This window comes from Physella acuta, unplaced genomic scaffold (genome assembly GCF_028476545.2).
Source record: "Physella acuta isolate Inbredline_101_S28 unplaced genomic scaffold, ASM2847654v3 ptg000208l, whole genome shotgun sequence".
In the NCBI taxonomy this organism is placed as follows: Eukaryota; Metazoa; Mollusca; class Gastropoda; family Physidae; genus Physella; species Physella acuta.
In genome coordinates this window covers 58,581-325,000 of record NW_026731727.1, presented here as the reverse complement: position 1 = coordinate 325,000, position 266,420 = coordinate 58,581, and the positions used below count along the sequence as shown (strand labels likewise).

The 266,420-nt window shown below is 37.1% G+C and overlaps 13 protein-coding genes and 1 long non-coding RNA gene across 32 annotated transcripts in view; 6 read left to right on the top strand and 8 right to left on the bottom strand.

The window, feature by feature from the left end:
- The window catches only part of LOC131937353 (uncharacterized), a 15,503-nt gene extending 6,927 nt beyond the window's left edge, over positions 1–8,576 (bottom strand). For both annotated transcript variants that reach the window (XR_009386216.1, XM_059294704.1), the window contains exon 1: positions 8,373–8,576. Coding sequence is in view for 1 of the 2 variants with exons in the window: in XM_059294704.1 (XP_059150687.1) it covers positions 8,373–8,448 (76 nt within the window). In the remaining variant the exon portion in view is untranslated. The remainder of the gene's footprint in view (positions 1–8,372) is intronic.
- A 15,917-nt stretch (positions 8,577–24,493) lies between these two features.
- On the top strand, positions 24,494–41,935 carry LOC131937332 (transcriptional activator Myb). 5 transcript variants are annotated; one of them, XM_059294641.1, is made up of 19 exons: positions 29,120–29,244; positions 30,352–30,484; positions 30,652–30,804; positions 30,942–31,045; positions 31,210–31,338; positions 31,921–32,098; positions 32,699–32,726; positions 33,005–33,077; positions 33,210–33,343; positions 33,515–33,618; positions 33,769–33,948; positions 34,059–34,150; positions 34,529–34,613; positions 34,704–34,841; positions 35,407–35,508; positions 35,791–35,898; positions 38,361–38,391; positions 39,140–39,220; positions 39,334–41,935. In XM_059294641.1, exons 1-19 carry the CDS (start codon positions 29,156–29,158, stop codon positions 39,336–39,338), a joined length of 1,947 nt encoding a protein of 648 aa, XP_059150624.1. In that variant the 5' UTR covers positions 29,120–29,155; the 3' UTR covers positions 39,339–41,935. The 5 variants fall into 5 exon arrangements, with proteins under 5 accessions (XP_059150626.1, XP_059150624.1, XP_059150623.1 ...); XM_059294643.1 differs by lacking the exons at positions 29,120–29,244; positions 38,361–38,391 and adding an exon at positions 24,494–24,564; XM_059294640.1 differs by lacking the exon at positions 38,361–38,391 and having other exon boundaries at positions 34,704–34,832.
- A 1,055-nt stretch (positions 41,936–42,990) lies between these two features.
- LOC131937333 (cysteine and glycine-rich protein 2) lies at positions 42,991–54,886 on the top strand. 2 transcript variants are annotated; one of them, XM_059294644.1, is made up of 6 exons: positions 42,991–43,111; positions 51,640–51,771; positions 52,165–52,339; positions 53,030–53,156; positions 53,400–53,493; positions 53,895–54,886. In XM_059294644.1, exons 2-6 carry the CDS (start codon positions 51,657–51,659, stop codon positions 53,966–53,968), a joined length of 585 nt encoding a protein of 194 aa, XP_059150627.1. In that variant the 5' UTR covers positions 42,991–43,111; positions 51,640–51,656; the 3' UTR covers positions 53,969–54,886. The 2 variants fall into 2 exon arrangements, with proteins under 2 accessions (XP_059150627.1, XP_059150629.1); XM_059294646.1 differs by lacking the exon at positions 42,991–43,111 and adding an exon at positions 51,581–51,609 and having other exon boundaries at positions 51,661–51,771.
- Positions 54,887–56,988: 2,102 nt separating this feature from the next.
- LOC131937359 (thymocyte nuclear protein 1) lies at positions 56,989–61,917 on the bottom strand. Of its 5 annotated transcripts, none has more exons than XM_059294720.1 (8): positions 61,868–61,917; positions 60,675–60,757; positions 58,547–58,719; positions 58,166–58,234; positions 57,879–57,974; positions 57,661–57,722; positions 57,330–57,514; positions 56,989–57,086 (listed from the first exon to the last, which is right to left on the bottom strand). In XM_059294720.1, the coding sequence occupies exons 2-8, from the start codon at positions 60,724–60,726 to the stop codon at positions 57,040–57,042; spliced, it is 684 nt and encodes a 227-aa protein (XP_059150703.1). In that variant the 5' UTR covers positions 60,727–60,757; positions 61,868–61,917; the 3' UTR covers positions 56,989–57,039. The 5 variants fall into 5 exon arrangements, with proteins under 5 accessions (XP_059150703.1, XP_059150701.1, XP_059150702.1 ...); XM_059294718.1 differs by lacking the exon at positions 61,868–61,917 and adding an exon at positions 61,818–61,855; XM_059294719.1 differs by lacking the exon at positions 61,868–61,917 and adding an exon at positions 61,610–61,677.
- A 44-nt stretch (positions 61,918–61,961) lies between these two features.
- Positions 61,962–71,723, top strand: LOC131937357 (uncharacterized). 2 transcript variants are annotated; one of them, XM_059294713.1, is made up of 12 exons: positions 61,962–62,071; positions 62,763–62,854; positions 63,256–63,481; positions 63,568–63,716; positions 64,040–64,219; positions 64,498–64,612; positions 64,889–65,090; positions 66,812–66,982; positions 68,347–68,495; positions 68,581–68,690; positions 68,862–69,290; positions 69,395–71,723. In XM_059294713.1, exons 2-12 carry the CDS (start codon positions 62,799–62,801, stop codon positions 69,594–69,596), a joined length of 1,989 nt encoding a protein of 662 aa, XP_059150696.1. In that variant the 5' UTR covers positions 61,962–62,071; positions 62,763–62,798; the 3' UTR covers positions 69,597–71,723. The 2 variants fall into 2 exon arrangements, with proteins under 2 accessions (XP_059150696.1, XP_059150695.1); XM_059294712.1 differs by having other exon boundaries at positions 62,750–62,854.
- Positions 71,724–71,763: 40 nt separating this feature from the next.
- LOC131937358 (leucine-rich repeat-containing protein 72) lies at positions 71,764–82,089 on the bottom strand. 2 transcript variants are annotated; one of them, XM_059294714.1, is made up of 8 exons: positions 82,009–82,089; positions 74,915–74,988; positions 74,748–74,817; positions 73,457–73,652; positions 73,113–73,202; positions 72,731–72,871; positions 72,593–72,623; positions 71,764–72,250 (listed from the first exon to the last, which is right to left on the bottom strand). In XM_059294714.1, exons 1-8 carry the CDS (start codon positions 82,048–82,050, stop codon positions 72,091–72,093), a joined length of 804 nt encoding a protein of 267 aa, XP_059150697.1. In that variant the 5' UTR covers positions 82,051–82,089; the 3' UTR covers positions 71,764–72,090. The 2 variants fall into 2 exon arrangements, with proteins under 2 accessions (XP_059150697.1, XP_059150698.1); XM_059294715.1 differs by lacking the exon at positions 82,009–82,089 and adding an exon at positions 77,826–77,893.
- A 998-nt stretch (positions 82,090–83,087) lies between these two features.
- On the top strand, positions 83,088–88,282 carry LOC131937382 (ruvB-like 2). The gene is made up of 14 exons (XM_059294767.1): positions 83,088–83,162; positions 83,488–83,542; positions 84,089–84,213; positions 84,393–84,465; positions 84,671–84,800; positions 85,057–85,123; positions 86,281–86,387; positions 86,513–86,606; positions 86,735–86,953; positions 87,032–87,150; positions 87,233–87,352; positions 87,469–87,598; positions 87,731–87,842; positions 88,099–88,282. The coding sequence occupies exons 1-14, from the start codon at positions 83,154–83,156 to the stop codon at positions 88,122–88,124; spliced, it is 1,386 nt and encodes a 461-aa protein (XP_059150750.1). The 5' UTR covers positions 83,088–83,153; the 3' UTR covers positions 88,125–88,282.
- A 210-nt stretch (positions 88,283–88,492) lies between these two features.
- Positions 88,493–110,132, bottom strand: LOC131937381 (X-ray repair cross-complementing protein 6). Its single transcript, XM_059294766.1, has 22 exons — positions 110,114–110,132; positions 109,176–109,219; positions 108,249–108,532; positions 103,881–103,965; positions 103,567–103,659; positions 103,232–103,306; positions 102,927–102,974; positions 102,748–102,802; positions 101,318–101,417; positions 100,824–100,902; positions 100,609–100,716; positions 100,451–100,527; positions 99,901–99,984; positions 99,672–99,768; positions 99,087–99,201; positions 98,501–98,589; positions 89,946–90,074; positions 89,736–89,847; positions 89,478–89,639; positions 88,960–89,057; positions 88,787–88,864; positions 88,493–88,707 (listed from the first exon to the last, which is right to left on the bottom strand). Exons 1-22 carry the CDS (start codon positions 110,115–110,117, stop codon positions 88,591–88,593), a joined length of 2,133 nt encoding a protein of 710 aa, XP_059150749.1. The 5' UTR covers positions 110,118–110,132; the 3' UTR covers positions 88,493–88,590.
- Positions 110,133–111,733: 1,601 nt separating this feature from the next.
- On the top strand, positions 111,734–127,163 carry LOC131937380 (isocitrate dehydrogenase [NADP] cytoplasmic). The gene is made up of 12 exons (XM_059294765.1): positions 111,734–111,920; positions 115,406–115,445; positions 116,792–116,898; positions 117,807–117,893; positions 118,108–118,268; positions 118,671–118,817; positions 119,188–119,255; positions 119,754–119,822; positions 120,066–120,217; positions 122,333–122,473; positions 123,316–123,478; positions 126,246–127,163. Exons 1-12 carry the CDS (start codon positions 111,905–111,907, stop codon positions 126,328–126,330), a joined length of 1,236 nt encoding a protein of 411 aa, XP_059150748.1. The 5' UTR covers positions 111,734–111,904; the 3' UTR covers positions 126,331–127,163.
- Positions 127,164–129,329: 2,166 nt separating this feature from the next.
- On the bottom strand, positions 129,330–147,011 carry LOC131937362 (uncharacterized). 2 transcript variants are annotated; one of them, XM_059294728.1, is made up of 10 exons: positions 146,754–147,011; positions 143,720–143,850; positions 141,769–143,592; positions 141,440–141,491; positions 140,691–140,808; positions 137,207–137,345; positions 135,942–136,087; positions 134,333–134,484; positions 132,979–133,743; positions 129,330–132,906 (listed from the first exon to the last, which is right to left on the bottom strand). In XM_059294728.1, the coding sequence occupies exons 1-10, from the start codon at positions 146,794–146,796 to the stop codon at positions 132,242–132,244; spliced, it is 4,035 nt and encodes a 1,344-aa protein (XP_059150711.1). In that variant the 5' UTR covers positions 146,797–147,011; the 3' UTR covers positions 129,330–132,241. The 2 variants fall into 2 exon arrangements, with proteins under 2 accessions (XP_059150711.1, XP_059150710.1); XM_059294727.1 differs by having other exon boundaries at positions 129,330–133,743.
- Positions 147,012–156,865: 9,854 nt separating this feature from the next.
- On the top strand, positions 156,866–179,435 carry LOC131937364 (syndetin). 2 transcript variants are annotated; one of them, XM_059294731.1, is made up of 26 exons: positions 156,866–157,105; positions 158,876–158,950; positions 159,233–159,340; positions 160,366–160,437; positions 161,055–161,179; positions 161,923–162,076; positions 162,374–162,456; positions 163,235–163,376; positions 165,153–165,296; positions 166,705–166,837; positions 166,997–167,177; positions 167,905–167,948; positions 168,014–168,159; positions 168,269–168,466; positions 169,890–169,993; positions 170,229–170,320; positions 171,344–171,435; positions 171,739–171,765; positions 172,597–172,704; positions 172,932–173,029; positions 173,375–173,471; positions 174,847–175,005; positions 175,937–176,058; positions 176,510–176,608; positions 176,723–176,813; positions 177,038–179,435. In XM_059294731.1, the coding sequence occupies exons 1-26, from the start codon at positions 157,061–157,063 to the stop codon at positions 177,152–177,154; spliced, it is 2,856 nt and encodes a 951-aa protein (XP_059150714.1). In that variant the 5' UTR covers positions 156,866–157,060; the 3' UTR covers positions 177,155–179,435. The 2 variants fall into 2 exon arrangements, with proteins under 2 accessions (XP_059150714.1, XP_059150713.1); XM_059294730.1 differs by lacking the exon at positions 167,905–167,948 and having other exon boundaries at positions 167,970–168,159.
- Positions 179,436–186,853: 7,418 nt separating this feature from the next.
- On the bottom strand, positions 186,854–191,661 carry LOC131937367 (uncharacterized). The gene is made up of 5 exons (XM_059294740.1): positions 191,591–191,661; positions 190,376–190,923; positions 190,112–190,214; positions 188,780–188,836; positions 186,854–187,463 (listed from the first exon to the last, which is right to left on the bottom strand). The coding sequence occupies exons 3-5, from the start codon at positions 190,205–190,207 to the stop codon at positions 187,308–187,310; spliced, it is 309 nt and encodes a 102-aa protein (XP_059150723.1). The 5' UTR covers positions 190,208–190,214; positions 190,376–190,923; positions 191,591–191,661; the 3' UTR covers positions 186,854–187,307.
- A 17,580-nt stretch (positions 191,662–209,241) lies between these two features.
- LOC131937339 (uncharacterized) lies at positions 209,242–216,189 on the bottom strand. 4 transcript variants are annotated; one of them, XR_009386206.1, is made up of 5 exons: positions 215,903–216,189; positions 213,628–213,672; positions 212,680–212,787; positions 212,188–212,244; positions 209,242–210,627 (listed from the first exon to the last, which is right to left on the bottom strand). It is a non-coding gene; the product is annotated as an uncharacterized LOC131937339 (long non-coding RNA). The 4 variants fall into 4 exon arrangements; XR_009386205.1 differs by having other exon boundaries at positions 215,954–216,189; XR_009386207.1 differs by having other exon boundaries at positions 215,965–216,189.
- A 26,041-nt stretch (positions 216,190–242,230) lies between these two features.
- Positions 242,231–266,420, bottom strand: part of LOC131937360 (uncharacterized) — a 28,838-nt gene continuing 4,648 nt past the window's right edge. For both annotated transcript variants that reach the window (XM_059294724.1, XM_059294723.1), the window contains exons 5-19: positions 265,429–266,420; positions 264,795–264,962; positions 264,128–264,208; positions 263,728–263,903; positions 260,514–260,563; positions 255,335–255,488; positions 254,782–254,945; positions 251,788–251,942; positions 250,240–250,320; positions 249,916–250,027; positions 249,264–249,341; positions 248,950–249,080; positions 244,908–245,024; positions 244,647–244,760; positions 242,231–244,056 (exon numbers count right to left, since the gene is read on the bottom strand). The exon at positions 265,429–266,420 is cut by the window's right edge and continues 436 nt beyond it. In XM_059294724.1, coding sequence (XP_059150707.1) covers positions 243,942–244,056; positions 244,647–244,760; positions 244,908–245,024; positions 248,950–249,080; positions 249,264–249,341; positions 249,916–250,027; positions 250,240–250,320; positions 251,788–251,942; positions 254,782–254,945; positions 255,335–255,488; positions 260,514–260,563; positions 263,728–263,903; positions 264,128–264,208; positions 264,795–264,962; positions 265,429–266,420 — 2,688 coding nt within the window. In that variant the 3' untranslated portion in view covers positions 242,231–243,941. The remainder of the gene's footprint in view (positions 244,057–244,646; positions 244,761–244,907; positions 245,025–248,949; positions 249,081–249,263; positions 249,342–249,915; positions 250,028–250,239; positions 250,321–251,787; positions 251,943–254,781; positions 254,946–255,334; positions 255,489–260,513; positions 260,564–263,727; positions 263,904–264,127; positions 264,209–264,794; positions 264,963–265,428) is intronic.

The following is a 266,420-nucleotide window of genomic DNA, read 5'->3' as shown; positions in this document are numbered from 1 at the left end:
GTACGTGACGGAGACGATCGACGAAGCACGGGTTAGAATTAGATTGTAATTACGGGCGACATCATTGTGGGGGGTAGGTGTAGCAGACACGTATCTAGTTAGCCTTGGTGACCGGAATGGGGGTAGTTTATTAGCAGGGTCTGACATTTTAATCAGGTACGACAGAACTGTGGCGACATGCAAATTAGGTTAGACCGGATGGGGAAGACAAAGAAGTGAGGACGATGAGGGTTAGGAGACAGTGGAATCTAGGCAGTCGAGGTTGAGACTTTGTAGTGAGAGGACGGATACAAGTGTAGAGTTAGGGAACAGCGTAGGAACAATAGTGTAGGAAACATTGAACAGTAGGTGTAGACAAGAAGTATATATTGTGTTAAGCATCGGATGTGTAATAAGTAAAATACTGTGAATCAAACTGATATTCGAGTTGTCTTCTTTACTGTACGGATATGAGAGTTCTCGTCCTCGTCACCGTAGTTAACTATATGTGGAAACTAGTAGAAGAATAACAAGAAGAATAGAGAAAGCAAGCAAGTTCCTCCCACCACATATTGGTGGAGCACAGTGGTTCGTAATCCGTACAGAAGTGTTGTTGAACATTCGATCTGACCAGAAGTGATGGTTGCAACATATTGTGTCTATCAGAAGTGCTACAAGTTATCGCAATAAGCAAAGATAAGTACCTCCTCTAATTTTATTTAAATAACAGGGATTTTAGATCCTGTGCTGGATATTATACCAGTATTTTTGTTTATTGTTTTGTATTTGTCTATCAGTAATTAGCTTTTATAGTTTTGTTACTCTTAAATTGGCTGAGGCTTCCTAATTATAGGACACTTTGGGTGTAGGCCTGCTATTTAAGAGGTACATTTTATATTAGCTGTAACACGTTCGGTTTGTTTTCGCGTTGTCATTTATTGAATTCTACGTCATTGTTTTACTGTTATAGTTATCGTGCCAAATACCTTCTACTACTTTGTTATTGCTTGTTGTATCGTACATTTTATTGTTACTGTCCCTCCGTATTATATACCTCACACATTACCATGACCGACTGGGCCCAACTATGCAAAGTAGGCAAGTCACTAGAAAAAAGCGGCGCTGAACTAGAAGCGTGGATAAATGAGAAGCATAAAGCTAATCAAGAAGATGCAGAGAGACTAGCAAAAATAGAGGCAGACAAAACTATTCAAATAGAAGTTGAGAAAGCAAAAGTAGAGGCTGACAAAGCTATTCAAATAGAAGTTGAGAAAGCAAAATTAGAGATGGAAAAAGAAAAGACAAAGTTAGAATTGGCTAGAATAGAGAAGGATAAAGAAGTTGAAATAAAACGTCTAGAAATCAGCGGTCAAAATACGCCAGCAGAGCAGCAAACTGCACCAATAACAACGAACCAGTCGAAAAGCATGTTGTATAGAATGCCTAAATTTGAGGACAATAAAGACGACATAGATGCCTTTATTCGACGGTTTGAAACCATAGCCAAATCAGAAAACATAACAGATAATTTGATGAGCCAACATTAACTGACACTGGTAGGAGGTAGAGGACTCGACGCCTGCCACACTCTGACGGACGAGGAAATCAGAGACTACAAGACATTAAAGCAGACTTTACTAGAATTCTACCACCTGACAGAAGAAACGTACCGACAGAAGTTCCATAAACTAAAACCTAAGAAAGACGAAGATTTTAAAGTATTTACCAATGACTTAAAACTGACGCTAGAAAAATGGATTGAGGCAGCATCGATAAATAAAACGTTTGAAGACTTATTTCAGTTCATCCTAGTTGACAAAATATTGAATGCAGTGCACAGCGAGTTATACTCGTTCTTACAGGAAAGAAAACCCAGAGACATCAAGACTACCACAGAATTGACGCAGAAATTTATAGCGGCCCATCCAACAAATCCAATAAGCAAAGACTATGACGAGACGGAAATGACACAGGTATTCATGGCCCATACAGTCGACAGAAGCAGAGACCGACACCAGAGACAAGTACAGTATCAACCGATAAGACAACAGCAGACACAGCAACCAGACGGAAGATGTTACAATTGTAACGGCTTTGGCCACTATCAGAGAGATTGCCGAAGACCCAGCCGACAGAACGTATATAACAACAACAACAACAGCTACAACTACATTCGGCCGCGCTCACACAGTGCAAACGGCAGACACAACTACAACCAAACAGAGAGCATACATTTCATAAACACAACAGGCAACTACAAACTGACGAGCTTCCAATGTAAAGTGAACGGGAAAGTGGTGACTGCTATCAGGGACACCGGCTGCAGCACACTGGCCGTCAAGAGCAGTGTCGTACACCCCAGCCAATATACGGGTGAACATCTACCAGTCCAAGGATTTGATGGCAACATTTCCTTCCACCCAACAGTATGGATAGACGTACATACACCATACATATCAGGCAGATTCGCTGCTGTTGTTTTCAATGTAGGACCATACGACCTGATTATCGGCAACGTAATTAACAATCAAACACTACCCCAAGACGACATCGATAACTGGCTTCAAACTGAAATTGTTCAATTGGCAGTGACGAGGGCTCAAACTGCTGCCAAACTTACAGAAGAGAGTAAAGCATCAGAAGAAGTAGTAATCGACGACACTAGACAGCCGGCGGCAACAGAGACGACTTGGTCCCCTGAATCATTCCAACAAGAACAACATAATGATGAATCGCTAAGCAAAATATTTAAACTCGCGCAGAAAAACTCAGTGACCATATCAAAAAACAAAAACGAACACTCGTTCTTTCTGAGAGACAATACGTTGTTTAGAAGATATGTAGGCAAGCAGACTGTCAATCAGTTGGTAACACCTCAGAAATACCGCCGGGCAATATTACACCACGCTCATGATCTGTCACTAGCAGGACACATGGGCAGAACAAAGACAAAACAAAGAATAGAATCTGCATTCTACTGGCCAGGCATGGATAAAGACATATCTGCATATCTTAAATCGTGTCAGACATGCAGATCACAAAACACCTCCAAACCTCCCCCGGCCCCGCTCCAATCCACAGCCCTAGCAAATAAACCCTTTCAAAAATTAGCCATGGACATAATCGGGCCCCTACCCACCCCTTCAAAGCGTGGCCACCGCTTTATTTTAACGATTGTCGACCTGGCCACAAGATGGCCTGAAGCCTTTCCACTGAAGTCAACGACGTCCGAAGATATAGCAAATATATTAGTAAACCTGTTCTCAAGAATTGGATTGCCATCAGAAATAATTTCCGACAGAGGACCTCAGTTTACATCGGACCTTACAAGACAACTTACCGGTGTGTTGGGCATCAATCAAATATTCACAACACCTTACCACCCACAGAGTAATGGTATATGTGAAAGACTAAACGGTACAATTAAAGCTCTACTGGCCAAAATTACCACAGACAACCCTGACAGCTGGGACATGATGCTACCATGTGTATTATTTGCTTACAGAGAGATCCCGCAATCAACCACAGGGTTCTCACCATTTGAGTTGGTTTATGGAGCAAACCCTAGAGGACCAATGGATATACTGAAACAGCTTTTGTGTAAAAAAGACGTCAATAACGATGTGCGAACCACATATGAAACCGTGGTTAATGCAAGAGAAAGTATAATAAAGGCTTGTCAAGAAGCAAAGTTAGCACTGCAGGAAAAAGGAGACATTGCTAGACATAGGATCAACCAGCACAGAAAGTTAAGACAGTTCAGTGTAGGTGAACAAGTTAGAGTGTTGTTACCATGTAAACATAACAAGCTACAGCTGGCGTGGCAAGGACCGTTCCCTATCACTCGAAAAACAACAGATGTTGACTATGAGATAGAAATGAAAGGGAAAAAGAAAATCTTCCATATCAACATTCTAAGTCCATTTACTGTCAGATCAGAAGATTTTCATAGACAAGAACCGGCGATAATCAACTGTGCCCTCATTTCAGATCAAGAAGACAACACAGAATGCCACACCCCAATTTACACTTTCCCTACAGGACATGAGTCATGGGAAGATATTAAAATAGGTAACCTGCCCACACAAGCCAAGCACAAAGTCATGACAATATTAGAACAATTTAAAGATGTACTGTCGCCCAAACCAGGCAAAACTGAAACCATATCGCATGATATCAAGCTGTTACAAGACAAACCAATTAAATTAAGCCCCTACAACATTCCGTTACATCACAGGGAACATGTCAAACAAGAAATCAATGAATTACTAGAATCTGGAATAATTAGCCAGTCGGAGTCCCCATATGCAGCACCAATAGTACTTGTTAAGAAGAAAGATGGTGGAATTCGACTATGCATAGATTACAGACATTTAAACAACATCACTATACCCGACGCTGAACCGATGCCAAACCCAGAAGAACTGTTCGCTAGACTAAGCCATGCCAAATACTTCACAAAACTAGACCTTTCCAGAGGCTACTGGCAAATACCAATCAAGGAGGATGTGAAACACCTAACGGCATTCATAACGCCTTTTGGTTTGTTTCAGTGGAATTACATGAGCTTCGGCTTGATGAATGCACCAGCGACGTTTAACAGACTCATGCGGAAAGTGCTGCATGGGCGGGATGATGTTATATCCTATCTCGATGATATTTGTTTATTTCATACAACATGGGAAGAACACAGTAAAGGATTGGAAACGCTACTAAAGCTGCTGCAGACACACGGCCTTACAGCAAGGCCTAGCAAAGTAGAGGTTGGCATGGAAGAGATCCAATTTCTAGGCCACACAATATCACAGGGAAAACAACAACCCATTCAAGACACGGTGAACAGAATTTTACAGTTACAAGTACCTACGACTATAAAAGAAGTCAGAAGCCTAATAGGATTATGTAGCTATTACAGGAAATTTATCAATAACTTTGCCATGATTGTTGAGCCATTAACCAACTTAACAAGAACAAACCAGAAGCAAAACACCACTAAGAAAAGTAAAAAGTTGGAATGGACTGAAGCGTGTGATAGAGCTTTAGCACAGATAAAAGCCGCCTTCATGTCGGAACCGATTCTGAAATTACCAAACACAAAGAAATTATTCACGTTGGCCACAGATGCGTCATCGGTGGGCATTGGCGCATGTCTAATGCAAGAATTTGATGGGGACCTGCACCCAGTGATGTATGTCAGCAGAAAACTGACCCCGGCAGAGAAAAACTACGCGGTCATCGAGCGTGAATGTCTGGCTGTTGTTTGGGCGGTACAAAAACTATCAAAATACCTCGCAGGTGCACACTTTGAATTACAAACAGACCACACACCATTAAAGGCCCTCAATCAAAAGAAATTATCTAACGCTAAACTCACTCGCTGGGCGCTAAGTCTACAAGACTACCAGTTCACAGTTGTTCCTATCCCGGGTACACACAACCGACTGCCCGACATATTGTCAAGAAATTAATTCCTCTAGATCACACAGTCACAGGCAGAGAGCTGCTCCTGCACTACAGATATGTGACAAGGAACACGCACATGTTTTTTTTTCTTTCTCTTTATGTAATCTACGATTTTTGTGTATGACTTTAGTATAGATAATTATATTTGGATTGTTATTATGTGTATTATGTAGTGTACCTCGGACAAATAACCAGCACATCAAAATTTGGTGGGACGATTGTTTATAAGAGGAAGGTTATTTGTCTGACGGGCACAAACGTCGCTAACGAGGCATATGTTTAATACGACGTGTCAATTCATATTTTCTCAGAAACAACCATGAGAGACGTATCCTTGCGCTGCCGCCCTCGCCAATGTCATCGTAAAACTAACTCGTCGACAACAAATACCAAGTTTCTAAATTTGCTACAGCAAACGACAGCACATTTACAAGGACAAATACACATAACGTCATCAAGGACACTACAACATAAGCAGATCAGCCGAACAACACATCGACAGGAGCAGTTCATCAGATCAACACATCTACAGGAGCAGTTCATCAGATCAACACATCGACAGGAGCAGTTCACCAGATCAACACATCTACAGGAGCAGGTCAGCAGATCAACACATCGACAGGAGCATTTCACCAGATCAACACATCGATAGGAGCAGTTCACCAGATCAACACATCGATAGGAGCAGTTCACCAGATCAACACATCATCGACTGGACAAGCAGAAACAGAACTTCGTGAAATATCTTTTAAGCCTGAGAATCCTTGCGCACGGTCGCGTTCAGTTTTTCGACCAAGCCGCAACGGTCAATTAAGTGTGGGTATCAGTGAAAAAAAAATTCATAGGGATCAATCAATCATAGCTTAAGGAAGACAACGGATGTTCAAGAACTGTGACATTACTTGATTGTTGAAATGTATTATTATGTAAATTACTATATTATGAGTGTATTGGTATAATATGTACTTTATTCATCGTTGTATGTTACACAGTTATTGATACAAGTTACTGCCTATAGAAAAAAAGCTAATATAATTAGCTTTTTATTTGAAAGGGGGGAGGAATATGTGGTGGCGTAGATGCAGGTGTAGGATAGACAGTGTACGTGACGGAGACGATCGACGAAGCACGGGTTAGAATTAGATTGTAATTACGGGCGACATCATTGTGGGGGGTAGGTGTAGCAGACACGTATCTAGTTAGCCTTGGTGACCGGAATGGGGGTAGTTTATTAGCAGGGTCTGACATTTTAATCAGGTACGACAGAACTGTGGCGACATGCAAATTAGGTTAGACCGGATGGGGAAGACAAAGAAGTGAGGACGATGAGGGTTAGGAGACAGTGGAATCTAGGCAGTCGAGGTTGAGACTTTGTAGTGAGAGGACGGATACAAGTGTAGAGTTAGGGAACAGCGTAGGAACAATAGTGTAGGAAACATTGAACAGTAGGTGTAGACAAGAAGTATATATTGTGTTAAGCATCGGATGTGTAATAAGTAAAATACTGTGAATCAAACTGATATTCGAGTTGTCTTCTTTACTGTACGGATATGAGAGTTCTCGTCCTCGTCACCGTAGTTAACTATATGTGGAAACTAGTAGAAGAATAACAAGAAGAATAGAGAAAGCAAGCAAGTTCCTCCCACCACACAACCTATTGTATCCATAGCCTATTGGACTGTTTGAACGTAGGCGCCATGGTGCTCACGGGTAAGCCCGAGGCGCCAAATCGCAAACTACCGGGGCGCCGGATTCGATTATTGTTGCTCGTCGTGTCTTTAGTGTACAGCCTTTAAAAAAAAAAAAACGAACGATAACGCCATAGTGCTCACAGCCCCCTCCCCCCCCCCCACGCGTATGTATACTCTAGTGGAAGGACCTCTATAGATAAAATAATTCAACGACTTATATCCGATACAAAAATATAAAATTGAGTGTAATCAATGGTTCCCAAACGGCTTTAATTTTTAAAAATTTAATATAAGCCGTTGAAAACCCGTTTAGAATTATTATATCAATTCAAATATTTTCCAAAATGGCCCTCAATTTCTCCTTGAAGTCAATCGGTATCAGCCGGTATGGCCAGGGAGAGTAAAACAATAAAAGTTAAAACAATTGTTTTCCATGATAAAAATACACAATAATGATCTATGGTGATTAGCGTAGTATTGTATTTATATTAAATAATATAATATACCTAATCACCACAACACCCTTACTCTACTAATCCAAATTAAAAATTATAATATTGTATCACCAGTAATTATTTGATTGATAGCCTTAACAAAACCGGAAGTGATGTTATACTTATTACACAATAAATGTTACAAAATATTCAATTTTGGTTGAAAAATATGCTTTCTGGCAACAAAAGTTTGGAACAATTTGGAACCAGCTTTTCAAGACTATTCCTTATTCTAGTTCCAGTTCCCATAAAATTTTAACTATATTTTTTTCATTAACTGAGGTCTCTAGGATATTTTAAAATAAATGCTAACCGCATTAGTAAGCTTAATCATTTGAAGTGTGGTTCATAGCAAAAATTCAATGTAGACCTATAGCTTTTCATTCATTTCTTCATTTTCATAAATAGCTTGTAATAAATACATTCAAAACATTGATTTTCTAATTATTATTTAAAATTGTATGTTTCAAATGTACTTGACTTTTGTAATATATTAATTCATTGTAAATAAATAAAGTTAAAATAAGTTAAGGGTAAGTAAATAATAGAATCCATAAGAAATAACAAATATATACGCCTAGATCTACTACTTGGTTTAAGACTAAACAATATAACCCTTTTCATTTCAAATAAATATTGACCAACATGTTTAAGTCAATAGAGACCTATGCCACATAAATCATCTCTGAATACCTAAAAATGTAACGACAACTGTCAACCTTGGCCACACCAGACGATTACTCACCCAAGTTCAAGTCTGCTGACCTGCTCGTCACAATGCTCAACATGGCCATGCAAGCCGCTAAACAAATGAGCTTCATCTCCAGATGTGACGTCAGCGCTAATTATCTACATCAGGCTAATGACGTGAGGCTACACACACGGACATCCTGTTGGGGGGTGTCCGCCCCAGCCCGTCACACGAACATATCACACATCACATATCACACATCAGACACCAAACGACGGCAGCAACTACTGGTTTCTGAACTTGGCCGCAGTTCTAGTGGCCCAGCTTTTGGTGCCTCTCACCGCTGGCAGACGACTTAGATCCGGCACGCGTGGTCGCTGGTTGTCCCGCCCCTCCGTTGTTTGGTACTTGTCACTCGTGATTGTTGCCCTGGTCGGTCAACCGTGACCAGCGCTTGCCAGTCTCGTCCAGCCCAGCCTAGCCCCGGGCGCTGAACTAGCCCAGCCCCGGGCGCTGAACTAGCCCAGCCCCGGGCGCTGAACTAGTCCAGGATATGATGACGTGAAGTTGACAAACATTCATAGACACGCAAATCAGATTTAAAAATATCTCTCCAAAGTTTACTTTGGCCAGGATTTCGCCGGACCGCAGCAATTAGAAAATTACACGTGTTGACATTAGTGTGTGGATGACATGTGTTGACATCAGTGTGTGGATGACATGTGTTGACATCAGTGTGTGGATGACATGTGTTGACATCAGTGTGTGGATGACATGTGTTGACATCAGTGTGTGGATGACATGTGTTGACATCAGTCTGTGGATGACATGTGTTGACATCAGTGTGTGGATGACATGTGTTGACATCAGTGTGTGGATGACATGTGTTGACATTAGTGTGTGGATGACATGTGTTGACATTAGTGTGTGGATGACATGTGTTGACATCAGTGTGTGGATCATTACTCGCCTACATCAAAGCTCATCCATTGAGTAAAAATTGCTGCTTCTCATTTTACAAGCTTCTCTAGCATAACCATAACTGTTTCAAACAAGGTTGACCAAGAAAACTTTACCGTGACTGTTTCAAACAAGCTTGACCAAGAAAACTTAACCGTGACTGTTTCAAACAAGCTTGACCAAGAAAACTGATTTACAGAAATGGCATCGTGTTCGAGTCACTATAAAAGATTATCCCTACAGAGGCAAGAAATGACCGAGGAGCTGTCTATGGATGTCATTGTTGGAAACTCGTGTAAGTCCCGATGTAACCAGTGCAAACCAAACACTAGTCTTGTTGGTGTTTTTTACTTTCTCGAGTCTGGTGGTGGTGGTGGTGGTGTGTGTGTGGGGGGGGGGGTATTCTAATCGTACAAAAACAACCGCCGATTTATGCCTGTCTGAATGGGAAGATTCCAGTTTTACAATCTTGGCTGTGTGTGTGTGTCCGTACCTGTATGTGCCCCCTGTGTTTCCCTGTATGCGCCCCCTGTGTGCCCCTGTATGTGCCCTTTAGAATATGATAATTTCATATCATATTCTCATATTTTTTGCTTGTAAGTGTTTTCTTGGGAAAAAAAAGCATTTAATAACATGCTTTAATGTAATAATGCACTAAAAAGGAGAAAACTACAAATAAAAAAATATCCTAATATATAAAAGCCCATGTAGCACTTCTCTCTGTCCGCAGGCTATGAGATCCGTATGTTCAGCGATATATGGAGAACTTAAAGATACGGAAAATATTATTATTATTATTATTATTATATCCAACATATTATTAATATGTTGGATGTTTTAAATGTATAAACTAAATTTTATTTAAAAAAGGAAAATAAAAACAAAGGCATATTCGAATGTAGTCATATTTTCTTAATTATGCAACCGGAAAGTGTTAATGATGTTACAAGAACGCAAAAAAAAACAAAACAACTATGACGTCACAGAATATGAAGAAATTAACTTTTTTTTTTCAAATTTGATTTAGATCTAAAGATCTACTTATCAAGACGTGGGGCCTACGCTATGAAATGTATACCATTTTCTCGGCCAAAACTAATACAAATTTCTTTTTAAAAAATAATTCACGTGAAACTGGTACCAAATACCCATAGCTAGTATTATAATACTCTACTATTTAAATAACTATGATAAATCTTGGATACTTTTACTAATATTTAGGAAGCGACCTATGCTGTACATTTTGTGTCATACATTCAGTGTGTGACGTCACAAGTTCATTATTGAGGTTAATGTTTTGGTCGGGTGAGGTATGTGACGTCACAAGTTCATTATTGAGGTTAATGTTTTGGCCGGGTGAAGTATGTGACGTCACAAGTTCATTATTGAGGTTAATGTTTTGATCAGGTGAAGTGCATCACGCCGACATTTCTGGCATAGCGATAGCATAAGTGAGCGCCCTTTTAACGGGACACCCCCCCCCCCCCCCACAGAGGGCGCGACAACTGGGGTGTGAAGATCACCCCAAGACAAAGTGCTTGAGCGATATGCCAGATAAATCTGGTGGAGACGTAGCCTCGTTTTTCTAGACTGTTCGGCCATCTTGAATACGTTCTAACATCCATGGTCCTAATGTGTCATAATATGTCCTAATGTGTCCTTATAAGTCATAATATAAGTCCTAATATGTCCTACGACAAAATTTTCGCGTGATGATCGAAGCCTGGTTATCGATTGGTCAGAGGAGCTAGGTCTTGTATTCATCGATTGGTCATCGATTGGTCAGAGAAGCTAGGTCTTGTATTCATCGATTGGTCAGATAAGCTAGGTCTTGTATTCATCGATTGGTCAGAGAAGCTAGGTCTTGTATTCATCGATTGGTCAGATAAGCTAGGTCTTGTATTCATTGATTGATCAGAGAAGCTAGGTCTTGTATTCATCGATTGGTCAGAGGAGCTAGGTCTTGTATTCATCGATTCTATCGAGGTCCGAGATTTTGCCGAGTCAACCCTCTGAAACCACTAACCGACATTTCCTAATTGCAGCTCAGTTGAAGCTTTATTAGGCAGGGATGGTCCCACGTTGAAGCTTAGTCTAGTTGAAGCTTAGTCTGGCCATTATGGTCTAGTTGAAGCTTAGTCTGGCCATTAGGCAGGGATGGCCCCACGTCATTAAGGTCTAGTTTAAGCTTAGTCTGGCCATTAGGCAGAGATGGCCCCACGTCATTAAGGTCTAGTTGAAGCTTTGGCTCCCCATAAGGTAAGGCCACCAGTTGGCCATGAGTGTCAGGTGGGCGGTTCCAGCTGGATAACGCCAGAACAAACAGTGCGAGATATCAACACAAGTGTTCCTGTCACAGGAACTCGGGCAAGTCTCCAGATTTTAAACTGCTGTAGTGCTGGAACAAGTCTCTAGATTTTAAACTGCTGTAGTACTGGGGCAAGTCTCCAGATTTTAAACTGCTGTAGTAATGTACTGGAGCAAGTCTCCAGATTTTAAACTGCTGTAGTAATGTACTGGGGCAAGTCTCCAAATTTTAAACTGCTGTAGTAATGTACTGGGGCAAGTCTCTAGATTTTAAACTGCTGTAGTAATGTACTGGGGCATGTCTCTAGATTTGTAACTGCTGTAGTAATTTATTGGGGCAAGTCTCTAGATTTTAAACTGCTGTAGTAATGTATTGGGGCAAGTCTCTAGATTTTAAACTGCTGTAGTTTTCTGACGTTATTAATATTTTTTTTAAAAGGATCACGCTTCTAAAGGAATTTAGAAGACTTTAAAAGCTGGTTCCAAATTTTTGTTTCCAGATAGCGTTTTTTCTCAACCAAAATTGAATATTTTATAACATTTGTATAATAAGTATTACATTACTTCCGGTTTATTAAGGCTAGAAATAGTCCAACAAATAATTACTAGTAATATAATAGAAATGTAGCTAACACTTTTATTATTAATTTGGATTAGCCGAGTAAGGGTGATAGGGGATGGTATATTATTTAATATAAATACAATACTACGCTTTACACCATAGATCACTATTGTGTAGGGTCGGCGTGGTCGAGTCGGTAAAGCTCATGGTTGCTAAACCGAAAAAAAAAGTCTCGAGTTCGAACCCCCGGGCAGATGAGGCTCGTTAGTTGGGGACAGCCACTCTTCTAGGAGAGACAACTCTAAAATCAAACAACTGCTGCCTTGAAGCAGTGGCGGAACTAGAAAAAAAGGGCCACCCCGCAAAAACATTTTTTGGGCCCCCCCATATATATATATATATATATATATATATATATATATATATATATATATATATATATATATATATATATATATATAATATATAAACACAAAATACGAACATAGAGTAATCATTGCTGCCCTGTTTGGGTTTTTAAAAATGTTTTTTTTTAATTAGAACAAATTACAACATAATTCATGTGTTTAAGTGATTGGTGTTTTTTTTTTGGGGGAAAATCAGTTATATTTTATTTCTGCTGTAAGGCCTTCTAACTTATAGTCGGTGAAAAGAATATAAATCATGAAAGCTTTGTATAAGTAATGGTGTCTCGTGTTATGTTTATTTTAACGTTTTTTTAATTTATTTTATTAATTTTAAATACATTTCCTTTTTGTACAATGTCACTTTTTAGTAAGTATTTTTATTAAAAAATCATAATTAAGAGAAGTAATTGCTTTTTAATTTGTTTAGTACAATCTATTAAAAGGAGCTTATGAGCATCACTATTTGACTATTTATAAAGGGAAATAAGTCATGGTAGTGGTTTGAGCGTTTGCTTATCTTTGATAAGTTTGATTGTAGGAGAAAGAGGACTCGGCTTTCACAGTGGTTTAAAAAAAGGGAAAAAGAATATAAAAGTGCGTGGGGTGGTGTCTATAGAATAAAGATAACCGGACCGCAGTTACGGTATTCTTTTTACAAAACAACCATGAAGTCGAAAATGCAAAGAAAATTAATTTTTTTAACAATTTTTTTTTATTATGGTCGGCTGTGGGCCCCTAAATGGCGTGGGCCCCCCCGCATTGCGGGGTCTGGCGGCACTGTAGTTCCGCCCCTGCCTTGAAGTTTGTTCTTGGTTGGACAAAGGCTATGGAAGCAAATCCAAAAAGAAAAGCAGGCTGAAATCGGAGTCAATGGCCTCAATGGCGCATAACCAATTGACACGTAATCCTTAATTTTGATGGAAGCATGGTCGAGTCGGCAAAGCTCATGGCTGATAAATTCGAAAAGTCTCGAGTTCAAACCCTCTGGCAGATAAGGCTCAATCCTTCCCAACACTAAAAATTAAGAACGAAGAAGAACTATTGTGTATTTTTGTCATGGAAAACAAAATTGTTCTAACTTTTATTACAAGCTTTTATTTAACTCACTTCCTCTGTCTGTCTAGATCGAAACGCCGGAGCAAAAATTCGGACACTTCTACTTGACCGATACGGTTCACGGTTGCCACGCGGGTCAAGACATGAAGACAATGTAATCTGAAATTAAATTTGACTTAATTGGATGCCTAATTAATTTTTTATGAATTAATTAAAATTTGGACCGAATTAGTAGGCATGTCTATCCAACCACACCACATGGGTCATCACGTTGAATAGGCGCGCCATCACGTTCAGTATGCGCGCAATGGTTTTTAGCCATGTAACTCTATTGTAAATAAAACATGTAAAGTACTGAAAAAAAATTCATAAAAAACGTAATAACAAGCTTTTATGTAATAATGCACTAAAAAGTAGAAAATACTATACACTACTATTTAAATAACTATTAAGAAAAGCGTGGGTGTCTTCCTTAACATTAGTAAAGGTATACAATAGATACTAAAGTGAACCACGCTTTTCTTTATAGTTATCTAAATAGTATAATTTAGTGTATAATTTATTTTCTACTTTTTAGTGCATTATTACATAAAAGCTTGCCACTGAATATATTTGCTTTAAAACACTATCAGTAGCTCGTTAAGGGCGATAACCCCCCCCCCCCCTCCTTTTATGTTTTCTTTGTTTTCTTTTGGATTTGTGTTTTCTTTTGGGTTTGTGTTTTCTTTTAGGTTTGTGTTTTGTAGTTTTGAGTTGTTCTGTCGTGAAACTTAGTTGTAAATTTTAAAAAGTAATGAAAAAAAAAAATGCTTATAAAGTGCAATACGGTCGGTAAAACACGGATATTCTAAATACTGCCTTTTATTTAATTTATACACTGAACGTACTGTTTACTAATTATTATTCTATCTTTCGGTTTGCGGACAAGCTAGGAGTTTTATAGCAGAGGCGTAGCAAGGGGGGATGGGGGCAGATAGGTTGGAAATCGAAAGTATGAGGGCGGGGGGGGGGGGGGGGGGGGGGAAGGGAAGGTGCAAATCGAAAGTTTAAGGGGGGGGGGGTGCAAATCGAAAGTTTGTCCCCGGGCGCCGGGAAGGGTCGCTACGCCTCTGTTTTAAAGTCATTCACTGGTTCAGACGCGTCCGCCGGCGCTCGGAAAGGGCGCGATTTGGCGCTACGTGCTAGACTGTGAGCAATATGCCTTTATGATTGCATTTAAATTGTGTTTATGTTATGAGTGTTGTGTTCGTTTTTTCATTTGTGGTTTTTTTTTTTCGTTTGTGTTGTGTTTAGTTTTGTTCTGTTCCCAAGTTGGTACATTTAAAAATGATTTACCGTGAGGGAGCACGGGCATACAGCTAGTTATATATATAGATACATGACAAATGAACACTTCCGGACACACATCCAATCACACACCTAGACGATCAAACAGAATCTCGACTCAAACTTGTTCACTCGTTCCATATTGTGAGCTACAAAACGTCATACTACGTCACAGTCATGCGCATCTCTCACGACTTTATTTTGATGAATTTGCCTCCAACAGAAATACCCTCCAACCCAGATCACCGCTACTACGTTCCCTCCCAGCCAGACATGGGATTGACTGTTGTTCGTAACTCTGTGTTTGGTGTGAACCAAAGCCTAACTTCGTGTTTGATGTGAACCAAAGCCTAACTTAGTGTTTGATGTGAACCAAAGCCTAACTTAGTGTTTGATGTGAACCAAAGCCTAACTTCGTGTTTGATGTGAACCAAAGCCTAACTCCGTGTTTGATGTGAACCAAAGCCTAACTTCGTGTTTGATGTGAACCAAAGCCTAACTTCGTGTTTGATGTGAACCAAAGCCTAACTTCGTGTTTGATGTGAACCAAAGCCTAACTTCGTGTTTGATGTGAACCAAAGCCTAACTCTGTGTTTGATGTGAACCAAAGCCTAACTTCGTGTTTGATGTGAACCAAAGCCTAACTTCGTGTTTGATGTGAACCAAAGCCTAACTTCGTGTTTGATGTGAACCAAAGCCTAACTTCGTGTTTGATGTGAACCAAAGCCTAACTTAGTGTTTGATGTGAGCCAAAGCCTAACTTCGTGTTTGATGTGAACCAAAGCCTAACTTCGTGTTTGATGTGAACCAAAGCCTAACTTAGTGTTTGATGTGAACCAAAGCCTAACCGTGTTTGATGTGAACCAAAGCCTAACTTCGTGTTTGATGTGAACCAAAGCCTAACCGTGTTTGATGTGAACCAAAGCCTAACTTCGTGTTTGATGTGAACCAAAGCCTAACTTCGTGTTTGATGTGAACCAAAGCCTAACTTCGTGTTTGATGTGAACCAAAGCCTAACCGTGTTTGATGTGAACCAAAGCCTAACTTCGTGTTTGATGTGAACCAAAGCCTAACTTCGTGTTTGATGTGAACTAAAGCCTAACTTCGTGTTTGATGTGAACCAAAGCCTAACTGCACGTTATCTGCTAGTGACACTGAGCTAGCCGGATCAAAGCACCGGTGATTTATGGCAGCAGAAGTGCAGACTTCAGACCACTTCCCGCCAAATCTCTGGCAGAACCAGACGATCGCCGGTCACCTTCAGACACTGGTGTCTGCCCCACCCCACCCCCCCCCCCCCCCCTCCTTATTTTTAGAGTGGTTCTTTCTTTAGGAACCTAAAAGGAGAAATTGCCTCAGTGTGACCTTGACTGTGTCTTTATATACTGAACATGAAATATTTATTTATAGATAAGATTTCTGCACGGCTACATAAGCCAGCCACAATTGATTTCTGTTCAATATTGTGTGGCACATTCCCCGTGGTAATTGATAGGTGCTCATCAAGACAAAGGGAACAGAGAATCGCCTTAAATAAGATGATAAATTGTGCGCTTGTTGATTATACCAGACCCACATTCATTGGAATTAAAAGATTTTATAACAAAGAACAAGGCTAATTATTTAATCACATCAATTTTTCATCGACGTGTTCCCCCACATGACTAGCTCCCCCCCCCCCCCCACATGACTAGTTCCTTCCCCCCACATAACTAGCCGCCCCCCCCCCCACATGACTAGTTCCTTCCCCCCACATAACTAGCCGCCCCCCCCACATAACTAGCCGCCCCCCCCCACATGACTAGCCGCCCCCCCCCCCACATAACTAGTCCCCCCCCCCCCCATGAACCTGTACTTTGAAATGTTTCAAATATTTTGTTGACAGACAAGCCGTGATGATTTCGCATCACGTGATCAGGGTGAAGTCACAGTTAGCAGACGGCAACTTGTGCGGGCAATGACCCAGATGACAGAACATGAAACCATCCGTGACCATTAAATACCTGAAGCTTGGCTGACTAGAATGTTGGTAGATGGAAACGACTCGTATTGTATCTCATGGTAGAAGGAAACGACTCGTATTGTATCTCATGGTAGAAGGAAATGACTCGCACTGTATCTCATGACAGAGTGCCCATTTATACTATGTGGAGAATCTCTAAGACATGGGTCAATGCTGACTGGAGACATGGGTCATTGTTGACTAGAGACATGGGTTATTGCTGACTGGAGACATGGGTCATTGTTGACTGGAGACATGGGTTATTGCTGACTGGAGACATGGGTCATTGTTGACTGGAGACATGGGTTATTGCTGACTGGAGACATGGGTTATTGCTGACTGGAGACATGGGTTATTGCTGACTGGAGACATGGGTTATTGTTGACTAGAGACATGGGTTATTGCTGACTGGAGACATGGGTTATTGTTGACGGGAGATAAACTTCCTTTCCAGTAGTTAGCGTCAGTGAGCTACTGGAAGAAATACATTCAAGCCCCAATCTTTGCCTTTTAAAAATGACATTTTGTCAACACCAAATTGAAACTTGGAGTTATATCCCCCCTCCCCTCACCACAAAACCCCACTTGTGATTTATGTAGTTAGGCAATGCAGGGTACGGGACGGTGTACTAGTAGCTGTAGCAGTGTACAGTGTAGTGGAGAAACGGTTGGGGCGCCTTTCGTTTGTCACATTGTCTGAACCCCTGGTCACGTGACTACAGGTGTCACACAACCACCCGCTTGAAATGTATGTATCCCTTATCAGCCGCGACTTCAAATGAAAGACCGATATACACTTTTCTTTTCCGGGGTGGGGGGGGGGGGTTAGGTCATCATGTCCAGGGGCTCAGGTTTTGATATTGGACACCGAACTTTGTGGCGTTTTTTTATGTAGGTCTATACATCTGGTGTGTAGTTCAATGTCAGATGTGTTTAGTGTGTAGTTTAGATGTGAGATTTGTTTAGTGTGTAGCTCAATGTGAGATTTGTATAATGTGTAGTTCAATGGTGAAACATGTGTACCTTATAGTTATGTACAAACTCAAACACGCATACATAAAACCACAGTAATCTTTGAGATATATTTTTGTGGAATTTTTTTAATGCGAATTTTTTTTTTTTGCGCAATTTTCTGTGCTCCTTTTTCCGTTGAGAATTTTCTGGGAACTGTCTCTATGATGTGCTTAATGATACCTGCCCCATGATTGATGTTACCTGCCCCATGATTGATGTTACCTGCCCCATGATTGATGTTACCTGCCCCATGATTGATGTTACCTGCCCCATGATTGATGTTACCTGCCCCATGATCGATGTTACCTGCCCCATGATTGATGTTACCTGCCCCATGATTGATGTTACCTGCCCCATGATTGATGTTACCTGCCCCATGATTGATGTTACCTGCCCCATGATCGATGTTACCTGCCCCATGATTGATGTTACCTGCCCCATGATTGATGTTACCTGCCCCATGATCGATGTTACCTGCCCCATGATTGATGTTACCTGTCCCATGATTTATGGTACCTGCCCCATGATTGATGTTACCTGCCCCATGATTGATGTTACCTGCCCCATGATTGATGTTACCTGCCCCATGATTGATGTTACCTGTCCCATGATTTATGGTACCTGCCCCATGATTGATGTTACCTGCCCCATGATTGATGTTACCTGCCCCCTGATTGATGTTACCTGCCCCATGATTGATGTTACCTGCCCCATGATTGATGTTACCTGCCTGCCCCATGATTTATCGTACCTGCCCCATGATTTATGGTATCTGCCTGCCCCATGATTTATGGTACCTGCCAGCCCCATGATTTATGGTACCTGCCCCATGATTTATGGGTACCTGCCCCATGATTTATGGGTACCTGAATGATTTCGGATTTTTTCCCCTAAATAGCTCGCTGCCTGATCTGACAAGAAAACTTTCGAAATTTTAATTCCATCAGGTGTCGAGTTGAATGTGGATGGGATGGTTTATGTTGTTATAAAGTGTGTGTGTGTGGTGTGTGTGGTGTGTGTGGTGTGTGTGTATGTGGTGTGTGTGTGTCCCTCGGAGAAAAGAAGAGATAAAAAGAAAACATTAACTGGCGTTTTATCTAAGACTTTGCAAAACATAGACTATTAATCTGTTTTAGATAAGTCAAACGGGGGTGGGGGGAGGGAGAAGCAGCCTAGATCTACTAGTGTGGAGGAAGGGGAGATCTACTAGTGTGGAGGGAGGGGGTGGCTGTCCTCCCTACTCAGCCTACTGTATGCTCGTCATACCTGTAGGGAAGACGTGTTTTATTGCTGTCTATATATTCTAGGTTGTATATTTTCAAAATTAATAAATAGATAACTTCTGGTTTACGAATAGTAGCAATAACCCAGGCGCCATTTTCATCCGTTTTGAAGGCTTCATTTTGAAAGCGATTCATTGGACAAACGTTCATCGTGAATTGACCACAGGGGCGGATCACTAGCGCTCCCTTAGCACTTGGTAAAGTTGGTGACCCCGTGACTTGACCACAGGGGCGGATTACTAGCGCTCCCTTAGCACTTGGTAAAGTTGGTGACCCCAATACCATAAGCACGGGTTCTTTAACTGTGTGTTGATAAGGCGGGGGGGGGGGGGGGGGGGCGAGTGATTTTCTGAGGGGTCGCCAACTTAAACGTAAAACTAAAATAAAATCGCCATTACACAATTGTCTAACAAAAAAAATGAAAGTTATTCTAAGTGATGACTTTACCAGTCCTTTCAAGCTCAAATGTCACCTAGAGCAGCGTTGGGAACATTTTAAAAGGAGTCTTTCTTTTATGAAAGAAAGGAAATTAGTTTTATTTTCTTGTTTTTGGTGCATTTAAAAGCTTACTATTAGAAAGCTTTTTTATATAGAGTCCTTGCAAACACGTGACCTAAATCACGTGATACCTACGCCCGCCGCCACAGTGGTGTACATCAGACGTAAACACAATCAGCTGTTCACCAGCGCTGGACGTGTTCACCAGCGCTGGACGTGTTCACCGTATGTAAAGAATCGCGCCCGCGGAAAAGGAAAAATACCTTAAAAAACTTGAACTCTTAGGAATTGAAGATCCTTATACAGTTATTGACAGTTTCGTGGATAATATAAATATGTGGCCGAAATTTCTAAATAAAAATACTGTTAGTAATACCGTTTGCGTTTAGAGTTTAAGTAGACGAAGCTGATCAAATGCAGTAATATATTATAGGTTATCTACTGTAGCAAACGTGAGACCACATAACTCCTACAAAACCCACACTACAACGGCTAATATAATCCATGGGTAATAACCAATCTGGGTAGCATGTTATACAATTTAAGACCCTTATAATCCAGCAGGGAAGTAGTCAGACACATTAATACTGACGTTCAACCCTCATGATGGCTGCCCCCACCTGTATCTGGTAAACGGAAAAAAAGTCACAGGAAAAAAAAACACAGAAAAAAAGTCACAGTTTTTGCTAGGAAAAAAAGTCACGGAAAAAAAGTCACAATGGAAAAATTTTATCGGAAAAAAAGTCACAGAAATAAAGTCACAGAAAAAAAGTCACACAAATCTTTTTAGAAATATTTTGATTTATTTGTTAAGAATTGTAAAATTATGTATGTTTATATTTGTGGGTTGTATTTTTTGATAGCTTAAATTATTTATAGACGTTAAAAGCATTATGGTTTATACAAATTGTAAGTAAAAATACTCTAAGATAATTTACACAACAATCTTAACTTTTGTTACGTTTTTAGTTACATACGCGGTAGAAAAGTTAACTATAAAAGAAATTTAGGCACATCATTGTGTTTTGCATAGGTTTTGCCGTAGGCTATTCTATGGTCGGCCTCTCCTCAGTCGGCATTGTCCGAAAATATTTTGTGTTGTTGACGTTTTCTGTCAATGACAGCCTTTGAACCTTGTCGGCTCTCTGTTTTGATCCTAAGTTTTGTTATGAAATGAGCGTGATAAATGTGGGCAGTAAAGGTGGTTGAACTAAGCATAACTATTGTTGCGATGAGTTGAGGGCAGTAATTCAGATGACCTTACCATTTCACGGTAATTTAATTTAAAAAAAACACGATGAAAACCGTGGACATTCTATTAAATGCTATAAATATTATGTTTAACATAATTACAATCTACACAATTCATACTAAATATTTTTAGATGAATTATAAAAATTACTATACGTATACAACCTACACACATTAAATTACATTTAATTAATCCTAAGTTAATTTGCACTCTCTGAATATTTAATACATAAAAGTATTAACAAATCCCATGCAAATATATATTTGTGACTTTTTTTCCTGTGACTTTTTTTCCTGTGACTTTTTTTCTGTGCTTTTTTTTCCTGTGTTTTATTTTTCCTGTGACTTTTTTTCCTACAATCCTGTATCTAGCCCACAATAAAACCAAAGAGGAGTCTGCCCTGCCCTCCCCTGAAAATGTCTCACCTCCGTGATACCCAGCCCCACAGAGATAGTATTTCTTATATAATTTTGACCCTCAGGGCCCAGCAGGGAGAGCAAAGGGGAAAGTCCCACTGCTCTCCCCTCAACACTTCTCACCTCGGTGTCATGTTATGTCATTTATAGCACACACGGCTTATCAGGGGAAAGCATTAAGGCATTAAGAATCTTAACTCTGGACAGCTACACACTAGTATACTAGCTACACACTAGGTGCCTACTGTAAACTACTAGACTGTAGGCCCTATGTAGACCTGCAATTGTAGACCGGGTCCATTGTTATTATTCTAAACCATCTCACTAATAATGTTTCTAGCTTGATTTGTTTCTTTTATAAACAGTGGATTTTAAAAAAAAAATATTAGCCTAATCATTAACCAAATAATAATAATAATGTGGTTATTTCTTGTTGGCTGGTATGATCTAGATTGTACTACTAGGCTACAAAAACTTAGTAGACCAATTACTAGATATGAATTTGAATTTAATTAAACTCAGTCCAGTATCAGATACATATTGCTGTAAAAAGACAACAAAGTAGGTAGGCCTTAATAATTTATTAAAGCCTTCTACTACAATAATATCAACTACATGCTTGTATAAAGTTTTTACAATTTAATTTAAGTAGCAGATTCTAGATCTAAGTCTAGTCATACAATCTATTTCAATTTCAGAAAATTTCGTTTGCTAAAAAAATGATTAGATTATAGAGCGAGATTTTAGATCTTAGAGACAATTAAATGCTTTATTAGGCCTATTATGACTACTTTTGATTTATTATGGGTGTATTTCGAATCGAATGTAGATCTAAATTTTGTACTTAAATTTAAGTAAAGAAGTAGATTCTAGATTCTATGTCTACCCAGCGGAGTCAGTCACCCTAAATCCAGAATCTAGATCTGTGGTCCGAATTTTGTTTACGCCATGTTTAGAGCTAGATTCTAGATCTAGATATTAAAACACTATTATTAGGCCTACTATTAGATCTTATTCTTATTATTACTTTTGACTTTGTCTTTTATTAATAGTTATCTTTTATAATTAAAATGAAGTTTATTATTTTACTGTCATTACCTGAAACAAAGTATCGAGAACTGCATTTGATCAGATTCGTCTACTTAAACTGTAAACGCAAACAGTATTTTTATTTAGAAATTTTGGCCACATATTTATATTATCTACGAAACTGTCAATAACTGTATAAGGATCTTCAATTCCTAAGAGTTCAAGTTTTTTAACGTATTTTTCCTTTTCCGCGGGTGCGGTTCTTTACATACAGTGAACGCGTCCAGCGCTGGTGAACAGCCGATTGTGTTTACGTCTGGTGTACACCACTGTGGCGGCGGGCGTAGGTATCACGAACGGACGTGACGTCATATGAAAGGACTCTATTTGTTTTATTTTCTACATTTTAGTCATTCATAATCTATAAATACTAATGCTACAACTAATATATATATATATATATATATATATATATATATATATATATATATATATATATATATATATATATATATATATATATATATATATATATATATATTCTCTACGTGGACACCACCATGAACGTTTCTGGAAAGTTTGAACGAAATCGCTGCATTGGAAGTGTGTCAAATTTGAGTAACAGGATTTTTCACATACCCACAAACAGACAGACGTTTCGAACTAAAAACTTGTACAAAAATAGCTCGATGAACAAAATGATGAATTTTCGGAAACGACAAAATTACATAAACCTTTCTGATGTGGGTTGGGGTCGTCCATAAATGACGTCACACTCGTAGCGGGGAGGGAGGGCTTCCGAAATTTTGTGATGCGTGATGAGGGGGAGGGGGTTCAGATGGTGTGACGTCACACTTTTGCATTGTAAAAAAGCAACGTTACAAAACGAGTTTTAGCCCTTATTTCGCGGTTTACAAAACGGTTTTAATAAATTGTAATAGGAATCAGTAGCGTAGCGAGGGGGGGGGGGCGGGGTACATATGCCCCCGGGCGCCGACCTAAGGGGGCGCCAAAATGGGTTGGAAAAATAAATTGAAAGGTTGAGGGGGGTGCAAATTGAAAGTTTGAGGGGGGGGGGTGCAAATCGAAATCTTGAGGGGGGTGCAAATCGAAAAGTTTGTCCCCGGGCGCCGGGAAGGGTCGCTACGCCTATGATAGGAATAGATCAAAATACTCTATGTTTACATAGTTCTGACAAGATTTTGGAAGAATATCCATGTTTTATGAAAAATTCAACAGCAATTTTGAGGGAGGGGGTGTAGACTGAGGTGTGACGTCATTTTAGGGGGTGGGGGTGGCTTTTTGTGACAATGTGTGACGGAGGGGAGGGGGAGGTAAAAATCGTAAAAAAAATGCGTGACTTCATTCATGGATGACCCCGTATTGTATAATAAACCAATAGGTGACGACATGTCTTTCAAGTACTGATTTTCAATGCAAAATATTGAAATGAAATATGCCTTATTAGAGTTTAGCTACTAGATCTAGCTACAAGAATTTCATGTAGGCCAAATTTCTACAAATATACAATATTTAAACTAATAAACCGAATAGACCTACCGCTGAAAGGAAAGTGCAATAATGTTAACATAATTTCTTGAAACAAAACCAAAATACGAGATCTTAAGATTGCATAGATAATAGATAGACTAAGACCTATTCTATTAATTTATTTATATTAAAATGTCAAAATAATAACGATAGGGTCTAGAATCTATATATTTTTTACATAGAATCTAGGCATAGGCCTGAAGTAGACATGTCGACTAACTCAAAGTATTGTATTTACGTTAATCTTGTTCAACCCACAAAATACAAACCATTGTGATGACCATGAAATCCTGCACAAATCCTCAAAATTTAAGATCGACAAGTCCCTAGACTCCAGAATAACCCAACCACCTGTCTCGAGCTTCTTTGTAATCCAATGACAAAGCCACACCCACAAAGCACATGGTAGTTATTTTTAGAAGTGACACCCTTTCTTTCTTTTAGCCAATCAGTTTCACGAATTTTACAGCGCGCATATACAATATTATGTCCGCCATTTTCATAGAAAGTAGTAAACATTGAGACTAACCACCTTATAGGTCATAGGATACCGCCGAAGATTATACATTATCTATATATACAGGTTAGTAAGATTAGTAAGAAGTTCTATATCTAAATGCTTAAATATATCTAGCGCTAGTACAGCAATTCATTTCAATAAAACAACTTCTTCAACTAATCATTTTATGATTTACTAATGAAAAACTATCAACTTGTTTGACTAATGTTTGTGGATTTCTAACTCAGTACACTCGGGATCCACCCAATCTCGTCAGCTGTAGGCCTAGGTCCTAGGTAGAAGTAGATCTAGATCTAGAATTCTTAGAAATAGATCTAGATCTCACTAAATCTAGCTAGATCTAGATAGAGTATGGCTGTAATCGTAGAAGGGCTATCGTAGAAGGGCAAGTGCCGCTAGTCTAAGATGCGTTGTAAATCTAGATTCTAGATCTATTGTTGTTATTTTAATTGTTACTAGATCTAGTACTAGATCTTGATCTAGACTAGATCTAGATTAGATCTTATGGGTAAAATCTTAGTTTAGCGTCGTAAATTCGGCCAAAACTAGTAATGTGGGAGAGAGTGAATTAATGAATATGTCATTAAATATGAGTATATTTTCGTATATTTTAATAAAATATTATAAATAATTGAATAATAGATCACCATTGATGGTTAAATCAATTTAAATATCCTGAAATTAATTTTTATCGACCCTGTTCGAGATAGTAAATTTGCTATTAAAAACAGCAGCCATCTTAAGAAAATGTTATTGAGAGTAGCTTCCCTTTCATTTCTATTCATATGAAAATGTATTTAAATATGATCGTCTTGTTGTATAGTCCGTATTACAAAGCATTTTTTTAAATGTGAATTTCCTAACAAACAACTTTATTAATTCTAGAAGCATTGTGAGATGCAACTTGTATCCATGTATTAAATCACGTTTTTTTCTTACTCAGAGGCGTAGCGACCCTTCCCGGGACAAACTTTTCGATTTGCACCCCCCCCCTCAAACTTTCGATTTGCACTCCCCTCAACCTTTCAATTTATTTTTCCAACCCATTTTGGCGCCCCCTAAGGTCGGCGCCCGGGGACATATGTCCCCCCCCCCCCCCCCGTCCCCCTCGCTACGCTACTGATCTTACTATTACTAAATAGTTGTGAGTTTTTTCTTATTGTTTCATTTCAGGTTTTTCTTTTCATCAGTTAGTAATTCTATCGTAACTTATGACATTTTTTTTTTACTTCTCTTTACCTTAATTAAACCCCAATCTCCGTCATATTTTTGTCGTCAATGTCACAACAAGTCATAATGTAAAAAATTACGCTTCACTCTGCCTTATCTAAGATCTCTAACCATAATTTTGACAACATTAAATGTTTGTCATCATTTACATATACAAAGAGACCAAATGTATTATCCACCAGCTTCCCTCGTAAAACATCATCTAAAACAATGAGCCCGTCCACCCCTTAAGCGCGTGTTGTCATTATGGTCGATCCCAAGTCTCCACCTGCCAGACACATTTTGGTTATCCTTTGTTGTCAAATCGTCAATATCAAGTACACAAGTGAGTGATATGGGGTTGTCCATAAATGATGTCACAATGATGTCACATATGATTTGCTACGGGAGTGAGTGAAGATTTGTGACGTCAACTCAGGCGGCTTTGCAATTTATGACGTGTCGGTCTCATGAAAGGAGGTGAACGGGGAAAAATACCTAGGTGATTGATGGAGAACCTCTATAATGCTTTGTTCAATCAAAATAACGATAAATAAGCATTAGTATACGTATACCTTGCTTAAAACACAAATGTCGCAAGCCTGCTAGTTTAAGACATTCGGCAAAACGTCCGCAACACATTATCCCCGTCAAAAAGGCTTGCCACCAAATGCCTGCCGACGAATAAGCCGTGTCTAATGCGGGGCGTTAGGAATACGGCCATTAGCATGGGCCACGTTAGAGCACCAGTAAGCTATCGCGCTTTGTAAGATGACGTAAATAGGCCTACTTAAATTCAATTTCGCTAAACTGCGCGAAAATTTAGTAATGTTCCATCGTTTGAGGAAATTTATTTTCTTGGACTTAAATTGAAATATGTTGACTGTCTGGTCTGGCTCTTAATTTCCGAATATCACTTTTAATGTATCAAGATTCAGAACTATAATTTACTTTAATATAAGTGTCATCTTATCGTTTATTGTGGTTTTTATAAAGCGCAGAGCAGCTACGAAATCGGACGGCCATCCTGTTTTCACCAAGCTTCTTTTGGAGCTTAATATGGGTAGTCTAGTTCTATACGGTGTGAGCTTAATACATTTTTAAAGGGCCGAAAGTCTCAAGACAGCAAGCTTGCAGAAATAACTACGTACGTTTAAATGGACGAGTGATAGATGTGTTAGGGGCTGTTTAATGAACACCAACTTATGTAATCAAACTAAACGTCGCGAAAGCGTCAAAAAGGCAATGCTTATTGTTTTTTTTTTCTATAAAATTAGCCTAACGGTCGGCGGTACCGCTACATGACGTCACGTGCGAGCGTTAACTCGGTGACGATGTGCTAAGTGGGGGAATGAAAAAGGTAGGGTTCAAGAAATGCGACTCGGCAAGCTTTTGACATTTCTTGACCTTTCTTAATAGTTTTTTCGTCCTCACTGAGAAAATGGATCACCAATGAATGACGCGTCATACTTCTACAGCTGGTCTTTCTCCCACAACCATCCCGTTTTCACGAGAAAAAAAACCTGACCAGTCTCCAAAATCACATCGCTGAGTTCTTCTCAACCTCTCCCCACCACAAATCAGAATTTCTATCTGAAACAATATGTTCATATGTTTGCTCTGTAATAATGCACGCTGTCATTACTATCTTGAGAGCGACGTCATTTATGAGCGATCTAATATTGATTTGCTTACTGCAAATAAAGTGTTAAAAAGTTCGACCTCCCAACAATTGTTGTGGTCTTGGATGCACACTATTAAGTCTGAAATGGTCTATTAGTCATTCATGTCAACTATATTTTTAAAAAAAGAAAAATTACTATACAGGGGGTCATCCATAAATGATGTCACGCTTTTTTTGACGATTTTTACCTCCCCCCCCCCTCCCCTCCGTCAAACGTAGTCACAAAAAGCCAGACCCCCCCCCCCCTAAAATGACGTCACACCTCAGCCTACACCCCCCCCCCTCAAAATTGCAGTTGAATTTTTTTTTAACAGCTATATTTTTCCAAAATCTTGTCTGAACTCTGTCAAAATAGAGTATTTTAATCAATTGTTATTACAATGTATTAAAACAGTTTTTTAAAACGCAAAATAACGTCTAAAATTCGTTTTGTAACATTGCTTTTTTAAAATGCAAAAGTGTGATGTCGCACCATCTGAACCCCTCCCCCTCCCCCTCACACACAACGTCACAAAATTACGGGCCCCCTTCCCCCCTACGAGTGTGACGTCATTTATGGACGACCCCCGGCATATATTAAAACAATACAAAACAATCATATTAAACCACAAAATCAACACAAAAGACATGCGAATAGACAATTTATTGTTTTTAAAACATGGCCGCTGCTTGTATTTACTCATTGTTGTCTCGAACGGGGTAGTTTAAAGTTTATTCCAGGATATTTATGACTGGTTTGGTCTTGGATTGTGATTTGGTATTCAATTATCTGTTATATTATGTAAAATATGACATAAATATGGCCAAATGAAAGAAATATTCATTAGTTACCTTCATCGCACATTACTAGCTAAGTTGGAATTTACGACGCTAAACTAAGATTTTACCATCTTATGTTAGTGTAGGCTAAGTGTTTAGTCTTAAGTAGTGTACTCTTAGTCTTAGATCTAGAATCTAGTGTATCGTTGACAATATGTCAATATGACATTGATTTTAATATTTTATCTCTAGATCTAGATCTACCATTTAAACATCATTTTAAAAAAAACAACCTAGGATTATTAGCCGCATTATTAGGGGCATAATATTAAATAGGGCCTATAGTCTGTATAGTCAATAATAAAAAAATAAATATAATAGTCTAACTTAGTAACTACTAGATCTAGATATCTATCATATATATTCAAGTCTTTTGTTAAGCATTGTTTCTTCCAGACTTTTTTCTCCGGGGGGGGGGGGGGGGGGCGGACACTGTTAAAAGTATATATTTTCTATATAAATTTCATTTCGCTCGGGGGGGGGGGGGGGGCGGTAAAAAAATTTCGGGGGGGGGGGGGCTTCGTCCCCCCTCCCCTCCCCTCCCCCCCCCCCGAAGAGATCTAGATCACTAATTTTAATTTAATTACTAATCTAGATCTAGTCTAGTAAATTAATAAATTAGCTGACTTGTCACTAGTAAGCTGGAGTCTAGACTCTAGAGATTACTCTCGATCTAGAAGATCTAATCTAGATTCTAGAATCTAGCATTTAGATTCATCTAGATCTAGATTACATAATTTACAGTGACTGCTTGCTTTGGCACAAAAAAAATAGCCTTAAGGATTTATTTTTTTTTTGCCGCGGAAATGCGCGTGCTAGTGAAAATTAAAAAAATGACGGCATTTCATGTTGGCTATGTCATCATGAGGTGCTTGTGACGTAATATCCTCACTTTTGAGAATCCAATCAAGCAAGGAGCCATTTTGGTCTCTAGACCAAGAAATGGCTCAGCTTGCTGATGAGTTGAAATCTGTGTCATCTCCTGTCAAATATCTTTTGGCTAACACCACCAATAAGTCCAATAGTTACAGGTACATCTAAATAAGATAGTACTATCTAGATTCTAGACTATCTAAAATCTAGATCTAGACTAATCTATTATCTAGATTTCTGATTTAGAGATCTAGAATTCTAGAGATCGATTCTAGATCTAGAGATTAGATCTATATTCTATATCTAGACTAATATCTATTTAGATCTAGAATTCTACTCCAGTTCTTAGATCTAGAATAGATCAATATTCTATTTAGAATCCAGATTTAGATCTAGTGAATTATCTGGAATCTGGCTAGCCAGACTTCAGTCACTTGTAGACTATTTTAGATTATTCTAGAGTCAAGCTAGCAGCTAGGGTAACTTTGTAGTAACTTAATTTTTAATGTAGATTCTAGTTCTAGGATAGATCTAGATCTATTATAAAAAGATGATGATAATACTAAATTTGTAGTAGGCCTAACTAATAGATTCTAGATCTAGATATCTACTACTAGATCTAGATTTCTAGGTCAAATAGTAAATAGATCTAGAAGTCTAGTAATTTTCTATTATTTATAGAGTTGCAGATGTAGAATTATTTCTATAATCTAGACATACTTATTCTAAATTTTAAGCTATTCTGTAATAGTCTATTATTAGATAATGTAATTGTAATGGTAAACTCCCAGAATAAGGTCAGAAATTAAGCCTGAAATGTGTGTAGTTTTTATTTAACTCAATGCAACAAGCCTGATGGTTGGTTCTGCCAAGGAGGGAGAATTTTTATACCAGTGTCAGATAATTTTAAAAAAGGGTGTTAGGTTACTGGTAGTTAACTAATAACTAAATACACACATTGCTGGCTAATTTGAATGCTAATCCTGTCCCTAATCCCAACCGTAGTCCCTAACCCCAAGTTCTAACAAAAAAATTAGTCGAGATTACAATACTACAACACACTATTTTATGGAAGTCTATTATCTGACATCAGTATCTGACTACTATCCTGTAGCTTTTAGAATAAATCTAAGTTCTAATCCTATGGTAATACTAATTGGTTCTAAATACTAGACTAGTTTAAAAGAGACTGGTAAAGTTAAAGTAACTAGGCTTATCTACTATTATTTACTATAGCTACACTCCATGGTTAATTTTTTATACAGCAGGTCTGACAGTTTATCTGTTGGCAGCAGTGAAGATGAACCTGATGACTTAGAACCGATGGACCATGATTATAATTTACCTCAAGTAAAGATTAAGAAGTTTATAAATCGGGGAAAGTGGTCTAAAGAAGAAGTAAGTCATTGTTTAGCATTTGTTGCAGTTAATTTTACACTGTTATTCAGTGGGGAGGAGGAGCATTAAGGTTCAATTGTGTGGTTAGTTATTTTGGTTGGATGTATTCATATGCTCTATCATTAAAATTATGTGTACATTAAAAAATCCTTATTTTATTCCTTTAGGACGAGAAGTTGCGTAAAATAGTTGAAGCTAAAGGCTTTCATGACTGGAAAGTGGTGTGCAGTTTTTTTGCAGATCGCACAGACATTCAGTGTCAACACCGCTGGCATAAAGTTTTGAACCCTGACCTAATCAAAGGACCTTGGACAAGAGAAGTAAGTTTAATGTCTTTACATTGTAATTACTAATGTTCTAATATTACTGACACTATTTCTAAAAATGTCTTAATTTAGCAGCTGTACAAAACTGTTGTGTTTTAGCTATAAAAATAAACTGTTTAAAAACTTGACAGGAAGACAATCGTGTAATTCAGCTTGTTAATGAATATGGTCCAAAAAGGTGGACATTGATCTCAAAGCATTTGAAGGGGCGAACAGGAAAACAGTGTAGAGAAAGGTGAGCTATGTTAACTGGCTTGATATTGATTGATCCTATCTGGATTGTCCACAAATCTGGTATATTTTCTTTTAGTATTGAAACATTGCTGATATGTGTTGTAAAATTAGACTTCAGCTTTTCAACAACTAAAATAAATAATTAAATTGTTATTATATACTCAGGTGGCACAATCACTTGAACCCAAGTATTAAGAAAACTGCTTGGACAGAAGAAGAGGACCAACTTATTTATCAGCTTCATCGTCGCTTGGGAAATCGTTGGGCAGAAATAGCTAAATATTTACCTGGAAGGTAATATGATGTAAATAATGTAGCAATCATACTTTAACTATTCATTTAGTTGGCTTGGTCACAAACTTTATTCGCATGAAATTTCTTTAAAGTCAGTCAATACTCCTCTTCTACTAACCAGAATACAAAAATCTTAATTTTAAAATGGTAGTGTTGCTGTTTTTTTTTTTTTTTTAACTTCTGCTGGATAACACTTACATGATCAAGACACCAAAGTTTTATCAAGCTTCCAGATGTAGTAGAAGTCACCTCATCATATATTATGATAGTATGGTGAGGGTGAGTTCTATGTTCACAAGCCTTTACTTCAGTTTTCATTGCCCAACATGAGTTGGGCACCCATTAGTGTGATCCCATCAGGGAGATCTCAAGTCTGTAATAATTTAAGACTATAAGTTTAAGAATATTTAAGATCAATTTTTTGGCACTAGTACAGTTTTAACTAATTTGAGAAACATATTTTATAAATGTATTTTAACTTAGTTGCAAAAAAGGGAATGGAAACAATTAGTTATCAAAATTGCTGGTGAAAATTCTGAAAAATAAGTAATGTTGACATAGTGGAAATTATCTGGATTACAGAACTGACAATGCAATAAAGAACCATTGGAATTCTACTATGAAGCGTAAATTCGAGGGTGAGGAAAACAATGACAGAAAATATATAAATAATGGCTTGTCCCTTTACAGTCGACCAATAGTTCCAAGTGGCTCATTAAAAAATCTTAATGTTCAGCCTGTGTGTTTATTTTCAAATATGGTGAGATTTGACTTACGTCCAACAAAAGGAAGCATTCACTTTTCTGGTTCATTGTTGAGATTTTTTTTACAGTTGTTTATAAATTGATATTTTATGTTTGCAATGTTTGGTTTGAAAATGCTTTTTAAAGTTTGGCTTTCATTTAGTTGCTGTTTCAGTAACATTATATATCTTTTTTATTTCCTCTACTTTTATTACCTCTCTCTAAATATTTAAAAAATAGATTCCTTAATAATTATGTTTTTTGTTTGAAATTATAACACTATAAAGTTTGAAATTATAAAACTATAAATTATAATTATAGCTTTGTTGAAACAAGTTGTATGATGGCAGTATTCAAGTAAAATATTATTCTTGATAATGCTTTTATCTAAAATAAATTTACAAATCAATAAATATATATCATATCAGTGATGTGTGGTATCTATTTAATTGTTTCTAAAACTGATGAACACTTTTGAAGAATTGTCACTTGGTACAGTATTGATTCTTGTGAAGTGTAATCATTTCTAACCAAAGAAGTTAGAGGTAAATAATGCTACAAGTTTGCATGTTGTTCTTGTTTCTTACATCTTATAATAGTTTACTTTTCCTCTACAGTATAACAACAATGAAAGTATAAATTCAGGTAAATAAAGAATTGCATTTTGGATTTAAAATCACATTAGCTTTTACAATCATCACCTATACATTTCTGATGAGCTAGATAGTTGTAACAAGCCCAACACCTTTTTATAATTGACTGTGTTGTACAATAAATTAGTAATTTTTTTGTTTGCTTCAATATATTTTTTGTATTGTACTTCTGGTCTTGTTAATAACACAAAACCCAAACAAATTTCTGTTATTTTACTTAAATGTTTTTGTATTCTGACTCAAGTTTGATGAATTAAATATTGGTTTCAGAGCTGCTGCCTAAAGAAAAGTCACAGAATTGTGTTTCACTAGCTCATAACGAAGAATCAAATAGTCCTCTTAAGTATGTTTATCTGTTTGCTTATTCAAAAATTACTCAAGTCTTTAGTCCAAAATAGTTTAAAGAATATATAATAAACATTATTTATTCTTTTTAAAAAATGTTACTAAGACAATTAAACTAATTGGTTGCTAGGTCATTAGCAGATGTTACTGATGCAATGATGGATCAGCCAGATTTTGGAAGTATGTCTTCATTAGATTTAATGACTGGCATGGATGTTAACCCAGGGTGCACTCCAATCAAGTTTATTAAACAGGAAAATGAAGGTAACTAACTTGGATCTAATTTAAAAGATACACTTTTAGCCCCATATAAAATTTATTGGAGACAGCGTAAAGCAGTTATGATTCATTTAAGGTAAATTACCACACAGAAAGCCACATTCTGAATATAGATAATAGAATTATCTGATAAATAGCATTTCATAATGTTGACAGATAGTTATGAGAAAAAACCAAGCCCAACTCTCTTACAGTCTTCAACCTTTCCCCAAAGCTTAAGCTCAACTCCATCAATTTTACGGCGGGGAAAATACAGGAGGGTTCGTAAATTGTTTTTATTGTATTTCAAAAAGTTTTTCCAAACAGTACAATACTTGAATGTTAAATATCAATAAACAAATTGGTTTTTTTTATGTTGCCACTTGTCTGTAGCGATTTGTAGCCAACGTATATATATCATTCTATTGTAGAGACAAGGTACAACTTTAGCAGAGGAATTGGAAAATGTTTTACATGAGTTGGAAGAACCCTTAGATGGGATGTCCTGTGATGACCTTGTAGCTGATGCACAACCTCCTATGGCAGCCCAGCCCCTCCCTACTACACCCATCCGCATACCTTTTGAAAATCTCCCTTTTTCCCCATCACAAGTTAGTACATAGTTTACTGTGCCAAACTTTAGAACTTTGTTGACATGTATATTTTATTTCAATCATTTGATCTGCACCATTTTAAGTTTTTCTTGTACACCATTTAACAGTTCTTGAACAGTCCAAATCAAACATCTGCTGGCAAATTGACCTCTACTCCAATGTCCAGTCAGGCATCTTATGGCCATCTGCAAAATAATGGGTAAGTGAAGTAATAGATTGCAGTTGTTGTTTTTTTTTTACTTTCTCGTATATACGAAGTATAGAGAAAGTCATGTAATCGTGCAAAAAAAAAAAATCAAGATTATTAAGTAGTACTTTACGCTATTTCCGATTTCTCAAAAAGTGGATATGAATTTATAAAGTACTAGTATTCTGCACCATTATACACATATTATATGCCGTTCACTTGGTGTGCAATTCTTTATTCTGTGAGATTCTATTCTATTTTTTAAAAGTTTAAGTATGTAAAAACTGATTAAAAATCATGTCTATATACCGAATTGCCATCCCTGTAGTGTTGTATAAGAATTTTCTAGAAAGTTTAGGGGAGATCATTTTCTTTTTGTTCTCTTTTTAGTGCCAGAGACTCTTCTCCAAGAACACCAACTCCATTTAAGCATGCTATTGCTGAGGTTGAAAGGAGAGCACAAAGTAAAACCTGGGTAAACTTGATTTTCTTTTTTCAATCTGAATACTTTCATGTAGTGCTAGCCTCAGTCCTGGTGCCTCAACATTAACTCTTCTAATACTAGAGTCCAAGTGATCTTGATGACCTTGGTGAGGTGCTGAAAGACTGTGATGCCGGCTATGAAGCTGATATTTCATCTGGAATCAATCCAGCATCACATACTAGGCTTTCCAAAAGAAAGCCAAATAAGGAGGTAGCTCATGTCAGTTGGATTCACAATTTCACTTGTGATTTTATTTTTATTGTTTAAATTTTTAATTTTGTTTAGCTTTCTTTTTTAAATCCAAACGTTCAGCATTTATTTTTAGTTTATGGCTGTTCTTCTAGGCCCACTACTGAAAATTAAAACAATTTTTAATCTGATATGTGCCAAGTCTGCTTTCTTTATTCCGTCCCTTTCTAATTGGTTTTGAAGGAACATCAACAAATATTTAATTACAACCAAAAATGGCACTACTTTTATTAACCTGCCATATAAATCAAAACTTTTCTTTTTTTCAATGTTCACAATATGTAAATATTCTATATATTATAAAAATTGAATAATTAAAAACATAAAATTTAATGCATTGTGACCGAAGTGTTAAATTTGTTTTTGTGAGATTTGAACAGTTCTCTGGGTCTCTAGAACAAATTGACCAAGGCATCATTTCATCTAACAAAAATAAATTATTTAATCTGTACCCAAATAAAGTATTGTATCTGTAACCTAAACCTTTATTTTTTTAGTATTAAACATTCTTCTGTACATTGTTGATGTTTTTCAGCACATCCAACATAACCGTCGAGTTCGACAGTCCCTGGAAAATAAGTTGTGTCAAGAGCAAGATTCCACTACTGAATCATTATTTCATTCACCAGAGACGCCTGTAAGTGAGGCATCACTTGAATTTTTTGCATACTTTATTTGACTGCAGGAGACACATTTTCAATTGTTTTGATATATAGATCATTGTGTGGGAGGTCAATCTTTCTGTTGTCAGTTATTGTTTATGGTGTTTCTGTCTTGGCATGTTATTTATTGTTTGTGGTGTTTCCATCTTGATGTTATTTATTGTTTGTGGTGTTTCAGTCTTGACATCTTATTTATTGTTTGTGGTGTTTCCATCTTGACATGTAATATTGTGTTTGGTGTTTCCTTGTGTCCACAGAGCAAGTCACTGGCTGGAGATACCAGTTTGCTGCTTTCCCCACCTTCAATAATCAAAGAAACACTCCCTGAAGAGGTCCTTGAAGAGGTTTTTAATCTACCACAAAAGGTAAATAGCTTGCTGCTTGGTAGTATTGTGCCAACATGACATGCCTGAATCATATTGCTTTACTGGAAAATAGTGGTGTAGTAACATCTAGACACAAAGAGTACTAGGTTTATTAATAAATCAAATTTTGCTTGTGACCAGTCTAAACTTAGCTCATTTATATATATAATTCTTTTCATGGAGACCATACGAGACACTACGCAGCTTAGCCGTTCCTACCCCGCTTTCTAGGCATATTGCTACCACCCCTATCCCCACCTGTCAGGTGAGCTGTGGTTCGCCCCGAATGTTTACAATAGTAGAGCCAGTTCGAATAAGTGACAGCTATTAGGGGCAGATAATTTAGCTCTTTAACTATTTGAAACTAAGGGGAGATTATAAGTTCTGTTTGGTATTTTCATTGTCGTTTGTAAATGGCTGCTTTCATGGGGGGGGGGGGGGGGTAGTGTCTAATTCACAAATTATGAATTGTTGATAAGTAGAACATAAAACAACTAGATAGTGGCGTATGCTACGTCACTGGTCAGCTCGTATTAGAGTATTTGTCTAGTTAACATATCTTTATTATTAAAACATTGGCAAGTTGTAATGGGCTTTTCTTTACCATTATGGATAGACTTGAGCATAGTACACCTTGAACCATTATGGATACCCTAGACTTGAGCATAATACACCTTGAACCATTATGGATACCCTAGACTTGAGCATAATACACCTTGAACCATTATGGATACCCTAGACTTGAGCATAATACTCCTTGAACCATTATGGATACCCTAGACTTGAGCATAATACACCTTGAACCATTATGGATACCCTAGACTTGAGCATAATACACCTTGAACCATTATGGATACCCTAGACTTGAGCATAATACTCCTTGAACCATTATGGATACCCTAGACTTGAGCATAATACACCTTGAACCATTATGGATACCCTAGACTTGAGCATAATACTCCTTGAACCATTATGGATACCCTAGACTTGAGCATAATACACCTTGAACCATTATGGATACCCTAGACTTGAGCATAATACACCTTGAACCATTATGGATACCCTAGACTTGAGCATAATACTCCTTGAACCATTATGGATACCCTAGACTTGAGCATAATACTCCTTGAACCATTATGGATACCCTAGACTTGAGCATAATACACCTTGAACCATTATGGATACCCTAGACTTGAGCATAATACTCCTTGAACCATTATGGATACCCTAGACTTGAGCATAATACTCCTTGAACCATTATGGATACCCTAGACTTGAGCATAATACACCTTGAACCATTATGGATACCCTAGACTTGAGCATAATACACCTTGAACCATTATGGATACCCTAGACTTGAGCATAATACTCCTTGAACCATTATGGATACCCTAGACTTGAGCATAATACTCCTTGAACCATTATGGATACCCTAGACTTGAGCATAATACACCTTGAACCATTATGGATACCCTAGACTTGAGCATAATACACCTTGAACCATTATGGATACCCTAGACTTGAGCATAATACTCCTTGAACCATTATGGATACCCTAGACTTGAGCATAATACTCCTTGAACCATGCAGTCTGGTCCTGGCAGTGTTTTCTGTATAAGAACCAATTTGACATAATTAAGAATGTCTTGCTTTCTTTAGCAAGTGAATAATTTGTATTGTTGAATTTCTTAGAGCTGATGACTTTTTTAAAAATTATATTTCACTGTCTATCAATACTTTGCCACTTGTGTAGTAATTGAATGGTAAGCAAATGCGATTATTTTTTACAAATATCAGACCTTTCTCTCCTTTTTTGATGTAGTGTTTGAAATATTCTTTATGTAGTTGAGGTTTGCACTCTTGTTGTCATTGTAAATTCAAATGTATTTGAATGTTAACTTGTATTATTTAATAGAGGCATTTACATCTGTTTCCATTTACATTATTCCAGTTTTACAGAACGCATTAGTTTAGCCAGTATGTTAAAACTGTTTGTAGAGGTAGGGACATAGCTGGTCTAAGTAAATAGTACTTGTAGAGCCAGGGATCTGACTGGTCTAAGTAAATATTACTTGTAGAGCCAGGGATCTGATTGGTCTAAGTAAATATTACTTGTAGAGCCAGGGATCTGACTGGTCTAAGTAAATATTACTTGTAGAGCCAGGGATCTGACTGGTCTAAGTAAAATTGTAACTGATCCCTAAGCAGTTGACTACCTTAGCACCATAAGGAGGAGGCAATTGCTATAGGTTTGTTACTCTATTATAAGCCATATATTCCTGTATTTTTTGGGCTTTAAATGTGCAGTTACTTTGTAAATCCCTCGTCTCTTGTGATCACTCTTGTAATATTTTTTATGGACCAATATATATTCTTTCTTCTATACATTATCTGAAGGTGTTGGTTATTTCACAATACCAATTCATTTGAGCTTGAAAATAGAAAACTTGACCATTTTTCAGAGCACAGTAGGCTCTGTTTATTTTGAGTATGGTAAGTTGAATACTGAAAGTGGTTTGAGTATTTCAAATTTTTGTTGCCATTAGTTATTTTTAGCTTTCATGTATTGAATTCAAATTATGTGTATTAAAAAATGCAATTTTCAGAACTCTTTGTTAAAATTATCAGTGCTTCTTTTTTTCTTTGAGGGGGGGGGGGGGGGGGTAATGGTACATTATTATTGTTGGTGGTTCCTTATGCAATACTATATAGAGCTCAATATTTATTTATTTTTTTATTTTTATTTATTTTTTGTTATAAAACTTATTAGTGATTTTTATGTAATTTGATTACAAACAGCTTAAAGGTATTTTCTAAAATGGAAGTCATTTTGTATCAGTAATATTATAGGCAGACGGGATGTTAAACCATATGTTTTATATTATAACTGCACACATTTTTATAATGGTCTATCAATTTTTTAAAAACTTTTTAATAGTCTTTTATGTTATTCATTTCTGATTGTCACATACACTAATCATTTATATATTGACAAGTCACCTTGAAAAATAATATTCACTTTTAATTCAACATATGTGTAGGTATCTTTTAAAGCTAAAGATTACTTTAAAAATAAAATTTAAAATCCATTAGAAAATGTAATTTTTAATGGCATGTACAAAAACATCTTAGGGTCAAGGTAATATAATAGTTTTAATTTTTTAAATTAAAATTTTCCAACCTTTTATTTTGTAAAGAAGCAGTTAACAAAACAAAAAAATTTTTTGTGCCATTATTTCAGCACGGGCAAGAAAAGAAAGTTCAGAAAAAATCTGTGAAGAAAATAATATTTACAGAATCCCCACAAAAGCAGGTGGCAAAGGTTAGTGAAGGCTGCTATTTCTTTCTAGTTTCACTACTTCATTGTTTCTTTCTAGTTTCACTTTTTTCTATTCCCAACTGAAAACTATTTGAATAAACATTTCTCTTGTCTAGATTGACCCTTCCTTTCGCCAAGTTGCGTGTGGACTTACCAAAGACCAACTGGACATGATTCAATTAGCCAAAAGTTATTTACAGAGCAGCTGATACAATCTTTCCTTTTTTAAAGCCTTTTTTCCAAGCCTCGACAATTCAGCTTTGAAATGGAGATCGACATTTTGTTATGAGACATTCTTATTTATATCATGTATAACTGGGGTTTTCCAGTCAAATATAGTAAATATGTAACTGTTGTATAGAATATCTTATAGCATAGATTTGATTTTATGAATCAGAAAATTAGTTTTTAGATCACATTAAAAGCTATTTATCACTATGTTTCTTACTATTTGGTGATTTAAGTTGCTAGTTTTGTAGAAAGAAAGTAATAAAAGGGTGGCCACTAAGTTTTTTTTTTTTCCCATTTCAAATCTCACCTCATACTAAGCTGTAAATCAATAATTGATGGCTTTCATTATCTTGGTGTAAAATGTAACGGTGTTGATTGAAATTCTCAATTTTAGTGTAACTTGTTAAGAACTTGTGATCTTAGCCTCATGTCAGCTTGGTTGCTATAGATAGGTGAAGTATTTTGTCAACAACAGCTTATTTTTAGCATACAATACATTCTATTATTTAATGATGATCATTATTTTTTGATTGAATATATTGCAGAAGGCAGGACCTGGGTTTAGGCGGTTATATGTACATTGTTTCAATCTATGCATGTACATTAGTTTACTATGTACATAAATATTTATTTCATAATTCCAATTTTTGCCCTTGACTATCTGTGTACGCCTAAAAGGCATTCCTTGTCTTTGTCTATTTTGATTTTGCCAAGGCACAGAGTAAACAAACTGTGTTAGTGAACGTATACATCAAGTTAGCCTTGTGTGCTGTACATATTTTGTTTTAGATTTAATTTTTGTCTCTTAACTACTCAGCCCCTTAAATATCGACTCTTTTATCTGATCTCTGTCTTAAGAAAGATTTTTAAAATTGTCTAATCTCACATGCCATTGTGTATTATTTAGCAGGTAAAACTTAACAAATAAGATATTATGTTGGTTTTAATATGCAGCCTAGCTGGTTTAAAGTTAGCCACATTTTTAAAAACAGTACCAGGATTTTTTTGTCAAGTTTTTGTTTCATGTTGGTTTATTTATTTTGTTTGTTAAGTAAGTTGGCAGCATTAAGCAGAGAAATGACCAATTTGTTGACACTTGAATGCATATTTCAATTGTATATGATGTTAACACTAAATGTTTGATTGATTCACTAATCTTCTTGAACAGACTTGTCATGTTATCATGATACATGTTGACCAGTTTCTTCACCTCAAATGATTTTCAAAACGGTTATGGTCACAATAGCTGTCATAGTTTGATTTGATGGATTAATAAGATCTATAAATATACAGTTAAAGATAACATTTTGACAATTAACTGTGTGCCTTAGAAAATATATTTAAAACATTAGATGCTTAAAAATGAGTTATTTAGTCAAATGTTACAGTGACTTCTTTTAAATTGTGTTGTACAAAAATGTCTTTTATTTGCAAACAATAATTTGTCTTCTTTTACTTGTCAATTCTTATTAGTTGACAGTCAGGAGTATTCTATTTTCAACTCAGTGCCATTTTTCTTGAAATTTTGGAATGAAAAATTGGATGGTGATTTAAGTACAAAAATATTTTTACTTTGTATAGTGTAAATTTGTTGTTTTGTTTGAGTAGTACAGAAATATTTTTACTTCATCTGTATGTGTAGATTTGTTGTTGTTACAGAAATATCTTTACTTTGTCTGTATAGTGTAGATTTGTTGTTACAGAAATATTTTACTTCATCTGTATGTGTAGATTTGTTGTTGTTACAGAAATATTTTACTTCATCTGTATGTGTAGATTTGTTGTTGTTACAGAAATATTTTTACTTCGTCTGTATAATGTAGATTTGTTGTTACAGAAATATTTTTACTTCATCTGTAAGGTGTAGATTTGTTGTTTGAATAGTACTTAAATCAATGTCTATGAAATAACTGGATGATAGTTGAAATGTTGCCATTTGTTTTAGAAGTGCCTTTTATTCCATGACATGAGTGTGACATTTAGAGCCACTGATTGTTCTTAGTGTACATCTGAGTCCTGTCTGGGCTGTACATCAGATTGGATGAATGCATTCCTCTACTTGCTGTGCCAGTTTTGTTTTAAATTAGCTTCAATTACAAACCTGCTTTTTTTATGTACCATTATCTAGTGTATTCATTCAGCATACTGTTCATGCTTGCCTTTGACTATCTTCATTTTGTGATAACTTATTATTTAAGTACCTGAACAATATCTACAGACATAAACAGATAATGTGTTGGGTTTGACACTTTTAGAAATGATGATAGTAACGCTGGGTGGTCTTGTGTATTATTGTTTGCCTTAAAGAACATGTATTGTGTAGTTTAGGATATTCAAAGCAAATACTTTTTGTTTGTGGTAAAGTATAGCTTGGTCCTTGGATGAGTCTTTTTAAGTCCAGTACTTCAAAAATTGCTTTGATTGCTCAGCTTATTGGGTTCTATTTATGTAGATGTTCTCTTGTAATAAATCATTGTATTGAGTTCACCTGATGTTTGTTCTCTTTATTCTAATAGAAAAGACCTAATATAACCTGGTAGCTAATTAACCCATCCTGTGTCAGCATTTGTTACGCCTAACATCCCACTAGAGCTAGTACTAGTAGTAGGTCTACTAGGCTGGAGTTGGTACCATACGTGATTTGCTTCCCAGTGGCTGATGATATCTGGGAGGTAATGAAGCATACCAGCATCGTATGTGTCCATATACTGACATACTTAGCATAGCTTAAACCGATCAGAGAGAGCAACATGTGTGCCAGAAAAGATTTTTTTAACTAGCCTTCACATAGCACTTGACCCACTTAGTCGGCAGTACAGGTGAGGTAGATGTAGCACAGCTCTGGAACAGCTGACTGTACTGTTAAAAAAGGGAAATGTTTGTAATGTATCAAGAAGAAACTTGTCAGGTGTAAACACGACCAATAATGCCGATGGAGCAGATAAGTTTCCACCACCTAGAGGTTCAGTAGTTAGACAATGCTTTGCGTCAAATTTCCTCCCCCATCCCCCTCTTATCATTATCTGGTGTAAACTGCACGAGATCATCTGACTCATTTTCTGACCTGTCCAAAAGAACTCTGGTCAATATCGCCTCGATCTAAATAGGGCCTAGAGTTAAAAATAAAATGTAATAACTGAGTTTCTAATTTTAGTTCATAATCAAGATTGTAATGTTTAGTTTGTGTTGTTTTGCTTAAAAAAGACCTGTATTGATCGATTTAATATAAACCTATGATCAAAGGCGGAATTGTTTATGTTACTGTTAGGTTTTTAATTATTTCCCCTCCATCTAAATATTATTGTTCAAAAGTTAACTACTTTGTCGTATATAAAAACATTTTGCTATTAGATGTAGATTCTAGATCTACGTACTGAAAGAGAGGATGAAAGAAAAGATGAATAGGAAAAGGTCGCCACCTAACTCGAAATAAACTCCCGCACTCAGTTTTCTTAAGTGAGTAACAAAAATATAGTAACGTGTGCAACGTGCCCAATATGTCCAAAAGAAGTTCACCAAAACAAACGTGATGTGTGCAAAAGTCCGCGAAAGAGAATTCTTGCTTTCGAAGAGAGTGGTGTGCAAACCGGCATCTTTTATTAATTTCAACGTCTGTCGTTCTTACCAGTCATCCCCGACTTAACACTATCAGCAATCCATCAGGTAAGACTTCTTATTTTTTATCATTGTAAAAGAGACACATTTAAGTTTCCTTGCTAGCTTCAAAAGTACAGCTAAGAGTTATTCATTTTTGACTCACGAAAACTAAAGTTGTCCCTCATACTCATATTATTAAAAAGCTTTAAGAAAATTCATGTTTGAAATGTGAAAGAAACTAAGTCATAAATATTATCTAATCTTGAATAATATTTTTATTCAGCATACATGTAAATGTTTATTCGAACATATTTTTAAATTACTGGGTTTTTTTTAGGTAAAATTATAATTGTTTATTAATCTAGTGGGTCAATTTTGTTCTATGTATTTTCATTTGTTTCAACCTTTATTAGTTGTCGAATGAAGTATAGGCTACTTATACTTAGTGCTCTTTCTATAAGCAAAATATTTTAATGAACTAAATTATTGGTTAAATATAACCTACATATAAATGCCGCTTACACATTAAATGTAATTATTTAAATGTTGACTGTTGCAAAAAAAAAAGTATAGTAGATTCCCGCCACCAAAAAAACCTGGCAACTTTGCGCTAAGTTTTGGTTTACCTTAGAAACAAGTCCATGAAGCTTACAAAATACTAATGGCTTACATCAATTAAATTACATTTTTATTTGTTGCTAGAATTATTTTAATAGAAACAGCATACTTTTTTTTCTGTTTCTATTAAAATATAAAGAAAATCTGTACTTTTTTTTTCTACTGAACTGGAGTCTATAATCTATATCCATTACTAGAATCTAGCTAGATCTATAACCTTTTTGACTCTCTTGCGGGTACTGAACCCCTCAAGCTTCATATAGGCCTACGCATTCACCGAACCCTTCTTAATTGGAAAAATAAAATATAATTATTGAGTTAGTTGTGTGTCTTGACCTCTGCCGTACCCCTGATACTGACTCACCGAACCACTGAACCTTGGTCAATAGATTTATATAAACTTGAGTAGAATACTACACTACACACATTTTATAGTTTATTATAATTAAGGCTTCGGGCGGCCTATTTTTCCCACGTTTTCTTTAACTTGCTTTCTCTGTGTGTTTATTTGTTTGTCTTTCCAATCAAATCTTGCGATCGAAATTTCTGGCACTTCCCAGTTAGCTAGCGCGCTGAAATTTTCAGGGAAGCTTTCTTTTGGATGACCATTGAATATTCAATTGTTATTATTACTAAATTGATCAATGGAAACATTTTATTGAGCATTTTAGACCGCTATATAATCTATATATATAATTCTCCTCTGCTAGCCATTAGAAAAAAAACCAGCGACGCGTACCTCGCGCGCAGTGAAGCGAACGATCACATGTCGCCACAGGCTTAGGGGCAGAGAATTTAGCTTGAACCGAGTTTAAACTTACAGGAGGTAGGCCAGTTTGGGGGAGACGATATGGTCGAGTGGTTGGGCACACGATTGCTATCCCACTCGACACGGGTTCAAATCTATGTGTTCTAGTCAGTAACGAATTCAAACAACGTGTTTTTTACGAGTTGTCTTTTTACGAGTTGTCTTTTTACGAGTTGTCTTTTTACGAGTTGTCTTTTTACGAGTTGTCTTTTTACGAGTTGTCTTCGTTTACCCAAAAAAAGTGAAAAGATAAAATCGATAGCAAGATTTTAATGCAAACAAACAGACAAAGACTAAAAAGTAGAAAATAATAATCATTAAAAAAGTTTTAAAAACCCACGTTTTCTGATTGAACTAAAAAGTAGAAAATAAATGCTATAGGCCCTACATCACAATAATGCAAGCGATCACTCTACTATAAGCGAGCAAAAACGTGGGGCGCCGTGATTTTCTTACAGTTTCTAATACTGTTGACTCTCTACAAGCTCCCTAATAAAAGTCAATAGTATTATCTAATCAATAGTAATATAACTTTTACTTCGGCGCCCCACGTTTTTCATCGCTTATAGTAGAGTGATCGCTTGCATTATTGTGATGTAGGGCCTATAGCATTTATTTTCTACTTTTTAGTTCAATCAGAAAACGTGGGTTTTTAAAACTTTTTTAATGATTATTATTCCTTATGTGAATTGAACAAGTTACATTTTATTTTATTTTTTACCTTTAAACCGGTTTTTTAAATACACGCTAATTGATGTAGGTGAATTATTTTAAAGTAATCAATATAATTAACATGAAATAACACTCAGAGTATTAAAATAATGAATGGGGCGATATGACTGTAACTTAATCCCCATTCCGCTCCCCCTCACCCCCCCCCCCCCCCTGAGAGGAATTTTACTTATCATGTTTGTACGAAATATGTCCCTACTGGCTGTTTATGCCTTATTCTCATCTAAGGATAAACCTACTAAGTAACCTATGTAAATTTTTAGGTAGTTTTTTATAAAAAATATCGAAAAACACCTCATTTATGAAAAAAAAAACCTTGATCGGCATCAAACAGATTATATACCTAAAAACCTAATAGACGCACTCAATACACAAACACATTATCACAGCTGTACTGTGGCCTTAACTTTAGCTCACAGTACCCAACACTCACAATACCCATCACACAACACCCACAGTACCCATCACACAACACTCACAGTACCCATCACACAACACTCACAGTACCCATCACACAACACTCACACTACCCATCACACAACACTCACACTACCCATCACACAACACTCACACTACCCATCACACAACACTCACAGTACCCATCACACAACACCCACAGTACCCATCACACAACACTCACAGTACCCATCACACAACACTCACAGTACCCATCACACAACACTCACAGTACCCATCACACAACACTCACACTACCCATCACACAACACTCACAGTACCCATCACACAACACTCACAGTACCCATCACACAACACTCACAGTACCCATCACACAACACTCACAGTACCCATCACACACACTCACAGTAACCATCACACAACACTCACAGTACCCATCACACAACACTCACAGTACCCATCACACAACACTCACAGTACCCATCACACAACACTCACAGTACCCATCACACAACACTCACAGTAACCATCACACAACACTCACAGTACACATCACACAACACCCACAGTACCCATCACACAACACTCACAGTACCCATCACACAACACTCACAGTACCCATCACACAACACTCACAGTACCCATCACACAACACTCACAGTACCCATCACACACACTCACAGTAACCATCACACAACACTCACAGTACCCATCACACAACACTCACAGTACCCATCACACAACACTCACAGTACCCATCACACAACACTCACAGTACCCATCACACAACACTCACAGTACCCATCACACACACTCACAGTAACCATCACACAACACTCACAGTACCCATCACACAAAACTCACAGTACCCATCACACACACTCACAGTAACCATCACACAACACTCACAGTACCCATCACACAACACTCACAGTACCCATCACACAACACTCACAGTACCCATCACACAACACTCACAGTACCCATCACACAACACTCACAGTACCCATCACACAACACTCACAGTACCCATCACACAACACTCACAGTACCCATCACACAACACTCACACAACACTCACAGTACCCATCACACAACACTCAGCTGGCCGCTTAATTAGTTCAGTTGTAACAAGTGGGGGGGGGGGGGGAATATAGTTTTGTTTATGTTTACCAGTGACTGTCAAACACTCGACATGTCAGAGCTGGGTACCCTAGGACCCGGATGGAACGAAAGGAAGTGACGCTTGTTTTAAACCGCTTCTGTTCGGATAATGCTGGCATCATCAACTTGCTTAGCCCGGCATCCTGTCCAAATCTAAGGCAGGACCTGGCCATCCATGTCTGACAGCTTTCCCTTTTTACCCCAGAGAAACATCATCAGCATGTTTTGCACAGGCAAGTGCTATCTGATGGCTACAGTCTTACTCACCTTGACCTCTCTGGTATGCAACTGTGTGTTTTTCCCCCAAGCTCCAGAATGTGTGCTAAAAATAGATGATCGAAGGCATTGCCAAAATGGTTTTTTCTCAAAATAATCTTTCGGAGCTCCTTGTGGAAAATAGGATCAAGTGTTCATGGGAGATTCGACGTTGGCACAAACTGAAATAGATTCATAGATTTGATAAAAAATCTGAAATAGATTCATAGATTTGATGTCTGCACAATTTCGAATAGATATATGACAGATTTGATCATTTGACATCTCCACAAACAAAATAGATCTAGATCTAAACCTTCATAGTTTGTTTTCTAACTTATTTCATTGACGTCATCAACTGCTCTGACGTCATCAACCGTCGATGACGCGACACTCTTAACTGATGCAACAAAAACTGTATTGTTGTGAGCTGCAACTATTCACTGAGCAGATGCTGTTATTTTATAGGGGAGATGATGCTGTGATAACCCATTATTCTGTTGTTTATAAAATGTGTATCACAACGTTTCTGGCGTACCCGTCCTTCTGGTGCTGACGGCAGAAACATGAATGCGTTTAAACGAAAATGTCTACAGTTCGTAAATCACTTCCTGTTTTTACTTGGACCTGATGGCTCCATTGAAATTTAAAAAAAAAAACATTTCTGGCTTGGTTTCAAAGAAAACAGCAGGCGGCACGGCGGTACGTCATTTAGAACCTGCTAGGTGGTCGCATGCAGCCAATTTATGACGCTTGGTCGGCAGTGTTTCTTCCAGACTTTTTTCTCCGGGGGGGGGGGGGGGGCACTTGAAATTTTCGGGGGGGGGGGGCGGTAGACTTTCTTCGGGGGGCAGACACTGTTAAAAGTATATATTTTCTATATAAATTATATAAATTTCATTTCGTTCGGGGGGGGGGGGGCGGTAAAAAAATTTCGGGGGGGGGGGGGCGAAGCCCCCCCCAAAGAAATGCCTGGAAGAAACTCTGTTGGTCGGTAGCGTGTAGCTAATTGTTGACTACTAGAAATAACCCATAACGTGAACCGTCACTGCTTGAGTTGGGGGGGGGGGGTGTGTGTAGGGTGTTATAGATTGAGGTTAAGTGCAAATAACGGTCTCATCTTATTTTTTTAACAAATTGCGCGCGCTCTCTCTTTATATATATTAGATCTATATATGTAGCTGTGTGTATGGACTAAACTTAATGTGGCCCGGGGACAGATGTACCCCCGCCCCCCCCCCCCCCCCTCCCTTGCTACGCCTCTGCTGTGTATGAACTAAACTTGATGTGGCTGTGAAAAAGGGGAGGTAATGTCAACAATGACATCTCTAGAAATAGGCGGCTACTTGAGCACGAGTGCTTGGCGCGCGAGCCTCTTGTTCTACGTGTCATGTAGGAAGTGGGCAGACCCCAATGTATCCCAAGCTGCACTCTGGTGAAAACTTTCTGTACCACTAGTGTTGATAGGATGCGAGTCTATGGCTTTATAATAGGATGCGAGTCTATGGCTTTCTAATATGATGCGAGTCTATGGCTTTCTAATAGGATGCGAGTCTATGGCTTTCTAATAGGATGCGAGTCTATGGCTTTCTAATATGATGCGAGTCTATGGCTTTCTAATATGATGCGAGTCTATGGCTTTATCAATCTTTTCATGTTTCCCCATAATGATCTCGACATATGCAGGCAGAACCTAAAGATGTAGAATAGATTAACTAACGTTTGATTAGTGTTCACTAATTGATTATCTAAACGGATTATCGTTAATTCTAGTTGGCGCACACTTGATGCACTTGCAGGGCGAGTAGACAGACACATATTTGGAGCAGACGAGGCGAAGATGGTGATGGGGGTGGCAGCGCTCGGGTACATCTGCTGCTAGGGGTTGGCATGAAACCCCAGGCCATGACCTTTATACTACTTCCGTTATTACCTGCTTCTTTTTTAGCACCCGGGGTTGGGTGAAGTGAGGTTGGGGTAAACAAAAACACACCACAGCTTTTATCTGAGTAGAGAGGGTAAGGTAGTGCGGCTGTGTTCTGGCCGTCCATCTCCGCTGCCAAAAAATAGTTCGACTAGTTCTTATTTCCTGTGTTTCTCTAGGCTTCAAAGCTCGCTCTAAACTTTAAAGGAATGTTGTTTTAACGCAATGAGTATCTGACACAGTCTATCAACTTGACATTATTTACAATGTTAAAAATAACAATAATTATGTGTTTCTATTTATTTGTATCGTGTTTATCACAAATGGAGAGAGAAAAAAGTTAAAAACATACAGGAAATTTTATTAGAGTTTTTCGAGAAAAAACGCAGCTACCAGCAGTTTAAAATGTGTGTATGTGTACAAACTGAACGCAGAAGCCAAACAAAATCTTCAAAGGCGAGCACAAAATTACCTGAGCGATAAAACGTTAATAAATAAATTGGTTGCAACATCACAGGCAACCTGTTGGAGGTGTGATTATGTCGGTTGGGCCCAGCCTTCCAGTGATGTGGGGGCACATCCTATACCAGTGATGTGGGGGCACATCCTATACCAGTGATGTGGGGGCACATCCTATACCAGTGATGTGGGGCCCACCCTATACCAGTGATGTGGGGGCCCATCCTATACCAGTGATGTGGGGCCCACCCTATACCAGTGATGTGGGGCCCACCCTATACCAGTGATGTCAGGGCCCATCCTATACCAGTGATGTCAGGGCCCATCCTATACCAGTGATGTGGGGCCCACCCTATACCAGTGATGTCAGGGCCCATCCTATACCAGTGATGTGGGGGCCCATCCTATACCAGTGATGTGGGGGCCCATCCTATACCAGTGATGTGGGGCCCACCCTATACCAGTGATGTGGGGGCCCACCCTATACCAGTGATGCGGGGGCCCACTCTATACCAGTGATGTGGAGGCCCATCCTATACCAGTGATGTGGGGGCCCACCCTATACCAGTGATGCGGGGGCCCACTCTATACCAGTGATGTCAGGGCCCATCCTATACCAGTGATGTCAGGGCCCATCCTATACCAGTGATGTGGGGCCCACCCTATACCAGTGATGTGGAGGCCCATCCTATACCAGTGATGTCAGGGCCCATCCTATACCAGTGATGTGGGGGCCCATCCTATACCAGTGATGTGGGGCCCACCCTATACCAGTGATGTGGGGGCCCATCCTATACCAGTGATGTGGGGCCCACCCTATACCAGTGATGTGGGTGCACATCCTATACCAGTGATGTGGGGGCCCATCCTATACCAGTGATGTGGGGGCCCACCCTATACCAGTGATGTGGGGGCCCACCCTATACCAGTGATGTGGAGGCCCATCCTATACCAGTGATGTGGGGCCCATCCTATACCAGTGATGTGGGGGCCCATCCTATACCAGTGATGTCAGGGCCCACCCTATACCAGTGATGTCAGGGCCCATCCTATACCAGTGATGTGGGGCCCATCCTATACCAGTGATGTGGGGGCCCATCCTATACCAGTGATGTTGGGGCCCATCCTATACCAGTGATGTGGGGGCCCATCCTATACCAGTGATGTGGGGGCCCATCCTATACCAGTGATGTGGGGGCCCATCCTATACCAGTGATGTGGGGGCCCATCCTATACCAGTGATGTGGGGGCCCATCCTATACCAGTGATGTGGGGGCCCATCCTATACCAGTGATGTGGGGCCCATCCTATACCAGTGATTTGGGGGCCCATCCTATACCAGTGATGTGGGGGCCCATCCTATACCAGTGATGTGGGGCCCATCCTATACCAGTGATTTGGGGGCCCATCCTATACCAGTGATTTGGGGGCCCATCCTATACCAGTGATGTGGGGCCCATCCTATACCAGTGATGTGGGGGCCCATCCTATACCAGTGATTTGGGGGCCCATCCTATACCAGTGATGTGGGTGCACATGGTGGTCCTTTGCTTAGCCAAAACTAAAAGAGCTCCAACAACATGCTGTAAGCTCAACAAGTCCTACAGTTTTCCTGTCATGTTTGTCTTCTATGTGTCCCTAGCAACCAACTAGTCAGCCATGCCTTTCATGTTTGTCTTCTATGTGTCCCTAGCAACCAACTAGAGTCAGCCATGCCTTTCATGTTTGTCTTCTATGTGTCCCTAGCAACCAACTAGAGTCAGCCATGCCTTTCATGTTTGTCTTGTATGTGTCCCTAGCAACCAACTAGAGTCAGCCATGCCTTTCATGTTTGTCTTCTATGTGTCCCTAGCAACCAACTAGTCAGCCATGCCTTTCATGTTTGTCTTCTATGTGTCCCTAGCAACCAACTAGTCAGCCATGCCTTTCATGTTTGTCTTCTATGTGTCCCTAGCAACCAACTAGAGTCAGCCATGCCTTTCATGTTTGTCTTCTATGTGTCCCTAGCAACCAACTAGAGTCAGCCATGCCTTTCATGTTTATCTTCTATGTGTCCCTAGCAACCAACTAGAGTCAACCATGCCTTTCATGTTTGTCTTCTATGTGTCCCTAGCAACCAACTAGTCAGCCATGCCTTTCATGTTTGTCTTCTATGTGTCCCTAGCAACCAACTAGAGTCAGCCATGCCTTTCATGTTTGTCTTCTATGTGTCCCTAGCAACAAACTAGTCAGCCATGCCTTTCAAGCCACCAGAGCAAGCCAAATGCCCCAAGTGTGGCAAGGCTGTCTATGCAGCTGAGGAGAAAGTGGCAGGTGGCCACAAGTTCCACAAGGGATGCTTCAAGTGCAGTAAGTACAAGCTGAAACAAGATGCATTTTTTAGCTCTTTTTTGCAATGTATATTGAAGTTTACTCAGCCATGCATAGCCATGTTTTAAAGAAGCTTGTGTCAAAATGTACTGTGACAAGCTTTAACAAAACAAATACCGCTGTGTAAAAATGTACGGGGTGTTGAACCAGCTTACTTGCAGTATTTAACCATTATGTTTGTTGTATGTCACCTTGGAGAGCCAGTGTAAGATTGGACCATTACATTTGTTTTATGCCAGAGTGTAATGTCTCTATTCTCCCCCCCCCCCCTAGACATGTGCAACAAGTTCCTGGAGAGCCAGTGTATGATTGGACCATTACATTTGTTTTATGCCAGAGTGTAATGTCTCTATTCTCCCCCCCCCCCCCTAGACATGTGCAACAAGTTCCTGGAGAGCACCAACGTGAGTGAGCACAACTCTGAACTCTACTGCAAGCAGTGCCACGGCAGGAAGTTTGGACCCAAGGGATACGGCTTTGGGGGTGGTGCTGGTGCCCTGGGCATGGACAAGGGAGAACGTTTTGGTAACAAGGCCTGTGAGATGGAGTAAGTTGTACTAGCCCAGTGTGAGATGGAGTAAGTTGTACTAGCCCAGAGTCCCCTGTGAGATGGAGTAAGTTGTACTAGCCCAGAGTCCCCTGTGAGATGGAGTAAGTTGTACTAGCCCAGAGTCCCCTGTGAGATGGAGTAAGTTGTACTAGCCCAGAGTCCCATGTGAGATGGAGTAAGTTGTACTAGCCCAGAGTCCCCTGTGAGATGGAGTAAGTTGTACTAGCCCAGAGTGAGATGGAGTAAGTTGTACTAGCCCAGAGTGAGATGGAGTAAGTTGTACTAGCCCAGAGTCCCATGTGAGATGGAGTAAGTTGTACTAGCCCAGAGTCCCCTGTGAGATGGAGTAAGTTGTACTAGCCCAGAGTCCCATGTGAGATGGAGTAAGTTGTACTAGCCCAGAGTCCCCTGTGAGATGGAGTAAGTTGTACTAGCCCAGAGCCCCCTGTGAGATGGAGTAAGTTGTACTAGCCCAGAGTCCCCTGTGAGATGGAGTAAGTTGTACTTGCCCAGAGTCCCCTGTGAGATGGAGTAAGTTGTACTAGCCCAGAGTCCCCTGTGAGATGGAGTAAGTTGTACTAGCCCAGAGTCCCGTTCAGTTTTTGCTTAGACTGGCCATTAGTGATGTTAACAAATGTGTAGTTGGTGACTAGAGTAGGGCATCCAATGTACTTTTCTTTGCTCCAGCAACAAGCCAACTGGCGACTCTTTCACTGGATCATCTCTGACTGGCTCTGACTCTGGCACTGGCCCCAAGTGCCCCAGATGTGGCAAGACTGTGTATGATGCAGAGAGAGCCATAGGCTCTACAGTGGTAAGGAATTTTCTGTTTGAAGATACATTAGTTAGTAGGATCTAGTAGGGCAATCAGGCTCTAACAGAAACTTTAGGTTCACCCTACGTGAAGCATTATGTAAAGAAATGACATCTACCTAACTTTAGGTTCACCATATGTGAAGCATTATGTAAAGAAATGACATCTACCTAACTTTAGGTTCACCCTATGTGAAGCATTATGTAACTTTAGACATTAAATTGACAAAACCAAATCTTTCAGCCCTGGCACAAGACATGCTTCAACTGCAAGAGCTGCAAGAAATCTGTCGACTCCAGCACCATGGCCTTCCATGAGCAGGAAGTTTACTGTAAAAGTGAGTGTTTTTATCTTTTTTATTCAAGAGTACAGTTAACAGCAATGACAAAAATATAATTTAATCAACTCAGTTATTGCTATTCGCTAGTGAGCAGGAATTTTAGCTTCAATGTCACCTTTAATCCTCAACTTTTGTGACCCTTAATCCTAAAGTTTTGAGACCCTTAAGTCAACCCACATACCTTTGCCCTGATTTGAATCCATGTCTCCTATATCAAATCTTATGGATTTAGCTTGGGATTTTAAACAATTCAATGTTGGAGGTAACTTATTGACAACAAATAAGTAACAAAATAATGACTAGGGTGATTTTAAACAAGTTTATGTCAAATATCAGCATTTAAGTCCATTATTTCAGCGTTGTGTTATATCTGTTAACTTTTATTTCCTTTATTGCAGATTGTTATGGAAAGAATTTTGGACCTAAAGGTTTTGGATTTGGACAAGGTGCTGGCACCCTTTCCATGGGTTAAATTTTTCCATTCTATTTATAGTTCTCCACCAGTTCAATTTCTAGAACATGAACAAAACAAAATGTCTAAAATATACAACACACAACTACTTGCTTTTGAAACATCTGAAATTTTGAGTTAAGAATTCAAGTTAGAAAAACATTGGTGTGAATGTTACACCTACACTTTAATTTTGTAATAAAATACAAAACAATGTACAACATTAATTAATGAAAAAAATGATTGTATTTTAAAATTCTGAATCTATTGTTCTCCACTATTGTATAGTAAGCTTGTACAAAAATGTGTAACTCTGCTTTTAGGGGTGCATGTTGCTTTTGTCTTATTTGGTGTCACTATTGACATTTTCTATTCCACTTATTTTCTGTATTTGACTCATATCATCAGTATTGTTTTTAAGTATCTCAGAACTTCATTTTATTTGTATTATTCTTTTGATCTGTGATAAGCTAACTTTTTGAACGAACTATATTTTATACTCTTGATAACAAAGTTTGAAAAAAAAAAGCCTGAATGTGAACAGAAATGAACTACTAGTTGCCAGTCATTTCATAGGGTTGAATTTTTCAACCAAATAGTTAGAAACTTTGGATTTACACCTCCATGAGAAGTGGATGTAGCAGCCCTACAATTCCTCGAAGTCTAAAAATCACTTGTCATGTATAGTCTCATCATGCACCTAGTCCCTGCTGAATGTGTGGTTACTGTGCGCCAACTCAACATGATTATAAACCCAGTTACACATTATGTAGTCGCCTTCCCACCCTTGTCCTTGAAAGTTTTCACTGCAAGCCCCAGATTTGTGCCAGTCAAACATGGCCTGTCAAGAAGCCAAGATGTGGATTGTTTCAGCAGCTTATTCCCATATTTTATTTGTCTACATTTGCTATTTGTATTAAAAACATCTGTTGCAGGCAATTCATGAGTTGATATTTTTATCTTTACTGCTTGTTATCTAAAAAGTTGAATTAAATAACAGAGCATGGTGCACCTACATTGCATTCTCAGCTTTAAGCGCTCATACATTGCAGTTATATCAGAGAATATGTCTTGTTACAGAATATGTTCAAGAAGAATCCAGTATATACCCGTACTTTTAATGCTGGTATATGAGCAGTTGTAAACAGACAGAAACTAGCTATTTACACACAGTAAATGCTTAATGTATGACACCCTCCTCCCCCCTCCCCAAAAAAAAAAAACAACATAAAATTAAGTGCAGCAGAAACAGTACTGCCAGTGTATTGTTGCTGTAAAAAAATTCTATGTAGACTAGGTATGCATTGATTAATAACCAAGACGCTCTTCAAAAGTCATCCCAAAAATGGATCATCATCCATATTCTCAGTCGCCCCACGTACCATGGAGTAGTTTCCACCAGATCTGGTTTGGTGAGAGAGTAGTCAATTCCATTTCAATACCGCAACAACAAAGTCAATACTGCAACAACATAGAATTGTTTGCCAACAAAATACTCCCAGGTAGAGCTGGCTAGTTCAACTGTAATTGAATCTATTGAGACATTCTCACACCAAGTTCAACTAATTGAATCTATTGAGACATTTAAATCTCACACCAGCATAAACTTTGTAACATTCCATCAGTATGTAAATACTAAAAATGAATTTGACTGTTACACAGGACATTATTCCCTCCTTCCCCACACTACAAACTGCAGTAGGAAGATGGATATTATGTATTGAAGTAGGTAACAACTGGTGGGGTGGGGGGGGGGGGGACAAAAGGGATGTCCTAGACCTCTGCCACTCCTGTCTATCACTTATTCGTTTTATTTCTTTTGTCAGCATCTTCTACTCAACATTCTATTTCTTTTGTCAGCATCTTCTACTCAAAAAGACATCCAATTCATTCTATTTCTTTTGTCAGCATCTTCTACTCAAAAAGACATCCAATTCATTCTATTTCTTTCGTCAGCATCTTCTACTCAAAAAGACATCCAATTCATTCTATTTCTTTTGTCAGCATCTTCTACTCAAAAAGATATCCAATTCATTGCAAAGAGAATTATGATTTACCAGTAAGTTTTTAAAAAAAAAACAGCTTCCCTATAAAAATGTCTAGCACAATTCTTCACTCAAGTTTTTTCTGAAATTTAAGTCGCTTTCAAAAGACTAGGTGTGTAACAATTATTTAAAAAAATTTAATACTTGATAAACTAGATATTCAAGTTTCATCTAGATAGGAATCTACTACACTGTGAGTTTACCTATGTTGCGATGTATAAGGAGGCTTGTGTAAGAGATTTGTGATGTGTCTGGAATCCAGGTCTAAACAAATTTGTTGAGTGCTGATGTGAGCAGCTCAGGTCTAAAGAAATTTGATGAGTGCTGATGTGAGCAGCTCAGGTCTAAAGAAATTTGATGAGTGCTGATGTGATCAGCTCAGGTCTAAAGAAATTTGATGAGTGCTGATGTGAGCAGCTCAGGTCTAAAGAAATTTGATGAGTGCTGATGTGATCAGCTCAGGTCTGAGAGATGTGTGATGTGTCTGGAATCCAGATCTAAACAAATTTGTTGAGTGCTGATGTGAGCAGCTCAGGCCTAAGAACAAATTTGATGAGTGCTGATGTGAGCAGCTTCAGGCCTGAGAGATGTGTCACACAGGTAAAAACACCTGCATACTCTCCCACCTCATGTCAGCACCTGAATATGCAAGGATTGCACTTTAGGTGTGAGTCAGCTGCCAGCAGTTAAACATGTGTGCAAAAAATAAAAATTAAAGGTCACAACAATTTGGTTCTGTCATCAGCAGTGTGACATTAGGTACACTGGGGTATCTGTTACACATCTCCACCCACAAGCATTTTCAAGGGGGAAAAGTTGAACTGAAGTAAAAATACAGAAAAAGATCTGTGCATTGAATCTTAATATAAAGTTCTTTTAGTTTTTTGACAGGAGCTAGCTTACCATGGTTAAAATATTTCTGAATTAACCAAGATCTCAAAATTCATAATTATTATTCAACTAGACACAAAATTTAAAAAACAATAATTTAATGTATCAGATGAATACAAACAAAAAAAACAACAACAGAAGTGTGCTGACTGATTCTCACACTGGTTCTTTGTTCTCTAGATCTTCAATAAATGACCACTCCTCTGTTAAAAAAGTACATAAAAAATAAATAATTACAGGTGTGTATATATACATATATATACATACATACACACACCTATGTGTGTGTGTATATATATATATATATATATATATACACACACACACACCTGTGTATATATATATATATACATACACCTATTATTCAAATGGAGAGAAGGAGACATTTAAGTTTGTGTGTGTAGATAAAAAAAAACTGAAGAGCTTCACATGAAAAAATATCTAACCCTTTGTAAGTGGCTGTACAGAAAGTCTAGCTCTAGTAAACAAGCTCAAGTTTTTCAAAGGGCCACCATCTTGTACATGCTCCTTGTGAATCTTCTTCAGCTCAGCTAGTGAAATGTAACGTCGTAAGTGTCTTATGTACTTGACGTCAACCATAAACCATCTGGGCTTGTCCTTTTGAGATGAGCTGAAAGAAATTGAACATTTAGGCTAGTTTTGTATCTATTTTTATTTTTAATAAGCATTGACTCATTGAACATTAAAGCCTGCTTTAAAAGTATCAAAAAAGCTGCCTGTAAAAGAAAAGAAAAAAGTTTACACAACATTACAAACCTGTCATAATGAGGATCTTTAGGGTCAAACTGAGTGTGATCTGGATAGCCAGCTTTAACTACCTATGTCAGAAATAGTTCAAATTATTAACATTAATTATCAGCAAGAAAAAATGTTAAAAAAAAGTTTTTCAAATTTCAAACATAAAATGAAGATAAATGACATGTCTGATTTGAATCAGAGTCAACGGAAGATCTATCAATGGCAGCTCTCCTCACCTGGCAGACGCCAGCTATTCCAGGCTCTTTGCAGTTGCTGTGGTATAAGAAAACTTTTTGACCTTCTTTCATCTGATCTCGAAGAAAATTACGAGCCTGAAAATTGTAAAATAAAAGTTAAAACAGATAGGTGCTAATAGATTATTGATTTAATTCATTGAGGTAATTTGAAATTTAGTTCAGTTTATAATTATAAATTGAAATAAATTCTTATAAATCACATTGTGAAAATGTTTAAAATTGTTGTTGTTAAAAAATGTTGAAAAAAGTATGTTTAAATTGCCTACTTGGTAATTTCTCACTCCATCCCAGCATGCAGTTTGTTCGGGTGAACTTTTTAAGTCATCCAAACTAAACTGTAAAAAAAGGTTATTTTATTAAAATGCATACATTCAAATCAGTTAGTTGTCATTTATAAGACAGTGTGATATAGCTTCAATATAAGTTTAATAAAAAATACTATTGATTTAAGTATGTATTTTTCAGTCAAGTCTGAAACAGAAAAGATCTTTGTAATTTTAATTTTATAATGCCTATCACTAAACATGACACTAGTTGCCCTCACCTTAAACTAACCTCAACTTTTTCATCATTAATAGGAAAGAATTTGGCTCTAACAGTCTAAGCCCTTGCACAAAATTGGCCCTTCTAAGAAAATTTAAAAATACCTTCATGTCAATTCCCTTCTCAAACCTGGACTCAGGTTCTGACTTGACCAGCCAGAAACTGTAGACTGTTGCACATGTCTGCCCCTTTACAGACTTGTTTTTTCTCTCTACAGGTGTGGGGACCTGTTGAAGTTCTATTTTCCTTTTCTTTGCCACCGGTGCTTTTGAATCATCTGTACATAGCAAAACAGCAAGAGCCGTCTTAATTATACTGTATTATTTAACTGGTTACACTGTAATATATAACTGGTTACTACACTCTAATATATAATTGGTTACACTGTAATATATAACTGGTTACTACACTCTAATATATAATTGGTTACACTGTAATATATAACTGGTTACTACACTGTAATATATAACTGGTTACACTGTAATATATAACTGGTTACACTGTAATATATAACTGGTTACACTGTAATATATAACTGGTTACACTGTAATATATAACTGGTTACACTGTAATATATAATTGGTAAAGAAGAGGGCACTGGCAATCTAAGCAACATTCATAAATGACATGACACTTGAAGGGGGGCAGGTTCAGACTTGTGTGACAGTTAAGATATTGCGACCTCACACTTTAGCATTTAAAAAAACTAAATTCAGCTGTAATTTTGCTGTTTTTAGACTTTGGTAAATAATAATAAAAATTGAACAGTGCAGGCTACAGAATGTTGATCAGATTTTGCTGCGTAGGAAATGATGACAGTTAATGAGGTGGTAAATATTAAATAACCTAAAATGGGAATATGTTATACCTAATACCTAAATAATAGAATATTCCTAAAAAAATAAGGGTGTTAGGTTTATAACACATACACAGTGTTACCAGCCAACAAGAAATAACCCAAATCTAAGCTGGTTGTGAGACCTGTGAGTTAATATTATGTTGTGCTCCTGTCAGCAATTGTTACCAGTTTTCCCATGTCATGTGACCTCTGGGAATCTGGGTAGTGGAGCTTTGACTTTCTCAGAGGCATCACATTACGATCCCAGGCTGAAAAGGTCTTGTGACCATATGCTGATACAGTTATGTTCATAGAATGAGTGCATGAGTACAGATCTGGTATAGTAATTTTATACTATGTACTTATGCAGCATGATTTTGACTTGATATTTTTGAGGATATTCTTTCTTCTTCTTCGTTCTTAATTTTAGTGTTGGAAGGGCATAGTTAAGTATACATGTCAACTGGTTATGTGCCATTGAGGCCATTGACTCAGATTTCAGCCTGCTTTTCTTTTTGGATTTGGTTCCATAGCCTTTGTCCAACCAAGAACAAACTACAAGGCAGCAGTTGTTTGATTTTGGAGTTGTCTCACCTAGAAGAGTGGCTGTTCCCAGTTAACGAGCCTCATCTGCCGGAGGGTTTAAACTCGAGACTTTCTAAAAGTTTAGCAACCATGAGCTTTACCGATATTAATTAGTCTTAAAATACTTGTTGGCAGTAATTTATTAATTATAGTCTTATAATACTTGTTGGCAGTAATTTATTAATTATAGTCTTATAATACTTGTTGGCAGTAATTTATCATACTGTCCAATACCTGCCAATAGAAGTTATTCTATTGAGTTTTGTATTATCTATGACAAGGCTGCTAATTTTGGTACGCCTCTGCACACGTTATAATTTATATATAATATATGACCTTTTTTATTTACACTGTGTTACGGCGTTCTAGCTGTATATGGCATCCTTGTGTTGTCTTTATGTTTGTGTAGTCTACAGTATATCATTGTTTACGTCAATCAGTGTATGCAACAGCATGGCTATGCTTGGATGCATGAGATAAATTTGCTCCTGTTACCCAACAACTGTGCTTGTGTTGTCCCTCAGGGGCAGCCCCTATCCCCACTGAGGCACTGTTACAGATTACTAGTATCTAACTAAGTACAATTATTAACACTTGCTAATGTCAATGCTAACTCAAGTCCCACCACAAAAATAATTTTTCACATAAAATTAACCTGAAATCAAATACTAGGCATACTACTCAAAACCTAACACACATACTTTCAGAAGAATCTGTGGTTGTCATTGGTAATAGTAATATGTACCATTACTACGCAAACCAAATTCATTAGAACTTTTATAAAGTGAAAGATGGTTATGGTGGCAAACCTTGTAATTCTGTAGAGATTTTTCTGGATCTTGATCCCTTTTTTGGTGCCATTATTCATTCACTCACCATAAAAATAATAGGGCTAAAGAAAAAGGATTTTTATTAATTTTAATTAGGCCTATCACAAGTATAAGCCCTGCCCTATATTTTAATTATATAATTTTTTAAAATATTAGGTCTTGGAATACTATTAAATACTATTAATAATAATTTTTTTTTTAAAAAGCATGTCATATGTGATGTAATATGTATGTACACATGTAATCTCTGGAAAATTTGTAACTTTTTTCTTTGTAGGTGTACTATGATAAGTATAATAATAATAATATATAAGTATAGGCCTAATAATTGTTAGTCATTCCGACTAGTCTAGTTACTAGTAAGTAGTACTACTAGTAAGCAGTATTGGCAAATCTACCTAGTGTGTAATAATAATAATAAATACTAGGTTCACTACTAGAATCTAGTAGATCTACTGTACTACTTACAACTTGTGTAATAACTCAATAACAGTCATGTCATAATGTCTAGATCTACATTATATTTTAAATCATTAATCATTCGTTATAGTTAGGCCCTTATCATTTAATTAAATGTAGATTGTAGTGTGTAAAAGTGTAGTGTAAAAAATACTAAAAATTAATATTATTAAAGTTGAAAGTTCAACTTTCAAAGTAAGGTGCTCATTCATTAGTAATTAAGTATCTTTAGGTAGTACAGGTAGGTAATCTACTAATCTCATTATTCAATAGAACAATAATATTCATTATTTTAATATTTTATTCATGTGTAGTAGGACTAGTACTAGTAGGCCAATGACGTGTTTGACTTGCGAATAAGTGTAAATTTTGAATTGGCCTTTAGTTAGTAAATTGGATGATTGCTTATAGGGAATCTAGATCTAGATCTACCAGTGTCTGACAAATGTGTTCACCGAATGGAAAAAATAAAAAATTAATTAATTATTAAAAGGATGATCAAACTTCCCGCGAAGGATTTGTAAATTATGCATTTTATTTTACAATACAAAGATTACTGGGCTTAAAATTATGGCGGTATTTAATTAAATTAAGTCTACAGAAATGTATTGGAAAATCTAGGATTATTTAAAACAATTTAATTTAAACATAGGTCAGGTCTACCTTCAAGATTTAAAAAAATCAACAAAAATAATGTCATGTATGTTAATTACTTTGTTGCTAATAAACCAAATTTTTTAGGTCCATGGAGTCGATGTTTTTATGATAGGGAAAAGGTATTGCTTAACTGCGCATGCGTTTGTATATGGTATTCCAATATGTCCGCGCTAATGTTACAATTTCGTGCTTAGTAAAGAACAAACTTTTATCTTATGAACCATCAGTATTAATAATCCGCGAATGAAATATCCATAGAGGTATTTTATTGAAATCTATGAAAATCTGGTTGCTTCTTATTTCTGCGCCTCCTATCAATATGTATCACTTACGTTTATAGCTAACGTTTCGGTTGTTATGGACGCCACCATTTTATTAAATTAAAAAATTCGATTAGTTTTTAATGTTAGGCATTGTTAGATCTAGGTCTAAATAATTTTAAAAGCCATATTTAACAAGTAAAATAAACATATAAGTATTAAATAAAGTTTAGGTTAATTAAACTTGTAATTAACTTTGGAACCCTAACTTTTATTATTATAAGTTTTAAACAATTGTTAAAAATACTATAGTAAATAATACTAATAGTATTATAGTATTTTTAACAATAGTATTACTATTAGGCCTAAATAAATAGTAATAGTTAATAAATTATTTAAAATTTCATGGCTAGCCCTTCATAAAGGCATAGGCCTATTATTACTACTAGATCTAGATCTATTAGTTATTATTATTATAAATTCAAAATTTGTTTAAAGTGTAGTCTAAACTAATATTATACCTGTCACACACTCACACACATTTAAAATTTAAATTATTTTCATGCATTGCAAAGGTATCCATAATATAATTAGTATTAATAATTAATAAGTTAACAAAAACATTTTTTAAAATCTTGTTGTATTTTTTACTATCAATGCTTTTTGTTCCACCACCAGTATATTTTTCCAGTTCTAGGACTGGAGGTCACAGACTTTGCTCCATCGAATGGCTATGGTTCTCAACTGCCTGCCACTCAGTGGTTACAACAGTCAACAAAATCTGTAAGTTGGCCTGACAGTTTGAGCATACACAGCAACATATGTTGGCAAAATCTGTAAGTTGGCCTGACAGTTTGAGCATACACAGCAACATATGTTGACAAAATCTGTAAGTTGGCCTGACAGTTTGAGCATACACAGCAACATATGTTGACAAAATCTGTAAGATGGCCTGACAGTTTGAGCATACACAGCAACATATGTTGACAAAATCTGTAAGTTGGCCTGACAGTTTGAGCATACACAGCAACATCTGTTGGCAAATGGTTGTATTTTATGTGCTCATGTTTTAACAGTGTACACAAGAGCTACGTATGTTGGCAAATGGTTGTTTTTGTGTACATGTTTGTGTGCAAATTAATATCACAAACCATACCATAAAACTAACAAACTTTTTTTTATAGAAACACTACAATGGATTTAGAAAAAGAGGACTTTGAAAACAAATATTCATGTAGTTCTAGTGTGGGTGGTGATGTCAGGAAGAACTTGTCATCCAGCCGTCCCCCTAGTGCTCTTGCTAGGGGTGTGCAGATTACTGAATTTGCTGACAGCAGAGTTAACCCCACACCTCGGTTCTTAGATGAATCAGATATCTTACTAGAGCAGTATTTAAGTCCTGGAAAACTGGTAAGTACAGAAACATTTAAAACCGTCAAATTACGTCATTTTTGTCTCACATATATTATAATTATTTTTCTCTTCTCTTTTTAAAGCAACTGTTGACTGGAGTAGACAACTTAGAGACAGTTGAATCTTTGGAGTTGAAGGTAGATTCAAGGGAGACGAGTCTTGGGAATTTTGGCTCCCTCCTCCCCAACTTGCTGGAGTTAAAGCTCAGTGGAAGTTGTATCACAAGTGTCAGGTAAGTGTCAGCAATAGCTGACATCTTGTGTCGTTGTATCACAAGTGTCACCAATAGCTGACATCTTGTGTCGTTGTATTACAAGTTTCACAAATAGCTGACATGAAGTGTTGGTGGTGCCTGATCTGTATTTTTGGCAGATGTTCATCAATGAATGTCAGATTTTGAATGGGTAGATTCAATTTTATATTTTTTTATTCAAACAAAAATTCTGTGAATTCAATTTCTTTTTTAATTCAAGTAAGGCTTCAAACAAAACTCTGTGAATCCAACTTATATTTAGAATGAAGTAAAGCTTGAAACAACAACATTTTTATTCCCAGAGATTTGGGCTCCTCCCTCAGAAGGCTGCACGTCCTATGGTTGACCCGCTGTGGTCTTGAGGAACTGGATGGCATCTCCTCCATGCTAAACTTAAAAGAACTTTATTTGGAATACAATGAGATCTCAGACCTGAGCCCCCTCTCAATGTTGGAAGAGCTGGAAACCCTGGACCTAGAGGGGTAAAAACAACAACAAGCCAGATTTTAACAAATTCTTTGAACCAGACACAACAAGCCAGATTTTAACAAATTCTTTGAACCAGACACAACAAGCCAGATTTTAAAAAAAATGTAACCAAACTAATCAAAATGTCTTCTCAAAGCTAACACTAGCTCATTCTTCAGTAACCAGTTCCTAACATGTGTAATACATGAACTGAATTTAAAAGTCGAATGTGTAATACATGAACTGAATTTAAAAGTCGAATGTGTTGTTAAAAGTTAGTGTACACTTTCAGAAACAACATAGATGATATCACTCAAGTTCAGTACCTCTCATTATGTCCCAAGTTGAAGCGCTTGTCATTGGATGGGAACCCCATTTGTGTGTGTCCATCACCAAACACTCAACAAGTAAGTTTCAGCTTGCTTTTAAAATGTACACAAATAAAAACACTTTATGCCTGTACATTTTTATGTCGATCACATAACAACCTTACATTGACTGGCAGAATAATATGTTGAGTAAATATGACCTATCAGTTGTAATGTGACCCATAAGGTTGACATAAAATGTGACCCATAAGATTGACAAAATGTGACCCCTAAGATTAACATAAACTGATGTACATTGAATGTGCCCCCTAAGATTAACATAAAATGTACATTGAATGTGCCCTATTTCCCCAGCCTGACTACGACTACAGGGAAACCGTGAAGAAAATCCTCCCCACCCTCCTACTGCTAGATGAGGTCTCACTCGAGGGCTACGACCCCTCAGCTGTCAGGCACAATGTCTTTGATGAGGACTGGGCCTATCTTGAAGAGTTGCAGAAAGATTCTTTTCTCCAGGAAGAATTTTCTGATGAAACAATCGCAGTAAGTGATGTTGGTGAGTACACATGTTTGATCTTCTTGTAGGGGTGTAGGGTCAGACTTGTGGGGTGTGGGGTCACTTCTAGGGTGTAGGGTCAGATTTCTGGGGTGTAGGGTCAGACTTGTAGGGTGTAGGGTCACTTCTGGAGTGTAGGGTCAGATTTCTGGGGTGTAGGGTCAGACTTGTGGGGTGTAGGGTCAGACTTGTGGGGTGTGGGGTCAGTGGGGTGTAGGGTCAGACTTGTGGGGTGTGGGGTCAGTGGGGTGTAGGGTCAGACTTCTGGGGTGTAGGGTCAGACTTCTGGGGTGTAGGGTCAGACTTCTGGGGTGTAGGGTCAGATTTCTGGGGTGTAGGGTCACTTCTGGGGTGTAGGGTCAGACTTCTGGGGTGTAGGGTCACTTCTGGAGTGTAGGGTCAGACTTGTGGGGTGTAGGGTCAGACTTGTGGGGTGTGGGGTCAGACTTGTGGGGTGTAGGGTCAGACTTGTGGGGTGTAGGGTCAGACTTGTGGGGTGTAGGGTCAGACTTGTAGGGTGTGGTGTCACTTCTGGGGTGTAGGGTCAGATTTCTGGGGTGTAGGGTCAGACTTGTGGGGTGTAGGGTCAGACTTCTGGGGTGTAGGGTCAGACTTCTGGGGTGTAGGGTCAGACTTCTGGGGTGTAGGGTCAGACTTCTGGGGTGTAGGGTCAGACTTGTGGGGTGTAGGGTCAGTCTTGTGGGGTGTAGGGTCACTTCTGGAGTGTAGGGTCAGTTTTCTGGGGTGTAGGGTCAGACTTCTGGGGTGTAGGGTCAGTCTTGTGGGGTGTAGGGTCAGACTTGTAGGGTGTAGGGTCAGATTTCTGGGGTGTAGGGTCAGACTTGTGGGGTGTAGGGTCACTTCTGGGGTGTAGGGTCAGACTTGTAGGGTGTAGGGTCACTTCTGGAGTGTAGGGTCAGATTTCTGGGGTGTAGGGTCAGACTTGTAGGGTGTAGGGTCAGATTTCTGGGGTGTAGGGTCAGACTTGTAGGGTGTAGGGTCAGATTTCTGGGGTGTAGGCTCAGACTTGTAGGGTGTAGGGTCAGATTTCTGGGGGGTCATACTTGTGGGGTGTAGGGTCACACTTCTGGGGGGTCAGACTTGTGGGGTGTAGGGTCAGACTTGTGGGGTGTAGGGTCAGACTTGTGGGGTGTAGGGTCACTTCTGGGGTGTAGGGTCAGACTTATGGGGTGTAGGGTCAGACTTGTGGGGTGTAGGGTCACACTTCTGGGGGGTCAGACTTGTGGGGTGTAGGGTCAGTCTTATGGGGTGTAGGGTCAGACTTGTGGGGTGTAGGGTCAGACTTCTGGGGGGTCAGACTTGTGGGGTGTAGGGTCAGTCTTATGGGGTGTAGGGTCAGACTTGTGGGGTGTAGGGTCAGACTTATGGGGTGTAGGGTCAGACTTGTGGGGTGTAGGGTCAGACTTGTGGGGTGTGGGGTCAGACTTGTGGGGTGTAGGGTCAGACTTGTGGGGTGTAGGGTCAGACTTCTGGGGTGTAGGGTCAGACTTGTGGGGTGTGGGGTCAGTGGGGTGTAGGGTCAGACTTCTGGAGTGTAGGGTCAGACTTGTGGGGTGTGGGGTCAGTCTTGTGGGGTGTAGGGTCAGAGTTGTAGGGTGTAGGGTCAGACTTGTGGGGTGTAGGGTCAGACAAAGACAAAGAGAGAAAGACAAAGGAATAGTACACAAGCCAAGTAGAACTGACCCCCTGGTTTTTCTTAGATCGTCCACCAACCGCTGCCCTTAGACCAGCAACTGCCTACCGTCCAGGCTCAGCCTTGCGACCTAGTTCAGGATTTCGCCCACTGTCAGCATCACGACACCTCTCAAGCTTGAGTGACCCAAATACACCACGCCCTAAAACATCAGCATCCCAGAGACCAGTTTCCAGTGGTCAGTACAAAAATTGTGTTGTTTTCTAGTGGTCAGTACAAAAATTGTGTTGTTTTCTAGTGGTCAGAGGCAGAAGTTGTGTTGTTTTCTAGTGGTCAGTAGCAGAAGTTGTGTTATGTTTTCTAGTGGTCAGTACAAAAATTGTGTTGTCTTCTAGTGGTCAGTAGCAGAAGTTGTGTTAAGTTTTCTAGTGGTCAGTAGCAGAAGTTTTGCTAAATTTTCCAGTGGTCAGTACAAAAATTGTGTTGTTTTCTAGTGGTCAGTAGCAGAAGTTGTGTTATGTTTTCTAGTGGTCAGTACAAAAATTGTGTTGTCTTCTAGTGGTCAGTAGCAGAAGTTGTGTTAAGTTTTCTAGTGGTCAGTAGCAGAAGTTTTGCTAAATTTTCCAGTGGTCAGTACAAAAATTGTGTTGTTTTCTAGTGGTCAGTAGCAGAAGATGTGTTAAGTTTTCTAGTGGTCAGTAGCAGAAGATGTGTTAAGTTTTCTAGTGGTCAGTAGCAGAAGTTGTGTTAAGTTTTCTAGTGGTCAGTAGCAGACGTTGTGTTAAGTTTTCTAGTGGTCAGTAGCAGAAGATGTGTTAAGTTTTCTAGTGGTCAGTAGCAGAAGTTGTGTTAAGTTTTCTAGTGGTCAGTAGCAGACGATGTGTTAAGTTTTCTAGTGGTCAGTAGCAGAAGTTGTGTTAAGTTTTCTAGTGGTCAGTAGCAGACGTTGTGTTAAGTTTTCTAGTGGTCAGTAGCAGAAGTTGTGTTAAGTTTTCTAGTGGTCAGTAGCAGACGTTGTGTTAAGTTTTCTAGTGGTCAGTACAAAAATTGTGTTGTTTTCTAGTGGTCAGTAGCAGAAGATGTGTTAAGTCTAGTGGTCAGTAGCAGAAGTTGTGTTAAGTTTTCTAGTGGTCAGTAGCAGAAGTTGTGTTAAGTTTTCTAGTGGTCAGTAGCAGAAGTTGTGTTAAGTTTTCTAGTGGTCAGTAGCAGAAGTTGTGTTAAGTCTAGTGGTCAGTTGCAGAAGTTGTGTTAAGTTTTCTAGTGGTCAGTAGCAGAAGATGTGTTAAGTTTTCTAGTGGTCAGTAACAGAAGTTGTGCTAAATTTTCCAGTGGTCAGTACAAAAATTGTGTTGTTTTCTAGTGGTCAGTAGCAGAAGTTTTCGTCCCTCAAATCTATCTTATATTTTGGATAGCATTAAGCTCTAGCTTTGTGCTGCCCTCTAGCTTTGTGCTTTCAGCTGTAATCATTTTGTGCTATCCTCTAGCATTGTGCTACCCTCTAGCTTAGTGCTGCCCTCTAGCTTAGTGCTGCCCTCTAGCTTAGTGCTGCCCTTTAGCTTAGTGCTTCCCTCTACACTACAATAAGACATATACTATGTGCAGATGCCGCTGAAAGCCTGGAGCCTGCCAGTGAGCTGACTATGGGGAGCGTCATCTGTGGAAACCCATCTAAAGCCCTGAGACAACGGCGCAGCAATGGGCCGGGATCTAAAGAGGATGTCAGGAGGGGTTTGAATAAATTGCTGCTTAAGGTATTCTATTCACTCAACTTATTTGATTCTCTTCACTCAACTTTTTTATTCTCTTCATTCAAGTTATTTAATTCTCTCACTCAAGGGTGCTGTGTTAAACCAATCTACAGACAAAGAAGAAGAACCAGCTTATGGATCAGAAGAGCTAAACAACATTATTGAGGAGTTGAATTCATGGAAGGCTGACCATGAAAAGTAAGCTGATAGTTGGATAACTTTGATCATAACTTGCCTACAAGGAATCAGATTTTCACATTGGTTCATTACAGATATAGAAAATATTAAACAACAGTTAACTTGTTAGAACATCACAAAAAAGATGAATGTGAGAAATAAAATTGTCTTTTTTTTGCTGGGTTTCCCCAGGCGTATGGAGGAGCTGATGAAGTCTAAAGCAGCACAGATCCTAGTGGTTGACCACAATGACCAGCTCAACTCTGACGCAAGTGATGACGAGGATGCTGACTCGACTCATCATGACGACAGCGCTGGCTATGCCAGAAAACGTCACTCTGCTGATCTGCTCTTGAAGAAAGACATGTCACTGTCAAGTGGTGACACTTTGTCAACAGGGGATCAGCTGGGCAGGAGGCAGGACAGCAGTGAGGACTTGTGTGACCATTCTTCTTCTCATGGACTGAAGGTCAGGGGAGATCTGGAGGTGGAGGGGAGGGGGGTGGGAGCAGAGGAGGCAGCCATGTTTAGGTCTCAGAGTCCCACATCAGCACAAATCATCAACAGCATGAGGAGCAAGCAGACCCTCTCTAATACTTCGCCCAAGTTCAGGAAGTTGAGGTAAAAAAATTAGATGCAGATGCTTTAAATTTATTCTCTTCCTCACATTGGATCAATTATTTCTTTTAGAAAGTTGTTTATGTTTTTGATCAACTTTTTTACAGGGTAGGGCCTACAGGGCTTCCCCTCTCATCCCAACAACCAGTCATCAAGAACAGTATTCTCCCAGCAAGACCTAATGTGGGACCCAGTTCTCGACCACTCAGTTCTAAAGCTGGCGTCTCATTACTCCCCTCACAACCCAGGATTCCAAGAATATCTTCACAACTCAACAGTCTGGAGCCTCGTCCTCCCAATAGCTCTTAGTATTTGTGTTGTCCAGAGTTATGCTGTCTGGTGGATCACAACTCAACAGTCTGGAGCCTCGTCCTCCCAATAGCTCTTAGTATTTGTGTTGTCCAAACAGAATTATGCTGTCTGGTGGATATCTGCTCACAAGTTAAAGACAATATAAAAAAACCTTAAAATAAAGTAAGGGAGATAACTATTTCATAAAATGAACCAAAACAAATTGTTTTTGTTTTTTTACATTTATAATGATTGTTCTTAATTAATGGGTCTCTTTTTAAAGTTATTTGTTCAGTTAATAAAGTAAAAAAATTGTGTACTTACCTTGTAATGTTCTGTATATTATTTCCAACAATGCAGTTCTTTTTACCTAATATTTCATGATCAAAACATTATTAAAATTCTCAACACATTAAAAAACTAGGGATGTTTGTAAAATGTGTAGTGGAGTACTTGATTCAACCTTTCATATGTAAATAGAAAAGCTACTAACCTAAACTATTATCTTCTCTTGTTTTGATGATACAAACCTTATTCTATATGGTTTGTTACATGCTACATTTTATTCTGTTGTTTTTAAATTGAAAATTTTAATTTAGTTTCAACAGAATTCATTTAAAAGATAATGTTATGTGTTTTATATTATTATTTTAATTTCTCTTGAATTAGTTGAAATGATTGATTGCGTTTTTCATTTTTGTTGAAATAATTTTACTTTCATTGGAATTAGTTTATATTTTCCAAAGACCATTGACATTTTTTAGCAGCGATTTTCCAGTTTTTTGTAGTTATTAACATTTGTAAATTGTGTCGAGGTGGGATGGCGGGGTCAAATGGCAGAGCATTAGACTACTAACCAGAAAGTCTCCAGTTTCAATCAGGTCAGGGTTTTGTAGTCGTAGAATGTCCCTGAGTCCACCCAGCTCCAATGGCTACCTGACTCATGTTAAATAGTAAAAGTGGCTGGGCATAGTGCTGACCAAACTATCTCTTCATATGCCGAGGTCACAGCAACAGGTGAACTCTATTTTCTTTGCCCCATGGACCGTCAGGTTCTAAAGGGAACTTTATTTTCCTTTTTTTTAATGTGTCTTGTTCATTTTTTAAATACATTTTTTTTAATGTATTTAGTTCATTTCTTGAATACATTTTTTTAAAGAGTAACTACATTTATCACTGTAGCTATTCAAATACAAGATTATGTATTTTAATCTGTGTCCCACGACTGTGTCACAACTTATATTTATATGAGGTTCTTGCTTCCTTACAAAAAAATATTTTTTACAACTAATTTAAGCAAACTTTGTTTTGTAAAAAAGAAATGATTGTGTCGGCCTATCTGTATTTGAAAGTTTTTTCAATATATTTGAGTGGATAAGATTTCTCTACCGAGGGTTGTGTGTCAGGAAAAACAAATTGTCTCAAAATCCATGGGGCACCATGGAGTAAATGAGTCACATTTTCAAATCATTTTATTGAAACAAATACCATAAGTGACTTTTATAGAAAAAAAAACTACATTTACAGTAACCCTGGCTGTGGGTTGTGGACTGCATGATTGTTGTGTTACAATGTGAAAAGATGGTTGTTTCCCTTGAAATGTTCTCGTCCAATATTGAATGCAATTTCTGTGGGGTTGTTTCCTTTTATAGGTTCTTGTGATAACTTCAAAGATACTGCTGATGCTTCTACTGCCCAAGCCAATGATTGTATTTTTGTATAATCCAAATAATGTGTTTTTGGGTTCCTAGAAAAATGTGCAAATGGAAAACTGCACAAATACAAACTAATTATACAAATACATTTTAATTTTGTTGAAGTGTTTTATTATTTTGTTTACGTCTATAAATGATTGATTTAAGAAAACAAAAAAGCCCTTCCACACTTTTTGCAGTTTTCCATTGCGCATCTTTCCAGTCACCATGTTTTTATGATGTATTGTTGTACATTCCACATATACAGTTTCTGTTATCATGTATTGTTGTACATTCAACATATTGAGTTTGTTTTTAAACTATCAACAGATGACTGGATACTGTAATAGTAAAATTAAATAATTTTTGTATCAGCATGTTTGAACTTCAATGTACATTATTATGCATATTGAGCAATAAATTATTGAATGTCTGCTTTAAAAGGTATACACAACTTGAAAACAGGTGATCAGCTGGTTACTCAAAGCTTCTGAACTGAATTTTCTGTATATGTACAACAATTTATTTAACTATTTTTATATTTTTATATATTACATAATCACAACAAGGGATCAGCAAATAAATACTGATTGCATCCAACAATAAAAATATCACATAATTTTATAGCACACCAGTTTCAGCACGCAATAATAACTTTACCAAGTAATTACCATTAGGCAATATTATTGCCTTAACATTATAAAAAAAACCTTACAGGAAAGAGTTACATAATATAAACAAAGCATATTTTGACAGCTGGACATAGGTTCAGCACATCTTCCTTTCATTTAAAACTTCCCCATCTACGTTGACAAAAATCATCTATAAACATGAGTTATGATTCTTGGAGAATGTGCACTTGATTTTTTTCTTTCACCTATCCTGGGCACCCTGCTCCAGTCAAATACACTGTACATTGTCAGGGACTTTTTTAGCAAGCGCATGTTTACTGCATCCTCAGGATTTTCATAGGTTGGACTATAAAAAACATGAACAGAATATAAACAACACAAAATGTAAAAACTTCAATTAGAGCTAATATATAGCCAATTTTAAACAACCAAAAGAGCAATAACCATAACATGATACAAAATTAAATAAAAACATAAGCCATAAATAAATCCAAAGTTACAGTTTAAATTATAAAATTATGTTAATAAGGACTTTTCCAATTAGTCCTAAAAAATCAATTCAAACTTAAGTAATGACTGAACTTTGAACCTTGGTTAAAATGTGTTTATTTGAAAAAAATGTTTATAACATTCTATATCATTTTCAGGGTTTAATTAAATGTTGAAAAGAAAATATGTTCAAACTCACTAGCTTTTGTTATTACCAACTTGAGAGGTTGCTGAAATAGAAAAATGTACTTTTTAAGTAAATCAAACTTTATTGTCTCCATCAGCTGCAGGTACATGAACATCTGCTGATGTATCATTAGCTGTGTGATAAACTCACCGGGTCTAGCACTGGCTGACTTGACCTGCCTGCTGGGATAACAAATGGATGGCGGCCCCTCTGATTTCCTACCAAAGGCTAAACTCACATGTACACGCTCTTCATCCTGCAGGGCCATTTCACTTTCTTCTCTGGTCACTTCTGCACAGAAATCATTTATTTCATCAATCTGATCCACAAACATTACAATTTGATCCCCGAATATTGCCTCAACAATTCGATCATTAAAGCAGTCTGATCCCCAAATAGGGCCTCAACAATTTGATCATTAAAGCAGTCTGATCCCCAAATATGGCCTCAACTTATCCACAATGGTCACACAGCTAAACTAACATGAGACAAACATACAATAAACTTGATACGTAATGAAAAGATAACTAACCTGACCTATCCAACAGAGTAAGTGAGGGACAGGAGCGGATGACAAACATACGATAGTCTGCCTCCTGAGCCACAGGGTTGTTGAACAGATCTGAATGGTACAAAACATTTTTATACAATATTTTAAAAAAATTTCTATAATTTATACAAAAAGTGCAAATTTTATTGAAAACTTTTGTTTAGCACATTAATTAAGATTATGTTTTAACAAAAAGAAAATGTCTCACTTACTTAAGATTGTTTTAACAAAAAGAAAATGTCTCACTTACTTAAGATTGTTTTAACAAAAAGAAAATGTCTCACTTACTTAAGATTGTTTTAACAAAAAGAAAATGTCTCACTTACTTAAGACACTGAGAGCTTTCATCTTTTCAAACTCCTTTGTGACAGTTTCTAGCTTGGTCAGCTGGTTGTTATGTAACGTGAGGACCACTAAACAAGTCAGGTGCTGCAAACATCCACTCACACTGCTCAGCTGGTTATCATGGAGGTAAAGCTCACACAGGTGATAATTTATGCTCAGAAAATTTACTTCTCGCAACTGTAATAAAATAACATCTAAACTTCTATAAATATTTGTGTATGTAATCACTAAAACGTATACATTAAAATTTCCTTTTCAGTTAAATAGCTCAAAAATATTTCTCTTTCTTTTCAGTTTTACTTACCATAGACAGGCAAACTTAAGTATTTATAAGAACGAGCCGGCCCGCGGCATAACATACGCCGCTATTTAGTTGTTGTTTTTTCTACTTTTCAGTAATTCAAAATTTGTGAATTCGACAGTACCAACGCTGCCACTGAAAATATTTCTATAAAACACTATAAGTAGCTCGTTAAGGACCATAACCCCCCCCCCCCTTTCCTTCCCCCCCTCCCCCCTACGTTTAAAATCGTTGGCTCTGCTTGTAAACATTTAGAGTGAACACAGCTCACTAAAACCATGTAGGGGTGGGGAGGTAGGGAGCGCGTTTACAGCTTGTTTTCTAGACGCGTTTGCAGCTTGTTTTCTAGCGGCTCCCAGAAGAGAATTATATATACGAGCCGACCCGCGGCATATCATACGCCGCTATTTCGTTGTTGTTTTTCTACTTTTCAGTTATTCATAATTTGTGAATTCGACACTACCAACGCTGCCACTGAAAATATTTCTTTAAAACACTATAAGTAGCTCGTTAAGGACGATAACCCCCTCCTTCCTCCCTCCTCCTCCCCCCCCTCCGTTAAAGTAAACTCCACTTAGTTACCCCCCCCCCCCTACGTTTAAAATCGTTTCAAACTAAATTATCTGCCCCTAGTAGTTGTCACTAAACCCGGCTCTGTTTGTAAACATTTAGAGTGAACCACAGCTCACCAGACCATGTAGGGATGGGGGTGGTAGGAAGCGCATTTACAGCTTGTTTTCTAGCGTCTCACAGAAGAGAATTATATATATAGATAGATTCTAATGAGTTTTTGGATTAGTCGAAGGAGGCTGTTTTTTTTTTTATAGATGTCATTAAATTAAAATAAGCTTTTATGACATTGACATGCACATATATATATACATACATAAACAAAAAACCCACAAACAAACATTGACATAAACACAGCCACACACACACACACACACACACACACACAAATACAAATATACCTTATTTCCATTGAGCCAAAGTTTAGTTAAATATCTAAATCTTTTCAAATCAATCATTTCGTTCAGGTTTCTGCAAAACATTTGATAGTAAAAGTAAAATATTCATTAACAAATTTTTTTTAGCCCCAACTGTTTGTTTCTCTATTTATATATCATAAAAAAATAACCTGTTAGATAAATAAAGCTCCTCCACATCCTTATCCTTCTTGATTCCTTTTGATTGTAATGCTTCAGTGATCACCTAAATACAGTAAATAAAATCCTTTGGTTGTTTTTGAAGTTATTAAATACATTTTTTGGGAGCTTAGGACTTTAGTTTCATTTTTTGCATACATAGGGAATCTCACTGGGACAAGAGACAATACTCTAAGTCAGGTTAAACACTCATAAATTTGGCAGTAATTGAAATTAAATGTCAGCCTATGAAGAAATAATCTATCTTCACTTCTATGCCAGAAAATATGGGAATTTTTGGTTTTTAATTTTAAACATACAGTTTTTTTATGGACAATTATTATTCTCAGTTTTCACAGATATTGGCAATCTATCATTTTAGGTGCATAAAATCGGCACGAGGCTAGTAATGTGAAAAAAGTTGCCTCATTATTATGGCTTAAATACAAGTATATTGTGATATATTTGTGTCAAATATAATAGATAACTGAATAATAAACCATAAGTAATGTGTAAATATATCAATTTAGGCCAGAAATTAACATTAAACCGCAGGGGGGAGTTTTTTATACCAGTGTCCGGTAATAGAATCTTCTTTAAAAAGGGGTATTAGGTTACTGGTAGTTAACTAAAATACACACATGGCTTGCTATTACAATGCTAACCCTATCCCAAACCCTAACCCTGGTCCTACCTTACACTTTACACCTAACCCTAACTTCTAACCATAAAACTAGTTGAGATTACAATACTACTAACAACCTAACACACCTATTTTTGGAAGAGTCTATTATCGGACATCAGTATGTAAAATCATCCGTCAAATAATTAGTAATTAGTAGGCCGCCTCATTGCTTAGATTGCTGGATTGACCTCTGACCCTGAAACGTCACGCGTCGTTTTCTGACGGTTTTTACGTTTATTTTAGGGTCCAATCCACGACAAATGAAAAAACTGTTAATCTCGCAAATTCTTATCATTATTTTAACACAAGATGCTAATAAAATGGATAATATGCCTTAGAATGCCAGAAAAAAACGCTAGAATTGTAGTTGTAAATAATGAGAGGATTTCCAGTGGAGCACTCTCCGTATAAACTGAACCGCGGTCAAAAACGACCGTATAACGGGGAAAACGGCCCGTATAACGGTAGATTAATATATAATTGAGATATTTACCATGTATATTTACAGTATTATGGATGATCTTTACCAAAAATCCAATTACCCCGTAAGTAACCATGCGACAATTTCTCTCTGCTATTTTTAGTAACGTTGCGTCATTGTTACGCTAGTTGCCAGACAGAAACAACTAGTTTTTGTTTTTTACGGAATGAACTGTTAAGTCTAGTATTTTAATTATAATTCAATTGTAGCATGTGTGGAAAAAGTAAAATTATGGACATTATTATTGTATTAGTAATTTTATTAGTATATTGATTTTTTCTTCACTGTGGGCCGACAGTTGCTGCATTCGTGACCGGTGGTTAACCTCGTCAACGCTGCGTGGCCTATTCGTTTATATAATCAGTGATGCTCGTTCAGTGGCCTTTTTCAGAGCTAGGCCTAATTACTGGCGATTTTTAGACTTAATTGATCGGCCGTTAGCCCTTTTCATTGCTGCGTATTTTAAAAAAAATGCTCGTTCAGCTGCCTTTTTTTTTGGCGCTAAATAATCTGTTTACGGTCATTTTAAGCGTTTATTTATTTATTTTTTTAAGCTAGACGTAGATCTAGTTAAATTTTTTTTTTATACAGCTGGCTGTCTAGCATGCCTGATATGTGAACTTTAAAAAAAATGACCGAACTTTTAAAAAAAAATGACCAGAAGTAGGGAAGTAGGTCTGTAATTCAATTTGCTTGAAGAAGGGGGGGGGGGGGAGAGAGAGAGAGAAGTGAAGACACCGACCATCTCGTGTACGCGTGTTCATTCTATGACGTGTACTATAGGTCACGGTGACCCCGCGACCGTGGTGGGATTTTTCATCCACAGGATAGTAAACGTAAGCAAGCAATCACGTGAGTGACGATGTTTGGAGATTTTATTTTAAAAAAATAATCACATACGTCATGTTTTCAAGATGAAAAAAAAATGTAATGTAAAAAAAAAAGACACTAATACCATGTATGAACCTCAGCTGCCACGCTGTTGACTCAATACAATGTGAATTGAGTGTAAAATGTATTTGTATTTATAAACTATCATAACTATTACTATCATATTATTTTAAGCATATTTATTATTTAAAATTAGAATTTGAAATAAAAATATTTATTATGGTCATTTGATTTATGCAGGTGTTCATTACTTCATAAAATGGTATGAATATCATGTGGAGTAGAATTTAATAAATAATAAAATAACTAGATATAGTTTTATTATCAACGAGTTGCTTTTTGTTATTTTCCGGTGAGTAAATTACCTAAGCTGACGCAATTACCATGGCGGGAATTAAAAGCTCGTGCACACAAGTCCACGACGTCATGTTATGCCGGTCGAGGGCCAAGAACGCTGATTTGTCATTCATTTTCCATTTTTGATTAATTTTCAAATTCTCTATTTTCTCGTCAACCGAGTAAGCTAGATATTTAAATGAGGTGTCAAATGTTCTCTTAAGGGGTAAGGAAGTTAATGGTGTATTTGAAATAACAGAATATTTTATTTTAAAAAATCCATAATTCAACCTACAAATTAAAAACTCCTTTAACTTTATTTCGAAATGATGATCTTAAATGAATTAAATCTTAATAATTGGTAATCTATCGTTTTCGGTAGGTAAAATCGACATTATACTAAATCTAATACTTTCTTCTCTTTACTTTAAATTGCAATGCAATTATCAACTATTCTAGGTCCACATCTATTAATTACGATAGTACTACTGTAGTAATTGATTGTATTCACCATGTCACTGGACGCCATCTTGGTCGTTGCTACAATAATGATTACTGGGCCATTTAAATTTACTTTCGCCAATAATAATATTATTATTAATAAAAATAATTTTTAAAAATAGAATATTGGCCTAATAACAGTGACAGTAACAGTAACAGTAACAGTAACAGTAACAGTAACAGTAACAGTAACAGTAACAGTAACAGTAACAGTAACAGTAACAGTAACAGAAACAGTAACAGTAACAGTAACAGTAACAGTAACAGTAACAATTGCAGTAACAGTGGTAGCACAGTAACAACAACAGCAGAAACAGCAGCAACACCACCCCTCCTCTACCTCCCCCAGTGTGATAACGTATATGGACTGCCAAACACAAAAACACCCCAGTCACTATATAGCCCCGGCAATTGGACTCCCTACAAAATAGCTATCTATAAAAGGACTCAAGATAATATGTTATAATAATATGTATTAAAATCTAGATCTATGTTGAAAGGAATAATATTTATGTGTTGATCACAATTTCTGTAGGTTATATATTTTTGTGTTATACTATTGGGATTGGACTCGTATATAGGCGATCATTGTAGGGGGAGAAGTCACAAGGCAGTAGCGTACGCAGGGGGGGGGGGAAGCAGGGGGAGCGGCCGCTCCCCCTCTGGCCATTTTCAGCAAAGTGGCGCCTTTTTGGAAACTTTTTAAATTCAAAGTTTTAAGCAATGATATTTGTTAAAAAAATATTTTTGGTCGGCACATCTATGTAAATCAAAAGATTTCTTTTCATGCAGCAATTAAGCATTATTGTTCTAGTTTAGTAGTGTCTACGTTTACAACACGTATTAACAGCTGCATCAGTTTACCTTTCTAAAAATAACCATTACGATGTATTGCAATGTTTAAAATACCTCTACGGTCAGTGGCGTAGCCAGGATCGTCTCAAGGGGGGGGTTCCAATTTTTACCCGGGGACAAACTTTCGATTTGCGTCCCCCCCCCTCAAACTTTCGATTTGCACCCCCCCCTCAAACTTTCGATTTGCACCCCCCCCCCCTCAAACTTTCGATTTGCACCCCCCCCTCAAACTTTCGATTTGCACCCCCCCCCCCCCTCAAACTTTCGATTTGCACCCCCCCCTCAAACTTTCGATTTGCACCCCCCCCTCATACTTTTTATATATACCGAGGGGTCTATGGGGGGGGTTATGACCCCCCCTAACCCCCCCCTGCCTACGCCACTGTCTACGGTAGTACCACTTGGCAAGAGGGGTGTTAAGTTTAAGGCAACTGTATAATGTATTTGCTTACGAATAATTGAATTAGAAAATGTTATACATAAAACTTCACACATAATTACTTTATATATACAGTTTGAATCGTGTGATTAATTTTTTAAAAATTACAATACAGAAACAGTTTGAGCGATAGTGATTACGATTACAAATTATATGAAACAGTTACAACCCCCCCCCCCTCCCCCATGGACCCCTCTGTAAAAAAATATTGTCATAATACCACTGCTACTTATTTAAATCTATTTCTGTAATATATATTTGTGTAATATATATTTGTGTAATATTTATGTATGTTTAGAACAGTCATCTAAAAACTGATGCTATGTTCACTCTGAGTTGGTTATCTCCCCGCCCCCGCCCCCACCCCCCACCCCCACACCTCACCACCAAAATTGTGTAGAGCGACGTTAATGCCACACCTAGGTATACACTGGGTTGGATAATTGACCTAAAGTGAACGGACAGTGGTGCATGAAGTTGAACCCATCCCCCCCCCCCAACCCACCCCGAACTGATTTGTTAAGTACATGTAGAGAACGCGTAATGATGTACCATAGTACCATGCCGCCAGAAAATTAGCTTTTTACACGTAAAACTCTGTGAATATTGTTTTTGAAATTACCAGTAAAAAAGTGTGTGATCAATACAGTGATCTAACCCATACCTATCACTATGTTTAAAAAATGATCATTAAAGAACACAAAGAAGCAGTAGATAATTGAAATATATGAATTAGTACTGAAAGACCGATATTCAGTTATATGTAAGCTGTTATTCCGAATGTGTTTCTAATATATTGAAAAGCGTGCTTTTATACCAACTCTGATTTTAAAAACTTTCATTATGCTGTAATACTTTAACATTTATGATGACGATATATTAAATTCTGATTATAGACAAAAACATTTTGTAAACACAAATAGTCTTAAACAATTTCATTATATTCTAAAGTAATTATTTATTTGTATTGACATTTACAATTAAATGTGTACGAGAAAAATGGCCCGTTGAGGAAGGGTACAACGGGCGCTAGGTTGATAGTGCTGTCTATTTTCTCGGTACTTTAATTTATACAAAATATAGTCAAAGGCATATCCCTAAACCATGCACCTAATCTCATTCATGACAAAAGTCGCATTTAGAGTTTCTTTCAGGCAACTCTACTTGGGAGAAGGGGGCTTCGCCCCACCCCCCCCCCCCCCCCCCCACACACACACTCCAAAACATGTCTACCGTCCCATTCAACGAAATATAATTATATACTTTTTCCCAGTGTCCGCCCCCTCACAGAAAATACTACCGCCGCCCCCGAAAATTTCAAATACCTCCACCCCTCTCCGGGGAGGAAAAAGTCTGAAAGAAACACTGGTCGCATATGTAGATCATACAAACTAAAGGAAGAATCTGGGCGGGGCTTCGCCCCTACCGGAAGAGAGGAAAAAGTCTGAAAGAAACACCGGTGTCGCGCTTAGCCACTACGCGAAGAATTGCATGAAAGAAATTGCAAGAAAACCACTTTTTAGATTAGACACATTAATTAGGCGGTAATTTTATTATAGAGTATCGATGAGGAAATTTCTTTTGAGTTGGGGAGGGGGGGGGCTTAAACGTTCTTGCGCGGGGGTGGGGCTTCGCCCCTACCCGAAGAATTGTATGAAAGAAACTCTTCACGCAAACCACTTAGATTAGACAAAATTGCCTTTTTATTCAATGTTTACTCGAGAATCAATGACGTCATATTACTGTGTGCACTCTCCGGCTTGATATTATTTTCTACTATATGACGTCATACTTCGATTTCGTTTAACTATGCATGTTTTTAATTTGCTTATGTTTTCTCTAGAGCGTTCTTGTCAGATAGATACACAGACAGCGAAACTATTAGTATTAATTTATATTAAGAGAGTGATTATTTCCCCTATTTCCCTTGTCTTAAATAATTTCCCAGGAATTATTATGTAAGAAATTTTGTTTACAAGAATTACAAAACGTTCATTGTTTTTGGTTGTAGTGTATATATATATATATATATATATATATATATATATATATATATATATATATATATATATATATATATATATATATATATATATATATATATATATATATATATATATATATATATATATATATATATATATATATATATATATATATATATATATATATATACATTGTTTAAATTGATACAATTTTTGTTTTGTCGGCCAACATTGTGTGTTTTTTCTTATTTCGTCAGAGTGCTACTTTCAATTTATTTTACATCATAGCGAATTAATGACATACAGCTATATATATATATATATATATATATATATATATATATATATATATATATATATATATATATATAATACACGTATATAGAACGTCTTAAAAATTCGGCGCCTTTTTTGTTCTTTTCGCTCCCCCTACAACGAAAACCTGGATACGCCTCTGTCACAAGGGGGAAAAAACAAAGAAAAGTAACACAGTAAAATGTCATAGGAAAAAAGTCACAAATGTGTATTTGTATAGAATTTCAGCTTACGAATAATTAAATGTAAAATAGTGTGCGTGCTTGTATACGTATACTAATATTTATAAAACACGTAAAAATATTTAGTACTTATTATATACATATAATATTTACTAGAATTGAATAGAATATATCCAACCTTCTCGTTTTCATCGCGTTTTAAAATACTAACTTTCAATTAGCGCAAAGTAGCATAACGACGTAGATGACTTGCTGTCCTCAACTCATCGCAACAATAGTTCAACCATCTTTACTGCACATATTTATCACGCTCATTACATAACACAGCATAGGATCACAACAGAAAACCAACAAGGTACCAAGGCTGTAATTGACGTAAAACATCAACAACACACAATATGGACGGACAGGGCCGACTGAGAAGAAGCCGACCAAGGAATGGCCGAACGGCAAAAACATATACAAAACACAATGATGTGCCAAAGTTTCTTTTGTAATTATTTTTTTCTTCTGCGTATTTAACTAAATACGTAACAAAAGTTGAGTTTACTGTGTAAAAATTATCTAATAGTTTTTTTTTTTACTTCTTGTTATAAGGTGTCGTCCATAAATGACGTCACACTCGTAGGGGGGGGGGGGGAGGGGGGGTCCGTAATTTTGTGACGGTGTGTGATGAGGGGGAGGGGGGGTGTTCAGATGGTGTGACGTCACATTTTTGCATTATATTAAAGCAATGTTAGAAAATAGGAATTGATCAAAATACTCTATGTTGACAGAGTTCTGACAAGATTTTGGAAAAAATGTCGATGTTTTAAGAAAAATTCAACAGCAATTTTAAGTGGGGTTGTAGGCTGAGGCCGAGGTGTGATGTCATTTTAGGGGGGGGGGGGTCTGGCTTTTGTGACGACTTGTGACGGAGGGGAGGCGGGGTAATGCCTTTAAGTAACGTTTATAAATATGCTTCCATAAAAACATAACCCACACCAATAAAACCCAAAATTCAACAATTCTCAAAAATTAGATCTAAATCAAAATATTTAATAAAGGATTTTTGTGACTTTTTTCTGTGACTTTATTTCTGTGACTTTTTTCCGATAAAAATTTTCCCTTTGAGTCTATTACTGTGACTTTTTTCTTAGCAAAAACTGTGACTTTTTTCTGTTTTTATTTTCCTGTGACTTTTTTTTTTTCGTTCACCACATAGATCTAGGCCCCTAGTATATACTATATGCGCGTTTTGTGGGTAAGTTGGGGGGGGGGGGGGTAAATAAACAGGCCTCCGCCGATCAGCCTTAGGGAGATTAAGACAGGCGGGGGAATATGTGTACTGCTTTGTCACTTCGAAATGAATGTTACATTTTTGTATCATAAACTGTACGTGTGGACCCAATATAATAATTTTGAAAATAAATGTTTTGAACATTTTACTAGATCTACGGAAAAAAATAGCCTAGATTGCCTAGTTCTAGGCCTAACAAAAATAGTGCCGATTATAGTTTTTAGATGTATTCCGTTAGAGGGCGATCTAGAGAATCTAACTCCAAACAACTTTTATCGGCGGCATGGCGGCTGTAAGTTTTCGTTTCATTTGATTTTCTACACTCCGGCTTCGAATTTAGACTTCTTTTGCTGTGATAGTCGAATGTAAACACAACAAATGCATGATTTATTAGTCATTAAGGAGCTAGGGTCTAATATAATTATTTTTAAAATATTTTTTTTTGGGTGGAAGAGTTGTGTTCTTTTCTTGACTGAACTCAATGTGCTGTAGAAAAAGCATTTTGCTTCGGGTTACTGTTTAGTGTTGGTGTGTACCCAGCATTATTTCATAATTTTCCCGATAGATATAGATCTGGGCTCTAGTTACTGTTATGAAGTGTGTTTCTCTTTTTTCAGCCAACGGCAGAGAAAGTTCAAGAAATCAGGGAAGTGACCCGAATTGAGCGAATTGGTAAGAAATGTTTACTGTTGTTGCCATGGAAATGAACAGCTTAACCTTTTTATTGTTACATGAAGCCTGTTATAAATAAGAGTTTGAAATGATGTTACTCCTTTTTAGATATTGCATGATCTAGTATAAAATACTTTTTGTGGAGATTTTGTAGATCTTGATTTCAAATTAAAAAACAACAGGCCTAAGGAGTTGAGCCTATATGACTATATGAGTATTATATGTCATGACATATGACAATGTCATATGACTTATTCTAAATTAGTAAATAGTTTAGTTAGGCTTATTTCCTCTGAAATGTCTTAAATAACATGGATGAAATACACTCATCCATGCCAATTTAAAAAGATTTAAGCTGAATGTTCAATTAAGTTAAAAATATGTTGCTGATTCCATGACACATAGGCCTATAGATCTGCATAATAATATATAATGACTATTAAGTCATTAAGTGCAGTACCAATTAATATAGCTATTAAAAGAAATAATTTTTAAAAAAATATCCACCTAATATAAAGCCAATACATTTTCTGTTCTAACTCTTAGGTGCACATTCACACATAAGAGGTTTAGGCCTTGATGATGCTCTTGAAGCCAGACAAGTTTCACAAGGAATGGTGGGCCAGATCAAGGCCAGAAAGGCGGCAGGAGTTATCCTAGAAATCATAAAGGTGGGGCATTCCTTCTCTTTTGAAAAAAGCCTTGATCATATTTAAAACATAATTGCTAAATTCAATATCGGCTTATACTTCGCAAAATCAGTTGTGAAGATTTTCCTTATGATGCAAAAATAGTTTCCATACAATGCTATTTAATATTCAAAAGTAATTATAAACTATTTTGTCTACAGGAAGGAAAAATAGCAGGGAGGGGTATTCTCATTGCTGGTCAACCTGGAACTGGCAAAACAGCTATTGCTATGGGTTAGTGTAGTTTGTAGAAGCTCTATTACTTTCATATATTACCCCACATTAGCCAAATCATTACGCAATATCAGTTTAACAAAATATCAACAGTGCCAATGTACATCTCAGATTTTTTATAACTTTCCTTAGGGTAGTCTGAATAGGTACGTTATTAACCATTTATTATTACTTTCTTAAAATTAACCTTGATTCTAAACTTTAGGCATGGCTCAAGCATTGGGAACTGATACACCTTTTACAAGCATTGCAGGCAGTGAGATCTTTTCATTAGAGATGAGCAAAACAGAGGCCCTTACTCAAGCTTTTAGGAAATCTATCGGTGTTCGCATTAAGTGAGTTTAATGTATCTGTGTTAAAACTGAGGCATCATTTACTGCTTGATTCCATTCTTATTGTTCAACTCATTTCTGAGTCTTATATTTAAATAAGAGGTCATTTTAAAAAATCTCACCAGTTTTATTATAAATCATTCTCTGATAATTTAGACGTCTTCGTGTGATCTATTTTAATTTGTGCTTTTTGTTTATTATAATGAATTTCAAATACTATTTTAGTTAACAATAATTTTGCATGAAAATTGATTAACAGAGAAGAAACTGAGATAATTGAAGGTGAAATTGTGGAGGTTCAAATTGACCGACCAGCAACTGGCACAGTAAGTTCTATAAAACATTTTATATATCAGTATATTCACTGATACAAGATATTAACTATAAGCTTTCTTTACATCACAAAAATTGGGCTTTTAGGGTTATTCTTTTGGCATTTTTATTTCATATTCATGAATTCAAAATAATGTAAAGATTCTCTTCTTTCTTTTCATCACAAGCTAAGCTCATTTTGTACATTGATGCATCAATATGTTACTTTCAATGTAACAGTAGTTAAAGTCATACATGTCTTTTCTAGGGTGCCAAAGTAGGTAAACTGACTTTAAAAACTAACACTAGTTAAAGTCACACATTTCCTTTTTAGGGTGCCAAAGTAGGTAAACTGACTTTAAAAACATTTCCTTTCTAGGGTGCCAAAGTAGGTAAACTAACTTTAAAAACTAACAGTAGTTAAAGTCATACATTTCCTTTCTAGGGTGCCAAAGTAGGTAAACTGACTTTAAAAACTAACAGTAGTTAAAGTCATACATTTCCTTTCTAGGGTGCCAAAGTAGGTAAACTGACTTTAAAAACTAACAGTAGTTAAAGTCATACATTTCCTTTCTAGGGTGCCAAAGTAGGTAAACTGACTTTAAAAACTAACAGTAGTTAAAGTCATACATTTCCTTTCTAGGGTGCCAAAGTAGGTAAACTGACTTTAAAAACTAACAGTAGTTAAAGTCATACATGTCTTTTCTAGGGTGCCAAAGTAGGTAAACTGACTTTAAAAACTAACAGTAGTTGAAGTCATACATGTCTTTTCTAGGGTGCCAAAGTAGGTAAACTGACTTTAAAAACTAACAGTAGTTGAAGTCATACATGTCTTTTCTAGGGTGCCAAAGTAGGTAAACTGACTTTAAAAACTAACAGTAGTTGAAGTCATACATGTCTTTTCTAGGGTGCCAAAGTAGGTAAACTGACTTTAAAAACTAACAGTAGTTGAAGTCATACATGTCTTTTCTAGGGTGCCAAAGTAGGTAAACTGACTTTAAAAACTAACAGTAGTTGAAGTCATACATGTCTTTTCTAGGGTGCCAAAGTAGGTAAACTGACTTTAAAAACTAACAGTAGTTGAAGTCATACATGTCTTTTCTAGGGTGCCAAAGTAGGTAAACTGACTTTAAAAACTAACAGTAGTTAAAGTCATACATTTCCTTTTTAGGGTGCCAAAGTAGGTAAACTGACTTTAAAAACTACAGAGATGGAGACCATCTACCAGCTGGGACAGAAAATGATTGAATCTCTCACAAAGGAAAAAGCTCAAGCCGGGTGTGTAATTTTGCCAATTTGTTTGTGCTTCCACAGCTGATACATTTTTATGTTGGCCATCTTTTGTTTATTAACACATTTTATAGTAGGCCAATATTTTATGTGAAATGTGCATTATTTTTCAGTGATATTGTAACAATTGATAAAGCCACCGGAAAAATAACAAAACTTGGCAGGTCATTTACTCGAGCAAGGGACTATGATGCTATGGGAGCTCAGGTAGATATTAAATAATTTAATAGCTAATCCCCATAGTTATTACGAGAAGATTGCAATTGTTAATGTTAAGAAAATTGCTAATCAATTGAAGCTAATTTGTGTTTAAGGAAAACATTTATCTTTCCCAGACAAAATTTGTGCAATGTCCAGAAGGAGAACTCCAGAAGAGGAAAGAAGTTGTCCACACTGTAACCCTGCATGAGATTGATGTCATCAACAGCAGGACTCAAGGCTTTTTAGCTTTGTTTTCTGGTGACACTGGTGAAATCAAGTCTGAAGTGAGAGAACAAATCAATTCCAAAGTTGCTGAGTGGAGGGAGGAGGGAAAGGCAGAGATAGTGCCAGGTGTAAGTATCTCTAGACTCCATTCATTGCCTTGGTTGGTTAGTGTTACATTACTCTAACTAGTACTATCTTATTTCCAGGTTCTTTTTATTGATGAGGTTCACATGTTAGATATTGAATGCTTTTCCTTCCTTAACCGAGCATTGGAGTCTGACATGGCCCCCATCCTTATAATGGCAACCAACAGGGGTATAACAAAGTATGTTATATTTTGTTTTCTTAGCATTGAAGCTTTCTGTTTTAAAGATCCATTCGGTTCATTCTGTGACTGGAAATTTCAGAATTCGAGGTACACATTACACAAGCCCCCATGGAATCCCCATTGACTTACTAGACAGGCTTGTTATTATCTCCACTAGTCCCTATGAAGAAAAGGAAATCAAACAAATTTTAAAGATCAGGTCAGTGTAGCAGCCAGCCATACTAGAGGGAGCTAAAGTATGTTTACAGAGTTAATGAATTTAGATAAACTAGTATCTATTTATAAAAGATCTTTCATCATGATGTTTGATTGTAGATGTGAGGAAGAAGACGTGGAGATGAGTGATGATGCTCTTACAGTTCTCACTCGTATTGGTATGGAGACAAGTCTGAGATATTCCATCCAGCTTATCACTGCTGCCAACTTGGTGTGCAGGAAACGCAAGGTAAAAAAATATCTTTCTGTTTTACTGTTTGAAACAGCTGTTTAATATAAACTATTTTATTTTTAAAGTAATATTGTTTTGTCAAAATTAAAGGTGTTGTTTTACTTTAATTAAGTCTGATTTCTTTTACAGGGTTCAGAAGTTGATGTTGATGACATCAAGAGAGTGTATTCCTTATTTTTAGATGAATCTCGGTCAACACAATTTCTTAAGGAGTACCAGCAAGAGTTCATGTTCAATGAAAGTGAGTAAAAAATGCCTAGCTGGCTAAATAGCCCCTTTTGACACAGCCTAAATTAGGATCCTCATAGCTTAACTATTTTGTGTTTACAATGTAGGAATGATGTGCAGGAATACACATTTCAAAACAAAATTTCTATGGATATTTTCTTACTAGGATTAAAATTTGGCCTTAAGTTGTGTGTCCATGTCCAATGGGGATGGAGTACATTCTATTACACTTGAAACATGATGCTGATAAAATGTTTGTTTCATTTCAGACACTGATGAAATGGAAACCAGCTAAAATTTCATGTGTGGAACTTACCAGAACAATTGAGTGACAGCTGTTGCTGATGTGTGAATTTAGACAATTTTCATTCCATTTCAAATGTTATGAAAATTTTCTATTGCTTATATTGATATATGAATAAATTGTATGACTTTTTTAATACAACTGTAAAATATTGTTTTTGTTATTTTTTGGTGCCCTGCTGGCATTTTAGTCCTATAGTGTCATATTCATTAAGAATGAACAGAATACAAAAAAAAGGACTAATTGCTTTTAAATTTTAGTTGCTCATGAAATATATTTTTAAAAAAAATTTAATACCTGTGATATTGCTCTTTTGAAACTACATTATCTGAGAAATAAAAATAATTTAAAATCTAGAGTGAATAGGTTATATTTTATTATGAATATTAACAGCATCAGGGTACAATTAGATTGTGTACATCCAGCTAGAAACAAGTTGTGGGTCCGGCTTGTGAGATCAAACACCAAAGTGCTGACTAATGGCTGCGACCAAGTCTTTCTTTAATGTACTTGTGGCTGGAATTTTTTCTCTCTTCACAAAATCTTTCAGCACTGGCACAGTCAACTTGTTCAGCTGTTTCAAAAAGTACAGATCAGTCAGAAACATTTAAATAAGTATAACAAAAATAATTTAAAATATGAAATGATCATACCCTCCCTGCTTCAGCCTCAGCCCTCATATCTAAATCTATTGTTGCGTTCTCCATCTTTGGCTTCTTGGCAGCAGATGGCTGTAGATGGGAACATGTAAGACTCTATCACTGGTCAAATTGTGCTTGTGGTAAATTGCTACACCATATCAGAATCCCCAGTATAAAATAGTTACCTTCTTTTTCTGCCCTGGTACATAGTCAGCTGGGAAAACCATCTCTTTGAATGCAGTTATAGCCTTCCCTGCACGGTCCATCAGAGTCTGTGTAGGTACTGAAAACAGAAAGGTAAAAACAAATGTTGATCTGTGTGATAAATGTACACTGTTGATCTATGTGATACATAAAATGTACACTGTTGATCTATGTGATACATGAAATGTACACTGTTGATCTATGTGATACATGAAATGTACACTGTTGATCTATGTGATACATGAAATGTACAGTGTTGATCTATGTGATACATGAAATGTACAGTATTGATCTATGTGATACATATAATGTACAGTGTTGATCTATGTGATACATATAATGTACAGTGTGTCAATCTGTGATTGAGGATTGTATTTAAATATGGCCAGGTTATCCACTAGTTACACTTAATTTGACAATGTCTTCATGCAGTTAAGCAAAATTAAGACTACCTGGAATGGGCCATGTCCCAAGCATGAAAAATGGTTGAAAAACTTACAAGTTAGATCCTCAAACTTGTCTGGCTCATCCCTCTCTAGTGCCAGAGCTTCTATATTTCTCCAGTGTTTTTGTAGAACTGGATTGTCAAAGTTTTCGCTAGAAAACTTAAACGTTAATTTTTTTACCACATCTTTGGCTTTAGCTATTTGCTCCTTAGTTGCTGGGGAAAGATAAAATACAAGTCACAAGATTGACTTAATGTATTAGTTAAAAGGTCCAAGATTTTACATGACATCTAGAAATAACATTAACTCACCTTTAGGTGTCTCTTCAAAGGGAACTTTTCGAAAGTCATCAGCAAAAGGTAAATAGATGACATGGAAACCAGGTGGAGTTATCTGCACCTTGTTTTCATCAACTTCTTCTGCCTGTTAGAGGATAATGTTTATAAATTAAGTCCACGACAATAAATTAACTCTGTAGCTACATTAAATTAATTGAGGAACAGAATTGTCCTGGACCAAACCTGAGGTAAAAGGGAGACAAATCTGGGTGGGTAGCTACGGCTTGGTATGTATTTACATATTGGTGTCATTTCACGCTCCAAACACTTCTTCAGAAGAGCAGTGAACAGGGTGGTGCTGCCAGCTATTTTCTGAAAAATTTGGGGAAAAAATGTATTAAGTTAAGAAAGAGGAACATAACAGTTTGAATTACTGCCTGACAGCAATCACGCTGTGTAACATCAATCCAAAGTTTAGGGTAACCTAACAGATTACAAGCCAAAGTTTAGGTTACCTAGCAGATTACAAGCCAAAGTTTAGGTTACCTAGCAGATTACAAGCCAAAGTTTAGGTTACCTAGCAGATTACAAGCCAAAGTTCAGGGTAACCTAATAGCTTAAGGCCAAAGTTCAGGGTAACCTCACAGATTATAATTCATCATATAGGGTAACAAAACAGCTTAAAAACCTAAATTGTCTTCTCCAGGATTTGGGATATGATAAACATTGAAGTTTACTTGTGTGCAGAATTATCAACCCAAATTGCTTTTACCAGACACATGGCTGCTCATGTCAGTTATGGGAAACAATTTTTCTAGTTGTGTGCAAAACATAAGTGGTTTTCATGATGGTAAATGTTCAGCTCTTTTTGAGTTACCTTCTCATCAGGATAGATGAAATTCCCTGGCCTAACATGAAAATACTTCTTCAAGCTTGTAATTGGCTTAAACCCCACCAGATACAGACCTTCTCATCAGGATAGATGAAATTCCCTGGCCTAACATGAAAATACTTCTTCAAGCTTGTAATTGGCTTAAACCCCACCAGATACAGACCTTCTCATCAGGATAGATGAAATTCCCTGGCCTAACATGAAAATACTTCTTTAAGCTTGTAATTGGCTTAAACCCCACCAGATACAGACCTTCTCATCAGGATAGATGAAATTCCCTGGCCTAACATGAAAATACTTCTTCAAGCTTGTAATTGGCTTAAACCCCACCAGATACAGACCTTCTCATCAGGATAGATGAAATTCCCTGGCCTAACATGAAAATACTTCTTCAAGCTTGTAATTGGCTTAAACCCCACCAGATACAGACCTTCTCATCAGGATAGATGAAATTCCCTGGCCTAACATGAAAATACTTCTTTAAGCTTGTGATTGGCTTAAACCCCACCAGATACAGACCTTCTCATCAGGATAGATGAAATTCCCTGGCCTAACATGAAAATACTTCTTCAAGCTTGTAATTGGCTTAAACCCCACCAGATACAGACCTTCTCATCAGGATAGATGAAATTCCCTGGCCTAACATGAAAATACTTCTTCAAGCTTGTAATTGGCTTAAACCCCACCAGATACAGACCTTCTCATCAGGATAGATGAAATTCCCTGGCCTAACATGAAAATACTTCTTCAAGCTTGTAATTGGCTTAAACCCCACCAGATACAGACCTTCTCATCAGGATAGATGAAATTCCCTGGCCTAACATGAAAATACTTCTTCAAGCTTGTAATTGGCTTAAACCCCACCAGATACAGACCTTCTCATCAGGATAGATGAAATTCCCTGGCCTAACATGAAAATACTTCTTCAAGCTTGTAATTGGCTTAAACCCCACCAGATACAGACCTTCTCATCAGGATAGATGAAATTCCCTGGCCTAACATGAAAATACTTCTTCAAGCTTGTAATTGGCTTAAACCCCACCAGATACAGACCTTCTCATCAGGATAGATGAAATTCCCTGGCCTAACATGAAAATACTTCTTCAAGCTTGTAATTGGCTTAAACCCCACCAGATACAGACCTTCTCATCAGGATAGATGAAATTCCCTGGCCTAACATGAAAATACTTCTTCAAGCTTGTAATTGGCTTAAACCCCACCAGATACAGACCTTCTCATCAGGATAGATGAAATTCCCTGGCCTAACATGAAAATACTTCTTTAAGCTTGTGATTGGCTTAAACCCCACCAGATACAGACCTTCTCATCAGGATAGATGAAATTCCCTGGCCTAACATGAAAATACTTCTTCAAGCTTGTGATTGGCTTAAACCCCACCAGATACAGACCTTCTCATCAGGATAGATGAAATTCCCTGGCCTAACATGAAAATACTTCTTTAAGCTTGTAATTGGCTTAAACCCCACCAGATACAGACCTTCTCATCAGGATAGATGAAATTCCCTGGCCTAACATGAAAATACTTCTTCAAGCTTGTAATTGGCTTAAACCCCACCAGATACAGACCTTCTCATCAGGATAGATGAAATTCCCTGGCCTAACATGAAAATACTTCTTCAAGCTTGTAATTGGCTTAAACCCCACCAGATACAGACCTTCTCATCAGGATAGATGAAATTCCCTGGCCTAACATGAAAATACTTCTTTAAGCTTGTAATTGGCTTAAACCCCACCAGATACAGACCTTCTCATCAGGATAGATGAAATTCCCTGGCCTAACATGAAAATACTTCTTCAAGCTTGTAATTGGCTTAAACCCCACCAGATACAGACCTTCTCATCAGGATAGATGAAATTCCCTGGCCTAACATGAAAATACTTCTTCAAGCTTGTAATTGGCTTAAACCCCACCAGATACAGACCTTCTCATCAGGATAGATGAAATTCCCTGGCCTAACATGAAAATACTTCTTCAAGCTTGTAATTGGCTTAAACCCCACCAGATACAGACCTTCTCATCAGGATAGATGAAATTCCCTGGCCTAACATGAAAATACTTCTTCAAGCTTGTAATTGGCTTAAACCCCACCAGATACAGACCTTCTCATCAGGATAGATGAAATTCCCTGGCCTAACATGAAAATACTTCTTCAAGCTTGTAATTGGCTTAAACCCCACCAGATACAGACCTTCTCATCAGGATAGATGAAATTCCCTGGCCTAACATGAAAATACTTCTTTAAGCTTGTAATTGGCTTAAACCCCACCAGATACAGACCTTCTCATCAGGATAGATGAAATTCCCTGGCCTAACATGAAAATACTTCTTTAAGCTTGTAATTGGCTTAAACCCCACCAGATACAGACCTTCTCATCAGGATAGATGAAATTCCCTGGCCTAACATGAAAATACTTCTTCAAGCTTGTAATTGGCTTAAACCCCACCAGATACAGACCTTCTCATCAGGATAGATGAAATTCCCTGGCCTAACATGAAAATACTTCTTTAAGCTTGTAATTGGCTTAAACCCCACCAGATACAGACCTTCTCATCAGGATAGATGAAATTCCCTGGCCTAACATGAAAATACTTCTTCAAGCTTGTAATTGGCTTAAACCCCACCAGATACAGACCTTCTCATCAGGATAGATGAAATTCCCTGGCCTAACATGAAAATACTTCTTCAAGCTTGTAATTGGCTTAAACCCCACCAGATACAGACCTTCTCATCAGGATAGATGAAATTCCCTGGCCTAACATGAAAATACTTCTTCAAGCTTGTAATTGGCTTAAACCCCACCAGATACAGACCTTCTCATCAGGATAGATGAAATTCCCTGGCCTAACATGAAAATACTTCTTCAAGCTTGTAATTGGCTTAAACCCCACCAGATACAGACCTTCTCATCAGGATAGATGAAATTCCCTGGCCTAACATGAAAATACTTCTTCAAGCTTGTAATTGGCTTAAACCCCACCAGATACAGACCTTCTCATCAGGATAGATGAAATTCCCTGGCCTAACATGAAAATACTTCTTCAAGCTTGTAATTGGCTTAAACCCCACCAGATACAGACCTTCTCATCAGGATAGATGAAATTCCCTGGCCTAACATGAAAATACTTCTTCAAGCTTGTAATTGGCTTAAACCCCACCAGATACAGACCTTCTCATCAGGATAGATGAAATTCCCTGGCCTAACATGAAAATACTTCTTCAAGCTTGTAATTGGCTTAAACCCCACCAGATACAGACCTTCTCATCAGGATAGATGAAATTCCCTGGCCTAACATGAAAATACTTCTTCAAGCTTGTAATTGGCTTAAACCCCACCAGATACAGACCTTCTCATCAGGATAGATGAAATTCCCTGGCCTAACATGAAAATACTTCTTCAAGCTTGTAATTGGCTTAAACCCCACCAGATACAGACCTTCTCATCAGGATAGATGAAATTCCCTGGCCTAACATGAAAATACTTCTTCAAGCTTGTAATTGGCTTAAACCCCACCAGATACAGACCTTCTCATCAGGATAGATGAAATTCCCTGGCCTAACATGAAAATACTTCTTCAAGCTTGTAATTGGCTTAAACCCCACCAGATACAGACCTTCTCATCAGGATAGATGAAATTCCCTGGCCTAACATGAAAATACTTCTTCAAGCTTGTAATTGGCTTAAACCCCACCAGATACAGACCTTCTCATCAGGATAGATGAAATTCCCTGGCCTAACATGAAAATACTTCTTCAAGCTTGTAATTGGCTTAAACCCCACCAGATACAGACCTTCTCATCAGGATAGATGAAATTCCCTGGCCTAACATGAAAATACTTCTTCAAGCTTGTAATTGGCTTAAACCCCACCAGATACAGACCTTCTCATCAGGATAGATGAAATTCCCTGGCCTAACATGAAAATACTTCTTTAAGCTTGTAATTGGCTTAAACCCCACCAGATACAGACCTTCTCATCAGGATAGATGAAATTCCCTGGCCTAACATGAAAATACTTCTTCAAGCTTGTAATTGGCTTAAACCCCACCAGATACAGACCTTCTCATCAGGATAGATGAAATTCCCTGGCCTAACATGAAAATACTTCTTCAAGCTTGTAATTGGCTTAAACCCCACCAGATACAGACCTTCTCATCAGGATAGATGAAATTCCCTGGCCTAACATGAAAATACTTCTTCAAGCTTGTAATTGGCTTAAACCCCACCAGATACAGACCTTCTCATCAGGATAGATGAAATTCCCTGGCCTAACATGAAAATACTTCTTCAAGCTTGTAATTGGCTTAAACCCCACCAGATACAGACCTTCTCATCAGGATAGATGAAATTCCCTGGCCTAACATGAAAATACTTCTTCAAGCTTGTAATTGGCTTAAACCCCACCAGATACAGACCTTCTCATCAGGATAGATGAAATTCCCTGGCCTAACATGAAAATACTTCTTCAAGCTTGTAATTGGCTTAAACCCCACCAGATACAGACCTTCTCATCAGGATAGATGAAATTCCCTGGCCTAACATGAAAATACTTCTTCAAGCTTGTAATTGGCTTAAACCCCACCAGATACAGACCTTCTCATCAGGATAGATGAAATTCCCTGGCCTAACATGAAAATACTTCTTCAAGCTTGTAATTGGCTTAAACCCCACCAGATACAGACCTTCTCATCAGGATAGATGAAATTCCCTGGCCTAACATGAAAATACTTCTTTAAGCTTGTAATTGGCTTAAACCCCACCAGATACAGACCTTCTCATCAGGATAGATGAAATTCCCTGGCCTAACATGAAAATACTTCTTCAAGCTTGTAATTGGCTTAAACCCCACCAGATACAGACCTTCTCATCAGGATAGATGAAATTCCCTGGCCTAACATGAAAATACTTCTTTAAGCTTGTAATTGGCTTAAACCCCACCAGATACAGACCTTCTCATCAGGATAGATGAAATTCCCTGGCCTAACATGAAAATACTTCTTCAAGCTTGTAATTGGCTTAAACCCCACCAGATACAGACCTTCTCATCAGGATAGATGAAATTCCCTGGCCTAACATGAAAATACTTCTTCAAGCTTGTAATTGGCTTAAACCCCACCAGATACAGACCTTCTCATCAGGATAGATGAAATTCCCTGGCCTAACATGAAAATACTTCTTCAAGCTTGTAATTGGCTTAAACCCCACCAGATACAGACCTTCTCATCAGGATAGATGAAATTCCCTGGCCTAACATGAAAATACTTCTTCAAGCTTGTAATTGGCTTAAACCCCACCAGATACAGACCTTCTCATCAGGATAGATGAAATTCCCTGGCCTAACATGAAAATACTTCTTCAAGCTTGTAATTGGCTTAAACCCCACCAGATACAGACCTTCTCATCAGGATAGATGAAATTCCCTGGCCTAACATGAAAATACTTCTTCAAGCTTGTAATTGGCTTAAACCCCACCAGATACAGACCTTCTCATCAGGATAGATGAAATTCCCTGGCCTAACATGAAAATACTTCTTCAAGCTTGTAATTGGCTTAAACCCCACCAGATACAGACCTTCTCATCAGGATAGATGAAATTCCCTGGCCTAACATGAAAATACTTCTTTAAGCTTGTAATTGGCTTAAACCCCACCAGATACAGACCTTCTCATCAGGATAGATGAAATTCCCTGGCCTAACATGAAAATACTTCTTCAAGCTTGTAATTGGCTTAAACCCCACCAGATACAGACCTTCTCATCAGGATAGATGAAATTCCCTGGCCTAACATGAAAATACTTCTTTAAGCTTGTAATTGGCTTAAACCCCACCAGATACAGACCTTCTCATCAGGATAGATGAAATTCCCTGGCCTAACATGAAAATACTTCTTCAAGCTTGTAATTGGCTTAAACCCCACCAGATACAGACCTTCTCATCAGGATAGATGAAATTCCCTGGCCTAACATGAAAATACTTCTTCAAGCTTGTAATTGGCTTAAACCCCACCAGATACAGACCTTCTCATCAGGATAGATGAAATTCCCTGGCCTAACATGAAAATACTTCTTCAAGCTTGTAATTGGCTTAAACCCCACCAGATACAGACCTTCTCATCAGGATAGATGAAATTCCCTGGCCTAACATGAAAATACTTCTTCAAGCTTGTAATTGGCTTAAACCCCACCAGATACAGACCTTCTCATCAGGATAGATGAAATTCCCTGGCCTAACATGAAAATACTTCTTCAAGCTTGTAATTGGCTTAAACCCCACCAGATACAGACCTTCTCATCAGGATAGATGAAATTCCCTGGCCTAACATGAAAATACTTCTTCAAGCTTGTAATTGGCTTAAACCCCACCAGATACAGACCTTCTCATCAGGATAGATGAAATTCCCTGGCCTAACATGAAAATACTTCTTCAAGCTTGTAATTGGCTTAAACCCCACCAGATACAGACCTTCTCATCAGGATAGATGAAATTCCCTGGCCTAACATGAAAATACTTCTTCAAGCTTGTAATTGGCTTAAACCCCACCAGATACAGACCTTCTCATCAGGATAGATGAAATTCCCTGGCCTAACATGAAAATACTTCTTCAAGCTTGTAATTGGCTTAAACCCCACCAGATACAGACCTTCTCATCAGGATAGATGAAATTCCCTGGCCTAACATGAAAATACTTCTTCAAGCTTGTAATTGGCTTAAACCCCACCAGATACAGACCTTCTCATCAGGATAGATGAAATTCCCTGGCCTAACATGAAAATACTTCTTTAAGCTTGTAATTGGCTTAAACCCCACCAGATACAGACCTTCTCATCAGGATAGATGAAATTCCCTGGCCTAACATGAAAATACTTCTTCAAGCTTGTAATTGGCTTAAACCCCACCAGATACAGACCTTCTCATCAGGATAGATGAAATTCCCTGGCCTAACATGAAAATACTTCTTCAAGCTTGTAATTGGCTTAAACCCCACCAGATACAGACCTTCTCATCAGGATAGATGAAATTCCCTGGCCTAACATGAAAATACTTCTTCAAGCTTGTAATTGGCTTAAACCCCACCAGATACAGACCTTCTCATCAGGATAGATGAAATTCCCTGGCCTAACATGAAAATACTTCTTCAAGCTTGTAATTGGCTTAAACCCCACCAGATACAGACCTTCTCATCAGGATAGATGAAATTCCCTGGCCTAACATGAAAATACTTCTTCAAGCTTGTAATTGGCTTAAACCCCACCAGATACAGACCTTCTCATCAGGATAGATGAAATTCCCTGGCCTAACATGAAAATACTTCTTTAAGCTTGTGATTGGCTTAAACCCCACCAGATACAGACCTTCTCATCAGGATAGATGAAATTCCCTGGCCTAACATGAAAATACTTCTTTAAGCTTGTAATTGGCTTAAACCCCACCAGATACAGACCTTCTCATCAGGATAGATGAAATTCCCTGGCCTAACATGAAAATACTTCTTCAAGCTTGTAATTGGCTTAAACCCCACCAGATACAGACCTTCTCATCAGGATAGATGAAATTCCCTGGCCTAACATGAAAATACTTCTTCAAGCTTGTAATTGGCTTAAACCCCACCAGATACAGACCTTCTCATCAGGATAGATGAAATTCCCTGGCCTAACATGAAAATACTTCTTTAAGCTTGTAATTGGCTTAAACCCCACCAGATACAGACCTTCTCATCAGGATAGATGAAATTCCCTGGCCTAACATGAAAATACTTCTTTAAGCTTGTAATTGGCTTAAACCCCACCAGATACAGACCTTCTCATCAGGATAGATGAAATTCCCTGGCCTAACATGAAAATACTTCTTTAAGCTTGTAATTGGCTTAAACCCCACCAGATACAGACCTTCTCATCAGGATAGATGAAATTCCCTGGCCTAACATGAAAATACTTCTTTAAGCTTGTGATTGGCTTAAACCCCACCAGATACAGACCTAGGACAAAAGATAAGAGGTTTATGTATGATAAGAAATGCAAATATTTTTGAAATTCCAATCATTATGCTAATTTACTTTTATATTTTAAATTATAATAGTTTGGCAGTTTTTGTAATTAAAATAAATATTAATGTGAACAAATTTTTTAAATGTAAAACAAGCAAATTTTAGTTGAACAGTTTAAGCTTAAAATGTGTCTTTTTGCATGGCTATGTTTATTTAATTCTCTGGCACGAGAGACAGATGAGAACATACCAGATTTTCTTCATCAAAAGATGTCAGTATAACACCTGATATGTCAGTATAACACCTGATATGTCAGTATAACACCTGATATGTCAGTATAACACCTGATATGTCAGTATAACATCTGATATGTCAGTATACTGCCCGATATGTCAGGTACACTATGTATATACCAGGTACTATCTCAACTGATCTTTAGTACACAATCATAAGCAAATTTTCTGCTGTGGTTTAGAATATTTCTTTACCAGGGTCCTCAAATTGTTTCATCTCGGAGACCTCATCATTTTCAAAACAAATTTTCCGTCCACCATAAGTCTGAGCTTTCTTTAAGTCCTGTGGCATCAGCACTTCTCCAGTATCCTAAAAAAATTAATTGTTAGAACACAAGCCATTTGTTTTCATTGGTTCAACTTTTATACAACCCTTGGCTCCTTAACCTAAACAATTAAGTGTTAGAACACAAGCCATTTGCTTTCATTGTTTCAACTTTTATACAACCCTTGGCTCCTTAACCTAAAATCCCCATGCCCCCTAAGCTAAATGTACACACAACAGACTCTCAATAAAAAAAATTAAGACTAAAATATAACAACACAATTATTTGTATTACTTCAATTAACATTCGCACATGAATTATCGCCAATATTTTGACTTAGTATGCCAGTGGTCCATGCACATAGACCCTCCTTTTAAACATAAGTAAGTGTAGACTGACAGAATGCTGATTGTTGGAATTTTAAAAACATCTTACCATCGTAAAATGTAATTGACAAACACAACATTTTTAGTGGGTTCAAAGGGTCAAATATGAAATTTCTTTTTTTACTTACTTTTAAATATGTCTTTGTATGACTTTTTAACTCAGCATTTTCCCTTTTAGTAAGTTTAACTGGATATGGCTTGGGGCAACTTCTTACAAGATTGTACCTGAAATAAACCATTCACATTTGCAACAAAACTCTTCAGACAAAAATATTAGCTTCAGTTGGTGCTCATTGAAAATCATGTGCAACATCAACTAAACTAAAATATTAAAAAATGATTTTAACCATGACTTACACTCCCACAGATAAATGTAGACCTTCACCAATGCTGAAAGAAACCCTTCGCTGAACTCTTTTCTTATGATCTTTAGCTCGAACTCTACAAATAAGAGAAAACTCAAAATAACATTGTCATCAGTGATTTTAGTTCTAGAAATACACCTTGTAACAGTATTTCAAGTAGAAAAATAAACTTTAAGGGAACTTCTTCTTCCTCTCTTAATTTTAGTGTTGGAAGGGATCCCTTCCAACACAACTAAGTATAGGTATCTACTGGTTATACGCCACTGAGGCCGTTGACTCAGATTTCAGCTTGCTTTTCTTTTTGGATTTGGTTCCATAGACTTTGTCCAACAAAGAACAAACTACAAGGCAGCAGTTGTTTGATTTTGGAGTTTTGGAGTGGCTGCCCCCAGCTTATGAGCCTCATTTGCCCGAGATAAAGGGAATTAACTCAAATGATTTTTCTTTATCAAACAATTATTAATGCATTTAGTACTTGAAGGTAAAGTTATAAAGGGACCTGAATAATGTCTGTGAAATTTTTTTAAATAGAGAACAGTCACCTTTGTAGCAATTCTTCAATTTTTACTGATGCATCGGGCAGCTGAGTAGTCTCATCATCATCAGAAAAAAGTAGTTTCTGGATAGATAGAAAAGCTAATTAGGTTGTCAACAAACTGTGGGCTAAAACCTAGCAGAAGGCTCTGGTTAGTGCTCTCACCTTATAAAACTTGTTCACATCAAATCTCTCATCACCATTAGTTAGATGTATTAACTCCAAGTCAATGTTGTTACTTTTTAGATCATACGCTTTAGTTTCAGCCAAGTTCTGGAAATAAAGTTCCATACAGGATTAAGTGGAAAGTTGTGTTTCTGCTGGCTTTGTATTTAAGCTGACAGTAGCCTTAACAATAAGAAAGTAAATGGTCAACTCACTTTGAGCTTTGTGTTGGTGGCGTGAGGGTCATCATTGTTGGTGAAGAGAAGAATTCTCTTGGAGCCCATGCTCTGGGCCCTGACAAAATAATGGTGACATTTGAAATGACATGTAGGCTAGGTGGCATTTGAAATGACATGCAGGCTATGGTTTTACAAAATAATTCTGGCATTTGAAATGACATGTAGGCTAGGTGGCATTTGAAATGACATGCAGGCTATGGTTTTACAAAATAATGGTGGCATTTGAAATGACATGTAGGCTATGGCTTTACAAAATAATGGTGGCATTTGAAATGACATGTAGGCTATGGTTTACAAAATAATGGTGACATTTGAAACGACATGCAGGCTATGGTTTAAGTTAAACACCTCAAACTTTCAGAGACACACACAACAGCGACATGGTGGACTAACACACACACACACATACACACACACACACCAGGGACATGGTGGACTAACACACACACACAACAACAACAACAACATACCCATCAGCTGATGAGAACATATTCAAACATGTCCAAAAGGCATCACTGAGAGAAAAATGTTCTGAGTGGCCGAAATCTTTTGTGAAGGTCTCAGCGCAGCCTATAAATTAAATGGGGGGAGATACTGCATCAATTCTTCTGGTACCATATGCAACTATGTTGTAGTGACACAGACACCTATTTTGTAGTGACAGACACCTATGTTGTAGTGACAGACACCTATGTTGTAGTGACAGACACCTATTTTGTAGTGACAGACACCTATTTTGTAGTGACACAGACACCTATTTTGTAGTGACAGACACCTATGTTGTAGAGACACAGACACCTATGTTGTAGAGACACAGACACCTATTTTGTAGAGACACCTATGTTGTAGAGACACAGACACCTATTTTGTAGAGACACCTATGTTGTAGAGACAGACACCTATTTTGTAGTGACAGACACCTATTTTGTAGTGACAGACACCTATTTTGTAGTGACAGACACCTATTTTGTAGTGACACAGACACCTATTTTGTAGTGACAGACACCTATTTTGTAGTGACACAGACACCTATTTTGTAGTGACAGACACCTATTTTGTAGTGACAGACACCTATTTTGTAGTGACAGACACCTATTTTGTAGTGACAGACACCTATTTTGTAGTGACAGACACCTATTTTGTAGTGACAGACACCTATTTTGTAGTGACAGACACCTATTTTGTAGTGACAGACACCTATTTTGTAGTGACACAGACACCTATTTTGTAGTGACAGACACCTATTTTGTAGTGACAGACACCTATTTTGTAGTGACAGACACCTATTTTGTAGTGACACAGACACCTATTTTGTAGTGACAGAGACCCTTTATTTTCTGACACATGGCCACAGGCCCAATAGTTTGACATGTATACAATCTGTATGATATGTACACACTCTGTATGATGTATACAATCTGTATGATATGTACACACTCTGTATGATGTATACAATCTGTATGATGTGTACAATCTGTATATGTACACACTCTGATTGTGTATAATCTGTATGACATGTACACACTCTGTATGACATGTACACACTCTGTATGATGTGTGCAATCTGTATGACATGTACACACCCTGTATGACATGTAGAATCTGTATGACATGTACACATTATGTATGACATGTACACACTCTGTATGATGTATACAATCTGTATGATGTGTACAATCTGTATGACATGTACACACTCTGTATGACATGTACACACTCTGTATGATGTGTACAATCTGTATGACATGTACACACCCTGTATGACATGTACACACTCTGTATGATATGTACACACTCTGTATGATGTGTACAATCTGTATGACATGTACACACCCTGTATGACATGTACACATTATGTATGACATGTACACACTCTGTATAACACAAACAAACCACCTACTTTGTTCTAATTTCTCCAACTCCAAAATTCTTTTTGCTCCTGGCTGTTCCAAGCCCTAAATAAATTTTTTTATTCAAATTGAACAAATCCAAACTGAACATTATTTCTTATGAAATAAAGGACTGAAGAAATTTGTTAAAGGACTGATTTGGAAATTTTCAAAAAGAAATAAATCTCACCTGAAACACGTATATGTGTTTGAAATCATTTGGGTTAGCTCCCTTCTCCTGGTGGTGTAAACAAAAAAAATAACTGATGCATGACATTTTAAAGTTGATTGTTGATGTTTATAGATCTCAATTTTCCCCACTGATACCTAGAAAATGTTTTAGTTACATGGCCATCTTTAAATGTAAGCACTTATTACATGGTCATCTTTAAATGTAAGCACTTATTACATGTCCAGGTTTTTAAAGGAAAGTTTAATTAAATATTCATTTGGAAAAAGATTTCAAGGTCAGGTGTATAAAGTCCTGTCTCTTACAGTGCCAAAAAAAACTGTTCCAATCAAATCCTTCTCACTGCTTATAATTTTATTCTGAATAGTTGACTTGACTGCCTTTTAAGAAAAAGTAAAAAAATAAATTATATATGCATGTGCAAGTTAATGTACTTTATAATATATTTATGTTCTTTTTTTCTAATCTTGTTGCATTTATTGAATTATCTTTAATCATAAATTGTATGTTTATAATTTTTTATTATATTGTCTTTAATCATAAATCTTATGTATTTATTGCATTGTCTTTAATCATAAATCTTATGTGTTTATAATGTATTGCATTGTCTTTGATGTTTTCATCCATATCAGCCTGTTACCTGCAAACACAACTGAAAGAGACAATTGCCCTCAAACATTGATTTAGATGAATCGATTAAAAAGATCAGACCATCTTTTTGGGTGAAGCCAAACTGAAATAAAAAATGAAATGAAAAGACCAGTTCAAATGTCAATTATCAGTTTAAATTTCATTTTCAAGTACATCTGTAATTATAATCACAGAATGACTTTTTTGCTAGGAGACAATTATATGAATGGTTAAATGACAAAGTGAAGCATCCCCCCCCCCCCAAGAGGGAAGCATGAAAGCTGGACAGATAACAATTACAGAGAGTTGTTTCGTCATACCCACCTGAGGTCCAAGCTCTTCATCTTCGTCTTCATTTTCTTCATCATCACCGTACTGCGCATAGCCCCAGTCAGCCATAGGTAATTGACTGAATTGGTAGTTAAAAAAATGAAATTAAATACTTACAAAATGTTCAACCAATTGAAAATATAGGTTTATTTATTTGACAATTTTAGGCCTGAGATTAATAGAATCAAGTCTTGTGTACAGTATCTACCCATAGACATCTTTTTTATTTTAATAGCACTCTACTTTCTTTCATCATTATTAAATTGATAAATATATATTTTTAATGTCTGCCGAATGTATATTATTGTATATGGTACTACTACTATCAATACCCAAATCCGGTAATCAATCGTTTTAGGTAGGCCTATGTAAAATCTGCCGAGACTAGTAAGTAATGTGAAGAAAAGGTGACTCAAATTCTAGTAATTATTTAACATTTTTAGGAGGATTTATGTTTTGAAAGTTACAAAAATGTTTCAAGGTTTCATTCATGTAGGGCCTACCTGTTTTTAAACTTTAAACAATTGTATAAAAACTTTTTAGTTCTAAATAAAGATTATCCATGTTTTCTTATTTACTACATTTAGTATTTACTTTAGGCTTAGTACTAGATCTAGTAGCTATCTTGTTTGAGTTGTTTTTTTTCGTAAGATTATTATATTAATAATATAATGGTAAAACTCCATTTTAGCGTATTTTATTTCTCCGCTGCTTGTTTACCTCCAGTTGAGCGTATTTTATTATAACAACCGAAACACACCAAAACATTAGGAAAACACGATTCATTTATTTGTATTGTATTTTTGTTTTACAAATGAATAAAAATGAATTAAAAAAACAAAGAGACTGACTTTGTTTTAGATTTTGATAATTTAGTTTTGTTAAAGTTAAAACTTGAGAAAAATCCAAATTTAGAATATTGAATGTGCAATGTTCGTGTGTCAGAATTTTCATGGCAATGGGTGAATTACGTAAACGTAACTCACAATTGCAAGGCGATTAAGTTTGTATTGTTACAAGTATCTCCCAGGCATGATACTATAAATAAACATTAATGAACTTACAATGACCCCAAAACTGAGGCCAACACAATTTCAAATAGCAATTGCCCGAGCTATGACGTATGCTGATAATTCAATGTCAATGTGAACTCACGGTGAACCCGCGACCGTGTAAGGATTTTTCTCCCGCTGACGATTACACGAGATTCGATATTTAATTGGAACAGTTCTAATGCTTTTTATGTTTTTTTTTACCTTTTCTAATTAAAAATCACATTCATTAAAAAATAAGTAGATCTAGTGTTTTCCTGACGTTTTTGTGTGTTTCGGTTGTGTTTATAATAAAATACGCTCAACTGGAGGTGAATGTGAAGCGGGGAATAAAATACGCTAAAATGGAGGTTTACCTAATATAATATTATAAATATATTAATATATTAGTGTGAGATTCAGATTTATGAATTTAGTATTTAGATTTTAGCCTTTAGGACTTTGTCACTTTAGTGTGACACTTTACTTATTACTAACAGTAACACTTTAGCTGTTTCAGTGTTTAGGAGTCACCTGTTTTTCACATTAACTAACTAGTCATGGGCTATTTTACGTAGGCTACCTAATGATAGATTTAGATTAGGCTACCATCTAGATCTATACTTACAAAGATTAGATCTAAATTAAGGTAAAATCTTAGTTTAGCTAGATCTAGATAAAAATCTGTTTTTCCTCTGTGTATGATAATCTATGATTGCCAGTGTTGAGTGTAGTGTGATAGTAATAAGTAATAATGGTTTGTTATGATTTGGTTTTTTTTCTTTGGTCATCCTAAATACAGAAAAGAACACGAAATTGCAAACACAGTAGAAGAATAGGATTGAGCAGACTCTACCAAGTTGAAGTTTGAGTTTGGTAAAAAATTCAGTGTGCTATAAATAATGTTCCTATTACATTTAAAGTCTGGTAGATCTAGATTTTCTAGGTTATTATATTTTATTAGCCTTAACCATTGTTACCAAGGTAGACTAATATGTTGTCCTTTTATAAATATTTTTTATAATTATTTATTAATTATATACTAGGCCCTATGGAAATATGGTTATTTTTTTTTATTAGGTCTAATTATTGTTTAAAAAAACCGTTTAGCACTATTCTTAGTAATAATTAATTAGAATAGTGCTAAACGGTTTTTTAAACAATAATTAGACCTAATAAAAAAAATTACCATATTTCCATAGGGCCTAGTATATAATTAATAAATAATTATAAAAAATATTTATAAAAGGACAACTTTTAAAAAAACAAACATGTAATCATTTACTTTTGCTACTGAATTTAAATACTACACCATGACAAGAATAGGCCTAGTTAAGTCACTCTACTGGGCCAATTAAACCAAAACAACAACAGAAAAGCCTTGTTGAAATGATACAAAAAAGTGGCTTATTAGTGATAACTGAAATAAAAACACACAAAAATGGTTTGGTATAAATGTGTATACCAAGTTAATAAGTGAAATCCTAATATATAAAAGCCTATGTGCGCACTTATCTTTGTCTGCAATATTTTTGGCAACGTCGTCAGCCTGTTCAGCGATATATGGATAACTTAAAGATATGGACTTTTGTTGAAAATAATATGGAGGTCGGTATAAATGTATGAGCTAAATTTTACTTAAAGAAGGAAAATAAAAAAAGCATATTCGAATGTAGAATCAGATTTCTAACTAAAGCGTTAACTGTCGTGACAAGAACGCAAGAAACAATGACGTCAATAAGTCTAAGAAAAGAATACAAAACTAATGTTGTCGCATGAGTTTCTTAAATACCTCTTTTATTTTGCATGAGAACAATAGTGCTTAAATAGCTGAGATGATAGTGTAATTGATACCATGCAGGTGGTACGGGTTTGAGACACACCATGTCACTCATAATTTTTTTTTCAATTTGTTTTTTTATATGTGAAAGATAAAGTTGCCTATCGGGACTTGACGGGACACGGGGCAGGTGAAGTAGAGTTCACCTGTTACTGTCTTTTCAGCATATGAAGGGATAATGTGGTCAGACCCATGCTCAGCCGAAATAGGTGTTTTTAAAAGAGAAAAAAAAACATAACTAACATTGAACAGCCAGGTTGTTAATGAAATCTTTTAAGTCTCTTAATTTTAAATCTCTCAATCAGCGAGTGCATTTAATATGGTATTATGTTGACTAATACTGTACATAATTTGGTTTTAATTTTTCTAATAGGTATTGGTAGTCTATGTTATTTTAAACAAGTCTAAACATAGACAGCACATAAAACAAAACCCCTTTTTTCATAATCTTAACAATGTTTCATTCCAATGCTCTTGATCAATAAAATGTTTCTTTTCCTAAGTATCCGATAATGACTTTTTAAAAGCTGAATTACAATTCATTTCATTACTCACTTTCTGTAGGTATTTACATTTCTTCAGGCATTTCTTCCCCTTTCACCTCTGAACGAAATTGAAAAAAGTAATTCATTAAAAAAATATAGAAAAACCAGTATCCGCTACCCCCCCTCCTCCGGACAGTTTTAAATGCCGCTCCCCGGAGATAAATATCTAACAGAAAAACCGGGTAGCCTATTTGTAAAGAGAAGAGAGCTAAAAGTCATCAGAATTGCCTGTGTAACGGGTACCAATGGCTAGTCTTTTCAGAATAGTAGACTTTAGGGTTCTATGAAAATGATCTCAGACAAACTATATCAGGACAAATGATCTTATGGACAAAATATCTCTCTGAAAAATAACTTCAGAGTTTAGGTAATTTGTCCAGTCACAGGCTACAGTGATGGCTCTTATGTTTAAAAAATGCAATTAATTATAAAATAAATTCCTCCCATAAGCCATTGTTCCATCTTAAATTTTATTATTATTTTCCACTCTAAATAGTTTATCTTTTCATTGTGGATTTTATTCTTATTCCATATTTCTGTTTTGCATTCAATTTCAAAAAGGTTCTGCTTCTTTGTCAATTAACACTTTTCAGATGTAAGGAGATGTAATAAAAAAAAAATACAACACATTATTTTTAGCTTTTACCTTTTAATAGCTCAAATATACAGAAATTATATAACTGGTATTACTTTAGCAGTTATGTTCTCAGTTCTTAAGTTGTTTTTTTAATATACAGAACCAATACATTATAAAACAGTTGAAGCCAGTTTCTAACTGCTCTCCATTTTCTTAAGTCTCTCTAAAAGCCAGTCAGCTGTGACAAACCACAAGGATCTTGGTTTAAAAATAAGAGATGAGATAAAGCCCATGGATTTGGTTGGAGATATAACATGCAAGTGGAGATGGGAAATTGTGTTGAATGGTGGCCAATGAAAGCCTATGCACACATCAGAGAGATCAGCTCCTACTTCATTAAGCATTTCCTTGCCAACCGTAACTAAATTTTCAACAAGACTAATATCCTTCGGCCCTAGCTGTTTAGGATCTTTAACATGGTTTTTTGGAACAACAAGAAAGTGATGTTCTGATGCTGGCCTAATGTCTTTAAAAACTACAATGTCATTTTTATCATACAACAGTCTGGAGTTTGGTTCTTGGTTGTGTGCTATACGGCAAAAAAGGCAGCTCCCAACTTGATTATCATGTAATACAGGTGTTGACATTTTTATCTGCAAAACATTTGAATAATTTCAAGCTTAAAACTTTTCAAACAGAAAAAACAGTAACTTAAAGTATCTTTTGTTCATAGATAATGAGAAATATAGTGGAATAGTATTAGTTATGGTATAGATCATATTGAATGTTTATATTTTAATTATTGATAAAAATGAATTACACCATAATATATATATATATATATATATATATATATATATATATATATATATATATATATATATATATATATATATATATATTTATATATATATATATATATCTATATGGATGATTATAAATAAAAGGGGTGTTGGGTTGTTAGTAGTATTGTAATCACGACTCATTTTATGGTTAGAAATTAGGGTTAGGCGTATGGTAGGACCAGGGTTGGGGTTAGGGACAGGGTTAGCATTGACATTAGCCAGCCAAGTGTGTATTTTAGTAAACTACCAGTATCCTAACACCCCTTTTTAAAAGAAGATTCCATTATCGGACAGCAGTGTAAACATTTTCCCATATATATATATATATATATATATATATATATATATATATATATATAAATATATATAAATATATATATATATATATATATATATATATATATGTGGTTGGGTAGACAAATAGACATAGAGATAGGACTGGCAGACATACTTTGTGCTCTCTAACTGAAGTTGACAGATGACAATTAAGTAGACCTGTTAATTTAATATTTAATTTGAATTCAGTACATTATAATTATACAAAGTATAATCTGTTTAAACCACATATTTAAGTATCAACAGTATAATCAAATATATATTTTAATCCTATTAAGAGCCATGTATTTATATTATTATTATATATTACTAGGCAAATAAAGAGTAATCTCCCCTAAACTTTCTTGTATCTATATATATAATTCTCTTCTGGGAGCCGTTAGAAAACAAGCTGCAAGCGCCTCCTTGCAGTCCCCTCTCTTTCTCTCTATCACTATCACTACCACCCCCACCCCACATTGTCTGGTGAGCTGTGGTCACGCTAAATGTTTACAAAGCTAAATGTTTACAAATCGTAGAGCCGGGTTTCTATTAGGGGCAGATAATTTCTAAGTCCGATTTTAAAATTACAGGAGGTAACTAAGAAATAACTAAGAGGAGGCTGCTTTCACGGGGGGGGGGGGGGGGGGGGGGTGTAGGGTCGGGGTTAAGGGAAAAGGGGGGGGGGGTTAGTGTTTTAAAATAAAGCAAATATTTTCAGTGGCAGCATTGGTACTGTCGAATTCACAAATTATGAATTACTGTCAAATGTGAGAAATTAGTAAAAAAAAAAAAAAAAAATTAAATAATAAATTATTAAATAAGCTGTTGGCTGTTGTTTGTTAGAATTAGTAATTAGACATTAGATCATAACTTAGGCCTATATAATATATATTATACTATTACTATTCTATACTATTTGTATATAGCTCTAGGATTCTACATTTTACATTTAGATTTGGATATTTCAATATTAGATAGATTTAGAAACTACCATTACAAGGCCCTAGCCCTAGTCGGTATAGGCACGCAGTCTAGTTGTAATTTAATAATGTCACTAATGTGAGATCCCACCCATAACTTCGAAAAATCAAACTTTTTAAAAGAAGAACTTTTAATAAGAGAAACGCTAGAAGAGTTACTTGTAATCTTACGATATAATATTGTCGGAAGTTATCTGGTAATGTTTGTTGTGTTTCGGTAACATTCGTTACTGTAAACCATAGTTTATTTGACCGATGAAATAAAAATAAAGTCAAGAGCATTAAATTAATGTTTTAACTTAATTTAAATTTTATTTGACAGAAAATTAGCAACAATTAGTAAATCTTAATCTTATCAATAAAGTCGAGTGTAGTAATTAATGTTTTTTTAAGAAACACAGAAAAAAAAACTTTTAGAAGATTTGCGACAACTCGATTCTAGATATAGAATCTAGATCTAGATCTTCTAGATCTGTTAGTAAAATAAGACGATTAGATTTACTCAAGTTAAAAGTAGTAAGAAGAGCAATAACAATATTTAGTAGCAGCAATAATTAGCACATACACATAAAATAAATAAAAATACAAAATAATTAGCAAAGCAGTATTTAAATTGCAACTAAAATCAATCATTGCACATTTTTAAACATTATGTATTAAAAATAATATGGCGGCAAATAAATGATGGTTTACAGTATTTCCGGTAATTTCCGGAACGGCTCGACAGACTACGCCATGGTTTTACTGGGTTTTTTTTTACTGCAGTACAATTCCGGAATAATAACTGACACTGTGTCACGAAGTACCAAAACTATTTAGATTCTAGATCTTGCCTATAAATCTTGCGTTTTTAAGAAATCGGAAATAGCGTAAATTACTATTTCAAGTCAACGGAAATTACTCAAAATTTAACTAAAAGCAGAGAATTAGATTTTTTAACTTACAGGTGAAATTAATTTATCTATCTGAAATAGTACTCAAGTTATAGGCTTTTGAAAAAATTGAAAGTAGAATTGAAAAATTGAAAGTAGAATAAGTTCCTTTCCGGTTGTCGGAAATCGCTGAAAAGTTGATACGGATCTACAAATTTGATATAATACCTATATACGAAATTTCATCAACCTAGCTGTACTTAACGGTACTTAAGTTATCGTGTTTACAGACACACACACACACACACACACACACACACACACACACACAGAGAGAGAGAGAGAGACAGACATACGGACAAGATTGCAAAACTATGTTTTTCCGACTCAGGGAGGTGTAAAACGTCGAGATTTGGAAAAATCTCGATTTTTTTTGCACGATTACAATACTTTCTTTATACTTCGTATACGAGAAAGTAAATAAATACTACAATATTTTGTGCTGCAATATATGATTCATTATATTGAAATTTTATTGCTAATAATGTAAAAATTTAAAATTACAAAATATGAGAATATCCAATCATGCTTGGTTCAAATCCGTGTTTGACGAACTATGGTTTCCGAACACTCTCTTCAGCATAAAGCCAACATAATTTAAGACAGTCGGGCAATAATGCCATCCTCTAATATTTAAATAAGTATTAGTCTGGACCTATACACTATACAACGTTTGCACAATTGGTTGTTAAATTTAAAATTGAAATAAATAAGAGTTCTGTTTTCTTTGGTTTTTTTCGGTAATATCTTGTTAATTAGGAATGCCTAAAAATAGTTAGATCTAGAGGTTAAAAGGCCCAGTTCAAAGGTTGATATAAAACTGGTGACTGAGACTGAAGGCCTACAAACTAGCCTACATACTAGGACATAGTCCATAGTACTTACAAGTCTACCGATATTCCTAGATTAACTGGAACGAATCTTCAAGAAGCACTAACACTTGTTACAAAATGGAAAAGATAAAGGGTGCGTATTAAATAATGTCGCCAAATAGTCTAAAAACTTAGTAGATTAGGCCTACTGATTAAATTAAAACTTAAGTCATTATTGACTTTATTGTAGATTCTACCTAGTCTAGTGGGTAAAATCACGATATAGCGTCGGTTATTATTCCGGAACTGTACAGCAGTTAAAAACAGTAAAACCATGGCGTAGTCTGTCGAGCCGTTCCGGAAACCACCGGAAATACTGTAAACCATCATTTATTTGCCGCCATATTATTTTTAATACATAATGTTTAAAAATGTGCAAGGATTGATTTTAGTTGCATTTTAAATACTGTTTTGATAATTATTTTGTATTTCTAATTATTTTAAGTGTATGTGCTAATTATTGCTGCTACTAAACATTATTCTAGTTTTAACTTTAGTTAATCTAATCGTCTTATTTACTAACAGAACTAGAGCTGCAAATCTTCTGCAGGTTTTTTTCTGTTTCTTAAAAAAAAAAACATTAATTACTACACTCGACTTTATTAATAATATTTAGATTTACTAATTGTTGCTAATTTTTTGTCAGTTAAACATTAAATTAAGTTAAAACAATAATTTAATGCACTTGACTCTATTTTTATTTCACCGGTCAAATAAACTATGGTTTACAGTAACGAATGTTACCGAAACTCAACGAACATTACCCAATAATTTCCGACGCTATATCGTGATTTTACCGTCTAGTGTACCTACCCGATTCTAGATCTAGCAGTCAGTCAGGGTCAGGGGTTAATTAATATAATAATTATTAATAAATGAATACATTTTTTAAAAAGTTAAATTTTTTTCTGGTTCTGACCTACATTCTTCTAGATCTAGATCTAGACTAGATTATCTAGTAAAAGTAGTATTTAGAAGATTAGAAAATAGGTCCAGAGGCGTAGCGAGGAAGGGCGGGGGGGGGGGGGTGCGGATCGCACCGGGTGACACCATTTAGGGGGGTGACACCAAGGCAAAAAAAATAGTAATATATATAGAGAAAAATGTGAGGGGGGGGGGTGTGCAAATTGAAAATTGAAAGTTTGTCCCCGGGAAGAGTCGCTATGCTTCTGGGGGGTGACACCATTAAGTGCCGCACCGGGTGACACCCGACCTCGCTACGCCACTGAATAGGTCTAGAGTAGAAAGTTAGAGTAAGAGAGATCTGAATCTATACTCTATAAGTATATAGTATATATATAAGTATAGGCATAGGGCATAGGCCTATTATATTAGTATTATTAATTTTATTTAGTTTATTTAGTATATTATTTATTAGAATTAGATCTGGATCTTCTACTAGTGTAGTAGGAGGTCTAGTCTTGTACTAGAGTCTAGTTCTAGTGTAGTAAAAAAAAGTAGTAGTAGTAAGTAGTTACTAAGTTTAGTAAGTAGACAGACTAGAATTACATCTAGTGATCTAGACTAAATCTTAATCTACTTATTAATGTCATCCCTACTATTATGTTAAGTTAATAAGACCTAGATAAGCTAGGCTGCTATTTCCATCACGATGCACCATCAAAACAGCCTGGGACAAATTGGCCCCGATAATATGACCCTGTCAAATCGACCCCCGACAAAATGACCCTGTCAAAATAGCCCTGTCAAAAGGGCCCTGATTTATTGGCTTCCGTCATTGACTTGCGACATGTAGGCTCCTGACAAATAGACTTCCGACGTATTGGCTCCCGACAAATAGGCCCACAACCTATTGGCTTCCGACAAAATGACTCCCGACAAGTTGGCTCTAGACAAATGAATCGTATGGCCACTATTGGCGTAAAAGTAACCATTTTGTCCTACCTCCACTACCACTATAACCTTTTTTAATGCCTGAATGAAATTGTTTTTCATTAACCAACATCAATTCACAAACAATCACATGTTCAATGGGGCAAGTGAAGTAAAGCTCACCTGTTTCTGTGACCTCCGTATATGAAGAGATAGTGTGGTCAGCACTATGCCCAGCCATCTTAACTTTCCCTTACGTGAGTTAGGTACCCATCAGAGCTGGTGGACTCGGGGACATTGTACTGACTTGAACCCAGATTTGAAATTTGAGACTTTCAGGTTAGCAGTCTAATGCCACGCAATCCCCCGTTTTATTGTTTTATGTATATTTAGTTGAAGGATAATTGGGAAGGGGGGATATAGGGTGTGGAATATACAACACACCATCCACCAGAAAAAAGAGTGGAGAGGGGGTTGACAAAATCAAATAATACCAGGATCATCATCATACAGAGTTTAGTAGAGAGCTGTAAAAGAAACCTCTAGTTACCACAGAGGATTAAAACTGAACTAGTGACATTACTGTTACGCTTTTAAACCGTAAACATTTTTTCCAATCATAATGTAAAGGATATGACAGGCTTTATGTTGTATAGAAGTGTTTTTATTTTTCTGTTTTGGGTAGGACATAAGGGGTCGGCGCAGTCGAGTCTTTAAAGCTCATAGCTGCTAACCAAAAAGTCTCGAGTTCGAACCCTCGGGCAGATGAGGCTCGTTAGCTGGGGACAAGCCACTCTTCTAGGAGAGACAACTCCAAAATCAAACAACGGCTGCCTCGTAGTTTGTTCTTGGTTGGACAAAGGCTATGGAAGCAAATCCAAAAAGAAAAGCAGGCTGAAATTGGAGTCAATGGCCTCAATGAGTCAATGGCGCTGAACCAGTTGACATGTATACTTAATTAAGTAGGAGGCGTGGTCGAGCCGGCAAAGCTCATGGTTGTTAAATTCGAAAAAGTCTCGAGTTCAAACACTCTGGCAGATAAGGCTCGATCCCTTCCAACCCTAAAAATTAAGAACAAAAAAGAAGAAAGGAAGGACATATATTGTGTCTCACAGGATTTACCTTTTTTTTTTTGTTTAAAGAGACTCATTAAAAATTACATTTGTTTACCTTTTATTACCAATTACAATTTTTCATTGGCTTTGTTGTTGAATGGCAAGTATGCTAAACCTCTGTTCCTTTGTAATGCTTGGCTCATATTTTTCTGTTGTTGACATGAATTTTTCTTTTTGTTCAAAATAGCTTGGTATGAAGGCAAATTATACATATTTTCTTTTATAACTTACTGCAATAATTAGTATTTAAAGAGTAATTTTTACTTTATTCTCTGCTCCAATATACCAAGGGAGTTTGACAAACTAAAATAAAAATTATGTAACAGACACCAAGCACCAATTGTTATTACCAGATAAATATTATTGAAGTATTTGTAAACAAACTAAAACTAACTAAACTTAGTCTTTTTCGGAGTATCCCGTTACCACAGAGATAGTAAAAATAGAACAGGTCAAGTAACACCCTAGCCTAACAACAATAAAATACACTTTGAAATATTGGTTGATCCAGTTGATGGGTATTTTACTAGTTTTGCTAAGACTTCAATCAACTACTGCATCTAGAACTGGTCTGTTCTTGTCTCTTACCAGAAATTTTTCTGTGTACTAAAAATTGTTTTTTTTATTCCAGGAGGACCAGTAGTGGAGATGCAGGGAGATGAAATGACACGGTAAATTATATTTCAGGTCATTTTGTGTGGTCTTTTCTTTTCTAGGCCTACTGGTGTTTGGTCATAAGTAGGAGCTGGACCCAAATAAAAAAAATATACAAAACTGGTTAACCTCTTCTTTGGCAAACTCCTACATTTTAAATTTAATCTGTTCCCCCTAAGCTAAACTGGTTTCACCCAGATGTGTAGCTGTCCATGAACTAGATCTTTTACCTGTGTTGTGACCTAGATAATGTCTGATATGAAAATACATCACAGATGTTTGAAAGGGAAGAAAACTTGTATATTGATTTCAAGTCTATTTTATCTGAGCACATTATACTTGAGTATCTCAAGTTTGTGTTTAATGGCCTGCACATTTTACTTGAAAATCTCAAGTTTGTGTTTAATGGCCTGCACATTTTACTTGAGTATCTCAAGTTAGTGTTTAATGGCCTGCACATTTTTCTTAAGATCTTATGTTTAAACAGTCTATCTAATCTCTAGCCACTTGTGACAAGAGCTAGTGCCATGTCCCTACATTTTAACTCAAGTTTCTAAAACTCATTTGAGGTGTATATTTTTAAATGGACCTGATTTATAGACTATAAAATGTGAAATATTTGAACATGTCTGTGTGTGGATTATTGGAGGGTCCCCATTGTATCTGGGTCACCTGAAAAAATATGATGTATCATTTGACCTTGGCTGACCCTCACTGTTGAAACAAGTTAACTGGATTATCTACCTTTCTCTTCACTCCTGATGCATTGTTCCATTATCATTTGGGTCAGCTGTCAAAACATGTTTTTACAGACAGCCTTATCAACAATAACAGAGCCCAATGTCATTTTACTATTTGTGTTGTGCTACTTTAATTTAATAAAAGCCTAAAAATTTGATGAAGTAATTTAAAGACACTTTCTTTTAAGACGTGAAGAATGTCAACACTTCCCCCAGCACTTCTAAATAACATTGGCCTGTTATTGTTGATGAGATGTAGGTTCCAGGTCAGCTTCTTAAAAGAAAGTGTCTTTAAATTACCTCATCAAATTTTTAGGTTTTTAGTAGATTTCTACTTTTAAAAATAAAGTAACAAAAATATTTACAATATTAAAAGTAAGCCCATGAACAACAGTTATCTGCCTTCTGTATATTATCTCCTCTTTTTTATGTGCGTAGTAGACTGAACTAGGCTAAAAACATGTATACCAGGTCATTCCCCTTAGTCTTGTTTTTTTTTCAACAAATCAAACTTAACTGAATACCCTATTTTCACATTTCATTTGGGATGTCATAACATATACAATATCATATTTTTTAGCATCATTTGGGATGTCATAACATATACAATATCATATTTTTAGCATCATTTGGGATGTCATTAAGGAGAAACTTATTCTTCCATTTGTTGACCTGGAGTTGCACTCATATGACCTTGGCATTGAGAACCGTGATGCCACAAATGATCAAGGTAGGTAGATGTTAGTCTGGTGCAAGAGAGAAATATTTTATCCTAACTTTACCACACGCATATTATTAGGTAACCAGAATTCTAATGACTCAATCTAGAATTTTAATTACCCAATCATAAGGTAACCAGAATTCTAATTACCCAATCATAAGGTAACCAGAATTTTAATTACCCAATCATACGGTAACCAGAATTCTAATTGCCCCATCATAAGGTAACCAGAATTCTAATTGCCCCATCATAAGGTAACAAGAATTCTAATTGCCCCATCATAAGGTAACCAGAATTCTAATTGCCCCATCATAAGGTAACCAGAATTCTAATTACTCAATCATAAGGTAGCCAGAATTCTAATTGCCCCATCATAAGGTAACCAGAATTCTAATTGCCCCATCATAAGGTAACCAGAATTCTAATTACCCAATCATAAGGTAACCAGAATTTTAATTACCCAATCATACGGTAACCAGAATTCTAATTGCCCCATCATAAGGTAACCAGAATTCTAATTGCCCCATCATAAGGTAACAAGAATTCTAATTGCCCCATCATAAGGTAACCAGAATTCTAATTGCCCCATCATAAGGTAACCAGAATTCTAATTACTCAATCATAAGGTAGCCAGAATTCTAATTGCCCCATCATAAGGTAACCAGAATTCTAATTGCCCCATCATAAGGTAACCAGAATTCTAATTGCCCCATCATAAGGTAACCAGAATTCTAATTGCCCCATCATAAGGTAACCAGAATTCTAATTACTCAATCATAAGGTAGCCAGAATTCTAATTGCCCCATCATAAGGTAACCAGAATTCTAATTGCCCCATCATAAAGTAGCCAGAATTCTAATTGCCCAATTTAAAGGTAACCAGAATTCTAATTTTTTAATTGCCCACAAATATTTCAGTGACAGTTGATGCTGCTGAGGCAATAAAACAGTACAATGTAGGGATCAAGTGTGCGACCATTACTCCTGATGAAAAGAGAGTTGAAGGTTGGATTTTAACTTGTTTTAATTGAAATCTAAAGAAAAAAGATAACTTTAAAGTATGCAACTTTTTGCTGCCACCTATTCTCTCTTCCCCCCCCCCCCCCCCCCACCCCAAAATTGTTGTAACATTACGATCAGTAACTGTGGTGTTCTAAATGTAAAATGTATTTCAAATTTCCCTCAACTCAGCATTGTGTAAATATCACCATCATTACAGAGTTTAAACTGAAACAGATGTGGAAGTCTCCAAATGGAACAATACGTAATATCCTGGGGGGTACCGTATTCCGTGAGGCTATTATCTGCAAGAACATTCCTCGATTAGTTCCAGGCTGGACCAAAAGTATTATCATTGGTCGTCATGCCTACGGGGATCAGGTAAATATCAGGTTAAAATAATGTACAGCAGCACAGTAGTGTAAAATCCACCAAAACCTCCAGTAGATCCTGACTCTAACCCTAAGCCACACATATCAGTAGATCCTGACTAGTTTATTCTCCAGTGAGAAGAATTGTATGCCACACATATCAGTAGATCCTGACCCTAAGCTACACATATCAGTAGATCCTTACTAGTTTTATCTCCAATGAGAAGAATTGTATGCCACACATATCAGTAGATCCTGACTCTAACCCTAAGCCACACATATCAGTAGATCCGGACTAGTTTATTCTCCAGTGAGAAGAGTTGTGTGCCAATTATTTGCAAGTGATGCCATCCAATCAAAATGTTTCAAGCCTTGACCAACAGTTAACATAGACCTTTGAAAATCTCACCAGTATCGTGCCACAGACTTTGTTGTGCCTGGTCCAGGGGAGGTCACTATGAAGTTCACCCCCAGCAGTGGAGGAGCACCAGTAGAATACACTGTTTTTGACTTCAAGGAGTCAGGGGGTGTGGCCATGGGCATGTACAACACTGACAAGGTAAATGAGAAATTTGAATAAACAGCTGTTTGTCTTGTTGTGGATCTGATCTTTGAATAAACAGCTGTTTGTCTTGTTGTGGATCTGATCTTTGAATAAACAGCTGTTTGAGAGCTCATGTTCTACATTAATTGTCTACAAAAGTTTTTATTGTTAAGGGTGGATCAAGTTAAAAAATTCAGTATAAAAGTGAGTATAAATTAAAAAAGTTAAACTAAGGTCTTAACTGTATTTTATGCACCTTAGCATCTGTCATGTGTATCTGACAGCATTTGCTGTGTATATTTTATGTGTAACTTGTCTGACAGCATTTGCTATGTATATTTTATCCACCCAAGTGTGACAGCAACATTTTGTCCTTATCTAACAGAGCATTACAGACTTCGCTCACAGCTCTTTTCAGTTTGCCTTACAGAAAGGTTGGCCACTCTATCTTAGGTAGGTAAATCTGACACACTGTCTTTATAAAGGTTGGCCACTCTATCTTAGGTAGGTAAATCATTATTGACACACTGTCTTTATGTACATACTTTTAGCTAAACAAGGATGTGACATTTTTGGTTTTTCTGCTTAGCTGCAGTTTTCATACGCTGGTTTCAATTTCTTTGAATTTTTCCAATTTTCAAAAATTTCTGCAGACTTTTGCAAATTTTCTTAAACGAAATTTTTAAAATTTGGAAAAACCTGTTTTCCAGACTTTTAGTCAGAATTTTCCGCTGAATTTTCCGTTAAATATTTTCTTATAATTCAGGAAACAAAATCTCAAATGTGCTACCTAAATGTATATTGCCTAATTTATTTACTGGTATTTAAACTTGCCCTCTGTTTTTTCTGACCATTTTCATCCTATTGACAATTTCTCTGTGCTTTCCATTTTTTTTTTTTGCAACTTTAAAATGTTTTCTTATTTTAATGATGCATTTTTTATTTATACAGTACAAAAAATACTATTTTGAAACGCTATGATGGAAGATTCAAGGATATATTCCAAGATATATATGAAAGGTCAGAATTAGATACTTTAAACTTAAAATAATTCTTATTTTTAAAATACATTTTTTTTTTTTTTATGGTTATTAAAACAGAACCAGTAATCTGCAAATGATAGTTTAATAATGAAACTCTGAAATAATTATGCCAATAGTTTGTTTTATTAATTGGTTCAAGATTCACATAGGATGCTGGTCTCCCAGATGCTAAGATCAAATGAATGATTTGAGTTATTTCCAAGACTATTTATTTATCTAGAGAGTACAAAAAGCAGTTTGAAGAAAAAGGCATTTGGTATGAACATCGGTTGATTGACGACATGGTAGCCTACTGCATGAAATCTGAAGGTGGCTTTGTGTGGGCCTGTAAGAATTATGATGGTGATGTCCAGTCTGATTCTGTAGCTCAAGGTTAGCTCCCTCTTATTGATTTACTTTTTGGATTTTTTAAGGGCATGGGCGGGTGATGAGTACCAACTTCCTTATTTCCGAGTCTAAAGATGTAATACTTGGCTAATAGTTATAACTCAAAGAGTTAAGCATAAAAATATTTTTTTTAATTTTTTAAATCTTCCGTTGCCATGGTGACGGCGGCCATATTGGATTTTATTGACGATTTTTAAATGGAAATAACTCAAAAATGGTTTGTTCAAATTTCATGAAAACTTAATATAGTCTGCAGACACATGTGTTTAAGACTTCTGATAGATTACATTTTCAAAAAAGAAAATAGTTTTTTTTTTACTTTTTTTTAAAAAACATTACTGTAAAAATTTCATTATTTCGTCCAATTTTTTCACTATTTCAACAACAAAATTTTTTTTTTTACAAAAATTCCAAAAGTGTTCTATCAGTTTTCTTTGAACATATATAAAGAGTAACTGGAGCAAATTTAGTTCAGTTCTGATAATTATTAACAAAGTTATTTCAACAATTGTACAAAAAAACATCAAACTGAGAAAAACGCAAAAAACTAACAAAAAGTTGCAAAAAATGAACATTTATCGCTGTATGTCACTAAAATCGACCACATTTATAGCCTGAAGTATGGTGCTGCTGAATATATTCCTTCTGAGCTTGTTCGGCTGTTAGTTTTCTTTTTTTCTGGCGCTGTTTGTTTTACCCAGAGTTGTAGTAAAGCTGTTGTCATGGCGTCTTTTTTCGCGTCTTCACTGGGTCCTCGACTATGGTTTCCTTCTTTTGACAGCAATGCCATAGCATGCCTGGGCCCAAAATTGAATTATGCTATCACAGAAACAGCAGTATATTTTGCATGGTCTCATGTCTAAAGCCAATTATGATAAGACGTCTTTGTTTATTGTGAAAGGCCTTGTTCTGGATTCTTTTGCAGTTGTATACTTACGGTTTATAACATTTTTATTACTGCCACACCATGCTTGAAGCAAACCCTTTACACTGTTTTCATCAATAGTAGCCACTACATCACAGTGTGCGAGGAGATGTATTGATAACATCAAGAAGCAAATCACAGTCGACAATAATTCTGCATGGCTGTGGTTTACAATTAGTACTACTAGTACTAGATGTAACAGTGCTTTCTTCTGTCTGTAAAAACTGTGTCTTACATTGCCGCAGTTTCTTAGTAAATGTGCATATTACATCTGCACCAGTGCTTGTCTGAATAGTGCTAGATTTAGTAGAGGTAGCTGCAATCAGTTGCATTCGGACGAGCCCTAGCTTTAGTAAATTAGTTAGATGTGTGTATCTATTTTTAGCGAGTATTTTGTTCTACGCATTATCGAAAGAGAAACAAATTAAATCGTCTCACTGCTTATGATAATTCACACAAACTAATCTAAACTGTTAATAGTATATTTAATTGAAATAATTATATGTTAAAATAATGTAAGTATTTTACAGAAGCTTAGAGAAACAAAACTAGATCAAACTTAGCAACGCGCTGAAACTAAGGGAATGTTTACTCCCGAAGCGAAACGACCAATCGCTAACTAGCTTCCGCCGTCGTATGCCAATGAAAAAATTGAGGTCAAAAATTTGCATACCGGAAAAACCCGACTGAGTAAAATAAACAACTTTATGACGTAGAAAAATAATCACATTAAAATATGTATTTTGATTGGTCATTTAATTTTAGAACAAATAAAGAAAGGAGGTCACGGCCTTTCCATTGATATGAAACACATTAGGTTTCCGCGAAGCCTAATAGTACTTTTCTAGGTCGAAAAATTGCTATTTTTACCAAAAAATTAAACAAAAGACCATGTACACACTACATTGAACCCGGTTTTTCATAATTAAATACTGTTTTTAAGGTCATAACAATGTCATTTTTAGATTCAACGATGGTTATTCTGTATAGATCAAGTAAAAGTGGGAAATCGATGATTTAGTGGATTTATGACGAAAAGTACACCCGCCCATGCCCTTAAATGACTTTGAAAAGTATTTTATGCTTAGGCTTGTTTTTTTTTGGCATTAGTTTGGGTTTAGACTGTAAATGTCCCCCCTCCCACATTCTTGTTAAAGATAACTCTTGCTGCTCAGGTTTTGGATCTCTGGGTATGATGACCAGTGTACTGATCTGCCCAGATGGGAAAACAGTGGAAGCCGAGGCCGCACACGGCACAGTCACCCGCCATTACAGGTTCTACCAGCAAGGCAAAGAGACATCCACCAACTCTATTGGTAGCTCATTTTGTATTCACCTTCAATAATTGAAACAGTGAAAAAGTAATGTATCCACTAGTAGGATATGATTAATTTAAATTTAAGATAATGTATCCACTAGTAGGATATGATTTATTTAAATTTAATTGTCCTTTTCAAATATTCATCTAGCAGCAGGGTAGGATCTTACCATCTGTACCCTTTGCTAGCTTCCATTTGATGCTGAGTTGATAGTCTTACCATCTGTACCCATTACTAGCTTGTTGACACTGTCTTACCATCTGTACCCATTGCTAGCTTGAGACTGTCTTACCATCTGTACCCATTGCTAGCTTGAGACTGTCTTACCATCTGTACCCATTGCTAGCTTGAGACTGTCTTACCATCTGTACCCATTGCTAGCTTGACACTGTCTTACCATCTGTACCCATTGCTAGCTTGAGACTGTCTTACCATCTGTACCCATTGCTAACTTGAGACTGTCTTACCATCTGTACCCATTGCTAGCTTGAGACTGTCTTACCATCTGTACCCATTACTAGCTTGTTGACACTGTCTTACCATCTGTACCCATTGCTAGCTTGACACTGTCTTACCATCTGTACCCATTGCTAGCTTGAGACTGTCTTACCATCTGTACCCATTGCTTGCTTGAGACTGTCTTACCATCTGTACCCATTGCTAGCTTGACACTGTCTTACCACCTGTACCCATTGCTAGCTTGACACTGTCTTACCATCTGTACCCATTGCTAGCTTGACACTGTCTTACCATCTGTACCCATTGCTTGCTTGAGACTGTCTTACCATCTGTACCCATTGCTAGCTTGAGACTGTCTTACCATCTGTACCCATTGCTAGCTTCCATATTTGCCTGGACGCGAGGCCTGGCCCACAGAGCCAAGCTAGATGACAACACTGACCTGTCCAAGTTTGCTGAGACCCTGGAGGCTGTGTGTGTGGAGACCATTGAGTCGGGGGTCATGACCAAAGATCTGGCTATCTGCATCAAGGGCATGAATGAGTAAGGCTTTTATCTGTCCCAGCCAGGTTTCAATAGAGCAATAGATTAGGAAGTAAAGCGGCTCTGTTTGCCAATAGTTTTACAATAGAGCAGTAGATTAGGAAGTAAAGCGGCTCTGTTTGCCAATAGTTTTACAATAGAGCAATAGATTAGGAAGTAAAGTGGGTGTGTTTACCAATAGTTTTAAATCAGATCACTATGTTATGTTGTGTTTATCAACAAAGGGAAAGTATTCCTTGTAGCATCTATTCCACCTTCATACAAACATCTAACGAGTGTTAAGATTATAGTAGTTGTGTAGTCACTACTTAATCAGCATATAACCAGTGAGGGGTAAACTTTAATCAGCATATAATGAGTGAGAGGTAAACTTTAATCAGCATATAATGAGTGAGGGGTAAACTTTAATCAGCATATAATGAGTGAGGGGTAAACTTTAATCAGCATATAATGAGTGAGAGGTAAACTTTAATCAGCATATGATGAGTGAGGGGTAAACTTTAATCAGCATATAATCAGTGAGGGGTAAACTTTAATCAGCATATAATGAGTGAGGGGTAAACTTTAATCAGCATATAATGAGTGAGGGGTAAACTTTAATCAGCATATAATGAGTGAGGGGTAAACTTTAATCAGCATATAATGAGTGAGGGGTAAACTTTAATCAGCATATAATGAGTGAGGGGTAAACTTTAATCAGCATATAATGAGTGAGAGGTAAACTTTAATCAGCATATAATGAGTGAGGGGTAAACTTTAATCAGCATATAATGAGTGAGGGGTAAACTTTAATCAGCATATAATGAGTGAGGGGTAAACTTTAATCAGCATATGAGTGAGGGGTAAACTTTAATCAGCATATAATGAGTGAGGGGTAAACTTTAATCAGCATATAATGAGTGAGGGGTAAACTTTAATCAGCATATAATGAGTGAGGGGTAAACTTTAATCAGCATATAATGAGTGAGGGGTAAACTTTAATCAGCATATAATGAGTGAGGGGTAAACGTTAATCAGCATATAATGAGTGAGGGGTAAACGTTAATCAGCATATAATGAGTGAGAGGTAAACGTTAATCAGCATATAATGAGTGAGGGGTAAACTTTAATCAGCATATAATGAGTGAGGGGTAAACTTTAATCAGCATATAATGAGTGAGGGGTAAACTTTAATCAGCATATAATGAGTGAGGGGTAAACTTTAATCAGCATATAATGAGTGAGGGGTAAACTTTAATCAGCATATAATGAGTGAGGGGTAAACTTTAATCAGCATATAATGAGTGAGGGGTAAACTTTAATCAGCATATAATGAGTGAGGGGTAAACTTTAATCAGCATATAATGAGTGAGGGGTAAACTTTAATCAGCATATGAGTGAGGGGTAAACTTTAATCAGCATATAATGAGTGAGGGGTAAACTTTAATCAGCATATGAGTGAGGGGTAAACTTTAATCAGCATATAATGAGTGAGGGGTAAACTTTAATCAGCATATAATGAGTGAGGGGTAAACTTTAATCAGCATATAATGAGTGAGGGGTAAACTTTAATCAGCATATAATGAGTGAGGGGTAAACTTTAATCAGCATATAATGAGTGAGGGGTAAACGTTAATCAGCATATAATGAGTGAGGGGTAAACGTTAATCAGCATATAATGAGTGAGGGGTAAACGTTAATCAGCATATAATGAGTGAGAGGTAAACTTTAATCAGCATATAATGAGTGAGGGGTAAACTTTAATCAGCATATAATGAGTGAGGGGTAAACTTTAATCAGCATATAATGAGTGAGGGGTAAACTTTAATCAGCATATAATGAGTGAGGGGTAAACTTTAATCAGCATATAATGAGTGAGGGGTAAACTTTAATCAGCATATAATGAGTGAGGGGTAAACTTTAATCAGCATATAATGAGTGAGGGGTAAACTTTAATCAGCATATAATGAGTGAGGGGTAAACTTTAATCAGCATATAATGAGTGAGGGGTAAACTTTAATCAGCATATAATGAGTGAGGGGTAAACTTTAATCAGCATATAATGAGTGAGTGGTAAACTTTAATCAGCATATGAGTGAGGGGTAAACTTTAATCAGCATATAATGAGTGAGGGGTAAACTTTAATCAGCATATAATGAGTGAGGGGTAAACTTTAATCAGCATATAATGAGTGAGGGGTAAACTTTAATCAGCATATAATGAGTGAGGGGTAAACTTTAATCAGCATATAATGAGTGAGGGGTAAACTTTAATCAGCATATAATGAGTGAGGGGTAAACTTTAATCAGCATATAATGAGTGAGGGGTAAACTTTAATCAGCATATAATGAGTGAGGGGTAAACTTTAATCAGCATATAATGAGTGAGGGGTAAACTTTAATCAGCATATAATGAGTGAGGGGTAAACTTTAATCAGCATATAATGAGTGAGGGGTAAACTTTAATCAGCATATAATGAGTGAGGGGTAAACTTTAATCAGCATATAATGAGTGAGTGGTAAACTTTAATCAGCATATGAGTGAGGGGTAAACTTTAATCAGCATATAATGAGTGAGGGGTAAACTTTAATCAGCATATAATGAGTGAGGGGTAAACTTTAATCAGCATATAATGAGTGAGGGGTAAACTTTAATCAGCATATAATGAGTGAGGGGTAAACGTTAATCAGCATATAATGAGTGACAGGTAAACTTTAATCAGCATATAATGAGTGAGGGGTAAACTTTAATCAGCATATAATGAGTGAGAGGTAAACTTGTATTCCAGTGTGACCCGCACAGATTATCAGGACACGTTTGAGTTTCTTGATACTGTGGCAGAAAATCTGAAGAAGAAGCTCCAGGCTAGTTGACTACAGCAGGTGGCGGATTCTTCAAGCTCCAGAAGCAGTAAATTATAGCCAGATTTGTCCAATTAGCAGTTTAATTATTTTTGTAAGCCTTAATTAACTTAATAAGATTATATTATGATTTTAACAAATGATTGTTTCAAATTGAAATCTCTATAATTAAGTCTAATTGACTTGTGCACTGTGCCATCGTTAGAATATTCTCATGGAAATGGCAGCACCACTGTTAAGAATGTTTTACTCATACACTGTAATCAATTTTTTAAAAACTTATTCTAAAACTTTACTGCTCTCAGCATTGTTGATACACTTAAATTATTTAATTATTTATTTATTTTTTTGGTACTTAAAAGAACAATGGGGAAGTTTTTTTAAAATTTCAAATGTTTGCATTTTATTGAGCTTATGTTTAAACTTGTGATGTGTGATCATATGTGATGTTTTTGAGAACATCTTGGTGTCACTTTTGTGAATATTACCGGTGTGTGATTTTAAAAAAAAAATGGCATTTAAAAAAATTATTTTATAACAATCGTGCCTTCTATTTTTATCCTTCAGATAAATGCATTTACATTTTTAATTGCCAAGTTCAAACTAGAAGCCATCTATAAGCCGGTGAAATTTTATAATCTGTTTGGGCTTTAATTTATCAGGTTTTTTTACTAGTAGTGTGATCTTAATAGTTTTCACACCAATGGAACCAAAGATTTTAAACTGCTTTTATTTTGTGTTATCAATTTTGTATTTGAGCAAGGTCTCATGTGTACCTATGTTGCTCAGTATATGTTAGTGGAATGTTTTTTCTGGTTTCTTCTAATAAATTCACTGAATTAACAGTTTGTGTTGCTCACTTTGCTAACTCCTCTGTTTATTTAAACAGAGATCTAAGAAATACAGCAGGAGTGATCTACCCTACACTCTCTCAAATATACTTCTATGGGGGATGGCAACTCAGGATATAAATATTATTTTTTTAATCATACCTTAAAGTAAATGGAATTTAGACAGAAGGCAGAGATTTAGATCTTTTACTTAGTTTTGGGCTTTTGAAAAAACAAAAGTACAATGAGTTCCACATCTGTTTACTGAAAAGTTGATGCAGAACTACAAATTTGATATAATATATCAACCAAACTGTAACTAAGTTATCGTGTTCACAGACAAACTTGCAAAACTGTTTTTCCAACTCGTTGAGATTTGTGAAAATCTTGATTTAGATTTTGCAGTATTACAATACTTCCACTATATCTTGTATACAAGAAAGTAAAAAAAGTTCGCCAGATTAAGAGGGATCATTTTTATTCTTTTCCAGGTAATATAAAAACAGACTACATACGAACTGGTAAACACTTTGATCACTTCCTGTTGCATAAATAACACAATATTAAAATCTTTAAGCAAGGATCAAGAGATTCCCATATAAATGAAGCCCAATCAGTCATGGTGTCACAAAAACCTCAGCGGAATTTATGACAGTTATGGTAAATGAGAAGCCCATAGCACAACCCCCCCCCCCCCCCCCAAACCTGTGGATGGTTTTCCAGCATGGTTAACACTGACTAGTATATTGCTCTGGTGTCAATGAGGCATGGTAGATTTCACACATCTTAAACATTTTATTTAGAAAATTACAATTTCTCACATGAAGGTTCTAAGTTTTCTAGACTCCCAAAATTGTTCAAGACATTACAAAAATGCAGGTCATGTCAAATGGGTAAAAAAATGATACCACCCTGTACTGATCCCCTGGGGATATTTACATTGTGTACAGTTGATGGTGTATATATAGAACTGCTCACCCTTCGGCAATTTTAGATTTTATAAATTATGCATTGAAAATACTTTCTAAAGTCTTAACACTTGCAAATACAAAAATATTATGCATCTTACAAAACAAAATGGGCAATCTGCTAAACAAAAAACAGTGTGCCAATGTCTTTATATAAAAATAATTCTCATATCTTGATAACTAATCAATATGATTTTAATAAGTCAAGTTAGAAAAAAAGTTAGGGACACAGGCTCATACACTATAACAAGTACGTTTTGGCAGGAGAAAATCTATTCACGAAATGATATTTTAGTCCATGTCACCATTAGATTCACCTTATGTTCACTCAGTCTGTGACCAATGCCCACAATGTCCAGTGTGGTGACCAATGCCCACAATGTCCAGTGTGGTGACCAATGCCCACAATGTCCAGTGTGGTGACCAATGCCCACAATGTCCAGTGTGGTGACCAATGCCCACAATGTCCAGTGTGGTGACCAATGCCCACAATGTCCAGTGTGGTGACCAATGCCCACAATGTCCAGTGTGGTGACCAATGCCCACAATGTCCAGTGTGGTGACCAATGCCCACAATGTCCAGTGTGGTGACCAATGCCCACAATGTCCAGTGTGGTGACCAATGCCCACAATGTCCAGTGGGGTGACCAATGCCCACAATGTCCAGAGCTAAAAGTGTTTGAGGCTACCACTGCTTCGCTGACCCAAAAAATTACTTTATGAATCATAACTCTATGGTGCTCACAAAAATGTTGTATGCACTCAGCTCACACCCAATGTTGTATACACTCAATTAGTGCTCACACTCAATGTTGTATACACTCACTTAGTGCTCACACCCAATGTTGTATATACTCAATTAGTGCTCACACCCAATGTTGTATACACTCACTTAGTGCTCACACCCAATGTTGTATACACTCACTTAGTGCTCACCCAATATTGTATACACTCACTTAGTGCTCACACCCAATGTTGTATACACGCACTTAGTGCTCACACCCAATGTTGTATACACTCACTTAGTGCTCACACCCAATGTTGTATACACTCAATTAGTGCTCACACCCAATGTTGTATACACTCACTTAGTGCTCACACCCAATGTTGTATACACTCACTTAGTGCTCACACCCAATGTTGTATACACTCACTTAGTGCTCACACCCAATGTTGTATACACTCACTTAGTGCTCACACCCAATGTTGTATACACTCACTTTGTGCTCACACCCAATGTTGTATACACTTAGTGCTCACACCCAATGTTGTATACACTCACTTAGTGCTCACACCCAATGTTGTATACACTCACTTAGTGCTCACACCCAATGTTGTATACACTCACTAAGTGCTCACACCCAATAATGTATACACTTACTAAGTGCTCACACCCAATAATGTATACACTTACTAAGTGCTCACACCCAATGTTGTATACACTCACTTAGTGCTCACACCCAATGTTGTATACACTCACTTAGTGCTCACACCCAATGTTGTATACACTCACTTAGTGCTCACACCCAATGTTGTATACACTCACTAAGTGCTCACACCCAATAATGTATACACTTACTAAGTGCTCACACCCAATAATGTATACACTCATTATGTTAACTATCAGCAGCCACAGATGTTTGTCGCTGGGTATTGGATGTTGACAACCTGGTTCCAGACAAAAGTTGTTGCCCATTGCTCTTTACAAAGGAGAGCATTTCGACTAATTAATACAAATAGATATATGGTTGAGGAAAGTATTTTTGACATTTGATACAACATCACATTGGAGAAATTCATAGAACATGTGCACAGTGTTTTAAAAAACGGAAGAAGACTTTAAAAAGGAAGCCAGAAATATTTAGGTCAATTTCTAACACTGTTTGGACTAGAACTCATAAGGAACATTCACAAGTTATACAAGAATATTTCATCACATTCATAATCATCATCTTTTTCCCTTCGTGAGGCAGATGAAGTGTGAGCAACTTATTCATGACCCCCCTCCCAGCATACAAGGGGATAGTGTGTTCTACACTATGTCCAGCGCTTTTGTTTCTCTCACCTAAGTCAGGTACTCATTACAGTTGGGTGGGCTCAGGGATCAAAACTTTGGGGCTGGCAGTCTAAGCTTCACCATTAGACCACACAGTTCTTATCATGACATTGATCAAACACAATTTTTTAAGTTATTTAAAAATCTAACATACCGTCCCTATCATGACATTGATCAAACACAATTTTTTAAATCTAACACTTGAGTTAATCTAATAACTTTGAAAAATATACATTAGGCGTTTGGTGAAAGTCCCACAGCTTGTTTATGACTATGACAAAAGGAACCACGCTGGGATACAGATCAGGAAATACAATGGGATACAAATAAGGAAATACAATGATTTTTAAACTAAAAGCATTAACGTTTTGCCTAATATGATAATTATGTAAAACATACAATTAATGATTAGATTGATTTAGTCACATGAAGCAAGTCAAATAATTGAGCATAATTAACATCAATTAATGAAAGGAATTTCCATTAGAAAAAGAGTAATGTATCCGTTGTATGGAAGAAAAGATATAATCCAAATCACAGCTAGGGGATATTCATTTTGATGTCCATGACTTCCAAAGTTAGTTCAGCAAATGATCACAAATATATACAATATGACAGAGGTAACTACAATTGTTCTGAGAAGCTGTCTACAGTACTGGATAGATTTGAAGCAAGTCAGCCTCCAGCGTTTTAATCAGCACTGTTGCTTCTGTGTATGTGTTCAAATAACATCTGTATACAACATCAAGGCCTTATACTTGTGCACCAAAGTGCAGATGTAACAGCCTTAAACTAGTGCAGCCAGTACATCAGGTTTGTATTTCTAGTATGAAGGGAGAGCATCTGATGGCTTGTATGAAGGGAGAGCATCTGATGGCTTGTATTTCTAGTATGAAGGGAGAGCATCTGATGGCTTGTATTTCTAGTATGAAGGGAGAGCATCTGATGGTCTGTATTTCTAGTATGAAGGGAGAGCATCTGATGGCCTGTATTTCTAGTATGAAGGGAGAGCATCTGATGGCCTGTATGAAGGGAGAGCATCTGATGGCTTGTATTTCTAGTATGAAGGGAGAGCATCTGATGGTCTGTATTTCTAGTATGAAGGGAGAGCATCTGATGGCCTGTATTTCTAGTATGAAGGGAGAGCATCTGATGGTCTGTATTTCTAGTATGAAGGGAGAGCATCTGATGGCCTGTATTTCTAGTATAAAGGGAGAGCATCTGATGGCCTGTATTTCTAGTATGAAGGGAGAGCATCTCCTGTACAACTCCTGACAAGTTTCAGACCTGGTGGCTTCAGCAGTTTAAGTAGACAGGCAGACTCTAGTCATCACAAAGTTTCATGAGTAAACACAAAGCTTTATCAGGAAACAGTTTTATATGTTCACATTCTTTTATGTCAACACATGCTTTCATATGTCAACAAAATAATGATAGTTTACATCAACAAAAATTATCTTTTTTTATAAAAAAATTCTATAAAAACCAGGGAGATCCCTGTGAAAATAAAATCTTGATCATTGGTTTATCAAAAATCTTGATCATTGATTTATCAAAAATCTTGATCATTGGTTTATCACACACATGTAGGGAGAGAGGTTACAAACTTTTTTAGTGTCAAATTGACCAATAAAACTTGGACCATCTTTGTACAATCTCTCTGCACAAATCTGAAATAGCTCTAGTGTTCTCTGTGAGAAATGGAGTTTTGAACCTAACAGGTGTACATTAAACTAACTGAAGAATGGGTGCACAACTTTGGAACCAACCATGTGCGACCAGGTTGACCTACACGTTTCATCAAAGTAAGGCAGTGGTAGATACTGGTTAAACATTGACCAGTTTACAATAACTGGAGATACAAACAACTAATGCTGATTCTATAATCAAACCATTTTTTCGTCCTTCCGTTCACTTTGTACTTCTAAAAAAAGTTTGAAGTTGTCTGTAAAACCTAGGTAGTGCATTGAAAAAAGGTAGACTGTAAATCTGTTTACTACTGGATGCTAGTCAAGAGATGGATACAAGTGGATACAAGTGGATACAAGTGGATGGCGGCTGGATGAGCATCACATGTCCTGGTCACGCGTCCAGGTGTACTCTATCACATACTCCGGATACGCTTGATTGCTGTCAAATATAACAAAAACTTGAGGGGAGAAGATGTTGTCCACACAAGAGTCGTAACATTTCCCCAAGGGGTTGCTGGGGTCCAGGGGTGGGGGCCGCTTCAGGCCAGACGAGCCACCTGTGTGACGGCCCACCAGCACACGAGCCACAAACATGAAGTGCGTGTCTGACTTGGCTCCTTTGACAAAGACAGATGAGAGGTCAGCTGAGCCCCGCTCGCACCCCCTGTCCCCCTGCCTCTTGTTTGGCTGATCCAGGGGAGGGCTGCCATTTGTTTCATACACGCACGGCTTGTTCCTGCTGGCCAGTCCAGCAGACCCTGAGGCAGGCCCCGCCCACACATTGCTGGGGGTGGGGAAGCCCTGTGGCTGGAAGTGTTTACTTGTGTACTGGGGCTGCAGGGACAGCTGGGAGTTCAAAATGTTCAAGAGAAGAGAGGCTTGCTGGGGCTTGGCTAGTCCTTGCATTGAGCCAGCTAGTTGCATTGATCTGACGGCTTGCATTGACACTTGCTTGTTGGCACTGGCTGGGCACACAGAGACGTTAGGGACCAGGTTGTGTGACGGGTTGGCTGAAAGTGGTGCTGCACCGCTGGTCATGTGACCTGTAGTAGAGCTGGTCATGTGACCTGAGGAAGAGATGGTCATGTGACCTGTGGCAGAGCTGGTCATGTGACCTGAAGCAGAGGTCATGTGACCTGAGGAAGAGTTGGTCATGTGACCTGTAGCAGTGGTCATGTGACCCAAAGCTAAACTGGTCATGTGACCTGTAGCAGAACTGGTCATGTGACCTGAAGCAGAACTGGTCATGTGACCTGAAGCAGAACTGGTCATGTGACCTGTGGCAGAGTTGGTCATGTGACCTGTAGCAGTGGTCATGTGACCCGAAGATAAACTGGTCATGTGACCTGAAGCAGAGCTGGTCATGTGACCTGAAGCAGAGCTGGTCATGTGACCTGCAGCAGAGCTGGTCATGTGACCTGTAGCAGAGCTGGTCACATGACTGACTGATGTGAAGCCAGAGCTGAAATGGTTTGCTGATGACCCCGAGGAAGACGGCAGGCCATTGAAGGCCAGGCCGGTGGCCTTGCTGTGTTGGCCAGGGCCAGAAGTCTGATTGTGGGCGGGGACCTGGAGGGATGACAGCTGGCCATGAGCGGGGGGTGGGGGAGGCAGGTGGTAGTGGGCTGGAGGGGGCTGGGCCTGGGACAGAATGGAGGAGGGAATGCCTATGAGGGAAGCCAGTGAGGGCTGGGACAGGAACGTGCAGAAGGGCGACCTGTAAGGCTGCAGGCGCGACGTGTCTCTCATCTGTAGCATCATGCCACTGGCCATTGGCCGAAGGTGTTGTCCAGCCATCCCTCCCATCCTCACACTCACTCCATTCCCCGCACGGTCAGTGAAGCCATGGGAGTACCTCGACTCCTTGGCAAAGTAGGAGCCTGCAACAGATGGGTTCAAATCATTGGGCCAGTTAAGATGAGAAAACTAACAACTATCAATTAGGAGTACAATGATAAGTTAACCACAGATCAGGGAAGTGATAAGTTAACCACAGATCAGGGAAGTGATAAGTTAACCACAGATCAGGGAAGTGGTAAGTTAACCACAGATCAGGGAAGTGGTAAGTTAACCACAGATCAGGGAAGTGATAAGTTAACCACAGATCAGGGAAGTGATAAGTTAACCACAGATCAGGGAAGTGATAAGTTAACCACAGATCAGGGAAACCTTGACACAGAAAATGGAGAGGTTTAAAACCTTGTCTTTGTTATGTAACAGAAAATGGAGAGGTTTAAAACCTTGTCTTTGTTATGTAACAGAAGATGGAGAGGTTTAAAACCTTGTATTTGTTATGTAACAGAAAATGGAGAGGTTTAAAACCTTGTATTTGTTATGTAACAGAAGATGGAGAGGTTTAAAACCTTGTATTTGTAAGACCCAAGCAAACGTAAGAAAAAGCCAACAAACCACAGCCGTAAACTGTTGTATTTCTAAGACACAAACAAATGTAAGAAAAAGCCAACAAACCACAGCCGTAAACTGTTCCGTGCTTGCCACTGAGCCTCCAGTCAAAACCTTTTCTGGCGATGGCCTCAAGCGTGGAGCGGTGAGTGCCATGGTACAACTGTCTCTCCGTAACATCCATCCCATCATTCTCTTGCACCATTTCACTTCGTTTCCTTTTAATCACAAAATAAAGTAATAAAAAAAATAGTAATAAAGATCAACCAATAACTGTACAGGGTTTGTACAATTTTTTTAATCAGAAATTCCAGACTTTTTTCAGACATTTTGCAGACTTTTAAAACTCCAGACTATTGAGCTATTGTTAAGTTTCTCAACGTCAAATGTCAGAAAATATTTTTTCTGCGACTGCCTAACCCCCCCCCCCCCTTCAAAGTTTAAATTATTAAAATGATTGATTGTAATCGGATAATCTATTTCCACTGTTTTCAGTACTTATTACTGAATTGGTAGTCCTATCAATAAAGCCTAACAGTAATTCTTTTTAAAAAAAAAATAATTAATTAATTTCCTAATTTAGGCCTGCTCTTGTGAGTGGCTAAGACTTATTCCACCTAAATCTAACAGGAGATAATTGGCTCCTTGAGCCAATAAAAATAATTCTGAGGTGGTAGCTAACAATTTAACAGAAAGTCAATTAAAATGACAGGTACATGTTATTCATATCATACTTAGACTAGATGCCCCCCCCCCCCATCAAGTTTTGGTAGGACTGCAAGCCTGCTACCCCAAACAAACTTTATACAAAAACAGCCAGTAAAATCAAGAGGTCAACAGTTCCATGTGTGAACATTCTTTCATTCAATGTTTCAATACCAGAAACACATTCACACGGTCAGTCACGCAGCAACAAAACAAAAAACACTGAGGTCTAACAATCCCCCACCTCCCCTCCCTCATCCTCAACAAAACACTGAGGTCTAACAATCCCCCACCTCCCCTCCCTCGTCCTCAACAACAACAAAAACACTGAAACACAAAAAAAAAAAGGTCTAACAGTCCCCCCCTCCCTAAAAGGATCAGGTTTCTTCTGCCAACCTGGGTAAAACCATTTAGATGGAATAAACCTTTCCATTAAACCTTTCCATTAAACCTTCCCATTAAACCTTTCCAATAAACCTTTCCATTAAACCTTCCCATTAAACCTTCCCAATAAACCTTTCCATTAAACCTTCCCATTAAACCTTTCCATTAAACCTTCCCATTAACCTTTCCATTAACCTTTCCATTAAACCTTCCCATTAAACCTTCCCATTAAACCTTTCCAATAAACCTTTCCATTAAACCTTCCCATTAAACCTTCCCATTAAACCTTTACAATAAACCTTTCCATTAAACCTTTCCATTAAACCTTCCCATTAAACCTTTCTATTTAACCTTTCCATTAAACCTTTCCATTAAACCTTCCCATTAAACCTTTCCATTAAACCTTCCCATTAAACCTTCCCATTAAACCTTCCCATTAACCTTTCCATTAAACCTTTCCATTAAACCTTTCCAATAAACCTTTCCATTAAACCTTCCCATTAAACCTTTCCATTAAACCTTTCCATTAAACCTTTCCAATAAACCTTTCCATTAAAACTTTCCGTTGCTAAAACAGGAAACTCACAGGGCAAAATACTTCCACAAAATGGGATTCTGCACGCGTATGATCCTGACGATTTCGTATCTGGGGAAGTCGAGGGTCTCATAAAACTGGAAGGCCAGGGCGTTGTATTCCTCTGTGTCTGGTACCACTGTGTACACCATGATAGGCTGTAAACAGATGAGGAGAGACATTTATACACTGATAGTGGGGACAAGTTTTAATGGGACAAAATAAATGTCTGGATAGTTTTTCTATCTATTTACTGTTATTTCCGGGTTTCTAAGACATTTCATCAACATTTTATAGACCCTGAAACCTAAATTCACAATGACGAGTGGTTTGGATTGTGGAGACATGTGCAGCTGAAGTGTCTGTAAAGTTGAGCAAATGACGCAAGTTTCAGCCCATTTCTGTTTCATATATAATTAATTCTACAAATAAACTTTCCTTTTTACTTTCTCGTATATACGAAGTATAGAGAAAGTATTGTAATCGTGCAACAAAAAAAAAAATCGAGATTTGACGTTTTACATCTCACTAATACGGAAAAACATAATTTTGCAATCTTGTCCGTATGTCTGTGTGTCTGTCTGTGTGTGTGTAAACACGATAACTTGAGTACCGTTACAGCTAGGTTGATGAAATTTCATATATAAGTATTTTATCAAAATCGTAGATCCGTATCAACTTTTGAGCGATTTCCGATAACCGGAAGTGGTACTTTTCCTACTTTGAAATTTTCAAAAGCCTATAACTTGAGTACTATTTCAGATAGATAAATGAAATTTCACATGTGAGTAAAAGATCTAATTCTCTACCTTCTGTTAAATTTTGAGTAATTTCAGTTGAACAGAAGTAGTAATTTACGCTACTTCCGATTTCTCAAAAAACTAATGTAAATTTTTAAAGTACTAATAATATTGCGCACTATTATGCACTTTTTTATTTAGCGTTCACTTGGTGTGCAATTCTTTTGTCTACGAGATTTTATTCTATTTTTAAAACTTTAAGTATTTAAAATGGATTAAAAATCATGTCTATAGCCCGAGTTGCCATCCCCTGTTACTTTATATAAAAATATTCGAGAAAGTTTAGGGGAGATCACTCCCGGATTATTATTTTTTGGCATAAAAAGTAAAGATTGCATTGGCTAAGAAGTTTTCTGAGATTTTGTGGAAACATTGGGTGATGGAAAATATTGGTGGACAAATAGCCTTGAATGACAAAAATGTATTTCCATAAAAAGTGATAAAGTAACTTCTGGACTGCAGCTAGCAACAACTTACAGATCCTCGCTCCATGGGGGCCCAGAAGGTGGGCAGGTCTTCCATTGGATCACGTGACTCTTGGCTGTAGATTTCTTCATACTTTCTCATGGTTAGTGTAGGACACGGCTGGGTGCTCTCTGATACAGCAAACTCTGACCTGGAACATGTACAAATGTCAACAAATGTCAGTTCACAAACTCTGACCTGGAACATGTACAAATGTCAGTTCACAAACTCTGACCTGGAACATGTACAAATGTCAGCTCACAAACTCTGGAACATGTACAAATGTCAGTTCACAAACTCTGACCTGGAACATGTACAAATGTCAGTTCACAAACTCTGACCTGGAACATGTACAAATGTCAACAAATGTCAGTTCACAAACTCTGACCTGGAACATGTACAAATGTCAGTTCACAAACTCTGACCTGGAACATGTACAAATGTCAACAAATGTCAGTTCACAAACTCTGACCTGGAACATGTACAAATGTCAGCTCACAAACTCTGGAACATGTACAAATGTCAGTTCACAAACTCTGACCTGGAACATGTACAAATGTCAGTTCACAAACTCTGACCTGGAACATGTACAAATGTCAACAAATGTCGGTTCACAAACTCTGACCTGGAACATGTACAAATGTCAGTTCACAAACTCTGGAACATGTACAAATGTCAGTTCACAAACTCTGACCTGGAACATGTACAAATGTCAACAAATGTCAAGTCACAAACTCTGACCTGGAACATGTACAAATGTCAACAAATGTCAGTTCACAAACTCTGACCTGGAACATGTATAAATGTCAACAAATGTCAGTTCACAAACTCTGACCTGGAACATGTACAAATGTCAGTTCACAAACTCTGACCTGGAACATGTACAAATGTCAGTTCACAAACTCTGACCTGGAACATGTACAAATGTCAACAAATGTCAGTTCACAAACTCTGACCTGGAACATGTACAAATGTCAGCTCACAAACTCTGGAACATGTACAAATGTCAGTTCACAAACTCTGACCTGGAACATGTACAAATGTCAACAAATGTCAGTTCACAAACTCTGACCTGGAACATGTACAAATGTCAGTTCACAAACTCTGACCTGGAACATGTACAAATGTCAACAAATGTCAGTTCACAAACTCTGACCTGGAACATGTACAAATGTCAACAAATGTCAGTTCACAAACTTTGACCTGGAACATGTACAAATGTCAATTCACAAACTCTGACCTGGAACATGTACAAATGTCAGTTCACAAACTCTGACCTGGAACATGTACAAATGTCAACAAATGTCAATTCACAAACTCTGACCTGGAACATGTACAAATGTCAAGTCACAAACTCTGACCTGGAACATGTACAAATGTCAAGTCACAAACTCTGACCTGGAACATGTACAAATGTCAAGTCACAAACTCTGACCTGGAACATGTATAAATGTCAACAAATGTCAGTTCACAAACTCTGACCTGGAACATGTACAAATGTCAACAAATGTCAGTTCACAAACTCTGACCTGGAACATGTACAAATGTCAGTTCACAAACTCTGACCTGGAACATGTACAAATGTCAACAAATGTCAATTAACAAACTCTGACCTGGAACATGTACAAATGTCAAGTCACAAACTCTGACCTGGAACATGTACAAATGTCAAGTCACAAACTCTGACCTGGAACATGTACAAATGTCAAGTCACAAACTCTGACCTGGAACATGTATAAATGTCAACAAATGTCAGTTCACAAACTCTGACCTGGAACATGTACAAATGTCAACAAATGTCAGTTCACAAACTCTGACCTGGAACATGTACAAATGTCAGTTCACAAACTCTGACCTGGAACATGTACAAATGTCAACAAATGTCAATTCACAAACTCTGACCTGGAACATGTACAAATGTCAAGTCACAAACTCTGACCTGGAACATGTACAAATGTCAAGTCACAAACTCTGACCTGGAACATGTACAAATGTCAAGTCACAAACTCTGACCTGGAACATGTACAAATGTCAAGTCACAAACTCTGACCTGGAACATGTACAAATGTCAAGTCACAAACTCTGACCTGGAACATGTACAAATGTCAACAAATGTCAGTTCACAAACTCTGACCTGGAACATGTACAAATGTCAACAAATGTCAGTTCACAAACTCTGGCCTGGAACATGTATAAATGTCAGTTCACAAACTCTGACCTGGAACATGTACAAATGTCAACAAATGTCAGTTCACAAACTCTGACCTGGAACATGTACAAATGTCAACAAATGTCAGTTCACAAACTTTGACCTGGAACATGTACAAATGTCAATTCACAAACTCTGACCTGGAACATGTACAAATGTCAATTCACAAACTCTGACCTGGAACATGTACAAATGTCAGTTCACAAACTCTGGAACATGTACAAATGTCAAGTCACAAACTCTGACCTGGAACATGTACAAATGTCAACAAATGTCAGTTCACAAACTCTGACCTGGAACATGTACAAATGTCAGTTCACAAACTCTGGAACATGTACAAATGTCAAGTCACAAACTCTGACCTGGAACATGTACAAATGTCAGTTCACAAACTCTGGAACATGTACAAATGTCAAGTCACAAACTCTGACCTGGAACATGTACAAATGTCAAGTCACAAACTCTGACCTGGAACATGTACAAATGTCAACAAATGTCAGTTCACAAACTCTGACCTGGAACATGTAAAAATGTCAACAAATGTCAGTTCACAAACTTTGACCTGGAACATGTATAAATGTCAGTTCACAAACTCTGACCTGGAACATGTACAAATGTCAGTTCACAAACTCTGACCTGGAACATGTACAAATGTCAACAAATGTCAGTTCACAAACTCTGACCTGGAACATGTAAAAATGTCAACAAATGTCAGTTCACAAACTTTGACCTGGAACATGTATAAATGTCAGTTCACAAACTCTGACCTGGAACATGTACAAATGTCAGTTCACAAACTCTGACCTGGAACATGTACAAATGTCAACAAATGTCAGTTCACAAACTTTGACCTGGAACATGTATAAATGTCAGTTCACAAACACTGGTAAGTGTGGTATTGTTAGTAGTATGTATGTTAATGTATAGGTGGTAGTGTCAGTGGTAGGGGTGTTGTTTGGTGGGGGTGTTGGTTGGTAGGGGTGTTGTTTGGTAGGGGTGTTGGTTGGTTGATTGTAAAGATAGTGTCTGTGCTATTATTAAGGGTGTGCTGGTGTGATGTTGGATGTTTGGTGTTAGATTGTAGCCATAAAACTATCAACTTGCATGAGCCCATAAAACTATCAACTTGCATGAGCCCATAACACTATCAACTTGCATGAGCCCATAAAACTATCAACTTGCATGAGCCACTAGCCATAAAACAACTTGCATGAGCCACTAGCCATAAAACAACTTGCATGAGCCAGCCAGTTCTGTGTAAACCACATGAGAGCAACACGTTTGTACCTGGACTTCAACTTCTCATCAGTGAACATCCACTTGGTGATGTAGTTCAAGTAGGCCTTGTCCAGCTTCTCTTCTAGGATGTCCACCACAAACTGGGGCAGGGTCTGCTTCAGTTCATCTGGGGGAAACATTAGGGGCAAACATTAGGGGCAAACATTAGGGGCAAACATTAGGGCAAACATTAGGGGCAAACATTAGGGGATAACATTAAGGGCAAACATTAGGGGATAACATTAAGGGCAAACATTAGGGGCAAACATTATGGGATAACATTAAGGGCAAACATTAGGGGATAACATTAAGGGCAAACATTAGGGGCAAACATTAGGGGCAAACATTAGGGGCAAACATTAGGGGCAAACATTAGGGGCAAACATTAGGGGCAAACATTAGGGGCAAACATTAGGGCAAACATTAGGGCAAACATTAGGGGCAAACATTAGGGGATAACATTAGGGGATAACATTAGGGGATATCAGTACATTCTCTAACACAAGTTTAAGTTGGTGAACACAGAGACAGGTGTAGGAGGCAGACAGGTGGAGTGGGATCAAATCTAACAGGCAAAATAATTTGATGACATGTCAGAAGTGAGATGGATGTAATGACATGTCAAGAGAGAGATAAATAAATATATGACATGTCAGAAGTGAGATAGATGTAATGACATGACAAGAGAGAGATAAATAAATATATGACATGTCAGAAGTGAGATAGATGTATGACATGTCAGAAGTGAGATGACGTACCAGAAGTCACAACTTTATCACAGGTTGATGCAGGACACTTAATGTTACGTTGCTGTAGAATACATACAAATACGTTTTTAACTGTAGGATAAATCTTATCTAAACAATTTTTTTAAAATTATTTCATATACAAATATTTTATTTTTTTATTATCAGATTTTTAAATTGTTAGGTTGTTTTAAACAAAGATACATTTAATTGATTTATGGTCAAAGCAACCAAATTCTTTATTTACATTTTTTTAAAAATTAAACCTTTGAAAGCATGGATTCTATGGTAAAAAAAATGGCATGTACTAATGTCTGATGCTTTTGTGTTTGAATACTGACCTTGACCTTGCCAGTAAGAATGCCCTTGACCTGAACCTCTAGACAAGTAACACAGACACCATGACCCAGTTCACACTTGGAGAGTTTCCTGCTGGTGCTGGGAGCTTCACACGTAACACATGTGCTGGGAGCTTCACATGTGACAGACACAGTTATGTTGCTGTCTGTGAATGTCAGACTGTCTGATATGGAGCGATGGAAAGCTTTCATTGGCAACTTTCCTTTAGGGCTCTGTAGGACTTGGACACTTGTCTGTCGCTTGACCAACTGCTTATCTGTGCTGACTGGGGCTATCTTCAGCTTTTTCTCTACCACATCCCCACTAGCGTCCTCTAGCTTTCTGGATCTGATCACTTTTAATTTGACGCTTCCATTGAAACACTCGGGAATGACTTGCCAGTTTTCTTGGGTGTCTGGGAAACATTTCTCAGGTCTGGGTGAAAGCTCTTTAGTAAATCTTTCACCAGATATTTTCTGACAAGAATTGGTCCATTGTGTCACTTTGTGAGCCCGCCTGTGTTTACTGAAATAATATTGTTTGATCTTAAGGGCCAGCTTGACTCTGTGAGAAGGCTGAGAGAAATTTGAGTTGAGTGTCCCAACCATTCTAGAGCCTGGGTTGTCACTGGCTATCACAGTCTCCCTAGCTGATTTGTCTACAGTTACATCTGACCTACTTATGGTTACATTTGATATACATTTTGACCTCTGGCTGTCAGTGCTGAGAGTTAAGTGTTTCTTTTTACATATATTTTTTCCAGCTATGGATTCAGGAATGGATTCTAAATTAGAAGATTGTTTTACCCGTTGCACAGTGGACTTAATCCGTGGAGCTGAAGTATCATTTATCACAGAATACGCTTGACTTGGCAGTCTCAAGTCTTTAGAGGTATAAACAAAGTTAAGAGGTTTAGTTAGTGGATCCTTCAGTGCCGAGGGAGATGACAAAGCAGTGACATTATGCACCTGGCTGGTCTCTTCTGATCTCAAGTTGTACGGCTCAACCTTGCGTCCCTTGGCATCTGCCAGTGTATCAGGCGAGTCAGGTGGCAGCAACTGTAGAATGGAGTCCACCTCGTCTGAGTTGAGGTTGTCGAAGTCAAGCCTGAGAGGATTGCTGCACTTTTTGCTAGGTGTCAGCAGCAGGGGCGTGCTGTGCTCACTGGGAAGTTTGATGGCAACATCTCTCTCAGACGTGCCTGGCCTGGCCTGACTAGAGGAACTTTCTACAGCTTGAGGTGGTCTGATGTTAGCGCCAGGCTTTCTCCTTTTTTTATCTTTTACCTGACCAGTACCGAGGTCCTTGTCATGCAGATAACTCACATGACAGGTAGCAACTGGGCCAGTTACGTGTGTGCTAAGCATATCAGAGTTGTCCAGGCTTTCTTTGACTTGAAGGTAGCTTTTACCACTTGTACACAGGGGGGAGGTTGGTAGCCCAGAGACTGGGCCTACAGTAATGGAGATGAAACCTGAGCTGGTTGGTAGATCAAGTTTACTGGTAGCAAACTGATCATGGCTTTTGTCCATGCGCCCCTCATGTGAGGCATTCTGTTGTGTAAGGCAGGGTGGATCAGCAGGGTGAGCGGAGCTGACACAGGGCATGATGGGGGTATCACAGGAAGCATCAGGTGGCGGGACAGGTGCTGAGATGGCACCTAAAAAATGTGGTGCAGGTGTGTTGTGGGACAGATCTAAGGGGCGGATGATGGCATCTATAACGCCGATGGTTGAGAAATCTGGAGGATTTGTAAACAAGGCAGCAGGACTGAAGCTACTGTCTTCATCATCTGGTGTGGACTGGGATGAGCCCAGTGAGATACCCTGTACATGTTCAAATAGCTCATTAAACAGTATCAGCATAATCTATTCTACATAAAATGACTTGCCATCATAACTTATGCAGTAATGGACTGTAATTAGAAACTATAGAAACAAGTAAGTTTTTTACCACACTATCAGATGTTCCTTCAAGTTGCTTCTTTGAAGGCTCTTCCATAACAAATATAACATCATCATCATCTTTTTTTGATGGAGACTTTTCTTCATTCACCAACAGAACATCATCATCATCATCTTCATCTACATAGTTAATTTAAAAAATGTTTAAGTTCAAAAGATTGGGTAGGGTTTATTATTATTATAAGCATTGACTTGACTTTACCCTTATGTAAATACTTGCCTAACTCAGTTTTGCCTAAGTAGGCTGATGTAAATACTTGCCTAACTTAGTTTTGCCTAAGTAGGCTGATGTAAATACTTGCCTAACTTAGTTTTGCCTAAGTAGGCTGATGTAAATACTTGCCTAACTTAGTTTTGCCTAAGTAGGCTGATGTAAATACTTGCCTAACTTAGTTTTGCCTAAGTAGGCTGATGTAAATACTAAGTAAAGAAAGCCTAACAATAATAATACTAATGAATCACATCAACAAAAGATGCCACGAATTCTAAAATCAAACTATAAACTCTAGTTATACTGACTGGTAATTAGCTTAGAAAAAAGACTAATTGTAGTCTTATTCTATATCTACATTTACGCTGAAATTACAGCACAATTGATAAGGACTACTTGAATATTCAAAAGTAGGCCTAATGCCTAGTAATAATAATTTTTATAGTATATACTATTACTAAAGTGGGATGGGGTAGTCAAATGGTAGAGCACTCAAAAGCTAGAATGAAGATCTTGAGTTCATTCTCAGTCTGGGTTCACGTCTTGAAATCGTCCAAAGGTCAATCAGCTCTGATAGGTACCTGACTCACACTCAACCAGCTCTGATAGGTACCTGACTCACACTCAACCAGCTCTGATAGGTACCTGACTCACACTCAACCAGCTCTGATAGGTACCTGACTGACACTCAACCAGCTCTGATAGGTACCTGACTCACACTCAACCAGCTCTGATAGGTACCTGACTCACACTCAACCAGCTCTGATGGGTACCTGACTCACACTCAACTAGCTCTGATAGGTACCTGACTCACACTCAACCAGCTCTGATAGGTACCTGACTGACACTCAACCAGCTCTGATAGGTACCTGACTCACACTCAACCAGCTCTGATAGGTACCTGACTGACACTCAACCAGCTCTGATAGGTACCTGACTCACACTCAACCAGCTCTGATAGGTACCTGACTCACACTCAACCAGCTCTGATAGGTACCTGACTCACACTCAACCAGCTCTGATAGGTACCTGACTGACACTCAACCAGCTCTGATAGGTACCTGACTGACACTCAACCAGCTCTGATAGGTACCTGACTCACACTCAACCAGCTCTGATAGGTACCTGACTCACACTCAACCAGCTCTGATAGGTACCTGACTCACACTCAACCAGCTCTGATAGGTACCTGACTCATACTCAACCAGCTCTGATAGGTACCTGACTCACACTCAACCAGCTCTGATAGGTACCTGACTCACACTCAACCAGCTCTGATAGGTACCTGACTCACACTCAACCAGCTCTGATAGGTACCTGACTCACACTCAACCAGCTCTGATAGGTACCTGACTGACACTCAACCAGCTCTGATAGGTACCTGACTGACACTCAACCAGCTCTGATAGGTACCTGACTCACACTCAACCAGCTCTGATAGGTACCTGACTCACACTCAACCAGCTCTGATAGGTACCTGACTCACACTCAACCAGCTCTGATAGGTACCTGACTCACACTCAACCAGCTCTGATAGGTACCTGACTCACACTCAACCAGCTCTGATAGGTACCTGACTCACACTCAACCAGCTCTGATAGGTACCTGACTGACACTCAACCAGCTCTGATGGGTACCTGACTGACACTAGGGAAAATAAATGAGGCTGGGTATTGTGCTGACATCATCCCTCAGTATTATGAGTATGCTGAGGTTAAAAAACGAACTCTACTTCATCTGCCCTTCGGATCGTTAGATATGAAAGGGGAGCTTTTTACTTTTATTACTACTACTAAAGCTTCTCTACTGTAAACTATATTAGTAATATAAAAGTTCTCTTTCCTGCCCTAAAGAAAGAGTACTACCAATACAAGTACAACATATATTATAAACATATCAACTAAACCTATCAACAAAGCTGATTGTAATGCTGATGAATAAGTTTGTTAAACATTTATTGAATTATTAAGCCTACTATAGTTAACTATAATAATTGTTATTATTATAGTTACCCCACTATCTAGATCTAGAACTGTATTATTTTATTTCATATTTTTTCACCTCTGGCTCTTCTGAGATAACGTTACAGTTTTGTTAGATCTCTAAATCAAATAGTATTAGGCCTACTACTATTAAGCCCTACTAATAATTATATTTGTCATTAGGCCTAATTAATAATCATGAAGTTTGTTGGTTAGTTAGTTAGGTACTATTTATTAAATAGTATTTAAATTTAGGGCATTAGGCCTACTCTAGTTAATTTATAATTAGGCCTAATTTAATTAGGTGCCTAGTTAATAGTCAATAATAGTCAGTAAGTTGATGAATAGAGTTGAGTAGAGACAATACAATACTAATAGTATTACTAATAGACTTATAGAGTACTAATAGACTAAAAATAGTACTAGACATTGATCACATTGTTTTTACCTTAATATTGAATAATAAGTATAATATTAGTATTAGTTTGTACTTATTGTATTGTAATACAATAGAATTAGATCTAGAATTAGCTAAGTCCTCTGATTATTACTTACTAGATCTAGATATCTAGGATCTAGGCCTTGGCCTAATCAAAATTTAAGTAGAGTACAACTGCAAAAGCAAACTAATTTAAATCTAGACCTCAGATCTAGCTAGCCTAATCTTATTAAATTAAGGACAAGGTAAACAATATCAAGATCTAGTTGTTTTTTTTTAAGTTATTGATCTGACTAAGTAACTACATTTGTTTATTTGTGTTTTATTGATTATGTAGTCAGTACAGAAAAGTACTGTGGACTAGTCTAAAAAAAGTGATTATGCTACCCACCATCTGATTGAATGACGATCGGATTGTCCTGCGTGGAATCCATGTAGATTAGCTGGGGCGAAAATCTATATCCAGTTTAAGAAGGGGTGTAGTAATGTCGCTGTCTAGATATAAGTCCTAGTCTATAAGAAACATTTGAGGAATCATCAACAAATTAGGACAATGAACAGTATTCAGACCTCAGGCCTTTAGTTTTGATATACATTTTTCAAGGAAGTATTCTAACATACGGTGTCGATGATAATTTTGACGTATTGAATAAATATCATCAATCCATTCAAGTCCAAAAACAATATTTAGGTTTTATGCATAAAAACGAAGTAATGGAAATTATCATAGCGATATGTGATTGATAAAGTATTTATAATTAACCATAGTTAGCTACCTCCTTGTAATAAAAGTGACACTGAAACTGGACTAATAATAAAGTAACTTTTACATATAATTATCGATCTATAACTGCGACACCGCCTTCCTGTTTCATTGAGAAAACTAAATCTTATTCTTAATAAATGCATATTGACTAGATCTAGATCTAGATCTAGATCTACTATTTTAGATTTACTGCTGTTGAAACATAAAAAGACAAATTGTTTTTTTTTTTTAAAAATAAGATAAAGATCTAGATCTAACTATTAAGCGTATAGAAGAACGATCGGTCTCTTATTCTAGATCTAGAATCTAGATCTACTTTGATTGCCTACTTCTTTGAAAATATAACGTTCTCTTTCGCCGAGAAAATTGATACCGAAACATAGGGCCTACACTAGATCTGTAGACCTATATCAATGCCTGTACACAATGACACATGGGTTTCTATATAAAGGCCTATATAAAATGTAGGCCTATTTATTTATCTATATCCTATTTCAGGCTTAGAGTTTAAACCTTAGTTGAGACTTGAGACCTACTGATAGTATACTGTGACGCTAGGTCGTATAATTATCGAAATTATTAAAGTTCGTAGTTGCGTCACAAGGTAGGGTGACAGGTGTGGTGTGGTAACTATCGAGGGTGTTACCCCCCCCCCCCCCCCCACACACACACACACAATTTCTCTTTTTCGGTTAAATGCCCCATAGCGTACTATTTAAACGTGATAAAAGTTTGTTTTGACGAAAAATTAACTGACTTGGTATACTACTTAGTGAAATCTGAATTTATTGTTAATTTTGTGACTTGGTATACTATTTATAAATACTACTTTGTGAAACTTGAAATTATTGTTAATTTTAAACTGATTAAACGATTACATTATTTTTTAAAAACATGATACATGCCTTGATCTAATTTATATGTAGGCATATTCTTAAAAATATACATCGAAGCAGGCGAATATAATGAATATTTTAAAAGAAGTCACTACCATTTAAGGGAATATCCAGTTGTTTTTTTTCTCTCTCTCCTAAATGAAATGAACATATCAGGATTCTTAGTCTGTCGTTACGCAGGCAAATATTTTTTCCAGTCCAGTCATGCTTTGTCATTTTGGTTCTCCCCCCCCCCCCCCCCTGGAAGTGATGAAATTATCATCACGTGTAGAATGTAGGCCTACAACAATTAATCAATTCTACCAATAGCTTTTTTTAAAAACACGTTTCAAACAAATTATACAGCTACTAGGTGTAATAGATTGAGATAATTGTGAGGTCAAGGGAACTCACTCTTCTGTATTAGTATTATATTTATATTGTTATCTTGAGTGATGTCCCTTGTGCATTGTACTTCCTTCCGTCTCTCTCTGTGTGGTACCATCATGTAGTTAGACCCAATAAACGTTATATACAACCACATGCTTCTATCGTCAATCTATTATATCTGACGACGAGGATAAAGATCTACTAGAAAGAGCACCTACTTACGCAAAAAAGAGGTTTGCTAGAGCTTATTGGCTAAGTATTTCTAGAATAATGGCGCTGTATGGCCAAATAAAACAATTTGATTCGAATGATGAAATCATTCAGGATTACCTAGATAGGTTAAGCTTTTACCTAGAAGCTAACAACGTGACGATAGAAGCCAAAAAGAGAGCTGTTTTGTTAACAGTCATAGGGCCTCAACAATTTAGGCTACTAAAGGACTTATGCGCACCAGCTAGTCTAACTACCAAGAGCTTTAACGAGCTGAGCAAATTGCTAACAGACCACCATGCGCCTACCCCATCAAAGTTTCTATGTAGAGCTAGATTTGACGGTAGGACTCGTCAACCAAACGAGTCAATATCAGAATATGTTGCTGCTTTACGTCATTTAAGTAGATTTTGTGAATTCGGAGACACGCTGTCTGACAGACTATGTGAAAAGTTTGTGACAGGTGTAAACAGCCCTGATATTCAAAGAAAGTTGCTGCTCAAATCAGATCTAAAATTGGAAAAAGCAATACAACTTGCAATGTCATTCCAGCAGTCATCTGATGCAGCGAGATCTTTAGCACCTTCAGAGATCCATGCAGTAAACAGCAGGTTAGTCAATAAACATCAACCCCATCAGAGCATTTCAACTGATGCTAAACAGCCTGCTCGTTCAAATCCTAGATCTAAATCTAGTAATAATTATCAAAAATGTCATCGATGCAAAGGTCCCCATGCATCTCATCGGTGCAGGTTCAAGTCTGCAACTTGTTATAAGTGCAGTAAGCAAGGTCACATTGCCAAGGCCTGCTTTGCAAAGTCTTCGTCTGTTGCTAAATCTAGCCAGTCAAGACAGTACCGCAACCAAAGGCAGCACTATGTTAACTCTCACCAAGACTACCTAACCCAACCAATGAACCACTCTACCTGTGAAAATGCTCAAACTGATTCGCAGCCGGATTTCAACCTATTCTCTGTGAAATCAATAAGTCATGCTCCCATCAATGTACCAGTTAATATCAACGGTAAGAGCATCAGCTTCCAACTTGACACTGGAGCATCTCTAACAGTCATAACAAAGAAAGATTTTGACGCTGTCACAGGAGGATCAGTGTCTCTACAGCCGTGTCACAAGTGTCTAACAACATACACTGGTGACAATGTTCCGGTAATAGGAGAGTGTATGGTTCATGTAAGTTATAATGGTCAAAGTGTTAAACTTCCTCTTCTTGTGGTTGAAGGAAATGGACCACCATTACTAGGTAGGAACTGGTTAAGTGATCTTAAGTTAAATTGGGAGAGTATTTGTTCATTGAAGAATGTAAAAGAATCTAGTCTTACTTCACTAGATAGAGTTATATCTGAAAATAAATGTGTTTTTGGTAACTCTGGATTACTAAATGATAGAACAGTGAAGTTAAGCATTAAAGACACAAATCCAAGATACTGCAAAGCTAGAGTTCCACCTTATGCAATGAGGAATAAAATTGAAAATGAGCTAAGTAGATTGGAATCTAATGGCATCATAAAGAAGGTAGACTATTCCGATTGGGCGTCGCCCATTGTGCCAGTGTTAAAGAAGGATGGTTCTATAAGAATTTGTGGAGATTATAAAGCTACACTGAATAAGCAAATAGAGCTAAATAGGTACCCTATACCTAACATTGAGGAAATCTCTTTGAATTTGGCAGGAGGAGACAAATTCACTGAATTAGACTTTAGTCATGCTTACACTCAACTAGAACTGCATCCAGATTCAAAAGTCTATACGACAATAAACACACATAAAGGACTCTACCAATATGAAAGACTATGTTTTGGCATATCATCTAGCCCTGGAATTTTCCAAGCTGTCATGGACAGTATTTTTAAGGACATTCCAAATGTTTGTGTGTACTTTGACAATGTGTACATAACTGGTAAGAATGACACTGAACATCTTAAAACACTTGATAAAGTATTGAAAATTGTTGGTGAAAAAGGTTTAAAGATAAACAAAGATAAATGTCAATTCATGCTGACAGAAATTAGTTTTCTTGGTTATATATTGAGCAAACAAGGCATCAGACCTCAACCTGAGAAAACAAAAGCCATTAAAGAAGCACCCAAACCTGAAAATACCCAACAACTAAGAGCTTTTTTGGGCTTAATAAATTACTATGCAAAGTTCATAGGGAATCTGTCTGGTAAACTATCACCACTGTACAAGCTGCTACAGAAAAATGCAACTTGGCACTGGGGTAAACAACAAGAAGCTGCTTTTAATTCAGCAAAAGAGGCTTTGTCTTCTGACACCTTACTAACTCACTATGACCCAGGGAAAAGACTTGTATTGACATGTGATGCTTCACCAGATGGTGTAGGAGCAGTCTTGTCCCACATGGATGAGAAGGGTGACAGACCCATTGCTTTTGCCAGTAGATCTTTGAACCAGGCTGAGAAAAATTATTCTCAGTTAGATAGGGAAGGCTTAGGCATCATTTTTGGTGTTAAGAAAATTCATAAGTTTCTGTTTGGTAGGAAGTTCACCATCTTTACAGATCATAAACCATTGCTAGGTTTATTTGGAGAAAACAAAACCCTACCTGAGCATGCCTCACCAAGAATTCAAAGATGGGCTATCACACTAACTGCATACAATTATGAATTGAAATACAAACCTGGATCTGAGAATAGTGCAGATAGTCTTAGTAGATTACCTTTAAAAAACCAAAGCCTGAACTATGTACCAGAAGATGTATTTGTTCTCTACACTATCATGGATAACTCCAATATAAATGTGAATGATATTAAAAGAGAAACACAAAAAGATGAGTGCTTAATAAAAGTATATGAGTACTGTAGGAATGGTTGGCCTGAAGAGTCTGTGAATGATGACTTAAGGCCATATTAAATAAGAAATAAAACCCTTTGTGAAGATAATATAAAAGATGGAGAAGATGCAGTCCATTATCAGTCAGAGTTGCCTAAACAAAGTACTTGTAACTTAATAAATGATTATGGTGATATGGCAATTTCAAATGTTTTAAAGAGAATACATTAGTAAGAAGGAATGTGATCATCAAACAACTTTGCTAACATCATTAGCACTTACAGAAACTAAAAGGGTAACATCAAAAGAAAAAAAAAAGATTTTTTGCCATTTAATACTTTCAGATGCCAATTCAAAAATAGTTCCATTAAATCATGACAACTCATGCATTGAAAGAGAATTTGGTGTTAATAAGAATGTGTATCTAAGAAATTATGGGAGAAAGGAAAAATGGATACCAGGTCAAATTGTTCAATGTACAGGACCTGTGCCTTATAAAGTTAAAAATAACTTGTGCAGATAATAAGTGTGAATCTGTCAATCCCACCAAGTCTGATCAGTTCACACCAACTCAGTTTGTTCCACAACCAAGTTCTGTTGATATGAGTGAACCAAGTTGTCTGGAGTCAGAAAATGTAAATTCTGGAGTTAATGATTTAAATCCTAGACCTCCTGAGATAGAGAATCCAGATGGTCAGAATATTGAGTCACCAAATCAAAGGCCACTGAGAAGGTCAAGCAGGACAATCAAAGTCCCAAATAAGTTAGACCTATGATTTTAAAGGTCAAAAGGACTTTGACATTATTGTTTTGTATTTTAATTATGTTGTAACATATTGTGCATTGTTTGTAAGGATGTAATTTACCATTATGTTCATGTTACAATATAATTGGTGATTTTAGGATACTATCAATTGTTCTATTGAGAGATGTGTTATTGTGTTCTAAGGGTAAAGGGATGTAATAGATTGAGATAATTGTGAGGTCAAGGGAACTCACTCTTCTGTATTAGTATTATATTTATATTGTTATATTGAGTGATGTCCCTTGTGCATTGTACTTCCTTCCGTCTCTCTCTGTGTGGTACCATCATGTAGTTAGACCCAATAAACGTTATATACAACCACATGCTTCTATCGTCAATCTATTATCTCATTCTAGGCATGCTGCCCAGCTTCGCTTAGGCTTTCAAAAACATTGAGAATTTGAATGCTTAATTAATTCGCCCGAGGGTCGGTCTACGACCTCAGGAGCTATGAAGAGGTTCCTACGTGGACAATTTTTTTTCGATTTATAGCTCATATAAGGCGCCGGTCAGTTGAGGTCAGTTTTGACCCCCTCATCGTAGACCTTTAGGCCAACCGGCACCGGCCCCCGTGTTCTGTCGCCCCAAGGCAAAATCCTGCCAAATTTGAAGCGCCTGCGGCGCCGGGAAGTGCCCGATGTCGGACACCCGACAACTTTGCTTCATATATTATAGAGATTAGGAAATTGCATAGATAAACAAAGATTTCCAAAGTAGTTCCTTTCTTTATAGTCTAAAATAGGAAGATTCACATATAAAAAAAAAAAAAAAAAATATTAGGTTCGACTTGATCCAGCACCACCTGTCTCTGGTATCAAGTACACTATCATCTGTACCTTTTAAAATATGGAGAATAAAAGAAGTGGTCAAAAAAATAACTTACACGAATATGCCTATTTTTTCAAATTATTTTTTTTACCCAAAATTAGCCAGTTTCATTGCTAAACAAAGAAAGATTACTATAAAATATTTAAGTCCTGAAAAAGTTTATTATAGAAATTTATTTTTGGAATAGATTCTACAGTAGATAGAGTCTAAATCTAGATCTAGTTTAGAATCTAGAATTTTTTAAAGTTTAAGCCGAGAATATCGTATTGTGTAGTCAACATTTCATAGCGTACATAGCTCTAAATCATATTTGAATGAAATAGTTCATTTTTAAAATTCTAAACTCGGAAGATGACGTCATCAATTTTGTGCTCTTTTTTATTTAGTGTAAACAATAAGCGACGTCATTGTTAAATGCGTTCTTGTCCCAAGTTTATATACTTTTACGGTTGCATAAATAATACTGTTTCTCTACATTCGAATACGCCTTTATTTTTCTTCTTTAAATAAAATTGTGGTTATACATTTAAAACATCTAACATATTATTTTCAACAAAATTCCGTATAAAGGTATCCATATATCGCTGCCGATTCTGACGTGATGTCCGGCGAAAATATTTTGCGGACAGAGAGAGAGAAGAGCGCACATGGCCTTTTATATATTAGGATAATTCGTTTTCGTTCAGCACATAATCTTCTTGGTTACGTATGCAACAGTATTTTAAAAAAAACTGAAAGATACGAGTTAAGTAGATCAACATATGCGGTCAGACATTGATCAAGATCTACAAAAGTCGTCACTAAATGACGAGTCACTTTTAAAACCAAATTTACCCCACCCATGATCCATCAAAAAAGTCAGACCAACATAAAATACCACACTGAATAAATGCGTCTCCCCCCCCCCCCCCAAACCCATTAAAGTGTAGTTAAAATAAAATTATGTTGAATTTTCCATTTCTTTATAAAATACGCGCCTATAAATAATCTAGCTGTCCCTTAATAACAGGATATAAGTTGATATAACCAGTCAGTAATAACCGAAAGCGAAAAAAAAAATAGATCTAGCTATAAATATTTTAGTTAGTGTAGGAGTGCTTGTTTCGGCCAAAGGGAGAGGAAATACGCAAGAAAATAAACAATGTGCTTCCGCTCAACCGTTAAAAGGGGGGGGGGGGTATCAGCACAGTGTTTAAGATAGGAGAGAATATAAGCACCTTGCGTATTTCCTTTTAATTGGCATTGATATATGTAATAAACACGTCCGTTTATTTGCTATCCGGACTATTTCTTGCCGAGTAGATCGCTAATAAATATATTAAATATCACATTGTATTAAATTTTTGGCGAGATTGTGATCAATTTTATTTAAAATGTCCGCAAAAGTCTAGTAATGAAATGTGAATAGTAATGAACAACACATTTAAATATGTAGCACATGCGTAGGGCGAGTCCTGGGATTGTGTATGATGCAAGGATAATGTATGGCTATACATTTAATTAGAACACAAAATTTTAGTCGATGAAACTCGGAATTCAAGATATGTAGAGGTAGAGCGCACGACTGCTAACTCGAAAGTCTCGAGTTCCGATCCATGGCCTCTACGCGGGACATCACTGGGTCCACCCAGCTCAGATGGGTAGACTCACATTAGGTAAAACTAAAAGTAGGGAATATAATGTTGATCACCAGTGTTTCTTTCAGACATTTTTTCTCCGGGGAGGGGGGGGGGGGGTCAGAGTTTCTTTTTGTGGTCAGATTAAATTTATCATCGCGTCCTGACCCACGTTTCGATCGACGACGGACGACAGACATTACGAGGAAGCATGTTGAACAAAAGCTTGTAAAAACTTTAAAAAAAAATTAATCAGATTATTTGCAGGCGTTAACGTTTTGTCTTAATGTTGTTTATGCATTTTACACACATTGTGTTTTCGCTTCTGAGCAAAAGAGGTCGAACAAGAAACAGCTGGTGACGAGACCTTGAAGCGGAAACACCGAAGATGGGTTACACCTAGGGTCATGTTGAGAAATGGCATAGATCAGAGGACTCTGGCCAGAGTTTCTTCCAGGCATCTCTTCGGGGAAAAAAGTCTACCCCCCCCCCCGAACGAAATGGAATTTATATAGAAAATAATATACATTAACAGTGTCCGCCCCCCCCCCCCGAAAACTTCAAGTCCCCCCCCCCCCCCGGAGAAAAAAGTCTGGAAGAAACACTGATTCTGGCGATATTTGGTTGGCGGCCCATACCCAATAGGGGTGACGGGCAGTGATGATGTCATTGATGATGATGATCGATAGTCATGACATATAGATTTAGGCCTATTATATAGACAAAAATAAGTTAATAGTTTCTCCAAATAGCTTAGTCAATTTTGTGTAGAGACGCTTTAGTGCATAATGTTGGGCAGAGGCGTAGGGGGGGGGGGGGGTTCGGACCGCATCCGGTGACACCATTTTGCAAAAAATTGCAAAATGTGCAGAAAAAAAGCCCTTTGCTAGATCCATTAGTGATTACTTAAAATTAAATAGTCTTTTAAGTACAAATCGACAATTAGGCATATTAAAGAGGTTGAGGGTGACACCATGACGTAAACGTACTAACTACAGAGAAAGCAATGCTACAACCAACTGTATTATTAAAAACATCGTTACTACTAAGTCTGCAGTGATTAAAGCTTATACACATATGGCCTACATGCACGCTTATGTGGCATATCTTTAAATTATAGGCCGACACACACAAGGAGCCTATATATATATATATATATATATATATATATATATATATATATATATATACTATGTTTCTGTCTGGGGGGGGGGGGGGGTGACATCACGATGTGCCGCAACGGGCGCTGTATCCAGTGGCGTAGGCAGGGGGGTCATACCCCCCATAGACCTCTCGGTATATATATATATATATATATATATATATATATATATATATATATATAAAGTATGAGGTGGGGGGTACATCGAAACTTTGAGGGGGGGGGGGTGCAAATCAAAAGTGTGACAGGGGTTGCAAATCGAAAGTTTGAGGGGGGTGCAAATAAAAAGTTTGTCCCCGGGTAAAAATTTGAACCCCCCCCCCCCCCATGAGACGATCCTGGCTACGCTACTGGGTATATCAACTATCAACTTCTGAGAGATTAACTAACAATATTTCGGTTCCGAAAAAATATGCATTACGCATCTTGGACATATCAACAGGAAAACTTAGACACAAAAATATAAGTTATACTTAGTGTCTTTAGTCAAACTTGTAAACGAAAGTTTACACCATTTTCTATCTTGACAAAATCTAACTTAACAAAATCTGATAACAATCCAGTGTGACATAAACTTTGACATAACAGTGTGTTTAATGTTTTAAAAACATTAAATCAAAGATTACAATATTAAGTTAACATATTTACACGCTTTTACATATTTGTTGTGTTTATTTCGTTTATAGTTTAGAATTTTGATTCTAGATCTAGACTAGATCTAGATTTAGATTCTAGTACTATACTAGATCTAGATCTAGATCTATATGCGATGGAATATGATTTTTAAAAAGTTGATAAAAACGATGATAATAACACGTTTTTATTTTCTAACAAGCTTTTTTTTTAAAAAAATCATTTTATATTATCTTTTTAGAGCATATAGAGGGGTCTAGATCTAGATCTAAATCTAGATTAGATCTAGAATCTATAAAAGATTTCTTGTATTTAAGATTTTATGAAAATAGTCTTGTCTACATTTCATTTTCATAATAATACAAATCAGCAGAATAAAAAAAGAGACATTCGGGTAAGTGGAGAAACCATGGAATCATATCAACAGTGGAGTATTATTATTGAAATAAACTACGAAAGTGGGTTGGGCAAATCTACATTTTATCAGAGTTAAATGCAGTTCAAATACAACAATGGCACTTTCTTATTGTATTAACAGCTTCAAGTAGTCATACTAGATCTATATGGAGTAAACACGAACTGAGTAACAATTCATAGTTGTGATGGCTTTCAAGCTGAAATTAAAATCTTTGATTGGAGGACGACAGGTAACTTAAACTTTTTTTAGTTTTACAATTTTTTTGTAAGTACTAAAAAAAGTAGCTCTAGATCTAGATCTAGTAGGTTAAGTCAGTTAAGTGAAAAAAAAAAATTTTAAATAAGTAGGGTTTAGTTTTAGATCTAGATCTAGTTTTAATTTTCTGTTTAATTTCTGGATGCCAAGTTCATCAAGTTGGACTTTGTTGTGCACTTTACTCAGTTACTGTCTTTACAAACTACAACTAGCTTTCTAAATTACAACTTTTAACTTTTAGGCCTAATAATAAATGTGGGTTGCATTAGGACTTTGGTAAAATCAGGATATAGCGTCGGAAATTATTGGGTAATGTTCGTTGAGTTTCGGTAACATTTGTTACTGTAAACCATAGTTTTTTTTACCGTTGAAAGAAAAATAAAGTCAAGTGCATTAAATTAATGTTTTAACTTAATTTAATTTTTAACTGACAAAAAATTAGCAACAATTAGTAAATCTAAATATAACTAATAAAGTCGAGTGTAGTAATTAATGTTTTTTTTTAAGAAACAGAAAAAACCTGCAGAAGATTTGCGACAACCAGCTCTAGTTCTGTTAGTAAATAAGACGATTAGATTTACTAAAGTTAAAAGTAGTAAGAATAACTAGAATAATGTTTAGTAGCAGCAATAATTAGCACATACACTTAAAATAATTAGAAATACAAAATAATTAGCAAAGCAGTATTTAAATTGCAACTAAAATCAATCCTTGTACATTTTTCAACATTATGTATTAAAAATAATATGGCGGCAAATAAATGATGGTTTACAGTATTTCCGGTGGTTTCCGGAACGGCTCGACAGACTACTGTTTTTTTACTGCTGTACAGTTCCGGAATAATAACCGACGCTATATTGTGATTTTACCAGGACTTTTAGGTACGTAAAATCAGCCGAGGCTAGTAATGTGAAAAGAAGGTGCCTCATTAAATTTTAGTAATTATTTAACATTTTAAGGAAGATATTATATCACATAGCCTATATAATGTTTTGAAAGTTACAAAAATGTTTCAGTTTCATTCATGTACCTGTTTTTAAACAATTTTTTTAAAAACTTTTCAGTAATAAATAAAGACTAGCTATGTTTTCATCAGTTGCAACAAAGCTCGTTTACTTCAGCAGCCATCTTGTTTGAGGTTTTTTTTTTGTAAACTTATAATAGCGGGAGATTCAGGGGAAGCCACTCTATTTTACAAATGGCTGCTGTTTATATAGCAAATATAGCTCGCAAACACTGCTGTTTAAAGTTAATTTCTGGCCTATATTGATATATTTAGCCATTGATTTTGGTTTAATATTCAATTATCCATAATATTTGACACAAATATATCACAATATACTTCTATTAAAGCCTTAACAATGAGGTAACTTTGGCGCACATGACTAGCCCAAAACCAAGTATGATGGAGAGTTGTGGTTCCATCCCTGTGTGTACAGGACTGAGGAATGATAATGATTAACTCAGTACTAATTACTGTCATACTACATATTTTTATTTTTACTTTCCTCCTTTTAGTCTTAGACCTTTAGTTATGTCTAGAAGTGGAATAAGGAGACCTCTCTGATTGTATGTCATTGCATGTTACTTGTCTAGAATCTGGAATAAATGTTTAGTATGTAGGCCCTAGGACAGGGTATTTAAATATTTAATACAAGTCTGTATTAGTAGTACTTAGTAGTACCTGAATACCTATTTATTATTATTTGTAGTGATGTAATGTAATGCATGGTTACTTTTTAAGGAGAGCATTCAGTCTCCTTTAGAAGAAACAGTGACAGACATTCTAAATGTTGGCGCAGCAGTCACCAAAAGTAAAGTAAGTAAACAGTAAAAGTAGATGTATATTCAACAGTCTGTAGGAGTATAGTCTAGAGAACAGTAGTAGATCTAAACAGTTTTAGCAAATCATTTTATCTTTCTGCAATACAGATGATATAGATCTAGGCCAACAGAATATATATTGGAAATAAAAATAACACCTAAAACACCTTAAAATATTTCACATTACAAATGATTAGTCTGGTCTAGAGACTACATCCTTGTATTAGTATTAGCTGCACACTTTTTTCAGCGTATTGAAATAGTCAGTTTGTTTTAGGTTGAACAGAGAGCTGTCAACCCACACGATGAACAAGAAATAATTGATGGCATTGAGCAGAGTTACTACAACAATGAGACCTTTGACACCAGTCTTCATGAGTTACAGGTAAATCCCAGCCAAAACTTTTGGAATTTATGTTGTCATAGAAAGAAATGACTGGGGGTAATTGAAAGGAGGGGTCAAATGTCATGCTCCAGTTTTAAGCCACTCTTATCCTATTATGGAACATTACTGAACATCTCTGAAGGCATAAACACACTGAGCCAACCCAGACACACACTACAAAAAAGTACAACCAACTTTACTACTACTATGATATGGATTATTAAAAATAATAATGAGGGGAATCACATCAATTTACAGACTAATTTTACAGTTTTATAAACTAATTTTGCAATAAAAATTAATTATAACATAATTATTACTAATATTTGAGATAGAAAGAGTTTAGTGAATAAAAAATAATAAATTATAACACAATTATTACTAATATTCGAGATATAAAGAGTTTAGTGAATAAAAAATAATAGCAAAAAACTTCGCTCTATACTACCCTATCCAATTCACATTACTTTTTTTAAAAAAATATAATTAAAAACAACTTGCATGTTTTTGTAAATTAATTATTCTAATCAGTTTAACTGTCAAAGATCTTAGGTCAAAACTGTTTGCATTGCTCTTTCTTTGAGTTTTCTCATTAGTACTTTTAACTATTGAATAGCAAAAAACTTTTCAATGCTCTATTTAAAAGTCAATACCTCAGAAAATTTGCACCAAACGCACTAATGAACTAATTTCCCCGTTAGAATGAGCGTGAACCGCACATTTTATCAAGAAAAATTCTCTGCAACTTATTTGCAAGTACCAGATCTAATGGGTGTGAGTAGCATACAAACAAACCACACTTTGGTTTTTAGGGTATAGGTAATGGATCTCACTTTTATAGATATAGGGTAATGAATCCCACTCAACATTTTCAACAGTGTCTGTTATGGTTGAATGATGTGCAAAACCCTTGTCATTATGTCAATACATTAAATGTTACAGATGTTTTTGCTTATAGTGGGATTGGAAAGATTAACAGAGTAAACAAAGTGAACATTTTCTCCTCTTGACCATTTTGTTTTCAGAAATTGCCAGAGCAGTTAGATCTAGATAAGATTACTGAAGACTGTACTAAGCTAAGGACCCAGCTACAAGCTGTAAGTGCTTCAGCTAATTTTTAATGTTTTTTTTTTTTATTATGAAACCTTATTTATTGCTCAATAGTAGTTTACATTACATTAGTTAAACAATTGTGTTTTTATATAATGATGCTGTATAAACATTGAGTAAAGACTAGGTGTCAAACTTTGTCTACCCTACCTACTTGCAGGTGTTTTTAATGATGCTGTATAAACATTGAGTAAAGACTAGGTGTCAAACTTTGTCTCCACTACCTACTTGCAGGTGTTTTTAATGATGCTGTATAAACATTGGGTAAAGACTAGGTGTCAAACTTTGTCTCCACTACCCACTTGCAGGTGTTTTTAATGATGCTGTATAAACATTGAGTAAAGACTAGGTGTCAAACTTTGTCTACACTACCCACTTGCAGGTGTTTTTAATGATGCTGTATAAACATTGAGTAAAGACTAGGTGTCAAACTTTGTCTCCACTACCTACTTGCAGGTGTTTTTAATGATGCTGTATAAACATTGAGTAAAGACTAGGTGTCAAACTTTGTCTACACTACCTACTTGCAGGTGTTTTTAATGATGCTGTATAAACATTGAGTAAAGACTAAGTGTCAAACTTTGTCTACACTACCTACTTGCAGGTGACCAAAAGAGTATCAGAACTGATCCTACAGAACCACCCAGCCTATGCCACAGAGTTACAGCGTGTGATGGACCTTCAGAGGACACTGCGCTCAGCTGGTCTTGTCTGTCGGAGTGGTAGAAGGTACATGCTTCTTGTTTCATCTATAGCTTGTGGTCAGCTGGTCTTGTTTCATCTATAGCTTGTGGTCAGCTGGTCTGGTTTCATCTATAGCTTGTGGTCAGCTGGTCTTGTTTCATCTATAGCTTGTGGTCAGCTGGTCTTGTTTCATCTATAGCTTGTGGTCAGCTGGTCTTGTTTCATCTATAACTTGTGGTCAGCTGGTCTGTCAGAGTGGTAGGAGGTAGATGTTTCTTGTTTCATCTATAGCTGCCATGTGTTCATGTTTTGATCCACCTGATGTGAAAATGTTACTGCCATGTGTTTGTGTTGATCCACCTACTGCCATGTGTTTGTGTTGATCCACCTGATGTGAAAATGTTACTGCCATGTGTTTGTGTTGATCCACCTGATGTGAAAATGTTACTGCCATGTGTTTGTGTTGATCCACCTGATGTGAAAATGTTACTGCCATGTGTTTGTGTTGATCCACCACATGTGAAAATGTTACTGCCATGTGTTTGTGTTGATCCACCTCATGTGAAAATGTTACTGCCATGTGTTTGTGTTGATCCACCACATGTGAAAATGTTACTGCCATGTGTTTGTGTTGATCCACCTCATGTGAAAATGTTACTGCCATGTGTTTGTGTTGATCCACCTGATGTGAAAATGTTACTGCCATGTGTTTGTGTTGATCCACCTGATGTGAAAATGTTACTGCCATGTGTTTGTATTGATCATGTGAAATGTGTTTCTATCATCAGACAACTGAATGAAGCCAGAGAAAATTTTACTATAGCCAGTCTGGGACTTCTGGCCAACTACAGAAAAAGACAGCAGCTCATTGGTTTGCTGAAGTCGTTGGGAACTATTAAAACTTTACAGAGAACAGATCTTCGTTTGCGAGAGATGATGGAGGTAACTGCATTAGAGTAGCTTGTAGGTTGTAAGGTCTTTTTGTAGGTTTAACAGGTAAGGTCTTGTTGTTGTAGGTTTGATTGGTAATGTCTTGTTGTAGGTTTGACAGGTAAGGTCTTGTTGTAGGTTTGACAGGTAAGGTCTTGTTGTAGGTTTGACAGGTAACATCTTGTTGTAGGTTTGACAGGTAAGGTCTTGTTGTGAAATTCATTTGAATATGTTGTAGACCTAAGTAGTATTAATGTAAAAAAAAGATTGGGTCTAAACACAGATTAATAAAGCCAATTTCTGTTACAGGAAGAAGATTACTGTGGTGCTATCCAGTTGTGTCTTGAATGTCAGAAGGCTGCCAGCACCTTCAAGCATTACAGGTGTATTAGGTCAGTTGTTGGTCATGTATTAGGTCAGTTGGTGGTACATGTAAGACTAAGATTGCAACAGAAAAACTGACTGTGATATAAAAATATTATGACAGACAGACTGAGCTTGTGACAGGCATACTGAGATTGTGATGGGCATACTGAGATTGTGACAGGCATACTTAGATTGTGACAGGCATACTTAGATTGTGACAGGCATACTTAGATTGTGACAGGCATACTTAGATTGTGACAGACATACTTAGATTGTGACAGACATACTTAGATTGTGACAGGCATACTTAGATTGTGACAGACATACTTAGATTGTGACAGGCATACTTAGATTGTGACGGGCATACTTAGATTGTGATGGGCATACTTAGATTGTGACAGGCATACTTAGATTGTGACAGGCATACTGAGATTGTGACAGGCATACTTAGATTGTGATGGGCATACTGAGATTGTGACTATTATTATTCTGACAGACAAAGATAAGGACAAAGCTTGTGACAAACAAGATTGTGACTGAGAAGATTGTGACAGATAAGATTGTGACAGTGAAGATTGTGACAGTGAAGATTGTGACAGATAAGATTGTGACAGATAAGATTGTGACACAGAAGATTGTGACAGTGAAGATTGTGACTGAGAAGATTGTGACAGATAAGATTGTGACTGAGAAGATTGTGACAGTGAAGATTGTGACAGTGAAGATTGTGACAGTGAAGATTGTGACTGAGAAGATTGTGACAGTGAAGATTGTGACAGTGAAGATTGTGACTGATTGTTGCAGTGAGCTGAGCTCTAAGCTACAGGACACTCTGGAGATGATAGAAGAACAGCTGGATGTGGCTTTATCCAAGACTTGCGCAGGCTTTGATCAGCTACACTATCAGAAGGTCCAGAGAGCCTACAAGCAGCTGGGCAAAACACAGGTAGGACTTTATGGGCTAAACACAGGTAGGACTTTATGGGCAAATCACAGGTGGGACTTTATAGGCTAAACACAGGTAGGACTTTATGGGCAAATCACAGGTGGGACTTTATGGGCTAAACACAGGTAGGACTTTATGGGCAAAACACAGGTAGGACTTTATGGGCAAAACACAGGTAGGACTTTATGGGCAAAACACAGATAGGACTTTATGGGCAAAACACAGGTAGGACTTTATAGGCTAAACACAGGTAGGACTTTATGGGCAAATCACAGGTGGGACTTTATGGGCTAAACACAGGTAGGACTTTATGGGCAAAACACAGGTAGGACTTTATGGGCAAAACACAGGTAGGACTTTATGGGCAAAACACAGATAGGACTTTATGGGCAAAACACAGGTAGGACTTTATGGGTAAAACACAGGTAGGACTTTATGGGCAAAACACAGGTAGGACTTTATGGGCTAAACACAGGTAGGACTTTATTGGGAGTGGGCAAAACACAGGTAGGACTTTATGGGCAAAACACAGGTTGGACTTTATGGGCAAAACACAGGTAGGACTTTATGGGCTAAACACAGGTAGGACTTTATGGGCTAAACACAGGTAGGACTTTATGGGAAAAACACAGGTAGGACTTTATAGGGAGATGGGCAAAACACAGGTAGGACTTTATAGAGAGATGGGCAAAACACAAGTAGGACTTCATAGAGAGGGGCAAAACACAGGTAGGACTTTATAGGGAGATGGGCAAAACACAGGTAGGACTTTATAGGGAGATGGGCAAAACACAGGTAGGACTTTATAGGGAGATGGGCAAAACACAGGTAGGACTTTATAGGGAGATGGGCAAAACACAGGTAGGACTTAATGGGCAAATTACAGGTAGGACTTTATAGGGAGATAGGCACACAGGTAGGACATTGTGAATTTTGTAAGTAAAACTTAAATTTATTCCTTGTTAGAAGCCATACTTTATTAACAATTTTATTTGAATTAATTTGTTATCTTTACAATAATGTATTTGTTAGCAAAATTTGAATTACAAATTTAATTTGGTAGTCATACAATAATTAATTTGCTAGCCGTACATTAAGTAATGTGGTAGCCATATTTGAATTAATTTGGTAGCCATACAATAATTAATGTGGTAGCCATATTTGAATTAATTTGGTAGCCATACATTAATTAATGTGGTAGACATATTTGTATTAATGTGGTAGCCATACATTAATTAATGTGGTAGCCATACATTAATTAATGTGGTAGCCATATTTGTATTATTGTGGTAGCCATACATTAATTAATGTGGTAGCCATATTTGTATTAATGTGGTAGCCATACATTAATTAATGTGGTAGCCATACATTAATTAATGTGGTAGCCATATTTGTATTAATGTGGTAGCCATACATTAATTAATGTGGTAGCCATATTTGTATTAATGTGGTAGCCATACATTAATTAATGTGGTAGCCATATTTGTATTAATGTGATAGCCATACATTAATTAATGTGGTAGCCATACATTAATTAATGTGGTAGCCATATTTGTATTAATGTGGTAGCCATACATTAATTAATGTGGTAGCCATATTTGTATTAATGTGGTAGCCATACATTAATTAATGTGGTAGCCATATTTGTATTAATGTGGTAGCCATACATTAATTAATGTGGTAGCCATATTTGTATTAATGTGGTAGCCCATTAATGAACTATTGTAGGTCTGGGCTCTGTTGTTCCTTTCTCTCATCCTCCAACATGTTTTCTAGACTGCGATGGACCAGCTACACATGCATTTTGCCAGTGCCATCCACAACACAGCCTTCACCATCATTCTTGGATATGTGGAGCTTACGTCAGGTGGGGGAGGGGCAGTCAACTTCCAGAAGAGACAGTACCCAGACCTTTGCAAGGTAACATTGGCAGTGGGGGGGTGTACATCAGGTTGCGCAGGGTGTGTATGTTTGCTGGTTTGTTTGCTGGTATGTCTGGGGGTATGTCTGAGGGTGTTGGCGTATCAACCTCAGAGATCTAACTTTTCTGCTTTCTTCTGAAAAGCAGATTTTTCCACCTGAAATAGTTCTTGGTGAAAAAAAAACCATAGAAAAACATTGGAAATATTTTCAGCCAATACATTTTTCTGACTCCACTCTCTCGACTTTACCCCATTATTTTACATAATTTCATAAATCTAGTCAGAAGTGGCTGGCAGTCCTGAAAAAAAACATTAGTGGTTAGGTGTGTGGGGCTGTAGACCGAACTTGTTGATGCCATTAGTTGTGTGGTTGTCTAGCTATTGATGATGATATGAGATGGGGTCTTGTTAATGTGATGTTAGTTATGTACAATTGCTAGGCTGCACATTACATATAACTTTATCAATCTGCTTCTTTATAGGATTATCTCTTGCAGATATGTAACATTTCAGTTTTTATAGTATAAGCTTTTTCCAGAAAAACAAACAAATGGCAGATATCTTTTGCATCAATTTAAACTCTTTCTATTTTGTATTGAAAAAAATAATGCAAATTGATTTGAAAGACAATGAAGTTAGTGGAACATTTATGAGTCCACCCAGCTCTGATGAATTTCTCACTCGTGTTAGGGAAAATAAAGGTGGCTGGGGATAGTTCTCAATACACGATCCATTCATAGGCACTTGTTCACAGAAACTCATGAACTCTACTTCACTTGCCCCATGGACAGTCTGTTTCGAAAAGGGAACTTTACTTCATAAACTGTTGTTAATTAAATAGCAATTAAATTTTAGAAGGAAAATGATAAAGCAAACTATTGTACATAATTTGTGTATTACTTTGCAATTTGTCCTCTTTTAGTAAAATGGTCAGTTAAAAAAATGACTGTTCAACTGAATAAATCTGTTCAAAATGTCATTTGTTCCATGCAATCCAAAAAGCAGATGCAGTAATGAAGGAAGTAGCCATTTCATAGGGAGCCACTTTGTCTGAAGCCATTTTGTTGGGAGTCAGTTAGTCTTAAGCCATATTGTAGGGAGTCAGTTAGTCTTAAGCATTTTGTAGGGATTTGTCTTAAGCCATTTTGTCAGTTAGTCTCTAGTCATTTTGCAGGGATCACTTTATTTTAAGCCATTTTGAAGTAGTCAGTAAGTCTTTAGCCATTGTGTAGGGAGCCACTTTATCTTTGACTAGAGGCTGATTGTTGACATTGATGTTGAATGGTTGTTTTGATAAGGCAATGTTACTTTTGAACCTTCACAACTTTGACCACATGCTTTAAATTGTTTGACAGAATATAACCATTGAAACCTTCACCCTCCCTGTCTTGTTCATCTGTTGACAGAATATAACCATTGAAACCTTCACCCCCTGCCTTGTTGATTTGTGCAAGGCATTGTGGGAAGTGATGAAAAGTTACTACAAGACCATGAAATGGCATGAGGTCAATGACCAGGACATGACCCCTGCTGAACTAGGTCTGTTTGGAGATGATCACACACAAATATTTAAGTAGATAACTAGCTTATATTGATCTGTGTTAATTTTAGTTTTTTTTTTAGCTTTTATCTACTAGTTGATTACCAGCTATGGTGTTTGTTACTTTTTTTTGTCTAACTTGAAATTTGAACCAACAGAAGATCCAGGCACAAATGTTGAGTCGACGTTTAACAGACGGTACGTGAATCAAAAGTTGGAATATGGGCGTGGCCGCGTCTGGCAGGACGTCCAGCAGAAAGTCAAGATGTTTGTGCTGGCCACCAACCTGAGCGGCTTCAAGCTGGACGAGTTTATCTACGTGCTGGACATCATCAACAGGTACAATCTGGTTACATCTGGTGTACACAGGTTGTCTGCTTACATCTGGTGTACACAAGTTGTCTGGTTACATCTGGTTACATCTGGTGTACACAAGTTGTCTGGTTACATCTGGTGTACACAAGTTGTCTGGTTACATCTGGTGTACACAAGTTGTCTGGTTACATCTGGTGTACACAAGTTGTCTGGTTACATCTGGTGTACACAAGTTGTCTGGTTACAGCTGGTGTACACAAGTTGTCTGGTTACATCTGGTGTACACAAGTTGTCTGGTTACAGCTGGTGTACACAAGTTGTCTGGTTACATCTGGTGTACACAAGTTGTCTGGTTACATCTGGTGTACAAACGTTGTCTGGTTACATCTGGTGTACACAAGTTGTCTGGTTACATCTGGTGTACACAAGTTGTCTGGTTACATCTGGCGTACACAAGTTGTCTGCTTACATCTGGTTACATCTGGTGTACACAAGTTGTCTGCTTACATCTGGTGTACACAAGTTGTCTGGTTACATCTGGTGTACAAACGTTGTCTGGTTACATCTGGTGTACACAAGTTGTCTGGTTACATCTGGTGTACACAAGTTGTTTGGTTACATCTGGTGTACACAAGTTGTCTGGTTACATCTGGTGTACACAAGTTGTCTGGTTACATCTGGTGTACAAAAAATGATCTGTTTACAATGGTGTACAAGAGCAAGTCTGAAGGTCTGCTGTTTGTGTTTGTAGGATGATTGAGATTGGGGAGGAGTTCTGTGGCAGCAAGTCTGAAGGTCTGCTGTTTGTGTTTGTAGGATGATTGAGATAGGGGAGGAGTTCTGTGGCAGCAAGTCTGAAGGTCTGCAGGACTCCCTCAAGCAGCAGAGTCTCAACTACTTCAAGACACACCACCAGATACGCCTGGACGAGCTGCGCATGTTCCTTGAGAACGAGGCCTGGGAGATGTGTCCTGTCAGGTCCAACTTCAACATCCTGCAGCTCATGGTAAGGCTTGCTTGGTGCTCTCATGGTGAGACATGGCTGAAGGTCATGGTTAGACAGGGCTGCATTACATTGGTTACATTGGTGGTGAGACTGATGTTTTCTCTATCAGGAGTTCAGGTTCATGAGAAAATGGGCCAACTCTCGTCACTTGATCCCAGAAAATGAGCGTAGGAAGGGAGAGAATTTTGAGGCAGCTAGCCCTGATGGAGATGGGAAAAGCTACTTTGGACTTTACTTGGAGGAAGGAAATCCTTTTGATAAGCAGGTGGAGGAAGAGGAAAAGGAGGACGTGTTTTCTGGATTAGGGGTGAGCTGTATTTTTTTACAAGCTTTTATTTAACTCGCTTCCTCTGTCGTCAGTCTGTCTAGACCGAAACGCCAGAGTGAAAATTCGGACACTTCTACTTGACCGATACGATTCACACTTGGCACGTGGGTCAAGACATGAAGACAATGCAATCTGAAATTAAATTTGACTTAATTGGATGCCTAATTAATTTTTTATGAATTAATTAAAATTTAAACCGAATCAATAGGCATGTCTATCCAACCACACCACACGCGTCATCACGTTCAATAGCTGCGCCATCAGGTTTAATAGCTGCGCCATCACGTTCAATAGACGCGCAATGGTTTTTAGTCATGTAACACTATTGTGAATAAAACATGTAAAGTACTGAAAAAAAAATTCATAAAAAACGTTTTAATAACAAGCTTTTATGTAATGATGCACTAAAAAGTAGAAAATAAATTATATACTACTATTTAAATTACCATAAAGAAAAGCGTGGGTCTCTTCTCAAATATTAGTAAAGGTATCCAATAGCTACTAAAGTACTAAAGTGACCCACGCTTTTCTTTATAGTAATTTAAATAGTAGTATATATAATTTATTTTCTACTTTTCTCCCCCCACCTGTCTGGTTAACTTTTCTCCCCCCACCTGTCTGGTTAACTTTTCTCCCCCCACCTGTCTGGTTAACTTTTCTCCCTCCACCTGTCTGGTTAACTTTTCTCCCCCCACCTGTCTGGTTAACTTTTCTCCCTCCACCTGTCTGGTTAACTTTTCTCCCCCCACCTGTTTGGTTAACTTTTCTCCCTCCACCTGTCTGGTTAACTTTTCTCCCTCCACCTGTCTGGTTAACTTTTCTCCCCCCACCTGTCTGGTTAACTTTTCTCCCTCCACCTGTCTGATTAACTTTTCTCCCTCCACCTGTCTGGTTAACTTTTCTCCCCCCACCTGTCTGGTTAACTTTTCTCCCTCCACCTGCCTGGTTAACTTTTCTCCCTCCACCTGTCTGGTTAACTTTTCTCCCTCCACCTGTCTGGTTAACTTTTCTCCCTCCACCTGCCTGGTTAACTTTTCTCCCTCCACCTGTCTGGTTAACTTTTCTCCCTCCACCTGCCTGGTTAACTTTTCTCCCTCCACCTGTCTGGTTAACTTTTCTCCCTCCACCTGTCTGGTTAACTTTTCTCCCTCCACCTGCCTGGTTAACTTTTCTCCCTCCACCTGTCTGGTTAACTTTTCTCCCTCCACCTGTCTGGTTAACTTTTCTCCCTCCACCTGTTTGGTTAACTTTTCTCCCCCCACCTGTCTGGTTAACTTTTCTCCCCCACCTGTTTGGTTAACTTTTCTCCCTCCACCTGTCTGGTTAACTTTTCTCCCTCAACCTGTCTGGTTAACTTTTCTCCCTCCACCTGTCTGGTTAACTTTTCTCCCTCACCTGTCAGGAAAACGAGGACGGCTATGCAGATTCTGACAGTGACTCAGACATTCCTGAAGAACTTAAAAAAGATTACATCGATGAAATTACTGGCGAGGCCCATTCATACAAGTAAATTGTTTATATAGTCAGTTACATCGATGAAATTACTGGCGAGGTCCATTCATACAAGTAAATTGTTTATATAGGCGGAACAGAACTCACCCACCCTCAACGGCAGCTGGTTGTATGCTTATAGAACCATCTGCCATTGGGGGGGGGGGGGGTGATTGTGTTTTAGGATTGTGATTGTCTTTAATATGGCTGTACAGATATTTTATGCATTGATTGATTCAATTCTGAGCAGACATGGAAGGCGCCGCGGCTCAAACAGAAGCAAGTCTCACAAACAAGGTCCACTCATCACCAATACAACACTCAACGTGCTGCGTGTGATGGGTGAGTTCACACTAAACACCTGCTACCTTGTACTGTTGATCCTGTTGGAACATAAAACACAACCACACACAACCCAATCACATCCAACCCAACCCAACCACATCCAACCCAACCACACCCAACTTAACCACATCCAACCCAACCATACCCAACCCAACCACACCCAACCCAACTATACCCAACCCAACCACATCCAACCCAACCATACCCAACCCAACCACATCCAACCCTACCATACCCAACCCAACCCAACCACATCCAACCCAACCATACCCAACCCAACCCAACCACATCCAACCCAACCATACCCAACCCAACCCAACCACATCCAACCCAACCATACCCAACCCAACCATACCCAACCCAACCACACCCAACCCAACTATACCCAACCCAACCACATCCAACCCAACCATACCCAACCCAACCACATCCAACCCTACCATACCCAACCCAACCCAACCACATCCAACCCAACCATACCCAACCCAACCCAACCACATCCAACCCAACCATACCCAACCCAACCATACCCAACCCAACCCAACCACATCCAACCCAACCATACCCAACCCAACCACATCCAACCCAACCATACCCAACCCAACCATACCCAACCCAACCATACCCAACCCAACCCAACCACATCCAACCCAACCATACCCAACCCAACCCAACCACATCCAACCCAACCATACCCAACCCAACCATACCCAACCATACCCAACCCAACCATACCCAACCCAACCCAACCACATCCAACCCAACCATACCCAACCCAACCATACCCAACCCAACCACTTCCAACCCAACCGAAACACACCCAACCCAACCATACCCAACCATACCCAACCATACCATACCCAACCCAACCCAACCACATCCAACCCAACCATACCCAACCCAACCATACCCAACCCAACCACTTCCAACCCAACCGAAACACACCCAACCCAACCACACAACCCAACCACATCCAACCTGACCTTGACCCTGACCATTGTGTATTGTCTGACCCACCAGGCAAGTACCTCCAGATGATCTCCATCCTCAAGCCCATAGCTTTTGATGTCATCAGCTGCATGTCACAACTCTTTGACTACTACCTGTTTACAGTAAGTCATATGTCATATGTCATCAGCTGCATGTCACAACTCTTTGACTACTACCTTTTTACAGTAAGTCTCTTGTCATATGTCATATGTCATCAGCTGCATGTCACAACTCTTTGACTACTACCTTTTTACAGTAAGTCTTTTGTCATCTGTTGTCATAACTCTCTTGTCATTTGTCATCTGTTTTCATCTGTTATCACAAGTCTGTTGTCATGTCTCTTGTTTCCCGTCGTCATAACTCTCTTGTCATCATTTGTCATCTGTTATGGTTTAGATGTTCAACTTTTCTTTTCTCTTCTCTAGGTTTATTCTTTCTTTGGCTCTGAAGTGGTAAGTTTAATTCAAGGTGGATGTTTCAATTTGTTAGTTTTAAAATGTTGATGAATTGATTTGTGTTTAATTTTTTATTTTATAATTTTTAAATGAGTTCAATATTTTCAATATGTAATCATGTAAGCGTGTAAGTTGTTCCTGGTGAACTAGACCAATGTAAGTTGTTCCTGGTGAACTAGACCAATGTAAGTTGTTCCTGGTGAACTAGACCAATGTAAGTTGTTCCTGGTGAACTAGACCAATGTAAGTTGTTCCTGGTGAACTAGACCAATGTAAGTTGTTCCTGGTGAACTAGACCAATGTAAGTTGTTCCTGGTGAACTAGACCAATGTAAGTTGTTCCTGGTGAACTAGACCAATGTAAGTTGTTCCTGGTGAACTAGACCAATGTAAGTTGTTCCTGGTGAACTAGACCAATGTAAGTTGTTCCTGGTGAACTAGACCAATGTAAGTTGTTCCTGGTGAACTAGACCAATGTAAGTTGTTCCTGGTGAACTAGACCAATGTAAGTTGTTCCTGGTGAACTAGACCAATGTAAGTTGTTCCTGGTGAACTAGACCAATGTAAGTTGTTCCTGGTGAACTAGACCAATGTAAGTTGTTCCTGGTGAACTAGACCAATGTAAGTTGTTCCTGGTGAACTAGACCAATGTAAGTTGTTCCTGGTGAACTAGACCAATGTAAGTTGTTCCTGGTGAACTAGACCAATGTAAGTTGTTCCTGGTGAACTAGACCAATGTAAGTTGTTCCTGGTGAACTAGACCAATGTAAGTTGTTCCTGGTGAACTAGACCAGCTTGTAACCTGTTGAATGTTTGATGTTTCCCCCAGAGTGATAAAACTGTCAACACAAGGCTGTACACCACGTTACAGAGGATTAAAGATAACCTCATCGCTAACCCTAACCCAGGCAGCACTGTTGGAGGTGACGATGGCACAGTGGGTACTGGGTTAATGGGACTTATGGTTTTAACTCCATGTACAGAATTTATGTTACTTAAGGTTTTAACAGTACAGAATTTATGTGACTTAAGACTTTTAACTCCATGTTCAGTTTATGAGGCTTAATTAACCTCACTGCTGGGTATATGTGACATAAAGTTCCAACCCAGTACGAAGTTGTATGTGACTTAAGGTTTTAAAAATCTTCCATTTTTCCTCTCCAGGACAAAGTTGCGGCTGCGCTGTTGTCTCCCCTGGTCAGACTGTCTGATGCCTCCACACTGTATGGTCTGGCAGAGAGAGTGGTGGCCACAGAATCTTTGTAAGTCACTTTTTGATTGGTTGAGACTTTTTCTCTGTGTGATTGGTTGAGACTTTTTTCCGTGAGTTACTTTCTGATTGAGTGAAGATGTAAATTTGTTTAATTTCTTAAACTTCAATAAAATGAGTCTCTTATAAAAAAAATCTTCACCATATTGTCCAGAATTTGATTTTAATGTTTTACAGTTGTAAATTAAAGTCAGAGAATGCTAATTTTACATGGGCCAGTGATTTTAGCCCTTAAGGTTGTGGTCTGTACATACTCCACTGAGTGAAACCAAAGAAATATGTCATGTTTAATGTCATGTTTAATGTCACGTCATGCCAAATGTCATGTCACTTGCAGGATGTTTCTGGGCAAGCAGCTGGAATACCTGCAGCCTTACCTGGAGGAGCTCATCCCTAGCAACAAGAAAGCTTTCCTCAGTCAGTTCTATTCTCAGGTCTGTCACACCTTTACTTACATCTGTCACACCTTTACATCTGTCACACCTTTAAATCTGTCACACTTTTAAATCTGTCACACCTTTACATCTGTCACACCTTTACATCTGTCACACCTTTACATCTGTCACACCTTTACATCTGTCACACCTTTACATCTGTCACACCTTTACATCTGCCACACCTTTACATCTGCCACACCTTTACAACTGTCACACCTTTACATCTGTCACACCTTTACATCTGTCACACCTTTACATCTGTCACACCTTTACATCTGCCACACCTTTACATCTGCCACACCTTTACAACTGTCAGACCTTTACATCTGTCACACCTTTACATCTGTCACACCTTTACATCTGTCACACCTTTACATCTGTCACACCTTTACATCTGCCACACCTTTACATCTGTCACACCTTTACATCTGCCACACCTTTACAACTGTCACACCTTTACATCTGTCACACCTTTATATGTCACACCTTTATATCTGTCACACCTTTATATCTGTCACACCTTTATATCTGTCACACCTTTATATGTCACACCTTTATATCTGTCACACCTTTATATCTGTCACACCTTTATATGTCACACCTTTATATCTGTCACACCTTTATATCTGTCACACCTTTACATCTGTCACACCTTTACATCTGTCACACCTTTACATCTGTCACACCTTTAATCTGTCACACCTTTACATCTGTCACACCTTTAAATCTGTCACACCTTTAAATCTGTCACACCTTTACATCTGTCACACCTTTACATCTGTCACACCTTTACATCTGTCACACCTTTACATCTGCCACACCTTTACAACTGTCACACCTTTACATCTGTCACACCTTTACATCTGCCACACCTTTACATCTGTCACACCTTCACATCTGTCACACCTTCACATCTGTCACACCTTTACATCTGTCACACCTTTACATCTGTCACACCTTTACATCTGTCACACCTTTACATCTGTCACACCTTTACATCTGTCACACCTTTACATCTGTCACACCTTTACATCTGTCACACCTTTATATGTCACACCTTTACATCTGTCACACCTTTACATCTGTCACACCTTTACATCTGTCACACCTTTATATCTGTCACACCTTTACATCTGTCACACCTTTACATCTGTCACACCTTTACATCTGTCACACCTTTATATGTCACACCTTTATATCTGTCACACCTTTACATCTGTCACACCTTTACATCTGTCACACCTGTATATCTGTCACACCTTTACACCAATTCCTCAGTCAGTTCTACTGCTATATCTGTCACACCTATACCAAACTTGCACCATGCACAAATCAGTACATTTTTTAATGTCCAAATGTTTGCTGTCCCCAGACAGTCAACATGGCAGGCGAGGTACGTAAACCTGTGTACAGTGTCCTGTCCCGTCAGTGTATCAGCTATGATCACATCCTGCAGCAGATGGGCACAGTCAGGTGGGATGTGAAGGAGATTATGTCACAGCACAACACGTACATTGATACGTTGCTTAAGGTAGGGGTCACAACACGTACATTGATACGTTGCTTAAGGTAGGGGTCACAACACGTACATTGATACGCTGCTTAAGGTAGGGTCACAACACATACATTGATACGTTGCTTAAGGTAGGGGTCACAACACGTACATTGATACGTTGCTTAAGGTAGGGGTCACAACACGTACATTGATACGTTGCTTAAGGTAGGGGTCACAACATGTACATTGATACGTTGCTTAAGGTAGGGGTCACAACACGTACATTGATACGTTGCTTAAGGTAGGGGTCACAACACGTACATTGATATGTTGCTTAAGGTAGGGGTCACAACATGTACATTGATACGTTGCTTAAGGTAGGGGTCACAACACGTACATTGATACGTTGCTTAAGGTAGGGGTCACAACACGTACATTGATACGTTGCTCAAGGTAGGGGTCACAACACGTACATTGATACGTTGCTTAAGGTAGGGGTCACAACACGTACATTGATACGTTGCTTAAGGTAGGGGTCACAACATGTACATTGATACGTTGCTTAAGGTAGGGGTCACAACACGTACATTGATACGTTGCTTAAGGTAGGGGTCACAACATGTACATTGATACGTTGCTTAAGGTAGGGGTCACAACACGTACATTGATACGTTGCTTAAGGTAGGGGTCACAACACGTACATTGATACGTTGCTTAAGGTAGGGGTCACAACACGTACATTGATACGTTGCTTAAGGTAGGGGTCACAACACATAAGGTAGGGGTCACAACACATAAGGTAGGGGTCACATCACATAAGGTAGGGGTTACATCACATAAGGTAGGGGTCACAACATGTACATTGATACATTGCTTTAGGTAGGGGTCACATGACATACATTGATACGTTGCTTAAGGTAGGGGTCACATGACAAGACTTGCGCTAATATTTTGGTTGTTTATTCAGAACTTGACAGAGTTCCAGACCAGGCTGGAGGAGGTGGACAAAAGAGTTCCACTGCCAGCTGTTGTCACAAAACTTATATGGGAGCAGTGTGTCAGGAATGCCAACAGGACATTTGTAGAGGGGTAGGTCTTTCTCTTATCACTGACATGTCATGCCATTGTGTCATTTCTCTCACCTGTTCTGTCACTGACATGTCATGCCCTTGTGTCATTTCTCTCACCTGTTCTGTCACTGACATGTCATGCCATCATGTCATTTCTCTCACCTGTTCTGTCACTGACATGTCATGCCATCATGTCATTTCTCTCACCTGTTCTGTCACTGACATGTCATGCCATCATGTCATTTCTCTCACCTGTTCTGTCACTGACATGTCATGCCATCATGTCATTTCTCTCACCTGTTCTGTCACTGACATGTCATGCCATCATGTCATTTCTCTCACCTGTTCTGTCACTGACATGTCATGCCATCATGTCATTTCTGTTAATTTTTATGTCACTGACTGGTAGAAAAAAAAACAAGCTGTTAAAAATTGTTTCATCAAATAATGCATGACTATTTACCCATCAGCTATGCAAGCACCAAAAAATGTAGCAATGAAGGCCGTGCGTTGATGCAGTTGGATTTCCAACAGTTTCTCTCCAAACTGGACCACATCATAGAGCTAAGGTCAGTTGCTTCAGACATGCTTCCGTTGTTTTAGCTATCATAGTGTATGTGGTAAACATTTTAACGTATCCTTGTACATTTGTTGTGGTATCTCCAATTTTCCATGATCTGCAGGCCTATACCAGAGAGAGAATATGTGGAGTCTTACATTAAAGCATATTACATGTCAGAGTCAGAGCTGGAGAGATGGGTCCATGACCACAAGGTAAGCCCTTCATTCTTTGCTGCCCAAAGTTTTATCATTGAAGCCATCAGTTGTTGTTATGTTTAACCCTGTAACTGCTGATATGTGTACATTTAACCCTGTAACTGCTGAAGTGTGTACATTGAAGCAGATGAAATCAGTTGTTGTTATGTTTAACCCTGTAACTGCTGACATGTGTAAATTTAACCCTGTAACTGCTAACGTGTGTACTTTTCTGATTGCAGGAATATTCCAACAAACAGCTCCTGTCTCTCATCAACTCAGTCAATCATTTGGACAGAAAGTTACGTCAAAAACTAATTAACATGGTGGAAGTCATGGACAGGGGTCGGAGGTTGTAGCAGGAAATAGATGATTGTCACTGGTCCAATGTAAATTTACAGTTTGAGATGCATGGAGCATAAAACAATTCTTTATTTGCCAATAGCAGAACAGACAAGACAGACAACTCTAGACCAAGACAGACAACTCTAGACCAAGACAGACAACTCTAGACCAAGACAGGCAACTCTAGACCAAGACATCTCTTATACATAACAAGACATTTATTTATATAGCTATCATCCTGTACATAAAGGTGAATTGTATTGTACATTTTTCATGTATTAACTATAATATGTAGCAGTATGAAAAGTCAGGTTAGCTGAATGGAAATCTGCATTTATATGTACATAAAGCTTGGAAGGAAAAACTTTGTTTAGATGCCCTGTTAGCAATATTGATTAGCTCCAGAAGGATGTCAGCATTAGATAACTGTACATAGGTGACTTGATACGTGGTGTGTAGTGTTTGTGATATTTGATGAACATTCCACTGATCTAATTATAGATGGTTGTGTCATTGTGAACAAGTTTGTATCATGTCATATCGCAAGGTGGTGTCATGTCACTCAGTGTTGCCGTCATGTCAAATAAAAAACCATTGAGACAGTCCTGACCAAACATGTGCTGGTATATCCGGTCTTGTTTTATCCAGATATCTGTTGTCTTGTTTTATCTAGATATCTTGTGGTCTTGTTTTATCCAGATATCTGTTGTGGTCTTGTTTTATCCAGATATCTGTTGTGGTCTTGTTTTATCCAGATATCTGTTGTGGTCTTGTTTTATCCAGATATCTGTTGTGGTCTTGTTTTATCCAGATATCTGTTGTGGTCTTGTTTTATCCAGATATCTGTTGTGGTCTTGTTTTATCCAGATATCTGTTGTGGTCTTGTTTTATCCAGGTATCTGTTGTGGTCTTGTTTTATCCAGATATCTGTTGTGGTCTTGTTTTATCCAGATATCTGTTGTGGTCTTGTTTTATCCAGATATCTGTTGTGGTCTTGTTTTATCCAGATATCTGTTGTGGTCTTGTTTTATCCAGATATCTGTTGTGGTCTTGTTTTATTCTCCTTGATTGCCCACCACTTATTGTTTGTACAGTGCTAAAAGTAGGTTGTTAGTAAAACCTAGTTATAAAAAATAGTTTGTCTAAAAGTAGGTTGATGTTAGTAAAACCTAATTTTGAAAAATAGTTTGGCAGTTTTTTTTTTAACAGAATTTCCAAAATATTTTCTTACAAATAAATTTGAGTGACCAAAGATAAGAAGTTTTTTGCTTAGAACCGTGTAGCCTGAAATATGCTGTAGAGCGAGCAGCCACCCATCTGGCCATATACATTCCCCCAATGTCCTGTTGTACTCATGGTTCTAAGAGTGTTCATAAAATATTTCAAGCCACCCACAAACTCATATCCTTCACACAAGCATGAAGACAACCCTTGGAGCTCTCACACTTTGAAAACAATAAAATGCAGTCATTCATATTTGTGAGGGAGTATTTTTACATATTCTACACAAACTTAATAAATAAAATTAAAAGCAATAATAGTAATAGTTTTCCTTTATAGTGGTACCTCAAGATATGAATTCAATACATTCCTTATGCTTGCTCATGTGTCAATTTGCTTGTATCTCAATGCAATTTTCACAATTGAAATGAATTAAAATGCCATTAATCTGTTCAAGCGCACAAAATGCCACTCCAGTTGATTTTTGTAATAATTGCAGGTTGTTTAAAAAAAACCTGTCCAAGGTTTCTAATATCTCAAATTTATTTGAAAGCAAAATATTGTGGCTTACATCTAATATCTTGTTTTTTAGGGCATTTCTATGTCAAGGTACCACTGTATGGTAAATATGTTATTACAACCCCAAAATTTTTGGCCATTTATTGTATGTAAAATTAACAAAAATTGGGTTAGTTTGTTAACAAGTGAACTGATTGGTTAGTTTTCTGTGTAAACTTGAACAAGTGTACTGATTGGTTAGTTTTCTGTGTAAATTTTAACAAGTGAACTGATTGGTTAGTTTTCTCTAAAAAGTTCTGTTGTATACACAAGTGATGAGACATTCCCCTGCCATCCAATGTCTGATGTGTTCTGTCCTTTAAATGGTTGAAATCTAACTTGATGTTATCTACATAGGTATGTTTCAAATGAACAGCTAATAATTGCACCAAAAGTGATATGTTATTTCTATTCATTGATTATAAATGAACTATTTTATTTTCATTAGAATAAAATTGGAACTAAACTGTACAGGCCCTAAGAATTTGTGAAACAATAAAAAAGGTGTCAAAATCAGATGTGTTGACTTTACATTAATCAAATGGTTTTCCATTAATTAAATCAATGGTTTAATGAGTTAAAGACTGAGCAAATGGGAGTCAATGTGGTGAGCAATTAGAAAGCTGGTCACAAATTGTTTACAGTAGTTTGGATTCTGAACTGCTGGGTTTTTAGGTATGTAAAACAATTCAAAATTTTGCCACATTTGTTTAGTGCTGTAAAGTGAGACATTTTTGTTCTATTAGTTGTGTGTGCATTCAGCTAACTCCTAGTATTTCCTAACATTTTTCTACCGAATTGTATAAAACACTAAATTCTGGGTGTAAACAAGTTAATAAAAAGTCTAGTGACAATTTAAGAGCAATTTCCTTATGTTATCTAAAAATAGATATAATGCTGGGGTGCGTTCAAGCTAGGAGAACGATCGGTTTGTAGGTGTTTATGTAATTTTAAACAAATTTTTGTGACCGAACGAAAGGATATTTTTGAAAAATTACTTCGGCAATATTGTTCTAAATTAGGGCAGGAATCGATTGGTAAATGTTTCAAGTCGCTAAGTGGTCTGGTTGCCGAGATATGGGCCAAAAACTGCTTTTTTTTTTAGGTTTTTTGGCTTTTCCGGGAAATCCAGGAAGGAATTCCGGGAATCTTTTTGGCCCACAATCATCCTCGGAATTTGCTTAACATATTTGCTTTTGGAACTAGTCCTCGATATTGCTTCGTTGAGGAGGAGATACGACTTAAAGCTGCGGACACACATCCATTCATTCATTCATCCATCCAGAAATAACGAATTAATAATCGCAATTCCAGTATGGAAATTGCGCTAAAAAGTGAAATAATCAAAAATTTGAAGAAGACATTTGATTTTATTTTTGCTCACGCCGAAGCACAAAAACAATAAGAGCTAGTTTAACTTGTAGCAGGTCAGACTTTAATTGAAAGCTATCATGGTGTATGTACACAGCTATTTAAGTAGAATAAATGTTGAGCCCAACACCTTTGGGAACTTTAAACCTTTTTTTGTGCTGTAGTTTAATGTTGGCCAGACTAGTTTTAAAACAAGTAAAAAATCTTTGTTACACATATTATGGTGGTTGTAACTTTGTTATATCCCATTTTTTAAATTTTCATCATCTGAAGAAACAACCTAAAGAATTCTTTTGCTAATGTTTAGCACTTGCTTTCATGTGCCAAAGATGGTTTAAAATTATTTTTTAAAAAACATTAGGTGTTTAATTAAAAAATAAAAGAAAAAGGGAATCACCTCCCCTTACATTTGCCAGCATAGTATGTTATTTGACTTTTAATATGTTTATATATCAAAAGGATTTTTATATTAAAAGATAAAGGTTTTTACATCTTTCAAAAGCATTTCATATTAGGGGTCATCCATAAAAGTAACACTCCTAGGCTTGGGGGCGGGGGGAGTTTGCACTTTTATAGCTAGGGGAGGGAGGGGGGGGGGGGAGTGTGACATCACATTTTTGTGTAACAAGGGGCTAGAGGAGGGGGGGGGGGGGAGAAAATGTGACATCACATTTTTGTGTAACAAGGGGCTAGAGGAGGGGGGGGAGAAAATGTGACATCACATTTTTGTGTAACAAGGGGCTAGGGGTGGGAGAAAGTGTGAGGTCACATTTTTGTGTAACAAGGGGCTAGGGGTGGGAGAAAGTGTGATGTCACATTTTTGTGTAACAAGGGGCTAGGGGTGGGAGAAAGTGTGAGGTCACATTTTTGTGTAACAAGGGGCTAGGGGTGGGAGAAAGTGTCAGGTCACATTTTTGTGTAACAAGGGGCTAGGGGAATTTTAGCTCAGTAAATATTTTATTCAGAAATTGTAGGGGGGAGGGGTAGGTTGAGGTGTGAAGTTGGATTGGGTGGATTGACATTGAACAATAAAATGTTTTCATGAATCAATATAATATTATTACAAAACACCAGTTTGGCTTCTATAATTAATGCTCAAAACATTTACAGCACAACAGTTTTGAGTAAGCTGACATGATGTTAATTTTTTAAATTTACAGCATTTAATGTACACACAAAAAACATACTTATTAATATACTGTTTATTTTAAATTTTTTTTACTTGAATTGCTAAATTGTGTTCACCAAATCCGTAGGATTTTAAAGTACAATCATCATGTAGCTGTTGATTTCCACAGTGCCAAATTTGTTGGTCTGCCGGTATATTGAACTGAAATTAAGATAAGTGGTGTTTCTAAGTTTAGAAAATACTAGAGATTTGGTGTCACCTAGCATAAAATTGTTAATAACCAGTTTTATTAGAACATGGGAAAAAACTCCACCATAGCAATCTGACCAGCTCCACCATAGCCATCTGACCAACTCCACCATAGCCATCTGACCAGCTCCACCATAACCATCTGACCAGCTCCACCATAGCCATCTGACCAGCTCCACCATAACCATCTGACCAACTCCACCATAGCCATCTGACCAGCTCGTCCATAACCATCTGACCAACTCCACCATAGCCATCTGACCAACTCCACCATAGCCATCTGACCAGCTCCACCATAGCCATCTGACCAGCTCCACCATAACCATCTGACCAGCTCCACCATAACCTCACTGAGCCATCTGACCAACTCCACCATAGCCATCTGACCAGCTCCACCATAGCCATCTGACCAGCTCGTCCATAACCATCTGACCAACTCCACCATAGCCATCTGACCAACTCCACCATAGCCATCTGACCAACTCCGCCATAGCCATCTGACCAGCTCCACCATAGCCATCTGACCAACTCCACCATAGCCATCTGACCAGCTCCACCATAACCATCTGACCAACTCCACCATAACCTCAGTGAACCATCTGACCAACTCTACCTCAATGAGCCATCTGACCGGCTCCACCTGAGCCATCTGACCAGCTCCACCTGAGCCAACTAACCAGATAAAAATGAGCAGGGCACCACTCACCTCATCTTGCATGTCTTCCTTGAGCCCCAGTATGAGGGTGTTTAAAGGACAGTCAGCCTGAAAGTGTTCATGTTACAATTCAATTGTTACTAAAAGTGACAGTGTGAACAGTGTATGTATACCATAAAGTGACAGTGTGAACAGATTTGATAAGTGTAAGTATACCATATGAAAAGTGTGAACTTATTTGATAAGTGTATGTATACCATCAAGTGACAGTGTGAACAGATTTGATAAGTGTATGTATACCATATGAAAAGTGAACAGATTTGATATGTGTATGTATACCATATGAAAAGTGTGAACAGATTTGATAAGTGTATGTATACCATATGAAAAGTGTGAACAGATTTGATAAGTGTATGTATACCATATGAAAAGTGTGAACAGATTTGATAAGTGTATGTATACCATATGAAAAGTGTGAACAGATTTGATAAGTGTATGTATACCATAAAGTGATAGTGTGAACAGATTTGATAAGAGTATGTATACCATATGAAAAGTGTGAACAGATTTGATAAGTGTATGTATACCATATGAAAAGTGTGAACAGATTTGATAAGTGTATGTATACCATATGAAAAGTGTGAACAGATCTGATAAGTGTATGTATACCATAAAGTGACAGTGTGAACAGATTTGATAAGTGTATGTATACCATATGAAAAGTGTGAACAGATTTGATAAGTGTATGTATACCATATGAAAAGTGTGAACAGATTTGATAAGTGTATGTATACCATAAAGTGACAGTGTGAACAGATTTGATAAGTGTATGTATACCATATGAAAAGAAGTGATCAGACAGCCTTGATCTTTGTTGCTATAATGCTCCATCAACTAATATTAGCATACAAGATAGGCCTAAATAAGAACATTAATTTCATTCATATTCAAATACTGAATGCACTATGAAGGTAAAATATGGTATGCACTATACAGGTAAAATACTGTATTGTTTGCACTATGAAAATAATATACCGTATGCACTATTTCTGTTCCATGTGCAGATGCTTTGACATAAAATCTGATTTCAAGGCAGGGGTCGGCTTCAGCAGAACCCAGTACTTGGCCAGACATACTGTATAATGTCCTGACACCCAACACAATTATAATTAATAACATATTTATTTATGGTACAATTGGTGCTAACTGGGACTAGATCTAGAGGCCCTATTAATATTAATGTAGGCCTATTAAATAGTTAGAGAGGGTCAAACAGCATTCATACTAATACTATTTATATTTAGTATGATGGAAGTAGCCTCCTACACATAGGATAGGCCTACATCAGACCTAAAATTATAATTATAAAGACTATTAATTCAAAATATAATTTTGAAAATAAGGATTATCATTTTTTAGACCTAAGGGGTCATCCATAAATGACGTCACACTCGTAGGGGGGAGGGGGGGTCCGTAATTTTGTGACGATGTGTGATGAGGGGGAGGGGGTTCAGATGTTGCGACGTCACATTTTTGCATTATAAAAAGCAATGTTAGAAAACGAATTTTAGACGTTATTTCGTCGTTATAATCTAGTCCTGTTTTTTAGTTTTGTTATAAGTCTTCAGGCCTTTTTAATTTATATAACTATACAATACACTACAGTTAAAGTGTAATGTACTGTATAGAAATATATATATACCTATATATATATATATATATATGTATATATATATATATATATATATATATATATATATATATATGTATATATATATATATATATGTATATATATATATATATAGGTATATATATAAAATTATATATATATATATTATATATATAATATATATAGATCTATATATATAATATATAGATCTATCTATATAGATCTATATATAATTATGCTATACTTATACTAGTTACTACACATACAGCGATACACTGAGATTAAGAATTTAGTTTAAACTTTAAATCAAGTTTGTTTTAAAACGAGTTAATTTGCACAATTTAGATATAAAATAGAACTAGATCTATGATCTAATAATTTAAATTTATAATATAGGCCCTATATTATAAATTTAAATTATAATAGGGCCTAATAATAATAAATAATAATAATATTAATTAAAATAACACAACAATAGGCCTGCATATTATATTACATAATTATACATAGGCCTATTATTTAACACACTAACATAGTCACATACTAATAAAAGTAGTAGGCCTAAATATTAGTAAATATCAATATTTATATTTGTAATAAAAGTAATAATTAGGCCTAATATTAATTAATAATATTTAGGCCTAGGCCTAATAATAGTAGTTACTTAGTTTAGTTACTTTAGTTTAGTAGAAACTAGAAAGGCATAAATTAAATAATGAAGTTCTAAAAATATTAGGCCTATCCTATGCCTGAGCCTATGACATGAATATTTATAATTTATTATATACCTAGACCTATATAATAGTATAATATTATAATTATATAGTACTATATATTATAATATTATTATATAGGCCCTATACTGCCTATAGATCTATAAATCTAGTAGAATCTATTAGTAAAGAGTAAAGGAAGATAGATTATGGATCTTTGATCACCTAAAAAAGAATAATGCGCTTAACTTAAAAGCCAATTTAAATTTAAATGAATTTTTCTTCTGTCTTGTTATCTAGATCTAGTAGATCCAGATCTGCTATCATCAGATCGGAATTTCCCGATTTTAAATGACAAAACTACTTTGGTATTTATTTTGGTATTTTTTTTTGTGTGTGGCCAAAAACAAATTGTGTTGAGTAAAGGCTAGACCCTATCCTTGCCTTATAGAATAGATATTAGATAAGCTTACGTTAAACTTGATGTATCTAGTATCTTCTGATTTTATAAATAGGGGAAGGTGGGTCTTGCCGCTAAACGTCACAATTTAGTCTAGATCTAGATGTTTTATAGTAAACCCATTTAGTGCGGCATTTAGAGTTATACAGTAGGCTAAATCGATACAAATAAGACTGAACTAAATGCAACACATACATTTAAACAACAAACGAAACAAATAAAATGAACTTTATCTTTTCAATTTTTTGAGATATTGATGAAAAATGTGTTCTGGTCAAGGTTGTTACTTCTTGCCCCATGTTGGAGAACGTTGACACAAGACATGGGGCAAAAGTTAAATTTTCTACAGCATTATCTAGTCACCAAACTGAAATCTATTAGTAGTGAGGTCTTTTATAGAGAGATAGCAATATAAACACCCATTGACATATTTTCCTTGCTAAAAATCCATGGGGTTGTTGAACGTACAGTTACGTCACAAGGCGGGGGTGCGGACTGCAGAACTACCCCGCCGGACCCTACATAGTTATAGGGCAGGCCATTTAAGCAGTTTTTTCCTGGCATCTCTTGGGGGGGTGGGGGGGGGGAGACGACTACAGCAAGATGGAATTTATATAATAAATACATACTTTTACTATATAGTGTTCCCCCCCCCCCCCCCGAGAAAAAAAGTCCATCTCTGCCACTTTGATTATTTCAGTGACTGGCAGCCTCATCCAATCCTTGATGTCATCCATCCAGTGTCATCTTTTTATAAATAACCCACTTAGTGTAGGCCTACCTTTCCTAGAATATTTCCTTAAATTATGTCTATATTATAACCGATAACATTTCTAGATCCAGCTCACACCTTCAAACCATGACAGAGTTTGGTAGGCAGCAACCAAAATAGGACGGTAAAAAATGGCTACACAATCTGAGTATGTTTTACTTTCTCGTATACAAAGTATAGAGGAAGTGTTGTAATCGTGCAAAAAAGAAAACAAATCAAGATTTGTACAAATCTCGACGTTTTACTACTTCTTGAGTCGGAAAAACATTGTTTTGCAATTTTGTCCGTATGTCTCTCTGCGTGTATATGAACATGATAACTTGAGTACCGTTACAGCTAAGTTGATGAAATTTCAGTGATTTCCGGTAGCCGGAAGTGGAACTTATTCTACTTTCAATTTTTCAAAAACCTATAACTTGAGTACTGTTTCAGTGATTTCCGGTAGCCGGAAGTGGAACTTATTCTACTTTCAATTTTTCAAAAACCTATAACTTGAGTACTGTTTCAGAGAGATAAATTAAATTTTATATGTACGTAAAAGATCTAATTCTCTGCTTCTCTGTCAAATTTTTAGTAATTTCCGTTGACCAGAAGTAGTAATTTATGCTGTTTCTGATTTCTCAAAAAACGCATGTGAATTTATAAAGTACTAATAATATTCCGCACTATTATACACATATTGTTTGGCGTTCAATTCTTTTTTCTACTAGATTCTATTTTAAAAAGTTTAAGTAATTAAAAATGGATTAAAGATAATGTTTATATTCCGAGTAGCCATCCCCTTAGTGTAAAATAAGAATATTCGAGAAAGTTTAGGGGAGATCACTCCCGGTTTATTTTATAGAGAAAATCACTTATGGGAATGATGTAATTAGTCCACGAAGCTTAATTATAGCAGTCACAAAGCAACTCACATCAAAACAAAATATTTTAATTACTTTTTACATATGTAAATGTGAAATGAAATTTACATGAAGATAAAAACTAATACATATTTCTGGTTCAAACATGTAGTGGTCTGCGAAGTCCCATTTGAAAAAAAACAACTGAATATGAAATGTTTTCTATTTGAGAATGACTTATGGTAGGCCTACATGACAAATGGTAGTCTTCCTGTAAAAACCACTAACAACATGGTGGACAAAGACTTTTGGTCAATGCGTTGTTACAATCAAAGCTTTTCACATTTGAATTAACACAATTGTTTTCAATTGATAAACATTCAATTTATAAACACAATAAGAAATTTAAAAGCCTTGACAGCTAAAACAAGAAGGCTACCACGTTTTAGTATACAACATGAAAAATATTTTACACTTTATGAGGAAACATTAAAAGAAATAGTATGAAGGCAACAATAGAGCCAGTACTATACGTGTGGACCTTTGTTACGCATATACCGCTGGTGTTGGTGCTGGACTGAGATGTGGTCTCCGTGCTTGATGTTGTAGTCTTTCAATGTTTGCTCATCTGACAGTAGTGTGTTGCCATGGTGCCAAACCTGGTCAGCAGCAGGTATGTTGTACTGTAAACAAAAGAGCTCTGTTAGTTTTATTCTCACTTGGACATTTATTCTCAGGGCACTTGGACATTTATTCTCAGGGCACTTGGACATTTATTCTCAGGGCACTTGGATATTTATTCTCAGGGCACTTGGACATTTATTCTCAGGGCACTTGGACATTTATTCTCAGGGCACTTGGACATTTATTCTCAGGGCACTTGGACATTTATTCTCAGGGCACTTGGACATTTATTCTCAGGGCACTTGGACATTTATTCTCACTGCACTTGGATATTTATTCTCAGGGCACTTGGACATTTATTCTCAGGGCACTTGGACATTTATTCTCAGGGCACTTGGGCATTTATTCTCAGGGCACTTGGACATTTATTCTCAAGGCACTTGGACATTTATTCTCAGGGCACTTGGACATTTATTCTCATGGCACTTGGACATTTATTCTCAGGGCACTTGGACATTTATTCTCAGGGCACTTGGGCATTTATTCTCAGGGCACTTGGACATTTATTCTCATGGCACTTGGACATTTATTCTCAGGGCACTTGGACATTTATTCTCAGGGCACTTGGGCATTTATTCTCAGGGCACTTGGACATTTATTCTCAAGGCACTTGGACATTTATTCTCAGGGCACTTGGACATTTATTCTCAGGGCACTTGGACATTTATTCTCAGGGCACTTGGACATTTATTCTCAGGGCACTTGGACATTTATTCTCAGGGCACTTGGACATTTATTCTCAGGGCACTTGGACATTTATTCTCAGGGCACTTGGACATTTATTCTCAAGGCACTTGGACATTTATTCTCAGGGCACTTGGACATTAATTCTCAGGGCACTTGGACATTTATTCTCAAGGCACTTGGACATTTATTCTCAGGGCACTTGGACATTTATTCTCAGGGCACTTGGACATTTATTCTCAGGGCACTTGGACATTTATTCTCAGGGCACTTGGACATTTATTGTCAAGGCACTTGTTTTAACTAGCCTCACAAGGGATGGTGTGGTCAAGTGATAGAATGTGTTTGGTAACCTGACAGTCATCAATTTGATACTCAGGCTTGGGACTGTAGGTTGTCCCGTCACCATCCCCCCCCCCTACACATTTCTTGTCCCCAATATTTAAACAATAAATGATTGAAGCTTTAATTATTGTTTAAAAATAAATGAATGACAATCTAAAATATGCCGTTTACTATAATGACTGACAGTCTAAAAGTTATTTGCAATAACTTGAATAACAAACAAGAAATCTGTATAATATTAATAATGGCCTCTGTTTTGTTACCATTTCAACTGAGTTATACTAACCAGAGTTTCAACATCCTCCTTAAGCTGCCTTATACTTATATCATCAGGACAATCTGCCTGAAACAAAAGTAAAGATATTTACATAACAGATCTTTGTGTACACTTGTACACATTATCAGTGCTAGTACAGAATTCAATCGCAGGTTAAGGTAACATTTCCAGCACAATACACACAAAAAATTGTCCTGCTGGGGTATGGGCTGCCAACCAAAGATCACTAGAGCCCTCTGTCCTGTGCCATTTTCTTAAATTGACTCCATGGTGTGGCCCATCTTTGTAGTGTCAGCTTCATGGTGGCATCATCTGGTATTTCTTGATAAACCTAATACTTGCACTTTCCTTGTGGATTCCATGTTACTGCCTGATGATACTGGTTGGCAGTTTGCATAGGCATGTCATATCCAGCCCCATCTACACTTCATGATTACTTCATCAGCAGACAGTTTTTCTATTCTTTCCCAGAGGTTTGCATTGCTGATGGTGTTGGGCCAGCGGATCCTGGGTATTTCACTGAGGAAGCTGCTTATAAAGGTTTGGACTTTATCACTGGTGGTCTTTGTCATCCTTCAAGTCTCTGCCCATACATCAGCACTGATGTGTCACTAGGTTTTAATGGGCACATCATGGTAGTCAAGGACAACTCTCTGTAAGTCCAGATGTTCTTTAGTCAGGACAACTCTCTGTAAGTCCAGATGTTCTTTAGTCAGGACAGCTCTCTGTAAGTCCAGATGTTCTTTAGTCAGGACAACTCTCTGTAAGTCCAGATGTTCTTTAGTCAGGACAACTCTCTGTAAGTCCAGATGTTCTTTAGTCAGGACAACTCTCTGTAAGTCCAGATGTTCTTCAATCAAGGACAACTCTCTGTAAGTCCAGATGTTCTTTAGTCAATGACAGCTCTCTGTAAGTCCAGATGTTCTTTAGTCAAGGACAACTCTCTGTAAGTCCAGATGTTCTTTAGTCAAGGACCACTCTCTGTAAGTCCAGATGTTCTTTAGTCAAGGACAACTCTCTGTAAGTCCAGATGTTCTTTAGTCAAGGACAACTCTCTGTAAGTCCAGATGTTCTTTAGTCAAGGACCACTCTCTGTAAGTCCAGATGTTCTTTAGTCAATGACAGCTCTCTGTAAGTTCTGTTGTTCTTTAGTCAAGGACAACTCTCTGTAAGTCCAGATGTTCTTTTTGTCAGGACAGCTCTCTGTAAGTTCAGATGTTCTTTTTGTCAGGACAGCTCTCTGTAAGTTCTTTAGTTGTGCCAATGGGGCTTGTGCTTTATCGAATGTCTATTACAATTTCAAAAAAATCAGTAAAAGTAAAAAAAAAAATGCAGACCTACCTCTTTCAAAATGACTGTTCCATGAAGTGGCCTCGTAGAGTTAAATTTGATTTTTTGAATATTTGATGGCTTTGGTGGTGAAAATTTTGAATCCATGCTTGACCTAGATAAGGTGATAAAACCTAACCATACATAAAACAGCAAACAGAAATGATGTATACAATTTTTTTTATAACAATAAAAATGTAATAACATTACATTTGGACTTTAGTAATGCTATTCATACGTTTGTAAAAGAAATTATTAAATTAATATTTTACTTACCAAAATCAAATTAGGCTTGTTTTAAAAATAGATGTATTACAATAAACTGAATATGACTGTAGCTTAAGTTAACACAAAGACCATCGCTATGTCTGACCAATGAATTCTGTTTTGTCTGACCACTGGATTCTGTTTTGTCTGACCACTTAATTCTGTTTTGTCTGACCACTGAATTGTTTTGTCTGACCACTGGATTGTTTTGTCTGACCACTGGATTCTGTTTTGTCTGACCACTGGATTGTTTTGTCTGACCACTGGATTCTGTTTTGTCTGACCACTTGATTGTTTTGTCTGACCACTGGATTGATTTGTCTGACCACTGGATTGTTTTGTCTGACCACTGGATTCTGTTTTGTCTAACCACTGGATTGTTTTGTCTGACCACTGAATTCTGTTTTGTCTGACCACTGGATTGTTTTGTCTGACCACTGAATTCTGTTTTGTCTGACCACTTGATTGTTTTGTCTGACCACTGGATTGTTTTGTCTGACCAATGAATTCTGTTTTGTCTGGCAACTGGATTCTGTTACAGCTTACTATTGGATCCTCTGTTGGGAGAAATAGATATTTATCAGTTTTCATATCTTTAGACAAAAAAGAGATATTTGCTGTCATATTTGATATTAATTATTATTAGCTCAGTACTTCTATGTCAATGCCAACACATGTAGGCCCTATATGATATAGGCCTAGGCCTATTAAATTATTAATCATTTAGTCCTTAATGCCCAAATGAATCTTCTAAATCTATTGTCAATTGTCATCTAATGTGTAAATCGAATAAAAATATAATATTATTAATAATAATTATAAGAAAGTGCCTACTTTTAGTACTTAGCTTAGTAATAATATTGTACAGTTATGATAGGTCTACTAAAATAGTACTAGACTATAAGGCCTACTATGTTTATTATATCATATAAGACAAGATTAAAGATAATAAGGCATATGTCATATAGATAGATCTATTGTTATATACTTATAGTAAAAAGTTATAGTGTAGGACGATATTTCAAGACGGCCATTTCTATTTTTAGGGTTTATAGTTTATATTATATTAAGTTTATAATTATATAGATCTAGAAGATCTATCTAATCTATAGTTATATATAACACATCTAGATCTAGCCTACATAATACATATTAAATGAGTATTTACCAAGAAAATATTAGACAAAATGTTTCTCTAATATTAAAATTTGAAGCAAAATTTACCTTAGAATATGGCGGCTCTCATCTGTGAAACAAACACTATCAGCTTATGTGAACAGAAAATTCCGTGTCTGTCAACTTTGGTTTTTCCGATAGTGCTAAATATAGATCTAGATCTAAATATCAAAAGAACATCAGAGGCGAATCGAGAAGGTAGGTGGTGTCGAGTTTTTTTTTTCTCCGGGGGTGCACTTGAAATTTGGGGGGGGGGGGGGCGGACTCAAATTTCCGGGGGGGGGGGGGGGCGGACACTGTCAAAAGTATATATTTTCTATATAAATTCCATTTCATTCGGGGGGGGGGGGGGGGAACTACAGTGCCGCCAGACCCCGCAATGCGGGAGGCCCAGGCCGTTTGGGGGCCCAAAAATCCTGGCTAAATAATTTTTTTTTAAAATCTAAAAAATTAAAATAAATAAATAATTAGGTGGAGGTCGAGTTATCTTTCTTCTACAGTTACAAACAGACACGATAGTCGGCAAACGTTTTGAGAAAAATGCACAGACTAGCTCGAGAGACCGCCAGACATATAGACAACTTCAAAGACGTAGCCTACCGTTCTTTTTAGTGGCGTCGATTAGGAGAACAAAAAAAGCATTGTTATATTGTTTACATTGTTAAAATACATATCTATGATTGTGTGTTTAAACTACTGGCCTGAATTCTACAAAAAATATTATTATTTATTTCGATCTCATACATTTTTAATTGCGTTCATTTTTATTTTAACAACTGTATCAATAAATTTGTAAAAGTTTAAGTTATCTCCCTTCAGCGAAGCATATGAAATTTAACTGTGCCGGCACGCTTTGAAATCGGGCTGGGGAAATGTTGCGGCGACTATCATGTTCATCGGCGCTTTCTTGTCCCCTTCCCTTGAACCTTCCCAACGCTCTCCCCCTCCCTCACCCCTACCCCTCACCTCTACCCATCACCACACCCTTACTCTTACAATAAGATGTAATGCATAGATTAACGAACCGTTTATGAACTGCTGAACTGTAAACTGACCATTTCTGCACATTTGTTAAAGACACTAGTCAGTAGTTGTTCATTTACCTGATGAAGTATTTTGGTGACGAATCTAATTCACACAAGGAAGGTAAGACTCATCTTTATATTATTAATCGTTTTATAATTAGTACACGTATTAATTGAACATTAGTTATTATCACTAAATACAATGAAGTTAAAAAAAATTAGGATTCAATGATCTAGCTTTTAAGCCTAAAAACAACCAAAAGATCTATACAGGGGCGGAACTACAGTGCCGCCAGACCCCGCAATGCGGGGGGGGGGGGGGGGGGGCTGACCATAATTAATATTTTTTTAAATTTTGAATTTAATTGACTCGTTGCCCCCCTTTGATAGCGAAATAGAGGACACGTAACCAGAGTTTCTTCCAGGCATCTCTTCGGAAAATTTTTACCGCCCCCCCCCCCGAACGAAATGAAATTTATATAATTTATATAGAAAATATATAATTTTAACAGTGTCCGCCCCCCTCCCCCCGAAAATTTCAAGTGCCCCCCCCCCCCGGAGAAAAAAGTAACAAACACTGCACGTAACTGTTTGACCGATCATCCAAAGCAGGGGTCTCCAAACTTTTCAGTCCGAGGGCCGCATTAACTATCAAATTTAAGTTCGGGGGCCAGTTTCTTCCAGGCCTTTATTTGATTTTTCTGGGCAAAGTTCCTCAGCCATTTCCAACAAACGATTTTTCCTTGGACAAAAAGATCTCTCTGGGCCGGATGAGAGGACTTCGAGGGCCGCATCCGGCCCGCGGGCCGTAGTTTGGAGACCCCTGCTTTAGATAATCGTACTGGATTGTTCATCCCCGAGATAACATGTCTGCAACTATGTTATCTCTCCCTTGAATGTCTTTAATTTCCTGATACCAGGGGTATTAATCACATAATTCAATTTTGAATCTATCGTATATGGAACGAATAATTTGGCCCTAAGTGGTTGGCCAGGGACAGGAAGAGACGATAGGACCTGGTCGCCAGGTTGGAAACTGTGAACCTTTGTCTTTTGATCGAACTTGTTCTTCATCCTTCTTTGGGCATGGGTTAGGTTAGCCCTTGCCAACTCCCCGATTGCGCGCCGTTTCTCTTTGAATTTTGAAATGTCAAAGTTCTGTATCACCGCTTCACTGGAACTAGTCCACTTTCCCTTCAATAACTTTAAAGGGCCGCAAATTTGATCTCGAGGGAGAGAGAGATCAGTGACTCTATCGAAGAAGGTGGAACTTAAATTCACTGCCTCATCCTCGCTCGTCACTTCCAGCGGTGACTCTCGTTTCTTAGCTCCCGCACGAGTTAACACACATGAAGGGTACTGGTTGTTGGTGTTATCACTGGTGGACTGGGTGAACGGGTGTTCACCAAAAAAAAAAAACACAATCTGGAAACACCTTGTGTCCCGCAAGATCATTCCCCAGGAGTAATCCAATCCCTGGCAGGGGTAAGTGCGGCCTCACTCCAACAACGACATCACCTATAACTAGACCCGAGTCTAGCCGTATGGTGTGGAGAGGGGCGCTCACTTGGTTTGACTCGATGCCCTGTAAGATAGCATTGTCACCAGTAAACGAATGACCAGCAAGATGTAGGATTCCCTCCCTTAGCAAGGTCAAGGAGGAACCGGTGTCGCGAAGAATTGTTATGGGTCGTGGAGGTGATGTAGATAAGGTCATTAATTTGGAACATTTAGCCCGAACCTCAAGGTTGCTGCTGGCAAAAAGTGGCGGGACTTTTCGCGCATGTACTTTTTGTTTAGTGACGGGGTTGATCTGGACAAAACCAGGAATAATTCACATCAATTGTATATTGATTGTTGGGATTCGCTTGTTGGTAATTAGTAACCTTTTGCTAATTTTGTTTTCTCTATTGTGCTCTTAAAAAAATTGTTTTGTTGCAAAACGTCGCTTCAAAGTAAAAATAATATGTTGTCGGCTGAGTTTTAAATTTTTTGTCATGGCTGGGCTGTACAAAATACTCTCTCTTTCACAAATTATTTAATTTAAAAAAAAAAAAATCAAAGTTGCCCTTGTATATATTATTACTTTTTTCATGATTCTTTTATATTCACGAACAAAAACGCATGCTTTTAACGTAGACCTACCCATGGCAAATTTTGGATACATCATTGAAAACGATTCACATGTTAGAAAGAACTTAACTGAGTTAAACCCCTTAATATAATCAATTTGATCTAGACCTAAATGTAACAAATAAAGAAATAAAGGGTTTTTATGAGTTAAAGCATATTTTAATTTTTCAAATAAATTTTACATGTCAAAATTATGTTTGTTGTAGATCTCGTGTCACAGTGATTCTGTCACCATCATCGACGTTGTAAAATTGTAGAGATCGATCATCTTCCATCAAAGTTCCTTTAAAGTGCCAGACTTGCTGGGTGGCTGGAATCTGAAACTGAATTTTTATTTCTTCTTATAGATCTATATTATCAACTCTTGTTTAGACAGTCCCAAAATTAATTAACAAAAATGAAAATTCACCATGATCTGTAAACATTTTGAGGTTTTTACAAGATCTATATATATAATTCTCTTCTGGGAGCCGTTAGAAAACAAGCTGCAAGCGCCTCCTTGCAGTCCCCTCTCTTTCTCTCTATCACTATCACTACCACCCCCACCCCAAATGGTCTGGTGAGCTGTGGTCACACTAAATGTTTACAAAGCTAAATGTTTACAAATCGTAGAGCCGTAGAGTCGGGTTTCTATTAGTGGCAGATAATTTAGTTCGATTTTAAACTTACAGGAGGTAACTAAGAGGAGGCTGCTTTCACGGGGGGGGGGGGGGGGGAGGTAGGGTCGGGGTTAGGGGAAAGGGGGTGGGAGTTAGTGTTTTAAAGCAGATATTTTCAGTGGCAGCATTGGTACTGTCGAATTCACAAATTATGAATTACTGAAAAGTAGAAAATAAAACAACTAAATAGCGGCGTATGATACGCTGCGGGTCGGCTCGTTTTATTTAATTTGCTTCCTCGTCCAGTCTGTCGTTAGTCTGTCGACAGCCTGTCTATCTGTAGTCATATATCGAAACGTTCGAGCGAAATTTCGGGCACTTCTAACTGACAGATACGTTTCAACGTTGGCATGTTGGTCAAGACATGAAGACAATGCAATCTGACATTAAATTTGACTTAAATGGATGTAATAATGCACTAAAAAAGGGGAAAATAAATGATTTTTTTAAAAAAATATATAATAATACACTACCATTTAAATAACTGTAAAGAAAAGTGTGGGTCTCTTCCTAAATATTATTAAAGTTATCCAATAGATAATAAAGTGAGCCACACTTTTCTTTATAATTGTTTAAATAGTAGTGTATTAGTATTATATATTAAAAGAAAAATCATTTATTTTCCCCATTTTAGTGCATTATTACATAAAAGCTTGTAATTAAAACGTTTTTGCAAGCTTTTATTTAACTTGCTTCCTAATCGAGTCTGTAGACAGTCTGTCTATCTGTCGTCATAGATCGAAACGCTCGAGCGAAATTTCGGGCACTTCTAACTGACACATTTGTTTAAAAGTTGGCAAGTTGATCAAGACATGAAGATAAAGCAATTTTACATTAAATTTGACTTAATTAGATGCCTAGTTATTTTTTTTATTAATTAATTAAAGTTTTGTCCAAATTAGTAGGCAGACTTATCCAACTATTTCCGCACTATATTACGCGCGTTATGTTCATAAGGTGCGCAATAGTTTTAAGTCATGCAACTCTATTGTAAATTTAAAAATGTAAGTACTGGATAAAAAATAACAAGCTTTTATGTAATAATACACTAAAAAATAAACAATTAAATTTTTTCTTTAAATATATAATAATACACTACTATTTAAATAATTTTAAAGAAAAGCGTAAATAGTAGTAGTGTATTATTATATATTTAAAGACAATTATTTATTTTCTACTTTTAAAGTGCATTATTACATAAAAGCTTGTTATTAAAAAGTTTATTTTGATTTTTTTTAAACACGTAGGCTTAAATTAATTATGCTCTAATGTATTTGTAATAATGTATCCACTTACTAAATTATCGTTATCTTCCTTTAGCCCTCCTACTGTTAGTTTGATAGGACAATCTACCTGTAAGTGAAAATGTATTAATATGAGCCATTTTAAATTGGCAAGACTTTTAGTGAGTCACGGTTTAAGACGTTTGGATATTGGAATATTAAATCTAGCATTAGGTAAGAATTTTAGGGGTCATCCATAAATTATGTCACGCTTTTTTGACGATTTTTACCTCCCTTCCGTCACACCACAGCATACCCCCCCCCCATCAAAATCGCTGTTGATTTTTTTTAAAACGTCGATATTTATCCAAAATCTTGTCTGAACTCTGTCAACATAGATGTATAATGTATATTAATCAACTCCTATTATAATTTATTAAAACAGTTTTTCTAAAACGCGAAATAACGGCGAAAACTCGTTTTCTAACATTGCTTTTTACAATGCAAAAGTGTGACGTCACACCATCTGAACACCCCCTCCCCCTCCCCACACACCATCACACAGACCCCCCCCCCCCTCCGCCCTACGATTGTACGTCATTTATGGACGACCCCTAGATCTAGATCTATTAGACATTCTCAAAAGCTGATCGAGCTGCAGACGCACAGCGAATTTGTCCTCTTTAAAACTTACCTCTACAGATTTAGCCGACTCTTTAGGACCGACATTAGTTAGAATCAATAGGACAGTACGTTCTGCCTCTGGTCCACCTCTGTTAGATGTGTTGGAAGCCATTTGATTTTGCTGGGAAAATATAAATAGCCAGCTAGAAATTTTTTTTAAAATTGTGTTTATCGCTCCTTACTTACATTTTACTAGAATCCTTTTTTTTTTAATTTATCAATTCAGTCTTCTCGGGTCTAGGATAGACAAAAGACTTAGAATTTTTTTAGATCTACTCATGTTGAGTAAGAAGTAGCCTACGAATACTACTATAATTGTAGTTGCAGTCATAGTACTCTTAAGTCTTAGCCCTCTTACCCTAACCAAACTATAGGTAAATTAAGTGACTCGCAAAACATTGTTCACATTTTAAATTGACTGATATTCTGATACGATAACTTTATGAATGATGATTGATAAGGCCTGATAAGGCTAGTATTACCTAATTACTAATTACTATTAGATTACGTAAGACTCCGTAAGCGTCTACAGCTGCTATCACTTAAAAGTATATTTGTTGCCAGAACGCTTTAAATTGCAAAGGTCTATGTCTACTAGATCTATTTAGAAATAGGAGTCACATCTATATTCTATGATGAGAATTGTTAATAAACAATTTATAATAAATCAGTTTAAATTCTAGAAAAATATACATGAGCGGAAATTTCCAAAGAAAAAACCCAACCCAGCAGCGAACAAAAATGGCGACCAAATATTTATTATTTAGGCTTATCAAAACTATTATTAATTTACTTACTAGACCTTTAGCCATAACTTTTCATTAAAAATGTAATAGAGATTTGCTTTACCTGATTTTATTCTAATCTATAATATATAAACCTAGGAATCTAGATAGATGTAAAACCTTCACAATGTATAACAATCAACACCCCACAGATCTAGCTGCCGCGGCTTCTTCCGTGTATGCCTAACTTTAGAATGTTGCCTAAAAATAAAACAGGGAATTCCCAAAATGTATTGTAACACATATGGTTACCAGCCAAGGGGGATAAAAATATGAAGTTTTAATTCATTGAGTTGCGGCCCCTGTGGGGCTGTGGCTCTGTGGACGTAGTTGTTTTTTTTTTCATGCTTTTGTGAGCGATGTTACCTGTGTCCCATGTCATGGGACTGTGGGTAGTTTCATGCCTAGCCGTGTCGCACACGCAAGCCTGCTGTCTGTGGACACGGTGACCAAGATGTAGACCTAATGAAGGTAGTTATATAAATTATGTTTGTTAAAATACTTATTTGTGTATTCCTGCTAGTGCTGCATGTGCACACTAGTTAGGGTGAGTATTAATATAAGTATTTATTTGTAGTACTACTTATTGGTACTTGTTGGCAGTACTGTGTACTGGCCAAAACATATTTTATTATACCCGTGTATATTGTAGCCTACACATGGTGTTGTCAGGAATGTAACTTTTTTTTATTTACATTTGTTTTAGGGCTACAGTTTGGTTTTGGCTTTGGTTTTGGCTTTGGAGTTTTTATTTTTCTTCTTGGCTAGTTTGTTTTGTACTACTGTGTTGCATCGCCGTCATGGCTCGATGCTGTAAATAAAGCGAGTACTTGACAACAACTGTCGGTGTCAGTGTGTACTTAATCTCAGGGTCAGCCCGTCTTAACCACAACACCTCAGTGGGTAAAAGCATCCCCACTGAGTGAGGGTTACAGTATTTACAACCCTTCAATTGAAAATGTATGTGATATTATATACGTATTTGTAAAGGACCATAACTTGTGTGTTTAGTAATCAGCATTTACCCGGCATTGCCCACCCTAACCACAACCAACCAAAACACACAAAAAACGCAAACATAACACTAACACAAGACAAACACAAACGAAAACACAAAAACAAACGCAAAGACAAACCCAACCACAAACACTAAGAAAACACAAACACTAACGCAAACAAAAAAGCAAACGAAAACAAATCCAAACACAAACCCAACCACAACCAAACAAAACCAAAACCAAAACACAAAAGTTAAACCGGGAGTGATCTCCCCTAAACTTTCTCGAATTATTGTTATATAACTCGGAATATAGACATGATTTTTAACTACTTAAACTTTTAAAAATAGAATAGAATCTCGTAGAAAAAAGAATTGCGCACCAAGCGAACGCCAAAACAAAATGTGCATAATAGTGCGCAATTTTTTTAGTACTTTATAAATTTACATGCGTTTTTTTGTTGAGAAATTGGAAATAGCGTAAATTAGTACTTCCGGTCAACGGAAATTACTCAAAATTTGACAGAAGGTAGTGATATAGATCTTTTACTTACATGTTAAATTTCATTTATCTATCTGAAATAGTACTCAAGTCATAGGCTTTTGAAAAATTCGAAGTAGAAAAAGTACCACTTTAGGTTATCAGAAATCGCTCAAAAGTTGTGTAGTAGATGAGGGGGTGTTTCTCATTTATATATAGGTTATATATATATAGATACATAGGGGCCAAATGCATACGTATATCCTATATCTTCATTTATAAATGTATATGTATATATGTGTAGGGTCAGTGGCGTCGCTAGGTCGGGTGTCACCCAGTGCGGCACCCCATGGTGTCACCCCCCCTCCCACAAAATGAAAAATGTAAAGGCTATATATATATATATATATATATATATATATATATATATATATATATATATATATATATATATATATATATATATATATATATATAGCCATATATATATAGCCATTTTTCGTCTTAGTGTCACCCCCTTAAATGGTGTCACCCGGTGCGGTCCGAACCCCCCGCCCCCGCCTCGCGACGTCTCTGGGTAGGGTAAAGCAGGCCACTATAAGGACCCGATCAGCACACCACCCAAACAAATCCCCAATAAAACTACTAATCTACATTTGAGGTAACAACCACTGCTGTTCTTTGATAACAGAAGCAGGTAATTCATTTAATGTAATTTATGACTCACGGCCCAGCAAGGAGAAGATGAGACAGGAATTTATCCCACTGCTCTTTCTCTAAAAAAAATGTATCTCCATAAAACCATTTTGTGAACTTTTTTTTCCAAGTAGAAATATAATTAAGGAAACCAAATGAGTTTTTCAAGATCATTCTTTGTTCCTGTTTTAAAGCATTGGTTGTTGTACATTTTAACACCATTTTTATAACTATGGCTAGAATAGTTTTATTTTGGTGATTATTTTTCCACAATGATTGTTGGTACCAAAACAAAATGGCCGACATTTGCCTGGCTTTACCATGCTATAATTTTTTAGCGCAATTTCCATACTGGAGAATTGCGTTTATTAACCCGTCATTTCTGGATGTATGAATGTATGAATTAATGGATGGATGTGTGTCCGCAGCTTTAAGTCGTATCTCCTCCTCAACGAAGCAATATCGAGGACTAGTTCCAAAAGCAATTATGTTAAGCAAGTTACGAGGATGAACATAGGCCAAGAAAATTCCGGGTTTCTTTCATGGATTTCCCGGAAAAGCAAAAAAAAACCCCTCGAAAAATGCAGTTTTTGGCCCATATCTCGGCAACCAGACCACTTAGCGACTTGAAACATGTACCAATCGATTCCTGCCATAATTTAGAACAATATTGCCGAAGAAAGTTTTCAAAAATATCCTTTCGTTCGGTCACAAATTTTTTTTTTTAATTAATTAAAATTTGGACGTTCAATAGCTGCGCCATCACGTTCAATGGCTGCGACATCACGTTCAATGGCTGCGACATCACGTTCGGTAGCTAGGCGCGCAATGGTTTTTTGTCATGTAACTCTATTGTAAATAAAACATGTAAAATACTGAAATTTTTAAAAATAAAAAACGTTTTAATAACTAACCAATGGTTTTACTAACCCTGCTCTTGATTTACGCTACGACAGAGCTATTTTTAGATAACATAAGGAAATTGCGCTTAAATGTCACCAGACTTTTTAATTAACTTGTTTGTTTTATTTGTTAGATAATAACTAAATTACACGAATACATTAAGTTTGTCCACTACCTTGCATGTTCAGACAAGTTATAACAGATATTGTTATGTGGCTTTTGTTGCCCTCTGTGCAAGTTTATCATTTATTTGACCAATGAAGACACTGGTATAGGAATAGTTAACACAGAATGTATTAATTGTTAAACAGACTTGTGTCTAAATGATAGAAATACAATTCTAACCTGCTAAAAAGCAAAATTTCAGCCAACTGATGTTAGCCAGGTAATTTTTAAAATGGTACACATACTTATTACCCCTAACGGGCAATACAACCGAGTCAGCCCCCACCTGTTTCTAACCAACCATAAAACTTCCAATCTCTTTGTGAGTAATAAGGTTAATTTTTCTTAGATCTTAGCCAATCTGGGGTGGTATGTTATGTAATTTATGACTCTCATGGTCCATCAGGGAAGTGATCAGACACATTATCACTGCTCTCCCCTCACAATTTCTTACCTCCATAATACCCAGCTCCCACCTGTTTCTAGCCCACCATAAAACTTATCTCTTTGTATGTACCACAGATTATTGTTCTTAGATCCCAGCCAACCACAGATAGCATCTCTTATGTAATTTATGGCCCTCAGGGTCCAGCAAGGAGAACAAAGGGGATATCAGTATGACTACTCTCCCCTCAACATTTCTCACCTTCATGTCATGTTAATTGTTATGTAATGTATAGCACGCATAATGGAATTTAATATATATGTATTATGCAAATCAACTTACGATTGATTAAATGTAAACATGTTAGATATTTATGCGTGGGTTGTATACATATTTATAACACACATAAAATATTTTTAGAGTAACGTTTGTAGGATTTAATTGTAATTCCGTTTTACATATAATATTTACTGGATTTTAATATAATGTTCGAACTTTCTCGGTTTCAATCGTGTTTGTTAAATATTAACTTTAAATTAGCATCAAATGGCATAAAGACGTAGTTAATGTGACTTGCTGCCCTCAACACAGCGCAACAATAGTTTAACCACCTTTATCACGCTCACTATATAACAAAGCCTAGGATCAAAAGAGCAAGCCGACACGGTACAAAGGCTGTGATTGACGCAAAACGTCAACAACACACAATATGGTCGGACAAAGCCGACTGAGGAGAAGCCGACCAAGATAAGGTTTACGGCAAAAACATAAACTCTAGGATGTGCCTAAATTTATTTTATAATAATTTTCCACCGGGTATTTAACTAAATACGTAACGAAAGTTGAGGTTGCTATGTACATTGCCTTACTGTATTTTAACTTATTATTGTTATAAACTATAATGCTTTTAAAGTTTACATACACACACATAATATAAATATATATATATATTTACAATAGTAACACAAATAGAAATAAACGAGAATAGTCTAGAAGTTATTCGAAAGGCCGATTTAAATATTTAAAAAATCATAGGCCCTATGACTGTTTGATTTTTGTTGGACTTCACTATAGGGCTGGTAAGTAGGTCACCAACCAGTTCTACCGCTCAATAAAACCTGCTTGAGCCATAGAACTTGTTGGTGACCTACTTACCAGCCCTATAGATTGGATGTTTTTGATGTTTTTAATTTTTTTAGTATGTATGGTACAAAAAAATAAAACCAACAACAATTTGTTTGTTTACATTTTTATCAGAGGAAACGTAAACAAAAAATGGCAGAACTATGTCTTGAGGTTTTAATTTTTTTTTTTAATTGGCGGCAAAATTTTGAGAACAAATTACTATGAAGTGGGGTTTTCAGAATATCGAGTTCCTGTACAGCAATCAATGGTTGTCTTACGAAAGTGAAACTGCACCTTATAACTTAGGCTTGATGAAATAAAGTACAAATTGTAAAATTTCATTGAAATAAATGCTAAATTTAATGTTTTTTCACCATAGAAAAACTTTGAAAATTTGAAAAAAAATATTTCTAGCTATTTTTCCGTTACAAAAACTAGCCAGCTGACTCTATTAGTGTTAGTACAAGAAGGATCAATGGTTATATGGGCGGTTTATATGTTACTTTATGAAATTTTAGAACTCCATGGCAACCATATTTTCAGAAGAGTCCCTGGTACATGCAAATATTTTCCATTAAGTACCCTAACTTATACATACACAAGTAAATGAAAAAGGCTTAGTAATTAAAAAGTTATATTTCCCGTTTTTTCCAGAGCCTACCCCCTTAAAAGAAATAAATCCAGTTGGAACTGATAAAAATTAAGTCATTCGATTTGACCACAAACAAATGCGCATGCAAACACATTCTAATCTATTGTACATGATAAAATAACTTTTCTTGTGATGCTGTGAGTGTGAATGGGTCAACTCTCGCCCACACGTTTGACAACGATGACAGATCCCGGCTGTATTCCGTAAAATTTCAGGGTTTTTTCACCTTCTAGAGGCTTCTCATTGTAAATCCAGATCTGTTCACCGGCCGGTACATGTAACTGAAATAAATTTCAAAGGAGGCAATTACCAATTAACCATTTCCTTCTCAACCCCCATATTATTTAACCCTTTTGTTCATCGAGTTCCAAAGAATATAATTACATTATATATTTTCTGGCAAGTAAACAAACGACAACTGGCAGGTGATGAGTTAATTGACCAGAGGTCGTGTAACTTACCTCATCTTCTAGGTCGTCTTTCAGCCCTGATATTAGTATATCCATCCTGCAGTCTATCTGCAGCAGAAAGACAGTCCCAACATTAGATTTATCTTTACTTTTAGTTAAACTTATCCCCCTCAATACCTCTACATACTAATTCTACACCTTTATCTAGTAGGTTTGAAATCAGCGTCCCAAGCCCATAACACTCGTTATAATTGACCTGGACAATTACTTGTACGAGGTTAGCGAAGGCTTTAAAATATTGGGACCCAGCGTCATACACTGTTAAGATTCGCCACATTTTTTTCAACAGATGCGTGCAACTGTGAGAACAATTCTCTGTTTAGTAATTTGGTTTTTAGTTATAAATAAAATAAAATTGTAACGTTAGGGCCTATTCATTAAAAGAATTGCAACTCTCTTCAAGTTTTCAATGGAGCTATGTTACATCTAGCTTTCTGGTGGTTCAGAAAGACAAGACAAACTTACCCTAAAATTTAGTATCTCAAATTTTGAGTACGAGTTTTGCAATGTCGAAAAGTGAAGACAAAAAAAAAAACGCAAAGAGAAGTAACAAATACGACATTTTGTGAAGTGGTTAAACTAATTTGGATCAAGGCTGAGTAGGTTTGGAAATATTCTAACTTCTTTTTTCCTTCTATTAATGTCCCATTCATTCTACCAAAACTCCACCCATGACGGCCCAATGTAAGGAGCATAACTCTGTATGATCAAGTTAATAGTTTCACAAAATATTTGTTTTTGTCTAAATGAAATTGAAAATTAAGATAAAAACTACTGCTTAATGTTGGGAATAAACCTGGCTTTCCAACAGTATTAAATAGAATATATTATATTAGGTACAAGTACAGTATAAAAATAAAAAATGTCGGAGAAAATTCAAAACAGGTCATTTTCGGTAGTCATCTTTATTTATTTTTGTCTAAACAACTATGCATCGAATTTAACAGTTAAATATCAATTTGGTTATGTTTAAGATATATAATTCATAAAATACATGCCTAGATACGTTTAGAGGCATTATTTTATTTTATTTTTAATATTAAATCTACTAAAAAAAGGACAGATGAGTCTAAAATTTCGAGATAGAAAGAAACTATTATTTTGTATCTTTCAAAAGCGCCATTGAAATTAGAAGACCGGAAAAGGATGCTGAAACTATCAGACTTCCTGTTTAGTTAAAAATTAGGATTTGTAGGCCAAATTTTAATGAAACAAATTTAATTTTTCTATGCGTATTGTAAGCGGGCGGCAGCGGGCGTTACGGGACATTAACGGTGTCGGGCGGCAGCGGGCGTTACGGGACATTAATGGTTAAAAAAAAATGTAGATTTACAAATATAGATATATTGTCAGTCGACCTAGGTATACCAAGGTCTACTAGATCTACACCCATACATAGATTTACTAGTCTGTAGACCTATACAAAAATCTACAAACACAACCTACATTGATGTACTATGCAGCAGTTCTACATGCATAGATGTACATGTCAATAGGCCAACATGTAAACATTTATTTACCAATCCGTTGAAGGACTATATTGTTAGACAGACAAGAAAAGCTGAGACTTACTGTGTGTTTTATTGTTGTTTGATTCTGTGGCTTAAAGCGGTGAAACTCCAGTTCGACTGTACCAACTGCCTCGGCACTACCAAAAACTGAACCAGTCGACATAATTAATTAATTATATCTTTAAGACGAGAGGCTGTCGATGCGTTGGATTTTTTGAGTAGCTAGTGAACACTTTCGCTTATATTCTTATATCTTTCTGATAATCTTGAATAAGAAGAATGAGATACAATAAAAATACCGATGAACAGTAAATTTGACAGGAGCTTTAAAAATGAACAATGATAGGCCTATACTATTACTACTATCCTATTGACTATATAAAAAATCGTAATTTAAAATACTAAGATCTACATTTGTAAAAACTTATAATTGGTGGATTTAAAAATGACTGAATTATCAGTGAATAGGCTGCCTGTTATTATTAATATTAAAAATGATAATCTAAGACAATTCAAAGCTGAAATAAGAGTAGCCTACTTCTTCATACTCTTTACCGGCTAAATATAAAGATAAGTTTCTTTACATTTGAAACATAAGATACTTTACAATGTCTGTCCTGTAAGTATTATCTATTTGAATGTTGAAATTCTATGATTTGCAGGCTATCTAGCAACAACAAAAAAACCCGCTATGATCTAGAGGATTTCCCCTAGCTAATAATAGCTACGACCTAAATATATATATTTATAGACAAAAATACACAGCTGTCGATAAATGTTTTCTTTAAACCACGAAGGAAATAAATATATGTAACCCTATTTTGAAACAATTTTAAAAATTTAAGACATTGTTCTCTTTAATTAAACAAACTCTGTTTAGCGATCACTTATATCTTTATTACCTAAAGCAGTGTTTCTTCCAGACTTTTTTCTCCGGGGGGGCACTTGAAATCTTCGGGGGGGCGGTAAACTTTCTTCGGGGGGGCGGACACTGTTAAAAGTATATATTTTCTATATAAATGATGCAAATTTCATTTCGTTCGGGGGGGCGGTAAAAATTTTCGGGGGGGGCTTCGCCCCCCCGAAGAGATGCCTGGAAGGAACTCTGACCTAAAGTGTGATACAGCAATAGACCTACATGAACCTTTGAAAACCCAGTGTCTATTAATAGAGCCTAGGTAGAGGCCTAGAATAGTTGTACGTAAGGCTAAGCGAGGTGTAGGCAGTGGCGTATCAACCATGTAACCAATGTGGAAAAAGTTCACGGGTCACCGAGATCCCAGGGACCCCGAGCTGTTTAAGTAAATAAATCGTCCTTGAAACAAATAGGACGCTCTATGAAAGTTATTTTTCAAATGACTAGTATTGGAAAGAGCAAGCCAGGAAGGCCAAGGGAGACTCACAACTGGGGAGCAGCTGGCAAAGGCAGGGCTGAGTGTCATGGGTGACTGCCAAAAAAATTGCCGGTGACCAACAAAACTGGAGGGAGCTTTCTGTGGCGGCCCCATGTACAGAGGCTTATACGGGTTTTCGGGTTAGGGCAGCGTCGAGTCGAGAAAATTACAACTTCCGGTCAACGGAAATTACTCAAAATTTGATAGAAGATAGAAAATTAGAGCTTTTACTTATTTATGACATTTCGTTTATCTATCTGAAACAGTACTCAGGTTATAGGCTTTTGAAAAATTAAAAGTAGAATAAATCCCACTTCCGGTGATCGGAAATCGCTGAAAAGTTGATAGAGAACTACAAATTTGATATAATACTTGTATATGAAATTTCATCAACCTAACTGTAACGGTACTCACGTTATCGTGTTCACATACGGACAGAATTGCTTAGCCCGGTTTTTCCGACTCAATTAGTATTACGCATAGAACACCCAAAATTTGATAAATCTGCATTTATTATTTTTGCCCGATTATAATAAGTCCCCTATACTCCGTATATGAGGAAGTACTAACGAGGTATAAAACGATGAAAACTGTCAACATTTCATGTGATTTTTGTGCACGATTACAATACTTCCTCTATACTCTGTATTCGAGAAAGTAAACAGTTTAAGTAATTAAAAATTATGCCTATATCCCGAGTTGCCATCTCCCGAAGTGTTATAAAAGAAAATTCGAAAAAGTTTAGGGGAGATCACTCCCGCTTTATTGTTACAGCACTACGGACAATAAAACCGTGCATATTACATCCACAAGCTTACAGCATTTAAACACCACTTACATAGGGGTCGTCCATAAATGACGTCACAGTCGTAGGAGGAGGGGGGGTCCGTAATTTTGTGACGGTGTGTGATGAGGGGTAGGTGGGGGGTTCAGATGGTGGGACATCACACTTTTGCATTATAAAAAAGCAATGTCAGAAAACGAATTTTAGCCGTTATTTCGCGTTTTAGAAAACTGTTTTAAATAAATTGTAATAGAAATTGATCAAAATACTCTATGTTGACAGAGTTCAGATAATATTTTGGAAAATATCGATGTTTTAAGAAAAATTCAACAACAATTTTGAGGGGGGTTGTATGCTGAGGTGTGACGTCATTTCAGGGGGGGGGGGGGGTCTGGCTTTTTGTGACGTGTGACGGAGGGGAGGTAAAATCGTCCAAAAAAGCGTGACGTCATGTATTGATGACCCCATTGCCACAAGGCACATTGACTTAGCAAGACACCAGTTTAACAACTCTAAACGTAAAAATGATTTTTTATTATGTGAAATAGTTTGACAGCAAAGACTCTTGAAAGAAAGACATTTAAAAAAAAAAAAACAAATCACAATACTAGCACCCTTTTAACAAATATCAGTGTTTCTTCCAGACATTTTTCTCCGGGGGGGCACTTGAAATTTTCGAGGGGGGGGGGGGGGCGGTAGACTTTCTTTGGGGGGGGGCGGACACTGTTAAAAGTATATATTTTCTATATAAATTATATAAATTTCATTTCGTTCGGGGGGGGGGGGGGGCAAAGCCCCCCCCCCCCCCCCGAAGAGATGCCTGGAAGAAACTCTGACAAATATCTTCACTAAAAACATTAGATAATAGAATTGCTTTAAGACATTATAGATACAATTTTTTAGCGCAATTTCCATTCTGGAGAATTGCGTTTATTAACTCGTCATTTCTGGGAATGGATGGATGGATGAATGTGTGTCCGAGCTTTAAGTCGTATCTCCTCCTTAACGAAGCAATATCGATGACTAGTTCTAAAAGCAATTATGTTAAGTAAGTTAGGAGAATGAGCATAGGCCATAAAAATTCCGGGTTTCTTTCATGTATTTCCCGGAAAAGCCAAAAAACCTCGAAAAAATTCAGTTTTTGGCCCATATCTCGGCAACCAGACCACTTAGCGACTTGAAACATGTACCAATCGATTCCTGCCATAATTTAGAACAATATTGCCGAAGAAAGTTTTCAAAAATATCCTCTCGTTCGGTCACAAATTTTAAAATTACATAAACACCTACAAACCGATCTTTCTTCTAGCTTGAACGCACCCCATCATTATACGTCAGAGCTATTTTTAGATAACATAAGGAAATTGCGCATAAATGTCACTAGACTTTTTTAATTAACTTGTTTTCATAAAAAACGTTTTAATAATAAGATTTTATGTAATAATGCACATAAAAGTAGAAAATAAATTATACACTACTATTTAAATAACTTTAATAACTATAAAGAAAAGTTTGGGTCACTTTACTTTAGTATATATTGGAAACCTTTACTAATATTTAGGAAGAGACCTACGCTTTTCTTTATAGTTATTTAAATAGAGTAGAGTATAATTTATTTTCTACTTTTTAGTGCATTATTACATGAAAGTTTGTTATTAAAACGTTTTTTATGAAAAAAATTTTAAGTACTTTACATGTTTTATTTACAATAGAGTTGCATGTCTAAAAACCATTGCACACCTATTGAACGTGATGACGCGTGTCTAATAGTGCGGAATAGTTTGATGAGCAGCCTACTAATTTGGACGAAAGTTTTATTAATTCATAAAAAAATAAATCAGGCAACCTATGAAGTCAAATTTAATGTCATGTTGCATTGTCTTGACCCACGTGCCAATGTTGAAACAAGTCTGTCAGACGTGTCCGAAATTTCGCTCAGGCGTTTCGATCTAGACAGACAGACGAGGAAGTGAGTTAAATGAAAGCTTGTAAAAGTAGTAAAAAGAAAGAAAATATCCATAAAAGTTGTTCTGAATAACGGAAACGCTAAAGCTGAGTTTCCCAAAGTGTACGGTACCTGCCATGGGGAGCACTGGCTGGAAACCATGGGTGCATTCGATGGGCATGGTAAAAGTTCAAGAAATTTATACCATGCAGTTTCTTCTAGGTATCTTTTCAGAGTGTGTGTGTGTGTCCCTGGTAAATGTCTAAAAGTAAAAGCAGCTCAAGAAAACTGGTGTTTAGGCTATCAGTAGGTGCATGTGAGCTTTATAAAAATTATTAATTAGGCCCTAATTCTTTAACTCAGCACTGTATTAAAATACAACTTCTGTTAAGAACTAAGGAACTTGACCAATGCCAAAGTCCTGCTTACTTGACAGACTTGCTTTACAAGTTTAATAAAACAAATTTACACGATTACAAGATACGAACACTATCTGTTGTTCCTGTATGAACGTCTAACACTAAACACAGACAGCAGTAAGACTAAATGTGACCAGCTAAATTTTAAAAAAATTACACTGTTTTACTCAATGTTAGACAACAAAATGCACTAACACCAGCAACGAAACAGATCACATAAAACTTAAATGATTAAAGTAAGGCTGCTGATGTTTGTACATAGCTCACATTTAAAAAAATTAATACTAGCATGTGCAGAGCTGGAGGTAGCAAAAAATATCTGGAGCAGAGCTAGATCGAAATTCCAAATCCCTCATGATTTTCCTTGATAAGTCATGTTCTACGACATTTCTCTGACTACTTGTCTTAAGCTTGATGCATCTTAAGCTCACAAATAACTTATAACTTAGCAGCGCTCATCATTGTTGCAAATAGCAATCAATATAAAACACATTTCTTCAGATCATTTTTGTGGGTTTATTGCTTTTACTGACAACTTAATAAGCTCTGAATTCTTTGGTAGTGATGGAAAATAATGCGCCAAAGTCAAATTGTCATCTAGTATATTACACATGTAGGCCCATTGCTGCTCAGAACTTTTGATATTTATCTGGAAAAAAAATGTAAATAAGTAATAGCAAACGTTATAATTGAACAAACTAAAAGAGTCAAATGGTTTCACTTGTATTAGTGTTATAAAGTAGGGCCTACTTATAATTATGCATTAAATGTTTACAATCATTTGGTGTGCAGTTATTTTTTCTACTAACTTAACTAGACTCTTTTCTATTTAAAACAAGGTAATTAAACGTCTAGTGACAATTTTAGCGCAATTTCCTTATGTTATCTAAAAATAGCTCTGTCGTAGCGTAAATCAAGAGCAGGGTTAGTAAAACCATTGGTTAAAATACATGTTTTATTTACAATAGAGTTACATGACTAAAAACCATTGCACGCCTAGCTACTGAACGTGATGACGCAGCCATTGAACGTGATGGCGCAGCTATTGAACGTGATGACGCGTGTGGTGTGGTTGGATAAAAATGCCTACTAATTCGGTCCAAATTTTAATTAATTCAAAAATGTTTTTGTGACCGAACGAAAGGATATTTTTGAAAACTTTCTTTGGCAATATTGTTCTAAATTATGGCAGGAATCGATTGGTACATGTTTCAAGCAGCTAAGTGGTCTGGTTGCCGAGATATGGGCCAAAAACTGCATTTTTTCGAGGTTTTTTGGCTTTTCCGGGAAATCCATGAAAGAAACCCGGAATTTTTTTGGCCTATGTTCATCCTCGTAACTTGCTTAACATAATTGCTTTGGAACTAATCCTCGATATTGCTTCGTTGAGGAGGAGATACGACTTAAAGCTGCGGACACACATCCATTCATTCATACATCCAGAAATGACGGGTTAATAAACGCAATTCTCCAGAATGGAAATTGCGCTAAAAAATTAAATATTAAATAACTTAAAAATAAATGAATTAAAAAACATATATGTAGCCAGATTTAACTGAAGGTGCCATATCCCTTACTGTAATACAAGGATATTAAGAAAGTTTAAGGGAGATATCTCCCGCTTTACTAATTTTAAATTTAAGACATGGAAAACTAGCAATACAGTTTCTTGTTAGAATAATTTTTTTTAAACTTACAGCCATTCACGATAGCAAGAAAACATTTTTTTTTTTGGTAAATGGAGGGGGGGGGGGGTAAGAAATTTAATTTAAAAGAAAATTAATGCTTAACCAAGCTTTTAACTGAATTATTTAAAGAAATTTGGGCAGAATTAAATGATGTTTTATTGGTTACAAATGTATATGCTTTGGTTATTTTTCATAGTAGTATGCAAATGTTATATTTAATGTGTGAAAGTTAATCAAGCAATCATAAAACTAGAAGTCCTTACGGACCACTACAACCCCCCCCCCCCCCCCCCCACCCCATCTTTCCTGCTAGAGAAAATAAATTGATGTCCTTAACAGAAAAGTGGGGGGGGGGGGGGGGAATCTATAAAAGGGATTTATTTGGGGTGTAGAAGAATTACAGGGGTGCGATGGGTGTACAGTGGTTTCAGTGGTGCAGTGCAGCAAACAGAATATTTTCCAATGGGAAAAATGAACCATCTTGCATCTTATCAAATATAATCAAATATAAAATTACTTACTATATTTGCAACATCTTCTTTCAATGCCTTTATCTCTATTACAGGTGACAAGTCTGCCTGAGAAAGCACAAAGTTTATTTAAAAGTGTGCTGTTTATTAGGTGATTACACATACCCATATATTGTGTTGCTGATACTTAAACTACTAGGGTTAAAGAAAAAAGGCCATCAATTTTATTACAGTATATGAATGGATGGCAAAATAGCAGAGCTTCTATTTTTTTATGGTGATCTTTCAATTTTAAGTCAAATGATAACAGTTTAAAGGCAATTTTCTCAGCATTCACCTTCATGAATATGTGTGTATGAATAATGAACAAGTAAACATAACATTTGATTTGACAAACGTATTCCATTAATGTTTTTAAATAAAAAAGTTTAAACTTTCAGGCACATATTAGTGCTCCTCGTTATTCTTATTAAACTAGGCACACATTGAAAGTAGCAAATTTATTGTTAATCTTCGTAAGAAAGGAATAAAATTTTTATATACAGTATGAATGATGACTGTTCCATGTTGTTTGGCTTCCACATGCAGTTCAGTTCGAATACAAGGTTCACTTTCAGTATTTTTCTCATTTGGAAGGAAGTTTTTAGAAACCTGTCATCATATATATATATATATATATATATATATATATATATATATATATATATATATATATATATATATATATATATATATATATATATATATATATATATATATATATATATATATATATATATATATATAACAACAACAACAAAAAAACCAAGTTTTCAGTGGAAATGTTAGATTTTTTTTCTTCAGATATGAACATAAAAAATTGTTTAAAGAAAATAATGAATCTAAAATTTTTTTGGAGAATACTGTAGATGTAGCACTAGACATAATTTTTGAATTGTAGATGTGAATGTACTTGATTTGATTACTAATAAAGAGCATCTTCAAAATCATCAGTGCTCATTGTGATAGTCGATGTAGTTTGTTTTTAGAAATTGAATCTTCTAGCATTGTTGTAACATTTTAATCTGTTTGGGATATTCTCAAAGACCACATTAAATATGCCTCATAATTCTGACTGAATCAAAAAAGTGGAAAATCAAACATATTTGAAAAAAACTAGCTAAAATTGATAAAGTAAATATTAAATATAAAGTCATCATAATATATATATATATATATATATATATATATATATATATATATATATATATATATATATATATATATATATATATATATATATATATACACACATGCAACGCTTGTTTAGTCTTGTTAGTAAGGAATTCTAAAATATGAATGACAAGGCTCTAGTGAGGTTTGAAACAATCCAAAATACATTTTCTATAAACAAGTTAGAGAAAGATTAGGCTGTTAAATCCTTTATGACATCTTTTGTTCGCCTAGGTTTTCTTTAAACTTAAAAATAATAAAGGAAAATTTTTAACTTACACAACTGGTAGCAGGTGGTTGTGTTGTACTCATTCTTTCAAAATTCTAAAGAAAAAATGAAATGTGCATTCAGTTTTCTATCGTAGTTCAATCATCTAATTGTGTTTGTTATATGATCTAGTCAATAGACCTACTTGCTTAACAGAGCAGGGTACTATATTATTAGTAAAATAACCTGCCCTTATTGTCTTCTGCACTAGATTAATCATAGTTATATATATATATATATATATATATATATATATATATATATATATATATATATATATATATATATATATATATATATATATACATATATATATACATATATATATACATATATACATACATATATACATACATACATACATATACATACATACATATACATACATATACATACATACATATACATACATATATACATATATATATATATATACATATATATATATATACATATATATATATATATACATATATATATATATATATACATATATATATATATATACATATATATATATATACATATATATATATATATACATATATATATATATATATATATATATATATATATATATATATATATATATATATATATATATATATATATATATATATACACATATATATATATATACACATATATATATATATTTATATACATATATATACACACATATATATATATATATATATATATATATATATATATATATATATATATATATTTATTTATTTATATATATATACATATATATATATGGTGGGCAGGAAATTTTTTTGCTGGGTGGCCCTTTTTTTTCTAGTTCCGCCACTGGTTGGTACACTTAATATACAGAACTACTCTTGTTTATATATATATATATATATAAATATATATATAAATATATATATATATATATATATATATATATATATATATATATATATATATATATATATATATATATATATATATATATATATATATATATATATATATATATATATATATAAAGTAAAAGTAATTAGGCCTATACTCAATGCCTTAACTAAATACAAACATGCAATTATTAAAACAAGGTTTTTGTATTCAATTTCATATCGAATAGGCCTATATGATAATTATAATAATTTCTAGACTAACTTACTGAGATTATTTTAATGCTATTTTTATACTATAGATAGATTAAAAATAATACCATATAAAATATAATACAGGGCTTAAGTGAGGTTTCTGAAACTGCAAAGGAATTTAAATATCAGGGCGTGATCGACCTCCATTTAAAATGTAGGAAAATAAAAAGGACTTTTCAACTTTTTAGCTGGTAACGCATCATACACAGTCAAGGAAGAGACAGTAGTAGCTATTTATAGTTTCTCTGAATTTTCAAGGGACAGGTTAAAGACTTTTATTTTACAGCTATATTACAGAGACTTAAAAACCAGGGAGTCTGTATATATATATATATATATATATATATATATATATATATATATATATATATATATATATATATATATACATACAGTGCTTTTTTTGTGATAGTATGCACTAGTATGGCGTACTGGCACCTTTTTTGATTTCATGAAAAAATTATTGCTTTCCTTCTATTTTAACGTTTATTATTAATTTATTATATTATTACTTTGTTAATTATTAATTTAGTATCTTTGCAGTAGTGATTTAGCTTGCATTGAGGTGCAAACTGATAGTTAAAAGTTTGGCAATCCGTCACTCAGTACCTGCACCTACTTTTTTTACAAAAAAAAAAAGCACTGTAGGCTATATAGATCTATGTATATATAGCAGTGGCATAGCGAGGTCGGGTGTCACTCGGTGCGGCACTTAATGGTGTCACCCCCAGAGGCGTAGCGACTCTTACCGGGGACAAACTTTCAATATTTACGATTTGAACCCCCCCACCCCCTCAAACTTTTGATTTCCACCTCTTAAAAGACTATTTAACACTTGAATTAATCACTTAGTTAAGTGGAATTATCATTTTTCTCTATAGTATATATTTTGCTATTTTTTGCCTTGGTGTCACCCCCTAAATGGTGTCACCCTCGCTATGCCACTGATATATAGATATAGCCTATATATAGAGAAGGGCACAAAAACAACAAGTCTACTAAATGCAAACACTAGCCCCTTGTAACAACCACAGTACAGTATTGATTTAGGGACAAAATTTAAAAAAACTGACATCAACATGACTAAAAACTAAAAAGATTGTAGGGCGTAGGCTATCATGCTCAGAGCAATAAACATAGATTTAACATAATAATAATAAATTTATACCATTAAACAGATATTTTTTAAACTAGGCTACATAGTTTACAGTTTACATACATCAAGCATACATTATTAATATATATTTAGATCCAGTAGTAGGCCTCACATGTCATATATATTGAATATTGCCTTACTAAATTATTAATTAAATTATAAGACTAGCCTAGCGTTTAGTTCAGGTTGTTTTAAGTGTTAAGTAAGACCATTTATTTTTGAGTATTTTATCCCAAAGCCAAATTAGATTCTATAGGATAATTTCCGACGATATATCGTGAGATTACCCTATGGCCTAGATCTACCTATAATTTATAGAATCTAGAAATTAGGGTAAAACCTTGGTTTAGTGTCAGTTATTATTCCGGAATGGTATAGCAGTAAAAAAACAAGAAGTTCCGGATTTCACTGGAAGTACTGTAAACCATACTTTATTTGGCGTCATCTTTTATTTTTTAACACAGAACGTTTAAAATTTGGATAGATTTATTTTAATTGCGTGTTAAATACTGATTTACTAATCGTTTGTATAACTAGTTATTTTTAAGTGTTTCAGATAAATATTTCTGTTACTAAACATTGTTTAACAGTGTTCGGACGCAGTCTGGAAAAAGTCTTGAATTTAGAAAAGTGAATTTCCGACTTTAAAAAGTTTGGACGGGTCTACACCTGAATGACGTTTTTCGCTGGGTCGCAGAAGAAACCCGATTTCTCAGTTACTACGCCATTGGTGGAGGGAGGGGGGGGGGGTGTTAGACCTGTCTTTTTGTAGTTGTTGCGTGGCTGACCGTGTATAGTTAGGTGTTACAAGTATTTAAAATTTTTATTTAATGAAAGAATGATCGGTCATACGTCACATCTTGACCTTTATTTTTACCCGTTTATTGTTTCTTAAGTTTGTGTGAGGTTGCAGGCAGGTAGTCTTATAAAAAATTATGAGGGAAGCTGTATTTAGTATTTAGTAGTCTACACATATAATTTAGGGGAAATTGCGAGACGCGAAAAGCGAAATGGCGAGGCGGGAAAATGCGAGAAGGGCGCGAAAACGGTCGGTCACGTGACTTTTTTGTCTCGCATTTTACCACAAGCCGATACTTACGCTGGGTGGTGTTGAAATGCGAAGATTTCTGCGAAAAATTAACCGCACCCGATTTTCAGTGGTATTTGATCCAGACTTCAAAGACGTTTCGTTTACATTGTTAAAACTTCCGATTTTTCCGTCGCTAGGCATACTGATGATTTGTCAACTCCCCCCATCTTTTGTGTCGACTTAGAATACCACCTTGTTCGAAACCGACGGAAATACCGCCGACGATAGATCAACTTCTGTCTTTTGTGTGGAACGCCGAGGCCGCCTGATTTACCGTCTTTGAAGATCGCCTTGCCCGGATCCGCTGCCGCCGCAAACATATTTTCTATTGTTGCATAGAAATTGTGTATTATAGCCGCCGCCTACGATTTTTTTCTAGCTTTTTTTTTACCATATAAATCTAAGCACAAGGATATATATATATATATATATATATATATATATATATATATATATATATATATATATATATATATATATATATATATATATATATCTATAATATAACGCTGCTGGTAGTGTGTCAGTCCTTCCTTCCTTCCTTCCTTCCGTCATCGCTATAGCTTTTGGAACCATAAAAGTAAACATTCGCACCATGCTGTGCTTTTCAGTGCACCGCAGTGTCTTATTACAAGTATTAGAGTAGGGTTTGTTTATATAGCGGCATAGAGCTATTTTATAATTTCCACTGTTTGTACAATTTTGCATAACGTAAAGAGAATATTAAATACACGCACATTGCTAAAACATATTAAAAGGATCAATGTCAAATATAGTTTTCTTTAATATTCCCAGAAAAAGTGGATACATTTTATTAACATAATAACAGTAGGGTAGAAAAATCTAATTAAACTGCTTAGTAATTTTGCCAATGGAGGTAATTCAAAGATAAATTGAACTCACGCTAAAAATGTGAATGCAAAATCTGCAAGACGGAATAATTGTTGGAATAATATAATTAGCAAAATGTGAATGCAAATTATGCTGACGTGTAAGAGTACATTATTGTTGGAATATTATTATTAGCACATTGATTGATAAAAGGCTATCTTTTATTTCTTTTTATTCACTGAATGTACTGTTTACTAATTATAATTTTTAATCAACTATTCCGCACCATTATAGACATTGGGTGCGCAATGGTTTTAGTTATGAAACTCAATTGTAAATTTTTAAAATTAAAATACTGGGAAAAAAATGCGTGAATTGATAAAGTGATATATGGTAGGTAAACACGGATATTATAGATATTGCCTATTTTTTATTGTATATTATTTATTATTATTCTATCTTTCGGTTTGCGGACAAGCTGGGGTTTTATAAGAGAGGCGTAGCTAGGGGGGGGGGGGGGTGGAAATCGAAAGTTTTAGGGAGGGGGAGGGGGGTAGGGTGCAAATCGAAAGTTTGAGGGGGTGCAAATCAAAAGTTTGAGCGGGGGGAATTTCAAATCAAAAGTGGTGCAAATCGAAAGTCTGAGGGGATGGGTGGAAATTGAAATTTTGAGGGGAGGGGGTGCAAATCGTAAGTTTGAGGGAGGGTCAAATCGAAAGTTTGTCCCCGGGCGCCGGAAAGGGTCGCAACGCCTCTGTTTTGTAGTCATTCACTGTGTCAGACGCGTCCGCCGGGACTCGGAAAGGGCGCGATTTGGCGCTACGGGCTAGACTGTGAGCAATATGCCTTTATGATTGCATTTAAATTGTGTTTATGTTATGAGTGTTGTGTTCGTTTTTTCGTTGTTGTTTTTTTTTTGCGTTTGTTCGTTTGTGTTGTGTTTAGTTTTGTTCTGTTCCAAAGTTGGTATATTTAAAAATGATTTACCGTGGCGGAGCACGGGATACAGCTAGTATATATATATAACGCTGCTGGTAGTGTGTCAGTCCTTCCTTCCTTCCTTCCTTCCTTCCGTCATCGCTATAGATTTTGGGACTATAAAAGTAAACATTCGCACCATGCTGTGCTTTTCAGTGCACCGCAGTGTCTTATTACAAGTATTAGAGTAGGGTTTGTTTATATAGTGGCATAGAGCTATTTTATAATTTCCACTGTTTGTAAAATTTTGCATAACGTAAAGAGAATATTAAATACACGCACATTGCTAAAACATATTAAAAGGATCAATGTCAAATATAGTTTTCGTTAATATTCCTAGAAAAAGTGGATACATTTTAATAACATAATAACTGTACGGTAGAAAAATCAAATTAAACTGTTTAGTAATAATGCCAAGGGAGTTATTTTAAAAATAAATTGAACTCAATCTAAAAATGTGAATGCAGAATCTGCAAGACGGAATAATTGTTGGAATAATATAATTAGCAAAATGTGAATGCAAATTATGCAGACGTGTAAGAGTACATTATTGTTGGAATATTATAATTAGAATTGATTGATAAAAGGCTATCTTTTATTTATTTTATCCACTGAATGTAATGTTTACTACTTATAATTTTTAATCAACTATTAAGCACTATTATAGACGCGTCATCACGTTCATTAGGTGCGCAATGGTTTTAGTTATGAAACTCTATTGTAAATTTTTAAAATTTAAAGTACTGGAAAAAAATGCGTGAATGGATAAAGTGAAATATTGTAGGTAAAACACGGATATTTTAAATACTGCCTATTATTTATACTGTTTTCTAATTATTATTCTGTCGGTTTTGTTCTGTTCCCAAGTTGGTACATTTGAGCAATATGCCTTTATGATTGCATTTAAATTGTGTTTATGTTATGAGTGTTGTGTTTGTTTTTTTCGTTTTTTTTTTTTTTTTTTTTTTTTTTGCGTTCGTTTATGTTGTGTTTAGTTTTGTTCTGTTCCCAAGTTGGTACATTTAAAAAATATTTACCGTGGCGGAGCACGGGATGCAGCTAGTATATATATATATATATATAATTTATTATTTCCATAAATAAGTCAGAAAAAATAACATCAAATTAAGTATGCGATTACTGCCCTATGTGAAGGTGAAGACTAGATTAACCCTCCCTTACGTGTTGCTTATTCCTAAGCTTTTATGAACTCTCAATGCCTCCAGTTTTTTCCCTTACTTACTGTTTGGGGAAAAAATAAAGTGACGTCACCGATATTATCAGTTGCTCGTGCTATATCGTAACCTATGGGCCTACTTCAAATATTTTTAAAACCAAGTTGAGCTTATCTGAATTTTTTGGTTTTGGTGGTGGTGTTATTTGGGGTCTTCCATAAATGACGTCACACTCGTAGGGGGGGGGGGTCTGTAATTTTATGACGATGTGTGATGAGGGGGAGGAGGGGGGGGGTTTAGATGTGAAGTCACACTATAAACATGAGCGGGCTAGATTTTTAAATTAATGCCGACTGAGACGGGATTTCCCTCTCGCTAACAAGAGCGGGCGATGACAGTAGCACAGCAACGATGTTAGGATTTTTAAATAGATAGATCTAGATATAGATCTATCTATCTTCTTAGTATCTAGATAAAAAATAACAACATACAACACTCGTGTTAAAGGGTATGGCTAAATGCTTGTTTATTTAAAAAAAAAATAATTTAAATAAATAAAGATGGAAAAAAAAGAGAAAAAAACTTTTTTCGCAAAAAGTGTCTCGCTATTTACCCTTAATTCCGCAGGTATGTCTCGCATTACCTTCTCGCATTTTCCCGCCTCGCCATTTCGCTTTTCGCGTCTCGCAATTTCCCCACACCCTATAATTTAACTAAATCTACCTGTATTTTCAATTCACTCTTCAAGGGGGAATAAAAGTTACGGTACGGTTCATTCTTTGACGTATTAGATTTAGACTGGGCTACTGTGACCTCACAGTGACCCTTCTACCGTCTCTTGTTGTGTGTGTGTGTGTGGGGGGGTGGGGGGGGGGGCTTACCCAGTAGCGTACGCAGGGGGGGAGCAGGGGGAGCGGCCGCTCCCCCTCTGGCCATTTTCAGCAAAGTGGCGCCTTTTTGGAAACTTTTTTAACTCAAAGTTTTAAACAATGATATTTGTTAAAAAATTATTTTTTTCGGCACATCTATGTAAATCACAAGATTTCTTTTCATGCAGCAATTAATCATTATTGTACCTGTCTAGTAGTTTCTACGTTTACGTATTAACAGCTGCATCAGTTTGCCATTCTTAAAATAACCATTACGATGCATTGCAAAGTTTAAAAAACCTCTACGGGTAGTACTACTTGGCAAGAGGGGTGTTAAGTTTAAGGCAACTGTATAATGTATTTGCCTACGAATAATTGAATTAGAAAATGTTATACATGAAACTTCACACATAATTACTCTATATATACAGTTTGAATCGTGTGATTAATTTTTAAAAATTACAATACAGAAACAAATACAATTGATGTGGCACCTCTATTTAAATTTACTTATGAGCAAACTGCGTAGTGGTGGGAAAATTTTGACAAGGTCAACAATGTCATCATGATGAAGTAGTAGTATCATGACAGTTGGGCTATAGTGATTACGATTACAAATTATATGAAACAGTTACAACCCCCTCCCCCCATGGACCCCTCTATAAATAAAAATATTGTCATAATACCACTGCTACTTATTTAAATCTATTTCTATAATATATATTTGTGTAATATATATTTGTGTAATATATATGTATGTTTAGAATAGTCATCTAAAAACTGACGCTATGTTCACTCTGAGTTGGTTATCTTCCCCCCCCCCCCCCCACCTCACCACCACAATTATGTAGAGCGATATTAATGTCACACCTTGTTATACACTGGGTTGGATAATCGACCTAAAGTGACCGGACAGTGCTAAATGAAGTTGAACCCACCACCCCCCCCCCCCAACCCACCCTGAACTGATATGTAAATGCGTAATGATGTACCAAAGTACCATGCCGCCAGAAAATTAGCTTTTTAAACTTAAAACTTTGTGAATATTGTTTTTGCAATTACCAGTAAAAAGGTGTGTGAGCAATACAGTGATCTAACCCATACCTATCACTATGTTAAAAAATGATCTTTAAAGAACACAAAGAAGCAGTAGTTAATTAAAAATATATGATGAACTAAAAGACCAATGTTTAGTTATATGTAGGCTGCTATTACGAATGTTTAGCTGTTGTTAGGAAAAGCGTGGTTTTATACCAACTCTGATTTTAAAAACTTTCATTATGGTGTAACACTTTAGCATTTATGCTGACGATATATTAAATTCTGATTATAGACAAAAACATTTTGTAAACACGAATAGTGTTAAGCAATTTCATTATATTCTAAAGTAATTATTTATTTGTTTTGACATTTATAATTAAATGTGTAGATATATACATATTTATATTAAGAGAGGGATTATTTCCCCTATTTCACTTGTCTTAAATAGTTTCCCAGGAATTATTATGTAAGAAATTTTTTTACAAGAATTACAAAACAGATTGTGTTACGTTCATTGTTTTTGGTTGTGGTGTGTGTATATTTGTTTTGTTTAGATTGATACTATTTTTGTTTTGTCGGCCTACATTGTGTGTTTTTTTTATTTCTTCAGAGTGCTACTTTCAATTATTTTACATCATAGCGAAGTAATGACATATAGCTAGTAATTATATATATATATATATATATATATATATATATATATATATATATATATATATATATATATATATATATATATATATATATATATATATAATATACGTATAAAGAACGTGATAAAAATTCGGCGCCTTTTTTTGCTCTTTTCGCTCCCCCTACAACGAAAACCTGGATACGCCTCTGGGCTTACCCGTAGTTTTTAATAGCTGACAAAAGTTTCTCAGCCTTAAGTACAAATAATTATGTGGTTACAAAGGTCTCATTTTCAAAATAGGGTACGAACCCTGTTTCTAGTCACTTGTACTATTTTTGTAATCATTTTTACTATTTTCGTAATCTAGATTTTTTTTTTTACTTGGCCTAGCAGCTAGCTGGCCAGCTAGATCTAGATATCTAGATCTAATTGATTAATTAATGGTCGCAAATCCGCTGCAAGTCAAAAACATGAAGCACATTTATATATTTAATTTTTAGATCTACTAATTTAAATCTACTATTATATTTATTTATTCCTGTTTCCTTTTGTCGATTAAACATATAAATCATGGTTTACCGTAGATCTAGGCCTATACCATCTCTAAAATGTCTAAATTCTAAATCTAGAAATCTATTTATAAATAGATCTGGTTTTTTCCGATATTACAATTACATTAAAAAAAGTTAAAAGTAAGTCCTTATTAATGTTATTAATCATTAAATTAATTTTTTAAATTTATTATCATTAGGCATTGATTAGATCTAGAAATAATCTAGACTATTCTAGACCTATAGATATATTAGATCTAGAATCTAGATCTAGATCTATATAGATATAGAATCTAGTTACTAGTTACTAGTAGTTAGTAGTAGTAGTACTGGTAGTACTAGAGATCTACTACGACTACTAACAACTACTACTAGAATCTACTATCTAGATTCTAGTAACTAACTGATTTTTAAAATTGGTTTTTCTGGTGAACTGTCATTAAGATGACAGCTTATGTTAATTTGATTCCTCTTTCCATCCAGGTCAGGGGAACATGTCAGGAGAAGCAGAAGCGGAGCCGTATGTCAGGATAGAGTTCAATTGTCAGTTGACTGAACATGGGACAGTAACCCTTCATTCTGTAAGCTCTCTTATATTTGATGGTATTTACATTTTATACATTGGATAGTGACCATGCAACACATAAAAAGTTAAATGTTTATTTTAAGGCTGACTGTGCAACTACATTAAAAATCAAAGCTCTGAAGGAGGACCTGGAAAGTGTGGTTTGTTCTTTTTGTGTTGTTAACATAAAGACTTTTTTTGTTAACATAAGACTTTTTTGTTAACATTAGACTTTTTTTGTTAACTCAAGACTTTTTATTGCTTTGTTAGCACTATTTGTTTAGGATCACATTTGCAAAAACATAACATATAACTATAACCCTAAGCAAAGGTAGTTATATTATTTTTATCCAGTATAACCTGTCAGTTATAGCTTAGCAATGCCTGTCAGTTATAGTCTAGCAATACTTGTCAGTTATAGCCTAGCAATTTATGTCCACTTGATGAAATGATGAAAACACTTCATGCAGAGCAATGGATACCTGTACCATAGGTATAATAAAAAGGAAAGTGTAAAGGCTGTCATGTAGAGCAGGGTGCCAATGGGAGATGGTGAGGTAGGCAAAGAACAGGATAGAGGACATCAGTGAGGTAGGCAAAGAACAGGATAGAGGACATCAGTGAGGTAGGCAAAGAACAGGATAGAGGGCATCAGTGAGGTAGGCAAAGAACAGGATACATCTGTGAGGTAGGCAAAGAACAGGATACATCTGTGAGGTAGGCAAAGAACAGGATAGAGGACATCAGTGAGGTAGGCAAAGAACAGGATAGAGGACATCAGTGTGGTAGGCAAATAACAGGATAGAGGACATCAGTGTGGTAGGCAAAGAACAGGATAGAGGGCATCAGTGTGGTAGGCAAAGAACAGGATAGAGGACATCAGTGTGGTAGGCAAAGAACAGGATAGAGGGCATCAGTGAGGTAGGCAAAGAACAGGATAGAGGACATCAGTGTGGTAGGCAAAGAACAGGATACATCAGTGAGGTAGGCAAAGAACAGGATACATCTGTGAGGTAGGCAATAAACAGGATAGAGTACATCAGTGTGGTAGGCAAAGAACAGGATAGAGGACATCAGTGAGGTAGGCAAAGAACAGGATAGAGGACATCAAGGAATTGACTGGGTTGATAGTCGCAGTTACTGAAAGCAGCAGAAGACCAAGATGGGAAAAAAAATGTTAAAGTCAGCTGTAATATGCCAAAGACCCATCTTCCCCCCCCCCCCCCCCCCCCCTGTGGTTATGATTGATTGAATGTTAAACTCCATGAGACAAAACAAGGGTTTTATTTGCAGTGTTTCTTCCTGGAGTCTCCCTTGGGGAAACTCATAAAGCATGTCCATCTCCAGGACCAACTAGAAAATAAATAGAAGTTTTATAGAAAATATATAGGCCCCACCTCAGCCATTGTTCACCCCTCAGAAGTTTTATAGAAAATATATAGGCCCTACCTCAGCCATTGTTCACCCCTCAGAAGTTTTATAGAAAATATATAGGCCCCACCTCAGCCATTGTTCACCCCTCAGAAGTTTTATAGAAAATATATAGGCCCCACCTCAGCCTTTGTTCACCCCTCAGAAGTTTTATAGAAAATATATAGGCCCCACCTCAGCCATTGTTCACCCCTCAGAAGTTTTATAGAAAATATATCGGCCCTACCTCTGCCATTGTTCACCCCTCAGAAGTTTTATAGAAAATATATAGGCCCCACCTCAGCCATTGTTCACCCCTCAGAAGTTTTATAGAAAATATATCGGCCCTACCTCTGCCATTGTTCACCCCTCAGAAGTTCGGGATTTTTCCATTTCATTTTTGTCTGGAAACCATTTGACAGCTCTAGTGTGAGAGCCTGATATAGTCCACACCTCGCACTGGATAATCTATCTTTAGTTTAAGACTTGAGCTAGCCTAGCATACAAACATTTGCCACAACCTCTTGTTTATGCATACATTGGGACACTGATCTATAAATAGATGTACCAAAACACCCATAACCTGGAAGTTTCTTGTACTTAAAATATTTGCATACATGTAGTTACATATAATATGTGCATACATGTGGTTACATGTAACATGTGCATACATGTGGTTACATATGTGCATAAACATACTTACATATGTGCATATTCATACTTACATATATGCATACATGTACTTGCATATGTGCATACATATGTACATACATAAATTACTTCCATATATACATAATTCTACTTGCATATGTACATATGGTTACTTATATATTTGTGTATGTATACATATTTTGTTGAGTAAGCACATGGAGAGTATTTTGCATAGTGCAGTGTCAGTAATTTAGATCTATCATCTTATAGTTGCTTAAGAATTTACACATGTTTTAAAAGATTGTCCCTATGTTAATGTAGGCCCACTTAAGAAGATATTCTTCATGATTTTATTTCTGAAAAACTACAGTTTACACATATTTATCATTTAAGCTTACACATATTTATTATTAAATCTTACACATTTATTATTAAAGTTTACACATATTTATAATTAAAGTTTACACATATTTGTTATTAAAGCTTACATATAAGCTTACACATATTTATCATTAAAGTTTACATATTTATTATTTTAAAGTTTACCCATATTTATTGTTAAAGTTTACACATATTTACTGTTGTGAACTTCCTGTTTTCAGTTTGGCCTTGCTGAAAGTGAGCAAGAATGGTACTTGAGGGACAGACCCCTGAGAAATGATAGTACATTAGAAGAACATGGACTGGTCACAAGTAATGAACGACGGCCTGCCAAAATACATGTAAAAAAATGTACAAAACATTTGTGAGACATTTGATGCTGTTATGATTTAGGGATGATACTTTCATGTTTTAGTGAATGACAGAAAAGATTTAGCTGTAATTTTTTATGTTTGAGCCAATGACAGAAAAGATTTAGTTGTAATTTTTTATGTTCAAGCCGGTGACAAAATTAAATTATCTCCGCAGGGGGAGGTGGTAGAATTTTCTCTTGGTTGATACTGTAAGTCATGTGTTTGATATTGGAAGTCATGCAGCACATGTTTTGTGTATTGACCATTGAAATAACCTGTTTACTTTTATGATGCATGTGATGCCTGATTCATTTAGCAACTCAATACACAAACAAACTCTTAAAGATGTAGCTCAAAGTATTTTGTTTTTGCTTATATTACTTTTTCTTCTGCTGATGATTGTAATATATATACATTAGCCTACATCACCTGTTTAAATAACTCACTGTAAAAGAGTGAAATAAAATAACACACTTTCCCAATTTTTTGCTGGAAGTTAAATTTTTTTATTTAAAAAAAAAACATTTGTGTTGTTACATAAAATATTTAAAGAAGCTTGAATTTTGTTTTTTTATGACCAATTGTCAAGAGCTATTTAATGATTGGACCACAATATTATTTAAATTTGTTAATAATTACTGGTGGTATACAACTGCTATTCAGTTGATATCCATGCTGCTTCATCCACTCCAGTTTGATATCCAGTAGAGTAATCCAGACTTGTGTTCTCTTTTATAAGGGAACTATGCTACATGTGTTGTCAGTTATAAGGAAACAAACTAGCAACAAAACCTGTTACATGACAGGCAGAAAAAATTTAAAAGCCAACGTAAATGTTTAAAGAGGAGAATTCTTTTTATTATAATTCAATAACAAAACAAATGTTTAATTATATCCCTGTGAACTGACCTAGATAACTGAAAATCTAACAAAACAAACTTTCAAAACTAAATAATTTTGATCAATAATAATACATAATGATAAATCTGTACTATTAAGGCTAGTACGTCTATAACATATGGTCTAACTGAATATATCTTCAATTTATCTTAATACGTTAATTCTAATAAGTGAGAGAGAAAAATAACCTATTGTAAAGTGAATAGGGTAGTGCTTATGTCTGCGAGTGGTAAAGGAAATTTGAACTGTGATTAGATCCTCTCACATCATGTTGAGGATATATATAACCTCTTACAGTTGAGAGGAAATAAGCACAGTATTTATTTTTGTAACAGGGATGTGAGATTTATTGATACTCCTAATATTAACCCAGCTCAGTATTTTAAAATAGAAATAGCTGTTTTAAATAAGACAGAAATTGCAGTTGTCACAGTTTTTGTGACAATGTGTGGCGTTGAGGAGGTCATAATTGTCAAAAAGACATTAAGATATTTCTATCATCTTGTCATTTGTGGATGACCCTGTACATGGCATGTGCTAGGCTCACACAATTTTACAAATAATTTTTACACTTAAAAAAAATGATGTTTACATTTTAAACAACTTTAGAGATGTTGAGGAATAGAAGAAAAAAAACATTCGCATATTTTATCTTCTAGTAATGTGTGTAAAAATAGAAAAAAATAATTTTCAATGTTTTTTAACAAAAATCTTTGTGGGTCGTTGGTCAGAATTTGAAATGATCCCATAATCTGCCAGTGATCGTTTGTCCTCCAGCAATTTGTCTCTCAGGTACCAGTCCTGCTGCTCTGCTGGGAAACCAAGCTGAAAAAGGTGGAGCAATTTATGGTTACTTGATATATAAAGAACAATCAAAATAAGTAAAACACATCTATAAATAATTTTTGCTCACAAAAAAATAAGCTCAAGCTTAGTATTATAAACTAAATTTTAACATCATTTTAAAGGAAAAAAACCCCAATAAATTGAATAAATTAACACAATTATAATAAGAACAAATTAAATTTAAAACAAGTCAAATTATGGGAGTCCTCTAAGTTATAATGACATGACCTATTATGTAGTCCTCTAAGTTATAATGACATGACCTATTATGTAGTCCTCTAAGTTATAATGACATGACCTATTATGTAGTCCTCTAAGTTATAATGACATGACCTATTATGTAGTCCTCTAAGTTATAATGACATGACCTATTATGTAGTTCTTTAAGTTATAATGACATGACCTATTATGTAGTCCTCTAAGTTATAATGACATGACCTATTATGTAGTTCTTTAAGTTATAATGACATGACTGATTGGGTAGTCCTCAAGTCATAATGACATGACTTATTTGCCAACTTAATTTGATGCTGGTATCTGAATGTCTGTCATTTATTTATTTTGTAAGACAGGCTAATTTAACTATAATTACCATTTTATGCAAATCTTGCTTAAGCCCTCCTATAGCAACATCAGTTCCACAATCAGCCTAAAGGAAAAGTATAATTCACAAGTTAATACAACAGTTCCACAATCAGCCTAAAGGAAAAGTATAATTCACAAGTAAATACAACAGTTTCACAATCAGCCTAAAGGAAAAGTATAATTCACAAGTTAATACAACAGTTCCACAATCAGCCTAAAGGAAAAGTATAATTCACAAGTTAATACAACAGTTCCACAATCAGCCTAAAGGAAAAGTATAATTCACAAGTAAATAGTTTCACAATCAGCCTAAAGGAAAAGTATAATTCACAAGTTAATACAACAGTTCCACAATCAGCCTAAAGGAAAAGTATAATTCACAAGTTAATACAACAGTTCCACAATCAGCCTAAAGGAAAAGTATAATTCACAAGTAAATACAACAGTTCCACAATCAGCCTAAAGGAAAAGTATAATTCACAAGTAAATAGTTTCACAATCAGCCTAAAGGAAAAGTATAATTCACAAGTTAATACAACAGTTCCACAATCAGCCTAAAGGAAAAGTATAATTCACAAGTTAATACAACAGTTCCACAATCAGCCTAAAGGAAAAGTATAATTCACAAGTTAATACAACAGTTCCACAATCAGCCTAAAGGAAAAGTATAATTCACAAGTAAATACAACAATTTCACAATCAGCCCAAAGGAAAAGTATAATTCACAAGTAAATAGTTTCACAATCAGCCTAAAGGAAAAGTATAATTCACAAGTAAATACAACAGTTCCACAATCAGCCTAAATAAAAAGTATAATTCACAAGTAAATACAACAGTTCCACAATCAGCCTAAATAAAAAGTATAATTCACAAGTAAATACAACAGTTTCACAATCAGCCCAAAGGAAAAGTATAATTCACAAGTAAATAGTTTCACAATCAGCCTAAAGGAAAAGTATAATTCACAAGTAAATACAATAGTTTCACAATCAGCCCAAAGGAAAAGTATAATTCACAAGTCAATGCAATATATCAACTAATATGAATCCACATTATAGCTAGTGGGAAAATACAACATTAGTACCTTTTACATAAATAATAATCTGACTTTTGGCAACATAACTTGTAAACAGCTTTTATTGAATTTTACCCTTGAATTAAAGTAACGACAGATTTGTAAAATGTGTTTCATTTTATTATATGAACTAGACAAACTTGAATCAAGAAAAAAAATATACTATAATAAATGTGTATATTTAGTAATTTACACAAGTGTTTTTAGTACTGATTTGAAAGTAAAATGTCATGAATGAAAGGTAAATAAAAAATTGACCCACTGTCTGGATAGTGATTGTTCCATGAGTGACCATTTGACAGTGGAATTCAACTCTGGTGAATGGTTCAGCCTCAGCGCCCCCTGGTGTTTCCTTCCCTGACATTTTGGGATTTTATTTTCTCTTTGAAAAAAAACAAGTAATGCAGTTTTTTTATCTGTTATGAGAGTTACGGTATAGGGTTAATTTTGATAATTTAATCATGACTATTTTAATAGGCAATGATGATTAGAGGTATCAAATTCATATAATGTGTAGTTTAACTGTATCCACCTATAACAAATATAAATGGGATAAAGAATTTACACTCTTCCCTGTCATTCCCCCCTCCCCTACATTATCCCTAGTGAGTAGGACATAACCCCCTATTAATTACAGATTAACCTTAAACTTGATCTCAACATTTAACTCAACCTCATTAGGTAATGTTTGGGTTATAGATAGAGCAAGGGTTAGGCCTGTGCTTACAGTAAGGGATAGGGTTAGAGGCTAATTTCTAGAAACAGGGCTAGAACTAGCCTTTAAGACAACAGCTTTCTCTACATTTTACTAGTGTTAGAACTAGCCTTTAAGACAACAGCTTTCTCTACATTTTACTAGTGTTAGAACTAGCCTTTGAGACAACAGCTTTCTCTACATTTTACTAGTGTTAGAACTAGCCTTTGAGACAACAGCTTTCTCTACATTTTACTAGTGTTAGAACTAGCCTTTAAGACAACAGCTTTCTCCACATTTTACTAGTGTTAGAACTAGCCTTTGAGACAACAGCTTTCTCTACATTTTACTAGTGTTAGAACTAGCCTTTGAGACAACAGCTTTCTCTACATTTTACTAGTGTTAGAACTAGCCTTTAAGACAACAGCTTTCTCCACATTTTACTAGTGTTAGAACTAGCCTTTAAAACAACAGCTTTCTCTACATTTTACTAGTGTTAGAACTAGCCTTTAAGACAACAGCTTTCTCCACATTTTACTAGTGTTAGAACTAGCCTTTAAGACAACAGCTTTCTCTACATTTTACTAGTGTTAGAACTAGCCTTTAAGACAACAGCTTTCTCTACATTTTACTAGTGTTAGAACTAGCCTTTAAGACAACAGCTTTCTCTACATTTTACTAGTGTTAGAACTAGCCTTTGAGACAACAGCTTTCTCTACATTTTACTAGTGTTAGAACTAGCCTTTAAGACAACAGCTTTCTCTACATTTTACTAGTGTTAGAACTAGCCTTTAAGACAACAGCTTTCTCTACATTTTACTACTGCTCAGGTACTCAATGACTTTCTTCTGTATCGGCTCATTTTAGGCACTCTATAAAACATAGGTTTTCATACTTTGTCACTTACATGTAGGCCATAAACTATTAAAGGTATTCTTTAGAGGTGGACAATTACCATTGGGTAAGTTGACAGTGGGGTAATCAACCAGGGGGGGGGGGGGGAGCAACAGCAGAAGGAATGGCTGGGAGAAGGTAATGGCTGGGAGGTGGTAATATCTTAGACTCAAATTGTACACACACAACAAAAATCATACAAAACTAATTTCTAAAAATTGTGGCTATGACCATAGCTTGGGAAGGAGACATTTAAGAATTTAAATTTCTTAAATAGAGAAAAAAACACTGGAATACTTTATTTATATATAAAATAGACTTCTGTTAGGCCTATATCATTGAAAAAAAGCAAAATAATTTTATAGGATAAGACTGACATTAATAAAATAGGTTACACACAAAAATTTCTTCGTCTAGTTGCAATACTTTTGATAAATATTAAATACGAGCCGATGCGCAGCGTATCATACGCCGCTATTTAGTTGTTTTATTTTCCACTTTTCAGTAATGCATAATTTGTAAATTCGACAGTACCAATGCTGCCACTGAAAATATTTGCTTTAAAACACCCCCCCCCCCTTTCCCCTAACTCCGACCCTACACCCCCCAGCCCCGTGAGAGCAGCCTCCTCTTAGTTATTTCTTAGTTACCTCCTGTAAGTTTAAAATCGAACTAAATTATCTGCCCCTAATAGAAACCCGGCTCTACGATTTGTAAACATTTAGCTTTGTAAACATTTAGCGTGACCACAGCTCACCAGACAATGTGGGGGTGGGGTGGGGGTGGTAGTGATAGTAAGAAAGAGAGGGACTGCAAGGAGGCGCTTGCAGCTTGTTTTCTAACGGCTCCCAGAAGAGAATTATATTATAGATATCTAAAAAAATTATAGGGCCTACACAAATACTAATACACTTTTTAAAACCAGTTTATTTTTTGCAATATCTTTTATGTTATTAAACAATATTTGTAGAAATCTATTCTATATTAGATCCAGTTATAAATAATAAAATAATAATTAGGGCCTAAATAAATAAATAAATATTGATCTAACTAACTTAACTAAGTTAAGTTTTAAGTTAAGACTTGAGATTTTATCTTAAATTACTAAAAAATTAGATCTAAATCTAATGAGACCAATCAAATCATACTATGAACTCTAATGCCTACCCAAAAGAAAACAAGATCTCTTCTAGTCTGACAGGAGGTAGGCCTACCCCTAACACATAGATATAGATCTATTTTTAAATATAGAACAGATCTACTCTACTATAATTGGGAAAACCCGTATTATACTATCCTAATTTATAAAAGGCCATGTGCGCTCTTCTCTCTCTCTCTCTCTTTCTCTGTCCGCAAAAAATTTTCGCCGGACATCACGTCAGAATCGGCAGCGGTATATGGAGAACTTTTTACGGACTTTTGTTGAAAATAATATGTTAGATGTTTTAAATGTATAACCACAATTTTACTTAAAGAAGAAAAATAAAAATTAAAGGCGTATTCGAATGTAGAGAAACAGTATTATTTATGCAACCGGAAAAGCATTAATATATGTGAAAAAGAACGCATAAAACTGTGACGTCACTATTGCTTATACATTAACTAATGACGTCATCTGCCGTGTTAAGAATGAAAAGAAATTAACTATTTCATTCAAATTTGATTTAGATCTACGTACACTATGAAATGTATACAATACAATTTTTCCGGCCTAAACTCATAAAATTTATTTTATGTATTTGGATTCTAGATCTAGAGATTCTAGATCTAGACTAAATCTAAATCTAAATCTACGCAATAACTAGATCTAGACGTAGACGCTAAGATCTAGATTTAGACTCTAACTTCTCTAAAATCAATTCCAAAAATAAATGTCTATATTAGGACTAAACTATTTCAAGACTTATTTATTTTATACAAAATCTTTGTTTGGAACTGGCTAATTTGGGATAAAAAATTAATTTGAAAGAATAGGCATATTCGCGTAAGTTAAGATTTTAAAATACGTGTTTCATTCTCCGTATTTTATAAGGTGCCTAAATAGCGGAGATGTTAGTGTACATTAAACCACGCAGGTGGTGCGGGTTCGAGACACAGCAAGTCAACTTGGTTAATGTATTCTTTTTTATTATGCTCGGGCTAAATTTAAAAAAAAAATTCTTTTAGGAATCTAGATCTAGATCTAGATTGTCGGGTGTCCGATAGGGCACTTCCCGGCGCCGCAGGCGCTTCAAATTTGGCATGATCTTGCCTTGGTGCGACAGAACACGGGGGCCGGTTGGCCGAAAAGTCTACGATGTGGGGGTCAAAACTGACCTCGACTGACCGGTACCTTATATGAGCTATAAATCGAAAAAAAATGTCCACGGAGGAACCTCTTCATAACTCTTGAGGTCGTAGACCGACCTTCGGGCGAATTAATTAAGCATTCAAATTCTCAATGTTTTCGAAAGCCTAAGCGAAGCTGGGCAGCATGCCTAGTTGTACCATAAATTCCCTATTTCTAAATTGAGGCTGAGCCTCATTGGACAAAAAAGTCGACCGGGAATAGCCGTATTAAAATCTAGATGTAACAGTCTAAGTACTCTAAGGGTTGCTATTCAATAAAAACTTTTAAAAAAGTAACAAGAGTACTATCCCTTAAGCAGCCTTTTCGTTTTTACTGTTTTTTCCTTTTGCTAAGTCCTGGGCATATAGTGGAATAGTAGATCTATATATTAATGGAGATATTATATACTATATAGGCCTAGATCTAGATAATTTTAGATAATGATAATATAGTTCGCTTAGTTAATCTGGTGTTGTGTAAATAAAGGTAGTTTTTTTTTTAAATGTACTAAAGGAGGAAAACAAAATGTTTTAATTTAGTTTTACATCATAAGAAAAAAAAAATGATTATTAAATTATCAATACGTGAGTCTAAAAAAATCGATGTTAAATTAGTAGTAAAATATATCATGTCACTTACAATTAGTTATAAATTAGATATTTATTGAAAATAATTTTAATGAAATTTTTGTTTAGTCTAAGGGAAACAATTCAATAAAATATTTATTTTTAAAGTCACCAAGAGTATCTTCCCTTCAAGAGAGGCATGCAGTATTGAACATTTTGCAAATTTACTGGATAGAAAAGGGTTTAATAGTGAGTTAAAATTGAGTTTTTAGTACTTATGTATAGATGGATAGCACTTTGGTCGAAGCACCATAATCCCTTCCTGAATAATCTGACCAGTGGTATTCTGTTAGTAATTGAGCTTGTGCGGAAGAATATACATTATACCTAGAAAGCATCTTATATTTAGTGGTAGGAGAAATTTGAGCACTTCTATAAAAAAACAGCAGCTTTCGTCAGTGCTTTGTTTAGGGGGTGGGTGACAACATTAGGTGCCGTAAGAGTTTCTTCTAGGCATCTCTTTGGGGGGGATAGAGTCCCCTCAAAGAAAGTCTACCGCCCCCCCCTACTGAACAAAATGCAATTTATATGGAAAATATATACTTTTAATAGTGTCTGCCCCCCCCACCCCAGAAATTTTAGTCCACCCCCGCCTCCCAAAAATTTTAAGAGTGCCCCCCGGAGAAAAAAGTCTGGAAGAAACACTGGGTGCCTCCTGACTTAGCGATGCCACTAGTGTAACCATAAGCTCTAACCCTCATTTTAACAATACAACTAAACTTGAGATATCAATACTAGTAATAAAAACCTAACACACCTATTTTCAGAAGAGTCTATTCTCAGACATCAGTAACACCAGGTGACTGTGTAGTCAGTAACACACCACAATAACAATACTATAAAATACTACATGGAAAATACTCAGTGTAAACTACTACTAACGCTAATCTTAATCAAGTGTGTAGTTAATTCTAATCTCTTGTGTAGTTAACTCTAATCACATGTATATTTAACTGGATACCTCATTTTTTTCCGGGTAAACTGAGGGCAACTAAAACCACTACAGCACAATTTGATTAGAAAAATACCACACCAGTTTCCAAAAGAACTGAATTAAACTATGCTTTCTTTCTGGATTATGTAAAAAAGAATGCTATTAATGTCACTGATAGAAGAAAGAATCACAACACCTGTTTGACTATAGGACATTGTCACAGACAAATACCAGCAGTATAAAAATGTGTTTATTGGTTAAATTGTAGTGCAGTTAAAAGTTATTTATTTTAAGGCTTTTGTACCAGGGGGTCATCCATAAATGATGTCATGCTGTTTTTGACAATTTTTACCTCCCCCCTCCCCTCCTTCACACGTCGTCACAAAAAGCCAGACCCCCCCTAAAATGACGTCTCACCTCAGCCTACATCCCCCTCAAAATTGCAGTTGAATTTTTTTTAAAACATCGATATTTTTCTAAACTCTGAACTCTGTTAAAATAGATTATTTTAATGAATTTCTATTACAATTTAGTAAAACAGTTTTCTAAAATGCGAAATAACGTCTAAAATTCGTTTTCTAACATTGCTTTTTTATGATGCAAAATTACGGACCCCCTCCCCCCTACAAGTGTGACGTCTTTTATGGACGGCCCCCAGTATTTTTTCGCTACAGTTAAGCATTTAAATATTGTAAATATATAACAGTAAATAATACTCAAGTTAAAAAAAATACAATTAGTAATGTACATCTTCATTACAAGCTTATTATTCTTAAGTAAACAGCCTTAATGACTAAAAAGGTTTACACTATATTCAATAGTTTAATAGTACTAATGTCCTCATTTAAAAATAAGTCTACATTAATATTTTCTGCTTCTAATTATTTTTGAATTTTTCTAACACTTGTAACATTCTATGAGAACACCAGCTCACCCGATTGGCTGATTGATGTCTCCCACTTCAGTATTTCACCACTTTAAAAAAATATTAATAATTTTTTTAAATTTTATTAACTACTTTAAATGTAAATTATTTTAAAAATTATAAATTCTGGTGTTGTTATAGAAGAAATCACACAATTCAAAGAAGAGTTAAAAATGTGACCACCAGCTCACAGAAGTCTGTAAACATTCTGCAACTGGCGTCTAAATTAACAATCTTTGACATCAATGGTATAGGGCTGGCGGCGTTCTAGCAGAATGCCATAGGAAGAAAGGTTTCTGTCATTGTCCATAAGCTGCTGTAAGTAGTACCAATTCTGTTGGGATGGCTTCAGGCCAAGCTGAAAAATTATTTAAAAAACAGGAATACTGTAAAACAGGATCAATAAATCTTCTCATAAATAAACTATTAGTAAATACTGTAAAACATTTATGAATACATTATTGGTGTTAGACCAAAGATCAGATACCATGGAAATGATCTTATATACCACATTTTAAGTCAGTAACAGTAACCATAGATTAAAACATGATTAAACGATACATTTTAAGTCAGTAAAGATTAAGTCAGGATTATATAGTAAAGTTTCCCTTTCAAACCTGACGGTCTATGGGGCAAGTGAAGTAGAGTTCACTTGTTTCTGTGACCTCGGCATATGAAGAGATAGTGTGGTCAGCACTATGCCCAGCCGCCTTTACTCTCCCTAACGTGAGTTAGGTACCCATCAGAGTTGGGTGGACTCAGGGACGGTCTACTGACTTGAACCCGGATTCGAATTCGAGACTTACGGGTTAGCAGTCCAGCTCTCCACCGCTAGACCAGGATTATATAGGCCTACATATTTTAGGTGAGTACCAGTAGACTTACATATGATTAAAACATGATTATACAATACATTTTAAGTCAGTAAAGATTAAGTCAGGATTATATAGGCCTACCATATTTTAGGTAGCCTTACATAAGATTACGTGCAATATAAAAAAAGTCACCATATTTTGATTACGTGCAATATAAAAAAAGTCACCATATTTTAGGTAGCCTTACATAAGATTACGTGCAATATAAAAAAAGTCACCATATTTTAGGTAGCCTTACATAAGATTACGTGCAATATAAAAAAAGTCACCAGATTTTAGGTAGCCTTACATAAGATTACGTGCAATATAAAAAAAGTCACCATATTTTAGGTAGCCTTACATAAGATTACGTGCAATATAAAAAAAGTCACCATATTTTAGGTAGCCTTAAATAAGATTACGTGCAATATAAAAAAAGTCACCAGATTTTAGGTAGCCTTACATAAGATTACGTGCAATATAAAAAAAGTCACCATATTTTAGGTAGCCTTACATAAGATTACGTGCAATATAAAAAAAGTCACCATATTTTAGGTAGCCTTAAATAAGATTACGTGCAATATAAAAAAAGTCACCATATTTTAGGTAGCCTTACATAAGATTACGTGCAATATAAAAAAAGTCACCATATTTAAGGTAGCCTTACATAAGATTACGTGCAATATAAAAAAAGTCACCATATTTTAGGTAGCCTTAAATAAGATTACATGCAATATAAAAAAAGTCACCATATTTTAGGTAGCCTTACATAAGATTACGTGCAATATAAAAAAAGTCACCATATTTTAGGTAGCCTTACATAAGATTACGTGCAATATAAAAAAAGTCACCATATTTTAGGTAGCCTTACATAAGATTACATGCAATATAAAAAAAGTCACCATATTTTAGGTAGCCTTAAATAAGATTACGTGCAATATAAAAAAAGTCACCATATTTTAGGTAGCCTTAAATAAGATTACATGCAATATAAAAAAAGTCACCATATTTTAGGTAGCCTTACATAAGATTACGTGCAATATAAAAAAAGTCACCATATTTTAGGTAGCCTTACATAAGATTACGTGCAATATAAAAAAAGTCACCATATTTTAGGTAGCCTTACATAAGATTACATGCAATATAAAAAAAGTCACCAGATTTTAGGTAGCCTTACATAAGATTACATGCAATATAAAAAAAGTCACCATATTTAAGGTAGCCTTACATAAGATTACATGCAATATAAAAAAAGTCACCAGATTTTCCAAGTCTGTCTTGAGGCCACTGATCTCTTGGCTTGTGTCACAGTCAGCCTGTGAGGAGTCACATGAGATAATCAACTTATGTGTCACAGTCAGCCTGTGAGGAGTCACGTGAGATAATCAACTTATGAGTCACAGTCAGCCTGTGAGGAGTCACATGAGATAATCAACTTATGAGTCACAGTCAGCCTGTGAGGAGTCCCATGAGATAATCAACTTATGGGTCACAGTCAGCCTGTGAGGAGTCACATGAGATAATCAACTTATGTGTCACAGTCAGCCTGTGAGGAGTCAGATGAGATAATCAACTTATGTGTCACAGTCAGCCTGTGAGGAGTCACGTGAGATAATCAACTTATGAGTCACAGTCAGCCTGTGAGGAGTCACATGAGATAATCAACTGATGTGTCACAGTCAGCCTGTGAGGAGTCACGTGAGATAATCAACTTATGAGTCACAGTCAGCCTGTGAGGAGTCACGTGAGATAATCAACTTATGAGTCACAGTCAGCCTGTGAGGAGTCCCATGAGATAATCAACTTATGTGTCACAGTCAGCCTGTGAGGAGTCACATGAGATAATCAACTTATGAGTCACAGTCAGCCTGTGAGGAGTCACGTGAGATAATCAACTTATGAGTCACAGTCAGCCTGTGAGGAGTCACATGAGATAATCAACTTATGGGTCACAGTCAGCCTGTGAGGAGTCACATGAGATAATCAACTTATGAGTCACAGTCAGCCTGTGAGGAGTCACATGAGATAATCAACTTATGTGTCACAGTCAGCCTGTGAGGAGTCCCATGAGATAATCAACTTATGTGTCACAGTCAGCCTGTGAGGAGTCACATGAGATAATCAACTTATGAGTCACAGTCAGCCTGTGAGGAGTCACATGAGATAATCAACTTATGGGTCACAGTCAGCCTGTGAGGAGTCACATGAGATAATCAACTTATGAGTCACAGTCAGCCTGTGAGGAGTCACATGAGATAATCAACTTATGGGTCACAGTCAGCCTGTGAGGAGTCACATGAGATAATCAACTTATGTGTCACAGTCAGCCTGTGAGGAGTCACATGAGATAATCAACTTATGAGTCACAGTCAGCCTGTGAGGAGTCAGATGAGATAATCAACTTATTGGGCTATATGTGGTCTATTTTTAGTCTAGATCTGGTCAATTTCTGGTCTATATGTGGTCTATATATGGTCTATATGTGGTCTATATGTGGTCTAGTTCTGATCTATATATGGTCTATAGGGCCTATCTGGTCTAGATCTAGATCTGAAGACTGCTGCGGAGACGGTGAGATCAGCTTGCTTATTCACGCCAGACACTGGATGGTAGTTTTAATTTTAATACCTGATGTGTTTTTTTCATCAAATGTGTTGTTTCTGATATTTTATTTCTGATGTGTTTTTCCATATGTGTTTTTAGTAGGCTATTTATAAAGTTCACATTTTTCAGGAATAAGTTTTGTCAAAATGACAAGTAATAAAAAAAACTAAATGTATTGACCTAGTTATCACAAAACAAGACTCACCGTGTGCACCGTGTAGGTCCCATGTCCGCGGACCAGAGTCCTAAACTCTACTCTCACATAGGGCTCGGCTTCAGCTGCTCCAGGAGTGGCAGCTTCTTGTGACATTGTGTTAGCCAACAGCAGGCTTGTATCTGTGCTGTATCTAATATCTATATCATGTTTGGTGAAAGATCAGATCAATCGGGGAGAACTGTACTGTAGCATTAATCATATATATATATATATAGGTATATATATATTAATCTATCATTTGAGGTGCGTAAAATCGGTTGAGGCTAGTAATGTGCGAAAAAGTTGCCTCATTGTTAATTAAGGCTTTAATAGAAGAATATTGGGATATATTTGTGTGAAATATTATAGATAACTGAATAATAAACTAAAATCAATGGCTAAATGTATCAATATATATAGGCCAGAAATTAACTTATAAACACAGCAGTGTTTGCAAGCAGGATTTGCTATATAAAATATATACTATATACTATATAAAAACGGCCATTTGTAAGTTAGAGTGGTTTCCCCGAATATCTAACTAACTAGATCTATAATTTCACAAAAAAAAAACAACAAAAAAACTTTAACTACAACATGGCTGCTAAAGTAAATGAGTTTGGTTGCATCTGATAAAAACATCACTAGTCTTTATTTTTTACTGAACAGTTTTAATACAAGTGTTTAAAGACAGGTAGATCTAGAATCTACATTTTTTTAAAAACTTTCAAAACAGAGTCATAAATCCTCCTAAATAGATCTAGAGATCTAGTCAATCTAGATCTAGATCTAGGTGAAATAATTACTAAAATTTAATTAGGGCCTAGTCACCTTTTTTTTCACATTATTAGTCTCGGCTGATTTTAACTAGGCCTACATACATACATATTATTACATATTAGTGATATTACACACTACTACTACATTAGGCCCTACATGATAGATCTACTACAATGTACATACTAGATCTAGATCTAGAGTCTAGCTAGATCTACATACTACACTACATACATCATACGATAATTTAAAAATTAGAGCCTAATTTAAAATTTTAATTATTATAAAATAGGCCTAGGGCCTAACAATTAGAATTAAGTAATAAAATAATCTAGATCTAGAATTCTGAAATTTAAATAATATTTTTGTTAAATAGAAATAATAGAACCAAATAAGTTTTTTTACTGCTTTAGTTAGTAGATCTAGTTTGGACAGAACACTCGAGGCCTAGATCTAGTCATCTAGTGCTGAACCAGCATTGGTTAAACCAATTCCAAAATATATAGGAAAAACCCGTTTTTATGTTTATCTTCTAAAAATAGCCTACGGTGCCTAACTTTACGTTCCTCATATATTATATAATTATAGCAACCAGAAACTCAAAACTTCACTCAATTAATTAAAAAACAAACAAATTGAACGCAAAAAGAACAAGCGAGTTTAGTGAAACTTAAACTAGCGAATAGACTGCAAATGCATATTCTCTAGTTGACAATGACATAAATAATAATAACATAAGTATCATATACAAAACTAGATCTTGATCTATTCTATACAGTGGCGTAGGCAGGGAGGGGGGGGGGGGGTTAGGGGGTCATAACCCCCCATAGACCCCTCGGTATATATATAAAAAATCGAAAGTTTGTCCCCGGGTAAAAATTGGAATCCCCCCCCCCCTTGAGACGATCCTGGCTACGCCACTGATTATATATGCCCCAATAAAACACAATTACTTTTTTAAATTGTTTCCGCGGTATTGACGGTTCTTTTTTTTTTCTTTAAAAAAAAAGTCCTTAAAAATGAAATCCTCATTGAAAGTTTAAATGGACAATTCTTTCTAAGGCTTTGTTTGTACAGCAATGAAGATTTTAGTTTTAGGGCGTTAGCGTTTCATTTGACAAACACAATTTTTTATTTATTTTTCCCAACATTTACAAAATACAATTTTTTTTGCTAGCCCGTGGATCTAGAGATCTAATATTCTACTACTTTGTCAAAAGGAATATCATAATATAATAAATATATTGTGTTAAGTAGGGCATATAATGTGTCAAGAGTAGGTGTGTGTGTAAGGTGTGTCAAGTGTAAGGTGTGTCAAGTGAAAGGTATGTCAAGTGTAAGGTGTGTCAAGTGTAAGGTATGTCAAGTGTAAGGTATGTCAAGTGTAAGGTGTGTCAAGTGTAAGGTGTGTCAAGTCAAGTGTAAGGTGTGTCAAGTGTAAGGTGTGTCAAGTGTAAGGTGTGTCAAGTCAAGTGTAAGGTATTGGGGGAAGATATGTAAATAAAACAGAGACACATTATTAATAAAACTGTAATCCCTAAATTAAACAAAAAGCAAAGGTCGCACTTCAATAAAATAATTGATTTATTAATCCCTGTCTTTACATCAAAATTACAGTTAGAGCAATCAATAAATACTGATTTCAAAGAGATATTAAATTAAAAAAATTCTTTGGCAACAATTTGCATCCTAATTTTGTTGAACCATCATCACAGCAATGATCATTATTAGTGTCAGCAGATGTTGAGTCTAGTCCTACTTTTAAAACTCAATGTTCTACACTTAGTCCAGTAAAGAGAAAAAAACAACAAATTTTGAGATCTCCTAGCTGAAGGTGGATTCGAAAATTCTACAATTAATGTTGGGTACTCAATAGATCTGGGTGAACTTAAAAAAGTTTTTTTTCACACAAAATAAAAAATTCTGAAACTATAAATAGACTTGATGATTGGAGGCCAATAATTGTATTTACATGAACTATAAGACTATAACCTGGCCGGGGGTGTGACTGACACACCCAAATCCCACTTGGCTCGGCAGAAACACAAACTGGATTTGAAAAATCCCATTAAACAGGCAAAAACAAAAATATGAATAGAAAAAAATAATCCTCATTTAATGTTGAATAAATTTTTTTTCTCAAATCTACTTTGCTGGTGGTTTATTGGCACACATGGAGATATAAAATATAATAATATAAGACATTTCTGAATCAGCACTCTTCAGTCTTTAAATCTGATATCTGAAGCAGCACTCTTCAGTCTTTAAATCTGATATCTGAAGCAGCACTCTTCAGTCTTTAAATCTGATTTCTGAAGCAGCACTCTTCAGTCTTTAAATAGTATCAAACTAACTAGCATTCAGCAGACAATATATTTGTGCTCAGGGTAAAAGCTCAACAAAAAACATGTTTAATAAACATTATACAAATCTAATAGGCCTAATTATAAAAATATTCATGTTTAATAAACATTATACAAATCTAATAGGCCTAATTATAAAAATATTCATGTTTAATAAACATTATACAAATCTAATAGGCCTAATTATAAAAATATTTTTGTTGCCAATCAAAGCTAAAGATTTAATACAAATGTTATATACCAATATCAATATTAGATTAAATTTAAATAAAAATTACCAATCACCGTAAAAATAATTTATTTTGTATAAACAGGTGCCACCTTAACAAGCATACATCTAATTTAAAAAGATTTTTTTCTGAAACAGCAGGGAATAAAAGTCAAGATAATTACATGAAAAATAAACAATCCAAACACTGTTGTAGGCAGATCAAGAAGTGACTAGATTACAGGCTCTCACTTTCTATATCACATTCATTGTTATATCACATTTTATATGCAGATTTTAGGACCACAACAAATACAACAGCAGGCTTGTCTATACATTGAGATCATTGAGGGACGTTTTATACACAATAGCTCAGGACATTCAATAATTTCACATCAGGACGTTCAACCATTTCACATCAGGGCATTCAACAATTTCACATCAGGGCATTCAACAATTTCACATCAGGGCATTCAACAATTTCACATCAGGATAGTCAACAATTTCACATCAGGACATTCAACCATTTCACATCAGGGCATTCAACAATTTCACATCAGGATAGTCAACAATTTCACATCAGGATAGTCAACAATTTCACATCAGGATAGTCAACAATTTCACACTAGGACATTCAACAATTTCACATCAGGACATTCACAAACCAAACAATAATATAACTGAGCCACCCAGTCAGTAGCCTCCAGGTGAGTTAGGACAACAAACTTCTGGACATGTCCCCCTCTATGCATAGTTTTGGGTTGCGCTCACGCAGCCTGGCCAGATTTTTTAAAGATGAACAGCCAAATAAATGGAGCAGCTTTAACCTAGGATGTACAAAAAGGTTTGAATGTTTGTATGTCGTGGTGTTTAATATCCTAATATTGTAATGTTTTCTTAGATCAAAACATTTTCCAAATTAGCTGTGAGCTGTTTCCAACATCTCAATTTTAAATTATCTCAAATTTAGCAAGCATTGTGTTAAATTATTTTCAATTTAAGCAAGCATTGTGTTCAATTATTTTCAAATTTAGCAAGCATTGTGTTAAATTATTTTCAATTTAAGCAAGCATTGTGTTAAATTATTTTCAATTTAAGCAAGCATTGTGTTAAATTATTTTCAATTTAAGCAAGCATTGTGTTCAATTATTTTCAATTTAAGCAAGCATTGTGTTAAATTATTTTCAATTTAAGCAAGCATTGTGTTAAATTATTTTCAATTTAAGCAAGCATTGTGTTAAATTATTTTCAATTTAAGCAAGCATTGTGTTCAATTATTTTCAATTTAAGCAAGCATTGTGTTCAATTATTTTCAATTTAAGCAAGCATTGTGTTCAATTATTCTCAAATTATAGCACACCTGCTATACTAGACTTGGAGAGCTAAAAAAAAAGCAACAAAGAAGAGAGTACCATACCTTGGGCACTGACCAATGAGATTGACCAGACAAGTCTCTGACAGGCCGGACATGAAGCTTAGCTTGAGGGTCTCCAGCCATCTGCTACAGCTGTTGGCGGCCAGCTGACTTACACTGGAACACAGAGGTTGGGGGGGGGGGGGGGGGGGCACAAGGCTACACTTGTCTGAAGGCTAGATCACAATGGTCTGATACAAGTGACAATGGTCTGATACAAGTGACAATGGCCTGATGATGTGCCAAGATGATCTGACAGGTTACCTGACATTGGTACATCTTGTTGAGCTGATGTCCAGACTGGTCAAGCGGTCACAATTCTTGGCTAGACTGACCACGCCCTGGTCACTGACTCCATTACATCCACACACATCTAGTACCCTGGGGTCAAGAGATGGTGACCACTAGTTTATGACAAGTTTGTCAAAGTTTAAAGGTTTGAAAAATTGGGTTGTGACAAGTGGAGGAAATTTGCAAGAACAAATGTTCTGATCTACTCAAGAGGAACATGTCACAAGTTACATGTTTTTTTTTCTCTCATTGTGAAAGCAAAATATTAGGAGTATGAGGGAAATTTAGGAAAATTGTTGTATGAGAGAGGAACATGTTCCGCATATAGCAACAACTGTACTGGTGTATGAGAGGAACATGTTCCCCCATATAGCAACAACTGTACTGGTGTATGAGAGAGGAACATGTTCCCCCATATAGCAACAACTGTACTGGTGTATGAGAGAGGAACATGTTCCCCCATATAGCAACAACTGTACTGGTGTATGAGAGAGGAACATGTTCCTTCATATAGCAACAACTGTACTGGTGTATGAGAGAGGAACATGTTCCCCCATATAGCAACAACTGTACTGGTGTATGAGAGGAACATGTTCCCCCATATAGCAACAACTGTACTGGTGTATGAGAGAGGAACATGTTCCCCCATATAGCAACAACTGTACTGGTGTATGAGAGGAACATGTTCCCCCATATAGCAACAACTGTACTGGTGTATGAGAGGAACATGTTCCCCCATATAGCAACAACTGTACTGGTGTACGAGAGAGGAACATGTTCCCCCATATAGCAACAATTGTACTGATGTATGAGAGAGGAACATGTTCCCCCATATAGCTACAACTGTACTGGTGTATGAGAGAGGAACATGTTCCCCATATAGCAACAACTACTGGTGTATGAGAGAGGAACATGTTCCCCCATATAGCAACAACTGTACTGGTGTATGAGAGAGGAACATGTTCCCCAATATAGCAACAACTGTACTGGTGTATGAGAGGAACAAGTTCCCCCATATAGCAACAACTGTACTGGTGTATGAGAGGAACATGTTCCCTTATATAGCAACAACTACTGGTGTATGAGAGAGGAACAAGTTCCCCCATATAGCAACAATTGTACTGGTGTATGAGAGAGGAACATGTTCCCCCATATAGCAACAACTGTACTGGTGTATGAGAGGAACAAGTTCCCCCATATAGCAACAATTGTACTGGTGTATGAGAGAGGAACATGTTCCCCATATAGCAACAACTACTGGTGTATGAGAGAGGAACATGTTCCCCCTTATAGCAACAACTGTACTGGTGTATGAGAGGAACATGTTCCCCCATATAGCAACAACTGTACTGGTGTATGAGAGAGGAACATGTTCCCTCATATAGCAACAACTGTACTGGTGTATGAGAGAGGAACATGTTCCCCCATATAGCAACAACTGTACTGGTGTATGAGAGAGGAACATGTTCCCCCATATAACAACAACTGTATTGGTGTATGAGAGGAACATGTTCCCTTATATAGCAACAACTGTACTGGTGTATGAGAGAGGAACATGTTCCCTCATATAGCAACAACTGTACTGGTGTATGAGAGGAACATGTTCCCCCATATAGCAACAACTGTACTGGTGTATGAGAGAGGAACATGTTCCCCCATATAGCAACAACTGTACTGGTGTATGAGAGGAACATGTTCCCCCATATAGCAACAACTGTACTGGTGTATGAGAGAGGAACATGTTCCCCCATATAGCAACAACTGTACTGGTGTATGAGAGAGGAACATGTTCCCCCATATAGCAACAACTGTACTGGTGTATGAGAGAGGAACATGTTCCCCATATAGCAACAACTACTGGTGTATGAGAGAGGAACATGTTCCCCCATATAGCAACAACTGTACTGGTGTATGAGAGGAACATGTTCCCCCATATAGCAACAACTGTACTGGTGTATGAGAGGAACAAGTTCCCCCATATAGCAACAACTGTACTGGTGTATGAGAGAGGAACATGTTCCCCCATATAGCAACAACTGTACTGGTGTATGAGAGAGGAACATGTTCCCCATATAGCAACAACTACTGGTGTATGAGAGAGGAACATGTTCCCTCATATAGCAACAACTACTGGTGTATGAGAGAGGAACATGTTCCCCATATAGCAACAACTGTACTGGTGTATGAGAGAGGAACATGTTCCCTTATATAGCAACAACTACTGGTGTATGAGAGAGGAACATGTTCCCCCATATAGCAACAACTGTACTGGTGTATGAGAGAGGAACATGTTCCCCCATATAGCAACAACTGTACTGGTGTATGAGAGGAACAAGTTCCCCCATATAGCAACAATTGTACTGGTGTATGAGAGAGGAACATGTTCCCCCATATAGCAACAACTGTACTGGTGTATGAGAGAGGAACATGTTCCCCCATATAGCAACAACTGTACTGGTGTATGAGAGAGGAACATGTTCCCTTATATAGCAACAACTACTGGTGTATGAGAGAGGAACATGTTCCCCCATATAGCAACAACTGTACAGGTGTATGAGAGAGGAACATGTTCCCCAATATAGCAACAACTGTACTGGTGTATGAGAGAGGAACATGTTCCCTTATATAGCAACAACTGTACTGGTGTATGAGAGAGGAACATGTTCCCTTATATAGCAACAACTACTGGTGTATGAGAGAGGAACATGTTCCCCCATATAGCAACAACTGTACTGGTGTATGAGAGGAACATGTTCCTTCATATAGCAACAACTGTACTGGTGTATGAGAGAGGAACATGTTCCCCCATATAGCAACAACTGTACTGGTGTATGAGAGGAACATGTTCCTTCATATAGCAACAACTGTACTAGTGTATGAGAGAGGAACATGTTCCCCCATATAGCAACAACTGTACTGGTGTATGAGAGAGGAACATGTTCCCCCATATAGCAACAATTGTACTGATGTATGAGAGAGGAACAAGTTCCCCCATATAGCAACAACTGTACTGGTGTATGAGAGAGGAACATGTTCCCCCATATAGCAACAACTGTACTGGTGTATGAGAGAGGAACATGTTCCCCATATAGCAACAACTGTACTGGTGTATGAGAGGAACATGTTCCTTCATATAGCAACAACTGTACTGGTGTATGAGAGAGGAACATGTTCCCCATATAGCAACAACTGTACTGGTGTATGAGAGAGGAACATGTTCCTTCAGATAGCAACAACTGTACTGGTGTATGAGAGAGGAACATGTTCCCCCATATAGCAACAACTGTACTGGTGTATGAGAGAGGAACATGTTCCCCATATAGCAACAACTGTACTGGTGTATGAGAGAGGAACATGTTCCCTCATATAGCAACAACTGTACTGGTGTATGAGAGAGGAACATGTTCCCCCATATAGCAACAATTGTACTGGTGTATGAGAGAGGAACATGTTCCCCCATATAGCAACAATTGTACTGGTGTATGAGAGAGGAACATGTTCCTTCATATAGCAACAACTGTACTGGTGTATGAGAGAGGAACATGTTCCCCCATATAGCAACAACTGTACTGGTGTATGAGAGAGGAACATGTTCCCCCATATAGCAACAACTACTGGTGTATGAGAGAGGAACATGTTCCCCCATAAAGCAACAACTGTACTGGTGTATGAGAGGAACATGTTCCCCCATATAGCAACAAATGTACTGGTGTATGAGAGGAACATGTTCCCTTATATAGAAACAACTGTACTGGTGTATGAGAGGAACATGTTCCCCCATATAGCAACAAATGTACTGGTGTATGAGAGGAACATGTTCCCTTATATAGCAACAATTGTACTGGTGTATGAGAGAGGAACATGTTCCCCCATATAGCAACAACTGTACTGGTGTATGAGAGAGGAACATGTTCCCTCATATAGCAACAACTGTACTGGTGTACGAGAGAGGAACATGTTCCCCCCTTATAGCAACAATGGTTTAGTCAGTGACACGTCAGCATATGTATGTTACCTGAGTGTAGTCTTCAAGTACGTGGCTATTTCAGTCAGAGCAACGTCAGTGATTTGTTGACAATTGGCCAGCACCAATGTATGTATACGAGGACAGTTGTGGACCATTTTCCTAATGCAGTCATTTCTTAACTGAATACAAAATCAGATACAAATTGGTTTCAGTAGATTTAAAATTATGTGGCTAGGGGAAAGGTTTTTTTTCTATTTTTTTGGTCACATTTGTGTAGTAAAAATAAATGCTTGTTGAAATGTAATTGTTTAAAGATGAAAAAAAGATTTAAAAAAAAAGAGAAAACCCCGGCAGGAGCTGACATTTTTACAGCCTCTGAGATCAAGTTCCTCAATCCTGGCCAGATGTGCTGACAAGGTGATCATCACAGAGTCTGTCAGCTGCAGATATACAATCACTGTCAGTCATAGGCTGTGCAACATCCTACAATCACAGTCATACATACCCTGTACTACATCATACAATCACAGTCATACATACCCTGTACTACATCATACAATCCCAGTCATACATACCCTGTACTACATCCTACAATCACTGTCAGCCATACATACCCTGTACTACATCATACAATCACAGTCAGTCATACATACCCTGTACTACATCCTACAATCACAGTCAGTCATACCCTGTACTACATCATACAATCACAGTCAGTCATACATACCCTGTACTACATCCTACAATCACAGTCAGTCATACCCTGTACTACATCATACAATCACAGTCAGTCATACATACCCTGTACTACATCCTACAATCACTGTCAGTCATACATACCCTGTACAACATCCTACAATCACAGTCAGTCATATGCTGTACTACATCATACAATCACAGTCAGTCATACATACCCTGTACTACATCCTACAACTTTTTGACTCGTGCAATACATGAATCAAACATTTTGACTGATAAGTACATGAATCAAGTGAATAAAACAAGGTATCAAACCTTATTGCAGCTTCCCAAACACAAACGACGCAGGTTTGTGCAATATTCTCCTAAACTCCGAAACACAGAAGCATTAAGGGAGAAACACGCATAGAGCTCCAGGGTGCGCAGACTAGAGGGTAAATAAAATATTACCAAAGTCAATCAATAAATTCAAGAATGTTCTAGGATGGAATAAGGCTGGGAATGTTCTAGGAATTTTTACCTTGGCACATATCTTACAAGGTTTTAAATCTTAACCTCCCATGTTTCCAAACAACAAGCTGTCTGCTACAATTTTAAAAAATTCCCCCAAAATTTTAGTCTGGAAGAAACACTGTTTACCTTCTGCCATGTTTCCTCAAGAGAGCCAGGAGGGAGGTGTCACTCATTGACTGGAAGCCATTTACACAGACACTCTCTAGCCTGTGGAGGTAGACAAAAGATGTTTACACAGACACTTTCTAGCCTGTGGAGGTAGACAAAAGATGTTTACACAGACACTCTCTAGCCTGTGGAGGTAGACAAAAGATGTTTACACAGACACTCTCTAGCCTGTGGAGGTAGACAAAAGATGTTTACACAGACACTCTCTAGCCTGTGGAGGTAGACAAAAGATGTTTACACAGACACTTTCTAGCCTGTGGAGGTAGACAAAAGATGTTTACACAGACACTTTCTAGCCTGTGGAGGTAGACAAAAGATGTTTACACAGACACTCTCTAGCCTGTGGAGGTAGACAAAAAGCCATTTACACAGACACTCTCTAGCCTGTGGAGGTAGACAAAAGATGTTTACACAGACACTCTCTAGCCTGTGGAGGTAGACAAAAGATGTTTACACAGACACTCTCTAGCCTGTGGAGGTAGACAAAAGATGTTTACACAGACACTCTCTAGCCTGTGGAGGTAGACAAAAGATGTTTACACAGACACTCTCTAGCCTGTGGAGGTAGACAAAAGATGTTTACACAGACACTCTCTAGCCTGTGGAGGTAGACAAAAGATGTTTACACAGACACTCTCTAGCCTGTGGAGGTAGACAAAAGATGTTTACACAGACACTCTCTAGCCTGTGGAGGTAGACAAAAGATGTTTACACAGACACTCTCTAGCCTGTGGAGGTAGACAAAAGATGTTTACACAGACACTCTCTAGCCTGTGGAGGTAGACAAAAAGCCATTTACACAGACACTCTCTAGCCTGTGGAGGTAGACAAAAGATGTTTACACAGACACTCTCTAGCCTGTGGAGGTAGACAAAAGATGTTTACACAGACACTCTCTAGCCTGTGGAGGTAGACAAAAGATGTTTACACAGACACTCTCTAGCCTGTGGAAGTAGACAAAAGATGTTTACACAGACACTCTCTAGCCTGTGGAGGTAGACAAAAGATGTTTACACAGACACTCTCTAGCCTGTGGAGGTAGACAAAAGATGTTTACACAGACACTCTCTAGCCTGTGGAGGTAGACAAAAGATGTTTACACAGACACTCTCTAGCCTGTGGAGGTAGACAAAAGATGTTTACACAGACACTCTCTAGCCTGTAGAGGTAGACAAAAGATGTTTACACAGACACTCTCTAGCCTGTGGAGGTAGACAAAAGATGTTTACACAGACACTCTCTAGCCTGTGGAGGTAGACAAAAGATGTTTACACAGACACTCTCTAGCCTGTGGAGGTAGACAAAAGATGTTTACACAGACACTCTCTAGCCTGTGGAGGTAGACAAAAGATGTTTACACAGACACTCTCTAGCCTGTGGAGATAGACAAAAGATGTTTACACAGACACTCTCTAGCCTGTGGAGGTAGACAAAAGATGTTTAAACTACACTCCATGAACACAGCCACACGGACCCTAGGGTTATGAGATCACATGATGTACCTACCTCTCAGCACACTCTGAAATGGCCACAAAGGCTTCGTTACTCAGATGACAGTAACTGGCGTCCAGATGTGTCAGATGATGGCAGTACTGACAGGCTATCTGTAAGATGACTGACCCCACTAGTGACCCCTGACTGCAGCCACAGATGTTCAGCTCCTGACAAAACAGAGTGGGTTCAAACATGAACTGTCTAATGGGTTCAAACATGAACTCTCTAATGGGTTCAAACATGAACTTTAATGGGTTCAAACATGAACTCTCTAATGGGTTCAAACATGAACTCTCTAATGGGTTCAAACATGAACTCTCTAATGGGTTCAAACATGAACTCTCTAATGGGTTCAAACATAAACTGTCTAATGGGTTCAAACATGAACTGTCTAATGGGTTCAAACATGAACTGTCTAATGGGTTCAAACATGAACTCTAATGGGTTCAAACATGAACTCTCTAATGGGTTCAAACATGAACTCTCTAATGGGTTCAAACATGAACTCTCTAATGGGTTCAAACATGAACTCTCTAATGGGTTCAAACATGAACTCTCTAATGGGTTCAAACATGAACTGTCTAATGGGTTCAAACATGAACTGTCTAGTGGGTTCAAACATGAACTCTCTAATGGGTTCAAACATGAACTCTCTAGTGGGTTCAAACATGAACTCTCTAGCGGGTTCAAACATGAACTCTCTAATGGGTTCAAACATGAACTCTCTAATGGGTTCAAACATGAACTCTCTAGTGCAGTGGTTCCCAACCTTTTTCGAGTGTCGACCCCCTTTTATAAAAATTAAGTGACCCGCGACCCCCATAGAATTAAAAAGCCGAAATTAGTGTGGAAATTAATAAGCACCAAAATAAGATTTTCTAGTAGACTTTCAATATGAACTACTCTTGATAACTATTTTAATAGCATGAGTAAAATTGCATACTATTCACTAAACCTTCGTGATTAAGTTTTTAATTTTTAAATTTTTTTGTTAACGCCAACCTATGTCATTATAATTATCTTAATTTTGTTTTTAATCGAAGAATAGTGTTAAAAATATATTCTCGAAAAGTCAATCAATTTTACGTTTGGGTATGAATGGTGAATACTACACCAAAACTAGGTCTGCAGTTTTTCATCTTACTCGGAATCATTCTGCAAATCAAAGAATTAATCTTGTAATTCATCGGGAATGCTGGCAACATCAAAGGAAGCAGAGAATGGGTAATGTGTCAATGCAGATTCTTCTTCTTTCAGCTCAGAGAAATAGCGATGCAGTTCGTTTTCAAGAGATTCAAGATGCCCAGAAATCGCTTCTTTCAAAATTTTTATTATCTCACAATCAGATTCATCTACCACACCGCAGAGTTTCTCAAATTTACAATATTTCCAAGATGTATTTTCTTTACCGATTTTGCAGCTTTGATAAAAATGCCCCGAGATTATCATGGAAAGTGATAATATTCGTTCTTTTTCCCTGAAGCTTCAGGTTATGCTTATCTTGATGTTCGAACACATCTGCTATGTATGATACTCTCTCCAACCACTCTATGTCGTTTTAAGTATACCAAAAAGTCTTGTTTCCTTTGCACTTCCAAGAACGATGTGATTTCAGATTTCAATTAAAAAACACAATTTACAACATTTAGTTTGATAGCCAGCGTACTGTAGTGTAGAAGAGCAGAACCTCGAGATCTATATTAATGTTTTTGCTCAGTTCTTTGGAGGCTCTAGATTTTATATAATTTACGACTTATACTAGCAATGGACTCTTGATGTCGATTGGTTAGGGCAGTGGTTAGGGAGCTAAATCTTTTCTGTTTTCTGAAAGCCCGATTTTGAGCTAAACATAGATGGCGCACCATCCGTACAAACCCCCACAGCCGTTCTAACCCATTTTAATCATCCAAGTTTAAAAAAAAGATATTTATTTTCTCCATGCTATCTTCACAAAACAGCAACTCTTCTTTGCTATAATCCGCATGAATATAGACACAGCCCAGCAACTGCGAACACGAACGCACGTCTGTTGATTTATCAACTTGAAAAGCAAACAATGGTGAAAGCTTAATTTCGATAAAAAAATGTGTTATTTAACATTTACGTACATGCAGCGTTTGATGAGATTTTCTGCTATTATTTTTTTTTTGCTTGGCATTGTCTATCGCGACTTCATTTGATGCTTGCACTAATGCTGGTGAAAACTTCCTGTTCGATCAAGTTTCTGGCGTTTGCAACTAGCTTCTTACCGACGAAAGAACTCCATATATTTTTTGGTGTGTTCCGAATGACTCGTCTCAAATGGCGTTTTAGTTTTGAAGATTTCATAGATTCGTGACTGAGAACAACTTCGTACAGTGAGCTTTGTTTCTTCTCTATTACATTTCCAGTGATGTTAATGAAGCCGAATTTCAAAAATTCTTCTAAATATTTATGTTTTGTTTTAAATTACTAAGGTTTAGTATACCAGTTGGCGACCCCCCAGAAAGACCTTCGCGACCCCCCAGGGGGGTCGCGACCCCCAGGTTGGGAACCCGTGCTCTAGTGGGTTCAAACATGAACTCTCTAATGGGTTCAAACATGAACTCTCTAATGGGTTCAAACATGAACTCTCTAATGGGTTCAAACATGAACTGTCTAATGGGTTCAAACATGAACTCTAATGGGTTCAAACATGAACTCTCTAATGGGTTCAAACATGAACTCTCTAATGGGTTCAAACATGAACTCTCTAGTGGGTTCAAACATGAACTCTCTAGTGGGTTCAAACATGAACTCTCTAATGGGTTCAAACATGAACTCTCTAGTGGGTTCAAACATGAACTGTCTAATGGGTTCAGAAAAGATTATTGAACAAAGGATTGCTTGATTTCATATTGTGTCTGCCATTAAATGCACTGATGTTTGTATTGTGAAATTTAAAATAAGAAGGATAACTCCACAGCACACGTGTTGTATAAGTTAGAGTCAGCTGATTCCTTAGATAACAGGTCAAAGGTCACCTACCCTCAGCCTCCCCTGCGTTAGTTTAAAAAACTCGTGCAGACCATTTTGGGTCACATCCTGTCCCTGACACTTGACCATAGCAACGGAGACTGGCCGGTGGTGAGCTATGGTGGTCAGTGTCAGGTCAGTCAGTGCACATCTTGGCTTGACTGTGATGTATCTCCCTGCAAACACACAGCTGTCTTAGTGCTCAACACTGACTCAACACATGGTTTTTCATTGAGGTTTCACATTGTGGTTTAACATTGTAGTTCAACATTGTGGTTTAACATTGTGGTTCAACATTGTGGTTTAACATTGTGGTTTAACAATTTAGTTCAAAATTGTGGGTATAATGTGTGAGGGGTGGGTACAAAGTGAGAGGTATGGGTTCCAATTCAGTGGATTTAAATTGAAATATAGGAATTTACTTTAGAAAGAAAATGAATTGTTTTCTTACAAGAAATAATACACATGTATCTATAAACATATTTCTTTCTGTATGTATTAGTGGTTTATTCATCTAACACAAAAGTTGTGTGTACAAACAGACAAACAGAAGTGGGTGACCTACATAGCGTCTGGTCATTAGCCAGCCTGTAGAAGTCCTGGCAAGTCAGCATCAGGTGACCCAGATCTCCCTGGGAGAGAAACTGGAAGATGTACAGCCAGATTTCATCAGGCAGGCACTGCCATCTGGAAACTTTGCCTTCAGCGATCCTGGGGGTCTAGGGGAGATCAATGTCACAACCATGGGGGTCTAGGGGAGATCAATGTCACAACCATGGGGGTCTAGGGGAGATCAATCTAATGTCACAACCATGGGGGTCAGGGGAGATCAATGTCACAACCATGGGGGTCTAGGGGAGATCAATCTAATGTCACAACCATGGGGGTCTAGGGCAGATCAATGTCACAACCATGGGGGTCTAGGGGAGAACAATGTCAAAACCATGGGGGTCTAGGGGAGATCAATCTAATGTCACAACCATGGGGGTCTAGGGCAGATCAATGTCACAACCATGGGGGTCAGGGGAGAACAATGTCACAACCATGGGGGTCTAGGGGAGATCAATCTAATGTCACAACCATGGGGGTCTAGGGCAGATCAATCTAATGTCACAACCATGGGGGTCTAGGGGAGATCAATCTCACAACCATGGGGGTCAGGGGAGATCAATGTCACAACCATGGGGGTCTAGGGGAGATCAATGTCACAACCATGGGGGTCTAGGGGAGATCAATGTCACAACCATGGGGGTCAGGGGAGATCAATCTAATGTCACAACCATGGGGGTCTAGGGGAGATCAATGTCACAACCATGGGGGTCTAGGGGAGATCAATCTAATGTCACAACCATGGGGGTCAGGGGAGATCAATCTAATGTCACAACCATGGGGGTCTAGGGGAGATCAATGTCACAACCATGGGGGTCTAGGGGAGATCAATCTCACAACCATGGGGGTCTAGGGGAGATCAATCTCACAACCATGGGGGTCTAGGGGAGATCAATCTAATGTCACAACCATGGGGGTCTAGGGGAGATCAATCTAATGTCACAACCATGGGGGTCTAGGGGAGATCAATGTCACAACCATGGGGGTCTAGGGGAGATCAATCTAATGTCACAACCATGGGGGTCTAGGGGAGATCAATGTCACAACCATGGGGGTCTAGGGGAGATCAATCTCACAACCATGGGGGTCTAGGGGAGATCAATCTCACAACCATGGGGGTCTAGGGGAGATCAATCTAATGTCACAACCATGGGGGTCTAGGGGAGATCAATCTAATGTCACAACCATGGGGGTCTAGGGGAGATCAATGTCACAACCATGGGGGTCTAGGGGAGATCAATCTCACAACCATGGGGGTCTAGGGGAGATCAATCTAATGTCACAACCATGGGGGTCTAGGGGAGATCAATCTAATGTCACAACCATGGGGGTCTAGGGGAGATCAATGTCACAACCATGGGGGTCTAGGGGAGATCAATCTAATGTCACAACCATGGGGGTCTAGGGGAGATCAATGTCACAACCATGGGGGTCTAGGGGAGATCAATCTCACAACCATGGGGGTCTAGGGGAGATCAATCTCACAACCATGGGGGTCTAGGGGAGATCAATCTAATGTCACAACCATGGGGGTCTAGGGGAGATCAATCTAATGTCACAACCATGGGGGTCTAGGGGAGATCAATGTCACAACCATGGGGGTCTAGGGGAGATCAATCTAATGTCACAACAATGGGGGTCTAGGGGAGATCAATCTAATGTCACAACAATGGGGGTCTAGGGGAGATCAATCTAATGTCACAACCATGGGGGTCTAGGGGAGATCAATGTCACAACCATGGGGGTCTAGGGGAGATCAATGTCACAACCATGGGGGTCTAGGGGAGATCAATCTAATGTCACAACCATGGGGGTCTAGGGGAGATCAATGTCACAACCATAGGGGTCTAGGGGAGAACAATGTTACAACCATGGGGGTCTAGGGGAGATCAATCTAATGTCACAACCATGGGGGTCTAGGGGAGATCAATCTAATGTCACAACCATGGGGGTCAGGGGAGATCAATGTCACAACCATGGGGGTCTAGGGGAGATCAATGTCACAACCATGGGGGTCTAGGGGAGATCAATGTCACAACCATGGGGGTCTAGGGGAGATCAATCTAATGTCACAACCATGGGGGTCTAGGGGAGATCAATGTCACAACCATGGGGGTCTAGGGGAGATCAATGTCACAACCATGGGGGTCTAGGGGAGATCAATGTCACAACCATGGGGGTCTAGGGGAGATCAATCTCACAACCATGGGGGTCTAGGGGAGATCAATGTCACAACCATGGGGGTCTAGGGGAGATTAATGTCACAACCATGGGGGTCTAGGGGAGATCAATGTCACAACCATGGGGGTCTAGGGGAGATCAATGTCACAACCATGGGGGTCTAGGGGAGATCAATGTCACAAGCATGGGGGTCTAGGGGAGATCAATCTAATGTCACTATCATGGGGGTCTAGGGGAGATCAATGTCACAACCATGGGGGTCTAGGGGAGATCAATCTAATGTCACTATCATGGGGGTCTAGGGGAGATCAATGTCACAACCATGGGGGTCTAGGGGAGATCAATGTCACAACCATGGGGGTCTAGGGGAGATCAATCTAATGTCACAACCATGGGGGTCTAGGGGAGATCAATGTCACAACCATGGGGGTCTAGGGGAGATCAATGTCACAACCATGGGGGTCTAGGGGAGATCAATGTCACAACCATGGGGGTCTAGGGGAGATCAATCTCACAACCATGGGGGTCTAGGGGAGATCAATGTCACAACCATGGGGGTCTAGGGGAGATTAATGTCACAACCATGGGGGTCTAGGGGAGATCAATGTCACAACCATGGGGGTCTAGGGGAGATCAATGTCACAACCATGGGGGTCTAGGGGAGATCAATGTCACAAGCATGGGGGTTTAGGGGAGATCAATCTAATGTCACTATCATGGGGGTCTAGGGGAGATCAATGTCACAACCATGGGGGTCTAGGGGAGATCAATCTAATGTCACTATCATGGGGGTCTAGGGGAGATCAATCTAATGTCACAACCATGGGGGTCAGGGGAGATCAATGTCACAACCATGGGGGTCTAGGGGAGATCAATGTCACAACCATGGGGGTCTAGGGGAGATCAATGTCACAAGCATGGGGGTCTAGGGGAGATCAATGTCACAACCATGGGGGTCTAGGGGAGATCAATCTAATGTCACAACCATGGGGGTCTAGGGGAGATCAATCTAATGTCACAACCATGGGGGTCAGGGGAGATCAATGTCACAACCATGGGGGTCTAGGGGAGATCAATGTCACAAGCATGGGGGTCTAGGGGAGATCAATCTAATGTCACAACCATGGGGGTCTAGGGGAGATCAATGTCACAACCATGGGGGTCTAGGGGAGATCAATGTCACAACCATGGGGGTCTAGGGGAGATCAATCTCACAACCATGGGGGTCTAGGGGAGATCAATGTCACAACCATGGGGGTCAGGGGAGATCAATCTAATGTCACAACCATGGGGGTCTAGGAGAGATCAATGTCACAACCATGGGGGTCAGGGGAGATCAATCTAATGTCACAACCATGGGGGTCTAGGGGAGATCAATGTCACAACCATGGGGGTCTAGGGGAGATCAATCTCACAACCATAGGGGTCTAGGGGAGATCAATCTAATGTCACAACCATGGGGGTCATGGGGAGATCAATGTCACAACCATGGGGGTCTAGGGGAGATCAATCTCACAACCATGGGGGTCTAGGGGAGATCAATGTCACAACCATGGGGGTCTAGGGGAGATCAATGTCACAACCATGGGGGTCTAGGGGAGATCAATCTCACAACCATGGGGGTCTAGGGGAGATCAATCTCACAACCATGGGGGTCTAGGGGAGATCAATCTAATGTCACAACCATGGGGGTCTAGGGGAGATCAATGTCACAACCATGGGGGTCTAGGGGAGATCAATGTCACAAGCATGGGGGTCTAGGGGAGATCAATGTCACAACCATGGGGGTCTAGGGGAGATCAATCTAATGTCACAACCATGGGGGTCTAGGGGAGATCAATCTAATGTCACAACCATGGGGGTCTAGGGGAGATCAATGTCACAACCATGGGGGTCTAGGGGAGATCAATGTCACAAGCATGGGGGTCTAGGGGAGATCAATCTAATGTCACAACCATGGGGGTCTAGGGGAGATCAATGTCACAACCATGGGGGTCTAGGGGAGATCAATGTCACAACCATGGGGGTCTAGGGGAGATCAATGTCACAACCATGGGGGTCTAGGGGAGATCAATGTCACAACCATGGGGGTCTAGGGGAGATCAATCTCACAACCATGGGGGTCTAGGGGAGATCAATGTCACAACCATGGGGGTCTAGGGGAGATCAATGTCACAACCATGGGGGTCTAGGGGAGATCAATCTAATGTCACAACCATGGGGGTCTAGGGGAGATCAATGTCACAACCATGGGGGTCTAGGGGAGATCAATCTCACAACCATGGGGGTCTAGGGGAGATCAATGTCACAACCATGGGGGTCTAGGGGAGATCAATCTAATGTCACAACCATGGGGGTCTAGGGGAGATCAATCTCACAACCATGGGGGTCTAGGGGAGATCAATGTCACAACCATGGGGGTCTAGGGGAGATCAATGTCACAACCATGGGGGTCTAGGGGAGATCAATGTCACAACCATGGGGGTCTAGGGGAGATCAATCTCACAACCATGGGGGTCTAGGGGAGATCAATGTCACAACCATGGGGGTTTAGGGGAGATCAATGTCACAAGCATGGGGGTCTAGGGGAGATCAATCTAATGTCACAACCATGGGGGTCTAGGGGAGATCAATGTCACAACCATGGGGGTCTAGGGGAGATCAATCTAAATTTTAATGTCTCATTTCTGGGTTCTAGGGGAGAACAATCTAACTTCAATTTAAATATCTGAATCAGTTCAGAATTTTTTTACAGAATATTAAAACAACCTATTTCTGGGATTTGTACAATTTTTGTGTACAATTTTAAATTATTTTGCAAGTATTAATTTTGTTTTAATTTAAATCTAACAACATATTTGTAAATCTGAAGAAAAAAAATTGGTTAAATTGTATGAAATGTTAGCCTAGGATTGATGTTAGCCTGAGATAATGATTACAAGCATAAAACCAACCATCTCTTGTAGCTTGATGTATGCATTCCTGGCCACAGCATGTAGTTTATCTGTTGACAAAAAACATTGATGGCTTTAATTGTTGCTTCATTTTTTAATTTTTAAGCATACCAATACAACTTAAAATACTCTTCTAATAATTTAGCAATGTTTATATATCTAGCTATACTAGATAGTGGGTTGGTGGAGGGAAAAATAAAATGGGTACTAGGTTGATGTAAGTTTTTAGCGCAATTTCCATAGGGACAATTGCGATTATTAACTCGTCATTTCTGGATGGATGTGTGTACGCAGCTTTAAGTCGTATCTACTCCTCAACGAAGCAATATCGAGGACTAGTTCCAAAAGCAAATATGTTAAGCAAGTTCCGAGGATGATTGAGGGCCAAAAAAATTCCTGGAATTCCTTCCTGGATTTCTCGGAAAAGCCAAAAAACCTCGAAAAAATGCAGTTTTTGGCCCATATCTCGGCAACCAGACCACTTGGCGACTTGAAACATTTACCAATTGATTCCTGCCATAATTTAGAACAATATTGCCGAAGAAAGTTTTCAAAAATATCCTTTCGTTCGGTCACAAAAAATTAATTAAGGAAATTGCGCTTAAATTGTCACTAGACTTTTTATTAACTTGTTTCTCTAAGCCTAAACAATAACCATAACAATAACCTTAACCTTGAAAACAATAAACTTGGCCACAACTTTAACCAGAATCTGATCTGCCACTTGAACCAGAACTTTAACCTGAACCGGTAACTAAACTTATCTGAACCGGAATAAAAATGCCATCTATAATATTAACCCTACGCCTAATCCTAACACTGCTCCTAGTCCCATCACTATTTACTTATTTTTCATTTTTGTGTGTCTTTTTTTAATGCAACGGTTTAGGTGAACTATTTTGTCTCTCTTGTGACACAATATTTTCCTTAGACAAAGAGATGAAATAATGAAACTGTTGTGTAGATGATAAACCAAATCAGAGGAAACCAAAGCTCAGTACATACACAAATGTTTGACTCAAAATTTACAAAACATTTCTAACAACCTGCTGGGTGGACAGACAGACCGACAACCTGCTGGGTGGACAGACAGACAGACAACCTGCTAGGTGGACAGACAGACAGACAACCTGCTGGGTGGACAGACAGACAACCTGTTGGGTGGACAGACAGACAACCAACCTGCTGGGTGGACAGACAGACAACCTGCTGGGTGGACAGACAAACAGACAACCTGCTGGGTGGACAGACAGACAGACAACCTGCTGGGTGGACAGACAGACAACCTGCTGGGTGGACAGACAGACAGACAACCTGCTGGGTGGACAGACAGACAACCAACCTGCTGGGTGGACAGACAGACAACCTGCTGGGTGGACAGACAGACAGACAGACAACCTGCTGGGTGGACAGACAGACAGACAGACAACCTGCTGGGTGGACAGACAGACAACCTGCTGGGTGGACAGACAGACAGACAGACAGACAGACAGACAGACAGACAGACAGACAGACAGACAGACAACCTGCTGGGTGGACAGACAGACAGACAGACAACCTGCTGGGTGGACAGACAGACAACCTGCTGGGTGGACAGACAGACAGACAACCTGCTGGGTGGACAGACAGACAGACAACCTGCTGGGTGGACAGACAGACAGACAACCTGCTGGGTGGACAGACAGACAGACAACCTGCTGGGTGGACAGACAGACAACCTGCTGGGTGGACAGACAGACAGACAACCTGCTGGGTGGACAGACAGACAGACAACCTGCTGGGTGGACAGACAGACAGACAGACAACCTGCTGGGTGGACAGACAGACAACCTGCTGGGTGGACAGACAGACAACCAACCTGCTGGGTGGACAGACAGACAGAAAGACAACCTGCTGGGTGGACAGACAGACAACCTGCTGGGTGGACAGACAGACAGACAACCTGCTGGGTGGACAGACAGACAGACAACCTGCTGGGTGGACAGACAGACAACCAACCTGCTGGGTGGACAGACAGACAACCTGCTGGGTGGACAGACAGACAGACAGACAGACAACCTGCTGGGTGGACAGACAGACAGACAGACAACCTGCTGGGTGGACAGACAGACAACCTGCTGGGTGGACAGACAGACAGACAGACAGACAGACAGACAGACAGACAGACAGACAGACAGACAACCTGCTGGGTGGACAGACAGACAGACAGACAACCTGCTGGGTGGACAGACAGACAGACAACCTGCTGGGTGGACAGACAGACAGACAACCTGCTGGGTGGACAGACAGACAGACAACCTGCTGGGTGGACAGACAGACAGACAACCTGCTGGGTGGACAGACAGACAACCTGCTGGGTGGACAGACAGACAGACAACCTGCTGGGTGGACAGACAGACAACCTGCTGGGTGGACAGACAGACAACCAACCTGCTGGGTGGACAGACAGACAGACAGACAACCTGCTGGGTGGACAGACAGACAACCTGCTGGGTGGACAGACAGACAGACAACCTGCTGGGTGGACAGACAGACAGACAACCTGCTGGGTGGACAGACAGACAACCTGCTGGGTGGACAGACAGACAGACAACCTGCTGGGTGGACAGACAGACAACCAACCTGCTGGGTGGACAGACAGACAACCTGCTGGGTGGACAGATAGACAGACAGACAGACAACCTGCTGGGTGGACAGACAGACAGACAGACAACCTGCTGGGTGGACAGACAGACAACCTGCTGGGTGGACAGACAGACAGACAGACAGACAGACAACCTGCTGGGTGGACAGACAGACAGACAGACAACCTGCTGGGTGGACAGACAGACAACCTGCTGGGTGGACAGACAGACAGACAACCTGCTGGGTGGACAGACAGACAGACAACCTGCTGGGTGGACAGACAGACAGACAACCTGCTGGGTGGACAGACAGACAGACAACCTGCTGGGTGGACAGACAGACAACCTGCTGGGTGGACAGACAGACAGACAACCTGCTGGGTGGACAGACAGACAGACAACCTGCTGGGTGGACAGACAGACAGACAACCTGCTGGGTGGACAGACAGACAACCTGCTGGGTGGACAGACAGACAACCAACCTGCTGGGTGGACAGACAGACAGACAGACAACCTGCTGGGTGGACAGACAGACAACCTGCTGGGTGGACAGACAGACAGACAACCTGCTGGGTGGACAGACAACCAACCTGCTGGGTGGGTCTCCTCCGCCTCTTCCTGTGGCAACCTGTGAAGCTCAGCACAAAGCAGCCGGGGTGACTCGTCCAGGTCCTTGGGTTGACTGTCCTGACTGGCAGACAAATTGTCTGGTAAGACTGGCATGGCAGACAAAATGTCTTGTAAAAATGGCATGGCAGAGGTAGGTCTGAAAGAACATCAGTACAACAGTTGACCAACATATTTTAGTGGCAGAGTATTGAAAGTAATTCTATGACAAATGTTATAATTATATATTCTGTCAATGCTAAGATATGACAGTTTTAAAACCACCAATTCTACATGTAAGATGTGTAAACAAACACAGAATGTGATTATATGACAAAGTGAAACCATATGTAGATGTTGCTGATGGTTTGAACTGTGCTTTACCTCTCTAGTTCTGTCCCCAGGTGACTGTGGCTTGCCTTGGCACTGACTGGCCTGTGGGGTGGGGCAACATCAGACGTTCTCCTGGTGCAAGGTAAACAATACATTGTTAAATACTGGTGCCAGGTAAACAATACATTGTCAAATACTGGTGCCAGGTAAACAATACATTGTCAAATACTGGTGCCAGGTAAACAATACATTGTCAAATACTGGTGCCAGGTAAACAATACATTGTCAAATACTGGTGCCAGGTAAACAATACATTGTCAAATACTGGTGCCAGGTAAACAATACATTGTCAAATACTGGTGCCAGGTAAACAATACATTGTCAAATACTGGTGCCAGGTAAACAATACATTGTCAAATACTGGTGCCAGGTAAACAATACATTGTCAAATACTGGTGCAAGGTAAACAATACATTGTCAAATACTGGTGCCAGGTAAACAATACATTGTCAAATACTGGTGCCAGGTAAACAATACATTGTCAAATACTGGTGCCAGGTAAACAATACATTGTCAAATACTGGTGCCAGGTAAACAATACATTGTCAAATACTGGTGCCAGGTAAACAATACATTGTCAAATACTGGTGCAAGGTAAACAATACATAATGTCTATATATTAACCTATACAAACTGTCACATATAACCTGCCACATACTTGCGTGCACACCCTGCACTAGCAGGTCTCTGACGTAATGTTGTGGAGCTACTTGACCCTTGACCTTCACCATTTGATCTGACAGCTGACCTCCTCAACTGTGTTGCACTCTGGCTGTGACTGGGGGCGCCCTCTGTGTTGGTGACTGCTGGATGGGTCAGGCTGGACCTGGTAGGTCAGAAACAAGATACAGGTTTATATAAGGTCAAAGTTCAGTACTACTGGCCAGTTGAAGAAGTTTGGCGTCATAGAAGTTAACTGGCAACATAGAAGTTAACTGGCAACATGAAAGTTAACTGGCAACATAGAAGTTAACTGGCAACATAAAAGTTAACTGGCAACATAGAAGTTAACTGGCAACATAAAAGTTAACTGGCAACAGAAGTTAACTGGCAACATAGAAGTTAACTGGCAACATAGAAGAAGACTTGCGACATTGAAGAAGACTGGCGACATAGAAGTTAACTGGAAACAGAATTTAACTGGCGACATTGAAGAAGACTTGCGACATTGAAGTTTGAAGAAGACTTGCGACATTGAAGAAGACTTGCGACATTGAAGAAGACTGGTGACATTGAAGAAGACTGGCAACATAGAAGGAGACTTGCGACATAGAAGAAGACTGATGACATACCTGGTGTTGAGTTCTCTGGGGTTGAATGAGCCCCAGGCTATGCTGGACCTGGCCCAGTGTCTCTGGTAACTGACCGGCACAACTGTGTTCTGCCTGATAGGTTTGACTGGTGGAGAAAGTGAGGCATTCTGACCTCTCTGTTGGGTTGGGGGTCTCACAGGCTTGTGTGGGGGTGCTGCAGGCAGGGGTGCTACAGGTGGGGGTGCTGCAGACAGGGGTGCTGCAGGCAGGGGTGCTACAGGCGGGGGTGCTGCAGGTTCTGGCTCGGCCTCCACGTCACTGCTCCCACTGCTCTCACTGCAGCTCTCACTGGAGCTGCCGGCCAGGTTGAGCAAGGGAACCTTGAGTCCACTGGCGGCCCGGCTGGAATCACGGCTCTGATGTGACTCCTCGTATCCAAAGATTTCTATATCCATAGCCTGATCCTTGTGTTTCCTCCTCCTCTTCTTGTGCTTGCCTGCGGCCAATGAAACCAGGTCCAAGCTTACCTGGTGTTCCTCAGCCAGATGGGGAGCTGGCTCTGGACTGGACGAGGCAGGTAAGGAACTCAACGACTGGGGTGGCTGCCCTTCATTTTCTGCTGGCCAAAATGTTTGGGAAGACTCCGAATGATTGCCTGGGGTTCTGCTGCCCGTAGTCTCCTTCTCTACACGTTTCTTGGTGTAGGCTAAGACAAAGCCTTTGAGAATGGGGTCTTTGATTTGATCTAACAAGTCCAAAGTTGCAGGACTGTGGAGGTTCCTGGCATCCTTTTCCTTGCTGCCAGAAGCTCTGCCGCTGTCCAAGGGATCATCTTCCTGCCTGCACCCCCCAGTGGAGTCAGAGAGAGACAAGCCCTGCCCAGATTCTGGGGATTCCTTGCTGGGTAGAGTTTGTCTGGGTGTCTTCTGACAGTTTTTGTGTGTCATGTGATCTCTCTGTTTTGTGCCCCTCTCTGCCCTTCTCTCCCTGCCCCCAGCCTGCTTGCCCCTTGGTTTAGGTAGAGTTAGCTC

What these genes read in the sequence shown, in the direction of transcription:
- LOC131937381 (XM_059294766.1), bottom strand. An exon ending in ATGAAGAGCTTGGACCTCAG is followed by an intron (nt 103,660 to 103,880) that starts GTGGGTATGACG and finishes TTTTTATTTCAG; the next exon opens with TTTGGCTTCACCCAAAAAGA. An exon ending in TCATCTATCCTGATGAGAAG is followed by an intron (nt 90,075 to 98,500) that starts GTCTGTATCTGG and finishes CAAATTTTTCAG; the next exon opens with AAAATAGCTGGCAGCACCAC.
- LOC131937382 (XM_059294767.1), top strand. An exon ending in AAGGAAAAAGCTCAAGCCGG is followed by an intron (nt 86,388 to 86,512) that starts GTGTGTAATTTT and finishes ATTATTTTTCAG; the next exon opens with TGATATTGTAACAATTGATA. An exon ending in ATGATGCTATGGGAGCTCAG is followed by an intron (nt 86,607 to 86,734) that starts GTAGATATTAAA and finishes TATCTTTCCCAG; the next exon opens with ACAAAATTTGTGCAATGTCC.
- LOC131937358 (XM_059294714.1), bottom strand. Translation starts at nt 82,050, where the DNA reads ATGTTTTTGCCGTTCGGCCATTCCTTGGTCGGCTTCTTCTCA. An exon ending in GAAAGCTCTCAGTGTCTTAA is followed by an intron (nt 73,203 to 73,456) that starts GTAAGTGAGACA and finishes TGTACCATTCAG; the next exon opens with ATCTGTTCAACAACCCTGTG. An exon ending in TACTCTGTTGGATAGGTCAG is followed by an intron (nt 72,872 to 73,112) that starts GTTAGTTATCTT and finishes ATTTCTGTGCAG; the next exon opens with AAGTGACCAGAGAAGAAAGT.
- LOC131937380 (XM_059294765.1), top strand. An exon ending in GGTTGGCCACTCTATCTTAG is followed by an intron (nt 119,256 to 119,753) that starts GTAGGTAAATCT and finishes TTATTTATACAG; the next exon opens with TACAAAAAATACTATTTTGA. An exon ending in GACATCCACCAACTCTATTG is followed by an intron (nt 122,474 to 123,315) that starts GTAGCTCATTTT and finishes ACCCATTGCTAG; the next exon opens with CTTCCATATTTGCCTGGACG.
- LOC131937362 (XM_059294727.1), bottom strand. Translation starts at nt 146,796, where the DNA reads ATGGATTCCACGCAGGACAATCCGATCGTCATTCAATCAGATG. An exon ending in TTCTTACTGGCAAGGTCAAG is followed by an intron (nt 141,492 to 141,768) that starts GTCAGTATTCAA and finishes TGTATTCTACAG; the next exon opens with CAACGTAACATTAAGTGTCC. An exon ending in GATGAGAAGTTGAAGTCCAG is followed by an intron (nt 137,346 to 140,690) that starts GTACAAACGTGT and finishes TACATGTTCCAG; the next exon opens with GTCAGAGTTTGCTGTATCAG.
- LOC131937333 (XM_059294644.1), top strand. Translation starts at nt 51,657, where the DNA reads ATGCCTTTCAAGCCACCAGAGCAAGCCAAATGCCCCAAGTGTGGCAAG. An exon ending in GAGCCATAGGCTCTACAGTG is followed by an intron (nt 53,157 to 53,399) that starts GTAAGGAATTTT and finishes CAAATCTTTCAG; the next exon opens with CCCTGGCACAAGACATGCTT. An exon ending in GCAGGAAGTTTACTGTAAAA is followed by an intron (nt 53,494 to 53,894) that starts GTGAGTGTTTTT and finishes CCTTTATTGCAG; the next exon opens with ATTGTTATGGAAAGAATTTT.
- LOC131937357 (XM_059294713.1), top strand. Translation starts at nt 62,799, where the DNA reads ATGGCTATGGTTCTCAACTGCCTGCCACTCAGTGGTTACAACAGTCAA. An exon ending in GAAACCCTGGACCTAGAGGG is followed by an intron (nt 64,220 to 64,497) that starts GTAAAAACAACA and finishes GTACACTTTCAG; the next exon opens with AAACAACATAGATGATATCA. An exon ending in TGGAAGGCTGACCATGAAAA is followed by an intron (nt 68,691 to 68,861) that starts GTAAGCTGATAG and finishes GGGTTTCCCCAG; the next exon opens with GCGTATGGAGGAGCTGATGA.
- LOC131937332 (XM_059294639.1), top strand. Translation starts at nt 29,156, where the DNA reads ATGGCTCAGCTTGCTGATGAGTTGAAATCTGTGTCATCTCCTGTCAAA. An exon ending in CAAATAAGGAGGTAGCTCAT is followed by an intron (nt 34,842 to 35,406) that starts GTCAGTTGGATT and finishes GATGTTTTTCAG; the next exon opens with CACATCCAACATAACCGTCG. An exon ending in CACAAAAGCAGGTGGCAAAG is followed by an intron (nt 39,221 to 39,333) that starts GTTAGTGAAGGC and finishes TCTCTTGTCTAG; the next exon opens with ATTGACCCTTCCTTTCGCCA.
- LOC131937367 (XM_059294740.1), bottom strand. Translation starts at nt 190,207, where the DNA reads ATGGATTCAAAATTTTCACCACCAAAGCCATCAAATATTCAAAAAATC. An exon ending in GAACAGTCATTTTGAAAGAG is followed by an intron (nt 188,837 to 190,111) that starts GTAGGTCTGCAT and finishes CTTTTGTTTCAG; the next exon opens with GCAGATTGTCCTGATGATAT. An exon ending in AGGAGGATGTTGAAACTCTG is followed by an intron (nt 187,464 to 188,779) that starts GTTAGTATAACT and finishes TTTTGTTTACAG; the next exon opens with TACAACATACCTGCTGCTGA.
- LOC131937359 (XM_059294720.1), bottom strand. Translation starts at nt 60,726, where the DNA reads ATGGCACCAAAAAAGGGATCAAGATCCAGAAAAATCTCTACAGAATTA. An exon ending in AGAAGGGAATTGACATGAAG is followed by an intron (nt 58,235 to 58,546) that starts GTATTTTTAAAT and finishes CTTTTTTTACAG; the next exon opens with TTTAGTTTGGATGACTTAAA. An exon ending in ATGGAGTGAGAAATTACCAA is followed by an intron (nt 57,975 to 58,165) that starts GTAGGCAATTTA and finishes TACAATTTTCAG; the next exon opens with GCTCGTAATTTTCTTCGAGA.
- LOC131937364 (XM_059294730.1), top strand. Translation starts at nt 157,061, where the DNA reads ATGGCTTTCAAGCTGAAATTAAAATCTTTGATTGGAGGACGACAG. An exon ending in TTGACTACTACCTGTTTACA is followed by an intron (nt 171,436 to 171,738) that starts GTAAGTCATATG and finishes TCTCTTCTCTAG; the next exon opens with GTTTATTCTTTCTTTGGCTC. An exon ending in CTTTCTTTGGCTCTGAAGTG is followed by an intron (nt 171,766 to 172,596) that starts GTAAGTTTAATT and finishes TGTTTCCCCCAG; the next exon opens with AGTGATAAAACTGTCAACAC.